This window comes from Diplotaxodon limnothrissa, linkage group LG3, assembly GCF_057381915.1.
Source record: "Diplotaxodon limnothrissa isolate DT_005_m linkage group LG3, D_limnothrissa_male_GT1.1, whole genome shotgun sequence".
In the NCBI taxonomy this organism is placed as follows: Eukaryota; Metazoa; Chordata; class Actinopteri; order Cichliformes; family Cichlidae; genus Diplotaxodon; species Diplotaxodon limnothrissa.
In genome coordinates this window covers 39,169,999-39,435,662 of record NC_140598.1, presented here as the reverse complement: position 1 = coordinate 39,435,662, position 265,664 = coordinate 39,169,999, and the positions used below count along the sequence as shown (strand labels likewise).

The 265,664-nt window shown below is 40.6% G+C and overlaps 2 protein-coding genes across 3 annotated transcripts; both read right to left on the bottom strand.

Moving 5' to 3' along the window:
* Positions 1-31,161: 31,161 nt before the first annotated feature.
* On the bottom strand, positions 31,162-35,607 carry cnpy3 (canopy FGF signaling regulator 3). Its single transcript, XM_085350624.1, has 6 exons — positions 35,383-35,607; positions 34,565-34,691; positions 33,216-33,312; positions 32,302-32,424; positions 32,080-32,197; positions 31,162-31,719 (listed from the first exon to the last, which is right to left on the bottom strand). The coding sequence occupies exons 1-6, from the start codon at positions 35,483-35,485 to the stop codon at positions 31,424-31,426; spliced, it is 864 nt and encodes a 287-aa protein (XP_085206750.1). The 5' UTR covers positions 35,486-35,607; the 3' UTR covers positions 31,162-31,423.
* A 31,135-nt stretch (positions 35,608-66,742) lies between these two features.
* Positions 66,743-168,827, bottom strand: trpc5a (transient receptor potential cation channel, subfamily C, member 5a). 2 transcript variants are annotated; one of them, XM_085350623.1, is made up of 18 exons: positions 168,795-168,818; positions 166,145-166,247; positions 162,942-163,192; positions 155,889-156,005; positions 155,690-155,752; positions 153,454-153,591; positions 152,682-152,888; positions 115,664-115,801; positions 112,314-112,512; positions 105,692-105,831; positions 100,224-100,424; positions 94,265-94,386; positions 82,438-82,633; positions 81,800-81,986; positions 79,437-79,462; positions 72,959-72,997; positions 70,808-70,897; positions 66,743-67,937 (listed from the first exon to the last, which is right to left on the bottom strand). In XM_085350623.1, the coding sequence occupies exons 1-18, from the start codon at positions 168,816-168,818 to the stop codon at positions 66,909-66,911; spliced, it is 3,270 nt and encodes a 1,089-aa protein (XP_085206749.1). In that variant the 3' UTR covers positions 66,743-66,908. The 2 variants fall into 2 exon arrangements, with proteins under 2 accessions (XP_085206749.1, XP_085206748.1); XM_085350622.1 differs by lacking the exon at positions 79,437-79,462 and having other exon boundaries at positions 72,959-73,000; positions 81,777-81,986; positions 168,795-168,827.
* Between the last annotated feature and the right edge of the window lie 96,837 nt (positions 168,828-265,664).

Below are 265,664 nucleotides of genomic sequence, written 5' to 3'. Positions count from 1 at the left end.
CAGGAAGGAACAAACTGAAGATGAAAAGAGGAAAACAACTTGGGAGGCTATTTCTGTCTTGTGTTTCATTAATTTTTATTTTCCGTACAGGGACTGAAAAGAATGCATGGGAAAACTTTTGTGTTGTTGTTTGGCTTATTTTAACCTCCATACACTCCTTAACTTGAACTCTCCCTTTTCTTCCCCCTCTTATGAACTCCCCACCACCTCTTCATTTCATTTCTACCTCTTATTTTTTTTAAATCCTTTTTATTAAACCCCTCCCATCCTTCTGTATATTCCCACTGCCCAATTCCTCTCTTTCATACTTGTTTTTTTCCCGTCTACCTCTTCGACGTCTTCTCTCTCCCTCTCTCTGTAAAGGAGACATTACTCTGAAAATGTTGGATGCAGCTTTTCGATGTATGAAGTATTTTCTATCACCCTTAAAACAACCTATGGAATCAGTTTATGAAACAATGCAAGAGTTAAAAAAACAAAAAAAACAAAAAAAACAAAATGCAAAAAAACAAAAACTGTTTTTTTATTGCAATGGAGTGATTTTTAGACACATACTATCCTAAAAGTATGTCGAATTCTCTTCCTCTACATTTGACCTTTTCACATTTTGATGCCCGTTCCTGTTACCAGGAAGTGTTAGTACAGTTTCTGTTGTTTGTCAAACTAAAGATGGGGAGTTTATTTTATTATTATTGTTGTTGTTATTATTATTATTTTTAACTGCCCTGAAAAAAAAAGGTTTATGAACTTTCTATAACTCATTCAGTTTTGCTCCTTTTCTGTTGGATTTGAGAACTTTTCAGTGATCAAACGTACCGCAGGTGAAGACGCTCTCCTGCAACATCAAACACCAGAAAGCGTTCACTTCCTGATTTTCTGACCTACTAAGAGTGCAGACTGTGTTGAAGTTTTGTTTATTCCACTGCGTGTTTTGTTTATTTGTTGAATTACTATTTGAAAAGTGTACGGGAGGAACGGGGGAGGGCTGGGCCAGGGTGGGTGGGCTTAAAGGGATATTAAGTGTAGATAGAAATGACATTCAGCGTTTTCTTGATTTTTGTTTTATTATGTTTTTCTCCTGATGATCTCTCAGTCTGTCACTGTTCTCTGGGTTTGAGCTGACTGCAAATATACAGTATTATAATGACTGCTGTCTCCTGGTGTTTTACATCATGAGTTCATGTATGTTGCTGACTTTATGTGAACGGCATCATAAGCTAATACGATTTAAACACTCTGCAGAGTTTTGAACCGTAAAGTCCTACGAACTGTGACACCACACTTTCTTGTATCGAGTTATCCTTGTGTTTACAGAATTTAATGCTCTATCACTATGTTTTTTACAGACATGGGGGAAAAAACTACGCAAAGCAATTGTGCTCAGTGTATTTCTGGTGGCTTGAGTATTTTTAAATTGGATGTAATGAACGAACAGCAAGGCATTGCGTCAAGCATGTCTGATTACTAGGAGTTAAATTCAGATGAAAACAATTACGATTTCATCCTAGGCACCCATGGAGAAAATAGTGGGTGAGGTCACAACGGCTGTGTAGGTCATTATTATGCACTCCAGGACAGAGGTGAGTAATTAATTTTCCCATGAGGGCGCACATGAGAAACTGGGCCGCACTAGTAAGCTCAACTAAATTCTACTTAATATTAATTTGATCTCCTTATGTTGTTTGTGCGGCCCTCCACAACAGTCCACATGGGACTATTGTGGAGGGCCGCACCATGTTTCTAATGTAGGCCCTTGAGAAAATGAACTCTGTCCTAGAGTGTGGATAAATCATGTAGATAGCTACACACCTCACACAATGTTTTCTTTGAAGCTTCAGTCGCAGTTTTTTAGCAAGGTTAGTTTTTTTTTAGACAAGAAGAAGTTCCAGTAGTTGAACAGTGTAACAGACTGATATAATACCATTTTACTCACCAAAATTAAGTTGAGAAACTTTCTAAGATTTGTTTTATAATTAAAAGTGAATGTCTGAAGACAAGGAGAGAGAAAGAGTTGAGCCAGAAATGCCCAACGACAGATACAATTCTTGATTACAGATTTGATCATTATGATCCAACTTTTTGCTTTTTGTATTCATTTTCACCACAACATTTTATCTTGTTATAAATCAAGCACACCCGGCCTTTTCAGAGGAGTATTTTTACACTCACTCACTGTTTACGTCAGCTTTAGCCCATTTGAAAATGAAGAAATCTTTGAAGGTTGCCTGTTTGGGTCTGTCTTGAATCTTTCCGTTTGTTTGTGTCACTGATGATTTCACACCACTGATGATGATACTTTGTTAGATTTTGGAAAAAAATCATCACAGATGGTATTAAAGTCAGACATAGGACATGAAGTTTCACTAACAAGTTAATTAACGTGTAATTAACAAGTTGTAATTTACATCTTGTTAATTACAAGTCCTCAGCCAGCGAGCACACCCTGAATAGTCCTCCTCAAATTTAAGATAATCAAAATTTTAAAAATGGACTTAATTTTTTATGGAGATTCTGTGTTTATAGCTGTAGGGCAGTGGGCTATTTTTTTCCATAGACTTCTACAGGACAAGAAGTCTTTATGCATCCACAGCCATCACCCCCTGCTCACCATTAAAAAGAATGCAGGTGTGAACCATTTGTTTGTTTGTCAGTGGTGAAAATACAAGAGTTTCCACAAACCAAGCATGGTTATTGTTATTGCTATGGTGCTGCTTTGCCTCTTAAAAGCCTCCAGACCATACTATGTGCTGCAGATTGTCAGGACTAACAGGAAGAGTTTTGCTCACGAGCAAATAGGTTACTGTTTCCTTAGCATTTCATGTTTTGCCATGAGAACAGGCTGGCTTTGGTCTTCAGATGTCTGAGCGTCTCTCATCCGATCTGCTTCTGGGGTCACACGACTGAGGTGTTGGTTAGTTATGCTATGACTCTTTGCCTTGTGGCCTTCTCTTTACCATCTAAAACACCCACTGTTCTGGGCATCCACACAGATTTGAAGCCAGACGAGCAGAGACCATAGAACGTCAAAGACATTCTAAGAGCGATGACAGACATAATAACCACGGGCAACGCGAGGTGGGCAGGTTTTGAGTTAACCTTTTATCAACTTTTAAGTGAACGACTGACATGAATACCAATGACAGTGAAGGATAACATTGATTGACATGTTACAGGGTGGTAAATATAGATTGGCACTTAGGCAACTGGAAACCGGAATGTCCACTAGGGACCAACAAAGGGATAAATGACAAAGAAATCACTTCCTGTGAGGACCATTACTCCTCCTCCTACTACTACTCCTTCCACCTCTTCTATTAATATGAAATTTGAACTTTAAATATAAAACAAAGAAATTTGTGTAAGATGAAACTCTTCAAACAGTTCAGTAAATCTGTGATTAATAATGATTAAGTTGTTTGCCATAAACATGCAAGGATAAAGCTCCTGGGTGACATCTGATTCCAGAGGACAGAAGAACAACTATCCGGGATAAGGAGGCATTTTCACACAAACACTCTGGTATTTCAGAAGATATTCACATACTCACACACAGATAACCACATAATACAAATAAGGATTGGCACTTTGGTATTCTGGTAATGTATTTTGTGGCCATACACACACACACACAAGCGCAGAGGGCTGACAGTAAACACACACACGTCGTCTATGTTCCATTTAGACTGTATATTTACTCTGCATTACGGGGTTAATGAGGTGACGCTTTCCCCTCTCTCACTCACTCTCTCTTTAATGGATCTCTCTCGCTCTCTTCCTGTGCTTGTCTCTTATTCTCCTCTCATTCCTGCCTCTGTTTTCTTTCCTTCTCTGTTTTCCTTTTCTCTTTTACAATCATTCCCACTGTCACTCTTCTGACCTTTGCTTTCCATTTTTCTGCCCCTTCTGTCCTTTGTTTCATCTTCTGTCTCTTTCTCTCACCCTCCATCTCTCTCCGTTTACCAAATAGCTGATGTCACTTTTTCCATTTCCTCCTAATGGAGGCAGAAACACAGAGCGATGGACGGTGAGGAAAAACAGCCAGAGATGAAGAAGGATGGATGGAAAGCGAAGGAGTCAACAAGGAAGGATGAAAAGGTGACAGCCGGGGGAAACAGAGACTGAAGAACCTGGGAGTTGACGTGGGAGAAAATTAAGGAAGATTGAGAGAATGAGGGGAGGAAGCAGTAAAAGAAAGGCAGATGAAATGATGGACGGAGAGTGTAGGGAGGTGAAAAGATGATGGAAAACAAGACGATGGAGAGAGAGTGGTGGATTATGGGTAAGAAAAAGATAGTGGCCCATCATAAAAAGGTTAATTATTGATTTTTCTGAAGGAGAAATCAACCTGAAAACATCACTGATGCTCAGTCTAATGACTCAAGTCTTCTGTTTTATTCCAAACAGGCTAGTATAGCTCCAGCTGGCAGAAATGCTGTCAAAGTGCAAACTGTGTGGTGCATTTAAAAAAAACCACATCATGGCTAAACTGTAAATACACACACTAAACACAATCAAGCATTTTTAACTGAAACCAAGTCTACAGGAACATTTTTGCAACTATTCTAACATATCTGAAATAAATTTCATCACGTTGCATAAAAGCTACAGCAGAGTTTCATACAAAAAAAAAAGTTACATAATTATTCTGTACATATGCAGCCCAGTCTTACAGAAAAAATAAAACGGTCACAAAATTAGTGCAAACAGTTTTCAGGTGCATTAGCAAGAAAGACAGAAGCACGAAAGTACGCCGAGTCTGAAATACAAAAGGGCGGGGTCACAGACGCAGATAGAGGAGCATGGCAGACACAGGAAGACCATGACAGACGGCGTGTTTCCATCAGATTTGATAAGATCTCCAACAGCATTGACTGAAATGCAGCACAAACCATGACACAGCCTCCACCGTGTTTCACTCATGGCTGTAGACACTCACGCTTGCACCTCTCCTGACCTCCTCTGGACATATTCATGATGATTTCAACCAAGAATTCCAAATTTGTATTAATAACTCTACCAGACCTGTTGTCACTGATCTTTAGGCCAGCTCTTGTGCAATCAGACCTCAGCCTTTTGTCCCTTCCACTGAGAGCATTTCTGATGAGGCTTCAGTGGTCAGTAGATGGATCCACTGAAGGTCCTGATGCATCTCTCAGGTCGTGTGTCAGCTCTTTGCTGGATTTCTTTCTCTCTGTCTTACAGACATGATGTTTAGATACCATGTATATGCTATAGATATTTTTCTTTTAGGCCTGTCACTTCCTCTTTCTCTTCTGTAAGTTTCCAGTTAACAGTTCTTTGGGAATCACTTTGTTGGTGCAAAAATACTATTTTATGTCTGTCAAACTGTGTTATTTTTGACCTTTTTCATAGATTCAAATACAGAAATGGGAACAAATTATCTGTTTTTTTGCCTAAAGATACAATATAAAATCAGTTCTTTGCCTGTGAGTTAGGTGACTTTTTTAATCTTGAATGAAAGCTTGAAAGTCTGCTTTAACAAACAAAAACACATCCCTCTTAAAATGATCACTTACAAGAACTTGGACTGAAAGGGAGTGAAAAAGCTGAAAGGAGCCTCGGGCCTTTTGCACAGTGCTGTATGTGTCTGTATACAGAAAACAATAAGTCAAATCCAGTACTAACAATAATGTTCGGGTTAATCAGTCCTGAATTATATGTTCCAGCCCACCTGAAAAATGTAAAAGGAAGAAGAAAATACATCAAAGGGAAATAAAGGGCGACTCAAATGATGGAGAGATGGAAGGAAAAGAGAGCGAACAGAGACATTCCCAGACAGAGCAGCCAGGCTGTTAAGACACACACACACACACACACACACACACACACACACACACACAAACACACACACAAACACACACACCTTGCTCCATCATTAGTCTTCATTAGGGCCTTTATGAGGAAAATTAGAAAGGGAGTTTCCTCCCAAACTGAACCCTGAGGTCCAACCTGCCTCTGTGTGTATGTGTGTGTGTGTGTGTGTGTAACTGTGGTTAATTTCTACATGAGGTTTAGCAGATGAAAGAGGAAACAAAACGGTAACTCAGTGTGTGTGTGTGTGGAAACTATGTACTAGATATTTGATACAAGCAGACACACACACACACACACACACACACACACACACACACACACACACACACACACACACACACACACACGGATCTGAAAATGTAAATAAAAGGATGTAAATCAAAAACTGTGTGAGGATTCCTAATTTTTAAAAATATATTACTGAACTAAAAGCGAAGGATCACATGGGGTATTACCGGCTAAGATAGGAACGAAAAGTCTAAGACCCGAAAACAGCAGACATGTCAAAAAATATTGTAAAATTGTGGTGTTAGCTGTGCTGTACCCACCTGCAGTATCTCACGGTGTGTGTCAAGGTCAGAGAGCTGTTTGGCGTAGGCCCTACAGTAGGTGGAGCTCTGGAGGCTTCACATACACCACTGCCAGTATGACCAGCGAGACAAGACAGACACTTATTTATTTGTTTTTGTTTTTTTGACCATAATTAGAGAACCTAATAGGACAGATATCAGCAGAGCAACTGGAGACCAAATGTGTCATTGCAGTTGGGATCTTTTTTTTCATATATATATATATATATATATATATATATATATATATATATATATATATATAATAAATAAGAAAAACAAAAATCTTAAAAACTCTATCGCATAAACTGTATATGGAAGATGGGCATGTCCACTGGTTTCTGAAGGCCCGTCTTGAATCCTCGAGATGCACATTTCCATGATTGCCATCATGGTTGAAAAAAACAAACAAAAAACAGCTGTGACAAGGAGGGGCAGGACTGACAAAAACTTGAGGCTCATCATCTAATAAGTTGTGATTGATAAGTTTCTAATGAGTCTGTTTTTTCAGACCACCTATAGTAGAGCTTGTTTTTCTCTCTTTCCTCTCCAATTCCCCCCACAAAAAAGGAACATTCCACCCGATAAACAACTCGATTAAATTCACACATATGAGAATTCATCCACTAATTGCCAAAGTCTGATGATATTATTTACACTTCAACAAAAGTTTTAGTAAGATTGGATAAAGAGCAGCTACCACAGGCTAGCAGCAGCTAACAAAGACTAACAGTGGCAAAAGCAGCAGCACTGACATTGGACACAAGTTAGTATTTAAGGTGACTCAGGTAAAAAATTACAAAACATTTAAGTTTAATTCTGATTTATTTTTGTTATTTGTTAGCCAGCCACAACAATTATATTATACCACTGACTGACATATGAATACATTAAAAGGTTAGCAGAGCCTGGAATTCCTGTTACCAATCAACCATCTGCAACAAAGCGATCCATGACAACTGAATTGCTTCATTTGTAGACACCAACTTTGAAAAGAATTCGTTTGTGGGCTTAAAAAAAAATCATGCCTTTGTGCATCAGTGCTGAATGTTACAGTGGCTATGTCTTTCATAAATACAGAGAGCAGTATTCATAGGCCATCTACAGAATGTAACCAATCAGATAATATTATGGGAGGGACATTAAAGTGTTAGCTGTTCAGAAAGAGGCAGCTGTATCACTTAAAAGAAAAAAAAAAGAGTCAAGCCAAGCCATTGGTTGCTGCCTAATTGGCACCACCTGACACCTGGCTTATTCTGTCTTCTCTAAAATGCAGGATGGGATAAAGAAACTGAGGCACACAGACTGTTTTCAGGCCTGTGACTGAGTCACCGCGTGTGTTTATGCGACTGCCTTACAGTGCGTGCGTAAATATAAGGTATGTTTCTTTGTGTAACTATTAGCGTGTGTGTGTCCTGTCCTCTTGGTGCTGACAGCTTCTCATTAGCCACAGACAGCTGGAGGAGGTCATCACTGCCCCGTCTCTCTGTCACGCAAAAACACACACACACACACTCTCTGTACTGCTGAGGACCCTCGGTGGCATTGTTCATCCACTAGTCCACAACCCTGACCTAATTAATTCATTACTCTCAAAAACTGTCTCTAGTTTGCTCAATGTGTTTTTAATTTTCCAGGATGAGCTTACTTTCCACAAAATGTCTTCCTTCAAAAAGTCATAAAATGCCTTCAAGTCATGCAGCACTACATTTCTCAAATACAACCTTGAGGAAAATAGAGCAGTATGAAAATAAGAGCAGAGCTTGTGCAACTTCCTAAATCTTACGTGCTGACAGGACGTAGGAAACCCAACTTAACACTTAGCCCTACTTTGCAAAGTAGGGTTAAGTGCGCTCTTTTAGCTTGTTTCTAAATGTGGGCTAAAACAGCAAAAACATTACTAATGGATCGACCACAGCCAGTAATTTTAAATAAAATAAGCATTTCTCATCTCTCATTTCTCATCATTAAAAAGCTATTAAAAAGCTAAGTTGTCACTTTTAGACAGCAGACATTAGTTTACAGACTGAATTTCTGTCTATAAAGTCCTTACTTTACACAAACACTGGCACATGCATGAAACCAAAGCATGCTCAAATGGGATTTTTCAATAGCAGTAGGACTAGTCATCTATTTATTTATATCTTTTTTATACAGATAAAAAAATACAGTGGTCCCTGCTTATCACAGGAGTTTATGTTCTAAAAATAACCTGTAATAGGCTAAATAAAGTAGCCAGCTTTATTTTTTTACAATCACTATAGATGTTTTAAGGCTGTAAACCCCTCACTACACACATTATACACTTTTCTCAGACAAGCATTGACATTTTCACACTTTTATCTGTTGTTTAAACACTCTCAAAGTTCAAACGTTCGTAGAAAAATAAGTCCAGTATTATGGAATGAAACCAAAGGTACGGTTGACAATACGTTGTTGTGTTTGTTGGGGAGAAAACTTACAAACATACAGTGCAGCACTTCAGAGTCACGCTGCTACCGATCAAAGATTTATGTAAATTTGACAAGCTGAACGCATTCTGTACTGTACAGGAGACACGGCACGGGACTGATTGACAATGGTCTACAGCCAATCAGGACACAGAACACAATGTGCTGTAAAAAAAAGAAAAGAAAAGAAAAAAAGCATGCAAAATTGCAGAAAAAAAATCTGCCAAACACCGAGGATGCGAAAGGTGAACCGCATTATAGTGAGGGACCACTGTAAACCAAATCAGAATTACAACTGCAATCCAAATCCCTTCCAAATATTAAATGTGTTGTCATGAATTCAGAAACTAGATTAGCGGTTTCACAAAACATGAGAAAATAAGCAACCCAGTCAAAAAACTAAAGGTCACACTGTTTTTCATTAAGCAAAAAGCAAACTGAATTCAGTTTTTTATACTTACGTTTGAGAAAGATGTCAGAAATTAATCAAACATAACATTCAACCAGGTTCAGGAATCAGTAAATGAAATCTGGCATCGAAAAAGTATAAAGCACTTTACTATTAAATACTACTAACTACTGCAAAACAGGAAGTGTGAAAATTCATGGGCAACAACTAAAATTAAATTTTAGCATTAAAAACATTTGAAATAAAAACCTTGGGCACAGTGGTGGATTTACCATTACAGAAACAAATCAGGGCAGTCTATAACTTTTAAATAAACTTGACATAAAATTATAAGCTCATAAACTTTATGGATTTTTGATGGTGGATTAATACATTTGTTATGCACTCCGTGAGTATATAACATTATAATATATATATTTCTTTAATTAATTAATTAATTAAAATACATATGAGACATTTTGATAAACAACCTTATTCTTAATGGTCTGTGCCACATTCAAAATTCAAATAGCTCCATATAGATTTGTCCGTGGCTCATTCGATAGTAAAAGTTACCAAAGCTGACCAACACAGTTTCACTGTTCCATCTACCTGTACCTTCAATCTTATGTACCTGAGAATTTGCATGATGTTAGCTTGATACCAGTAGGGTGATGACACTTTCTGATAGGACGTTGAATGCCCTCCACTGCATGTAAAGTTTTCTTGGCAAAATCAAAAAAAAAAATTATCTCTCTTTTTAAAATTTAAATTGTATTTGTATTTGTGAATATGTGTAATTCTGCTCTGTCTCACAATTGTGAACCCTTCCATCAGCCCCTGGATCCAGATCTGGACAAATTCCAAAAGGTAATCACTTCTAAGTTCGGCCAAGCCCTGATAAAAAAAAATTAAAAAATTAAAAAAATCATGTAAATGCATCCATAAATTCTGAGTAATAACTGAGCCAATTACACAACGTCCTTGGCAAAGATAATTAAGGCCACATAAAAATAAGATCGGGAAAAGTGGCTCATGTCTCATCCATCCTGAGAGGAAATTATCATCCTGCGCTCTCTCAGAGTGACTGCTGTGTGCATCCTCAGAAAAAATAAACTCTACACGTTTGCGAGATGTAATTAAACACCTGAAGCGTGGGGGTAGGATGTGAAATAAAGTCAGCAGCTGACTATGAACAAACAACAACATAAGGAGGTGGGGGAGTTCTCTGATAGCAGCACTCTGATAAATGTTGTAGTGCACTGCTTACAACTTTGATCATCAGGACTAATCTCTAATGTCTTTAATGCGATCAAAAAAATCAACATTTTCAAGGGAGAGGATCTTGTGTCACGGATGATTTGGCCCTCCAACTCTAATGCTCTAAATGCCCCAAAGCATGTGAACATTTCCTTTCATTAAAAAAAAAGTAAGTATATCATGAGTCTAACAAGGATTGAGTGGTCGAATCGGTCAGGATGTGTGTGTGTCCGCCTACTGAACTGGTAAAACAAAAAAACCATCCCATTCTCCTTTCTCCATGTCTCTCAACACTCATTTGCTTTGTCCTTCTCTCTTTCAATTTCACCCACACAATCTCACAATCATATACGTACAGCCGAAAATACACACACGCACACATCCCTTCATCTCTCTCTTTCACACGCACACAATAAACACTTGTCATTGGTCGGCATCACTCGTTTATTCTTGCCCGAGCGAGGGATTTGTTTTTGTTCTTCCTGTCATTCGCCCATTTGACTTGATGGATGGTGGGTGGTGACGCAAAACACCTGCCACACGCGCACACACAGATGCACACAACCTAAAATGGGCCACAACGCATGCAATCAATGTGTGCAAATATGCTTGAAAGAAGAACGCAGCAAATAAACACACAAATACTGTCTATACACAACATCTGAGGTCACAAACTGATGTCCACATGAGAGTATAAGTACACAAACAGACAACACAAAGCTGCCATTTCCCAACACTAGCCAAACCATTAAGTACTTTCTTGTTAACTTCCAGGGATTTTTTTTATTATCTAGTCTTGCGAGGACCAAATTAAGGACAGCAAGCACACATGCAGTCGACACCAACAGACAGACAGATCCCTCTTGCCATGGTTGACTTCCGATGTGGCCTGAAGTGTAAACAACAGTTTATCTCCATAGAGGACAAATGGACAGCAGAAGCACAGAGAACACGAGAAGCGGGGGAGGATTCGAACCCCGAGGTCATCACTGCAAATCCCACAAAGGAAGAAGAAGAAATGAGGGAAATCTGAGGATTGCGCTCCTAAACAATTTCTCACCACAAGAGCCCTTGGTTCCAACACAAAGCTAAATGAAGAGCATACTTAAGGATAAGGTAAAGTAAACAGAAATGACTCCAAAATGACTGCTGCTCTGGGCCTTACAGATGTATAAAAAGACCATTTAAAAACTAAAAAATTTACACTTAAGCACCTATTTTAGCAAAGATATGGAAATGGTTGTTTTTTCTGGTTACTATTGGCCAAACATCTCAATTAGAGGTGTCACAATAACTGTATACAAATAACACCACAATATTTATCTGACAAATATCTGTCAATCATAGATGCATTAACATTTTAATTAAATGTGTAAATGATTATTTTGTTTGCTTAATGTAATTAATGTAATGTAACCCTCTCTACTTGTATTTAGAATCCCATTAATTTGTTAGGACAACACAACAGTAGCAATTTCGCAGGGCAAGCAAGGAAGACTGTGCTTGCCCAGTGAAATCTAAAAACAATTAAAGGACAATTAATAGGCAACAATTAATACACACGTGCCAACACAAAAGCATTCTTTTTCCTTGCATCTGTTATTGTCAGTTCTACAGATCTTCTGGCCTGTTTGCAGCCACCTTTAAAAATGTGTCTTTGGAAACAAGCTGGGCTCTGCTTGCCTCTAATTTCACTGAAATCTGTAAGCGAGGCCAGTATTTGGATGAGCACACGAATGCCTCGTTAGCAATGTCAGACCCAGAGAACAGCAGCTTCTTCTGGTTCTCTGGTCTTTGACAGAAAATTGATAGAAAACTACCATGCCCACAAGCTGCCACTGGCTTTGCTTTCACTGCTCTGGGATCAGTTAGTTACAATCGACGTGTATTAGCATTAGCACATAACCAACTTCTCTGTGATTTATGGGATTTTCTGTGAATTTGTGATTTTTTTGGCAGTTTATTTCAGAGAATATGCACGATGAAGCTCTAATCTAAGTATTAAAACATGTTCAGCAGCTCAAATAGAAACGAGAATGATGTGTAGCAATAACCTGCATGTGTTTTAAGCTGAATTTAAGGTTTAGATTAGCACATTTACACTCCACTGATAGTCTGGGGACCGCTATGTGGTGCAACTGGTCTGTGGGACACTATTGGTTGTGCTGCTGTTAGTCCATGAGCCAGCCATGAAGAAGAATGAAGTTATAATATACAAAGACTTGAAGCGAAACTGAGTGTTAAAAACAAAAAGTCTCAACTTCAGCCACTTTTTTTTAAACAGTTATTCGCTTACAAGTGAACTCAGCTGTCAGTAGGGATGGGAACTGACACGAATGTAGCTATTTTGATTCCATTATCAGTAGCAGTTATTGATTTGATTCTTTGTCAGTTCCCTCATCGATTCTCATTGGCTCCACTTTGAGAGTCCCCACTATCTCCACGTAGGAGACACATTTGCGGGATGATAAATTACACTTTATGTGGAACAGCCTTCAAAAAAATTTGTAGGTCATCAAAAAAATTTGGCCAAGGACATGAATGTAAGCTATAACCTCGGGTAAACACCATATCATGTGCAACCTTTTTCACATGGAAAAATTACTTATTTTAAGTTGTATACTCATAAAACTGATGCACAATAACAGTCTTAATTAAGATACATGATTATGCCTAAAACAAATCAACATATTTTGTTTTTTTAAAACCCTGATGTTTAGGCTTGCAAGTGGTTATCTGAGGTCAGCAGTTAGCTAAAGAAAAAAAAAAGAAAAAAAAAGTTTGTTTATGTGTTACATCCTCATTTCCTGGTGATAAACCACAAGACCAACAACCAATAGTCTGCTTCACATTTCCACTTCTCTCTTCAGGATCAAAATGACAGATCGATAAAGAAGGCCATTTTTACATTAAGTTATGTTAATATTCAGTTTGATGCTCATAAGAACTGAGATTATGTCAAATGTGTAAAATACAGGTTACCTTTCATGAAAAAAGTATATGAAAAAGTAACGAGCATCATTAATAGTGCCACTCACAAGCTAAATGCTAAGATTGCTAGATAGCCTAAAAAACAAAACATGCACAAACACATGCACACACACAAAACAAAACTCTCTGTACCAAATGTGCAAGTGCACAAATATTGATATAAGATAGCCAAGGACACAGGGTGTGACTTTAAAAAGCAATGTTAAGGGAGTCTGTTGTCCATTTAAAATGTTCCAGTACAACTAAACAGTTTTAGAACTTGATGGATGGAATCATGATAAAATAATCACGAGTCCAAAAACATAATTAAACTGATTATTTCAGATGTAAAACATAAGGGAGATAAAGAGAGAGATAAACACAGACACTGATGTAAACACGGACAACAGGATGTGAATGACGTCGGCCAAAATGCTGGAACAACTATTTCTGTCAGTTGCGATTCTGGGGGTGGGAACGTGTGTTTGTATTTGTGTGTGTGTGTGGCCCATATGGTATCATGGGAATAAAATGAGAAAGCCACGCACACTCAGACTCTCACACATAGGGCAATGACAAAACTGGACACAAATTGATACCAAATTAGAAACTGTGTTTTTGTTTTTCTCCAAACAGACCAAGAGGAGCTTGGCAGGCAGGACAGACACTTGACAAGAGAAAGAGAGAGAAAGAGAGAGAAAGAGAGAGATGAGGATAGAAAGAACGTGAGAAAGAAAGCAGAAGGGAGAATGGAAGGAGGAATTAAAATAAAAGTGGAATGAGGGCTGGTGAGGTGGAAATTGATCCACAGGGATTCAGTGTATATGTGTGTTGTTTTAGCTGGATGCTCTTGGATTCTTTGCTGACCTTTACAAAGATAGCAGCTGGCCATCTCGTATGGTTTTAGGATTGGTTTGTGTTCTGGTTCTCGAGCGCAAAACGAGCTGAAAAGCAGATGGAGAGCTAAGGAGAGAGCAGCGGCAGAAAAGAAATTCTCCTGTCGTTCATCGACCTCTCTGGAAGAGAGAGGGGAGCTGAGCAAAAGCGGAACTGCTTCAAGTGAACTGAGAGAAACAAAACTGGCAAATATTTATTTTTTGTTCTTGTGCTCTTTCATCCAAATAAAGCTTTCACTTCAATTGAGAACTGCGAGTCTGGCCGAGCTGCGTCCTTTCAACTTTTATGCCAAGAAAAATCACTTTGAATTTAGTTGAAGGGATGAGTTTTCACAGCAAGTTAAGAGTTGGTCGACTTTGGACAAAAAAAAACTTTTCGCAAACACAAACTTTTTTGTCCGTGTCACTGGTCTAATTATTTAGGGATGGTCTCACCAAATGGTTACAGTTAGGCACAAGCTGAAACCTCTTTGAGCCACTTCACAGGGCAGTTTAGCTTCAACAGCTAGCTTCAGACGTGTTTGGAATACAATTCCCCACACTGTCAAAGTGAGTGAAATCCAGAGTGTGGCTGTTCACGAGTGTGGTGTCAGTGTTTCTACAGGTATATAAACAAGATGCAAGACTGGGGCATGTTGATATTTAGTGTGAAGCAGCTTGGATGAGAATGAGCTCCTCAAAGTCTGAAGTCTGAAGAAACAACTTGAGGTGATTCAGACATCTGAACCTCCAAAACAAGGTTCTATGAGGTTCTATTTCAGGCATGTTCTAAAGGAATGATAGTGTCTGGCCAGCTGATTTGGGAATTCATTGGTGTGCCCAAAGAAAAACTGTAGGTGGTGGCTGGGAATCTCTATTTAGACCGCTGCTCTCTCAAACAAGACCTGGATAAGTGGATGCATGGGGCTGAGGGGCAGATGGCCAGACCAATGGAGCTAATGGCTGGACCAAACTTCAAAATGAACAAAAACCTTAAACTTAATTATTTGACCAGTGTCTATTTTTGGCCAGTCATTTTATGCAGAACTTTTGTTTTGATTGGTAACGTTAGAAAATAATGTGATTGCAATTTTTAGCACTTTAATGTAAAACGATACAACATTTGATTGTAATTAGATTATTTCTAAACTCGACGTAGATTCATTTGTAAAATTTAAAAATGTAACATACAAGTCTCATAGTCGGAAGTCCAGACAAACAAAAGTCAGAACACTTTTGTATTAAAATATTCTGCTGTTTCATTTTCTCTCTTTCTTTTGTTCTTTTTTACACTCCTTTATTTTTAACCACTGACTCAGCCCTCCTCAGCATCCAGGATATCAGTGTTATGAAGTCCTCCTACAGTATTTGTTTTACTTTTCAGAGTAGAAACAATAACATTATTGAAGCGTGATATAATTGCTGTCAAGCCTGATGCACCAACAGTCACCAAGTTTGTCTATAATTGCTAGCAAAGCACAGAGTTATTTATTTATTTTTATATAAAATATAGACAGTACTTTTCCATTCTAGTGGGAACATACTGGGAGGGAAGCACCATAAGATGATTGGAAAAAAGAAGCACCATACTGGAACTCTAGCAGAAACTGCTAAAGGTCCTGGATTTAGATTCAAGGTGCCCAAAGTTACATTTTTCTCAAACATCTTTGCTTTTCTTATCTGGAGGGGTGATCTAAATATTTGTGGCTTACATCAGATGGAAAACTGACAGTTCGATGGAGCGTCCGGTATGTTGGAGCATTTCTTCTGTATGCTGTTTATGACTACAGAAATTAATCACATCCAAACAATACGAGAGCTGGAGTCAGAGAGTGATTGGGCGGTTTTGCTTGATAAATGGAGGAAGTAATTAAATTGTAGTAAAAGTTACTGCAGACTAAATTACTGTCAACAGGCTGGATCAGCATAAAGGATGCTGTGTTCTGTATTCCAGGAAAAGACTGAACAATGCAAAACTAAACAAAACAGCCTCTATAATTATAAGGGATATGTGGCAGAAGTGATAGGGAGATGGACGGAGGGATGATCTGATCAGAAAGATGGATGCGAGATGGATGGATGAAAGATGAAGGGAGTGCCGTCCTCAGATCTGTTTTACTATCATTTCACAGCCTAAACGTGCAAAGGTCAGCTGTTATTAATGGCAGGCCCCGAGGAGAGCAGATGAGTGTGTATGCAAATGTGTGTGACAGGCAGCGAGTGTGAAGGCTTGCATGTCACACCTTTCTGCTCTAAATGCCATGCAGGCTGCCATTAGTGTCGTTGCTGAATCGTCCCCACGGGGCTTGAAACTCAGGGTGTGTTTGGAAATGTGACCTGACACTCCCTTCACTGCTTTATTCGACCACAGAAGAAGTTTAATTTTTCTATTATGAGCTAATATCTGCGCAGGAGGAGATGCATGTTAGCACCTAAATTTCTCCCTGGTGCATTTCTCCAAATTGCATGAGTATTAAACTAACAGAAGAGCTTTGTAGCATCTATTTTTTGTGACAAGTGTCATAAAATCCTTGGAGAGCACATCTTTATGGTTACTTTTTTTACACTATGAATATGCATGTCTCTGTTCACAAGCCGTTTCTTTTTTCTTTCAACACACTACTGTGCTCCTATGTCCTGTGTGCACTTCAAGGATTCGGCCTCATTTTACCACCAGACAAATGCAATGCATTTGCCACCAAGCTAGCTTTGTTAGCAGTGTTACTCAGGACTGTTTGGTCAGCAGCTTAGCTGTGAGTATTGCGGGGAGAATGGGGAAATGTCCTCTGTGAGATGTGTGATGAGAGCACACAACATGCTATCAGGCTCTTTTTGCAGACCAGCACATCTTCAAAAACATCGCCACAATACCAAACAGATCCTTTACCTTGTCTTGCTGAACTACACAGGATCCATAGAGACTGCACGTGGAAGCGCCTTAAACAGTGCATTCTTTCTAATGGCCAACAGGGGGCGACTCCCATGATTGTTTAAATGGGTTGTGTCAGAAAGACAACTATTGTAGTTTCTGACATCATTGTGTTGTCCACCTTATTGGATATGATACAACCACATGTATCCGCTGACCAAAAAATTCTCTGAGTGACTGCTTTGGTTGCTAGGAGATCACCGTTTCCTGCAATTTTTCCATGTTAGTCAACAAATACTCGCTAACTACTAGCCAAGCAGTTGTGAAAATGAAGGGTGCAACACAAATTTCGCTTTCAAAGTAAATGTTTTTGACTGCATGTAACTGATTGGTGAGTAAATGGCGTCACTCGTGGAGTCATGAGAGCGACTCTACCCATGTTGTAATGGAAAGTGACCAAACTTGAGTAGGGTTGAGTTGAGTAAGTGTTACTCTAATCAGAGATGAGGCATAACAGTCATGGGTTGGCCTCCCCCAGAGCACGGACCTCAACATTATCAAAGCAGCGGGTATCATCTTGACAGAGAACAGAACAAAAGGCAGTCAACATCGACAGAACAGTCTCACTGAATAAAACAGGAAGTTCAAGCTGTACATTAACATGTTCATTAGCGTCCAGAAGAACATTAAACAGATGAGCCTAGATTTTAGTGACAAAATTCAGGTTTTGCAAGTATAATCTCTAAAACATTATCTGCACATAAAGAAGATTTTTGATAAGAGAGGCTTTCTGGTTTCTGTTTGTAGTTCAGTTTTAGTCAGAGATCTGCTGACGAGTCAAGTTTTGGGAAGAATAGGTTGATTGTAGGAAAAGAGCGCAGCTGTAATAAATTTATACATAAAACCAGGTAGGCTTGGATATCTGCTGTCTACAACCAGAAGCTTCAAAAAATTAGGCCATAATGGGTTGCCAACATGGTATGCCAGTATTATCTGATTGGGAAGTACTGTTTAATATACTCGCTTCCAAAATTACCAGAATTATTGCAGTTTTTGTCAACAGCTACAATATAACTGTTTGACCCAAACAAACTGATAAATGCCTCCTGCGATTTACCAAAAACACATTGTGAAAAGTTTGCCTTGAAAATATACAGGATGAAGTCATTTAGATTTTCTTAGATCAAGTCTAAGGAAATCTAAATGACTTTTAATCTGCCCTGCTACACATGTGGATGGACACAGTAATTTAGCACAATTCTCTAAACTTAAAAGCAACTAAATGTCACCTCGTCACAGTCTTTGCTTCTTCCAAAAGGACAACAAATGCAGCGTAAACGCAGAACGAATGGGGTGCAAATGCATGCAGAGGTGCTGCTCCACTCCACCTAATGTATTTTTGGCTGAAGCTGTGTCCCAGTTGTGTGCGGCTCCTTGGCGTTGGGAGGCAGGTGAAGGGTGTCTGGTGACAAAATGCCTGGTGTGTAGCCTATTTTCCGGGTTTTGACCTTCCCTGAACACACCGCTGTGAGGAGAACGAAGATGAATTGGAGCGCTGAAGCTGTCCACTCACAGGAAAAATAAAAAAGGGAGGAGGAACCGATTGATAATAAGTGTTTCTTTCAATTTCTGTTTCAGTTTGCCGTTTTCTCTGCAGTTTTCTTTGAATGTCATCTGTTTCTCCTTCCCTCTGTTTCCTGAATAGGGAGTAATGGAGTGTTTGATGTACATGGAGAGGTTTGGGACAAACAGCATGCCAGATTGTCTCCTGTTTAACCTGCGTGACATGGAAACACAACAAACTGCCAGCAAACTAAATAGAAGAAAACAGATTAGACTGAATGGGGGAGCCAGTGAAAGATTTGAATTTTAACCTTTAGACATGATGGTGTTTGTTCTACCAGGCCATCCAGGGTTAGAATATCACTTTTCTTTTTTATAAATCTCACCTGACTCCTTCACACACATCATTCTTCTTCATTTCACTCCCTCCTCTCACTGTCAAACATTTCTCCGCTCTCTTGTAATTACTGTCACCTTCTTTGTTTGTACTTCCTTTGTGTCACGTTCAGGTCACATCGCAGCAAGCTGGAGAGAAGGATGACATTTTATTGCTCTGGCTTAAAAGTGTTGATGTGAACAAGTTTGAAATAGCCGCAATGTCAACATCCGAGCTGACAGAGATTATTTTTAAGCTACTTGATTTTTCTTTTTAAAAAGGAAAGAAAAGGATGGTTAAAAAAAATGCTTCTCTGGAGTTTATTTTGATTTCTTGTTTACAATTTGGAGCACAAATGGATGCAATTTTCAGTCATACAGAAACTAAACACAATATTTTTATACTGCGTTTAAGTTTTAGTTTTTCTAAAAAAATATCTAATCAGGGTGTAGGCCAAAAATAATGAATGAGATTTCTTTTGGACTCACAGGTTACTGTCATCATTTCCTATTCCTTAAATACTTTTGTTTAATTTTGTTAGTCACTATTTAGTTTTGTTTCATGCGTGGTCAAATAATTTATTCAGATTATTTTTAGACATTTTGCTTTTGACATCTTTTAAACATTTTTTTAGCCCGTCGTGTCTGCCATCTCAATTAAAATTTAGAAATTTTAGTCACCTGCACCAGGGTAAACCTCCGCCTACCCTATTCCTGCTTTACAGGTGAAAATAGAGCAAAAGGACCGCTAGTCTTTGACTTTATTTATTTTCTGCTGTGTTTTACTTGCATCTATTTGAAAGAGTGAGTGTTAACACACACAAAAAAAAAATATTATGTGCTGGAATGTGCAGAAAATAAGTTTAAATGTTAAACAAATTTCTTCCAGTCAGAGAATGTTGCATATAATTAATTTTTTGCTTGATGCATAAAGTTAAAAGATAAAAAATAAAACAAGTTTTAAAAAGAGACTTTTCCATTTGATTACATTTTGTATGATGGATTATGTAGAAAAAGTAGAATTGGGATGAAAGATCTATCGCTTTATCACCTATTCAGGTTGTAAATCGTGTTTTTAAAAAGTAACTAAGTAACTAAGTAACTAAGCAATTAATTACTTTTGAAAATAAGTAATCAGTAAAGTAACATGATTACTTTTTGGAGGAAGTAATCAGTAATTAGTTACTGATTACTTTTTTCAAGTAACTTGACCAACACTGCTTGCCAACGGCTAAAAGGCTAATATTACTCACTGGTAGGCTAAATAGCGAGTCTCAATTTTTAAACCTTTGATTTAAGAATTCTATTAATATTTGCAAATTTTACAATTTCTCTCCACTGTATCAATTTTACAGACAAACTTAAAACAAACTTTGGTGGTGACGGTGAGGCTAAATAACTGCACAGCTTCCTTTCAGCAGCTAATATTATAGCTATCAGCTAGCTAATGTCTGTGATGTTAGCTAGCCGCTAATATCGCAAACAGCACAAAAGATTGAGGTAGCCATTGTAGCATCATCCATTGGTTTTGGAATTTTGGATGTTAGCGCTTTGAACACTGCAGAGTTTGGTTTTTAGAAGATGAAATGGTGCAGATCTTAGTGATCAGCTAATCCTAGCTAGCTTGGCTAACAAACTGCAACACCGGTACTTATTGTGAGAAGTGACTGACCAGGTGTGTTGGAGAAATAGCTGCAGAGACACAAAACTGAACGCCTTTAACATTCATCCCTGTACTTTAGTCATCCATAAGAAGCTGTGGATACAGTAAAGTAGACAGTGAAAGAGAAAAGAGCTGTGATAAACTGCACAGTGATACTGTAACTCCAGCTGTGATATGCACATTTTTAGGGTGCTCTACAAACACCCGTGGCTGTCACAGAGCTATTAATGCAAACTGGTTTACTTCCTCTCCTCTCCACACAGTTCAGAGACAGAGAGACAAAAAGTCTAGAGCACTTTATAGGTGCATAAATATATAATTTATTAGTAACTGTGCATTTGTTTCAAGGGACAGAAAATCATTTCTGAGGGTTTGTGAGAGATAGCAAGAAAGGTAAGCTTGTATATCACACACACATTTACGCACAGAGTGGGGGACAGATAATACCAGATGAAGATTGAAATTGGAGGAAGAATCAATATTTCCATTCAAACGTCTGTTTCATTTTCTCCAGATTAGAGCAGACCGTTTCTCTCTGTTCCATCACCAAACAACTACCGAGCACACAACAGTGTTGCCGTGTGTGTGTGTGTGTGTGTGTGTCTTTCAGGGGTGATATTTTTCCACCAGCTGCTCGGTGAAGGACGTTCAGTTCAGTGCAAGACTTCCTTCGTATGCTACATCCTATGATTCAAAGAATAACAGAAATTTATAGTTACGTCTGCCTATTCACACTCACGATGGAATTTTCTAGCTTTTACATGGAATCACATACAAACACACTATATGGGACCTACTGTGTTTTTCCCTTATTTTCTGTCATACAAACACAGATACAGCAGTGGATGATCCCATTAAACATGGCCAAAGTTTAAAATAACTAGGTCAGAACACACAAAAGCTCAGGTTCAGACATAGAGCCAAACAACACAGTTATAAACAAGTGCTAGAGCGCTTGCTCATAGTGGATCATCTGATTGTTGGAGTTTTCTCTGTATTATTGTAAGCTCTTTACCTTACAATATAAAGCGCCTTGAGGGAACTGTTGTTGTGATTTGGCACTATGTAAAAACTGAACTGTATTGAGTTTGAACTGTGAATCATGCAAATCTGCTCTGTTTTAATTTATTTTTTTTTAAAAAGCATAAAAAGGCCCTCTTAAAAACCAAACCCGGCAAAACAATATTAGGAGAAAAATGAGAGAACGCTGATCAATAATAAAGCTTGATCCTGCGGGACCAACATCACCCTGCGCGCCACCTTTTCCATCTGCTGCCCTCAGGGAGAAGGTACAGGTCTATACAGGCCAGAACATCCAGACTGGCCAACAGCCTGTATCCACAGGCTGTGAGGCTCCTGAACTCTCTGCCCCCCTCTCACGGACAATAACCATATCCAACTTCTTAATAGCAATGAACTGGTCTGCATTGGTGCATCATATCTTTATTCTCTTCCCCCTCCTGCCCCCCCCCCCCCCCCTCTTTCTTAAATAGATAACTATCATATCTGATATCATATCTCACAGTACAATAATATTGAATGGGTTGCATTGTTGTATTTTGTCATGTTTCTCAGGTCTTTGTCTGAATTTCTACGAACATTATTGCTAAGGATTGTCTTATTGCATTGGAGTCACACTGGGTTAAATATGTACACTTGGGTTTTAAGGGGTATTTATTATTTTCTTCTTTTTTTGGGTTGCATGGAAGCCCCAAACGCAATTTCATTGTTCTTGACAATGACAATAAATAAATACTAAATACTAAATACTAAATTTATTATTATTAGAAATGCTTCAATACATCGGCCTTGTTGCTGATATTGGCATATAAGCAAATAAAGTGTCATTTAGAGATGACAGTGAGTGAATTTTATCTGTTTAGTTTTAGCTCAATTTTCAGTTTAATTTTCAAAGATACTGTGATGAGAAGCTAAGACACTTAAAAACAGTTGAAACATAGTATTATGTTTTTTGTGACGATATCTCTGTCTTGAATACATAAATATGATGAACTTGTAATTTGTGCAATGATGAAACTTCACTGGCATGGCATGTCTGTTACAGTGACCGTTACAACCACTCAGTAACTGACAGTGCTGTGCAATACTGCAAATTTGGTAGCAGTGTAATAATAAGTAAATACAAGGTACCAATATTGATATGGATACTTTTATCTTATAAATTTGTTTTATGTAGAGGAGAACATTTTCACATGATTTTTGAGATCATTAATTATTAGTTTGCATATTCTGAACATACTAATGACCCCTACATCAATGATTTCTACCTTTCACAATTGTTTAAATGTGCCACAAGCTATAATAACGATAGATGTGACAGTCAACACAAAAAGGTTCAGATAGTTTATATTTAAGCTATACTTTCTATTAACAATCAAAATAAATGAACACAATTCAGTGGGCTACATGCTGAGCGTAGAAACAAAGTATCAATCCTGTTGCACTAATATCAGTCTAACACCAATATCAGCATTGATATCGATACTATCGCTATTTCAATCCATCTGCCTAATGAATCGTTTTTTGCATTTTTCAAATAAAATAAGAAAAAATGTGTCATTTGTGACTTGATATTGAATATTTTATCTGCCGGAACAAACCACGGTGTTAAATCAGTGAACGTTGAATAAATGAATGTGTGCTGCATGTGTCTCCATATAAGCCGACTTCCTGTACATAGACACAATCACTGGCCTCCACAGGGACTGACAAAGAGGGAGATATGGGACATATGAAGACACTGAGAAGCTTCCGTGGGTACACATACACGTGTGTGTGTGTGTGTGTGTGTGTGTGTCTGTACATTCCATTTCCAGCGTCCACAGTGTCCAAATAAACTGTCAACCCTGAAATGGCTGATAAAGTGTGTGTGTGTGTGTCACAATATTTGTCCTGTGTTATTGGAGCTCTGAGGCCGTAGAGTCTTCTATAAACACCCAGCTGTGAATTATTCAACAAATAAACACATCCAGGACCTCACACACACACACACACACACACACACACACACACGCACGCACGCACACACGCACACACACACACACACACACACACACACACACACGCACGCACACACACACACAGTATTGTTCTCATGCAGGACACATACATAGGCATATTTAGAGCAAACACATATTTGTATGTAAAGATAGATAAATGTTATTTGTTTCAACAAACACACACACTCTCTATCACACACACACACAGACCTACCAACCAAAAGATAAAGATGACTGATACCTTAGTTTGACCATGAAGCACACAGTTACTACACACAAAAATATGTGTATGTGGATTTGATTTTTAAAAGGGAGGAAAAGCTGATGGAGAGATTGTGCATCAGAAAGACACACACACACCATTTCACTTTGTCTCAGCTTAAGTGGATTTAGCTGTTGGTCAGTTCAGTGCAAGGTGAGACAAAAATTATTGGCCCATTTAATGATGGGGGGACACCTACAGTTTGAAGGAGGTACTGCGTCACACACTTTCTGGTTTGTTCAGAAGTCAAGCTGTGTGTAGGTGTGTCAGGTGTGTCAGTATCTTCAGTAAGATAACATTATAGGTCATAGAGTGTTTGCAGGAAATAAAGCAGGAAACATATAGATACAGCATTAAATTAATCAAAACTAACAAAAAAATAGTTTTTCTTGTAAATAAGAAAAAATGATTATTTTCAGTTATGATCAATGTTTTTTTTGTTGGTGTAAAACACAAAAAAGAAACAATGAATGATTCCATTGCACTGCATGTCATGCTGTGTATGATTGTGTATTTGACACATTCAATATGAATTTGATTATATAGGTTGCATCAAATTTAATGAAATCTTTCCACCACAAACAAAATCTATTGAAACTGGAAATTTGTACATGACTGTCTGTTGACTGTTTGTATTAGTTATTATATTATTGTACTGCTCTTAACTAACTAATATGTAACAATAAAAGGAAATCCTGAAACTAATAAAAACCAAAAACAAGTAAATCCACTCTGCATCCCTCTAAAGTGGATTTAGTAATCAAATAAGTAAGGATCTTCCATTGTTTGGCAACATTAAGAAGACATCCTCTGTGGTCATGTTACTCCATTTCAGAAGACAAATTATTGCATCAAGCAAAGAAAACTAAGGAGACAGATGAAAATACTAAACCTGGGAACTGTTCAATGCACGTGGTGGACTATTATCTTGGAAGAAGAAATGTGATCTGGAAAATGAAGATTGGATTTTAGAACCTCTCACAGCCTCATCTGTTGTAGCAGATGACCGCCCCACCCTGAGCCTGATTCTTCTGGAGGTTTCTTCCCGTTAAAAGGGAGTTTTTCCTTCCCAACGTCGCCAAGTGCTTGGGTGGGTTGTATAATTGTTGGGGTTTTCTCTTTGTTCTTGTTTGTTTGACTTGAGGCACCTGTTGTTCTGATTTGATGCTACATGAATTGAATTAGCTTAACTGAACTGAATTGAACTGAACTGGAAAAAAAGGTCATATGGTCCAAGGAGCCCAAATTTACCCTGTTCCAGAATGTTGGTTGTATCAAGGTAAGAAGACAGATGCACCACGTTTAGTGACTACTGTGTAAGCTTCATCTACCTAGGAAGCATAGTCAACAGAGATGGTGGTGCAGATGAAGACGTTAGGAGCCGGATCAACAAAGCAAGGCTTGCATTCAACTCCCTGCGACCTATCTGGAACTCCAAAGCCTTATCCCAGCGCAGCAAGATCCGCATCTTCAACACCAATGTGAAAGCAGTCCTCCTGTATGGGTCCGAAATGTAGCGGGTGACCAACACCATTACCAGCAAGATACAGATTTTCATCACCAAGTGCTTGCGACACATCCTTAACATCAGATGGCCTGAGAAGATCTCGGACACAGACATGTGGAAGAGAACCAGCCAGAACCCAGTCGGTCAAGACATCAAGAAGAGAAAATAGGGCTGGATAAGCCACACACTCCGAAAACCATCCGACAAAGTCACAAGGCAAGCACTGGACTGGAACCCACAAGGAAAAAGGAAAGTGGGGAGACCCAAACAGACGTGGAGAAGATCTGTCGAGAGTGAAGTGAAGGCCGCCAGAATGACGTGGACCCAGCTGAAGAGAACGATCCAGAACAGAGTCCATTAGCGTGGTGTTGTGGCCCTAAGCTCCACCAGGACTCTACAGGAAAATTGATTGATTGATTGATTGATTGATTGATTGATTGATTGATTGATTGATTGATTGATTGTATAAACTGGGACACTTCAGGACTAGCTTCCGCAACATTCCCTAAAAATGAGGTCACCCATTGCTTCTTTCATGTCAACATAAATACACTGAATGACCAGGTTTTCCTATGAATTGATTTTGTTCTTCCCTGAAGACTTTGGGCTGAAATTGAGAATAATTTGGAGAAAACCTCATGCAGCAAAAGTTGTGACACTGTACAAGCTTAAGCTAAACAATGCCATGGTGAATGTGCCCTATAAGGCAGCCCAGTGAAACAGAGTGATTTTTTGTTAATAAATCAGGTGGTGTATAACAACTTAAATCATGAAAACATCACATAAAGGAGAACAAATATCTCAATAGAATCATGTGACTTTTTTGGCTTGTCACCATTGCAAGCCAAAGACCTGAAAACTGCTGATCATCAGCTACCAGTGAAACAGAAGAGGAGGATACACAAGTGTTCCACATGAGACACAAGATTTATGTTCTACTTAGTTTCATAAGACATTTTCAAAGATAGATAAATTAAAAATTCAGCCCACTCTATAACTTTAGTAACTTGTTCCACATCGTCCAGCACAAACGTTTGCTAGGACCTGGTCACCCTACCGGGACCTCAACCAAAAGAGCTCCCACTGGCTACAGAACATGATAACATGACATAGCATAAAACTTTTGAGGATGCACCAGTTTACTGGCCAGTCATTACTCACCTTACTGACTGCCAGCATTAAACGATGTGGACTGGATTTGTCCTCAATAGCACCATGAAGGGCTGAAACACCTGTACACAGTTTTCCCAGCACAAAAGCTTGAATTAATAACAAGCAAACACCATCTGTATAGGACAGGACTTGTTAAAAAATAAAAAAATAAATAAACAATAGGAAAATGACAAAGAGGAAGTTCATGTCACGATAGAGGTCAAACTAAGTCAAATTACTGCATCCAATAAGGGCTATGACATAAAATAATAACAGCCTGGCACAGAGGCCAGATAACAACCCACTCTCATGGAGGTGGCAGATGCAGCAATACATCTGTAGTAGCCACACAAACAACATCACAAAATTCAGCAACACTCGTTACTTTTAATATATTGATCATTTCCATTTTTACAGTGCTACGTAAAGAGTGGTGAAGCTCATGAAAATAAGAGCAGATCACAAATTAAAAGGACATTTACTGGTGTCCCTTTTTTCATTTTGACCAACTCAGAACTCAAACTTGACTTGCCTGAATGTAAAGCATGTTAAAAACACAAAGCAGTGTCCACGGTTGTGTCCTTTTAGGACTATTTACATCCTTTGTTAAGATTAATTTGATGACAAATATAACTTAGAAAAAGGTACTATTTCTGAATCCAAGCATGAAGACTCATGCTTGTTTGGTTTTATTTTATATGTGACTTAAAGCTCTGCACATTTCCCAAAAGTCCGGGGAATCAAGCTCAGACTGCATTTTACCCTTAGCACAAATCAAATACTCGGTTAACAACTGTGGCGAACGACGACACAACAAATTGTCACATATGACACATCAAAACAAGAGCATACTTTGAAATTCTGAGCATTTCTGCTACTTCTGCAACTATTATGATACTATTGTGATAGTTGTAGAATGTAAGTACCTCTCCTATGATTGTCCACTACTGAGCTGTCCAAAGTTTTGATGGTGTTCAGCAGTAGTCTGTGTTCATCAACAGAAGGGTCAGTGAGAAAGGTTGTGGAAGATTGCAGTGTAGATACACCATTAACCAGAACTAAGACATAATGGCAGAGACTGAAATGATTAACTAGCAATGAGCGCTACCAATTTTGTAAAGCAGAAGAAAAGTGAGTAAAAAACTGACAGCTGTTTATAAAGTGTTGCCTTGTCCTGATTGTGAGCTAAATAAATGTGATCTCAGTGAAAACAGCCAAAAAAGTTTTTAGCTACTTCTTCAGCTTTTGCAAATTTTACTAAGCCCTGCCGTGTTGCTAGGCAAGTTAACCATTTTACTGCAAGTTATTTTGAATTCGATAATGTCTGCTAAAACATTGGCCGAAAATAGGCAAAAAGTTCACTTTACAGCATTTTTTTTAAAATAGATGATTTTTAATTTCAGACAAAATTAAAAACAAACAAACAAACAAATGAGACAACTTGTACCTTTTTTGTTGTTTGCTAAACAGGTTTCTATGGAAGATTGTTTCCACCAATGGAAAAGAAAATGTCGTCTGTAAGTCGTTTAGGTATCTTAAAATTTGAATTACTCAGAAATATGTCAAAATTTGGAGACAACTGAAATTTAATTAATTCTGCCTGGCATTTGTTTTTCAGTAGCTGAAGCAATCTTCCACAGATCTCCAGAGTGTATTTAATTACATTTTTACAATTTTACAAATCTGCTAATGGAAGAGGTTACCTTTTGGGCCTTCTGAAAAAATAGTTTTATTTTATATTATTTTTAGCTGCTTACAGTAATGTTATAGAACAATGCAAATATGATGTATTTTGCAAAAGTAATTACATTATATCGAAACCGGGGTAATGTATTTGCGCTGTATAATGAAATGTAACTTTTTATAATAAGTTACATTACACAGCTAAATGTCCAAAACTGTGACCTTCATTCAATTTGATTATCTTATATAAAATAAGAAGCAAACAGGCCTCGCCTGGTACATCTTGTCGGTTGTGCCACTGTCTTTTGAGGCAATGAAAATGGGGGATTGTGTGGAAAAGGTATCTGTAGTTCCTAAACAACTAATGTTGCACTTTTGTAAAAGCCTTTAAATTAAAGTCTGCGCTTTGATTACATATTTTCTTGAAATAAAATCCCCTGTGGTGGCGAACAGAAGCAAAACTACAAAAACAGTTTGTTGTTGCTCAAAAACCTATGGACCATCTCATCTGAGTGTGAAGCTGGAAAAACAACCCAGCACTTTGGGTTACAGTACATTACCCAGCTCCCCAGAAAACAACCCAAACTGACCCAAATCAAGCAGCCTCGATGGCTGGGTTACAAAATTAACACAACAAATCATGGTGTGCGTTTATGTTGTTTTGACTTCTTGGTACAGCACCTTGAATCTATACCAGTCTGTTAATGTACGCTTTAGAAAGAAAATAGCCTTTTCCTTTAAATATTATTCATTTATTTATATCTATATTACAAGAAGAGAAAAAGTATTTGTGGGTGAAAATATGGAACTGTGTACAACTGTTCAGTCAAACAGTAACATTTACTTGAAATGATAACAAATAAATAATGAAATCCAAACTTTAACTGAATAAAAATCTGATGCATGGAAAAATAGTCAGAATGATAAAACTACTTTAAAAACATGATGTATGTTGTATCTGTTCTTCCTTCCTTAGACTGAAGAAACGACTGCCTGACTGCAGGACCTGGAAAATCATTAACAGAGCAAGTCCTTAACTCTGGCTCCCTCTGGTAGCTGAAAAAGTGGACTACGCCCACACAGCCGACTAAGGAAAAGATAACACTACTTCTCCCAGGTGCACATTTTAAAATAATTGTATGAAACTTTAACTATAACAGACTGAAAGCTTCATTACATCCATTAAAAAAAATATCTCTAACACATCCAGAGTTCTGAAACCTGTTTATTAATCCACTGATGCGCCTGCTCGTGGTTTCAAAAAGCAACTTCAATACAACACAGCCAGCATTTTAACCTCAGGATAGAAATCTCGTAAAAACACACACCCACACACGTTCACTCTTAAGAAAATGCATAAAAACAGACGCACAATCCTTCATCGTCTTCAGTTCAGGAGCCCGACGATCACGCGGCAGCACGAACACACACAGGCCTTCAATAGCAGCTTTTTGTACAGCAAACAGGAAATCAGTACCACACGTATCTATTAATTAAAGGGGCATTTCAGCTAATACATCAGTTTGTGGAAGGGCTTTAAAAATTAGGACAGTGAGAAATAAAAGAAAAACTTTAACATTGGATTAGCAATCATTTGTTTAGAGCACTTTATTAGGAACACCTGGGCAGCCCGCTTGCTCGTTCATACAGGTGAACCAGCTGGACACAACGTTTGAAAACTTCACAATAACACCACTGACATAACAGCAAACAGGCTGATCAGTCAAATTTATCTGTACCCTTGATACATGGTGTCTTTTTAGTAAGTTAATCCTGAGATACGAGCTCACATAGGTGGAAAGATTATTTACAGAAAGAATTAAAAAGTCATTTCATAATATGTTTGTTATTTACACAATATCATTTAACATTTTCATGCAGCTCTACAATAACTGAAAGTGTAGCGGATTGGTCAAAGTTACAAAGATGTCGGTGTTCCTAATAAAATGCTCATTGAGGGTCAAAGATCTACAGCTGTAAAGGGCACAAAAATATTTAAAAACATGAGTGAAAGAGAGTCTCAGTTCGGAGCTGCGATTGAAGTTTTTGCCAACGTGAGATGCAGAGAGAAAGACAAAATACGTGAATCAACACCTACGTCCGACCGAGAGACGGAAAACCAAACACGTGGACGCCCTGCGACTCACACAGGTTTATACTCTGTATGTAGTTTGTGTACAGCACTGTAAAGTAGGGCTGTTCGATATAACGATATATATCGGATGACGATATAAAAACATTTATATTTATATTTATTTTAGAAAACGGCGGCTGTTATAACTTATGTCTAAAAATGTATCGTTTCATGCATCGGTTAAAACACTCGACTCCAGCTACATGACGCGCAGCTGGAAACACTTCCCGCAAGTCGAGCTGCCCGAGATTCACAGAATTTACAGAAAATGTTACATTTTTGTGATTTATATCGTTATCGGACGATAGAATTCTTATATCGGGATATGAGATTTTGGTCATATCGCACAGCCCTACTGTAAAATCATTCATACAGAGTGCACCTAGAGACTTTCTTTTGATGTTTTAGTACAGGATAATTCATGATTTGTCAATAAATACTGAGAAATGGTTCTCAGGTATCCTTAAAGTGTTTATGTTTTTGGTCTAAGAATGATGTCGAGCCCAGAAATCACAATTCAAGTCTTTTTCACGTTTGTGGCCTCAAAAGTACAAACATTATGAATACCAATAGAAAAACTGGTCCCAAGCTATGATAACCACATCATCCTTTAAGTTCCAATGGAGACTCTACTAAAAACCGTTAAATGACTGAAGTGGGGGTAAAAAGGAGCGAAATATTGTACGTAACTGATTATACATCTGATTTCTCCCTCCTGAAACCTGAAAAATGACTTCAAAACATGTAACAGCACAGGATTTCAATGACTTGAACCTCAGTTTTAACACTTCCAGAAGCTGCTTTGTCTCAGCAGGTTTCACTCTGGATGACTGATCCACATCCAGGACTCACAGCTCCGTCTTCTGCCCAGACAGAGGCACCTGCGGCTGGATCTCCTCGTCGGACGACACCCCTCCGTCCGTCTTCTCCACCGGAGATTTGCTCTTTTTCTTCTTCTTCACCTTCTTCTCCTTCTTCTTCTTGCTCGCCTTCTCTCCCTCCGAGCTGCCGTCTGCTCCTCCCTCGCCTCCTTCCTCACCTTTGCCCTTGCCCTTCTTCCCTCCCTTCTTCTTTTTCTTCTTCTTCTTCTTGTCTTCTGCAATCGCTGCCTGGTCTCCCTTCTTCCAGTTCTCGTTCAGGCAGGCTGGAGAGAGAAATGGAAGGAGAAGCGTGGCGGGAAAATAAGATTGGGAAAACAGAAAGCAAGGCAAAGAGAAATATACAAATCTGAAAGTCACGACAATTATTTTATTGCACTTATTTTGATTTCAAAATTATTATTATTTTTGTAATTACAATATTTGTTTTGTTATTGAGAATTCTATTGTTTTTATTTTGCTCTTTACTACACTGATGGTGTAAAGGTCTCAAAAACTCAGGTGAATACCAGAGGGAGCCATGTGAGAAGGGAAAGAAAGGGGTGCAAAATTAAACAATCAGGAATCATGAATTACAAAAAACAACAACATGGATGTAACATCAGAGTTGTGTGTACGAGCGTTACCTCTGTCCTGTCCTTTGAGCACGTGTTTCTCGCACAGGTATGTGGTCAGGTCCTCCTCCTGGCTTCCTTTATACCAGTCCTCAATCACGTCCTCGTACTGCTCTATCATCACATCACACTGACCGCACACACACAAATTAAATTTAAAAGATGAAAATTTGACCATGTTTGGAGTTTAATTTTGGTTCCTTTGGGAATGTTTAAATAAATATATAAACACACCTGTTTTTTAAGGTCGGCCACTTCAGCTGACGTCTCGTTCCACAGCTCGTAGGGAATGTCCATCACCACGTTCACTCCTTTATTCACCAACCCATGCAGGGTGGAGAAGGTCTCCGACATGCCCTATGCCCGACGACACATTTAAAACTACAAATATGGACGACTGCATAGAAACCAAACTACGTTAAAAAGAAGCTAAACAATCATCGTCATACACTGATGACGATATGTGCTGTTTTGCTGCTGCAACAGACTGAGCATTAAAATCAAACCACCGACCTGATGATTAGCAGATGGCCTGCTCTACCTGTGAGCCACCGCTACTCCAAAAATGAGGAAAACAGCCCTCTGATTGGACCTCTAAAGATTTTCCCAGTGAGTTTAAGGACTCAGTCACTTATTTGGGGTCTTACTGAATGAAACTTTAATCCAGTTTTATCACTGTATAATTTTATTGTTCTCCAAGTGTCAGCAAAGAGGGTAATCTGCGGTAAGCTCATTGGCTAACTGCCTGGGATCACAACTAGAGTGTGAAGCTTCACAGTCAGCATGTACAGTTTCAAACACCGAGATGAAGACGTCTATGGTCGGAGTTCAACTTCCATTGAATTTATTTTTTGTGAACATTTCCTTTTATTTTCAGCAGTTTTCATAAACAGTAAAGCCGATCGAAAAAGTTTCAGGGTTTTAATGAGAACAGCTCAATATGCAGTCATTACATGTGAAGAAGCAACGGTGACAGCACGACTACATTCAGCTAAAAATCATTTTATGAAACAAACACGCAGCTTCACGTGTTGTAAACTATGAGCTAAAAAACAAGATGCTTGAAAACCAAACCCTAAAAATACTGATTCTTGCAGAAAGTGTCACGCGTCACATCCAGGGTGTTTAAAAATAACCGTTACACTGACCTTGGCAAAACGGTTGCTGCCACTTCTCTCTTTGTGCAGATTGTACTCCAGCAGCCTTTGACACACATTTTCTACAACCTCGATGAATCTCAGGTCTCTGAGGAGAAACACACATTAAACATCCCAGCAGGCGACAGAGTTAAAGCTTTTTTCTCCCTGTACCTTCTGTTTGGATTTGCCCTTTTTTTGTTTTGTCTGTGAACCAAAAACCTGATCACACGTCACAGCTGACTTCATTTTATGGACCGTGTCAAAGTAACATTACAGAGTTTTTTCATTTAAGTTTTCTGCTCCTCGATGCTCTTTGTTTTCATGTCAGCGCGTCTCCACACTAAAGGCATTTCTCAGCTGGTATCCTGGATGCTATGAAAGTACCCTTATACTTAAAGGAGGTCTATGGTTTTATCCTGAGGTGATAACTAAATGATCCACAGTAAAGTGGCCTTTATAGCAACCCCTCAGCTCAGGGTCTGAGCTGAGGGGTTGCTAGAAGAACTAGAAAGAACAACAAGAAAAAAACAGTCCTACATATTTGTTTACTAGCCCGCCTTGCATCCTAAAACATCCTGAGACACCCTCCCTCAGCCTGGTTGTGTTGGAGGTTTCTTCCTGTTAAAAGGGAGTTTTTCCTTCCCACTATCACCAAGTGCTTGCTCAAAGGGGGCCAGCTGATTGTGGGGGTTACAATATAAAGCACCTTGAGGGACCTTTTGTTGTGATTTGGTGCTATAAATTCAATAAAACTGATTCTGTGTCCCCGTCCACGACCTAGAACTGGATAAGTGGTTGTAACAAAATGTGATGGATGGATCACGGTGAACACTAAAATACAGCTGTGATTAAGTCCTGCTGACTGTAGCAGAAACGTTATATTTCATGTCCAGACATGAGACGTATGCTGCCTTTCAACTTACCCTAAATCAAAAAAACAAAAAGGGAAACATCGTGAGTTAAGTGTATCTGACACATGTCAGCTCTGCAGACTGAACATAAACCTGCATGTTCACAACCACATTTAGAATATTGTAACACTTTTTTTTTTTTTAAAAGCAGGTCCTAAAACTGTGATGCTTTCAGATTAAAACTCCCATCGAGCTTTGCTCTCACACACCACCCAGAGCACTTCAGCAGCTTCCCTGTTCTATAATAAGTTTCTGCACAGGAACTGAACCTGACCAAGTTCCTGTCCCTTGTTGCCGTCTGTCTCTGAGGGCTAGAGAAAGATCCAGAATCAGCCAGGCATACTTCTCCCTCCACACAGAGCAGCTTTCACTTCTACTTTGAAACCGGACTCCTATTTTTTTTACGCTCCATTTCCCGGTACCAGGTGCGCACACACTCAAACTTACGACTTGACATATTTGATCGGCGACGCCCCCTTGCTGTCTATGAAGCGGTATTTCGTATCGATGACTTCTTTTGTCTTCCCCGTCTCTTCGAACGCCGACTTCATCTCGATGCTGACAAACTTGCAGACTGGAAAGGGAAACAGAGACAATGAGAAGAAGCCCTTTAAACCTCAACAATGTCTCAACAAAGCAGTTAAACTCATCGGGTCACTGATGTCATCGAGATTCTCTGTTTCATTTAAAGTGTGCTTTTCCCCACAGATGGACTCCACCTGCACTGTCATGGACTGCAGGTGGAGGCGGTAGTCCTTCCTTTGCATTTCAGAGTAGGTTCCCAACTCCACCTGCAGTCCAGCATTGTGGAGTTGGGAGTCCACCCCTCGGACAAGAGGCAAAGCTGACCTGGCAGAGGACAGGTGGTACAGCAGCTATGAGAGGGGATGGGTTAGTATCAGGATTTTCAAAATAAAATACCTACAATGAGCACCTTTAATTTAAAAGCAAGGCTACAGGGTAGTGTTTGTATTGATGCTAAGAAATGGCCAATGGAGTAATTTCAAGAGCAAAAACCTAAAAGCAAAGCTTACAAATGTGAAATGTTAGCTAAGCCCAACAGCACTCCTGTTTTAATGTTTCACATAATCCTGTTTCAGTGCGACTTCCTCCACAAACAGTGTGAACCCACACAGAGTGGAAATTATACTTAGCACATATACTACGTGTATTATATATACAAATACTGCAGTATGACTTCTCTATTTGCTGTAGGACTCTTAGAGGTCCTCGGAGCCCGTTTTGAGCACCACAAGCCGCCTTACCTTCACATTTGTTGGGCAGATGAACCCAGTCATCGTCCCCATCCTTCGCTGCTCCGACCGAGGAAATTAGGAGAAAAAACGACAAATATGCCACTAAAATCATCCCGTCTGCTCTCTCCGAGTCTTTATCTTGTCATAAAACTTATTTGACTTTCAAACAACTCCGCAGAGCACCGTTATTTCCCCTGTTTTCACGCCTTCCTCTGTATCATCACTCCTGCTGCTTCACTTGCGACCGATCACTTCCGCTAAGGGCGTTACACAACCGGATCTCCGGACCAATCAGAGAAGAAGCAGTGGCAGGAGCTCGACCAATGAGAGGCAGAGGAGGGTCGAAGAGCTGCTGGAAGACAAGAGGTATCACTCAGCGCTACTCCTGCGCAAAACTGCAAATTTTGGTATCATCCAATGTTTTCTACAGTCATTAGATTTATATTTCAAATAGGACAAAATGCAGATTTTACAGCAGCAACATTATTGTATCTCTACAGTTTAAACATTTAATAAGCTTTCTGCCTGCACAGAGTGGATAGTCAAACAAACTGAATCATCATAAACATTATTATAATACATTATTTTATATTTATTACTTAATTTTTTTCATTTTAATTATTTTATTATTATAACACAAGGAACAAACAATAAGGGAAGGATTCTGGATCAGCACCATGATGCAAACTTGTAGCCATAATGCATACAGTATTCTGGAGAAGATATAAAATGTCACTGTATGTGTGTGTGTGTGCGTGTATGTGTTTTATGTATATTGATATTTTTTAAAATCATTACTCATGATATAACATTGTCCAGACATGCCCTGTAAGGACATAAAGAGGAAATGGTGACAAAAGGAGCTGCTAAAGGCAGTGGATCCCCCACCAGCTGAATTAAAAAGAGCACAGGTAACAATAACACATGTACCAGTTGTTGCATTGCAGAGGTATTCAAGTATAAAAACAATAATAAACACACCTGCAATGTTTTGGTTCTATAACATTTTTCTATTATTACTTTATTATGGATTGGGTGCGAGAGTTTTTAAGAGTGGATAATTAAATAATAGATCAATGCAATAGTAAATTGTGCCTTCATCTCAGATGGACAGCAAGTGGAGAGTGATAGATGAGATAAGGAGATGGAAGGAGGAAGAGAGGCAAAGAGTGATTCGTATTCACAGCCTAGTTTATTTCTCACAGTTTTGTTGCCTTATGGTTCCAAGTGTTGTCACCTTTTCATCTTTGCATTTCATTATTATCTCATAACACCTGTTTAATCAGCTCCCATCTCTCCTATGGACATTTTACAGTCTACAGTCTCAGGTCAACACAGCCTTGCCTTTTAGCACTGTGAGCAGCAGGAGCAGCAGCAACACCTCAACAGTAACATTGTACCCATCAGGTAAAACACAGGCTATGTTTGCTTTGCATGGTCCCCACCTGATGACAGTGATAAAGTATGATGCATTTCCATATTAGATTCTTAAAGAATGTGGGTTGTAGTTCTTCAGCCTGGTTCCATGTGCCCCTTTTTAACTTTGAACACCACCCACGTAGATAAGAAGGCTCTCCAGAGAGTCATAAAGATCACAGAGAGGATTATAAAGACTAATCTTCTATCACTGGACTCAATATCCACATAATACTGCAAGAAAAGCGCACAACACATCATCAGATGTTGTGCATATATACACACAGATATATACTGTATATGTTTATCTGACTGTGACTCTAAGCTCTGCACAAGATGTACACTTACCTGGTGTACATCTTAGGTAAGGTACCAAAAATATCTTTAGTTCAAAAACAATTTTTTTCCAAAAAAAGTGGCCTATAGTTTGTTGTTACTTTGTTTGTTGTCCTGTAGCTCATAACTCAATCATAACCTTTAAAATGCTTAAAAATTATTTTAAAACAAGTGATATGAGGGAGGTTTGATCCACAGTTGGCCTTCTGTCACTCACTGACATCTGTATACCTATACTTTTACTCTTTTTACTTAATTGATTAATTAATGACTCTTTTTGAAACATAATGTCACATTAACAATCTGTGACTGTATCAGGATTTCTTTTTCACGCCTACACTCTGTGGTTGTGGTGAACTAGAGTGAGCAGTCCTGGCAACGAGTGGCACCTCCGATCTACAGACAGTCTTTGGACTCAGTGCTCTGAGGTGCAGTTTTTAGTTTCATCCAACAGAGGGAGACCTGCACCAACCTAAAGTTCTGCCAGGCTTCACCTGTTATGCAACGCTGAACAGATGATTGACATCTATCCCTCTCTCCGTTCTTTCTTCCTTGTGAGACTAACAGAGCGGCTCATTGCCTCACATCTGTATTGATACTGAGCTGCCTGTGTTATGTCCTTTGACCTCTGATCTCCATTTCCATGTAAATAATGGATTGCATGCAGTTATGGGAACTATCAGATGTGCTCTTGGCTTATCATCCACCTGTGCCTGTGGATGTGATGCTCGTGGTGCACATGTGCAGACATTTGAGTGGCTCGCGGTCACTGGACATTTAGCGATTTAGCCAATAGCTTCATGCCAGCCACACGCAACTTAATGTGTGTACTTGTGTGTCAGACCAGATGCTCGTAGGGAGCTAGAGAATAATTAAATTGAGTTGTTAAAAAAGAGCATTTTTCTTCTGCGTATCGATTTCAATGTTGAGGTCGGCCTGGAAACAGTCATAATATCCATCCATCAGTTGTAGTTTTTGTTCATTTGGCCGAATTGGCCAACACAGCAAGCACGAAGAGGTATTTAGGAAAATGCTTGTTGAGTCTGGGAAGTCTACATGACTGTGAATGTGTCCCAGATGTATTTTGTTTGTATTAAAGTACTCTGTTTTGAATGTTTTGCACAATTTGCCCTGACAAATGTGTGTCCACATGAAGTAAAAGTAACAATAAGAACATTAAAGGATAAAATTGAACTGAAATGAGCAAATGTGGTGTAAACACTAACCGGAACGATTTTCTGAAAACAAAAAAACTGAAATTAAAAATCACAAAAATCTCAAAATTGCAAGAATTTGTTTGGTAAACAGGGTTCAGACTCCTGTTTGTGATGGGCAGCCAATCAGAAGAGAGCTAAAAAGAGGAAAACAGCTTGTTTCGGACAGAGACTGAAGAGAGAGGCTGAACAAAGGCCCAGTGAAAGACAAATAGGAGCTATTTTGAATGGTTAATTATGCAAAGCCACAGTCCTTGGATAAAAATCCAAAGCTGTTAATGAACAGAATAGCTCTACTTCAAACTCTAATTGCTGCTAATTAAAAAGAGTTTTGTTGGGAGCAAAAGCTTGATGCAGATCTTGTTCTGCTCTGTTGTGTTGAAGAGAAAGCTGAGCCTCAAGGAAAAGCTGTTAGCTTACCTCAACTACAAATAATAATGGATTGGATTTATATAGCGCTTTACAATGCCACTATTCATCCACACACTGGTGGAGGCAAGCTATGGTTGTAGCCACAGCTGCCCTGGGGCAGACTGACAAAAGCGAGGCTGCCATATCGCGCCATCGGCCCCTCTGGCCAACACCAGTAGGGTAAAGCGTCTTGCCCAAGGACACAACAACCAGGACAGAGAGCCCGGGGATTGAGCCGGTGACCTTCCGGTTACAGATACGCTTCCCAACCCCCTGAGCCACGGTCGCCCCCGCCAACTCAATGGCTACAGGCTGTGGGTACTGAAGAAAAGAACAAAATTCCCTCTGAAGTTTGTCTAGGGTCTTCTATAGAGATTGGGTGAGGAGTTTGGTCATTTTAGAGGGGCTGATGGCAGAAGCACTACATCTCCACAGTGAAAGGAGCAAGATAAGGCGGTTCAGGCATCTGATTAAGATGCTTCCCAGACTTCTCTTACTGGGGTAGGGGTTTCAAGTAACTGGGCACAGACTCCAGGGTTGAAGCCAGGACATGCTGAAGAGGTTATGTCTCTCAGGTGAAGTGAAAAAAAATCGACAGTGTGCCTTATGTATGAATTCAGGTTGTGCTTACTGACCTCGAAACGATTTTATGTGGTACACGGCGCTCACTGCTGCTTTACCAGGTGTAACAATTAAGTTTAACATCCAGGCATCCATGAAAACAGAATTTATTAAATTCAACGGAGTTAGAAGTTATCAGGAAGTTAGCTCGCTCGCTTCCACCTAAACAGGATATACCATGTTCTGACTGAGAGATTTCTGAAAAAATTAAAACGTACAGCTCTGCTACCACTTCCAACATAAATGAAGACAGAAAACTAAACAGCAGTGACGTTTGTAGAGTTACTGAAGTTAGCTGGTATATAATTATGTGCTACATGTTAGCTAGCGACTCAGCTACGTTAGCATAATATAAACACAGTGAAGCTGAAGGATGAACGCTAACTTTTTTCCACTCGACAAAAATTAGCAGAAGGGGTTCCTAATGGTTAGGGACAAATGCCATTGCATGGCAGAATGCTGTAAACGGACCAAACTTCAGTCAGGAGAACAACTGAGATAATCCATCCGCAATAAGAGGTCAGTCATTATTATACTGCAACAACATGGGAAAGAGCAGCTGCGAGAGAATTCAGCACTAATGAATCAATGGTAGGGAAGTGGAGGAAGCGCTGTTTTTGGCTTCCCTCATATTCCAAAAGTGCTTCGTCTCTTTGCTATTACTGTCGCCCGGCATAATTTGCAGATGATATTGCTTGCAGCCGCTGCCATGCTTTCGACCAAAACAGGCGCAGCTTGATGACACCATCAACATACACTATCGCGGTAGAGCGGTATAGTCTACCGTTGGCAAAATTCATATTATTTCTACCGTATACCATTTATACTGCCCACCCCCTATTTGGAATTGAAATTTTCAAGATTTCCACCAAACAAAGAACAAACAACAGGCCAAAAATAAAACCAATTACTTTCAGTAGACAGCAGAAAAATTACTGTAGCCATACAAAAGGAACACTTGAGCATTTAGCTGGTGTGAAGTGTTGACAGGAAGAAGTTAGACGCAGATGTTATGGCGCTCTACCGTTTAAGCTGCTGGATGAGGAGAGATGATTGGATTGATGGATGGATGGATACTGGATTTGCACTGCACTCCAAATGATAATTATAAATGTTTCTTAAAGGATAATTTATGATTTTTTTTGTTTTTGTAACCCCCAGAGGACCTCGGTACGTTCCCTGAGGAACTCCTGTACTTCAAGTTCATAAACTTTCTAAACTCCCCAGATCCCTTGCAGGACTTTAACAGAATTTATCTGTAGAGGTGTATCTATGTGTGTGCATATGTTGTCTGTCTGTATGCCTGAATGTTTCTGACTGCATATCTGAAAGTGTGTGTGTTCTGTATCACTAAAATATTATTCCCAGTACGTTGTTAGTTATTATGTGTTTTAGCGCCCTCTGTGGTCGTTTCAAGTAATGCACCGTAGAAATGGTTTGTTTTGAAACAACTTTATTGAACAGGAAGTCAGCTCAAGGAAAGCAAGCGAGCGAAAGAAAGAGAGACATATCGGCACACGGCTTATGGTGTCCTGTCGGAAATTTACTGTCTACATCTTTGGTTTATGGTTGTATCGCCGGTATGTATTTAAAGTTAAATTACAACTTGTTTTGTACATTATGTTGCCCGCTAGCGCAGTATTTGACCGTAAAGCTAGTCTCGGTGCTAAGCTAGCTATCCGCGATGTCGGAGGTCGTCTGAGATAGCCTCAGTAGTTGTTTAAAAGTTTATATAATTAGACGTATGCTGTGTATTAGTATTGCGGTGTATAAATGTATGTTATGCTACGCTTATGTATGTCTTGACTGTATTTTTTGTCTTGTTTCTAGTTTTACCCTTTTGAATGTCAGTAAACCTGTTGACAACGCCCATCGGTCTTCAGAGTGGTGATATGAGAAAGGTGTTCACGCCCTTGCATCAGACATGCACCCGTAACGGCACAGTAAAACGGCGGCATCCGCACGAATAAAGATAACGCAGTCATCGCACACTAGAGTGAAGCTGACCACTACTACGCCTGGGAGCAACACGGCATACAGCAGTGAGCCAGCAGTCGTCTAATCAACTCCAACATGTCCAGCAAGGCGTCATCCCTCAAGACCCGGTCCGAAGCTTCGTGTGCCTCCTCTACAGGTTCTGCAGCAGCCAAAGCCAGAGCAAAAGCTGAGGCAGCCAAGGCACGTCTCAGCTTCGCAGCTAAAGAAATGGATTTGAAGGTAGAAAAAGCACAAATAGAAGTAGCAAAAGCTAAAGTCGAGGCATCCATCGAATATTTACAGCATGAAAAAGATATAGCTTCAGCCATTGCTGAAGCAGAGTCATTAGAAGCAGCTGCTGCCACACAGACAGAAACGCGCAGCAACATCTGTCCCTCAGTAACAGCAGAACGAACTAAACAGTATGTCATTGGCCAATCTACATTTGTGAGAAAAGAAAATGATGCTGATCTTCAACAATCACAAAATGAAAATGTAACACAAAGTAAACCAGAGCTCACCTGTGATCAGCCACCAAGCCCTAAAAAAGAAAATGACCCACAAAAAATTCCAATTGGTCTAACAGATGATCCTGACTGTTGCCAAAAAACTCCAGTCATTTCCCCTTCTCCCCATGCTAATAAAAATTACAGTACCAATTGGTCAAATCAGATGTCAGCATCTAGCTTCCATAATGCTAGGCCTTTATACAAAGAGCCTAGAGAATCAAATGTGAGTGACTTCATCAGATACTTTGCTCGTCGTGAAATAGTGGCAACAGGGCTGCTCCAGTTTAATGACAAGCCCCAAAACTTCAGAGCTTGGAAACGCTCATTTGAAAATGCTATAAGCGGGTTAGATCTAACGGCAAGTGAAGAAATGGACTTGATGTTAAAATGGCTTGGCAAGGAATCGGCTGAACATGCAGAACAACTCAGAGCCATACACATCAACAACCCAGTCAATGGCCTCAACATGATATGGGACAGACTTGAACAATGTTATGGCTCAGCTGAAGTGATCGAGGATGCACTGTTTAAAAGAATTGATGCATTCCCAAAAATCTCATCCAAAGACTTTGCAAAACTGAGAAAATTTAGTGACCTGCTCATGGAAGTGCAGTGCGCTAAAGCTGAAGGAGACCTCCCTGGTCTCGCGTTCCTAGATACAGCAAGAGGAGTAAATCCAATCATCCAAAAACTTCCCTTCTACCTGCAAGAAAGGTGGATTACGGTAGGAGCCAACTACAAACGCACAAAATGTGTCTCCTTCCCACCATTTAGTGTTCTAGTAGACTTTGTTGCACAAGAAGCTGATGCTAGAAACGACCCCAGCTTTAACCTCACACCATCACCTGATGCACCCAGACCAGACAAACTATCTTGGAGGGCAAACAGACAAAAAGAGATTTCTGTGCACAAAACTGATGTCATCTCTCGCACTAGTTCAGACACACAGAGGTTCCCAAACAAAACTGTACATGGTGAAAAGATTTGTCCAATTCACAAGAAAGCCCATCCTCTCGCAGTGTGCAGAGCATTTCGCATGAAAACACTGTTAGATAGGAAAATGTTCTTAAAAGAAAATGACTTTTGCTTCAGGTGCTGTGCTTCATCTTCACACATAGCAAAGAACTGTAAAGCCAAGGTACAGTGTTCCGAGTGCAACGATGAGAAGCACTGCACGGCTCTCCACCCAGGACCAGCTCCCTGGCTAAAAGAAACCGAACCAGCAGCAGAGCATGGCGGGGAGCCTGACACCACTGAATCAGAGGAGATCACTTCTAAATGCACTCAGGTTTGTGGTGTGAATGAAGCAGGCACTTCATGTTCTAAAATCTGTCTCGTGAATGTCTACCCAGCAGGCCACCCACATCAAGCAGTAAGGCTTTATGCCATCCATGATGAACAAAGTAACAGATCACTAGTACGTCCGGAGTTCTTCGAGTTGTTTAATGACTGCGGCCCTAGTTCCCCTTACTCGCTTAAGACATGTGCAGGTACCAAAGAGACAATGGGTAGAAGAGCTACAGGTTATGTAGTGGCAGCTTTAGATGGTTCAGTCCACATCTCACTGCCTAGCCTAATTGAGTGCAAAAATATCCCAAATGACAGAGACGAGATCCCCACACCCAGTGCAGCTAGACACCACAGCCATCTAAAGTCAGTGGCTCACCTCATTCCTGCCTTGGACTCTAACGCCCCCATACTAATGCTTCTTGGACGGGATGTCATTAGAGCTCACAAAGTCCGCAAACAGATAAGTGGCCCTAACAACGCACCCTATGCTCAAAAATTGGACCTAGGATGGGTCATAGTAGGAAACGTGTGTTTAGGTGACGTCCACAGAACTCCTGCAGTAAGGACTCTGTTCACAAATGCAACTGAAATGGGACGTCCCACAGCATTCGAGCCATGTCCTAATGTTTTCAACATAAAAGAGAAACATTGTGGGATACAAGTTCCACTCAACTTCAGCCCCCAGCTGGCAGACAGTGCTTGTGAACCTGATCATTTAGGATGTAATGTGTTCAAACAAACCAGAAATGACAACTACATCTCACCTTCCATCCAGGACAATGCCTTCTTAAAAATAATGGAGGAGGGACTAACAAAAGACACAGATAACAGTTGGACAGCTCCTTTACCATTTAAAAATCCACGCCGAAAGCTCCCTAACAACAGACCACAGGCCCTGAATCGCCTAATGTCTCTTCTTCGCACCTTTGAAAAGAAGAAAGAGATGAAGGAACATTTCATCACCTTCATGGACAAAATATTCCAAAACAAACATGCAGAGATCGCCCCTACACTAAAAGAGGATGAGGAATGTTGGTATCTGCCATTATTCGGTGTCTACCATCCCTGTAAACCCACGCAGATCAGGGTCGTCTTCGACAGCAGCGCCAAGTATGAAGGCGTATCCCTGAATGACGTTCTGTTAACAGGACCAGATTTTAATAACTCATTGCTTGGGGTCCTAATACGCTTCAGAAAAGAAGCCGTTGCCTTCACAGCAGACATCGAACAGATGTTTTACTGTTTCAACGTGCGAGAGCAAGACAGGAACTACTTACGCTTCTTGTGGTTCCGTGACAACGACATTTCCAAAGAAGTTGTGGAGTACAGAATGACGGTCCACGTCTTTGGGAACAGCCCATCGCCAGCAGTAGCCATATATGGCCTGCACCAGTCTGTCCAACGCGTCGAACCGGACTGCGATGCAGATGTGAAGCAGTTTGTCATGCGTGACTTCTACGTTGATGACGGACTCAAATCTCTACCTACTGTTGAAAAAGCCATATCTCTACTCCAAAGAACCCGAGACGCACTTGCAAACTCAAACTTAAGACTGCATAAAATAGCAGCAAACAGGAAGGAAGTACTAGAGGCATTCCCGACTCAAGATCATGCCAAAAATCTAAAAAACCTGGACTTCGAAAGTGATTCGGTGCCCATGCAGCGTAGCCTAGGTCTCCTCTGGGACCTAAGTAAAGACCGCTTCACCTTTGAAGTATCTGATGAGTCAAAACCCTTTACCAGACGAGGTGTTCTATCAACAATAAACAGTCTCTATGATCCGCTGGGTTTTGTAGCACCAGTCACCATACAGGGGAAGTCTATTCTACGCGAACTTACAGCTGAAAATGGGGACTGGGATGCTCCACTCCCTCCCGAAATGGAAGAGTCTTGGACACAGTGGAAAGACTCACTCAAAGACTTGCCTAACATGACCATTCCCAGAGCATACACAGACATTTCCCCTTCAACAGCCGTGAAAAAAGAATTGTGTGTTTTTTCAGACGCATCTACCAAAGCCATAGCTGCAGTGGCCTATTTAAAAGTGACAGATGCAGAAGGACACAGTCAAGTAGGCTTTGTAATGGGCAAGGCTAAGCTAGTACCACGCCCAGATCAGACTATTCCAAGATTAGAGCTTAGTGCTGCCGTTTTAGCGGTTGAGCTCGCAGATCTTATCTCAGATGAACTTGACTGTAAACTAGATCACACTACTTTCTACACAGACAGTAAAGTAGTCCTAGGTTACATCTACAACGAGTCTAGAAGATTTTATGTCTATGTCAGTAATCGTGTGACTAGAATCCGCAGATCTTCTCAGCCATGCCAGTGGCACTATGTAGCTAGCAGTCAGAACCCTGCAGATCACGCCACTCGTTCTGTTCCTGCATTCGAGCTGCCGCTTAGTAACTGGCTCACTGGCCCTGACCTTTTGCATCCGATTCGGAGTTCTCTAAATGACTCCTATGACCTTGTAGAGCCCAGCATGGACTCAGATGTAAGACCTCAGGTAACTGCACTCAAAACAACAGCCTCAACTAAAGAACTGGGCGCAGATAGATTCACCAAGTTTTCTACCTGGAAATCCCTCACACGTGCTCTTTCTAGACTAATACATGTAATCCACAACTTCAAATCACCACCAGGCAAAGCCAATCACTGTAATGGCTGGCATTACTGTGAAACGGGACTTACTGTGGATGAGTTAAAGCAAGCTCAGAACCTTGTCATTCGAGCAGTACAGCAGGACGTGTATGCTGAAGAAATCAAGTGTGTGCAAAAACATGGAAAACTACCCAAAACCAGTCATCTCAAAACCTTAGACCCCTATCTGGACAAAGAAGGACTCCTTAGAGTAGGTGGTCGCATCAGAGACTCAAACATTAGCCAAGGTGAGAAAAACCCTCTCATAGTTCCTGGCCACCACCATGTTGCAGCGCTTCTCATAAAGCACTACCACGAGCAGACCCAGTATCAAGGTCGCCTTTTCACAGAAGGAGCCGTTCGCTCCGCAGGATGGTGGATAGTGGGCGGTAAAAGGAAAGTGAGCACAATCATCTATCATTGTGTTACCTGCAAAAGACTTCGTGTCCCTTTGAGCACACAGAAAATGTCAAACCTCCCTCCAGACCGTCTCACAACGGATCCCCCGTTCACGAATGTGGGCTTAGATGTGTTTGGTCCGTGGTTTGTGTCTTCACGACGTACAAGAGGAAGCGTCAACCAGAATAAAAGGTGGGCTGTCATATTCACTTGTTTGAGTATTAGAGCAGTTCACATTGAAGTGGTAGAGTCACTTGATACATCTAGCTTCATTAATGCATTCCGACGATTTCTGGCCGTGAGGGGACCAGTGAAAACTGTTCGCTCTGATCGAGGCACCAATTTTGTAAGTGCATGTAAAGAACTGAAAATCCCTTCAAACTTGGACAACACAGCTGTGCACACCTTCTTAAAAGAACATGGATGTAAATGGACTTTTAACCCACCTCATGCCTCCCATTTCGGCGGAGCATGGGAGAGAATGATAGGTTTAGCACGGAGGATATTGGACTCTATGTTTTTTCAGCTTAAGACCACTAAACTCACTCATGAGGTTCTCGTCACCTTCATGGCAGAGGTGGCTGCTATCATAAACTGTAGACCCCTCGTCCCGGTTTCATCAGACCCAAGTGACCCCTTTATCTTGACTCCAGCTGTTCTCCTGACTCAAAAGGTAGCACCCCTTCAGGCTCCAGCTGAAAAATTCACAGCATCAGACCTCTACAAACATCAGTGGCGCCAGGTTCAGCACCTGTCGAACATCTTCTGGGACAAATGGAGGAAAGAGTTTCTCCCTACCCTACAGCCACGCCGCAAATGGCAGTCTAGCCAGCCTAACGTGAGCTTAGGAAGTGTTGTGGTACTCAAAGACAGTCGAGTGCCAAGAAATGAGTGGCCTCTTGGTCTCATAACTAAGGTGTTCCCAAGTAAAGATGGTAAAATACGTACCGTGGAAATTAAGGTAGTTAAATCAGATGGTACAAAGGTGTTGACCAGACCTATCTCAGAGATCGTACCCTTGGTGCCTTCTTAACGTGTTGTTTTCTTCAACGTTTAATCGTGGCGTTATTCACGCCAGGCGGGGAGTGTTCTGTATCACTAAAATATTATTCCCAGTACGTTGTTAGTTATGTGTTTTAGCGCCCTCTGTGGTCGTTTCAAGTAATGCACCGTAGAAATGGTTTGTTTTGAAACAACTTTATTGAACAGGAAGTCAGCTCAAGGAAAGCAAGCGAGCGAAAGAAAGAGAGACATATCGGCACACGGCTTATGGTGTCCTGTCGGAAATTTACTGTCTACATCTTTGGTTTATGGTTGTATCGCCGGTATGTATTTAAAGTTAAATTACAACTTGTTTTGTACATTATGTTGCCCGCTAGCGCAGTATTTGACCGTAAAGCTAGTCTCGGTGCTAAGCTAGCTATCCGCGATGTCGGAGGTCGTCTGAGATAGCCTCAGTAGTTGTTTAAAAGTTTATATAATTAGACGTATGCTGTGTATTAGTATTGCGGTGTATAAATGTATGTTATGCTACGCTTATGTATGTCTTGACTGTATTTTTTGTCTTGTTTCTAGTTTTACCCTTTTGAATGTCAGTAAACCTGTTGACAACGCCCATCGGTCTTCAGAGTGGTGATATGAGAAAGGTGTTCACGCCCTTGCATCAGACATGCACCCGTAACGGCACAGTGTGTAAAAGAGAGAGAGAGAGAGAAAGAGCTGCACAGTGAGATGAGAGCGTTTGTCAGCGGTTCAATAATAGTCCAGTTTTTCTGAGAGGTGCTTCAGTGTACTGCTGCCTGCCAAAAGGACAGCCAGTTTCTCATTGCACAATGCGTGCGCGCGCACACACACACACACACACTCACTCACAGATCACTGTGTGTCTCATAGCAGAACTTGACACTGAGTTGGTGGAGGGGAGGTTGATGTAGAGAGAGGGAGAGAGAGAGAAAAGAAAGAAAAAGGAGAGATGAAAGCTGGTTTTTATTCAGCGGTGCAGCCCACACAGCGGGCAAGCGAGGGCTTTGTTAAAAAAACTCATTTCTCTCTACTGCTCTCCTTTCTGGCTGTTCCTTGAATAAAAATATTAATACATTTAGATTACATGACACATTGCTGAAAAGCTCTCTCGCTCTCAGCACGTACAGAGAAAAAGAGCACAAAAAGAAACAGGTTTTATCAGTTTAGATCCAATTCGCACACATACAAACACTAAAGTGAAACAAGTGACACCGATCTGACCCCTGAAAGCATCTCGGATAAGAGAAACAACAGAGCGAATTGTGAGCAGAGGCTTTGTAACTGAACAAAAAGTGTTTTCATGAAAAGTTGCATTGAAAGTTTTTCTGCTGTTTTTACATCACTGATTTTACATACCGGGGAAAAAAGCTTAATAAAAGGCAGTATATTGGGTCATTACAGGCAAAAACAACAACAACAACAAAAGAGAAAACAGGTCTAGGAAAGAGGATGATATTCAGACGAAAAACTGTCGGCAGAGGAAGATCTAAATAATCAAACCTGTTGAAAGTCAAGCGATGCAAATTTTAGAACCCCCCCCCCCCCCCCCCCCCCCCCAACAAAAAACAAAACAATACTAAACAAAGACCTTGTTTTATCAGTTTCTTCCACCTGGTTATTATATTAAATCATGTAATCCTCCTTTTTTCTCATAAATTCTGCTTCTCTTATTTTTTCCCTCTCCCCCTGGTTCCAGAATAGGTTAACCAGAACCCAACAAAGTAAATGTGAGACAAACACAAAGTTTGTGCGGAACAAGGAACAAGGCCACATTACTTGAAAAAAATTAAGGGACCATATAGAAAACACATCAGATCTCATTTGAGAAAAGAGAATCATGCTGGACAAGTATGGACTGGATCATTTATTAGGAAATGAAAATTATCAACCTAAAGAGGGCTGAATTTAAAGGCACCCTGAAAATCAGAGAGAAAAATGATGTGGCAGGCTAGTACGTCTTCCCAAAATTTCATTGCAGCAATTCAAAATCATACTCAGTAATCCGTCTGTTCGGGCTCTGTGTGCTTGTATGTGTGCCCCTAATTAGATGACGGATGGTGTCCTTGGGGATCTCCTCCCAGATCTGGACCAGGGGATCACCGAGCTCCTGGACAGCCTTAACTGCAATCTGGTAGCGTTGGATGGGCTGGAACATAATGTCCCAGGAGTTGATCTGTTGGGTTTAGGTCACGAGAGTGTTTGGACAGTCAATGGAATCAACTCCTTCCAACATCCTCCACGAACTGCCTGCATACTCTTTTCTCATGAGGCCCGACATTGATATGAATCAAGAGGAACTCAGGACCCACTGCACCAAGCATAGGGGCTTACTATGGGTCCAGGATATTATCCTGATACCTAATGGCTGTCTGGGTGCCATGGCCAAGCCTGAAGAGGCTAGTCCATGGATGACTCCTCAGCCATCAGTAATCCACTAACAAACCTGTCATGGTAAACAATATAACAGGCAGTATATAATGTTCTCTATGACTTCTTCCAGATCTGTTCACATCTGTCACATGTGCTCAGGGTGAACCTGCTCTCATCTGTGAGAAGCACAGGTGGACCTGCCAATTCCGGTATTCTATAGTAAATGCCAATCTGGCTCAACGGTGCCTGTAAGGATGCTGGGAGACCACCTTCATGAAGTCTGTTTGGTCAGAGGTCATTTTGTAGCTCTGCCAGTCTTCATCCTGTCCTGGTCCTGCTGGTGGGTTAAGGACCTTCTACAGTTCTGGATGGTTCTCCTAAGCCCACATGACGTCCACTTGCTAATGTAAAGGAGTTTTACAGGAGAGTTTTCTCCAAGCATGAAATCCTGGTGCATTTCAGACCCAGCAACACGCTCAGACAAAAACTGGTTCACCCGAAAGACAAAACTCCAAAACACAGACTTAACAATGTGGTGTATGCTGTACAGTGCAGCGAGGAATGCCCAGACCTCTACATTGGAGAGACCAAACAGCCACTTCACAAGCGCATGGCACAACATAGAAGAGCCACCTCCACAGGACAAGACTCAGCAGCCCATCTAAAGGATAAAGGACACTCTTTCGAGGATGCCAATGTTCACATTTTGGACAGAGAGGACAGATGGTTTGAAAGAGGAGTGAAAGAAGCCATCTATGTCCACTGTGAGCGACCATCTTTAAACAGAGGCGGTGGTTTACGACACCAACTCTCTGCTATCTATAATCCAGTTTTGAGATCCCTTCCCAGACGCCTTAACGCCCACTCACATCCTGGGCTCACCCGAAACTCTGGCTGATTGGGACCCACACCCATTTTCACACCTTGGCTCGGGCGATTAGAGGATCATCAGGGGGTCCTTTTGTCCCTCTGTGGGGGGATACTCCCACTAGGTTTAAATCTGGGACTCTCCACCATTTGACCTTAGAACTGAAGAAGCTTCTCGGATGAGAGGTGAAATGTCTTCAAGCAACTTAAAGAAGTCCAGACGCTTTTCTTTGCAAGCTCCTTAGACTACGATGACCTGGATGACTGAGAACCTTCACAGACTTAAAGGAGTTTTATTGCCATCACATGGACCCTGTGAGTTTAAAGACCAGCCATGATGCATCTCCGTGTCGGTGTAAAATCAGCTTTAGATTGTGTTTTTTTATACTTGTTTATAGTAATAGTCAGTTTAGTGTAGTGGTTAATACTTTTGCCAAACACACAAAAGCTTCCTGATTCAAGATTGGGAGGAGACAAACCTCTGGGAGGGCTGCATAAGGAAGGCCGTAGGGTGTAAAAATCTGTGCTAAATCAAATATATTGGATCCATCCACTACTGTGACGCTGTGTGAATAAGAGGGGAGCCAAAAAAAACTGGTTTCAAATGAGGTGGCGGTTACATTTTAACTGTGTGTATCCATGTTAACAAGCGTCAGTCTGCCATGATGACTCGTACAGAAAAATTTGAAATTAAAAAGTGTTTCCTGGGAATCCTTCATCTTGTCTGTATCGACATGAGCTGTGAATGAATGACATTAACAGTAGTTCAGTCTCTCCTTGTTGTGCTCTCAGTAATATACAAGTAGAACATAATTGGTTGTAAACATAATAGTTTACAACCATTTATATCAAATACTCATTGAAAGTAGCCACTGAGGTCATAAAATCATTAGGAGAGTTTTCATACTGCAGTCACATCAGCGAAAACAGTGGTTGGAGCCGGCAGCACAAGCAAAAATATTTGTCACTTTGTGCAGCAAACTATCAACAGCTTGCAATCTGTTGCTGTTCAAAAAGCAACTTTGCATTGAGATGGCGATAAAAAAGCAAGTCTGCTATCATTATCACTGTTTGTTTTAACACAGTGATCATCTGCTGTCTGCTGAAAATCAAATACACGTACACTAAATATTTACTTTAAGAGTTCAGCTCACAGATTTGAAACAGAGATTCAGAAATTGCCCCAAAACTGGTGACATAGTTGCTGCAGGACAGCAATTAAACTGTAAATTGACAATAGTGCTTAGTAGCCTTGCTGTTACATAGGAATATAATCAGAATAAAACCAGTTGACTAGTAGTGTTCCCTATTGCAAAGCGGTTCAACATGTTTCTTCCTGTTAAAACAGTTTTTCCTTGCCACTGTTGCCAAGTGCTTGCTCATAGGGGGTCATTTGGCTATTGGGGTCTTTAGCTTACAGTATAAAGCACATTAAATGTTGTTGTAATTTAGTGCTAAATAAATAAAACTGCACTGCACTCATCAGCGGAGACAGACTCAGATTAAGTGCAATTGTCAGCAATCTGCCAACAACCAGGCAACCTGTGCAACTGACTTAATTGAAACTGGTCACCTGCAGGTGAACTGGTTTTGTTCAGACACCTACAACTAGTGGCTGAATACAGAAAACTTCAATGTACTGGATGACCATTGATTTTTTTCCTAGTTGCCAGGAGATTGTCATTTTATTTTTACTCTAGTGCAGAGATGTCAAACTAATTTCACATCGTGGGCCACATACAGCCCACTTTGATCTCTAAGCTAAAGACATGCAATTTCATCAGAACATCTCAGTTTTTCTACATGATAAAGAAATCCTGCTGGAGTAAATAAAATCTCTCAGCATGGCTCCTTCAGCTTAAACTGTAAGAAATAAATGTGTAAAATGACAGAAAATACACTGGTACTGGTAGCTGGTTGGCCAGACTGTCTAGTCATTATATAACACAAAGTTCCTGAAAATGCCCATTTTTGTGGATCCATCGTAAAAACACAGATATTTCTACAATGGATTGTGAAAAAAAGGAACTTTCATATAAATGTTTATTTATCACTTAATTACTTTGATGTAGTCAGTGGCCATGGGGGAGGTCTTTGTCAGCAGCAAAAACTCAAGAAAATATTGTTGTACATGTAAAAGTTAAGCCCACCTTCAATTTTAAAAAAAAAACCACCCAGTGGGGTAAATATGAGTTTTTGCTGGGCTGATTCTGGCCCCCTGGCCTTATGTTTGATACGCCTGGTCTAGTGGGACTGGGCCATTACTTTAGAATTAGACACTAGATTAGAAATATTGTTTAAATTCTTCACTTTCAAACTTGAAAAGTGGCTGAAATGCCGTTTTTGTAAGGCAGTTCAGCTGAAATATTATACATTCTGACAAATTAATTGTAGTTGGTGGAAATCATAACACAACATAGCATGAAGAATTATAAATGAATAAATAAATTTTTTTTAAAAGCCCCACACGTGGCTTTTAGTGCAATACCACTGAATATGCAAAAGTAAATGAAAAGCACTTTGACAGCACTGTGCGCTCCATTAACAACTCCCACCTCTTACATAAGGAAGTCAGCTCCTCTTGATCTAATTTACATGGCTCAGCCAGGTTATATTTGGCATTAGAAACCACACCCCGAGTCTTTTATGGTGAGCGGGTTTCTTACGACTCGCTGCACCCGTTCTGTCAGGAGAAAAGTCATGCAGTCAGGCACCTAGAAACACCCGACAGGATGTCAATTAAATCTCAGAGTGAGTCCTCCTTGTCTCCAAGCGCCTCTAAAAATAACCAGAGCCACAGCGCCAGAACAGACAAAACAAGTGTTCCTGTTAAAAGTGCCTTTTGTGAGTGCACATTTAAACTCACAGCTGGCTTTACAGACTCGCGGCAGGTGTTTGGGTCCCAATCGCTGCCGTAGCTTCGGTTCTTTGATCTTCTCAGTCTCTTCTCTGGTTACATCAATTCAATTAAGCCCTCATCAGCCTCTGCAGAATCTCTCAGAACTACTCTTCATATTTCTGTTCTTTCGCCATCAAAGATGATGTTTACACTTGTTTTTGCAATTCTGTGAAGATAATTTGGAAGAAAAAAGAATAGGTACCTCTAATTTCTATTTTAGCAGATTTTGAATGGTAACAGGAAGGAGTGACAGAATGAGTGAGAAAGCATGAATCGATCTATAAACTTTGTATAATATCTTTGTTCCCAGTGGTGGAATTACATATCTTTAAGGCTTCTATTTTGGCTGCAAAATAGATACTTGCAGTTAATCAGAGCTCCAATGCGGATTTAATGATTGAGAATCAAATGTCTCACAATTTCAGGTGGTTTTCAAATTCAAGTTTGACCCTTATGTCCTTTCCTGTGGGATAACTGAAAAGGAAAAAGTCTCAGACACAGGTCAAGTCAAAGAAACAGCCCGGCCACAGCCCAGTTTTCTAAGGATGCCTTTATTAAAGAGTCAACAACGTGCGCTAGCCGTCCGGTTCTAGAAAAATAACACAGTCATACATTCATCCACGTGGAAATCCATAAAAACAAAGAAAATAAAATAAAAAAACAAAACAAGGACAGGTTTCTTATTCTTAAAGCTCAAAATCCCTTTAGAAGGTGAGAGGGGAACCTGAATGATATACTCATATATGTATGTGTACTGTGTGTACCTGTTTGTCACTGTGTGTGCATGTGAGAAAGTGCTTGTGTGATGAGTAGCAGCAGCAACCTCTGTGACATGTGCAGGAAATTGATTATTGATTGATGCAGGAAACTGGAGACAGTTTTAGTGTTAATGCTCATTTCTATTTAGCCAGATAGTCCAGTGACTAGCTGATGACCTGCCCCTAGTACAATAGACCCCAATACCACCATCACTCTTAGTTAGATAAGTGGACTGATGTATGGAAGTCCTGATATTAGTGTAAAACAACTCATTACCTTCAGTCACTGCCTTTTATGTGCATACAGACAGGAAGGGAACAGCAGCAGTGGGGTGACCAGAGACTTCTGGCAATGACAGGGGACAAAAAAACAAAAACTAAGTACCTGCTATCTGGTGACAAGAACAAGGTGAGCACTTTACTTTAACTAATTTTAACTTTGAGGCAGTTGGAGTAACTCTAATGAGACTGAAGGATACTAATGAATGACATATGATTGGTTGAGAAAATGCATGAGAGTTACCCACAAAAGGCTGATATGTTCATAAGCAGCCAAACTCATGGCTGTTGAGCAGTTTAGCAGAAACTTCCTGTTAACTATGCTTTTTGTCTTCTTTTTTCAATCTAATTAAAAAGAAACAGTAAGGACTGAGACATGATCTAGTCGGCCTGTCTTTTCTATGACGATAGTTGACTGTTGATAACACGATGCCATGAAGAAAAAAAAAACCCTCCTTCTGAGACATAATTCAAATACACCTTTTCTCGAAACCTTTGAGCCACTCCTGTACCTGCTTCCTATAATAGTGAATGAAAAAACACTGAAACCCAGCAGCTGAAATCCAGTCCTTGCAACCCTAAATCACAATCTAAATGAAACCACCTTACTGGGGGAATGTACATCATTCCAGTATGAAGCGCAGAGCACTGACTATCTTCCAAGTGTGGCACTTGTCAAATCTCAAATGTGATCAGTCAACACACTTGAGATTTGTGGAAAACTGAAATCTTGCCCTTTCCTGTGATTCTGCATGCATACATTTATGTGAGCCTGAATATATGAATGAGGTTAAATGTCCATGGTCTATGAATTTTGGCTTTACCTTGGTTTTTGGTTATGAATGATATTAACTGTCTTCTGTTTTCAGAGGGTTTTTTTTTTTACTCTTCAGCTCAGAGGTATTTCTAGTATTTTGAGTATTCAGTTCTACTTATAATTTAGTAGTTAATCATGTTCTCCTCTGTGTTTTCTTTTGTCCTCCTGTGTTTTTCCCTTGCTTAAAGTTAGTCACTCTGTTTTACTTTAAGCTAAGTTTCTAGTGCCTTTTGGTTAGTTTTATTTTCCAATAGTCTCCACTCTACCCTGATTACCCTTCTGTGTATATTTAGTTCCAGTCTCCCTTTGTCTTTTGTTAGATCTTATGTCAGCATTGTGTATTCTTGTTTCTTGGCCTTGTGCCCTTTTGTAACTTTCTGAATCTGGCCTCAATAAGAGGTCAAGTTTTATTTGTTAACTCAACTGTTTTTCAGTCATGTTTTTTCTTAGAAATCTTGACATTAGAACTAATTTTAATATGAAAATCTAAATGCCCAACAAGTCTAAAATGTGTAATTTTGCCACATATAACTCAGAAACTTGCTATATAGTGACCATAAATTTGACCAATAGCAACTTTTCTTAAAAAGGCTCTTTACTGCTGTTTATGTATAATACCTTTATTTTGAAGCACATTTTTGAATGGTAATAATGGACAAGCATGTGCCCCGTGTAAATGTGATTAAAAAATGTCTCTTCCTTTACACAAACACGCTATGAAGGCCTGTAATAGAAAACAAGGGACAAACTGCATTAAAATATGAATGGAGCCACTGTGACATTACTCACTGGACTTCACATTTTACACCATGCTGAGGGTTTTTGAGTCAGGAGAGGGGCGGTGAATCTCTAAGTTACAGGCTAATAAATACTAATAAAACCCTAAAATTTCACTTCCTAAACCTGTAGTGCAAACTTCTTGGAGCAATCTATATTATGTGAGATGCTTCTGTTTCAAGGCACCAACTGCACAGGCACAGAGAGATCCAGTCTACTGATTTCAATTAGTGCGAGTGAGATTTTGCAGGCAGGGAGTGGCCTACTAAATCTTGCCTAACTCCTGTGCCCAGATTGGTGAGTTACAAAATAAGTAACCCTCTATACTCTTGTTAAGAATCATTACAAACCCATTTTTTTCATTCTGGGCTGTAAACCAGCTTTTTAATGCTGTAGTGTTTTTAACATAGAAGTCTATCTTTGGATTCAGCCTCAAGTGGCTGTCGGAGGAACTGCATTTTTTAGCACTTTGTGTAATTTTATTAGCCTCGGAGGTTGCTGCTTGAGACAAGGCTGATTCACATTCGACCAGGGTTATTAAAGTGGACTGGAGGCTGCGGCTGCCTCAAGCAATTCACAGTCAAACCTGCAGCTGGTCAGTGGTCGTGTGAGTGAATAATGCATAAGATGAATCACACGTCTCCTCCCGTCCTTACCACTGCTTGATTTCTATTTTTATACCCCACAGTGTATCACTGCATGCCCATTTAGAACATATATCCTCTTCAATAACGCTCTGCTTGTTTCTCTATATCTCAGTCTCTCTATCTCCTGGACCGGCACATGTCTGTATCTCTAGCTTTGTGAGGACACTCTTCGTGTGATTATGATAACTAAATGCCACTTCAAATTCAAAAACCAACCAGGTTTTACTCTAAACCCTAAAATCAACATTAACCCTCATCAGAGCTGTCAAAATTCCCTCAACTTCAACAAATGTCCCAAAACTCGGTCCTCAGAATTACACAGTTTGAGATATAAACACACACCTATTGATTGGGTACAACTCTAACCAAGTCAATACCTATTAATCAGGAGCAAAACAGAATCTAATTATGGATTCTGGCTGGATCAATTACACCATGGCCACACACACACACTCTGGAGAACAGACAGGCATTACTGATATTGATCTACCACAGTGATTGATTATTAATGCTCTGCCAAATGGCATGTGCGGCCTGTTGAGTCTGGTGTGGTGTGATCTGAAATCTTTTAAGGGCAGCACACACATGACTGCAGTGACTTTATCAAATTATCAATGCTCCTCTGCGATTATCTTCACTCAGACATTACATTTCAAAATAAAAGCCTTCGATTGGTGCAACAATGACAGCAATGTTGCAATTTTGTTTTATTGTGGTAAGTAATAGTCAGAGTTTCAGTGCACACGGAAGCCTGACTGATTATGAGACCTGAACAGTTCTGACTATGGGGTGGTGTCATGCAGGCTGGTTGCCATGGTAACAGAGGATCCTGTTTTTTTGGGTTTGTTTTTTTTTAATCTTTCCACTTTTCTGGGTACTGACCTTTTCAATTGTATTTTTCCTCACCTTTAATTTAATTAAATTTTTTGTTTTAAATGTAAAATCTTTTCAGAGTTGCATTCACAAATAAATAGGCTGGGGATGATATTGGTGAAGCATAGTGACAGATGGAGGGCAGGTCAGTTTTATGAACAAACCGTGTTTAGTGCTTATGCAAATGTGTTAACTGGTGATCTAGCAATCCATGCACTTGTCTAAATGTGTTCCAAAAAGTATATAAATATATAAGGATAGCAATGGCCAGGATTAAATTATATTCTGCTCTGTGTTTCCTTTTGTCCTCCTGTGACTTTCCACAGGAGGACACTGCCTGTTTTACTTAAGCTACAGTACGTTTATGTTTCTAGTGCCTTGTATTTAGTTTTGCTTTTAAGGTGTCTCCACTCTGCCCTGATTACCCTTCTGTGTATTCATCATCACAGTTTCCCTTTATATGTTGCACCCTCCACATAACAGAGGGTTGCAAGATGCTAGCAGGTAGGGCATACATGGAACACCGTAACCAAGTGGCCATCTTGTATACAGAAACATCTGTGGCGAGTATGGGCTGGACATCCCAAGGTCAAAATGGGAGACGCCCCCTAGGATGGTTGAGAATGATCAAGCTAAGATCCTCTGAGAACCAGATAAGAACAGAGAAACTGGTGATGGCTAGCCAACCAGACAGAGTAGTGGGGAACGTGGCAATAACGAATGACAGCAACCTCAGGAAGAAGCAACATGAGAAGCTGGTGAAGTACCAAGGGCTCAGAGAACAGCTCAGGAAGATGTGGCGGCTGAAGGTAATAGTGGTCCCAGTGGTAATCGGAGCACTAGGTGCAGTGACGCCGTGGCATCTTTCCAGAACAGCGCAGTCCTAGGAACAGCAAGGATACTGTCCATGACCCTCAAGCTCTCAGGCCTCTGGTAGAGGACCTGAGCTTGAAGGATAAAGACTGCCCGAAGGGGAAATTTTTTTTAATATATATATATGTATATATATCAAGATGGCGATGGGCAAGGAGCTAAAGTGGAGGCTGTATGGTTGAAATGAAAATCAGCTGTGATATTTCCAGTTCTGAGCATTTGTTAGTTTATCTAAATTCTAAAATTCACCACAGTGTCAAGTTAAAGTCAAGAGTCGCCCCTGAACAGTTTCACCTTGTCCTTGCTTCTCTTTGTGCATTTAAGCCCAGTTCCAGCTCTGCCCCTACACTTTTGGTAAATGAACTGGTTCTTTTCTACTCTACCTGAGCACTCGAAGCGCTTTATACATCTTGTCTCATTCACTCATTCATACAAGCACTGGATGGCCAGCTTTTTCTATGTAAGTGCTTTCTAACGTTCACACAAATTCATGATTCGATGAGAACAACTAGGCGTTAGCATCTTGCCCAAGGATATTTGGCATATTTGCAGCCAAGGACTGAACCACCAACTTTCAGATTAGAGTAGATGATCTGCTCTACCTCCTGCGTTACAGCCACCCCATTTCTCCTTTTAACTCATTAGTGGAAGCAGCCTATAAAGCACTCCAACACAGAGTATAATAATTGGACTCCCTGAAGGTGCAGCACCTATTTTGTGTGGTTGAAACTCCACCCAATTGGATGCAAGTTTGTTGCAGATATAAACAAAATCAAACTGTGTGTGTATATATATATATATAAATAAAAAAATAATGGTCTCCCCTTTTGAATCTCCTCTATGCCTTTGGCCCAAAACCGGTAACGGCAGATGGCTGCCCCTCCCTGAGTCTAGTTCAGTTGGAGGTCTGTTCCTGTTAAAAGTGACTTGGCCCCTTCAGAACATTGACAAGTGGTCCACTTAGGGGGTCGTCCGATTTCTGGGGTTTTCTATCCAATACTGTAGGTTCTTTACAGGAAAGAGTGGTTTGAGTTCACTGTTGTTGTCGATTTGTGATATCTAAATCACATTAAACTGAACTGAAGGGAAGCTGGATCTGCAGGAACACCTGAATGAATCTGAAACAGCATAGGCAGGTTATGGACATGACTGCATCCACCCATCAGAGAGGTGTATAAGTTGCTGCAGTTGCTGATTATAAATTGCTGTGACCGTCTTTAGAATTGCAGCTGCAATATTTACCCTAACTTTTAATAAGGAGACCCTTCAGCAGCAATAAGTACGACTCCACGTGGAGTGTAGCGGCCTTTGTTTATGTTCTCCTTTCAGTCTTTATCAGATTGTCTACATCACCCCTCAACTCCTCAGCTGAATCTCTCTCACGGCGCCGACCCTGGGGTTGTACCTTTCTGTTGTGTTTAGTTTGAATGTTAAGATTTGTTTAATAAAATGCACCTCTACTTGTGCCCTCCTTTTCCTCCAGGTTCTCATTTTCACTGCAGATCATCCAGAGCTTTACTTACTCCACTGATGCAATCATTGATGCTGATTATCACTTTAAGGAGTGTTTTTAGAAGCCATTACATTTCTTAAACTCCTTCCTGCTCAGCATAAGTCCAGTCTGCGAGCCAGCCGATCAAAACATCGATTTATTAAATGCCTGAAGCCTCACACAAGATCAAAAGATTATTCAAATATTAATCCACAGTTTTCTAATATCCTGATGCATTAGAGCTGGATTAATTGATTTTCTCTGGGCCACTTGAGGGTAGTGCAACAACCTGAAAACACACCACTGATGTATTATCACTTTTTAGCATTTTCACGGGGAGTGTGTGTGTGCAGTCATTTGCACACCCGGCAGACAAATAGCAAGTTTTTCTACCAATAACTACACAATTCAAATTGCACAGTCATTCCTATTAACTGGTGTAGCTTTAAGACTTTGTGAGCATGAGGGCAGACTCAAAGATTTTAAATTTGTCATTTGCACAATTAACACCAATAAATTGAAGAAAAGTGTAACACGCCCCAAGTGTGCAGTGGTCTGAAATGAAAATACTGGATATCAACACAAACACATACACTTGACAGCCCTCATAGAATATGTAAGCAATGAAGGTTATCTTTATAGCGCAAATGTTGTTGGTTGATACAGATGATATGATACAGACAAGGTTAAAGATGGAAATCATTTCAAAACAAAGAGCTAAAAGAAGCAAAAAATTGTCTGAAATGTGAAGCAACTATCTTCGCAGTCTTAGATCGGCATTCTTTTTGATCACCAGCAGGGGGCGATACTACAAAAAAAATCTTCAACCCTATAGAAGCCAATGGGGTAAACAGTCCTTGTTCTTGACTTCTGCAAACCTTTCCTGATGAATCATGATGTGCTCACTGACTTCAGGTCATACTAGATAAAACATTACGTGCATTTTGTAAGTTCTGGGGAACCTAAGTTTCAAAGGGAGGGATTATGCATGGTAGTATAAGACATGTCAATCAGCCAATAAGCAGCCAGTTTCAGTGGGATTTCTATATTGCTTGTGACACCTGGTTCCAAATTATATAATGTCGTCTGGGATTAATAAAGTATTCTTATTCAAAACAGGACTTCAGACACTGGTGTGTGATGTCAGGTTAGCTATGTCCATCTTTTCCTGCCTCCCATATCATCTGCAATAATAACAGAATTCGTTTTCACATGTCATATTGTATCATTTCAACAACGAGACAATTGGCAGTTTTAAGTTATTTTAATTTTTGTTACACTAAAATATTAAATAGTTATTTTGTACTTTTACTTCAAATTTCCAAGGAAATAACACTTTTTTACTGATATTTCACTATACTGTGAAGTTTGTCATCAATGACATCAGCTCACTGGAAAAGAAAATGCCCTTCATTAACTTTTATAGATGCCTGCAAACAAAACATAATAGTCAGTATTTTTTTCTATATTGTCGGAAACATTGTTATCACAAATGAAATAATTTTGAGGCTATGTCACCTAACTGTCTTTGCTCTGACTGAAGGCCAGGTACTAGTTTGCTCTTTGTCACCGGCCTTTGAAGTGTGTACTTTAACAAAAAATGACACAACATTTAGCATATTTAACATTTAAATATGCTAGACATCTCAGGTAAACAACAAATTCTAAATTAGAAGCTGTACTTATTTTATCAGTGGTGTTTCTACGATACTCCCCCTTTCAGTTCAGATCGCTGAGGGTCTTTTAAAGTAGTTTAGTCCAGCCTCTCAAGTGACCACACAGTTAAATCAAGATGTTTACTGGTGTATATTTTGCTCAGTCTCACCACCCTGGTGTTTGCTTTGGGCTTTGCTGGTCCCTTGTATATTTTTAACTGGCCTGAGACAAAGCTCAAAGCAGTCTACATCGGCACAAATAATTATGATTAGTAACTAAAGTTTAAAATTAAATTGTGTGGTAAAGTAGAGAAGGCCGCTGTCAGCTTGTAGCAAAGATGAAAGACTTAAAGATCGCTATATCGCTGTTTGTCTGCAGTGCTGGAATCAGTTTTACAAACCACTTTTGGAAGTGAGCAGGAAAAATGTTGCTCTTCTTCATGTTTAAGGTGTCATGAGGAAGGACTCCTTGAAAAGCTTCTGATTATGATTACATGATTACAGTAAGTATCACTGCTGTTGTCAGCCTTATAAAAAATAAAAAAATGCTGTCGCTCCCCCTGGGTTCACGGTCTCTGTGCTGCCTCTCTGTTGCTTGCTTTGAGTTTATCAGAGAGGAGAGTTCTGCCATAAATTACAGCCCTGCGTGGCAACTTCACTGACATTCATCTTCACTTGCTGTGTTTGCAAGCTTTTCATTGAGAAAAATAACGGCGATCTGGGCTGTATCCTACAATACGAATCCACTAAGAACTATGTCTCTTTCATGGGCTTCATGCACTTTCTTTAATGTGCAGATTTAAAGCCTAACTGTTGGCGAGGTGAGGCTGGAGCTGATGGGTGGAAACTCATTCACCTGCCCTGCTACTGAATCAGCTTCCAAAACACTTCTATTTTTTTAAAGAGGCTCTGTGATATATGTATATATCACATATATACTGTAAAATAGTGTAAAAACAGCATAGTTGGCAAACATAGGAACTACTACAACTCATAGTGGGGCTGCTAACTTGTGCTGCTTTCTGGTGAAGCAGCGGAAACACTGATGTTGGTGGCGATACTCAATATGAATATTACGTTAGTGTGATTAAAAACATGGATGCATCATTTCCATGTATATCACTAGTCTGCATTCAGCCCAGTGTGTGTGAATGTTAGATAGAAAGCACTTGCATAGAAAAACCATAAAAAAGCGCTTGTATGAATGGGTGAATGAGGAATGTTATGTAAAGCGCACTGAGTGCAATTACTAAAACTAAATTTCTGCCATGCTTTAAAGTGGCAACAGACAAATCCTCTTTTTTAATTTATCATTACAAGCTGACATTTTCATCTATTGGGCAGTAAAACATGACGGTGAAACACCATGGGTCCATTTTGCAACACTGCAGTCTGAAGATTGGTATTTCCATCTGCAGTCATTTATATTTGTATTTGCTCTGTTCTCAGACCAGCACAGAACAGAGCAGGTATCAGTAACAAACAATATGACATTGATTACATCAGACACATCAATTTAAGGAGGGGTTATGAGTGGACAGGGTTGCAAAGCAGCTTGCAGATGTGCAGCAACTGTAGCCAGGCTAAAGCAGCTTAAATAGCACACACTACATAAGATCTGCCAATGGCATGCATAGCAAGGTATCAGCTGAACCACCAGCTGATGTGGCCTGACATTAAGACGAGCTGGTCTGCTGGGGTTGTGGTTGAGCCTGACTTCATGTTGTGCCTGAGTTTACTCTACCAAACAAAAAAATTAGTCTCCTTCAAAAACAACCAAAAAAGGGAAAGAGTGAGAGTGATTAAAAAACAAAACTGACAAAAATATCCATCAAATAATGGATTTAGCATAATAGAAGGTGCTGCAGCAGTCTAAAAGACAAACAAAGGCAATGCAAAGCAGAGGAGGATTTAGACTTCGTAGGCATGTAGAGCCTACGATGTAACCATGGCTGACGTGCTTGTGTGCTGCTGCATTATGTGTTGATTACAGCGTGGCCGTGTCCAGATGTTTCAGTGCCAGCAGATAGAAAAAAAGGAACATTTTTTCCCTCCTGTCTTTGTTGCACTTTTTTTTATTCGTTCGAAGGGAAATCATTTTTGTCCCACTCCTTTGTACATTCCCTCACATCTACTCTGATTGTTTCAACAATCTACCTCCAGGAATCTGCTGTCATTTGTGAATCCTTATATTGATGCTATGTTCATTGTTCCTTATACTAAGAGGATGACTGCTATTCTCTCACTGACAAATTCAAAAACTGCCGTGAAAAAGTAGCCGGAAATGCACGGGAGGAATCGATGGTACTGAACAGGCCAATCACAGTAGGAGCTTCAGAGGTTACTCCTAGCAGACCTTGACGGGCTAAAGAGTTAATGTGAAAACATATCCAAATCCCAAATTGTGAAATGTTTGCTAATTCAAATGAAAAATAAAACATCCTTGTACTTTTAAGATCTAAATGACCAACTGTGTCTTAATTTCTCACAATTACTAAAATCAAACAGTATTAAAGCAGTTGTCATGTCATCCTCTGTTACTGGAATGTAAAGTAAGAAGACATTGATTTTTAAATACTAAATTGATGGGCTGGCACTGCTAAGCACTTAACTGTGCACCTGCTGTCCGAGCTCTGGCCGTGACATTATGATTACAGGATGCACAGCGGTTGACGTCGTGACATTTTGGAATGCTGATTTATTGCTGCTCTGAGGCTTTCTACTGCCAGGACAGCTGCCTAACCAGAGGGCTTTTTTATGAAAAAAAGAGGACAAGGACGGACAAAATGAATAAAACAGTCAAATAAGAAATAAGAGGAGGTGATGTCATCCTGCTGAGAGACCAACAAAAACAAGACCAATACTTTTAGCTGGCAGCTATTCATCACACAAGCTGATTTTTAAGTGCGTGAATGTGTGTGTGCTTGCATGTGTGTGTTGCAGGTAACGGTGTTTTTTCTTTTTTTCTTTTTTGATCAAACATGCATAATTTCTCTACTTCACCGCTGACAGTCGTATATTAACCAGAGTAAAATTCAACAGCCTCTGCTCATGCCAACCCTTTGAAGTCGCCTCACCAAGCGACTTCAAGAGAAAAAAAAATCATGATGAAATTCTGGTGAAATTTCCCTTTTAAATAGATTTCCCAGATAGATAGAAAGGGAAACTCATCCCCATTTTAGTCCATCATATTAGTCCCACGTGTGGGACTAATAAAGGTTATCTTATCTTATCTTATCTGTTCCTCATTCAAGCATATCTATGTGCCTTCACTTATTTGCCTCATTTCCTCTCCCTCCATTCGTCCAATCATTCCTCCTGCCTTTATTTCCCCTGACCTTGTTCTTCCTTCCTTAAAACGTCCCGCGTTTCTTAAGCTCTCTCTCCCACCCCCATTTATCCATCCCTCCTCCCTCTTCCACACAATAAATATCTTATTATTCACCAGGTTAAAGTGTACTTATTAAGGAAGAGCTGAACGAGAAGCCAGGATATCGTAGGCAACTCAAATAGAAGCAAAGACAGTGTATAGAAACCAGAATAGTCCTCATTATTATTAATAGAAGTCTCTTATTATTATTACCGTTATTATTATTACTAGTATAATTGTTATTAGGATAAAATAAAGTTCCTTGGCCCTTGTTGGTGCAGAGAGAGAGGGTGCAGGCTATTGACAGCAGAGCAAAGGTTCCATGCTGCTTCTGTTCATCCCAGTGATTCGGTCAAATTTAAATCCATTGTTCCATGGTTAAAGGGGACGTTATTCCGTGTGCCATCTCCTTCCATTCAGCTGAATGTAAAAGCATAGTTCAATTCAAATTCCACTGGTTTTAAGATGATTTAATTCCATTTTTATTCCGATACAGATTCGAAGTTTGGTTAAAGGGAAAGAAACCATTATGTGAAACTTTCCAAACAGGGATATTTCCTTTTTGAAAAGTCACTTTGAATCCTTGTAATCCCATAATAATGATGTGTGTTTTAATCTTTCGGAAAAAAATAAAATGAACTCCTTTGGTCTCATGGTGGCATGTGTGGAAAATGGCAGATGTATATAAAGACAGTTTGGCTTTTTGAAGGTTGTGAAGATCAGACAAAAAGACGGGGACTGCCATCGAGAGGGAAAAATAACTCCTAACAGACCTTCATCACAAAACAAGAAATCAATGTAATTTGTCCAAGAGCTTACACTTAAGTTCAGTTAAGTTCAGTATTTTAGTAGCTCAGGTATACTTAGCTCCATTTGGCAAAGTACTTATTTGGGATGATTGTAACCATCATCCTCCCCAACCCCTTTAATGCGGACCCCAGCATGTCAAAGCACCACAAAATTTTCAATGCAAAACCTGCCTCAAACTTTTCCTGTAATTTACTTTGTCCTCATTTACATCCTCATATTTTTAATTAGATACTTTTACCCCGATATGAAATTCATATTTCCTTCTCTTGTGTTTTATTCACAATTATTCATGAATAATTCATGAATATATATATATATATATATGTGTGTATAGCCAATTTTAAATATGACATTGTGATATAATTTGGAAACTGTAATAGCGACAGTGAGAAAATGCTATCATCTTACATAGTTTATATTTTGGCAGTTAAACATCTGCGGAATTGGATTCTAGCAATGAATGTTTCTTATGTATCCATGGATGAACGGACATGGATTTCTGTGACACTGAAGAAAACTTGATGATAAATGACATTTATCTGTGTTTAGCTAGGTAGCTAGGCTCTCTTGGAAATTCACTCAATGGTGAACTTGCGTGTTTCCATCTTAAAAAATCCCAGACAATGTCAAACTGGTGATACTTCAAATTACTGGAATGTTCTCCAAACAGGTTTTATTGAGTTCTCGCAAGCAAGGTAAGTCAGCTCAATTAATTAGCGACTTAACTCCAAAACTTTTAAGCAATGAGGTTCATGCGATAGCGAAAGGTGTGTGTCTGAACCCTGAAAAATCCCAGACAACGTCAAACTTGAGATACTTTGATTGTCTGGAATAAGTTTTCCAAATAGATATTTATGGACTTTTAACTGAGTTCTAGCAATTTATCTCCAGAACCTTCCAACAATAAAGTCCACATAATAGTGAAAGTGTCTGTTTAAACCCTGAAATATACCAGACAAACTGTCTCTATGAACATCTGCCACTTTAGGATGCCCTCTGTGGTGTTACCATGACGATCAAGTCAATCCTTAGAACCTGCTCCATTCTCGGGTGTGCTGCATTCTAGAATTCCAGAATCCCAAATCCATCCAGGTAAGTTCTAGAACGGATTCCACCAAATTCTCCGCCCTCTCTCTCTGTCTCTCTCCATCTCTGTATATATTCAGCCATTTTGCAAACAAACAAAAACAGTTTGGTAGTCCCTTTCTTCTATAGCTGTGTAGTGACGGAGTCCTCTATGACCTCGCAGCTGTCCTCGATGACATCATCGCAAGGTCCCACCCAACCGCCCATCATCATCACCCCTCCTCCTCCCCCTCCTCCATCCACGCTGCCATCACCCGATCCTCCCATGCCTCCACCCTGGAAAACGTCCTCACTGGAGTCCAGGAGGCGCGAGCTGGACTCAGACATGTTGGAAGCACAGTGCAGGGATTGGCAGGGGCAGGGGGGCGGGAGGGGCAGTGTCAAAAGCGAGTCTCGCCCATTCGTTCTCCGAGGAGAGAACGACGGGTTACTGATGTCAACAGAATGGCCCATCTCGTTCAGGTGAGTCTCGCTTCTGGTCACGTTGCTGAGTCCGAAGTCGGAGTGGCTGTGGCTCCCCAAGGGGCGGAGCAACCCGTCAGAGATGGTGTAGGAGACTGGGGACTGAACAGGGACAGGCATGGGTGGGGCTTTGCGTTTGGAGCGGGAGAACAGGTAGGAGAGGCGTTTGAAAGAGTCCGTCTTTGCACTTGGACCTGATAGGCGCTGCAGACGGCTCCTTGTACGAGCGAGTGATGATGAGAGTGCTGAAGAGAATGATGAAGATGACGACGGGACAACAGAGGTGGAGGATGGAGAGATGACGGTCGTCTTCAGCCCATTGCTCTTTGGTTTTCCCTCCTCTTCCTCCTCCTCTGTCCCCCATTCAATACCTTCCTCCAGCTCCTCCCCACCTACCCCCCTTTCTACCTGGGTCATTCCAGAAATAGAACGCACCAGTGCAGACACGCCGAGCATTGGTGTCGGCTTTGTGTCGTCTTCTGCTGGAGTCATGAAGGTCACGCTCTTTGATCTCTGGACTCCCAAGCCTCCTCCGGTGCCTTCACCTGACTCGCTGTCGTCCTCAGATGCCATGGCACCATCATCTTTCGTTGTCTCACTGGAGGAGGAGTAGTTACGCCGAGGAGGACGCCGGTTCCCAAGGAGATCTAGGACCTCGTAGCGGAAACTGGAGATGTCTTGCTTCAGCTCCTAAAGATAGACATGAATTCATAATGTAAATCCTAAGGATATAACATTTCTTGCTATGAGAAGCTAAAATTGAGGTTTAAAAAAAGTAGCACTTCTACTTTTCATTCGGAGGGATGTACTGTTAATTCTAAATCCCTATATCAAAAAATATCTAATATCCAAAGGAAAACCAAGAAGTAAAAACCACAGAAAGGGAAGGCGAGGGTGAGGGTGAGGAGGGTAAGTGGGAGAGATGAGGCTGATGACTGGCTGAGAGAGGGGAGGTGAACCATTAGTTTGTAGAAGCAGAGGGTGAAGAGGAGGGTGATGAAGAGAGGAAGATCAAGGTCAAGAGACATGCAAAAAGAGAGGAAAACAGAGTGGATAAATCCTGAAAGTGAGTGTAAAGAGACTGGGGTCGGTGGAGGGGAAATGACGAGAAGCAAACATTTATTCTCAGTTTAGTTGGCATCAATGAAACTTGTAGGTTTAGTCTCAACTGCTTAACATAAAAGAAGAGAAAATAAAGGTTTAACATGGACAAAATTAGTAAGTCTGTTAACCCAACAGTATTAAAATATCAGAAGCTTCAGGGTTTACTCAAAGTTTCTTAAACTGTATAGCCACACATCTGACACCAAGTACTTCTGTACTGAAGATGACAGTGTAACAAGTATTTATGGCAATGCTAATAGCTAGATAGCCTGCTAGCATTGGTACTGTACTGTACTAATGATATAGCTTCCTCCTGCTGATGGAAAATTTGTTGGTAAAACTGATGATGAAGTGACCAGCGTTCCAAACTCAACTTTTTTGACTGTTATGAATACATCATCTTGGGCAGTAAGATTGCAAGTCAGCAACAACATAGTGCGACCCAACTTTGGGAGACACGAGTGGCAAGAAAGGGGTGAGATAAACTCACTGATGTCTCACACCCTGTACCCGATATCACCTTTGCAAATATCCTATGACCAGAGGTGTGTTATATCTTGCAATACAATTGTAAAGAACAATTCCAGGTGGTATGGTCCAAAGTGTCACTTAGCACTGAGTTGTATTTGATTTTGGGGAATGATACTAGAGCACTTTCTTGTGGTTTTTGTCTTTAATGTCTGTAATTGCCATTGTGTGGCATTGTCAGCAAAATATAATGCTAGATCAATGGAGCAGCTAACTTTCTCTGAGTAAAGAAAGAAAGAAGAAAGAAGTGGAAACGTTATTCTTCACGGTCTTTAATGGGTCAAACCCTTAAAACCCTGGTTCTTCCACTTCCTACAAGGTACTCAGTAACTTGAGACCATGAAATCATGATTTATTCTCCACACTTCCAATTTCCAAAGGACCTTGAGAGCCCTAGGACATACCCTCGTGTTTATTTGAACTGTCATTTCTTCTAAAAATTGGTTTACAGTACAATCTAAATCTGTATAGCGACCCAGACATTATGCGATATCTATATTTCTGTGTATTTTCATGGAACAGAGACAAATTAGATCAGTTTCTTCTGACTGAGAGTTCCATCATGTTGTTTGTTTGTATTTTTTTGCTTCAGGCCATCTTTACTTTAAAACAACTGTTAACAGTTTCCATTTGTTTATACTCCAAATCTTTTGCTTATTTGTTTTACAAACAATCTGCATTCGAATTGCTTTGAATTTCTCTTCATCATCCGTATGATGTGGGTCTTCGTACCCAGTTTTCTTACATAATAGCTAGAGGCTGTGGATGGGCGGGGCCAAGCAATTATTTGTAGCTGTTTATTTAGTGTGTATATTATGTAATGTTGCTTTGTTCTTTTTAAATTGAGACCTTTAGGACATTTTTGGAAAATGGGATTCTACATCTCCAAAGATTAGCCTTTTAATCATTTCATCACAGATTAAACGAATTATATTCCTTAAATCAGTTGGTTTCTAGAAATGGATAAGCATTGAAGGGAAGGAATTGCCTCTCCCTTTTCCCCCCAAGAAGAAAGTAAAACAACTATTGGAAGATTTTCACTGTGTTGCTTAGCTCTGAAGCATCCACCAGGGAGGAGGGCTGATGTTTATTCCCATTCAGATCACGTGCATCATGAATTTAGCCTGTAGCTTTAATACAGAAAATTACCATAAATGCCTGCATAAACATGCACTCTGTTTACTGTAACTCGCTGCTTGCTGCATTTTTCTCCTGCAAAACAGAGAGCAACAAGACCCAAATAACTCTGCTAAAAAAAAAATCCTTTTTGTCTGTCTCACCATATGGGATCCAAATGCTTCACTGGGGAGAGTAAAAACTGACTTCAGCATGCACCTGATCTTAGCTATGTGTTTTTAAGCACACAAACGCGCACTTTCTGCACAATTACAACTCCCGTATTCTACATTAGTACACACAGAAGTACACGAGCACACTCGGGGTGTGAACATTGATTGAGTATGATGTGCACCTGATGTTGTTTTTGCATTGAAAAACCCAGAGGAACTTTCCACTTCAAAGCCCAGGCTGGGCTCCAAGGGCTTCATGAGAAACAGACTCGGGAGGTAAAAGCAGCTCAGAATAATTTATGGCCCAGAATATTTTGGAAAGGCAAAGAAGCTCTCTTCAAGGGTTATTGACTTAATGGCTGGTATTGATGAGAGCTGTAGATTTGGGGCAGGAGGTGGTTATTAAAAATCTTTTGATAAATCTCAGTAGAGACGAAGAGCAGCTCTGCATCTGGTATCAATGAAACCTGCACTATTATCACAGCACTAACATACATAAACAGTTGCTGTGCTCTGTTTCTGCAGACTGGCCTGTGAAGCTTTTAATTACAGATTTGCTGCAAACCTGAAGAAAGATGGATTTTACACTCATTACTTACAGCATGTGAGAGGTGTTCTGTCTTTATTCTGATCACCCACCTTAAAGTTTTCCTCTGTCAGTCCCTCGTCTGTCTTGGCACTGCGTATCATTGCTGCCACGTACCTCTTCACCAGGTTCCGGATCACTTCCTGTTGGAGACAGGTGCCATAATTTCATTGCTAGCATGTGGTTGTGTTTTTGTGATGGACCTGTCCAGTCTATGCTAACACCTGCTGATAGCTTCACACTCCACCCTCTCTGTACTCTCAACTGCTCTTTCGTTGGTTACAGCCAGTTCACAGGTCATTGTTGTTAATATCAAATCAACCAATCACATGAATTTAGGGCATGTAGAGATTGTCAAAAATCAACAAAGAACTGGGGTGCAAGGCAGGAGGACAATCAACCCCCACCCCTAGGGGAGGAAGCAAGAGTTACTGAGAGTGAGGGGCAAACAAAGGGCAAACGCACACTACCTTAAAAGGATTTGGGGGTCAGGGTGTCAGCACCCTTGGCCACTGTACTAGTGTATTTCTATTGTGGGGGGGAGGAGACCAGAGGTTATAACTGTAACTGTTGTGTGGAGTTCTTTAGATCAGCCTTTAGCATAGGACTGCATAGGAGTGCAGTGTGCTGATCTCCAGATGCATCTGTAAGAATAATGGGTAATAAAAGGATTGTGTAAAACATGGAAACATCTCAGCGTGATCTCTATCAGGACCAAAAGAATTGCAGAGACCGGCGTTGTCTCAACAGTTTCCAGCAGCTTGTTGAATCTGTGCCATGAAGAATTAAGTTAAAATGCTAAATTGGGGTTTTTAAAAAGCCGCGAGAGTGTCTTGTAGTTCTTGGACGTTTAAGCTTGTATGTATCTTCTCTGTAAATCCCTCCAAACAAATCGCCTCCAAATCAAGGATGTGCTCCTACTGAAAAAATAATCCCTACAAAGAGAAACTTCACAAACTTACTAAGTACTTACTATACTGGCTAAATCCATCTCCATGATACACTGACTTTTACTGATTTCTAATGTACTGAAAACCCACTGAATCTTTATTCATTCAGATATTATATTGTTGTGCTCTGTGTCTGTCTGAGCTGTGTGAACATTGCAATGCAGCACAATTCAACCCTGTGTAGGAATTTAAATGTTATTGTCTCATTAAGTAATCAGCCAATGAGGCGGGTCACCCTCATTGATTTACAGACCAAAGACAAATTTCACAAGCATTTGGTGCTCAGTGGGTGGCAATTCAAACCCTGACACACTGCAACAGTGCGCGCACACACTAACACACTGCATCCTCCCACAGTCAACACCTGTGCCTGCCAAACAGGACGGTCTGGCATGCTGTCACTCTCCGCCTCTGCCAAGACACACCACACACTCTTGTTAAAATGCAGGACAGATTCCTGCAGCAAACCTTAAAAAACATGGACGGATATCAAAGTAACAATCAGCACTGCCAAATACAAAGTACTGGCGTTCCTGCGTTTGTAGTCCCTGCCAGTGCTGAGGTGTCAAAATAAAAGAGCTCAGTTTTGGTTGATTTGCTCTACTAATACTGAAAAAAATCCCCTTAAAGCTGGACATCAAACGGAGGGTTACAGCTGCCAAAAACAATACACGGTTTCGTTTACTGAAAAAGGTGCTCACTGTCTTTGTAACTCAAAGTAGAGCAAAACTCTCAAAACACAAATTCACTTGGATTCACAGTAATCAGACCTTTTGCTATTCACGAGATGAAAAGCACACAAGCTTTTCTCTAGTGATTTTTAAGGCCAAGGGGGTTAAAAAATTCTCAGGTGATAATAGTTACCTGACGTTCAAGAGAAACAGTGAAGATGTTTCAGAGCATCTGGATTACATTGGCCTTATCAGCGAGCCTTTACTGAACCCTACAGCACCCTTGAATCATACACTTTAGAATCACAGATTCACTGGTTTTCAATGTTGAAGCCTCAACATTTGCATTATGGCAGCCAGATGGAAGTACTGGCTTTCTGAAGCCACATGTGGCCATCTTTGGACAAGAGTCAAACAAATGGAAGCGAGACCGAGTAGTAATACAAAGTGGGGACTTTACATATAACTCAGTGACTATAAACCTGAAGGCACTGAGTTTGCTGGCAAAGCAGTGTGGGGAAAAGTAGTAAGGACACTCCTACTGTATGTCAGTAAAGATGAAGACTGTGCAGGAACTACACACCTGGTAGTGCTGATTCTGCCTCAGACTGTCGGCATGACGCTCCTGCAAAGAGAAGAAACGTTGTGTTAATACATGGTTTTCCACATTTAGCAAAAAGTTCTTTTACTCCTGTATCTCCAAAAATGTGCACTCCCTTACAACTAAACTGTACCCTCACTTATGAGCGCAGGGAACGCCCTCTCGCCACCAAAGACCAACAAAGCCTACATAAGGAGGCAACAATGACACTTTCATCTGGTATATTTGGGGTCAACTCCTCTATGGGACCATTTTTATTAAGGTTTGGCTCTTCTTCTTCTTGCTGCTGTACCCTTTTAAGGGTTACTGCAGCAGATCACCTGCCTTTATCTTACCCTATTCCCTAGCATCCTCTGTCACTTAACTCTTTGCATGTCCTCCTTCACTACACCCATGAATCTTCTCTGTGATTTGGTAGATTGTGTTAAACAGTCTGGTCACTGCCCTCTCTAATTGACTCCATACCTCCACAGGATTGTCATGAAGCATAAAAAGTTGTACAAAATGCTTTGAGTGCCCAGGTAGAGTAGAGAGGCACTATATAAGACCCAGTCCTTTTACCAACCACTCTTCAACCTCTTCAAAGCTGCCCTCACTTCCTCCTCACTAATCCTCTGCACCTTTTTATTCACCAACTTTCCTCTTTTCTCCCTCTCATTTTCTTATTTTTCATAAAAAAAAAAACACCTGCAAGGTTTTGTTTAGAGTGTACCCTTTAACCAGATTACCCTTCTTAGAAGTTTCACATCCAATTTTTTGGGTTGTCAAAGCAGTTTGGGGAAGCTCTGGCTACAATATTTCGACTTAGCTTCTGACAACAAAACCCAATTTGGAGCGGGTGGGCAAACGTTTCTGCCTGTCACTGTTTCAAATACAGGTAAACTGAAAGAAAAAAAACTTTGCTGAATCAAAGGATGACAGCTGGTGAACTGAGCCCGGAAATTTGCTAATGTGTCCCCTCTTTTTGCTCTCCACATAGACTGTTTACCTTTGAGCTAGTCGAGCCTGTTCAAACGCGATTGTGCCACAGAAACGAGACTACAAACAGAAACCACAAATATGCATATTCATATCGGTTTATAGAGATCATCATCAGGATGATAAATCTGACATTTTTATAGAGAGTTTATCTGTCTTCTAGTGCCAAACTGAACCAAAAGCAGCCAGGTAACAAATTGATTTTGGGAATTTCATAAGAAAATTAAGCTTTTACAATCCTTCATACTAGAGAGGTGCCGAATAATGAATTTCATTTAATCATTTTTTTCCACTCAAAACTATTATATATGTAACAGTTTAAAGGGCCAAGTTATGCCCTTCATTCACATTTCAGTGCTGTCATCCAGAATCACAATCATTACAGTGGCAGAAACGAGCAGAAATGTGAATCTCTCCTCTATAAAAGGCTTTTCTCACCTTATCCAATGATAAATTAAATCGAGGCGAGCATGCTGGGAGCATGAAGGTTATTTTTAGCGGGCTACAGCAAACCAAACCTAAGACACAGGACTTGTCACTCTGCTGCAGACTTTGCTGAACTCAAGAAGACAAACAGACATGAATACGTGCAGATTTCGCAATACGATATCACATATAGAATAATAGATAAATCGAGGTGAAACCGTTAAAGGAGTTCAGAAAAAAGTAGAGAAAACATCTGTTTTCACATCAAACCCATACAAGTAACCACTGCACTAAAGTGACAACAGGTTTAAAAAAAAAAAAAAAAAAGCTCAGAAAACACAATAAAATATATGATCGAATTTTTCCTTTTTATTATGAGTCATTTTACTTTATGTGTATTGTGTGCTGATGTTCTTGTAGCTAAGGATTTTAAATGCAGGATCTAGACAGTTATCTGATCACAACAAATTAAATAATATTAATAAAAAACAATAAATCTGCAGTTGGCAAAACACCTCCCACCTCCACCACAACAGCTCCTCACTTTCCTGCTGTGTGACTTCATGTAACATCTACTGTCACATATGTCTGCGCTGCTGTTCTTCCTGCCTCTGGCTTTCCACGTTTGCCTGCTCGGTCCCACAGCAAAACATGAACTAGTCATAAAAAACAATCTGTGTTTGTGATTCAGATGAGTTTGAAAAGAATGCATTTCAAATGGAAATATATTTGTTATCTGCAGCACGTGCACTCAGTGGCCCTTTTTTGGGTACAACTGCTCAATGCAAAACAGCATGGGCATCACATTGAGGAGGAAAGGAGATTAATTAATTAATTCTCTGCTTGGATTTTCCCACACAACCATCTTTAGAGTTTAATGAAAAACTATCCAGTGAGCAGCAGTTCTCTGGGAAAACAGAGCAGAACGGCCAGACTGCTTTGAGCTGATAGGAGCATAAACTCAAACAACCACTCGCTACAACCAAGGTATGCAGAAAAGCATCTCTGAATGCATAGCATGTCAGACCTTGAACCAGATGAGCTATAGCAGCAGAAGACCGGACGCCACTCCTGTCAGCTAGAAACAGGAAACTTAGTCTATTACTGTTATTTCTACCACCTCAGTGAAACTGGACAGAAGACTGGATAATAGCTTCCTGTCTGGTGAGTCTTGATTTCTGCTGAAACGCTGAGATTGTAGCGTCAGAAGTTGGTTTAAACAACATGAAAGCAGTGGATCCATCATGGTTCAGGCGGCTGATACTGTGATAGCATTGGGAATATTTTCTTGGCACGCTTTAGGTCCGTTAGAGCTTTGTTTAACCCATTAAAACCGCTGTGAGCACAAACTACTGTAACTCCTGAACCAATTGAAAAATTTCAGCAGTTCCTGAAAGCAGCAAGTCTGTGCTTTTCAGTGATATGAGAGTCACGGTAAACCCATGCAAGGTGCCTCCTTCCAAATCTCGGCAAATAACACAGGACACAGTAAAAATAATGGTACAAAGAACCCAAAGTCTGTCTCATCTGTCAACAAACCTTTGTCTTCTTGGGGCTGCTGTGACGCCATGACTGGGATTACTGTATTCACCCTAATATCATTGAAAAGTGCAGAGTTGCTGCTTTCAGGAAGCATTGGAATTACTTTAATTGTGCAAATGGTTCAGGAGTTCTGGGAGTTTCGGATGTTTAAAAAAATGTTGCAAAAACCTCTCTGACACCAGCAACAGGTTAGGCTTTAGAGGGTTAAATGCCACAGTTTGCATGAGTTGTATTGTTGCTGATCATTTCCATCCATTTATGACCACAGTGTACCAGGCCTCTGATGGCAGTTACCAGCAGGATAATGCACCGTGTCCCAAAGCTCAAACCGAATCCACAAATCTGGTTTCTTGAACATGACAATGAGTTCACTGAACTCAAATGGCCTCCACAGTCACCAGATCTCAATGTGATGCAGCACCAAACAGTTTAACCCAAACTACGACTTTCCAAAACATGTAGTTTTAATGCTCAAATCATTTTAAATAAAAAAAAAAAGTAAAGTGTTTCACATCCAAATGTAGACTTTTTCTCCTTTTTAAAAGTGGAAAACACTGATTTCACGTAAATGCACACAAATCAGTATCTGACATACGAGAGCGTGGTGTTCAGGGACACGACAAAAGCTGAAAAACTGTGTTCAGAAACATAACTCAACTGGTCATAGGTTGGGAGGATTTTGAACATGGAGGAGCTGTGGTGAGATCCACAAGTTCATTTTACATGGTAATGTAAAGGCTTTATGGGGCAAAGTATCATTTTTTTAACCTCACACATCAACTTTATCACAATCCTAGACACACGAGAAACAGAGAGCTCATTCAAACCAATTTGCTCCTTTTAAAATCTCAACAATATCAGAAAACAGACGAATATTTGGCCGGATATTTGTCAGCCGCAGATGCACGTCAGCCGTAACTCGATGTTTCATTGGCGTCGAGACGACTAAAGGCTCGTCGTCCTTATCAGCATTCCTTCATTTCTGCATCTGTCACACAAACATCCATCATCTCTCTCCTGTTTCGTATCTCGCATTTTTTCATTTTGTTTTCATCTCGGCCCAATCACAGCCGTTTCACCTCTCCGTCTCCACTTCATCTTCGTCATGTTCTACACTCGTCTAACTCGACCCCCTTCGAAACTGTCTCCCTCTCTTTCTCTCACTGCTTGCTGCTAATGCAAAAAACCCGACACATAAAAAACTTCACTCAACCCCGTCCCTTTCTTCAGAGCAATCATTATTCTTCATATCTCACGCTGTTTTTGTGTTTACTCTTAATACACACACACACACGCACGCACGCACGCACGCACGCACGCACACACACACACACACACACACACACACACACACACACACACACACACACACACGCACACAGGCTCTCTCCCTCAATCAGATCTCTGCAGTGCTGTGTGCGTCTCTGTGAACCTATGTGGGCTGGTTGGCTTATATAACTCAGCTGACTTCAGTTGAGGTGAGCATGCCAGCTGCAGTGTGTGTGTGTGTGTGTGTGTGTGTGTGTGTGAATTATCGCTCTGCGCCGCGTGCTCGCCGGCTCTCTCCAGCTGACTGGGCTGTTAAATGTGTTTATCTGCCGATGTTCCTTCTGTGATTATAGAAACGCAGCTGATGTTCGTCCACGTGCGGTGCGATTGTATTTGTTCGGCTCTTTCTTTGCCTCTTTAATCCACCCTCACTGCGAGCAGACCGAGTCCTTCTGCTTTGATCAGGTGGGCGACTGCTCAGAGGTCAAAAAAGCCACATTCACTGCAGATCATTTGGATCTCCATGATTTTATTAATCACAAAAAGAACATCAGCTGACAAGTCCTTCCTCCGCCTCCCCACTCACTTTTTGTACTAACTCTGCTGCTTTATGCTGCTTCTATTTCAGTCGGTACTTCACAGCAAACCAAACCATCAACCCGAAATGTTCAGTCATAAGAAGAAAAAGCCTGGATTTCTGTCAGGTTTCACAAATCTCTGTTACTCTAGTGTATGTAGGCTGATCACAGTTGTCTGTGTAATAAACCCCCAAAATTCAGAGTCAGCAGAAGACAAATACAGTATGTCAAAGTTTAAAAGAGAAATACTGCTGTAAATATTGTGGCTTTTATATTGGGACTACTGTCAAATCAATTTTGGCTAAAAAAACCCCCAAACCAAACCCAAATACATTATTTTAATGAGAGCTTTTTAAATACATGAGGCATAAACTCCTCACAAGCAGCTGTTCAGCTTTTCTCAGCTAATGGAAATGGACTGTTATTATCATTATTATTATTATTTAAATTAGTTTTGTTTCTTCTGTGATTCAGTCACACTCGAGCTGGGATGTCAAACTAATTTTACACCGTGGGCCGGACCAGTGAAGCTAATTAATCCCTGACATATCATAATATAAGAAAAACAAGTGCAATCTCAAGAATAAGTCCCTGATTTCTAAATGGCAAATGTGCAAAATAAAAATTCCTGGTAGCTTACTGCCCAGACTGTCCTGTATTTATAGTGGAAAATTCCTATGTTTGACACCCCACTAGAGAACCTAAAAATAGGTTAGTGACCTGATCGCTACTAGGAAAGATTGGTTGTCACTAGGGGTGGGTTTTAATAATCGATTCATCGATTAAAATCGATTCTGGCTTGGATAACGTGACATCGATTCATTAAAATCCTGAATTGATTTTTTAATATAAATTTATTTTGCCCAAAATTCCAGAATCTCAGGTGAAACCTCACAAAATTTCAACAACCACCAAACATTTAAAACTGTAAATGAGAGCAGGAACACGGCTTCTTCACAAAGATGTAAACACAAAGCGCCGACCCGCGGATCAGAATCAGTGAGATGTGACTGCACCTGACGGCACGCACACGGTCGGGGCTGAAAGCCGACAGCTCGCCGATTCTGATGTTTCGGCGGGTCGGCGCTTTGTGTTTACGTCCTTTTTGCGCCGATTCTAAAGCTGTTAGTTTGATCTCTCTCCAAACAATATTGACCGAACCAGCAGCAAAAGAAGATCCAAACTACGCTTCACAAAAACATCGTCATGAATTCACTCTGACTTTTACTGTTTTGCTTCCACCACAATAAAATCACACTTCATGCACAGCTCTCTCTCTCTCTCTGTACTTCAAGAACAGTTTCAGTCTAAAAATCTGTTTTCTGCATTATTCGCTTGCTTGTTACGCACAAGTCTACTGTTGTTTACAGCGCTGTCGGCCGATGTTTTTTTTACTTACTTCCGAAAAGAAAACCTCATTTCTGCCGTTCAACAGGCTTCTGAACAAATGTAAACTTTTTAAAATACAAAATGCCTGTTAGCCGTGTCTCTAATAAAACCGCTGTAACTTCAGAGGTAATGTTCATATGCTGATTAATGGTTTTCTTTCGTTTCTGATGTACTGCAGAATACTTATATAAAATCCCAGGCCAGGAAAATCACCTTCATGTTTTTCTGTTTTATCTTCAGCTACTTTGACACAAAGGCCTCTGCTGTGATGCTTACACCTTTGATAAAGTCTGGAAAGTGTCAGCTTCCTTTTTATAGATACAAAAATATGTAAATGTACTGATCTGAATTATATTATTTCTGACTGTCTGAGGCAAAATTTCCCAGATTCGAATCGAATCGAATCGTGGATCAAATCGATTCAGGACATTGTGAATCGGAATCGAATCGATTCTAGAAATCAGTGACGATACCCAGCCACGCAGTGATTGCACTGAATTTGCTTTTAGAGGCCGATTAGTTGACTAAGTAGTTGATTGATCAAGCATTTTCAATTATAAGGCGATTACACATGAAGACACGGTGCTGTCCGACTCGGGCTGACTGCATTTACTCTCAGACAGACTGGCAAGTCAGTCTGGCGCAGACAGATTGTCAACACATAGCAATCAATGGGAGTCAGTCTGTGCAGGTTAGCAAAACGTACACACAGTGTGCCTTTTTGCAATAGTGAAGATGATTCAGCTGTTTTCAATCTGGTTATATTCCTATATAAATCAAGCACCGGTGTCATTTTGCAGGTAAATAACTGTCCTGCAGCGACTACGTCACTATTTGTGGACAAATTTCTGTCTCGGACATAAGAGGCAGATGTAAGATGGCCTATGCATGCAGCTGGCGACAGATCTGCAAGTTCCCATTTCAACTCTAACAGACAGAGAGTTGAAATCATTGCTGTTTTGCTCCTGCACACAAGTAATTTCAAAGGGAACAATCACAAGTTTATTGGACAAGGTTGCAATAATCTGTCTTCCTTAGTGTGACAGCAGCATAAAAGTCCCCTAAGGAGCCTTTCTGAAGATTTTAGTTGCATCAAAGACCTTTGTAGTACAGTTTGGCTTTTAAGCTTTTCATTCTGATTTACAAGCTAAAGAAGATCCATCTTTTCATTTTCAGAGTCATGGAGGTGTTTTCCACCCATCACAGGGCAAGAGATGAGGTCCACCAGTCATTCAGCCATCCACTCTCACATTCACACATATGGCCAATTTAGAGTTATCGGTCAACCTATCAGACACGTCTTTGGATGTCAGAAAGAAGGGAATACACACACGGACAGGTAGAATGTGCAAACTCCACACAGAAAAGCCCAAGATTCACTCCATAGCAGTCTGTTGAAGTTTACCACAGTCATTCTTCAGGTCTTTGCCCCTGAAACCGTTGTTTCTCTTTTCTGAACTCAGTGGTTTCTGTCATATTTCAGACAGATTTCCAGTGAGAGTGGTCTCTGCCTCTACAGCTACCTGTAGAAAAACCCAGGAATGATTCCAATGGTCATCAAACCACGACTTTACTGACATACACTGAGGTGTCAAAACTTGTCATTAAGGGTATAGAGAAGATCATCGAATGTAGTCTTTATGAGGGAAGAGTTCAAACCTCCAGCTAAGTTTCCATTTATGGCCTGTAAATTCTTCAGTCTTCAGCCCAGGACAGTTTGTAGGCTTTGCGCACACATAGCATATTAGTTCACACATTAGCAGCGACTCCAGTTTTTTCTCAACGTTGTGAACTTTAAAGGTTTCGTCTGCAGCTGCTGTTCTGAGTGTCTCATAACTGCAGAGTTTTGATCCTGGCAGCTGCATCTTGTTCTGTCACCATCAGTCATTTTCAAAATTCATCTCCATCTTTCCAAATACAAACAGACTAAACCACATTCCTGTCTGGGACTGGAGTGCAGAAGGCAACAAGGATGACACAAAGAATAAAGGAAATAAAACAATACATGTGCTTCAGTACAAACAGTCCATCCTTCCCATCAAATATTTTGTACTTCACTTTTGCAAGAAAACAGGGAAATAGTTATAATTTCCATCTTCCCGTTCATATCCTCAACAAATACTGAACATAACGCAGAGAGGGACTTGTCCAGGGTGGGTGTCTCTCACCCAGTGTCAGAGTTATAATCTATAACTACCGCTTGTCCTCGACATCGTCAGCAAGATTATGAAACAACTTCCAGGTTGAATTTAATTAAACAATGTGTAATATTTCTATCTCTATATTTCTATAAATACATCAAATCTTTGGTTTTGAAATTGTGTCTAGAGAGCAGATTGTGTAGGTTTTTTGGGCTCTTGTTTTATCTGTCTTTTATAGTGTCCTTTTCAATTTACAATTGAAACCTTGCACCACCACAAGGTTGTGAAACCCTGCCCAAGAGTTAAACTCAGAAAAAGCAAATTAGAAAGATGCTGTGCAAACATCTGAACAGACTGTTGATGCTTTCAGTGACAAAATAATAATTTAAGAGGGAACCATTATGGTTAAGCTCAACAAGAATGTCGCAAACAGAATCCAGATACTGTGAGCCTCTACCTTATTCTGCCTCCACTTACCGTGAACTCCCGCAGGTTTTCACATTTGTGCGTCTCCTCCCCGGGCGGCTGCCCTGTCCTGCACAGCTTGTTGTGGAGCCACATGAGCAGGTACCAGAAGGACTTGGGGCTTGGAATGATGTTGAACGGAGGCGGCAGCGTGCCGCCCTCGTCAAAGTAACTCATCCACAGCTTGGTGCGTGCAAACTTCCACTCAATGTCAGCATGGTCCTGCAGCAGGAGAAGGAGGCACCTGAATTTACAAGCTCAAGTGACAAGGACAGACATCTGAAATCTCTGAATTCCTCTTCATTAATGGTTGATAACGTCCACTGAACTTAAATATTTGACTTCAATATTTAACATATCAAATTCTCTTTGCAGGGAGCAGTTCACACCATAGCATGAAATCTTAACTTCTTATAAAAGTAATTTGATGAATTTCATAATTATCATTGATCTTTCAGATTATGGAGAAAACTTGTGGCCATTTTTATAGTGTTTTGTAATTTAACATGCAGTGACGGTCGCATCCTGATTAAAACAGAAAGCACACTAACCCTAAACAAACAAACTTCTCACGGTATAGGAACTGAGATCAAGAGTGTTCACTGGACAAATGACACCAAACAAGCTTCCCCTCACTCATTAATCCTTTCAGCACACTCGTGCTTTCACTCACAGCAATGAGTTGGTAGGAGTTGTTCATCATGGCGATCAGCATGTTGAGCAGAACCACCAGTGAGATAACGTTGTACGTCCCGAACATGGTTGCCCCGACAAACTCCGTAAACTCGTGGCGAGCCTTCACGTTGGTGACGTACAGATTTAACAGCCCAAATATGGACCAGAAGAGAGACTGGAGAGTCTCAAATAACCTGAGGACAGAGAGAGAGGAAACTTCATAAGGTTCTTCAAAAGATCACAACAACAAACTGCTTTTAAACAAAAAGGATAATGCAACAAACCAGAGAGACAACGCATAAATAGCTTTTATCTATATAAACCTGTCTCTAACTCCAAGCTTTAATTTGCGCATTATTTAGACACTCACTCAGTTTAAACCACTCGTCTCCCAGTTATGTGTGTTTTCAAATGCAGCTGACAAGCAAAACAAATTTAGACTGATTTGCAATTTAATAGAAATTCAAATCCAAACTGAACACTCAGCTAATGTTGTCAGCATGATTGATATGAGATTTAAACCACCCACAGGAAATGTCTTTTTGGGTAGAAGCAAATGTTATAAGCTGACAGATGTAAGTTCATTATGACTGGGCTAAGCAAAACTGCTCTCACATCGCTAAAGCTGCAGTGAGTGGAGACTAAAACTTTACCTGCATATGAGTTTAACATTTAAATGCACAAATCTGCAATTGTTATCAGAAAATGGCCACAGATCAGAGTTAGTAATATCAGTGCTGAGTTAAACCGAGTCGGCATTTGTTGGCACAGAACCTGCATCCAGATGGCAACACATTACATGCTGCAGCAGGAGAAAGATGAGCATCAAATACACAGTGAAGCAGTTTTTTCCTGCACTGAGACAATACGGCGATGTGTCCTTCCTAAGGGTAGATTACTGACCCGCCGTCACTCCAATGACCCTGAAAATGATGTCTTCACACATTTCATTTTTGGGTAATTAGACATTTGTTCGAAATCTGTTTGCTTAATTACAAAATGCACAACCACATTTCCATCTTGGCTCTGAATAAAAACATGAACAGAGAAAGATAACACTTCAGTCCTAGAGAACTGGTTCAACGAACATTTACAGGTCAATCCTTTTCTTGGATAATTGACTGACTTTGTACCAGACCCCTTCCTGATGCAACCTTCCCATTAATCTAGGCTTGTGACAGCCTGAGGCTTGTTCTGTTTACCCCAAAGCTACTACCTAAAATGTTTTAGCATCCACAGGCCAGACCAGAGCGAATTTCTAAAATGATGAAATTGCTGTGTAAAATCGAGGTTATCAGGTGCACAGCTGTTCCCTGCCTCGGGCTCCCTGGGAGGTTTGTCCAGCTACACCTCACCCATCTACACCTTCACAAAGCTGTGTTATGACGTGCCGGTGATGTGGTTAAGGCTTGGCTTTCAAAAATTATTCTCATTTTACAAAGTTCATTCACCTCAGGTTGCGTCCGTGCAGCTCACGCCTGCAAACTGAGCTCTTGCATTTGTCTTGTGACCTTTTAAGCACAAATGTCACTGTAGTAAAAAGCCCCCGAGGGTCTGCCTGCAATGGCGTGTGCGTTCAATAAATGCTCAGTTTGTCCATGATTAAAGCGGACCACCTGTGCTTCTGCTGAACACTCGTTGTAAAGGCAGAAAGAGACCTGCAAAAAATATGGTTCAAAAAACCAAAAAAGCCTCTGTACCTCACCTCGCTTCTCTGCTTTCTCCTCAAATATGACCCACAACTGTTAATCTTGAACCCAGAAGCAGCGCCTGGATGTAGGTGTGATGTGTGCATGTCACTGCAGATAAACAGCGAACCAAACCTGCTTCACTCGGCTTTGGTTACAAAATTTGGGTTCGGACCTAAAAACAACTCCAGAAGTTTCACTTCTGTAATCTTCACTTATTACCACCCCAGGTTTCCTCTCAGTTTCCATCTGCATTGATTTTTTCCCCACCCTCTCTCTTTTCTCCCCTCCTTCCACCGACTCTTATCATCTCCCTGTGTCACTTCATTCCTCTGTTTACCTCCTTATTTTATTTCCCTTCGCTGCTCGGTCTGTCTCGGTCTCTCAGTCTTTTTTTCCCCTCTGTTTGTGTGACAGTCCCAGTTACAGGGGAGGTTATTGAATTTTTGATGAAATTGGTAGCGGCCGACACTACATCATGAGAATGAAAGAGCGAAAAAGAGCGAGAGAGAGAGAGGTTTTGTCTGCGGGGTGTTATATTTGTGCTGCATAAAATATTTAAGACTCCAGCATTTATTCTCATCGCAGCAGGACTGTGTGTTGTCACCGGCATGTGTGAGTGATCGCTGTATCAATCGGCGTACAGGCTGCGTGTGAGCGATGGTTTCAATGTTTGTGTGCGCGCTCGCTCGGCGCAGAGAGAGACAGAGAGGGCGAGAAACTTCGGAGATTGTGTAAATGAAGAGAGGGGGGGTGAGGGAGGTTGGGGGGTGGGATTGAATCCACGATGAATGAAGCAACCAAGCGTGATATTGCACCACAGTTATGAAACGAGGGGGGGAGGAACGTGTTTAGGAGGGGAATGAACAATGAGCGGGAGGAGGGAGAAACGAGAGGCGGTGAACTTTCAACCGAAGTGAGGAGGAACAAACCTCCTCGTCTTCTCCCTCGAAATTCTCGCCAAGCAACATTTGATGCAATCTCTAGTATCCAGTAATTCATTAGTCCTCCCCTTCTCCACCTTTCTGCTGTTTCCTGTTATCCAAGCTTGGTTTTTCATATCTCTGCTTCGGCTTCACCCACTTGTCCTCGTCCCCTTCGTCTTGCACGCTTGTACCTTTTATTTGATCTTCTCTCTTTCTTTTCTTTGCTTGTTTCTTCTCCTCTCCTCGTTTGCATCCTCTCCCGTCTCATTGACTGTGTCCTCATCTTTCACCTCACCTTATCTATTCTTTGCTCCTTGTTCTCGCTCATCTATTTTTGTTTCCTTCTCTCCGATATCCTTCTGTTTTTCTCCATTCCTCCTTTATTCTCATGTTCAGTTCTTGTTTTCTTCCCTCTTTACTTTAACTTTTCCATCTCCTTTGTTTACCCTTTCCATTCCCTGCTTTTCTCACTTCCTTCCCTAATTTTTCCTTTCCTATTACTCTTCCTCACTCTCACCATTTCCACTCCTATCCTCACTACCATCAGTCCTTGTTTATTCTCTATTTTTCTCATCCCCCTTTCTCCCCATCTTGCCTCCTTTATGCTTCTGTTCTTTGACCCTTGTGTCCTTATTTGTCTCATTTCTTTTTCACTGTTTTCTACTCTCTCATCATTTCTTCTTCTTTCCACTTTTTGTTTCAACTCCTTGCTTTCTCTCTCTGTCCTCCTGCTCTCCTCACCTTCAGTCCTTTCTCTTCTTTCCATTCTCGCTCCAAATCTCTCCTCTCCACTCCATATTTCTTCCTCTTTCCACCTGCTCCTTCTCTCACCCATAACTTCAGCACTATCAGCCCACTGAATGCCCGTTATCAGTTGTTATCACTCCCATAGGTACCACCAGCAGGCGGCCTGCTCCGGCAGCTAGGTGAGTAAACAGTGACGAGGCCTTTGCCATTACAGCTCCAAATCTGTGGGACAGTCAGCCAACTGGGATCAGTGCTAACATCACCAGTGCCCTTTAAATCTTTTCTGTTATTCAAAGGATTTCATGAATGCTTTATTCTCTTCTTGTCTTTGGTATTTTTTAGCTTTCATCTATAATGTTTTGTTTTAATGATTTCCATTTTGAGTTTGTTTTTTTTATTGAATCTTTTAATCTTTTTCTAAAACACATTTTATGGAACAAACATGTTATATAAATGTAGTTTATTTTGATTCTATTGCGCAAAAACAATCTTATGTCTTTCTGCTGAAAGGGCAAAAGAAAGGTGAGTGTTTCCTCCGTGACAGATCAAAAGTAGTCACACTGACATTGAAAAGAATCCACTGCATAGAGTACTGTGCATAAATCTTGTGCCACTCCTTATTTCTCTATTGTTTGCAATCAAAATGGGAAATAGTTGAAGTTTATTCAAACATATGTAAACACAGAATTACAGTATATGAGGCAAAGACAGAGTTTATACAATTCTAATGAGCTCAATAGTCAATATTTGGTGAGCCCACCTTTGTTCTTCAACACACGCTCTCTTAGGCAGCTTTCTTATCATTTCTTTAAGTAGTCTTCAGGAATAGTTCTCTAGGTTTCGTGAAGGACATTGAAAGCTGTCGAGATGATCCCCACACTGCTGAGGTCCGGGCTCTGGGGAGGCCGACCCATGACTGAAAGTGTTCCACTGTGTGCCTTTCTATCCAGGTGTGCTTTTACTGAACTACCAGTGTTTGGTGTCATTGTCATGCTAAAAAAGTGAAACTGTCCACCAATCAGATTCTTTCCAGACTGCACGGTGGATCAAAGTCTGATGGTACTTTTATGGCCTCACAATTTAATCAGTTTTAGGATCTCCAACGCACCTCCCTCCTGACCTATTCATTCGTCCTCGATCTACACAATTGTACAAGCAAACAACCGAGGACTCGCTTGATTTATGACCTCAGGAAACACGTTTCCACTTAATTTATGGCCTGAATTGCTGGTTTGATTCTTAATGTATACAAGAGAATGTTTATGGCGTTATTTTTGTGCCACTGTTCTGAGCGCACGGAAAAAAAAATTGCAGGTGCAAGTGTTGCATTTTGAGGAGAAGTTGATTTTGAACGAAGAAAAACTAAATTTGAGTGAATAAAATTCATTGCTGCGTGCAAAAAATGTATTTCAGTATTTGCTATTATCCACACACACACACACACACACACACACACACACACACACACACACACACACACACACACACACACACACACACAATAGCAGCCCCTCTCGCTCAGTTTTTGCATTTGCACTCGCTCGCAATGTGTTGCTCACGCTCTCAACATTTCTGCCCGTGCGCGCTCAACTCTATGTGTACACCGTTATATTTGTGCCACAAAACCAGCCAATCACAGACTTGGATGCAAAAAATCTGACTGGCTGTTCTAGTCTCCAATCAGCTCGAAATGAGGAAATGCAGTATCCCAGAATGCATTTCGTCCAAAACTCAAACGAGGCAGTGGCGGAGGAACACAGAGTGGCAGAGTTTGAAATATTACTCTTTCTGGGTCACAAAATAAACTTTTAAGATATTTTCATGCGAGGATGGTGCTGTGTAAACTTCAAATATCTGCTCGATTTACCAAGACATCACATATTTGCATAAGTGCTCTAACGTTTTCGGAGAGTTAGGTGTTCAGTTTTGAAAAATTTGGTCAATCCAGAATAAAACAGGGTGGAAAATTGAGTATGTCTGCAGTTTTCACACTTTTACACCTGAAGTTTAAAAGCAGTAATTCACAAAGTACTGTTGTCATATCATGGTGCTTACAGAGCCCAGAGTTAAATATACATCAAAACGATCACGTGTTGGAAAGCTCCATTTTCAGTGGGAGATTTTATTATTCAAGATAATCCTCGATAATCTGGCTGACTTTATGTTTATCAGTGATGACAATAAATGATAACACACCTTTTAGCTACAGGAGGGTGTCTGCATGTCAGATGTATGAGAGTGATACCAACTGATAACCACTATTTACTGGGCACGTGCGTCTGTGCGTCCTCTCATACGCGTCTAATTTTGTATCCCAATATCATCTGCCTTTCTCCTCCCTGCTCTCCATCCTCTCTCATCTTTCTGTCCACTAAGCCGAGCAGTAAACTGCTACAGCTGAGTCTCGCAGCCACGCAGTCATTTGACTGTTATAGTTCTGCAGCTGTGTGGGAGGCGAGCCGAGAAAGCGACTGCGTGCGAATGTGTTGTGCATTGTGACACAGAAACGCTGTATGAAGCGAATCTGTGAGAGAAAACAAAGTGTGTTTAGATTCAGCAGCCAGACAGTGTGCAATTAATCAGCGCAGCCTATAGCGCCGCTCTTTCTAGTAAACATGAACCATTTTTAGGGTGTGAGAAATCAAGCAGCCTGCTGGGATTATGAGCTGCCTGATGCTGTGGCACAGGTTATGCATTCTTTGTTACATGTAGCACTGTTAGACATGCACTCCTGTTCACTGATCTGATGTTTGCACAATCAAGTTTGGTCAGCAGATTAGACCTGATCCTTCCATCTCTGCACAGTTGACAATGAGCCGGCTAAACAACTGCAGCTGGTTATAAGCCAACTTTATGCCCGCTAGTTTTAAGCGTGTCTTCTAAAAATCCCGCTTTCACTCTGATAAACAGTTTGATTACAGAGTTTATTCATTAAATATCCGATTCTAATAATGCTAGATCCATTCCATTTTCACTAATGCTACCTAACAACAGCTAACAGGAGGTAACAGGAGCTAAAAGTGCCTAACAGTAGCAGTGTTTAATGGCAGAAAAGTTCAGGACATCCTAAACAAATCAACTCAGTGTCATTGTCATCACTGATTCATCGACTTGTAACAGATTCCTTTCACAAAGTTTTACAGCCTCCTCCAGAGTAAACAGACGTGGACACGCATTGATTTTACACATTGTAACTTTAACTCTTCTCAAATTAAAGAAAAGTGACTGAAGTGAGATCAAAAGACACCGCTGACAGACTGTTACCTAGGCAACCGAAGCTGGAATATGGGCTAGTGACCAAAGGCCTACAAAGAAACCACTTCCTGTGCAGACGCCACCTTAGGTCCACTAATTACAGTCAGCGAAACCATTCGCCACTCCCTCGTTCTCTCTTCCCACACACAGACAGCGGTGCGTCTGAGGTCTGAAACAGTGAGAGCCTCACCTTCACCACATAGATGTCCTGACTTTGACAGTCACTGCATGTGGTATTGAACAGTGCTCTAATAAACCCTCAGCCTGCTCTGCCTAAGGACTGTTCTGCCGCAAATCCAGTTTCTCATTCTGTGCACTCGGAAGATAAAGGGTGGTGGCAGCGCTGATTTTTTTAATACATTACCATAAAAGTGACTCTAAATTTAGGAAATTCACATGCTCAATGTGGCAATCTGTCTGAAGAAAAACTATTGTGTTTGTTTGGTTTGTCCTGAGTAGATCTCGGCACAAGTCAACGACTTTTGGTCTGACTGTGCTCGACCCAGAAACGCAGATATGGATATGGGCGATCGTGGCTCAAAGAGCTGGCAGTTCGAGCCCCGCCTCGGACAGTCTCGGCCGTTGTGTCCTTGGGCAAGACACTTCACCTACCGCCTACTGGTGATGGCCAGAGGGGCCGATGGCATGATATGGCAGCCTCGCTTCTGTCAGTCTGCCCCAGGGTGGCTGTGGCTACAACTGTAGCCTCCACCAGTGTATGAATGTGAGAGTGAATGAATAGTGGCACTGTAAAGCGCTTTGAGGGCCCCAAAAAGTGCTATATAAATGCAATCCATTATTATATATTTTATATATCTTTTTACCTGCACACAAAAGCATTTTTTCACTCACACAAAACAGTCATTAGATCCTCCATAACCTGTTTTTTCCACAACATCAGTTTGCAGAATCATGTTTTTAAAATCCAACATTTTTTAATCAATTACTGAACCGAGTGGAAAACAATCTAAAAGTACTCAGAGTTCCTCATTTGAATCAGGTGAATCAGAAACCCCGCAGCTTCCCATGCTGCTGCCGCTGCTGCTGTGGAAAAGAGAGAGATGCAACGAAAGTGTGCAAATCCGAGAGAGCGCCAGAGTTGTGTGTGAAAGAAAATAGATGGGGGTGTGCAGACTGTGAAAGGAAATTAGGGATTATTTACAACATTTGTGTGAAGGCAAAGAAAAGAGAAGGAGAGGCAGAGACAAACACGGTGAGAGACACACACACAGTGCACAGTGTAATCACGCTGACACATTAAAGGTGATAAGTGTGTGTGAAGTACAGATGAGCGAGAACAGGAGGAGTGGGGGGGACACCTGAGCAGAAACAGGAAGTGATCGTGTGAAATAACTCAGAAATGCTGATAAGTGTGTGTGAATTACAGAGCAAGGGAGCAGAACACACACGCAGGAATGCACACAGACACACACGCTCTTGAATGTTGATGCAGGCTGCGTTGCCCGCAGGGCTGCGATCGCTGTTTGCATAATGCGTCACTCTCAGCCGTCATCGCTGTGATCTGCTCGCTAGTTTAGCTCCAGTGTGAGGCTGATTTCTTTCCCCCCAGACTCTGGATCCACCACGTCAGCGCTGATGTACAGATGAGAAGCTTTGATCAGCGCGACATGTTTGTCACTTTGACTCAAGGTTTGCTGAGCGCGTTTATTCTTTTTAGCGACACAGAGAAGAAGAGTTACCGGTAAAAAAACCCTCGTGACTTTTGCACTTTGACCATCAAATAGCCGCATTAAAAAAAACGAGCCCCCCCCCAACTTTGCATACTGGTTTCAAATGTTTGCAAATCAATAAAATTATGGTCATTTATATGCACAAAGATAAAATAATATACATTTTTAAGCCTTGTCTGAAAAAGGTGTAAAGATTGAGCCGAACACTGTAATTAATTATGACTGCAACTCCTACAGAAAGGTGTTTTGTGCTTTATTTTGCTCCAATTTTTAGGTGTTTATTGTTCCTGGACTATGATGGGATTTACTCCCCCAGAAGAAAATGGACTCCTAATGAGCAGGAAACATTTTCCAGTGATTCCAAAGCAGGGATTGACCAGTGAAAGTAATTCTGACGGCCTGCGATTCATAGACTGCATAGAAAAGATGGATGCAGCCACCATAACATCGTGCCACTGGCTGCTACATCCCTCCTTTGAAGCCACAAATTTGCCATTTGGGCTGACATCTTATGTTATTAAAACTACATGTGCGAGATGAGGACGGGTGGCTTTAATCTGATTGAGAGACACTACACGCTGTTATAATAGCGATTTGTCAAGGATAAGCTAGGCCTGCCCTAAAGTATACCCTGCTTTATCCTCGTTTTGGACTAATGAAAATCATAAAGTACATGTTAAACATCATGTTGTATCATGATAAAGTCTAAAACTTGTGACTGAGACCATCAACTCAGCAGGAAAGTAATCACTGAGCTCATAAATCAAGTGAGACTTTATGCATCTGATATGATTTAAGAAACGATTGTAGTTCAGGTTAAAAAACAAAACAAACACCTTTTATAATAATAACCCCAAGACAGCAACCTCCTCACTGCTTTATCAAAGCTGCCTCCTCCCTTACTTGGGTGAATGATGAAAGAGGCCACACAAAGCACATCCAGTAGTAAGAAAGTGTCAGAGAGAAGTTGTGTGCTACAGGAGAGAAAATAAAAAGTGACTCCTGACTTTCAAACATGTGAGCCTGCTCTGCTGTCTGTGAGTGTCCTGTGTTAAAGGTTTCGGTTAATAATTTGCTCTGCTGACAATTTAAACCAGATACAACCAGAAGAAATCTAAAAATCCCTGAAGATTATACTAGAAATGGCCACCTGCTGTGGTCTTCTACAGTTCTTAGCTGTGAGGAGTTAATATTACAACCAAGGCTGAGTTGAGCACATCTTCAAATAAACACTGGTAAGTAAGAAGCCATCTATGTCCCCTGTGAACGAACATCTTTGAACAGAGGCGGTGGTTTACAACAACTACTGTCTGCCGTCTATTATCCAGTTTTCAGATACCCACTCACATCCTGGGACATTTGACCTCAGGAAATCACATGATAGTGTGGGGCTTGGTCTTACAATGGGTTCACCAGAAACGTTGGCTGCTTGTGACCCACACCCATTTTCACACCTTGGCTCATATGATTAGGTAGAGGATCCATAGTGGGTCCATGACCCTCTTGGGGGGACACTCCCATAGGGCTCAAAATCTCCATTAATTGCACTTAGAACCGAAGAAGCTTCTCAGATGAGAGGTGAAACATCTTCAAGGAAACTAAAAGAAATGCAGATGTTTTTTTTCTCTCCAAGCTCCTTAGACTGGAAATGACATGTTCAGATTTATTTGACTTGAAAGTCTTGGTTAAAATGTAATTGTAATTGTTAATTCAGAGGGTCAGGAACTCCAGTCAGTTTCACTTCAGGCCACTGCAGTATTTCTTTAAAAGACCCACTCTCTTTGCCCAACAAGATAGACACCCTAAAAACAAACTTAGCTAAGGTCACAGTTTGACTTTTCAGCAGAAATAAAATCATTAGCAGCGTCCTGGGTCAAACTTTACTTGCATGATAATCTGTGGTTGAATACATGGATATCAAACATACCTCTCTTTTTACCTTTAATAAAAGCAGACAAAGTTTAGAGTGGGAGCTGTTGTTTTAGCATGGTCCTCACGGCCCTATCATTGTACCGAGGACTTTACTGTAATGGAATTGATCGCGAATCAATACAGCTATTATCTAAAACAAACCACTGCCTTGATCAATATTCAGACCACTGACTCATCTTGGCTTTCACTCTGTCTCACTCAGCACTGAGACTCTGGATCTCTGCTGAGCCTGTGAAAAGCTGCTGTATGAACAGTAACTCAAACTTGGCCTCTCCGTGAGCGAAACCTTGACTTGCCTCCACATTTACCGACCTCACATGCAAAGAGAACACGGTATTAATATTCCCCAAGTTCACTGAACAAGCCTGAGCTTCTACTCGACACCAAAAAAATCATTTCCATATCATTATCTGGTGCAACGATGCACAAGACGAAGGTCTGCGCGAATAAGACTTTGAATTGAGATCAATGTAGTACTTCTACACATTTGATGTGTGCAATAAAATAGTCACACATACATCTAGTGCAACTTAAATGGATGTGTACATCACTGTAACCTGATAGTTTCACAGTTCATTTTTATCAAACACTGAAGAGCAGGTTTAAATAAAGGTTTGTTTACAGAAAAATGACTAAAGAAATATCATTTATATTCAACTTAACACAGACAGGCAGGGCAATGGGTTTGTTTCTTTGCTTTAATTAAAAAAAAGGAAAAGTAAACCGGGTCTAGAAATGTACGACCATCGATGGAATTACAGAACGCTACAAAATACAGTAAGTACTTATGTTTTAATCTAAATTTCAAATAAGTTTCATTTTATTTATAAAACAATGCATTTGTTTTCAATTCTGACAGAGAAAATATCAGCTGGAATCAGATTTTTAACTCCCCGGGGTCAATCACATGACCGATTTAAGACGACACAGCAAGAAGATGCAGCGACCCATTTCAACTTGGGTCGACAGTGCGGACTTCAAACTATATACCAGTTTAGGCCTGTGGTGTACTTTGTTGTTTGCAAAACTTGTGTATAATTTTTTAAAAACCATTTCTATTTGCATTTCAAGTTATGAAGATGATTTGTTAAACATGTTTGTAGTTTTTACAGTAAAAAAATAACTTTTTCTACTCAGATTTTATGTTTGTTGTATATCAAAGGGTTAAAACACTGGAAACTGGTCTTAAAAATCCCATACTGGTCAGACTCTAGGAAATACCATCAGCTTTCTGACATGCCATGTTCACCATCTTAGTTTGCAGTGCTAGCATACTAACATTTGATTTAATTAGCATTAAAGACAATTACCAAATGACAATAGATCACCAAATTTAATTCAGAACATCAAACTTTAAATTCCTGGTATTGTTAGCATGACTAAAACAATAAAATGTGACAAGAAAATTATGGAAAGGCGGGAAAATTTAAAGCGCACTTAAAAGGAAAAAACAAAAAACAAAACAGTTTTGCAAAACCAAAAACCAGTATTTATACCAAACTGGTGCAGTTTCAACCCTTTTTCACTTCCTAACAGACTCTACACGTACTCAAGTACATGCAGATATAGTTGGAAATGGTACTCACGTTGAGAAGGCGTTGTTCTGCCTCTCACAGCGGATGCCCTTGCAGTTGTTGGGTTCCTCTGATGCCTTTGTTTCATAGTAGAAATACAGCTGGTTCAAACCATTAGCAAATGCTAACAGGACCTACACATAATGAAAAACACAAGACAAAACACATCAGCGCTGCACTTAAACACCTGATCTAACACATACTCTTAGCAACCACGACACTCCACCCAATGATTTTGCGCCGTCACCTCGAGACTCCACACATTAACCACCAACATATAATGAAATATAATACTGATTTCTCAATATCTGAAAGAAAAAACCCTCAATACTTTTTCATTTTGAAGTGAAGCTCTGCAAATATAACATTTCACTTTTATTACAGGGATTGACCTTTAGTGCCTCCAGGCCATTTTAAAACGCAGCTTTCATCTCAAACAGGAGAGAGCTAACATGAGTAGTGTTACATAAAGCTGCTACTGTGTGAACATGAAGTATTACGGCGTAGGTGCCCAGGGGTTGCTGGGATTGGTTTTAAGACTGTCAGGAGCAAAGCAATTCACACGTGGATTGTGTTGTACGTTAGGAGTTCCTTTGGGGAGGAATTAATGAGTTTCAGATGTAATGAAATGGGCTTGTAATGTCCTTCTACCGCCAATCAAGGATGCAGCATGCTGAGAAATTTGCTTGCTTTCATCATCATCAAAGATGCAGACAGTACTGGATAAAATGGAAACTTCAAAGCTGCTTAACAAGAAACAAAAGAGGGGTGGCCTGAATTCAATTCCTACTGACAACCCGATTGTTGGATGTCTTCCTATCGTTGGGAACGTGTAATAGGCTTGACAATGTTCAAGGTAAATCTGGATGTTTAGCACATGTAAAAAGCAAGTAAGACATCATACTGCCTGTGTAGAAAGCCGGATTGACTGAAATGTTGCATGTCTGTTTCATCAGATGTGTGTGTGTCTGTGTAGACACAGAACCACTTAAACATTCAGACCACACACGCGAGTATCATATTTATATCACGGGAGAGGGGGGAGCAATACAAGCACCACACCAAGGTTATTTCCCTCCACCTGAGACTGAAGAGTATTGATCTTGGCAGGAAGCTACAGTACAGGGAGTGCAGAATTATTAGGCAAATGAGTATTTTGTCCACATCATCCTCTTCATGCATGTTGTCTTACTCCAAGCTGTATAGGCTCGAAAGCCTACTACCAATTAAGCATATTAGGTGATGTGCATCGCTGTAATCAGAAGGGGTGTGGTCTAATGACATCAACACCCTATATCAGGTGTGCATATTTATTAGGCAACGTCCTTTCCTTTGGCAAAATGGGTCAAAAGAAGGACTTGACGGGCTCAGAAAAGTCAAAAATAGTGAGATATCTTGCAGAGGGATGCAGCAGTCTCAAAATTGCAAAGCTTCTGAAGCGTGATCATCGAACAATCAAGCGTTTCATTCAAAATAGTCAACAGGGTCGCAAGAAGCGTGTGGAAAAACCAAGGCGCAAAATAACTGCCCATGAACTGAGAAAAGTCAAGCGTGCATTTGCCAAGATGCCACTTGCCACCAGTTTGGCCATATTTCAGAGCTGCAACATCACTGGAGTGCCCAAAAGCACAAGGTGTGCAATACTCAGAGACATGGCCAAGGTAAGAAAGGCTGAAAGACGACCACCACTGAACAAGACACACAAGCTGAAACGTCAAGACTGGGCCAAGAAATATCTCAAGACTGGTTTTTCTAAGATTTTATGGACTGATGAAATGAAAGTGAGTCTTGATGGGCCAGATGGATGGGCCCGTGGCTGGATTGGTAAAGGGCAGAGAGCTCCAGTCCGACTCAGACGGCAGCAAGGTGGAGGTGGAGTACTGGTTTGGGCTGGTATCATCAAAGATGAGCTTGTGGGGCCTTTTCGGGTTGAGGATGGAGTCAAGCTCAACTCCCAGTCCTACTGCCAGTTTCTGGAAGACACCTTCTTCAAGCAGTGGTACAGGAAGAAGTCTGCATCCTTCAAGAAAACATGATTTTCATGCAGGACAATGCTCCATCACACGCGTCCAAGTACTCCACAGCGTGGCTGGCAAGAAAGGGTATAAAAGAAGAAAAACTAATGACATGGCCACCTTGTTCACCTGATCTGAACCCCATTGAGAACCTGTGGTCCATCATCAAATGTGAGATTTACAAGGAGGGGAAACAGTACACCTCTCTGAACAGTGTCTGGGAGGCTGTGGTTGCTGCTGCACGCAATGTTGATGGTGAACAGATCAAAACACTGACAGAATCCATGGATGGCAGGCTTTTGAGTGTCCTTGCAAAGAAAGGTGGCTATATTGGTCGCTGATTTGTTTTTGTTTTGTTTTTGAATGTCAGAAATGTATATTTGTGAATGTGGAGATGTTATATTGGTTTCACTGGTAAAAATAAATAATTGAAATGGGTATATATTTGTTTTTTGTTAAGTTGCCTAATAATTATGCACAGTAATAGTCACCTGCACACACAGATATCCCCCTAAAATAGCTAAAACTAAAAACAAACTAAAAACTACTTCCAAAAACATTCAGCTTTGATATTAATGGGTTTTTTTGGGTTCATTGAGAACATGGTTGTTGTTCAATAATAAAATTATTCCTCAAAAATACAACTTGCCTAATAATTCTGCACTCCCTGTAGTGAGGTCAGCAACACATAGTGATGTGGTGGTGCAGAGACTGTTCTGCTAATCAAGCTAACCGTGCCATAAAAGAAAAAGAAATTAAATCTGCCTTCGAGAGAAGAAGGCTGAAGGGTTCAAAATTCACTGATGAATTCAAAGAGCCTGGTTCAAGAATTTTCAGCTACCTGCTAGCTGCAGCTTTGTCCTTACTTCTACTCTGCATGGTAGTAAGGGTGGGAAGGTGTGCTGTAGAACTGACAGATGGGTTCAAGGTGGGGGTAAGATTATATCAGACATCAACTCTGAGCCATTCTTGTTTGCAGTGGTGATGGAGAGGCTGACAGATGATGTCGGAAAAGAGATTCTGTGGACTCTGGTTTTTACACACAACACTCTGATCTGTAGTGAAAGTAGGGAGCAGATGGAAAAGTGGCTGGAGAGGTGGAGGTATGTGTTGGAGACACGAGGAATGAAAGGCAGTAAGCAAGACAGAAATCATGTGTGTGAATTAGAAGAAAACAGATGGAAAAGTTGACGTGTAGAGTGAGTGAAGGTAGAGGAGATTAAATACCACTCAAAGCAGCAGCCTTTTAGATAAAATTGAAGTGAATGCTAATGTGGGTTCTTAACTTCAAAATGAACTCACTAATACAATTAGAATTCAAAAGACAAAGGCTGAGCATCCATCTATACATATTCTGTTTATGCAGTTCAGGGTAACTGGGGGACTGGAGCCCATCTCAGAGGTCAGGACGGGCTCCATCCTGCACAGAATGGTGGGCGATCGTGGCTCAAAGAGTTGGCAGTTTGACCTTCTTTCCTCCTTTATGTTGACTTACTTCTGATTGGCTGCCACTCATAAACCGAACATTTGAACAGAAGGTAGGTGGGGCTACTATGCTCATAGTCAGGGATGTGGGCCTGAGGGTGCATATTAGGGAGATCACCTTTCAATACATAACATTTACAGCAGCCTGAATCCTGACCTTTGGCTTACAAAGACTTTTGAATGCATTTAATATGAGCATCCACCACTCAAACAGTGCATGTAATAGAAACTCAGTACTGTTGCTGCTGCAGTAACTTTAATATTCAATATTTTTTCCTTCATTGTGTGGAGCTGGAAAAGAGAACATGATGTGTCCTTGTAGCAGGGAGTGTCCTGCTACAGAGTGAGTCAGATGTTTTCTAAGTGAACATAATTACATTATTCTCCTCTAGAAAATAGAAAAAAATATTATATTGCTATGAATTATATAAGCTGCAACCAGTACTAAAATATAAGATGATTAAGTGATGGTACAGTTTATTAGATCACTGGCTCTCTCAGTCTGCATGTCACACTGTCCTTGGAAAAGATGCTCGAGCCCATGGTACTTGGAATGTATCAGCATGCAAATGTATGACATAAATAAAATGCTGTTTTGTTGTACTATAGGTTTCTGAGTGCTCACTAGAATCAACACTTCACTGCTCTCTGGTCAAGGCCCTGCTTATTTAAAATGATAAAAACCCCAAGCTTGAGCCTTCTTTTCTTAGCAGACACACACCAAACTTGTCATGTATTGCTAAGATCTTAGCAAAGGCTGTGGATAAGGAGCTTATAGCGGTTTTAGATAAAAACTGTATTCTTGATAAATGTAAATCTGACTTTCGCAGCGCTCATTCTTCTGAAACAGCTCTTTATACAGTGTCCATGCACAGTGATGCAGGAGGATGTTCTGTTTTGCTGATGTTGGACTTTACCTCTGCTTTTGATACTGTTGGACATCACATCTTGTACAATAGGGTAACAATAATAGGGTAATAAATCACTGTGTGGGTGCATCAGGATCTGTGTTGAAGTGGTTTGCATCATAGCTGCCTGAACAACGCTTTTCTGTGGCAGTTTCTCATACAGATCCTTGTTTTCTTCTCTTAGCGACAGTGTGCCACAAGCTTCTGTTTTTTAGCCCTTATTGTTTGTATTACACCTGCTCCCTCTTCAGCACATTTTGAGCATCTTTAAATGCATTTGTTACCGCTGCTATGCAGATGACATTCAGTTATGTATCTTTTTTACGCCTCAAGATGTCTCTAAGCTGTAGATCCTGAATAGGATCTATTAAAAGTTAGGTGGCTGACAACTATCTCCAACATAATGAAGGAAAAACTTATTTCTTTGTGTGTCCCTGATGTATTTGTGATTAAGATAAGCTCTTGGACCCCTTGTGACAATTGCTAAATCCTCAATGGGGATCCATGGTTCAACTTTATACTTGTTTTTAACACTTAAGTGTCACATTGTGTTCCATTTGTGTGGAGATTATTATAAATGCATTTATAATTGGTGTACTGTAATTCAATGTCTGCTTGTCTAAGCAAAAACTAGTTGAAATCTCTGCAGGTTGACGTTGACCTTTCACCTCTATATGCCCCAAATAGGTCCCTGAGGTCATGTGATCAGGGCCTCGTAGGAGTACATCATTTGAGGCTAAAAACTAAAGGAGAGAGCTTTTCTAAAAGTGGCCCCCAGACTGCGAAACTCTCCACCTCTGAGCTTGACATCTCTGGATTCAGATCAATTAAAAAAATGAAGACCCCCCCCCCCCATTTAAATTTGCATTTAATTAAGGTTTTTTTTAATGCATAACAAAAGTAATTTTGCATAAATGTGCTACAGAGGACAGTTATTATTGTCAGGTTTATATTGTTCATTGTCATTTATGCTTAGAAGTATATAATCATTTGTAGATTGAAAGAATGTCTCATCCTAGGAGGTCTGTAACAACTCTGTGTAGCATGAATAGGGGGGTGCGTTCACTCCTCTACAGAGTGTTCTAGCATAGATCACACACCTCTTGGGATCATGAGCAAGGTTTTATCTTTTCTTGCTGATATATGGTAAAGCAAACACATCTATATCTGTTTTAGTATAAGTGCCTTTTGTTTAGATGAACTGCTGGACTTCCAGACCAGCAGGTTTAGGGAAGTCGTTTATAGGGTCACATTCTGACCCCCCCCCCCCCCACACACACACACACACAACGCACATGCAAGGTACTCTTTGTGTGTATGTAGACGTCATATGTTAATAAACCTATTTATATTCATGCAACCTCAATAACAGAGCAGTGTTATGGGGGAGCGGACGAGAGCGACTGGGGTCAGGCGAAGGAACGGCGCTTGTCCAGTTCCCTCCTGTGCACGAGAAACATGAAGAACTTTGCCTACTCGTGTCTTGCTCTTGCTGTGTAGTAGACCTGTCTTGAACGTTCCAGTGAATAGGTTTAAGCTACAAACCCATCAATTATGTCTTACCAGACAGTAAATGAAGAGAAATTTGAGGATGTCCAGAAGCATCCTTCCTAAGGAGATCTGCAGTGGCCCGAGGTGGGAGTTGGCGGTGAAGAGGGAGATGAGTCTGAGAGAGCTGAAGATGTTGGCAATGGCAAACAGAGCCTCGGCTATCAGCGTCGGGTGCCACATCTCCCACTCCTCCCTAGGCCGAGAGGAGTTATACTGAAAGAATAAAAGATAGGAAGGCGAGTGAGGCAGGAGGTGAGAGGAACAGCAGAGGAAAAGATTAATAATATATATATATATATAAATAAAACATTTTTTCCATAGTAGCTGGAAGAACATTAGATGGGAACAATGATGTAAGTTTTTTCTATCCATCATAGAGGGTTTAACCTCACTGAGCTGAATGCTTAAGAGGCTTTTCATTTGCCTCTACCCCACATCTCAACTAAGTTTTATCTAAAATGACTTTGTACTTTTGTGTGTGTGTGTCTAATCTCACAAACATCACAGAAAATGTACCTCCGCCTCCACTCTCCTTTTGGCAGAGGAATAAGACCTTTAATGGTGTCCAGTCTCTGTGCTATATTATGCTAAATATCTCCAGACTGAGTCAACCTTGTGTAAAATTGTTATTATTATTATTTTTTCTGCAAAACTGGAGCACAAACGCAGGACAGAAGAGGCAGGTAAACTGAACAAAAGACAAATGATTTTCTAGTTTGCAAAGATCCAGTAAAACAAAGTTCATCTTTTAAAGTGAGAAATTAAAAAGAGTAAAAACAACACAAGGAAGACGCAGGACTTTTTATACACACGGTGACCTAATAGGAAACTTTTCACAACTTCCAGGGAAGCAACTGAAGCGACAACCAATGACAGCACAGGATACCATCGATTGGCATAAGATGTGGTCGTAAGTAGCCTACATTACATGGTTGCCTAGGCAACCAGAGCCTGTAATGTCTGCAAGCCTGACCTGCAGTCAGCTTCAAAGCGATGCTCGACAAGCAGATCACTGCCAGCGTGGACGCAGATTAAAAAACATCAGGAGGGTGATCATGAAGCACAAAGCCTTCAGTGTTTCCCCACACACACACCTGACATGATTTTCTTGTTTAATCTACCAATAAAACATTCACATTCACAGCTGCTTCACTAGTGGAAAATCCACTTGCTCTTATTTTGAAAGTTAATTTGCTGCTAACTATTTATCGCTTTATATTCCTGTGATTTTTATTTTTTATTTTTGGGAGCTGATGATTGTTTTTGGCTGTGAGAATATTTTATGTTTAATTTTTGTTTGTTGTTTATATGGTGAATGGAGTTTTCAGCTTTTAAAAAAAATATTACTCATTTCCAGTTGGTCCTGTATATATTTAATCCTTTGGATTTAGAAATGTAAAAACCGTGATTATTTTCTAACATTTCTTTTTCTACCCTTGTCAGTCAAGTCTGAGCTTTATTTGTATGTGCCACTGTATATGTTCAGTTATTGTTCGTTTTAGCTACTGGGGATGAACAGTAATTGTATGTCATTCTATCGTGTCACACTTCCTGTTTTATTTGGGTAACAGGTGTATTCCCTTGTTCCATTTCCTGTGTTATCCTAGATTTTTGGACTAATCAGCATTAAACACTCATGTTAAGTTTGATGCCGGCCTTCTGTGGTTTACATCTATGTCCACAAAAAACTGCTCACACATCCGACACACGACTCAGGTGCTCAGGTGCTGTCGTTGATATCCTTCAGCCTCTTCCTGAAAGAATAAATGTTGGGACTGTTGTGGACTACGATCCTTTTTCTTTGGCTCTAACAAGTCTAACTAAAGCTGGACGAGAGGTCAGTGTCCTGTGATGCGGTGCTCTTCGATATTATTCAGCTGTCTCTCCAGTGAGCTTCACGTTCAGTCATTTCATACCCCAACTCCACTTTCTCACTAAGGCTGCACATCGGAAGAGTTGCTAACCTCACTGGTGTATTGCTTTGTACACTTTGTATACAAAGTCATTCTATCTGGGTTTAATGAAGAACACTTTTTATAAGGTTCTACCAAGTAAAATATATTTGCATCTCCACTTCACTTGCAGTGGTCTCTCTTCCACAGCATGTCTTTTGTCCCCACTGGTCGCGGCAGATGGTTGCCCCTCCTTGAAACTGGTTCTGCTGGAGGGAGTTTTTCCCTTCCCACTGTTACTAAGTGCTTGCTCAGGGGGTCGACTATTGATTGTTGGTGTTTTCTCAGTATTGTTGTAGGGTCCTTACCTTATAATATAAAGTGCCTTGAAGTGGCTGTTGTTGTGATTTGGCACTATATAAATAAAACTGTATTGAATTGAATCTCCTCACTCTTATTTTGAAATGTCAGTCACTGCCAACCAGCTAGCCTGCAGCTTCTCCCTGTCTCATGTTTCTCTACTGGTGGTTTGCTGGCCTGGGTTGATGATGTGCTGGTTCCAGTGATTTGCTGCACTTTGGGCTTCAATTTCATGGTCTTGCCAAGTCCTCCAAAGCAGAACAAGGAGTGCAGTTGCTAACCACTCTTCAAGAAGCTGGAATTGGAGAGACTCACAGGACAGGCCTCCACTGTCTATTTGTTACAAAGCGGACTTGCTGTATTTACAGAGGGGCACCTTTTCATGACGAAGTTGTTATCGATTTCTTCAGATTTTAGGTGCAACTCCTTTCACAAGAACACACTACTGCCACAAACAGAATCCAAATTTCTGATAAACACCCCGTCTTTCAGAAGACAGTCCCATGAATCATTTTGTGAAGACCACACGCATGTTATACAGACAAAACAGACTAGAGTGACTCTGATATCACACAGCAGTGCAGGTATCCAAAATGTAGGAGCATTCCTTGAAAGATAAACACGCTTTAATCCCCAGGAGCTCCCTCAAGCTCTCAGCTGAGCCTTTAAATCTCAACACAGTTCACAGTCGAGGTCCTGTGTTTCTCTTTTTGCTGTTCCTAAGTCCACATTTTCCTCTGCCCCCAGCTTTCCGCTCAATCCTTCTTCGTGCCACGTGCTTGCACATCTTCCCCGTCTCCTGCCATTTCTCTTCTACTTTCACTGTTAATCCCTCTCTATCCTAAGCTCTCTCTTCAAGCCTTTATTCCCTAAAACCGTGATAAATAACCATTCATTACCCTCTTTCTCCCCCACTCCTCCATTCTCTGTTAGTGTTACCGTTTCTTGCTTCACTCATTTCTGTGACTGCTTCCATCCCATTTGCACAAACCTTCTGCACATCTCTCCCTCTCTCCCGGTTGTCTCATGCTTGGCTTCCACCTCATTATAAATTCAGCCATTAGAGTTCCACAGGACTTGTGTCTCGTTAACTCTGCCTCGATTAGCATTCACCGTCCTCTCAAACACACACACACACGTACATGAAAAACACGGGCCAACCAGAAACAGAAGCATGCACACAGTTGCACTCTCATTAATTTATGGACTCTCTTACACCATCTCTCAGATGTGCTTGCTCTGTGTGTCTGTGCATCTGTGTGTGTGTGTGTGTGTGTGTGTGTGTGTGTGTGTGTGTGTGTGTGTGTGTGTGTGTGTGTGTGTGTGTGTGTGTCAAATCTTGTGACTCAGGAGGATTTTAAATGTTGATGAATATTTAAAGGAAAAATGAAAAAAAAAAAAAGACAGAAAACTAAAATATAATGTGCCTGCAGCTGCCTCTCCCTTTGTGTGGGCATTCATTGTGTATGACCGTGTGGATGTTTATTCTTGCATGAATGCAAGGTTACATGCAGATGCAATGTGCACAACTGTATGTGCGTGTGTGTGTGTGTGTGTGTGTGTGTGTGTGTGTGTGTGTGTGTGTGTGTGTAGGACCTGTGTAGGAGGGCCACCCGCCGCCATCAGTGACTCACAGCTGCTGCAGATGGCCCAGCCGTCTGGCGTGTGTGTGTGTGTGTGTGTGATTACATTATTTGCTCTTAATAAAAGATAAATTGTATATGCATGCAGAGTGCGCAGCTAAACAAGGTATCATTAAAGCTAAAAGCTGAGCTGTGAAAGAAAATCACTGAGGCCATTAAAGTGAAACTGTGAAATATGTAATATGTGCGACCCTCGAAGATGAACAGCGACAAAGGCAGGCTCGTGTTTTTAGGTCAAAGGAGTTGCACTTCACAAAGGGCGTGGTTCAAATTCTTTTTATGGTGACGAATAAAAGGAAAAAAAAAAACAGTGGCTGGCTGGATGCTACGTTTTGTCTCAATTTGACATCCGTGTCTATATATTGGTTTTACTGTATATACATCCATATCTATCTAAATCTCATGTGCTCTCAGCAGTAAAATCGAAACATTTTTAAACAGCAGTTTTGCCAATACATTTTTCCAGAGAAGTTTTTTATTTTCATTTTTATATTTTATTATTTTCTCATGACACATTTGCACAGCCGATTTGTCTTTTAAATGCCTCTGTTGGCACATTCATGCTTTTCCTTGATAAGTTGCCTCAGCCAGCCGTTGGTGGAATCATCAGCAGGACCCATGTACATGTTCACGAGGTGCAAACATGTAACCCACTCTTGAAATCGCTCCCCTATGGTGCCCCATATATGTGTCGGGCTGTGCTCTCGGCATGGTCTCTCTTATGGTCAGTTAATGTTAACATGTCCTATTGTGCATCTGCAAACTGTCATTTCTACTATTTGAGTGAATGTATGGGACACTGCAGCGGGAAATGGTTATTGCATGACCAAAGCCATAAAAAAGAAATGCTTTTATGCAAAGGGGTTTTAATAGAATAAATCTTATCCGTTTCTTTGTCTCCAAATTCTTCCTACAACATCAAGAGTTGAGCAACCAAGCTTTACAAACAGGTAGATTTTAAGCTCCTGAAACTTCTTTCCATTATCAGACCTACACCGTTATATAAAAGCATTATAGGCATAACATAACCGCAACTTCTACATTTTATCCACAATACTTAAATTATGAATGATATACACCATCTAGCTGTCACCTAGCTAAAAAGGACCTTTTTCTTTACGCACTGTGGACTGTGGGGAGTTAGGAGGTTACGTTAAAGCCTTGGCGTCTTTTCTGCTGGTGGAGATCATGGCTAGCATTTCAATGCAAGGATTTCCCATCACCACATTACTTACTCTCGCCTTCTATGAGTGTATTTAATGCTATGTCTGAGCACTGTAGTGCTGCGACACTGCTAGCAGTAAAATCTCCACATTCGGATTGTTTAACAGTCATCTTTCTTCTTCCACACAATGCAAACAAAAGCGTTTAACAGACATTTGAGCTTTGCCTGTTTCCTGCTGTTCCATGAATGCATCATTACACAATCAGCATGTTACTCAGTATCATTTTAGTTTCATCTCCCAGCAAGAACATTAAGCACTGATTACCTCATAAACTGACTGACGCTTTATATCTTTCACTGTGCCCATCATCCTCCTTCCTCTCATCCTCCTCTCTTTCTAATACACACATTCAACTTTACCTTCACATAGGCCACTATCTTCAGAGATATGGTGGCCAGATAGAGGGAGTTCATGGCGAAGTCCATCAGATTCCACCAGTCATGGATGTACTCTGTGAATCCCCCGTCCCACATCTCCTTAATCTCTGCCCAGATGAAGCCTAAAACACACATGCACAGTGTACACAGAGCTGGTTATTTACATGCACACACACAGTTGTGTCTATATGATCATTTAATGTCATCCATCAGCGGTTTTTGTTTGCCTCATTTCTGCAGTATGACAAAAGTTCTGCTGAATATTCCCCTTTGTCAGCGGCCTTGGAGCAGTAAGCAGAGAGCCATCATATTTGTTCTGTATGACTGGCTTTAGATAAAGTAAATAATGCACAAGTCATTTTCTATTTAATACTCTCTCCCTGGAATATCTGGCTCTTGGTTAACCTGGATCCCAAGTTTTCACGTATCAGTTTGCCTCTGCGGCACGGTGGGTCAGTGGTTTGGTGTGTTCCAGGAAATGTGACGCCAGAGGAGCTTCCAGTTGGTTCTTCCCAATTAGTTCCGAATTAGACTAGCCGTTACTACCGCCTAGTAATGTTTAAAAGACAGAGCTGGTGTGTGGTTCATTATCACTGCGGCCATTTAGAGAGATGCTGCAGAACTGCAAATGGAGAATGAAAACTAAGCAACGGTTATTTCCTCAGTCAATCTTCTGGGAGTTTTAGGGGTTTTTACAACATCTACGACTCTCTGTGCTCATTGCTCACTGTGTTCTTCTTATCTGTGAACACAAACTCTGTCCTAGCAACAAATCCAAACATAGTTATTATTCTCAGAAACAACAAACAATATTTCCAGAGTGGTCATAGTCATTTAGTGGTGTGAAACAGATCCAACACAATGGATTCTTGGCTCTTGGTTTTGTCGTAAAGCAAAGTGAGGATGATGTTCAAGTATTATGTTATATGTCAAGTGTAGTGTAGAATGACCACAGATCCCATGATAAGATTTACATTTACTGGAGCAGAGCGAGTATCCTGATTACCAATATTGTGTTGCTATGAACTGCAATCAGGGTTTGTGAGTATTCTGTAAAATAAACAAATAAAACAAGCTGACTTTACAGTATTGTTGTATCTTAATTATCATTTAGTCACATCTGGACACTCCAAATGTCATTACTATACAAAATAAAGTAATGAGCATAAAAAGCAGAAGGGTTATATTTTTATGCGATTCAAATACAAGATGTTTACATTATTTTACATTTACATTATAAACAGGAAACATCTACAAAATTACTCTATTAAGCCCCAAATTAAGAACTGACATTCAATTCGTTTTTTAATCATTTCTAATGGAAGAAGTTTAATTATTCTGAAGGTAATAAAAAATGTTTTAAATAACCTCATAAATGCAGCCCTGTAACATATTTGGGGACAGGAGACAGAATCATTTAATCCCCCCCGCCAATTTTGCTGTACACGTACAATGACAATAAAGGGCTACTCTCTTCTATTCTATTCTGTTCTGTTCTTACAGCATTACATAGGTGAAATAAGTTAGAGCAAAATGAACAAATGGACCTGCTGTGAATACTGACAGCTGATCAGTCATATTTTGGAGACTTTTCAAGCGTTCCCTCTTAAAAGTAAAATTTAAATATAAATCAACTCCAACACATTTTAATTTCTGAAATACTTCTACAGATTTTTGCAATTCCATGCAAACAGTTTTAAACGAATGCAGTGATCGATTCAGAGATATCCAATAACACAAGAACTGTTATATAAATGTATACAGTCCACCTTTAATATAGCTTTTGTCTCTCCCATAAATAACATTCTGGTAGAGCGTACCTTACCATACTTTGGTTTTTGACAGCAAGAAAATGTTATTGCTGCTTATATTTCATTTAATCTAAAGTTTATTCCAGACGAAGGAGTTTTTGAAAATAATTTTTGAGCTACCTGTTGCTCATCTTTCAGTCCCAAGTCTTCCAAATCTTGTTATTTAATTTTACTTTAAAAATTATGTTACTTTAGCTTTATTTGTTTTTTAATTTAAAAATTAACATTTTAATGGAGTCATAATGTTCCAGAAAAACAAATATATTAGAAATCACCTAAAATAATGAAAATTAAAAACCACTGTGCTACAGAAAAACATGGAAGTAGTATTGTGTTGTACCTAATCTGAACTTAAATAAATGCATGCACATGTTTTTTAACATTAGACAGATACATAGACGAGTATTGCCACAGACTGCAAGAATGACAGACATGCTGAACTTTATTTTGAATTCTGGGGAGAAAACATTTAACCCTTTAAGACCTACCATAGAACCAAGTCCGCCAGAGCTTATATTATATTTTTACATGCTGTGGAGCCATTTTTGGGAGCATTTCAAGTTGCTATACATCAATACAACTGTTATAGCCCAAATTTTAATAATATGTCTGCATTAAGTGCATAGTAATTACATAAATTGCAAGAAAGTGCAATAAACTACAAAAAAATTTAAAATCTTTTTTTTTAACATATATTTGTAGTTAGAGAAATTTAAGAGGCTTATCCCTCAAAACTGTAAATACAAAAAAGTTGCACAAAATAGTTTCCCACCACAGGAAATTTAATTTGAGTGTCTTCATAGTTTTATTTTTTAAATACACCAATTTTTATACACTGCAGGAAAAACGAAAATAAATATTATAATGCAAATTTGCAAAAAAGCAGCATATGCATCAAAATAAACTATTTCCAGCAGTGCAATATGAGTCCTAAGCATCCCAGAAACGACACAGAAAGTCATAAAGTCAAACATAACTTTTAAAAACAACAGTATAGGCTCAAAAAACTACATTTCCGCAAAAATGACGTCACTTCCGGTTTCAGACAGGTAATGGCAGACGTGCGATAGTTCGCGCTGACGTTGGAAGTGTTATGAACAGCTGATCGGATCGGCAAAGCTGTTTCTGGAATATTATGTTTTTGTTGCTGCAAGTGCTTTTTATGCAGGTTTTGCAAAGCTATATGTGGAAGGGAACTGTGACCGAGGACAAGCTGATGGCATAAGATGTAAGTACAACTCCTCTGATTTCATATGCAAAAAAAATTATTGCGCTAGCTTACATGGTTGCAGTTCTACAAGGATTTAAAAGTAGTTGCGCAAAACGGAGCGTGCCCGCTCTGACCGGTTTTGAAGGGTTAAGCTCTTTTGCAACTATGCCACAGTGATTCTTTGGTATTTAGTGCAGCTCTCATCTGAAATAACTACAAAAGGAAGCAACAGAAGGAAATGTTCCAGTTTTTACCATCAACATGACAACCAGTTAATGGTAAATCATGTTTCTTTTTGTCAAACATGTTTTGTAGCCGAGACTTTAAAAATGAGAAGAAAACAAGCGGAAGAGACGATGGAAGAGAGCAGATGGTTTTGTATTTTTCCAAGTGATTATGGACTGCATTTGGAAATGATTGGTGTCAGCTCTGAGAGAGAAGATGGAGATGTAATCACTCATTTCACACCCACCCACCTACCCACTCTCTCTCTCTCTCTCTCTCACACACACACACACACACACACACACACACACACAAAACCAACTCCTCCACAGGCTTGAAAGCAGCCGACCACGCACCCCCACATCCACGCACTTTTACAGACACACTCCGGAGCCTCTTGATGATTAGCAATCAAACAGAAAAAATGAAGCAGATAAGTTTGACTTTATTAATTTAAATCTGGTTGTTTTTTTACTGTCTGGAGGAGAAAGTCCGGCTTCTTGCCGGGCAGTGACTCATTCAAGACTTTAAATGTGAAGTTCGTCGTTAGAGCTCAGCTTAGAATAGTTGATATGAGTCACTTATTAAAGACATATGAAGGAAAAAAGTGTGACATATTTCGTTTGTCTGTGCAAAATGTTTGTAAGCGCTGTTTAAATTTAGAGAAAATATACTTTCAATAACAGCTGAAAAACACTCACAAAACTAGTAGTTTCCTGTTGACGTCGGTTGTTTTGAACAGTCAAATGTTACTCCACTGACCCTCTCCATGCACCATTTCCTGAGCCAAGTCCCAAAGTCCCCTAACTGTCAGTCTGTAGTTGGCAACTTTTGAAACAGATTCCCATAAATCTTCCTCCAGCCTTGTTGTTCCCTCTATACTGATGTTTTAAAAGGTTACCCAGCCCATTTCTGTAACACCGTCAAACTCATGACAGCTGAAAAAAACCCCGATTCAAACTGAAGCAGCAGAGCCTGGAATCTTTTTTTATATAACTTCCAGTTCAGCTTCATCAGAGCCCGCTTTCCACATTACAGACAATAGCAGTGCAGGCATGAGCGTTTTTGGACATCGCCTAACAGAGTTGTTGAATCCGATGCAGTTGGACCGGACACTGAATGGTCCTTAATCTCAGCATCATAGCTGGCAGTTCCAACCCAATCATGCATTTCAGACAAGGTCAAAAAATGTTTAGTGTTTTATGCATGTTTGTTAGAATCATTATAATCTTTGTTTTGTGACTGTCAAGACTTGGGAGAGCAATTTTGTAAAAAAAAAAAATCAAAACAAAAACAAACAAATAAACACAGGGTTAATTTTAGGGTAAAGGTCAGTGAAATGAGACTCTTTGGAGGACGGCTTAGTACAGCTTCAAATGAACTCCAGGGTGGTTTAATCTATGGTGTGAATGTAGACTTGTAGTCAAGACCGCCTAAACCAGGACCAAGACAATACCAAGACCAGAGGGTATCGAGACATCCAACTCTATATGAATGCGATCTGACCTTGATCCGAACCAGCTACTAGCAGTACGTTATAAGTTCCAGATAAACAAAAATTTCTCATAGCCATGTATGCTTAGTATTCTGGGGTGCGGCAAGATACTATAGATGTGCAAAAGTATGTACATGACTAGCAAATAGCTGTGAAATGAATGTAAATTCTCCAATAGTCCAGAACACAGCAATTTCTTCATGTTTTTCCTTTTGATGGTCCCAGTAAGTAGACTGGACATTCTCACGTGGTTTGAAGTGACGCATTTTGTTTCACTTGGAGTCCACTTGGATTTTTCTCAGTGTGGAAAGAACCCAAATCTAAGGAAGAACCTAAAAGTTTGAAAACTCAACAATTGATTTGGACCTTCGAACTGTAAGTGTGAAAACGGGCTTAGACCTCACTAGGTTTCCTTGCCAGTTTCCTGGTAAAACGTGTGTTGACATGAGAGCATAATCTCTGAGGAATTCATAACAAGCAGGCATTTGCCCTGTGTCCTCCCCCCTGCATGCCTTGCCCAGTCAACACCCCTGGCTAAACCCAGCTGAGGACTTCTAACAGTGTCAACACACCTATCATTGTGAGAAAGTCCAAGTGGAACTGAATTCATGTGTGAAAATGACTAATTTACCGTGACGCTTTTGCCTGAGATGCTGCTAGTTTTGCTGAGAGCAGAGCCTGCAGCAGTGGTGGAGGGGGCTCCACCGGTGTGGTGAGCCTGCGTCACAACACCACGCTGTCAAACTGATTTCAAATTTCAAAACTGTCAGACACTTGAGGACATTTATCAGGTCTCTCATTTCCCTGGGGTGGCGCAAGTCTTTCTTCCCAGTCTAATTCATAAATGGAATACATTCAATTTTCTACCTCTAGATTTTACAGATTTTATGAAAATTCTTGGAACTGTATTAAAAATAAAAACAAAAAACATGTACACATGTATTCATAGCTTTTTTTTAGTATAATGATGCTACGAGGTTAACACCTATTTTCTGTTTCTTCCATAATTCTTTGCAGAACCTTTTAAGCTCCATCAGGTTGATAGGGACGCATTGCCCAAGGAACAGCCAAGTAACAAACAGGAAGCTAAAAAAAAGTCTTTCTGTAAATAACGCAGGGCTGGCCAACTCCAGGCCTTGATGGATGGTGTCCTGCAGGTTTTAGACGTGTCCTTGATCCAACACAGCTGAATCAAATGACTAAATGACCTCCTCAACACGTCCTGAAGTTCTCCAGATTCAGGTGTGTTGACCCAGGGGGATATCTAAAACCTGCAGGACACCGGCCCTCGAGGCCTGGAGTTGCCCACCCCTGAAATAAAGCTAAGCTGAGGTGAAAACATCACCATTTACCAGGATAAATGCAAAGTTGCTTTTTGAAAAAAAACCCTTTACCATGCTGAAACTCATTGACTGTGTCACAGAACTATTTTATTACATGAAAACATGTCTTCAAAGTGTGATTTGAAGTGGCTGATGGCACACATTTCTCACAACACACAAAAAAAGCAGAATAAACAAAAAAAAAAAGAGTTACTGTCCCCGTCTGTAAAGTCTTTAAGTCCAGTAGAGAAGAACAACAAAGGCTCTAAAAGCTGGATTTAAACTTTGTTCTTGCCTTCGGCAGAACTTGGTTTTGTAGGCAGACAGAAGACATCTGTCGGATCATGAAAATCTTTGTAAAGATGCAAACCCCTGTTGGATACCAGCCAGTGTAAGGGATGCTATGTGACTGAATTACAGAGAAACTTCCAACAGATCTGAGGTCAGAGCTGCAGAAAGGCCAGCCACAAACAGAGCAGATCATTTCAGCAGGTACAGAGTTTTTAAGCACAATCCTCCGAGGAATACTCTGAAAACTTACCCAGCACCCACGGCAGAATCATCCACTCCACAATGGTGGGTGGGGGTCCCTGCATGTGCAGGTTGGTGCGGGCGATGTGCTGCGAGGCCAGCAGCAGTAAGAAGAGAAAGGTCAGGTAGGATGCCGTGTGACAGATGAACTTGATGAAAGGCTTCTTAATGAAACTTCCCAGAGCACTCTTTGGAGCCAACAGGTAGATCTGAGGAGGATGGAGAGAGGGAGATGGACGGGGGGAGAATGGAAAAAGAAAGGATTTCAGTAAGAGCACAAAAGAAGAAGGAGAGGCAAGATAAGAGGGAGCCTGCTTTGTTATTAAATGAACTTTAATGACCAAAAAAATTAATTAAAATAAAATCAGCCGATGGAAGTGGCTTGAAGGCATAAAAACACAGGACTGAATGTCTGCAGAGACGTGACTCTCAAAGCATAGCAACACAAACAAGAAATTTGACATTATGTAACGATTAATGAGTACAAAAAACATCACCTCAGATGCTTGTTGATGCCTTAAACTGATTTTGTCCTCTCAAATATTGTTCTTTTCCCCTCAATTTCAGCTCAACAGGGAAGAAAAAGAAGAAGATGTATGTAAGTCGATAAATGTCCATGCTCAGCCACCGTCACCTCGTGTTTCATCTGTCAGCGCTGTTATTGTTATCGCTGGCGTTATTGCCGTTATGATGCTTGTTTACTTGCTCTGCTCGTCTACTTGCTGCTGGCAACCTCGGCACACTGAGTCACGCCAGTGAAGCTTTTTAACTCGAACTGAGTCGCACGTCGACAGACTCAGAAACAATAAGGCCGAAAGAGAGCGAGAGGGAGAGAGACGTGTGCTTAAATACACAATTAAAACATTAATAACTAACCCCACTGCGGCACCACTCTGATTATTGATATGTAAGCACTTTATGTTAATTATCTCACTCACATCAGCAAAAACATGCAGTGTAACTAACCTCAATTAAGACCAAATTACATGTCGGAGTCTTTGAAGACACCACAAAGGTCACAGTAATAAACGAGAGGAAAGAGGTGCAAATATTTTCCCCTTTTCTAATTATTCTTCCTTCTTAAGCTTTATAGAAAGACAGAAAAGTAAACTAACATTAAAAATGAGCTAACAGCATTCATCTAAGAAGGAGGAAAATTTTTAAGAAAGCCTGTAAGATGGCTCCGAACTTCCAGACCAATTATTGGGTTTAACAGAGTTATGTTGAAAATGTATCCCTGAAATGTGCTGCAAACAAATGTTTTACTTTTCTTTGGCTTTATGTGGGGAATCAGGAAACAAGAGCCAGTATGTAAGTTGACTTGTATTTTGGAAAACTGTGCCCTTTAACTGTCATGTGACTCTTCATTTTAGAACCGCCCATCATTCCTGCCAGGCTGTGAAAAGCAGCAGCACATGGCAGTGAAGGCAAGCACCAATTTTCTTTACAAAACTGTCTTTGGCTCGTCAAAGTACAAATATCTAAAGCAATTAATTCTCCTGAAGATATCAAGTTTGTTTTTCCCTCTTGACTGACTTGTGGTTTTGTCCCTTTGCCTCAGATCTCCTCCTTGTTTGCATATCTATTGAGTTTCCTGCTGCTTCTTGAATGTGTCAATAAATCATTTAAAGTATTCCTGGAGTTCAGAGCAGTAACCCGGACGACCAAAGAGATATAATCTCTCCAGCGTATCCTGGTTCTATCTAGGGGCCTCCCAGAACATCTTCCCCAGGAGGCTTCCTAATCAGATGCCTGAACCACCTCAACTGGCTCCCTTAACGTGGAGGAGTAGCAGCCCAACTCTGAGTTCTCCCAAATAAAAATAAACTCTTCCCCCCTCCAGGAGGCATCAAAACCTGGAGAAATCTCATATCTGCTGCTGATCTTGTACTTCTTCCACCTTCGATTGCTGCATGGTTGACAAACCCCTGCTTCGGTCAGATAGACCCATGCAGCATGTTGGAGATTAGCCCACCTGGACCCTACAGAGTCATCAGGTGCTCATCAATTAAAGGCTCGCCAAGATCCATGACCCAGGAATGGAAATGAATGTGCAGTTTTGTACAGAATTTTGTTTATTTATTTTAAAATGGCCTGCATTTGTATAGCGCTTTACTCAGTCCCTAAGGACTCCAAAGCGCTTTACACTACATTCAGTCATTCACCCATTCACACACAGGTAATGGCAAGCTACGTTGTAGCCACAGCTGCCCTGGGGCGCACTGACAGAGGCGAGGCTGCCGGACACAGGCGCCACCGGGCCCTCTGACCACCACCAGTAGGCAAACTTGGGGTTAGTATCTTGCCCAAGGATATTTGGCATGCAGCCAGGATGCAGCGTGGGATCGAACCACCGACCTTCTGATTAGTGGCTGACCTGCTCTGCCACCTGAGCTACAGCCACCCCATGTTTAGAGAAATGTTTCTCAATTTCTCTAAACTCAAAGGTTTTAAAGATGAACAAAAGCAGATCTTTATCTGCATCCCAGCATTAATGACTCAGCAAGTTAACACATTGGCTCATAAGTTGGCTGAAGTTCATCTGTGTGTATTTAGTTGGCTCATATTACTGCAGTACCAACAGCATAAATAGACATTTTTCTGAAACGAAATCCTTTAAAACATAAAATGACCAGATTAAATATATAACACAGTCCGTATGTCTGTGACATCTGTTAACTTCCAGGTCCTCTTCAAAACCTTATTTCTTATTTTCCATCGTCCTTCAGTCAGTAAACCGTAACTTTGGTCTAATTACTACCTGAAAACAGTTTGAAAAAGCAGCAGTTTGGTTGCAGCTCTTTGACTTTATTACCCTATATTTCTTCTTTTCCCCATGTCATTGATTTCTTGTCTTTCCCCTTTCTAGGGAAATGATCATTTTGTCAGTTCCTCTTCTCGTCTGTCTTTCCACTTCTCCTGCCATTTATCTCTCACCTTCTTCATTTATTTTCTCTAATTCCCTCTTCCTCCTTTGAACTTTCCTGAATCTCAATATTTCCATTTTTCTAAATTCCTTTCCAATCTAGATTTTCTTCTTCTCTTCCTGTCTTGCTTCTCGAAATCTCGATCCCCCATCTATTGTCATCTTTTTAGAAAGAAAGAAGGTGTACTTTATTGATCCCCGTGGGGAAATTCCTCTCTGCATTTTAACCCATTCACTCAGTGAAGCAGTGTGCAAGGACGGTACCTTGCTCAGGGGTACCTCAGGGTAGCTGTTCAGGGGAATCGAACCCCCGACCTTCCGATCACGGGGCCACCACTCTACCTACTGAGCTATCCCTGCCCATCCTTTACCCACTTTCTTCAAATCTATATACTCCATCCTCCTGCACCCTCCCATTATTCTTTTTTCCTTACCAATGAGAAGACCGGGAACAAGAGTCCGATGATAAAGCAGGTGACCAGTTTAACCGCCCAGTGTCGTCTCCTCCAACCCGGGAAGCCATCATACCACAGTGTGGCCAGCAGCTGCTGGCAGTTTGGCTGTGCCACAAACTGGAAAGAGAACAACAGGGAGAGGAAATGCAGTTTAGTATTTGTGAAAAAGCCCTGAAAAGCCCTTTTAAACGTAGTTCATTAATCATACAGAGGCTTTTTTTTTTTTTTTTGTGGGGGTGGGGGTGGGGGTGGGGGTTCACTTTAAAAAAATGTGATCACCCTGACTGCTTAATAAGTTCATGGAAACATTTGCCTCTGCCTGCTCAGTGGTGTTTATTTTGATGCTGATGCCATTACCAAATTATCTCCTCCTCCTTCACTTCATTCATTTTTTCTTAACTCCAGGAGGCTGCGGCCCTTTCATCTTTTCTCCCTCTTCTATCATTCCATCTATATGTAATTAAATCATTTTGTTATTCACAGTCACACATTCCCAATAGAGTAAAACACGAGTGGCTCTTAGCGTGTCCTTTATTAGTAGTAGTCGGATATCAGAGTGAACTGTCATCTTGTTAAGGTCCATTTCCATCTCGACTGTGACATTGACTCCTCTGACTGATTTCTACTGGGATTGGGATTTGATTTCCCCTAACCAATCACAAAAGAACAAGGTATCCACCTGAAGCTAATGTGATTAAACTCGACACTGCTGCAGAGCAATGCAAACATACAGTTTTTTCCCCAGGGATTTAGAAGCAAAGAACAAAGTACAGTAAAAAGAAAAATAGGTCTTCAAACGAGGTTGCTGGTAAACACGTAGGAGATAACCTTTGCAGATAATTTTCCAGGGTTTTTAGAATCCTTATCTTGTTGTATCCACTGGTGCATCAGTGGATTAAGCCAGGCACAGGAATTAATTAATAACTGAAACCTTTTAAGACTTAATACCGGACAGTTAAGGACACTCAAACAGACCAGACTCACGTCTTTGACAGCCAGAGAGCAGAAAAAAAAATCAGAACAACTGAGTCATTCAGCTACACAACATACATTCATACAGACGTGGCAGAAGCTCAAACTTAGGCATATAGACATAGCCAAGAAGTTTAAACTGAGAATCAGAACGAAGAAGAAAAGTTATTCTGAATGCACAACATGTCAAACCTTGAGGCAAATGTACTGCAGCAGGAGAAGACCACACCGGGCATCACAGCTAAAATAGGAAAAGGAGGGTACAGTTCATCCAGGCTCAACAAAAATGGACAATAAGAGTTTGGAAAACGTTCTCTGGTCTGATGAGTCTCGATTTCTGCTGCGACATTCAGGTAGTAGGATCACAATTTTGTATAAACAACATGATAGCGTGGATCAATCCTGCTTTGTCTGAACACCATTATACCACCAGGGTGCTGCATGTGGTGTCGTGGCGTTGGGGATGTTTTCTTGGCACAACTGGATTTTTTTGTAACTACCACACCCTACCCCAGTTGTTGCTGCCCATGTCCATCCCTTTGCTACCACAGTGTATGCATCCACTGATGGTTTCTTCCAGCAGGATAGCACACCATGTCACAAAGCTCAAATAATCTCAAACCGGTTTCTTGAACATGACACAGAGCCTTGTAGAAGCCTTCTTCAAAAAAGTCCTGTTACATTCAAAAATAAAAGCCCCAGCTACTTTTTAAGGAATAAACACACACACACACACACACACACACACACACACACACACACACACACACACACACACACACACACACAAAGAAACTAGTCCTAATGGCTTTTTAGCAGCAGGAATCCCAGCAAGGACTGTTCTTTTCTGCCTAACTACAGTGCATCACAAGATCAGCACCATGGACGGCTCTTTCCACACTCTATACTACAGGATGCTGAAATGTTTGAAGCAAAGCTGGTAAAAATTCAGACAGTCTCATAAAAAGAGCTTATGTTTAGTTATAGACAGTGCATATACAATGCGCCAGGATCAATTATCTCCAAGCCCACACTTACAGAAAAAAACACAAGGAAGTGAAGAAATCTGCAGTTATCACCAAATGTTCAGCCGTCAAAAGTTGCAGAAGATAATTTTTGACTGACAGTTTCAGGTGTCATCCTGTTTTTGTTTTTGTTTTTTCCTGTTCTTGTTTTCCAGTTTTCCTCTTCAATCTATTAGCTAAATGTTTGGTTCATAACAGTTTCCCGTCCTTGTGTGAAGGTGGATGTGCCAAATTGAGCTGGATGTTTATTTAGCTCATTTATCTAAAAGGATGTTTGTTTAAAGGAGAAAAACATTATTAACATTCTCTTATACAGATACAAAGACACACAGACATGACTCGAGGTGATTGATAACCTTCAGTCTCTGAAGCCTTTTCAGAGTATGAGAGTAATTTACAGTCCTGGGATTTTTACCAAGATTAAAACTAATCACCGAAAAGCAGAAATGAGAAGGGAGGAAGTAAATAAATTGAAAGGTACTGAATGAAGAAAGGAAGAAAATGAAAGATGGGCCTGGCAAGAACAAGGAAGCAGAGGAAGAGAGAAGAAAAGAAAAAGGGGGACACAATGGGAGAAAGAAAATAAGAGGAAAAGTCAGACAGGAAGGAAAGAGGAATGGTTCTTGGTGACTCAGAGGGCACCTGAAGGTCTGATGGGGACAAACAGCCTTTGGCGTAATGCCAACAGTATTAGCGGTTGAACTGTAATGAGATGTAAATGGAAAAAACAGAGGAGCTACAAACCTGTCAGGGCTGAAAGTAACCTTTGGTTTGTCATAAAAGCTCACAGAGGAAGATAAAGCCTCCCCAGATTTACCCGTATGATGCTTGCTGTGGAGCATTTCTAAGTGTAAAGATTACACATGATTCCTTTGTCAGGACTCATGTCACCATTTTAATGGAAACAAAAAGGTTCACATTGTTTGCAGGGTTAGTGTATGTCGACAAGCAGCAGCAATTGCTACATGTTTTTTACATTGTTGAATTATTGTTTAAATCACCAAGATAAATACTACATATTAATGCTATGGAGCATAACAGTATGCAACGTTCTGACTAACTGTATGGATTTCAGCTTATTGACTGTTGCTGTGATTTGGACCTATTTAGATAAAGCTTTAAATGTGATGTACAACACAAATAAGAATAGGAAGATTTTCTGATTTTTCCTTTTTCCACCAACTTAGCATGTTTTGTTTTCTTCCACCCCTCAATTTCTTTCACCTCTTTGTTAAATCAGTTGTCTTTGCTACATCCCATTCTCAGTGTTTTCTTTTTCTTCTCTGTTCTACATCACTGAGCTTCTTTTCGTTGTCATCTTGTGTATTTTCTTTTTCATTATATGACCCCCAATCCTCTTTACTTCTCCCCTTCTATACATTGCATCTCTTCTCAACTGATTCTCCACCTCCTCTGGGTTTGGTCTCCACTCCCGTCCTTCTCACTTTGTATTTGCTCGCTTGTCTTTCTTTTCTGCTCAGTCGCATTTCTTCTCCTCACCCCTTCTTCCTTACCCTATCCTCCCCTCAGCTCCAGCATGGTGTCCTGTTTCCATGGCAGCAGTATGCTAATGAGCTAGTTGATCTTTTGGCTTCACTAAACTACAGCAGTCTGCTCCTTTCTCTTCTTTCCTGTTTTGCTGTTGATAAATATGCTTGTCATGGTTTACTGTTGACACAAAAACACTTGCTGACGTAACAGCACCATTTGAGATGGCCTCTAGACCAATCAGAAAGTCAGAGCAGATCAGGAAGGAGAAACCTAAGAAGCAAACAGATCTCAGGCATAACTCTGTTTTTGGGATATATAGAACAACGTGAGACATCACTGAAATAACTTATAAACTCACAATGAATCAGAATAAATTACACAACACTCTGGAAAAGCTGGGGTGGTGGGTGGTATAATTTCATCATCAGCGATCAGTCAGCCAGTAGCATGAAGATGATAGAAATACATTGTCTGGATCCAGGCAGTGAATGGTAAATGACTGTGGTGGGCGATGACTCGGGTCAGCTGAACTGGGGACACGAATGACATCATTTTCCGGTCTGAACCTACATTAGGTTAAGAGATCTACATTTTACTTGCATCAACATTGAGACATGGATGAGTGGCAAATTCCAGACAGTCAAACTCCTACTGAAGTGGAACAAATGAGAATAGTGGCAATTTATGCCCTGATGATCAGTTTATTCTATTCTATTTATATTAAATTCTATTCTATTTAGCAATATTCCCACAGATATTCTCTTTTGATATATTATTCTTTTTTATCTTTAGAAAAAAAAAAGGTGGCTAGGTTGATTTAAAAAACATGCAGCAGCATCATTCATCATTTTCAATATATCTTTAACATGTCGTCATGATAGGAATCTTTTTTACTTCCTAACGATCTCTTTTCTTTTTGAATGAAGAATAAAATGGTTAAAATACATGGTTACCTAAAATTGATTGTAATTTGGCCAAATTGCACTAGCAGAAGGGTGTTAATAAAGTAAGAATTAAATGGTCATGTTATATAACTTATAACATGTGGTGGTACCACTATAAAGCTTAGCTGTCGTGTGCTCTGGAATATATTGTTAGCTTAGTAACTTGTCAGACGCAGCAGCTGAGACACCTTCTCTGTATTAATATCAGGCCTCCAGCTTGATACATTTTCTTGAAATACTGACAAAAAAGGAAGCAGGCACCATCAGTTTTTTTAGTAATTTAGTATTGCCCCCAAAACCAGACTGTTAATATGGCCCAAATGTAACTGCCAGCTCTGGGACCCGTTTTTTTATTCCACTGTACAAGTTAATAATTTTCTAAATTTAACTGATCCAGAATCCAATTTGCAAAATAAACTATCACATATTACAAAATACGAGCAATGGACAACACAAACAGCTGATATATTCACCCGACTGCCAAAACCTATAGTATACATTTAAAATGAGCTCATGTTTAATGGCAAACAGCAACCACACATGGATACTTATCAGGTTTTGCTGTCTTGTACTGAAATTCCTTTTGTCTCACACTCTCCGTCTTTCATGCTAGCACTGGAAAAGTGTCACTGCGCCACCATGACGAATTTCCAGTCCAACTTAAATTGATTACCACGGTCTCTCTCCGGCAGCGCTTTGCCTCCTTCTCCCAGCAGGCTGGGTCAGTGGTGTGAAAACTGCAGAGGATAAAGTCTTAAACTTAATCTCAGTGTGCCTGCAGCAAAGAAACCACACTCTTTCATGCTAATCCAATAGCAGCTTTACATAACACACAGTACTTTTACTGGTCGGGGCAAGAGAGAGTTGTCTGAAAATGACTTTAAGGGATGTAAACATGGGGGGGTTTCCTGTAGAAATAATTTAGCGACCAATCCAGGGAAAAAAACCCAACAAAAAAAACCAAAGCAAATCTAGCCAATGTAAAATTTCTAATTTTAAAACGCCACATCTTCAGTGTTTTGAGAAATATACAGATGTTTCCATGGTGAAATGTGGGGGAAAAATTAAGAGGTGGGGAATTTTGGACTTGGATATAATAAAATCTAATGGGCAACAGGGGGCAGCATTTCTCGATTAAAAAAAATAAGTCTAAATGTATGCCGTGCCAAGCCACTACCAATATGAGTGCGCAGCTGGGTGTCTGTAAAAATGTCAAATCTAAATGTGAAAAAACAACCTGTCTTCCTGACTTACGATGCTCACTACAGGCCAGATCTTTCTGGAAGATCATCATAAGATCAAGTTACATCGCTCAAAACATTTAAGAGAACTCAGGAGACCGTTGATCTCAGTATAACACAAAGTCAGTAAAACATCAGGTATATTAGTCTGTCTACTTAGAAACCATAAATCATTGTGAATCCAGTTCAGCTGCTTTTGTGCAAGTGGAAACAAGTGCACTGAAGAAGCAACACTAAAACACACACAAATCACAAATGGGATGATTTCTGGAGGTGGTAGCCATGGACCATGGCTCTCTCCTTATCCCTCCTGGATAATTTTTATTACATCCTAAATCTGATCAGTTTAGTGTTTGTGTCTAATGTGAAGAACAGAAGGTTCTGACAAGACAATGGCTCAGGCCACAAAATAAGATATTAAAAATATATATTGTATGTGCTTCCTGTGGGCCCAGATCTGCAGCATTAACTAAGCAGTTTTTATTTTATTTCAGGGGGGCAGAAACCAAAGCTTCCAGGAAACTTTACTTAAGCACAGGAACAACGTGCAAACTCCAAACAGAAGGCGTCTCGTGCTAAGAGACAACACTCTCAGTACTGAATCACTGAGCTGCTTAACTAAACTATAAGAGTGTATTTAAAAAAAAGTTACACTGAAGGCTTATTTTACTTATTAGTATCATAAAATATCATTTTAAACCTCAAAGTTACTGCTGCAAAACAAAATGCTTCAAAGGCACTTTAAGCTGTAAACTGAACGACTGTTTTCTTAGATCATTTCTTGTATAATGACCACACAATATCTTCTAATCTCTCAAAGCATCAACACAATGTAACAACAAAGATTCAAATTTCCCCCCAAAAAAGAAGTAAAGATCAGGCCTTTTTGTCACTGTATGTATTTTATGCCAGGTTTATATCGGGACAGCTTGTTTATCAGGATTTCACTGTCTCTATTCTTTCATAAAACATTTAAAGACCTGAACAGAGATTAAAAACAAAAAACAACTCACGCCCACGCAGCAACACATGCACCCACAGCCGCACACAATAACAACAGCAAGAAAAATATACCATGAAATCTGCACTGCTGGCAGCCCACTGAGTCTCAAACGACATTAGCAAAGTGAATGGAGAAAAATGCAGGAATGAATCACAGAGACGAGCATTAATAGTGAATTACAGGGAAGCGCAGTGGCCAGTTAAGACTCATGTTAGATAAGCATTCCTTATTAAAAGTCTTCATTCCTGTTAGCTGTGATGATAAGGACACAGACTATGAAAAGAAAAAAAAAGAAAAAAGTATTTTCATCACTAATAAATGCACCGAGTCATCCAGCAGATACTCCAGGGAGCTGGCACAGACAAGGAAATTAGCAGAGTGTGAAACCAGGCTCTCCAAAAAGGACCCAAACTCCTTTTTATTAAACTCCTCGCAGAGAGAGGCTCGGTCGAGTTGTGATGACTCATGTTAACCTGCTGAAAGGAGCAGCAGCCTGGAGTGCTGCGAGATGAATAGGCTTTTACATTATTTGCATTTCCGCTTGTTCAGGAAGCCTCTGCGGGTTACGTGATGGGCACAGCAACCGTTATACAAGAATTCAAACTTGACTTCTGTGTCCTACTTTAGCCCACAGACGAAAGATCTGGCAAATGTGCCGAAGCACTATCTAGAAATGCTCTGAATCTTTTAGTCATGTACATTACTTGTCCTCACTTTCCTTTAAAGCTCCCTTGATGGCTGGCAGCATGTTCTTCTACTTTGTTCATCTATTTTGTTCTTTCCCTGAGTGGGTCTGTGTTCATTGATTGGTTAATTTGTTGGCACACCTGTGCTGATGCAAACAGGACCAGCGTGCAAGAGATCAGCACCTCTTATGTGACCTGAGGAAAGGAACACGAAGAAGTGGTTCTCAAACTTTTTCCTGACATGGACAACTTGTGACTTCAGCCTCAGTCACATAGACCTAGAGACCGATTAGAGACCCACTATAGGCCCATCAGTTACTAGGGAAAATTGTGTAATTCCAAATTGGTTGGTGTGTGATTAGGCACAAACTGGCTACCAAAGCTTTACATTAAACGTAATTCCACAAGCACTGTGTTAGTGAAATGCAGTGAACTGGTCACGCTCCAAAGACTCCTCTGGGATCCTTTAAAATCCAAATGTAAGAAAAAAAGTCTCAGCCAATGCAAAAGAAGCTGAGCTAACCAGTTCATTGTTATCACACCCTCAACATGTTTGGGTTACTGCTTTTACACACGCTACCATCCAGCTAATACAATTTCAGTTGTCAGTTTAGTCACACAGGTCTACAGACTAGTCGGCAAAGCCATGGTAACCTCTTGCTGCTAAGGAAGAATATGTTTTCATAACGTGTTGATGAGCGATTCCCGGAAATTGCTGGGAGTTGCTAAGTGAAATTAGTCACTAAGAAGTATGGAATATAACAACTTGTCTGCAAACACTCACCAACTACTTGCCAAGTGGTAGTAAAACTAAAAAGTGTGTTTCCAGACAAGTCTTTGTCTTCCATGTGAACTGCAGGCAGCCAATCCCTTTTTTTCTTTACTAATATAAACCAAAGAAATCTTAAGATGTTTTTTCAGTGCAGCACTGCACTGAAAAAACATCTTTGCAACTAATTTCTCTTAGCAACTTCCAGCAACCAGTTGCCAAGGGACCAGGGTTGCACATTTAGTTTGAGTAGTCTGCTGAGCAGTCTGTAGGTCAGTGTGACTAAACTGAGGGCACAGAGACTAAATATAAACCAGCCACAAAAAGTTAAAAAAAACACAGCTAAACTAAATAATGACAGTGGGAAAAGACCCACTGGTAACCACATAGCAGGTCAGCCACTAATCAGAAGGTCGGTGGTTCGATCCCAGGCTGCCTCCTGGCTGCATGCCAAATATCCTTGGGCAAGATACTAACCCCATGTTTGCCTACTGGTGGTGGTCAGAGGGCCCGGTGGCGCCAGTGTCCGGCAGCCTCGCCTCTGTCAGTGCGCCCCAGGGCAGCTGTGGCTACAACGTAGCTTGCCATCGCCAGTGTGTGAATGTGTGTGTGAATGGGTGAATGACTGAATGTAGTGTGAAGCGCTTTGGGGTCCTTAGGGACTAGAAAAGCGCTATACAAATGCAGGCCATTTACCATTTATGACCAATGCAGGGAAGAATCACACAGTCATTAATGAAGCAAGATGTTTCTTCTCATCTTTCCACAATTGTTTTTTTCCGCATTTCTAACCCATAGTTGATAAAATAATGTAAATATGGGCTGATTATGCCCAATTTTATAGTGTTTAAGATCATTTAATCATTATTAGGAAATACAAATAATACACTCAAACTGCAGATGTATTGAAGACATAATGCAGATTTTGTAGCTGTTAAACAACACCCATAAATAAATAAATCCATAACGTTAATAGTCGCTAAACAAAAACTATTCTCCTACACTGTAGTATCATTTTGATCCACTCTGCAATACCATCTATCTGACTGATAAGAGCTTCATTTGTCAAACATGCTACTTATGCAGAAAAAGCATTACTGAAACACAGTGAGATTATCTCGACAGAGAACAGAACAAAAACACAGCATCCAATGAAGAGCTTTGAATGTCCTTCAAGAAGCCTGGAGAAGTATTCCTGAAGACTGAAGTTCAGGCTAAGAATAAAGGTTTTCATATTAAACGCTGATTTTAAAGCTTGTTAAAAATCCACAAACTCTGTTTTGTCCTCTATACTGTATTTTCTTGTATATTTGCACATTTCAATAAACTGCTTAAACTATTTCCCATTTTCCCAGCAAAATATAACAAATATCTCTGTGAAACCATCTTCTATCTGACTGCTTCTCCCCACAAACACTGCTGGTACTTCAAATGATAGTAAACATCCTCTAATAAATGACATCATTGCCCACCTGCATGTAGCCAGGCTGCCGTACACAAGCTATCAAATCTTTATATCAGACTTTGTTCTCCAAGCACTGCGACTACAGGCAAATGTAGTCAGTGGTCCAAAGAGTCCTGCCGTGTCGTCAATATCAAAGTGCGATAACGATTTTCAGCCAGTGCAAAAGATGCTGAGCTAACCAGTTCATTCTCCCCCCCCCCCACACACACACACACACACGCGCGCTTGGGTCACCGCACTTCCTCCTGCTTCTGACACTAAATGGCAATCTGCTACACAAACTACTTTCCAGCTAATACAATTTCTGGGCATTTTGCCTCAACCGCTAAACCACTAAGAAATATGCTAACCGCCGCTACACAGCAGCAGTTAATTCAGTTTCTCTACAGCCTGATGTAATCTAAACAAAGCAATACACTAACTCAAAGCCATGCTAACACTAATTCATTTTGGCTGTCCACATGCTTGTGATCCATATGCAAATACCCTAAAGCCCTTGTGTGCGTCTGTGTGCTCCGTGAAGCTGATTCATGTATTCATATTTGATCTGACGTGCTAGGCCTTTCTTCTGTTAATCCTCTCTGATTTCTTTTTTTATTTTGTCTTTTAGAAAAAGAAATCTCTCTCTGTCACACTTTCTTCCTTTCCATCGATCTCTCTGGCTCTCCTTTCTCTCCACCCACTCAAACTGCCCTCCTTTCTTACACTGCTTTCAAATTATTCTCTTCAGTTCAGCAATGGAGCATCGTGCAGTCATTTTTGGATCACAGAAACTCGGCACTGTAAGCTGCTTTCTCAAAAACTTCAAGAAATGTATTAATTAATAACTACTACAGTTAAAATGTTTTGTTTTATTTCTTATATTCTTTAGATTTATCTATAATAAATCTATCTATAATTAACTTTAATATCCAACAGGTTGTAGGCAAACAGTATGGGACAAGTTTAGGGTCAGATTGCACTTCAGTCAAATGTTAAACAAGCTCAGATTCATTCACCTCTCAGCTTCAACTTTTTTTATATAGCACATAATTTCTAAATTATTTTATAGATAAAATCTCATTGTTAAGGGCCACACATTCTTTGGTAGTAAATCAAGCCCCAGCTTCTGAATGTTCAACGGTTTTCCAACAGTTCGAACCTGTGTCATTTTTGACTTTAAAGGAAATAATTAATAATCTGAGAAGCTCAAATTCTTTGCACGACATTATTCCCTCTCGTATCATTAAGGATGCATTGAATACAATCGGGTCTTGTATTTTATTTCTAATGAACTTCTCACTGTCATCTGGCTATGTTCCGACTGTCTTTAAACATGCAGTCGTGCAACCTGTCATCAAGAAAAGGTCCCTTGATCGTAACATTCTAGCTAATTACAGGCCGATTTCTAAACTTCCTTTTATGTCAAAAGTCTTAGAGAAAATAGTGCTTCGGCAACTACAGACCTATTTAGAGAGCAACGGTATAAGTGATAAATTTCAGTCTGGATTTAGACCGCGTCACAGCACCGAAACTGCCCTACTAAGAGTCTTTAATGACCTTCTCTTAATTGCTGACTCTGGGCGCTCTGCGGTCTTAGTACTATTGGATTTGACCTCAGCCTTTGATACGGTTGATCATGATATCCTTTTGGCAAGATTGGAACATGTAGTAGGCCTCAAAGGAAATGTTTTATCTTGGTTTAAATCATATTTTTCTGAGAGGTCGTTCTCCGTCTCGATGGGAAAATATTCCTCTTCTTCTGCCCGTTTCCGCTGTGGTGTGCCCCAGGGCTCGGTACTGGGTCCTGTGTTGTTTTCTCTGTATATGTTGCCCTTGAGCTCCATTTTTGAAAAACACAATGTCTCTTTTCACTGTTACGCTGATGATATTCAAATCTACCTTCACCTGACTGGGGATGCTTTATCCTCACCACATCCTCTGTTTGATTGTCTGAGTGATGTCAAGGACTGGTTATCACGTAACTTTCTTACTTTAAATGGAAAGAAGACAGAAATTATTGTTTTTGACCAAAATATGCCTCTGGGACAATTGACTGACACATTTGGGCCTGTTGCTAACTACCTTACTGATACTGCCAGGAATCTTGGAGTTTTCATGGATAGTTCCTTCAAACTTGACAAACAGGTCTCTACTGTGGTAAAAACTAGCTTTCATCAACTACGCCTAATCTCTAAGGCTAAACCCTACATACCACACAAAGATATGGAGAAACTCATTCATGCTTTCATTATGTAAAGACTGGACTATTGTAATTCTCTCTACTTGGGTCTACAATCTTCTCTTCTGCAGCGTCTGCAGCTGGTCCAGAATGCTGCAGCACGTCTCTTGACCGGCACTAGAAAGTTTGACTCTATCACCCCTGTTCTGAAAAATTTACACTGGCTTCCTATCAAATATCGAATTGATTTTAAAATTCTATTGTTTACTTATAAAATTTTGAACAATATGGCACCTGACTACTTAGCTGATCTCCTCTGTCTGTACAGCCCTCAGAGAGCACTAAGATCATCGGGCCAACTGCTCTTGGTGCAACCTAGGTCTCGGCTGAAGACCAGAGGAGACCGTGCCTTTGCCGTTGCTGCACCCAGGCTATGGAATACTCTCCCTCTTCATATTCGCACGTCAGATTCCATTCAGTCTTTTAAATCACGTTTAAAAACGTATTTGTTTGATCTGGCATTTAAGGCGAATTAGGGTAATTTACATCTGGCTCTGTATTTAGATTATGTAATTATCTTATATTTTATATATTTGTAATTTATATTTTATTGTGATTTTATTTGTACTGCGATTTTAATGGAAAGCACTTTGGTGTACTTCGGTCTTAAAAATGTGCTATATAAATAAATTTTGATTTGATTTGATTTGATCTAGAACAACAATAGTTAACCAGGGTGCTGTACAGCTTCGGGTAGCAATAAACCAATGACAATAAAGATAAGAGAAAACACTAGAATAAGATAATATAAAATACAATAAAACAGGGATGCTCCGAGATGTCTCAACACAAACTAAAAGCAAGAGAAAACAGTTTGAGTTTTGAGAAGGACTTGAAAGTCTCTAAATGACTGAACACATCTGATGTTCCGAAGTAGGCTTTTCCATAGGACCGAGCCTATAGCCAAAAAGGTCCCATCCCCTCCATTTCTTTAGCCCGGGAACATTGAGTCATCTGATTATACGACCTTTGTGGGGTCTTGTAGCTGGGGTGTGGATAATTAAAAGCTCAGATAAATAAGGAGGGGCAAGCCCATTCAAAGCCTTAAAAACAAGCCATACAATCTTAAAATTCGTTCTAAAAAGGGGCAGGAAGCCAGCGAAGAGGGGATAAAACTGGAGTAACGTGCTCTCACTTTTGTCCTGGCAAGACGCCGAGCAGTCGCATGTTGTACATATACAAAATTCATATGGTTACTGTAGTTTGACGTTAGCCAACTGTCCGAGTTGATAAAGACCTGTTTGAGGACACAGCTAATCAGTTGATCAAATTTAAAACCACTGTTAAAAATGAAACCAAAATGCTCTGTAAAATGTCAAAATCAAGTCCGAAGTTTCAAAGTTTCAAATAAAAGTTCTTGTACTATAAGTGTTTTGGCCTCACAGGATGCTTCTTGTATTCAGGTATGCCAAATATGTTCACATCTGTTAGATTAGACGGATTTTCAACCAACTCTACCCTCAACAGGTGACTTGTTAAGACTATAAAAACTAACATGTGGGTAAAACGGGTTGTTTTAAGGATAATTCACATTATGATGGACAAATTTCGTTCTTGTACATTTAATCTAACCTGGGCTGCTTTTATGGCTCAGTTAACGAGTGCCAAATGCTTTGTGGGCCAAAACCAGGTCGGATGAGATGATCAAAAAGTTTAGACCAGAAATTTGTAAAAAAACAATTTCTTTTGTTTGTTTGAATCGATGGTAATGAGAAATGGGACCCGAGCAGTCTGGAGCAGTCCTGGCTAAAAAGTTTTCAAACCCAACGGCAGAGCGTCAGGTGAGAAGAGGTCAAGGGAAGAAGTCTGTCCTGTTTTTGTTCTTCTAACTTTCATCAGGTGTCATCCCGAGGCGTGTGAGGGGGAACAGTCACAGGAAATGATCCGAGTTGTGGTGTGTGCCAGCGTTCAGAGTCAACACAATCTTCGCTCACCACCTGGACCACTCACCAGATGTGCCTCTCTGCAACTTTGCTAACTTCCTAAAATTAAATCCAAGTTAAAGGATTATCATTATATGGCACTGAAAGAAACCCAGGGCTTGTTGCGTAGGCACAAGTGGAAAGAGAAATAATAGGTCTACTGAGAGATTGAAAACAAGAAAAAGTAGCTGCAGTTAAAAGTTTAGAAACTCATAAGAAACTGATTGGGAAAATTAGATCGGCCAAATGTAAAAAAAAAAAAAGATGATGCTTTAGATTTTTGTGAACCTATCTTCTAAACTTTCTGATCACATCTTGTAGATCAGGGCCAGATTTGGTTAAAACTTGACTAGTAATTTGATATCTGGCCTATAAAAGGTGAAACTACGGCTGAGCTGAGTTGAGGCAGCCTGACTCGACACCATCAATCAAGGCCAAAAGCGAACAATAGAAAGCTTCCACTTTGTGGTCAAAAATATATTGGCATTCAGGGAAGAGGTTGTCTTTGGTTCGTTTCCAGATGGCTCTAATTCCCAAACAGGCTTAAGATGGTTTTGAAGAATGTGGCAGGTGGCTTAATTCCCCAAATTGCACCAAAGTTGAACACAATGTTATGTTTTATCATTTAGAGTAAAAGATTCAATCCAAACCTTAAAAAAAAAAAGAAACACAAATTGAGAAAAAAAGGTCATCAAAATCATGTGTTAGTTATCTTTGCTGCTGATGCTACACTGCATTTTTGCCCACAAAGCCCTGCTGAGGTGTCCTGCTGTGTTCTGTCGAGAGTTGTATGAAAAGGCTTTATGTGTGTGTGTGACAATAGTCTGGTCATAAACACAAATGATTTAGTACAAGGCAGGATGCCGCAGTTACAAAAGACTGCAGATGTGGTGTGCTTGTGTGTGTACGTTTGTAATTGAGGACGTATTGATAGATTAATTAAAGCAATAATTAATTTGGATGTGGTGAATAAAGATGAATGAAGGTCAGCACATTATTCGGCTCCTGCAGCGGATTATTGAACCTCACGCACAGATGAAAACAAATATAGTAACACAACTGAACACACACACACACACACACACACACACACACACACACTCCATTTATTATTGAGACTGCAGTTAATGTATAATTTAAAAAGAGAACAGGTATCACAGGCTCAAAGAGAGAAAAAAGGATATAAATGATTCAAATGCACACAAACAAAAATACGCATGAACACACACACACACACGCACGCACACACACACACTTTATAAGCTTTACTGTGGGTTAAATGGGGTTAAATGGTCATGATTGAAGGCTCTTTCATAAAACCTTCCTTTAATCAACAGGTCGACACTGGAGAGCAAAAAGAAGAAGAAAACAGTAGGAGGGAGAATGCCAAAAATGGCAGCGTGATTTTCTTTCAGTTTGCATAAAATTTAATGGAATTTAATAGAAAAAGGAAACTGGGAAAAGTGTAGCAAAGCACAAACCCTGCCACGCTCTCCTTCAGTGCTTCCATCATTTCTAATAAAAGGTATTTACCAGCCATTAAGGTTTGAATGTTCAGTGGAACATTTGTATATACCAGTACCAAGAACCACCAGAACCAGTAAAGGCTTAATCTGTATGGCCGCTGTTGTGGATTTGTGTCTCAATAGACAGGCGATAGACTATCCGTGAACGTGATGCAGCAGTTTTTACCATAAGTCTTCATATCTAACATTCACACTGTGATGGACCATCGGAGACCTACTTGTGGTTGTGCATCTTACTCTGGCACACACACCAGAGCAGCCAGGGATTGAACCGCCAAACCTCTGATTAGTACATGCTGAGCTACAGCCACGCTACATACTACCAGAATGTACTCAACTGGGGAATAACGTCATTCCTGAGATCCAGTATCCAACTTCCGATTTCCAATATCCAATTTCTGCAACATGGCTATTTTGAGTTTCCTATTTTTTGTTATATGGTTAGGTTCTGATTATTTTGGTATCCTGTGTTTTGGTTTCTGTTTGTATTTTGAGCCCCCTCTGGTCCCACATCGCTGTGTTCCCTCTGTTGTCTTGTCCACAATGTCATAGTTGGCTGCTCATGAGTCTGTGTCTGTAAAGTTCAGTGTACTGATTTTATCTACTGTTCTGATTTTATCTGTTTTGATTTTATATACTGTTGTTTGTTTGTTTGTTTGTTTGTTAATTAGTTAGTTAGTTTATTTGCTTGTTTTAATCAATTTTAAATCATGCTTTTTATTTGTTCTTGTTTCTAATGTCTCTGTAAAGCACTTTGAATCACCTTGTTGTTGAATTGTGCTATACAAATAAACTTGCCTTGCCTTGCCTTACTTCCTGTTTTACTTTAGCAGTCTTCGGTCTGTGTGCGTAATGTTATGTTTGCTCTCCCCTGTCTCGTCTGTGTAATCAGTGTCAGCTGTTTCCCCTTGGTCCTGTGTCTTCCCCTGATCGTTGTCATGTCGTCCATCATACTATGCTGTGTGTTCTGCCTGTTTGTGCTTCGTTTACATTTCCAGTTTAGCAAGTTTTCTGTTCTTTTGCCGTCCAGCAATAAAAGCTGAGTTTTGAGTTACTTTTGCCTCCTGTAGTCTGCATATTGAGTCCTACTTTCCTGCCTGCCGGACACAGTCCATGACAAAAACAAAGTAAGATGAAGAAGAGAAATAACCCTCCCCCCCAAAAAAGTGCTGACAGGTAAAAGTTACAACTTCCTATCTTACATACTTCTGTCACTTCCCTCCCTCAATCCTTGCCTGCTGCTCCTCAAAATAACTCCTTCCATTCTCACTTTCGTAATTACTTTTGGTCTCCCTCATCATCCTGCCTCGATTGCTATCATTTATCAAAATGTCACACAATCTTTACCCCATTTGTCTTTTTTCCCCTCTGCGCTCTCCTTTTCCTCCTGTTTTCCCCAACTCACCTTTTTCTTACTTTAAAACAAAAACATTTTCTTTCTTAATTTCTTTTCTTCCAAACTTCAAGCCCCAAAAGAAAAACAAGAAAGAGAAGATCAATATATGTTTTGACCGCCCTGCTGTAATGTGACTCACTCGCTCTTCTGCTGACTCTATTTCTGTGCCGGTTCCCTCTGTTCCACCTCACTCAGGTTTTGTTTAGTCTCTCGCTGTTCACGTCTTCCCTCCACCTTCCGTGTCAGCTCATAACCACCGCTCTGTCTATCACAGCAACCCTCCTTCATCATCACCCTCTGCTCTCTCTCCTACAGGCTCTCCACTTCCTGTTGCAACCCATCAAAACAAACCGTGTAAACACTGAATATCACAAAGTCGTTTAGCTGTATTTCTGTCAGCTCAGCAGTTGGGAAGTAAAAGTACTTCCAGAATGTCTGAAACAAGTACGCAGAGAAATGTGAATGTATATCAGCTTCTTCATTTTCAGTTTAGATTTAGCAACTGCTTCTCACATTTGACACTTTATAAGTTAAAAAATAAAAACAAAAAAAATGGTACATTATCTGTCTATATCTATTTTGCTCTATATCTAACGTTCAAGAGAGTGTTAGAGATCTAAGCATCTTGAATAAAAGTTTAAAAAAGCTTTTAAATTTTTAAATCCCATACTTGTAATAGAACTATTTTTTATTATTTAAGTGTAAAACTAATTTTAGATGTGATGTTTCTTTCATTCAACATCTACTCATTAAACAGAAAGGGATCTCCAATGTAGAGATCTGAGCATTCCTCCTTGTACTATACCACATACACTATGTTGTTGAGAAGTTAAGTTTTTAACTTAAGGACACTCTTTCGAGGATGCCAATGTTCACATTTTGGACAGAGAGGACAGATGGTTTGAAAGAGGAGTGAAAGAAGCCATCTATGTCCACTGTGAGCGACCATCTTTGAACAGAGGCGGTGGTTTACGACACCAACTCTCTGCTATCTATAATCCAGTTTTGAGATCCCTTCCCAGACGCCTTAACGCCCACTCACATCCTGGGCCATCTGACCTCAGGAAATCACATGATAGGGTGGGGCTAGGTTTCACAATGAGCTCACCCGAAACCCTGGCTGATTGTGACCCACACCAGTTTTCAAACCTTGACTCGTGTGAGGTAGAGGATCAATAGGGGGTCCATCATCCCTTGGAGAAACTTCCAGAGGGCTTAAAATCTGGGACTCGCCACCATTTGTTCATCTTCAAGGAACTTAAAGAAGTCCAGATGACAAGTCCTGAGTAGTTTACCATCTCTATCTCGTTATGGAAAATGCTTGCGTTCCCAGTAGTGTGACGTCAAACCATAAAGTAGAATTTGTGCTTGAATGACACACAGAAGTGACTTGTGTTTTTCATCAAGATATTTGTTTTATTTTCTAGGGTTTTAATGCATGGTTGGAATGACAGATCAAAAGATCCTTGGCTACGTCTTTGTTTTGTTTTGTTTTTTCTTTATTTTGAGATCCAGGGATGCCAGATCTAACAATGTCTAGTCCAGAGGCTTCAACACACAATACATATGCATTTGAAAGGATTTCGATATCACTTTCAACTAAAACATGGACAGTAGGTGGAATTTTTTTTTGCCACAGATTGTCTCATTTTGTGAAGGAGGACATGAAGAGATTTGATGTGACAGAGAAGGATGCTAGAGGCAGGGTGAGATGGAGGCAGGCGACACAATGTGGCAACCTCTAAAGAGGAAAGTCGTACGAAATATTAGTGACTGATGAGTAAAGTCAATTCAAAAGAAATTTGAAGACTTCTGTTCTTGTGAAATTCTTTTTGGCTGTGATATTGCTGCATACAGTTGCTGCTGCTTCTGCAAGCCACTCTGCAACCCATCTCCATTTCATGCCATTCCATACTCCGTGTGATCTCTGTTATGTCTCTTCTGTTCTGTGAGGCATCAGGGTGGTGTTCTGCCCTGTGTTCAGTAATTGTTTTGAACACTGACCTATGAATCATTCAAGCATAAAAAAGAGACCTAAACTCCAGGCATGAAGCAGTGTTGTGTCTAAACATAACAGACAACAGATTTTAAATGGTGTGATACTTTATTACTAGCAGCCTGTCACAAAAACACACCATTTGTTCAAACTGGTTTAGCTGAACCCATTCAAAAAGACAAAAACAACAAAATCTGACAGGATCACCATCAGCACAATTCCCCAAAAGCCAGAAATGTGGCATATTTGAGCACAGTGTGGATAAACTAGAGGAGAAAAGACACACTGTCTACAGCAGATGAAAAATATCTCAGTGTTTTTGTGCTGCACATAACTGTCATTAGCAATGAAACTATTTTAAATTGTATCTTTAGGCACTTTGTTACCAGCAGCCCGGCACACAAACAGACAATTTGTTACTTTTTCTTTTGTTGAATGTACGGTTAATGGTAAAGATAACACTGTTTGACAGGCATGAAATTGTATTTTTGTACCAACAAAGTGATGCATGTTTACACAATTCAATAATTTGCTGCACCTATTTCCCCATTTACCAAAGAAAATGTATTAAAATCAGGGGTAACTCATGACTTTTGCACAGTACTTTAGTGCTGTAATACTAATACATTTTATCAGGTGCAAATAATCTCAAAAAGCTGAAAGAAATTAAAACTGAAACAACAGATCTCAGGGGTCTCGACACAGTTGAACTTTCAGTTATTCAAATATTAATTCATTGAGTAAGTATTCTTTTTTTGAATGAAATGTCAACTTGACTTCCTTAGTTTGAATCACTGTTGAGAACTGTGTGTGCCGTCAACTGAAGCTTCAAACTATTTACTAATGACTCCCACAAAAATTATTACCCCTCCACAAAAACAGTTCTCAACAACGAACCGTCAGTCTGATGATAACGACTATATTTTCTAAAAAACTTTCCATCTGCATTTAGCCACACTGCGTCTTTACTGCCCAGTTATTTATGCTCGAACACAATGCTTAAAGTTACTGCAGCGTTGCAGATGTTTTGGTCGGCTGCATCTTGTTTTGTACTTCTCTACACTAATGATAGCTCCATCACCATCCCGCTCTCCTCCCGTTCTCTCGCTCTCATTTCTCTGCAGCAGCAAAAGAAGAAAGTGAATAATTTGGGCTGTTATGGAAAGCCTCCGAGCTTTCCCTCTCTCCCTCACTGTGTCAGCAGTGTTGGATGGATTAAAGCACACACGCACACACAGAAAGATGCCAAGAACCACGGTGAAGAAAAACTGATGTAAGGTGCATCATTCACAGCAGCCACTTCACTTCTTCCTCTGGCTCCATCCCATCTTCCCATCATCTCCATCAATCTTTTCTTTTCTTCTCTTTTGTTTCTGTTCTTCCTGTAATTGATCTTTCCTCTCCAGGTTATGCCTTTCTGCCATTCCTCTGCTCTTGTAACTGCTAACTGCACAAGCAATTATCAAAGCTATATAAATGAACAAATAAGTGAAGTTCTGATGAACGAACCAAAGACCAATCAATTACAGGTATAATTATTCGACACCAGCAGCAGCAGCAGCACTTTGTCTCAATTTAAACTACTGCGACAGGTTTTGATTTATCATAATTCTTAGATTATTCTCATTATTCATTCTTAATCACAGCTGATTCAATTTTTCTACCTATTAAATTAGCACAAACACTCAGCAGCAATGTTCACTACCTCTAAACAAATGACATAAAAGTTCACAAAAACAAAGTTTAGTTTATCCAGTCGAAGTTGAACACGGTTGAAAATGTATCCCCATAAAACCACCATTAATTCATAATTCATCAATAATGCCAGTAACTCTAACTCAGATCACTCACGTGCTGGTCGTGTGTGGCAAAGGGGAGGGAGGTTTAACCAAGATGGGTTTGTGGTCAAACTTCGCCTCAGGGTGACCCTCACTCCTGACCTAAGCAATGTAAGGTCTCTCCCTCCTTATGGGGACGACGCTACCGTTAAAATATCTGGGTTTGGTGTTTCCAGCGTGATATTAGAGGACATCCAGTATTACTTGAAGCAATTTTTACAGTATTTTTTTATTGTGGTAAGTAAACAATTTGCATTTCAATAGAGAAAAAAAGGCTTCTTCAATGTTGCTAAACAGCTATTTATTCTCAGGGATATGGTCTTAATATTCATCAATAAATCAACAATTAATAGTTGCTATATATTAACAATAATGTTACAAAGACAATACTGAGCGTGAGCCAAGACTGGGACCTTCTCAGATTAGGATCAAACAACAATGGGATAAAAATCAGGTTAGTATCTGACAGGAAGTGCAAGGTACTACACCATCAGAGCCTGCAGTATGTATGTGTTTGTGTGTAGACTTAAAAGGAGGGCAGTGGTTTAACCAGGGAGGTCCAATCAATACAAGCACGTTTCTTTATGTGCGTTTCTATACGTGGTTGTGTGTAAACATGTGTCTGTTGGTCTTGTCCCTACTGCCAGCGATCCATGTACACAGACTTCCCCTTTAAATGGCAGCCTTAATTATTAAAGGTGTTTGAAGTGGATGCTTTTAAAGGTTTAGTACGTATAATCTCAGCATGAATAATACAGTGTGGCGTAAATACAGAGATGTGCTCAGATTTTCACTGACTTTCACCATATTTTTTTTTGTTATAAAAACAGACAAAAGGAAAGTCTGCACAAACCTGGATGAGACTCTACTGGATTAAAAACAATGACAGCTGAAATCATTAACTTAAGTATAAACAAACTAATATTTACCCAGTCATTACACAACACACAATTGAAATATCTAATCTCCCCATTACATTAAATATATGTCCAGCAAAACCTGGTTAGTGACAGTTTATGAACTCACTGTAATGTAAACAGGGAGTCTCTTTTACGTGAATAACGCTGCGTATTTCTCACGGAGTTGTATCGTGAAAATGTGTTGTGAATCAGTGGCTCTCACCCACCATCAAGGGAGATCGTAGCCACCATTATAGTGTGAGTAAGGTCAGGTTAGCCAAGCAGCTTCTAGGCATTCAGGCACAAACTGTACAAAGATCTGAAAGAGGAGGCCTGAAGAGTAAAGCCAGCATAGAAGTGGATTCCAGCTATTAACCCTTAGCTATTGCTGATATAGACTCTTTTTGGACCAGGAGTCTATGTGAAGATGGCAAAAGGTAGAATAAACACTTTCCTGCTGAGTTTATGGTCATAAACACTCATTTGGGTCGTACCTGATAAAACATTGTAAACTATTTATTGCACTTTTTGGTCATTCTAAGCACCAGCCTTTGAATGTTCTCAATAATCCTCCTTCCTAAAGACACCTGATTGACAAGTCATTGGCCAATTAGCTTCACAGTCAGAGCCACCTCTCGATGTCACATTCAAAACACTAATCTGGAGACTTCAAAGTGGGAATTCAGAAATCAGTGGGTGATGTCATGGTAGTTATATCCTTGTATATTATGGTATCAGTCAATTTTTAAGCTAAGATTAGTTAACCCGCGGAGTTAAAAGTAGCTGGCAGGTAATAGTGACTTTTTTCTGGCTAATCACACTAGTTTCTTTGGCTTACTTAATTTTTTTCAACCAAGTTATCACACTACACTGTATTCGAAACGAGACACTCAAATATGGGTGATATATTATTTTAAATACATTGCATTGGCCCTATCTTTGGAGTTAGGCCTAACAAATGGGATCAATACATTTGTTCTGGCCTAACAAATGGGCCAGAACATCTGTGCTTTTCTAACAAGTATAAATGGTTAGTTCTCACTGACTTGATCTTTTTTTTTATCCGTCTTCTTTTTGAGTCTTCACCTTTTACAAGCCTATTCTTATGATTGTTTTGTGATTTTCTGATTTCTTTATTTTGAGCTGGGGGATAAAATAAAAACCTATTTTCCAAACCGCACACCTATTGCTGTTTGTTCTTTCACTGCTGGCTCCCTCAATAACGAAACAATCGTACAAGGAGCTTGGCAACAACCAACACTATCATCTGTTAATAAAACGAATTTGTTGTTGTGGTCGATTTTGTATTTTCCTTATTTTATTATTGGACATGTAGTACTCAAAGCTTCTTCTGCAAGTAAACTGTTTTCTCTCTTTAAATCCCAGCGACTGGGACTATCACCACTATAGCTGGTACCACACATGCACTGCAGACTGGAACATTTGTAGACATTACTCGATGGAGGTGCATGTGACAAAGCACATTTCTGATGCATTCTAGGCAAATATTACCCGTTATTAAGTTCCTGTGTCCCCAGTACAAAGTCCGCTTGATGTCCGATTGAGCAGATTTTCACAGATTTGAGAACACCAGTAACAGTAATAGATGAATTTAAACTCCTTATGTATTCTGTCTCCCACACAGCCTCTTGATCTGCATTTCCTAAATATCGGAGGGAGGGGGGCGGGGCGCACACCCCCAGAATCCCACCTGTAATCTGCGCCTATGCCCATCTGCCTTTCTAGTTTGTTAAACTTTTAATCCTACTTTTTTTTCCCTCTCTTTGCACCTCTACATTCATTCCATCTCCTCACACCCTCTTTACTCGACCCTCCTCTGTTTTGCCTCTCTTCTTCCAGCCGTTCACACTTTTTTTCCCTCATTTATCAGCAGCTACCCGCCATGCTTTGCAAAGGTGTTGTGAAGGGTATCCGCCACTTTCCTACACCTCTCTGCCAGCCAGCTGGACACAGTTCATTAAGTCCCAGGTGTCAAACAGCCAATCTGAGAATTTATTTGACATTTAAATGCCCTCAGCATGAGGTAGCCTGTGGCAAGCCTGTGTGTGTGTCTGTGCGTGCGTATGTGCACAATTTACCCATTAAGTTGGAACCAGTGAGTTGAAACCCAGCGTTACATTGCTGTTACGCAACTCCTCACACTTCAAAACTTAATGCACTCCTGTCTCCCCCACCCACCCCCATCTCCTTGTCTCCTTCTGTTCGCTTTATCAGAAGAAAGGTTGGAAGTTCGATCAATAACCACGACCACGTCTACAGGGAGAAGACAGGACAGAAGACAAAGGAGGAGGAAAAGGCATGATGCGCAGAGGACAAGGAATAGAGAGGTGTGGAAAGCGGTGATGAGTACAGGAGCTGAGAGATAGGCAACAGAGAAGCAAAGATGATAAAGAGAATGAAAGGAAATGAGAGAAAAATGATAGACAACAAGAAAAGAGGAGAAAGTGGAGAAAAATTCAAGGGTACGACAGAAACAAGACAAAAAAGAAAAAGGAGAAAAAGTAAAGAAAGGAGGAGAAGCAGGAAAAGCAGGAGAGACAAGAACAATAAACCGGAAAGGAGATAAAAGGAGGCAAAGAAGAAGGGGTGAAAATGAAAGCGGAAAACAAACAGAAGAGAAGAGAGCATAAGGAAAAGAAATGAGGAGTAAACCACTAAAAAGAGAGGTGATGAGAGAGGTTGGAGAAGTGGAAAATGGAAGAAAAGGGTGCAGAAACAAAGATGAGAAGAAAGAGAAAGGGGAAAACAAAGGGAAAAGGGAGAAGGAAACAAGAGAGAAGTCAAAAGGAAAGGGAAAATGTGAAGGAAGAGGGGGGAGAAAATGAGAGAGAGTGGAGACAGAACAGATGGAACGACAGAGGTGACAAAATAGCAAAAAAAAGAACATAAAGCAAAAAAGAAGAAGAGGAGATATGTGCAAGGCACAGAAAATGGAGGGAAAGAAGAGGGCACAAACAGAAGGAGGAGGAGGAGTGATGAAGAGATTGGGGAGTGCAAGGAATGGAGGGCAAGTTGAATTTAGAGATGCAAGGTTAAAAAAGGCAAAACGGAGAGAGACGCAAAGAATGAGTGTGTGTGTGTGTGTGTGTGTGTGTGTGTGTGTGTGTGTGTGTGTGTGTGTGTGTGTCAGCCAGCATGTATTGATCCCAGAGAAACATGGGGAGTATATTGGAGATGTAATTTGCATTGATCTTGCTGGAGAATGCTGACGAGGGTGTGCTCGTGCTCTCACGCTCTGGGACAAACGTGCACACACTTGCCGTACACCTCAACCCCGTTACACAGACAGGCTGTCGTGGTCGCTAGACTGCTGTCAGGTGTTAAAAGCCCCTCCCACCAAACAACACTGCAACTGATTGTTATTTCAGAGCGTGCATCGTGAAGCTCGGTTTAGACTCAACAGGTCAATGAGAGGTTGTGCTTTATGCACAGTGGAGTTTGTGCTTCCATTGTCTTTGTGGTGCAGACGCGTTTATGCGATTGGAGATGCGACCCTTCTAACCGAACCGGCAAGCACATTACCCAATCGGGAGAGCCGATGAATGCCCGCAGTTAATGTACACAACATACATGGGCATGTAATGACTCTTCCCTTTCATTTAAACAGAGGCATCAAAGTAACTGCCTAAACACATCACCATGATGGCTGGTGATTGGACAGACCTGCTTTTAGAAAGACTTTAGTTTAGCTGCCTGAGAAGAGCAGACTGTTAGCTGTGCTATTTGCACATGTCTATGGTAGCTGCCATCTTCATGCTGCTGCTGAATAAGAGATGACCACTGTGCAGTCACTGCGTGCAAAACACAACCACACTGTCTTTGAAATCCTTGTACTGAAGCTTCCTTATTTAAACACTTTGTCATGTTTTGACAAATGTGAATGACTTTTTCGCTGTTTTTGGATTACACACTGAGTGACCTCTGAAATACTTCTAGCCTGCATTAAGGTGGCCCTAATTTACTACCTCCAAATATCTCATAACTATACTAAAGTAGATTTGCATGATTCACAACCAATTTGAAATGGGAGGAAGACCATAAACTTTGGACTTTTAACTATTTTCTAGCTTTGCTAGATTCATACCACACCAAAATAACTGAGTAATAGAAAAACAACAAAATGACAGAAAAGTTCAGTTTTTACACTTTTTTTTATCAGTAAGAAACTAAAATGGTTGTGCATGAATAAAATCTTCTGTTTCATTATTATAAGACAGTTTGTGCACTGAGCTGCCAGGACCTTTTCTTTCCTTTCTTAAAACATAAGTCCAAAGAGTCGTGCTGACAGATTTCCAACATTTACCACAGCAGCATTTCTTCATTGTGTGGAAAAACCGAAACATGCACTTCCCTTTCTTATATTACCATTTCTCAGGGATTAAATGTAAAGTCAAACTTCTTTACACTGACAGAAAGGTGGATTTCACTTTTCACACCTTGAGGCGACAGTTGTAATTTGGAGCTTCGTAAATTAAATTGAACAGACTTGGTCCAACCCACTTAAGATCAGAGCTGGCTATATGTGGCCAACACTGTAAAAGGACTCTGACATCCCTGCTTTAAGGCCTTTAAGGTGATATTGCTCCTTGCAAATAAGAAGTATTGAACCGCAGGGTTGTGATATCTATTTTTAGTGACATCATAGAGATCCAAGAGTAGAAAAAAAAAAGACTGTCCAAAGTGGAGTGTTGAGAGTCATCTACAACCTGAACTTTTGGCTCACAGCAATTATCTGTACATATGTTAAGCAGCTTTAGTAAGAGTATCCACCACTGTAAAGGTTTACATTTGCCAGTAAATAACAGATTATGTCCACATCAAGGTGTTTTTTTATTTTTATCTCTCTGATGTCACACATTTGGTTCCACCTCCATTGTGAACCACGACATTGTGGCTTAATTTCAAAGCCTTACTACAGATGTACATGTGATTCACATTTATTTTTCCAATTAAAATGAAATTTTCCAACATCAAATGCAGCTTCATTCTTAATAAGCTTTCTTAAAACACATTCCTACAGACCTAATCTGTGATCGATGTCATGCCCACTTTATTATTTCTACAGTCATTTTGCAATTTTCTGTCTTTTTTCTCATTATTGCACTGATTTCTCAACTTTACCTTCATTTTATCTCCTTTCTTGCCTTACTGGGCGTCCCATATGTTCTCCTACTTTATCTATCAAACAATTTCATAAATACTGTTTTAAAAACTGCTGTATAAACAATATGATTACTTAATGAATACAAACATGAGTATGAGCTTGCAGATGTATGTGAGTCTTTGCAAACACAGTATGATTCAGGGACAATAAAAGCGTGTGCAGGGCTACGTTTTGTATCACAAACACGCACACAGAGTCACAGCATTATATAATTTGCTCTAAAAGCCTGGTGTTGGTGGAACAGTGTGGCAGCACTTAGTGTGCGACACCGTGACCTCTGTCATGCAGAACGTACACACCGACACATGCATAAGCAACACACACACAAACCATAGATGGTGAATACAGGAAGAAGGCTTGGAGCTAAGAGGAGGTTAGCCACAGAGAGAAACAGACTAAGAGAAAGAGATGAAAAGAAAACACAATGAGAGAGCGAGCGACTGAGGGAGGTCTGGAGCAAACCGATGTGGCAAGAATAAAAGTGATGAAAGGAAAGATGCAAGAGATGAAAGTAAAGGAAGATGAAGATTGTAAGATCAGGTAAGACAGAAAGAAAGAGGATGTCACCTCCCTTACTCTTGCTGTCAGAGAGAGGGGAGGAGAGCGAGAAGGCGGGAACGAGGTTGCAGTATGTGGCAAGCTTATGTAAGTGTACTGACGGCGTTCATCACCCGTCTCCTGAGAGTGCCACAGATGCATGTGTGCACGAAAGAAGAGAGAGGAAAAAACCAAACCCACACCCGTGTGCTCGCGTGCACTCAAATAAACACCTGCGTGCTCTCGCTCGCCAGTGCACCCATAGGCAAGTGCACACATGCACAAAGGGCGCCTGGAGAGGCTAATGTGGCATCTGTTTGTTTGTCAACATCTGTTGTTGTCATGGTGTCCAGGGGCCACTGTTCCTGTCTGCAGCCTTTCTAACCACATGTCCCTGCCGTCTTTCATAACGTGCTCAAAGCTAGGGGCAAATTTAAATTGATAAACTTTCCAAGATTCTTAAGAAAAAAAAGCACTAAAAAACTTTTGAGTTATAAAGCTGGAAATGACACAAATTCAGACATTAGGTGGTTTTCCCCTGAAGGACTTCCTTCATAGCTGTTCTAATGGAGAAAGCAGTATCTGCTCTGGGTTTCGTACTTCTGAGCGCACCAGCATTGACACACTTACATTCAGAGGTGCTGATAACAAGAAGCACCATTTTTAAATAACTCGGCCGCTTACAGCAGGAGCCAGATGAAGAACAGCATGACAAAAGTGAAAGTCACCAATGGATAAATGAGGCGTTGCCAGAGATTTTATATCAGAAAAAGATGGTGAACGAGGGAGAGTAGAAGGTGGAAGACGAATGAAGAGAGCGGGAGTAGTGGGAGATGAAACAAGGGAGTGAATTAGATAAATGAAGCAGTGTAAACAGGTGTTGCTTGTGACTCAGTCTGCTGTAATGCATGTTTGTCATGGCTGCCACACACTCAGAAAGAAGGGATGGAGACAGCGTAGAGGTAACCTGGTGAGTACTCGTCTGCAAAGGCCCGCATGTAAAAACATCATTACTTAGCTTAACTTTTGAAGACTTCCATCACGTTGTCTGAAGGAATCCATCAGTGCCATGAAAAAATGTCCAATTATGAAAAAACAGCTGTTAGCACAGTTAATAACACTGACTATGATTTAAATCACATCCATCCAGTTTTTCAAGTGGCATCATCCAGGATTCTATGGTCTCCCCAATTATTTTTACTGCTTACAGGTTAGGTGAAATGATTGAAAACATCCATCCTCTTCCACTTATCCAATTTAGGGTTGCAGAGGGACAAGTTCACTGTACTTAAATGGTCTCCACAGTCACCAGATCGTCATCCATTAGAGCACCTTTGGGATGTGGTGGGACAGCAGAGTCATATCAGCCAACAAATCTGCAACAACTGTGTGATGCTTTGGGGTGAATATGGACCAAAATCTCTGAGGAGTGTTTCCAGGACCTTGTTGAATTTCTGCCATGAAGAATTAAGGCAGTTCTGAAGGCAAAAAGTAGGTCAAACCTGCCACTAGCAAAGTAACTAATGAAATGGCTGGTGAGCATACTTATGCAGTATTATGGAAACAATCAACACTGACACTAACTATGTATTTACTAATATAGAAACCGTACTCTTTCTTCCCATTTCATTTAGACTTGCCTTAAGTCCTCATTTTATTAACCAATCACGACATTCTGCCCTGGTTTCCAGACCTAGATATTTCCCCACTTTCTTAACATCTCTCAGACAAAAATTCAAAAACACATTTTTGTTAATATCGTTTTCTCTTTCTCCTAAATTCTGTTAACTTCCTCACTCCATTTTTCTCTTTCCTTCGCTTCCAATTTTCCTCCCGCCTTCTTCTGTCTCTCACTTTATACCAAATTCGAGAAAAGCCTGATCTTTGCTAACAACTGTCTCTTCTCACTTGCATGCCGTCCTCCTGCTCCTCCGTCCATCTTCCACTTTCTTTCTTCTTCTTCTTCTTCTTCTTCTTCTTCTTCTTCTTCTTCTTCTTTCTTTCAGATCACTCACTTTTATTGGTACGAACACTTATGTGTGACAATACTGACGGGATTCCCATTTGTCAGGGCATCTGTAGTCTGCAGACTTTCAGAGTTTTTCATACTGCCACATTCTTGTTGTGTCAACATACACAAACACAAAAACACACGTGCTTGGATTTCGGTAAGTTGAAGAAAGAAAAAAAACAGAGTGCCTATGACTACACTACAAGAGGAACTCCAAGAACTTTAGTATAATATAAACAGTAAAAGGGAAACATTTTGTATGTGGTTTAAATTTCTTATAGCTGATCTGTAGCTAGCAGATCACGTGAAAATTTAAGTTCTTATCAGTCCTAAATCTGCCCTATAACAGACTCAATACACTGTCCTAATTAATAAAGGTCTAAAAGCCAAATCCTATGCTCGGTGATGGATGCAAACTGTCCAGGCTGTACCCTGTCTCCCACCCTAAGACAGCTCGGTCACTTTCCAGCTCTACTTTGCTCCAAATCAAATATTAGACATGCCAGGATTCCTAGTGAAGCCAGAACCTGCTAACGCTTGCTTTTAATGGACACAGACTGCTAAAACATTGCCATTCACACCAGTTACTCTGGTGTGCCCCCAAGGGCTTCAGATGACCGCTCGTGTTCAGCTTGTTGCTGCTACTGTGACTTGTGCTAAAAGCTTTAACATCCCAGTACACCAGTGTGTTTCAAGGGTATATATGTACAGAGTAGTTGAGCACTAATGATGTAATTCCCTATATTTAAGACTGTCCACTTGTGATCTGATCAACCATAATGTATGTTAAAACCAAATGTCAACGCAATAAATGGACTCAAATCCATCAAAGTTTCAGCCTTACTGTAGAGAAACTTGGAAGCAACCTACTTTTCCACCAATACCAATACAACAACAGCAGCTGCAGGAATGGAAACAAACCGTTGTAGTGTCTGACTCCAAACATTTCCAATTCAAACTCCCTCCAGAGATGAAAGTCTTTCTATCCTGTTCTTCATTCTCTAACTGAAAGCGCACGAGCTGGGTCTTCAGCTGAGCATTCAACTTAGTGCAGACTCCAGGGAGAGAGGATCAACCTGGGGCAGTGTTCCTGGATTTTCTTCCTGTACACCACTTAACACGCCAAGAGTAGATAACAGGTGGTTGTTGTTCTCCACCACCAGAGAAACAGAGTGACCCCGATTTTGGCACAGCTGTCACACCACCAGCTGTCAGATACAGAGATTTTAACATGAAACGTGTGATGTTAAGGAAACAGTAGTTCGTTGCAATATAGTTGTTGCTTATTTTAAACAGGTACTGCTTGATTTGAATAATTCAGTCAGTATTATATTACGTGATAACTATGCTATGTTTGTGTTTACCAAAAGACATAAATAAGAAAAGATAATGTAATTTACTGTAGTAAGATCAAAATCAAGAGAGTTGTGTTTAACCCTTACATCCATTCATCATGCAGTAATTTTGGACTTTCAATTTCTTTGAACCGTTTTTGGATTTTCTCCAATCCGTGCATGGTCAGAAGTATTGGTTAAATGTTTGCTTGCACCTTGAGCCTGATGCTACCACCGCAATGCTTAACAATTAGTGCAGTGGTTTACGATGGAAAGGTTAACCTTTACTTCTCCAAATATACCTCCTCTTATTGAAGGCAGATAGCTCAATCTTTGGCCGTGTCTCAAATCAGGGGCTGCATCCTTCAGAGGCCTGAAGGATGTATTATTACCCACTTAAAGGACATGCATATCTCAGCTGGCATCTCTTTTGACCCAGCCATGAACTGTCTGCCTCAGTCACAGCTTTTTGAAGACATGCATATTTTCTGCAGCAGCTCCACTTCATCTTTTTCTCAGCAAACCCTTCTCGTCCTGTTCATCTCCTTTTGCTTCTCATCCATTTCAGAATGTCTTATTAAGCACTGACAATTCTCTCTCTTCCTCCTTCCCTCTCAGTTGCTTTACTTCTTACATCTTCTCACTCGCACTCTTCCATTCCTCCCTCTCTCCCCTCAGTCTACATCTGAAGATGTCTTATTTTAAGAGCCGAGTGTCACTCGCGCAGTCTCCAGAATGCCATGGGATGTTTTGAAAAATACGACTTTCTGCTTTCTGTAAGAGTCTCGCTCAAAGGACTACTCTGCCAGCGCTGCAGCCAATTATACCTCCCAGCAAGGTGTAGTAGGTGTCAGCCCACTCCAGCACCAGCAAACAGCAGGAAGGCAGACCGTTAGTCAGTTTCCTCTGATTTAATGTGAGTTGCACTGCATGGAAGCATGACAGATTTTTTTTTTTTTTAATTAGTGTATTATTGTCACAAGTGGAAACTGATGAACAGTGAACATGTTTCAATTGTGCAAACTGCCCATAAAGCTAGCTCCCATAATGTATTTACTTAGCTAAATCCCCACTGTGTATCAAAAGCTGTATTAAGTAGCGACATTTCTATTTCTTCTTAATGAGGCTTCCACTGCCTCATTAAACAAAAACAGTCATTTTGGGTTTTCCTTGATTCATCGACAAAGTATAAAAATTAAAATAGTTATGATGCTTTTTTTTCTCCACGTTTCCATTTTGAATTAAATGGGGTTTTTTCAGTTTAATTTCAATTGGTTTCCCGAGTGAGCTTTTAGGTTTTATTATTTAAACTCTTGAAATTGCTGTCGTTCAGTATTTAAACTAGTACAATTACCATATAGCTCCACTATGGCTACAAGAAATATTAAAAGCCTACACCAGGCTTTACTTGTACTAAGCGAGTGTAATAATGTTATAAAGCTAGATGCAAATGATTCATGCTTGTCTGATTTGTTTGATAAGTATGCAGTCCCATTGATCCAACTATGTTTGTTTGCAACAAACAGACTCAGACAGTTCCTCCCAAAAGCCATCAAATACATTTATGTCCCCTGTCAGACAAACAGAAAAGCCCTTAGAAATTACCGCCATGATCACAGCACTTATTGTCTGCGTTTGAAAAGATGTTAAAAACAAATTCAAGACACATTCAGTATTGGCTGATAGAGTCATACCAAAAAGAAAGTAGTCACAGAGCTCTATGCAGAGTCGAAGCATAGACTCGCATAGCATAGAAGTTGTTTTAGCTGCACAATGGATTCTCTAAAGCTTTTTTTTTATGGCTCCATCAATTTATATGATAATTTCTTAGCAGGCTTGCATTATATTATCTCCTCTGTCACTAATACACAAGGACAACTAAGCAGTTTTCATCTCTTCCCTATGTCCCATTCACACCAGTGTTTTTCCACTATAACTACTCAGGAAAGACACCCTCCATAACTCCAACTCCCCTTCACGTTCTCTCTTTACTTCACTTCTTCCCACCATACCAGAGACATAAAGTGCCCTCCTAAATCTCCATGTCACCACGCCTGCCAAGGCAAAATAGCTCCTGCCTCCATCCTCTTAAATCCTTTGCCCTGGAAAAGCACTTCAAGCCCCCCACTCATCTTCTCTTTTTTAATATCCCCCATTCCCGTTAATCTTTTGCAGCACCAACACACCTTCAAAGGTGAAAAAGTCATTCACTTTTCCTGCTCTCCATGTCTATTTATACCTCAAACTACTACTACAACACTTGAAAAGCCTACACACATCTGTCATCCAAAAGTGGGCACACCAACTTTGTTTTCTGTCTGGGGATTGAACCCCAGTCTTTTTGTCTTTTTTGGTGTGGTTTTGAGTGGTACCAAGTACCAAAAGCAGCATAAATAAACATATAGTGCTCAAACACTTCCTCAACACCTTTCTTTACAGATTTGAATCACAAGTTTGCCTGTTTCAGCAAGTTTGTTTGTAGTGGGTTATCATTAGCATAGTCAGCATAATGACTGATACAAAGGTAGCATTCAAATTTTAAATATGCATATAACAAGTACAAGAACATTAGTAAGCAATCACAAAGTTTAAAAAAAATCTTATTCAGCTAATGTTTAATGTATCATTCAGCATGCTTTATTAGCATGTCAGCTGCAGGGTAGCATACACCATTGTTAGGCATGTTAGCCTATTAGCATGTCATATATGCATATTAAAAGTTTCACTTACAAGTTAGCATGTACAAATGATTCCGACATGATATCACATAAAACTATTAAACAGTATAATGGTTACCATGTTTAGCATGAAAACTGTCACTTTATTGTGGATATTGCAAACTTCACTAGATGTTCAGATGTTCAGCTCTGCTTGCAGGAATGTCTATAACCTTTAACTGTAAGACAGTTTTGAACATTTTGAAGATTACTTTAGGGTATGATTTTTTTCTGTGCTTTTAAATTTTCTCTACATTAAACAACACAAAAGCGTTTAATGTTTAATTAGTAGGGCTTGTGCTAAAGATTAAAGCAGAAAATTCTGATTTGGTGCATACTCCTTAAAGCTTCTCACCTTAACCTGTTTGATCTTCCTTCCCCAGGGAGGGAGAAATGCCATCCCTCTGTCTGGCACTCAGCGTGTCTATAGCCTCTCTTCAGATCTTTACCTTTGTCACCTCTTGCACTCAAGAGAGATAAAGCATTTCATTTTCCTGCTCTTACGTCTCCCCCAGTCCATCTACGTATCTTCCTTGACACCCCTCCTCTCCTCCCCTTGCTCTGGCCTTTCACTTCTGCTTTCATCTGTCTGGCAGTATCCCTCTGTTCCAGAAAGTTAGAAAGTGTAGGAAACAGACATGTGGATGGACGGGAAGAGACACAGACTGCCTTGGGGTTTTCCAAAACTCTGTTTTGTTCTCTAACTCTATCCCATCAAATCTCCATCTCTTTCTCGCTCATGCACTCGTTTGATCCCTCTAGCTCTCCATTTTTTCCCCTCACTTTCTGTCCCATTAAATCTCTCATTCGTTTGCTGGCTTTGTATCTGCTCACTCTTGTTCCAGCTCATTATCTCACTTTCCCTCCCTGTCCCTTTCATCCTCCCTCTTTTATTTAACCCTGCACCTCAACCGCTCACCAGCCTTCACCCTCTGTTCCTCCCTAGATTTTTGCTTCTACAGTGTACATCGGCTAGCATCCTCATCTCCTTTGACAAACTCCTATATAGTGAACTATTAGGTCCACCAATTCCTCAACAACATTACAGGAGGTGTTCTATTTTGTTTGTTTTTTTAAAAACAGAGCAGGAGTCGCAAGTTTGATTCCCACTCGGTATCCAGTAATGGTCCTGACTAGACCCCCTGCCCCATGCTAAAACTAAGCCCTGGAATGGCGCAGCTACATCTGCAGCCTGTCCGCAGCTTGGACACAAACATTTCACTACATGTTATACTGAGTATGTGACAAACAAAATTTTAATTTAATATATTTATATAAAACCTACTGATCTCATTAAATACATTAGAATGGGCATCATATGCATAGAAATACACTAATAGTTTAACTTAGAAACCTTCAATTATGAATGTGACTAAGATTGGAGAGTTTTCATCTGGCAAAGACCAATATAAATGTAGAATGTTTTGTGCTGGTGTGTGGGTTTATAAAGCATAGTGTATGTGGTCAAACCCCGCTGCATGTTAAAGGTGCTACAATCATTGAGAATAACTGAATATGACACTAGACCACCAGCATCTTAGACCAAAACAAGCTGATTGGACACAGCTCCCAGCCAACAACAACAAAAGAACCCATGAACAACCACTGAACCGCTCCAGGTTTGTAAAATGACTATGACACTGTCAGCTTCTCTCTTTGCTTTTAATGGAGACAGATTTTTTTGCCAGGCCTTCTGACATCTAAGATTAAAGTTATCTTAATCCCTCTCTCCTCTGCTCTGCTTTCTTATTGTCACTTGTCTTACTCCACTTATATACACACACGAAGTGAAATACAGGGAGTGCAGAATTATTAGGCAAATGAGTATTTTGTCCACATCATCCTCTTCATGCATGTTGTCTTACTCCAAGCTGTATAAGCTCGAAAGCCTACTACCAATTAAGCATATTAGGTGATGTGCATCTCTGTAATGAGAAGGGGTGTGGTCTAATGACATCAACACCCTATATCAGGTGTGCATAATTATTAGGCAACGTCCTTTCCTTTGGCAAAATGGGTCAAAAGAAGGACTTGACGGGCTCAGAAAAGTCAAAAATAGTGAGATATCTTGCAGAGGGATGCAGCAGTCTCAAAATTGCAAAGCTTCTGAAGCGTGATCTTCGAACAATCAAGCGTTTCATTCAAAATAGTCAACAGGGTCGCAAGAAGCGTGTGGAAAAACCAAGGCGCAAAATAACTGCCCATGAACTGAGAAAAGTCAAGCGTGCAGCTGCCAAGATGCCACTTGCCACCAGTTTGGCCATATTTCAGAGCTGCAACATCACTGGAGTGCCCAAAAGCACAAGGTGTGCAATACTCAGAGACATGGCCAAGGTAAGAAAGGCTGAAAGACGACCACCACTGAACAAGACACACAAGCTGAAACATCAAGACTGGGCCAAGAAATATCTCAAGACTGGTTTTTCTAAGATTTTATGGACTGATGAAATGAAAGTGAGTCTTGATGGGCCAGATGGATGGGCCCGTGGCTGGATTGGTAAAGGGCAGAGAGCTCCAGTCCGACTCAGACGCCAGCAAGGTGGAGGTGGGGTACTGGTTTGGGCTGGTATCATCAAAGATGAGCTTGTGGGGCCTTTTCGGGTTGAGGATGGAGTCAAGCTCAACTCCCAGTCCTACTGCCAGTTTCTGGAAGACACCTTCTTCAAGCAGTGGTACAGGAAGAAGTCTGCATCCTTCAAGAAAAACATGATTTTCATGCAGGACAATGCTCCATCACACGTGTCCAAGTACTCCACAGCGTGGCTGGCAAGAAAGGGTATAAAAGAAGAAAAACTAATGACATGGCCTCCTTGTTCACCTGATCTGAACCCCATTGAGAACCTGTGGTCCATCATCAAATGTGAGATTTACAAGGAGGGAAAACAGTACACCTCTCTGAACAGTGTCTGGGAGGCTGTGGTTGCTGCTGCACGCAATGTTGATGGTGAACAGATCAAAACACTGACAGAATCCATGGATGGCAGGCTTTTGAGTGTCCTTGCAAAGAAAGGTGGCTATATTGGTCGCTGATTTGTTTTTGTTTTGTTTTTGAATGTCAGAAATGTATATTTGTGAATGTGGAGATGTTATATTGGTTTCACTGGTAAAAATAAATAATTGAAATGGGTATATATTTGTTTTTTGTTAAGTTGCCTAATAATTATGCACAGTAATAGTCACCTGCACACACAGATATCCCCCTAAAATAGCTAAAACTAAAAACAAACTAAAAACTACTTCCAAAAACATTCAGCTTTGATATTAATGAGTTTTTTGGGTTCATTGAGAACATGGTTGTTGTTCAATAATAAAATTATTCCTCAAAAATACAACTTGCCTAATAATTCTGCACTCCCTGTAGAAAGCAGAGCAAAGCCTGCACTGTTTGTAATCACTCTTTTTTGTCTCCCTGTAACAGCCGAAATAGCCAACAGCTTCCAAGGCAGGAGCTCACATATATCAACATGAATGTGTGGCCGGACAGGGTAAACTTTATAAGGGAGTTGAACTTAATTTGTGGCTCCGGACACCTTTACTTCATTATTCACAAAGCAAATCTTTGACTTTACCGTTGGGTTGTAATGTTATGTTTAACTTTAGGACCAAAGTGCTTATTCAGCCAGCTGATGGTCACTCTGCTCACATTGGGTAAAAGTATAGCAAATATGAAAAAGACATGCTACCTTGACTGTGATGGTCATATATAAAGCATCTTGGACATTCACACAGACTGTTTTATTCATAAGAAACAGAGTGATTTGATGAGGAGTGGTCTGAAAGATTCTTTAATAGGAGTTCCTATCCAAGCCGAGTCCCTACCTCTTTTTGGTGGTACTTGATGGCGAGTTTGAGCTTGGCCAGATCATGGCACTGTCTAGGGTCTAGTTCCTCACTCTGGTCGTTGTCTCTGTGGTTCAGGATGGTCTCAAGTTCTCTAGAACTCCTGGCCTGATCCAGGAGGTCCTTGGCGAAACGCTTGCACTGCTGAGACAGTTCCTCATACTCCTGACGAAACTCATTCTCCACCTGAAATAAGGGTGGAGTAAGATTAAAGCTGTAGGATTAATGGGAAACATGTGATGGCTCTTTGATTTCCTCAGTTTTAGATTTCCATCTGGTGTTGGAATAGCTTAACAGCATCACAATCTCCTTGTGGACCCCAAAAATGAAAGTATTATTTGACATAAACCATTCTGAAGTCTGCATCATAGAGACTCAGTATTGGAGAAGAAGTGTGTCTGTTCTTGTTACCCGAGAAAAGACTGCAGGGATTATAGTAAGGTATGGTGAGAGTCTTTTTGCTGTTACTTTTGAGACGATAAATACTAGAAAAAATGTGAGGCAGGGGGAGACTAGTCACTCTTGACAGCATAAGTGAAAGAAATACTTGAGGCAAATGAGTAAGAGGAAGATGATGCTGAATGCTACTCCTTCCACAGTTAATTTAACATCCCATCAAGTTTTAGGAGGTTGCTTTCCTCCAGTACATCTGTACCTTGGCTGTTTAGAAAAGTAATGGGCTATGTATGAAGAGAAGGAGTTTTGTTAAGTTTCTTCTTTTGGTCAACAAACATGACATCAACATCCATACCTTGCTGAGTTCTTTGAGTTCCCAGCCCAGTCTGAAGGCAGTGAGGATGGGATCTTCACTGGACAACGCAATGAGAGATGGCGAGGCCAAAGCCTTGTAGATGTTGAGTCTAGACCGTGAGTGTCGAAGGCTGTCGACCTACAAAGAATCAGGAAAGGTTTTTACCCCTCCTTTAAGATTTACATTAACTACGAGACTTGCAGAAGGCACCGTTAACATTGAGAAACAGTTTCAATCGGTATAACAAAAACTAACACACTGGCCATCTAACAGTTATGTTACACATGTAACATAACTGTTCCCAGAGTGGATGTTCAACATGCATGGTTCAAGTGTTTTAACTGCAGGCCAACTATGTCATAGGGTAGCATCTATCACAGACAGAACAAGATGGTGAACTTTAGTTTTTCAGTTTTGTCTTCAGATTTTGCACCAGCAGTGTGATAACACTCGTTTAACCAGTTTGTATGAGTGACTATGGTGTGGTGTGTCTAGACTATGAACAGTCTGTTAACGTTTAGTGTTCATTGTAAATATAGATTAATAGAGAAATATTGCCTAATGCTTTAATGACTTATTGTCTGTTTGAACAAAGTTCTTTTCATTTCATTCCCTGGGCAAGACTAAAAAAAATAAGAGCAGCAAAGCAGCTTAACGGACATTATTTTTATCATTATCATTAGGGATGGGATGGGTGCCATGATGGCACCGGTTCTGACATAAACGGTAGTAACCAGACCGAAAAGCACCGCACATTTCGGTGCTTTATTTCGGTGCTTTTTTTTCCTGAGCTGTGATACACTTTAGATTCTAGCCAATCATTTTACGTTTCCGAGGATAGTAGGCGGGGCCAGGTACGTACGTTCTGTTAGAGCAGAGCTACAGATTAAAAATGTTCAAGGCGAAGCGGTCAAAAGTCTGGCTGTACTTCACAGCAAAAGATGCAAACTCAGCAGCAACAAGTGCTTTAAGCTGATACTGTGATACTGTCAAAGGAGGTAACACCAAGAATCCGATGAAACACCTGGCGACGCATAGCGTTTTTTTTAAAAGCCCAGAAATGCGCCGTATTTGATAGCTTGCTGCGAGACCTCACACCGAGCACATCTACTGCGGGTGGGTTGCCTGTTATGCAACATCCCCCAAAAACAGGAAGAGGAGAGTCCTGGCCCCTAGTCCTGCCAGTGTAGCAGAAATGATGACGGATGATGGTGGCAGCAGCCGTTCTTCTCTGCGTGAGTAGCTAATTTACGTTGAGTAGGCTAACCACGTTATTACATTAATGCATGTAAGGTGAACTAGCAAACATCATCATAGCTACATGCTGCTGTCTTCTTGTTTGATGGCAGATACTCCCTTCACCCTGGCTAAAAAGGCTAAAATGACCAAAGAAAAAGTGGGAAACAGCTGAACATGAGAGGTTTAGGACAAAGTTTGTGTTTTTTTCCATTGTTTAAGCACTGCTTCCAGCCAAGAGTGATACCATATATGCCCCATAGCTGCAGAAAAGGCTAACATTGTTATATTTTTACAAAAAACAGCTGAACATGAGAGGTTTTTGGACCAATTTTGTGTTCTCCATTCTTTAAGCACCGGTTTGAGCACCGGCACCGTTTCAAAAGTACCGATTTGGCACCGGTATCGGATAAAACCTAAACGATACCCATCCCTAATTATCATCATCATCATCATTATGGTGGAGCTGGGGTAAATTCGGTTTAAAGTTGCAGACTGCACCTTTTCAATTTATATAACAAAGCTGAGATCTACAGTATTCCTGTGTAATAGAGTTGGTGGTGCCTTGTATGGAAAGCATAAATAGAAGACAAGTCTATTTTTACATTGGATCTGAGGGAAATTTACTAAACCTATTTGCTGCTCTCAGGCCTGAAATGATTAAACAAGATTTCAAGAATTTACTATAAAGCAGTTTTGTACCATGACCTTCATAAAAATGTTTAAGTCTTCAAATGTAAGGCTCAGAGCCTGGTTATATCACTAAAGCATGCTCATTCATCTTTCATATTGTTGCAAAGTATAAAGTAAGAAAATTAAATGTGGGCGAGTTCAAAAAGTTGAAATGATGTTGGAAATTTCTGATGTCTAATCTAGGGTTCATGCTGGAAGTTAAAGTTTGTAAAAGCAATTTCAATATATTCAAATATAAATGTTTAGCAAACCAAACACAATGCAAGCAATGCAAAAGATGCAGCACTAAAGAACGAAAATCCCTTACCTCTGAGCTGGATACACACTCAACACAGTCGCATCGTATCTGATGTGGTCTGGGTATGGTGACCTACACAGAGCAAAAACATCAAACAACAAATCACTGATAAAATAAAGATCTCGCTTTATTCATTGACCATCAAGACAGACAAAAAAAGAGCTTACTACTCATTATGTTGATAACTTGTGCGTAAAACAACCATTACCTTCCGCTGGACAAGCAGCTTGATAATCTCATAGTTGTTTGTATGAGCAGCAAGCATGATGGGAGTTATATCTGGGGTGAACTCTGAAAACTGGCTGTCCATCATCAGAGAAGGAACCTGTAGGAGAACAAAGTAAAAACCTCTTAAACTGGCTGTTATCTACCTTTTAATATTTGGGTAAAAAGCCTACTGCCAACCGCCAGTTAAACAGGAAAAAATGACTAAGAAACACTTTTATTGTCCAATTAAAAAGCTTTGATTCAGCTCCACATGTGACACTGTTACATAGGGGGAAAACTGGAAGTGAAAGACAAATTAAGCAAATGATGAATCCAATCAAACACTCTTGAATCAGATTAAAACAAATTAAATTAGTGTAATATATTTGATAAAAAGAAATTTCCTGCTTGACAACTCTGCAGAGGTATATTATTTAAAGCCACATCCTCTCCAAAACTCATTTTATCCCTCATGGATGCAGCTCTGAACACCAGCTGTACCTGGGAGAGAAGAGGGGAGTGGAAGATTGTTTGTTTGCCACGTGAATACCAGGAGGTCTGTCATTACAGGAAGACAAAGAAGAGATGGAGAGAGAAAAACAAGAATGTAACGGCTGCATATAAATAAAGAAAAAGAAATGCAGACGCATGTTAACAAGACGCCTTAACTAAGAGGATACAGTTTTCTAGACTAGTGCCACGTCTTCAGTCTATGATGCTATCGATCACTAGGTTAGTCCAGCCCATAACGGACACGTTACATCTGCTTCATATAATCTGTACAAAATGTAAACACGACCACTTGTAGCTTTACAGTCAGTTATATCAGGGGGCTGTGTGCCAGACTGTTTCTTGGCCCAGAGCAGGAACTTTCTGGAATCTCTGCCTGGCAACCTCACAAAGACAACAACAAGAGTGCCAGCCATATGTAGCAGAGCTTGGAAGATTGTTTTTGAGGCGGAGATCACATCGTCTTCAAACAAAATGCTGGGATCTTCAAAACACCCAAAACAGCTGGGAGTGCACTGCCATCAAATTTGTAATCTGCAGCTTTAAACGTCAATATGGAGTTGAGTGGTCACAAATCATTTTTAAGACGCAACACAAATGTGCAGTATTTGCCATCAATTGCATTTCCCCAAGTAATTTGATGTTATATTTATTACTGCGTGTTTTATTAATTGTTCTGCACTAACCTCTGTAGAAAGATAACTGCTATAACAATAAACTTAAAAAATATGTATCAATAGAAACGTGGATGGTAGATTTTCTTGAGCATATTTTAATAGACTCTCTTCAAAAATAACAATTCTTTAAAATCTCTTCAAAGTTTTGTTGAAGCATGCTAGAAATTAAAACTTTTTTGAGAAACTACCACAACACAAAGATGTGTGTAAAACTCCATTTACAGTACAACACAAACCACATCTGGCCAATGTAGAAAGACAAGGTACAGGCCCTGCTGCTGAGTGAAAAAGAGGGTAAGTACATCAGAGTGTCTGTGTACTGCTATATTATTGGGTCCTTGTCATCCAGGTCATAGTTGACCTGAGTTAAAGGCAACTCAAACTCACACAGAAGGCTTCTTCATTTTCCTTCAGATCAGGAGTCCCAGGTATTTAACCACAAGTGCAGTTTCCATAGGCTGGTGGTGGTTTATAAAGGGAGTAAAGTGTAGTTTAAGGTCCCAAGTATGTGCACACTTGAGCCAGTTGAGGGGTGTTTACCCACTGCAGTCGTGCTCTAGTCCAGACCTCCAAAATCCCAACTGTGTGTCTCTGGAAGTGGATGACATAGGCATCTGCCAAGTGCAATATTCCAGGAACAGGAGAGGTGTGAAAAAAAGAAAACCCTTCAAAGATCAAGACCACATTCTTTGTACACCGTCTCCATCAACAACAGAGCTCTCTGCACATAGATGGCATGCAGTGCTACACCAGTCTAGCAGGGGAAGCACTGCAAACAAGCTGAATAATGCGTACTGTTGTGTGGACTCTTTAGTCTTTTGGTAATTTCCAATTGTAAATGGCACAGAATAGGATTAATGGTTTAGAAAACAAATATTGCTCCAGACACTCAACTAGCCAAATGTCAACAACCTTGAGCTTTGCTGAAACGACCAACAGAACATGGAACATAAGAGCGATCAATGTTGAAAATGAGTGTAGAGATCTCATTAAAAATAAAAGCTAAAATTTATTTAAAAGGGTATCTTAATCCACTACTAACAGTGAAGGAGACATTCGTGATCAATTGATGGTATATTATATAAAGTTGAAGGCTGTCTTATGCTGAAACCAGGACCCTAAAGTAAAAGTTAAGAATGAGGCTGACAGGGTGCTGGTATGTCAAAGAAAAGCACACACACATGTACTCCCAGACATCTGAAGAAGAGAGAGGAGGGGGGGCTGAGGAAGGAGGGTACACGTGTGGACTCTTTCATGTCTCAGAGGGAGAATGACGGAGAGTGCTTCTCCTCACCCTTCCAATCTTTCTGTCTCCATCTTTTCTGCTGCCTCATCTTCTCCTCGCCTCCCCTTTCCACATTCTATTTTCTCCCCCCCCCCCTCCAGCTTCTTGCATCTCTCTCATTTCCTTGTTTTCCCTTCATCTAACCCCCTCCTTTCCATCAGGTTACTCCCCTCATCTCTCTCTATCGTTGTCTCTTCCTCCTCTCACCTGCCACAACCCTATTTTCTTCATCCGATCGCTCTCTCTTTTTCTAATCCCTCTTTTTTTCCTGCCGTTATAAGGAGTGTGAGAACAGCTGCCACGGGCTGGGCCCCAAATAAAAATTAAAGAGACAGACCGAGAATACACAAACAAGTAAATATAAGCAAGGACACATGCAAATACAGAAACGGCAAATAACAGAATGAACATAACTTGAGTACAATTGATTTTTCACGCATTGAAATTGGCTGCACCATCTGCAGCTGCGAACGAGCACCACTTAGGAAACTCCAGCCTTATATTACTCGGGATTTAAACTTTTTCAATTAGGTGAAACTACACCGATGGCATATTTAGGCTCCAGATGTACACTGTTGGTTCCCCCAAAATGGAGCAACACGGTGAGATAGCAGGAGGTGTGATTGTTATGGGCTTGTTGCTCTTACATGTTTCTGAAGATGGGTCAGATCGCTGAGAGTTAAAGCGACATGATGAAATATGAGAGAAAGGTTTAGTTAAACTCGATCTACATTTTTCCCCCGATTTATTGCTGGCTGGATTATGTTCAGAGGAAATGTTTATCTTTATCTGCTACAACGGTGCAAAGGCTGGGTTTCATAGCTTGAGTCCCATCTAAACTTGACTGCCACTATATTAATCACCTGGCAGCACTTCAGTGCACTGGGTATCGGTCAAAATGACGTACTGAGAATCAGAATGAAAAAGAAAGGTGATTTAAGTGAGTCTGAATATGGCTGGTTGTCTGAGACAGGCTGATCTGAGTATTTCAGAAAGTGCTGGGATTTTCCCACACAACCGTCTGTAGGGTTTAGGAAGCCAAAGAAAATCTGCAGCAACTGTGTGATGCTATCATGTCAATATGGACCAAAATCTGTGAAGAATGTTTCCAGCACTTTGTTGATATCACAAAGAATTAAGGCAGTTCTGAAGTCTAAAATGAGGTCCAACCCAGTACTGGGTGTACGTAATAAAGTGTGCGTTGAACGTTTAGATTTAGCCAAGAAAAGCACTTTAAACTTTTGAGAAAACGTATGGTTTCAGTTATAAGTTGGTTATCAGGTTCATTCACTCATTTGTGGAGTCTTGAGTATTGAGCCAGTTTCTGCACAGAACTGCGAGTGCATAAAGTTTTAAAATACTGGTATTCTGATACAAGACTTTTGAGTCATTAAAAAATACTTTAAGGGATACTTAAATTACTGGAAAGAAATGATAAGTTACCATTGTGTGTGTCTCATAATCAATTTTGGATGGACCAAAAGACAAGTTTAATTCAAAGCACTGAAAGTCCCTGAGAAGGCAACTCCAGGAAAATAACCCAAAGAGTAAAGGTAACTTTGAAAATAATTAAGGGCAAATAAACTCACAACAGACACAGGAGAGATGAACAGGAGAAGATCTGATAAAAGCTTCAGGGTGGGTAGGACTATTTATAAACAAGTAACTGATAACTGAAGGGAAACAGGTGAAAACAATCTAGACTTGGAGAATACAGACAGGAAGCAAACCTGAGGCAGGAAACAAAGTAAAACTGGAAACAACCGAAGGAAAGAAAACAAGAAAACACAAAGTGGCTGAGGCATGGCCAAAGAATCGGGCAGGACACTGAGGGAATTAAAAACAAATTCAAATTAAAATGGGAACCCACACCATCAGTACACATGTACCAAAACTCCACAGAAGTGATAAAGATCAAAGCAGAAGTGAGAAACTCAAATATCAAAAGCCTCAAAGACCAACAACACAAACTACAGAACCAACACAAGACAATAATCAAGACACCATGTAGCATGTGATCCCACTGCGACAACACCAGTAATCCTGGGACGGCATTTGTCTCCACAGTCTGTCTTTACTTAAGTGTTGTCTGCAACCCTAAAGTCTCTTGACTGTGTCATGCTGGACTGTGACTATAGTCTTGACAAAATCCACAGACAGACACATAAACACAAGCCAAAGTACTCAAAACTACCTGGTAGTGGTAGTAACAAGTGTCTCCAGGACCATATGTTGCCATGATAACACCACACACACACACACACACACACACACACACACACACACACACACACACACACACACACACACACACAAGGTGAAAACAATTTCAGCCACGACAGAGTGGCACCTGTTAGAGCAGGTGTCTCTCAGACCACATTTTGCCATGATTACACACAAACACGCACCCACACAGACTTACACAGTGGAAAGAAAACCAGCTATGTCATTAGGAGGTACTAATACATTAAAAATGGCAATAAACATAAGGGCTTTTAGTAAAACAAAGCCAATGTATTTAATGGCAGGCTGATAACCAAGCAGTCTGATATTTAGAACATTTTATTGATCCCAGGGGGAAAGATAAAGCTAACAAAACAGTTTTGTGTTTCTCACTCCCAGGACTTCATCAGCACTGAATATCAAATATTAGTATCAAGACAAGACCTATATCAGCCTGCTCTATCCTTTTGCTCCTGATACCTGGTGACTTTATTCAGTAATCTGAGGTCACACCACATAAAACTTTATACCCAAACCTTCACATTAAATTCAACAACTCAAAATGTCTGGCGCTTATAGAAACTGAAGTAAAAATAAAAAAAACAAAAAAACCCCAAACTTCCTTAAAATCTGTCCACAAACATATTAACACCTCCCAAAGCAGTACAGCACCTTTAGTAGTAGCTCCAGGTCCTATAAGCATCTCCAGGACCATGTGTTGCCATGATAACCACACTCAGATGCACATTCACAATCCAAAACATTTTTCAGCCACAACAGTGTCGCTCCAAATTCAATCCTGATGCCGTAGCCTACACACACATATTGTTTTAGCATGCTACAAGACTGAGATCTTATTGAACGTATTGGACAATTGAAATAAACTGTATATAAAAGATAGACAAAAAAAATAACAACATTAATATGGGAGTAAGTTCAATTTGAATTCTTTCTAACGGTCAGCAGGGGGACATGTAATTGCAAAATTCCCATACTCCACGACCTCAGTACTAACTTTTCTGAGGATTTTATGGTAACAAATGTTAGTTTCAAGTCTTTCTGGTTAAAGTATGATGTTTGTTTTAGTCAAAAAGGATAAAGTAACATTTTCTTGGGCAGGTCTAACTCCATGCGGTGTGATTAACAACTACATTATGAGCATCCGGTGACCCTCGGAATCGTGGTCACATCCATCTCGCTTATGATGTCCTTGACAAAGCTAATATGACAATGACCAAAATACTCAATGCTTCAACAAACCAACATCATGGTGGTTATGTGCATCTTTCATATACAGTCTGTGCAATTCTGAAACAACAACACGGTGCTGCATGTCTCTTGCTTTCTAAATCTCACACATAGGCCAATATTTTATACAAGACAGTAAAACAGATTAACATGTATGCGTTGCTGCCCACTGCTTTATTATCATTATTACAGAAATCTGCGCTGTGCTGACATCACTGTGTATTACGCATGTGTGATGTGTAAGGTAACTGAAGAGAGACAAAAAGTATGAGAAGATAAACAGAAACACTGGAAGAACAGATTTGTTCTCATCCACATCCAACTGAGAGGCAACCAAAACCTTCCCACAATCCTCTGCTTTGGCCAAGGGTTGGTTGCTATGGTGACATCGAACCTCACAGCCTCAACAGTCCAGGAATATTTTTCAAGAAGACGTCTTTGTTTCACTTATTTATTTTTTACATTTTGCAATTTACTTCCCGTTCGTTCCGTCTTCACATTTACTCCCCTGTCAGTTTGAATCGCTGTGAATCAGTTTTTTAACTACCCATCTCTGAATCTCTCCATCTTAACCCCCTAACACCTACTCTTTAAACTAAACTGTAGTGTGTTTTCCTTCCTCTGCTCCTCTTTCTCTCTCTGACACACAAACAGAAATGCAGCAGGCAGACAAACATGCTGTCTGTCTCCAAATCCTATTTCACAGTTTGTCTATGAAACGGGCTGTTTAATTTCCCTCCTCTCAGCAGAATGTGGCATGGAGCATTACAATGAATGGATGTGCTGCTCATTATCTCTCTCTCAAACACACACACACACACACACACACACACACACACACACACACACACACAAATGGAAAAATACTCACACAGGCGCACATTCACGGATGAGTAAATGCAAACACGTGCATGCATGGATGTGTCTGGATGCAACACGCTAACATATACCTACAGAGGGCTCGCTCTCCCTCTCTGTTTGGTCTGAACCAGTGGTGTCGCCAGAAACATTTCCAGAGTCCAGATGGGGCCACTGAAAATGTGAAGTCGGTTCACCACAAACCAAAAGACATAAACTTTAGGCGTAGTTAAAAAGAAACATCCGCACACACCTGTTTCTCTCCGCTGGGCCTTTTGTGTGACAGCAGCAGTTCCACGGCACCCACCACCTCCTTCCTGATGGCGTACAGCAGGGCGTCGCCCGTGTGGATGCCGTGGTCGAGCAGGAGCTCCATGATCTCCAGGTTCTCGTTCTCGATGGCGATGAGGAGAGCACTGCGGCCCAGCGGGTCCAGACAGTTCACATCCATGTTGTAGTACACCTCTGCTTCGCGAAGGGCATGTTTCACTCCCGCATAGTCACCTACAGGAAGAGGATAGTTGAAGTGTGCAGGTGGCTAACCATGCTTCATCAAAAATTTCACTTTCTCACCCAAATTATTCTTTATGTGTCTACTGATGTGAAAGTCTGTAAAATACAAATCTGTCAGGGAGCTAATGCCAATACAGATATGTGTATGATATATATGCTTATTCATTTATACTTAAATATATATATTTATACACACAAACTCCTCGAAGAAGGGCCCACGCAGGTTTGTGATGAAATAAATGCCATCAAACTACATTTAAAATGCGGATATGAATAAAATATGTATAACAAAATAATTTTTAAAAAAAAGCAGGGTAAGGTATCCTGAGAAAGGGCTAGTTACTGTGCAACTTACTATTGTTGTTTGTTGAAAAGCACTGTACATGTGTGTATGACTAGTATCTAATGTATAATGATCTTTTTAAAAGCAGGGGTGTCAAACATAAGGCCTGGGAGCCAGAATTGGCCTTGCAAAGACACTTTGGAAAATGTGAAGGAGTGTAAAGATTTTCAACTTTTAACTGTGTTTTCAGGAGTTGAAGAACAAAACAAAAACAAAAATCATTATAAATACAGAATAGTCTGGATGATGGAGCTACATGAACTACTGTAATATTACACATTTATTATGCATCCTGTACTTTTTGTTACATTAAGACATCTCAGGGATTAAATATTTAGCTAAATATCTTTACGCTAGAAAATGGAGTTTCATTTGGCCCACGATGTAAACTTATTTAAGGTTGTCTTCATTTTTGTGTTTGAAATATGTTGATGAACTTGATTTAAACTTAATGCTACGTTGCTGTATAAGCTGCATGCAGGACTCTTGTGAAAACCTTTCCTGTGTTTCTTACAACTGGTTGCAGGAAAGTGACATATTTAGAAAGCATAGTCAGGTCGGCAAGTGTTTGGAAAATGACACTTTTTGCTCTGCATGAGCATCACCCAGTGCTGTGTTTACTTCCTTAAGGTGCTCTGCTAGGCCTCTACTCCAGCTGCTTTCAGTTGGTACTTTTCTGTGGGTCTCTCTGCCTTCAGATTTGACTTTAGAGTAAAATGCTCTGTAAGGTTGTGATCAGGTGACTGAACTTGTTTCTTTGCTTTGAGAAACTCTTGGGTTGCTTTTGCAGTAGACTTCACGCTATGAAGCTGTGTCCGATTAGTCAATGAATTTCTGGTTGCAGCATCTTGTTCAAGGACGTTTGCTGCAGCACACGTTGCAGAGACACCTGTGTACTGACACACTGACTGAGCAGCTGCTCAGCTATCAGAAAGTATACAGGGAGTGCAGAATTATTAGGCAAGTTGTATTTTTGAGGAATAATGTTATTATTGAACAACAACCATGTTCTCAATGAACCCAAAAAACTCATTAATATCAAAGCTGAATGTTTGTGGAAGTAGTTTTTAGTTTTAGCTATTTTAGGGGGATATCTGTGTGTGCAGGTGACTATTACTGTGCATAATTATTAGGCAACTTAACAAAAAACAAATATATACCCATTTCAATTATATATTTTTACCAGTGAAACCAATATAACATCTCCACATTCACAAATATACATTTCTGACATTCAAAAACAAAACAAAAACAAATCAGCGACCAATATAGCCACCTTTCTTTGCAAGGACACTCAAAAGCCTGCCATCCATGGATTCTGTCAGTGTTTTGATCTGTTCACCATCAACATTGCGTGCAGCAGCAACCACAGCCTCCCAGACACTGTTCAGAGAGGTGTACTGTTTTCCCTCCTTGTAAATCTCACATTTGATGATGGACCACAGGTTCTCAATGGGGTTCAGATCAGGTGAACAAGGAGGCCATGTCATTAGTTTTTCTTCTTTTATACCCTTTCTTGCCAGCCACGCTGTGGAGTACTTGGACGCGTGTGATGGAGCATTGTCCTGCATGGAAATCATGTTTTTCTTGAAGGATGCAGACTTCTTCCTGTACCACTGCTTGAAGATGGTGTCTTCCAGAAACTGGCAGTAGGACTGGGAGTTGAGCTCGACTCCATCCTCACCCCGAAAAGGCCCCACAAGCTCATCTTTGATGATACCAGCCCAAACCAGTACTCCACCTCCACCTTGCTGGCGTCTGAGTCGGACTGGAGCTCTCTGCCCTTTACCAATCCAGCCACGCGCCCATCCATCTGGCCCATCAAGACTCACTCTCATTTCATCAGTCCATAAAACCTTAGAAAAAACAGTCTTGAGATATTTCTTGGCCCAGTCTTGACGTTTCAGCTTGTGTGTCTTGTTCAGTGGTGGTCGTCTTTCAGCCTTTCTTACCTTGGCCATGTCTCTGAGTATTGCACACCTTGTGCTTTTGGGCACTCCAGTGATGTTGCAGCTCTGAAATATGGCCAAACTGGTGGCAAGTGGCATCTTGGCAGCTGCACGCTTCACTTTTCTCAGTTCATGGGCAGTTATTTTGCGCCTTGGTTTTTCCACACGCTTCTTGCGACCCTGTTGACTATTTTGAATGAAACGCTTGATTGTTCGATGATCACGCTTCAGAAGCTTTGCAATTTTGAGACTGCTGCATCCCTCTGCAAGATATCTCACTATTTTTGACTTTTCTGAGCCTGTCAAGTCCTTCTTTTGACCCATTTTGCCAAAGGAAAGGAAGTTGCCTAATAATTATGCACACCTGATATAGGGTGTTGATGTCATTAGACCACACCCCTTCTCATTACAGAGATGCACATCACCTAATATGCTTAATTGGTAGTAGGCTTTCGAGCCTATACAGCTTGGAGTAAGACAACATGCATGAAGAGGATGATGTGGACAAAATACTCATTTGCCTAATAATTCTGCACTCCCTGTAAACTCAGCATCATTTAACGGGTGAGTGGATCAGTAGAATGCATTTATGGAGGCAACTATGCGGCTAAAAAAAAGAAGATGGCTGTGCAAGGCTGTGTGTGCATTTACCTTTCTCTACAGCTGTGAGGTAGGCCCGCTCCTCAGCAGACAGCTCCACCTCAGCACGGACAATCTGAAGTGGGATGCGGTCGCGGTACGGCGAATATGTCGCCTAAACCACAAAAACAGAGGACGCCAACATGAGGCAAACTGCATGTAAGTAGCGACATGAACAAAAAACAAAAAAACATATGAGCCAGCTATGTTATTGAACTAATGCACGTGCAAAATAAATTTTCACCAAAGTTGCACCCGTGTAGTGGTGGGTACACAGTTGTTTTGCCAAAATACAGCCATCATGGCCATACATTTAGTTTTTTAATAATTTATTTAAAACTGTTCTTTTTCCCAGAGTGGTCTAACTGTACAGCTTTAATGACTTTACACAAAAACAAGACCTGGGTGTACAACTTATAACTTATTTTGAATTTAGAGTCAACAGTATACATACAGGCTCAAATATATACATACCATTATATACCATTTATATCTGGCACAACTTGCATAATTTTGGCTGGATATTTGACAGCTCTCGGTGGTCAAATGTAAGCCTTGGTGGAGTTTGAAGCATAGTTAATTCGTTTTTAACAGGGTTGAAATCGAACCTTAATATTAGCCTGCTTTATCCACTCTAAACCCACTTCAGGTGTGTGAGGTGAACTTGAAGAATTAGGAGATAGCACTCCTCCTCCATCATTTTATCCACTTTACTACCAGTGGCAAAAAACAGCCCCAGAGCATGACGCTACAATCACCATGCTCGCCAGCTGATGTAGTGGTCTTAGGTCTGAAAGCCTAATTATTACTTCTCCAAACAAACCTCTTGTCTTTGTTGCCAAATAGCTCAATCAGCTGACCATAAACCTTTCCTGCAGATGGCATTTGGCTTGACTATGTGGGCAGCTGCAAATTTCAGTCGAGCCTTGAGCAAAGGATTTAAAGCTGGCTTCACTGTGGACAGTAACCCTGGTGTTCCAGCAGTTTCCAGTTCATGCCAGGCTTATGCTCTGGTATTTCCTGGGTTGATTCTTAGCATCCTAGCCAATTTGCTCTCAACTGAGAGTGACAGTTTGGGTCTAAGCAAAGTGGTGAAACATCCAAATTGCTTGTTTCATGCAACTGTTTGAACTGATGATCTTGGAATCAGCAGTCGTTTTAAGCTCTTAGTTTTTTGGACATTCCCAGTGTTCTGATGTTTACTCAATCCAATGACCACTGTCAAACAAACATTTTATATGTGTAACGAGCAACTACCAGCTGTAGTCAAATGTATACTTTCCACCCTCTGTTGACAAAAACAGCATTTATAAAAATTTCAAATGTGTGTAAAAATTTGTGTTTTTTTTAATGTCATTAAAGATGTTTGCTGTACAATTATTATTATTATTATTATTATTATTATTATTCAGAATAGTTCACAGAAATCAGTAAAGGCATCAAACTAATACGAAATTCATTCTTACGATGAGCAGATTTAAAATGACAACAATTTTAACTTTATTGTTAATTAATTGATTTTTTTGTTTATGTTATTCGGAAACTATACGAAAAACATTAACATTGAAATTTGTGTTGATAATGTATATCTAGAAAGGGTTAATACCATAAAATTTCTTGGTGTAATCATTAATCAGGCCTGTTGGAAATCACACATCACTTATGTGAGGGGAAAGTTAGCTCGGGGCATTGCTGTCGTGGGGAAAGCAAAACAATTTCTGGATAGGAAAACATTGTATGTGTTATATTGTGCTTTACTATTACCATACGTGAGTTATTGTGTAGAGGTTTGGGGAAATACATATAAAAGTAATATTCAGACTATAATCATAATGCAGAAAAGGGCTATTAGACTAATAAATCAGGAGGGGTATAGGGCTCACACAAACACACTTTTTATTAAGACGGTGAAGTTTAAAACAGTGCAAATAATATATAAGGCAAGGAAAGGGATGTTACAAATCCAAATAAGTAAATGGTTCTTAGAAAGAGAAGGGAGGTATAATTGTAGAGGGAAGTGGAAATTAAAATTGCAAAGAGTAAGAACAACATTGAAAAGGATGTCTATTTCAATAGCGGGAGTTAAATTCTGGAATGAGTTACAAGAAGAAATAAAGGTTAGTAGTGATACTAACCAGTTTAAAATAAAACTCAAAAAATAAATTTTAAATAAGTATAAGAATGAAGAAAAGGCAATTAATGAAATGAAATGAAAGCAATATTAGGAAATCTTCTGTCTCTCTTGGCCACTTAAAGGGATCAGAAGCAGTTCTCATGATGACTGGAAAATGAAACTACTACCATTGGATAGTTTTTTTTTTTAATACTTCAGTGTATTTTAATGTGTTTTTCTTAGGGCAATGTGCTAAAAATTATTTCTGTCTTTAAGATACAGTTCATCTACCATCATCAATCAACAAGATGCAAGCACACTGAAACTCTCCAAGTGAAGCCTTTTCACTCAGGTATCTTCTCCACACACCACTGTAAACCCAGCAGAGTGATGGAGAGGCTGAAACACCAACGTGTCTGCTTTGTGCAATTCAGAACTTCTAACTTTGTGGAGATGAACAAGTTCCAATTACGAGAATGAGGTTAATTTTACAAATCAGCACATCTTGTAAGTTGGTTTCAGGATCAAGAATGAGACTGTTTGACTCACCTTTTTGTAGTACAACTGCGTCATGGGATTCATCTGGCCAGTCTGGAAAAAGGAAGAGAGAGCTGTGTTACTACCACGAGTGGAGCAAAAACAGTGTGAGGTGAAAGACAGGCGTGTGGACGGCTGCACAGGTTTGGTCCAGTTATCATTACGGTCAACAGCTGAAGCCACAAGAGCGGTTGCGAAAGAAAACTCACAGAGGTTAATCGAATAACGTGCAACCCCGAGCTCAGGATTGCGGACACCTGAAGTCTGCTTAAAACCAGACTCGTCAGTTCATGGACATTTTCCACTTGAGGACTTTTGCTTCTGGCCACGGAGAGAGCTTAAGCATTATCGAGGAAGAGCTTTTACTACTGCTGCAATCGTAGCACACAATGCTCCATGAGTCATGTTGTTCACACTGACACAGCACATATGCTTTTTATGACGATCATTTTATTTCTGTGCCATTTTCACTCAATGGTGTTATCATTAAAGGAGAACCATCACCTCATAACTTCAGGTTTTATGTAAAAATATTCAGGCTTTATATTTTCTGCAGGGAAGTAATCTCGTGAACAGCTGTTTCTAAATCTCAGGTACAATCCACACAAGAAACGCTAAAGATAATTCTGCCACTCCACCAACAAAAAACTGAAAAAGGATTTACTCCATGCTCATTTACTCAATACACGTTTCAGATCATCAAACAAATTTAGCATAAGACAAAGATAACCGAGAAAAAAACTGCATTTTTTAAATGCCCCCGCCATTTCAGGCTGGGAAAAGTTTGCAAACCGTTACCGTCTAATTTCTAAATAAAGAATGTCAAAATGCTGCAATCAATAAGTAAATCTGCACCAATGAGTGCAACTCACCTCTGACACGACTCTTTGCAATAAGGGACTCGACCCACTCAAGTGCAGACATTTTTACATAAAAAGCAAGCATGCCAAATGCCGATGTAAGTTTATTATTATTTGTATGGGAATTTTTTGAATTTCTGTTTTAAATCTATGAGGTTTGCAGCACTACACTGAATTTGCACTTCTGTGTATTTAGATGGACAGACAGCGAATTTTGTCTATTTATAACCGTTGACTGCTTTATTCTCACAGACTTAATATAATTGCCAGGTTGACCCCATTCGAATCGTAACATAACAGCATGCGGACTAGTCTCTCTTTACCACTATCTTGTTGCGCTAAAGCTACTTTGAAGAAGGCAAAAGTGTGACTGGTTGCAGACCTGGTTCCGGTCTTAGAAGGAGCCACTTCAAAAGGAAATGAGATCACAAATTCACTGCACACAGTTACAGCAATAACTGTGCTCTTTCTTTGGTCTCCAACCACAAAATGCTATAATTGTAGCATTGAGCAGGTTCACTCTCAGTGACATCATGTGGAGCAAAGAGTAGAAAAAAAGAGCCTGAGAGCTTTTCGCTCATAGGGACTCCTTCCATATACAAATACAATATGAAGATTCATTGTAGTAACAACACATGTATGACAGAAAATAAGGAAAAACATAACAGGTAACCAACACCGATGTCTTTACAGAAACCATTAAGTAATTCTACTGGATTTACAGTCACTGTGGAAGACTTTAAAAGCAGCAATGAAGACCTAATATCTTCAAATCTACTTATGGCTTCAGCTAATTCTACCTGATACTTAAAGAGAAGCTGACACAATGAGCGACTGATGAACGAGTGGACAGCTGGAGCAGTGCAGAGTAGCGAATCCACATACATTCAGCACAATACACAGCATGCAGGATAAGCCTCCAGTATTAGTGTCTCCAGACTCATTAATACATGTAATCCCCATGAACCACTGACTCCTAGAGAATGTTTAGAAGCTCTTCATATTTGCACATCTGTGCGTGTGATTGTGTATGTTACAAATCACATAGACACTGCACAGTAATTACCCCACAGTTGTTTACTTTAACAGTAAGCATTGAGGATGTTTTCCTACACTGTGTGACATCCGCCTTTAGGTCAGGAGATGCACACGCCTACAGTACAGCCAGGGCTAATCTAAAGAAGGGCATCAAAAAAGCCAAACACCATTACAAAAAGAAGGTAGAAGAACACTTCTCCAACTCCAACCCCCGACGCATGTGGCAAGGACTCCAGACCATTACAGACTACAGGACCACCAAACCCTCCCCCGCATCCTCTGATGTCTCCTTCCTCAACGAGCTCAAAAACTTTTATGCTCGTTTTGAGCGAGGGAACCCCACAACCACAACCAAAGCAGACGTGACGCCAGACCACCAACCTCTGACTCTCTCCCCCACCGATGTAGGAGCGGTGCTGAGCAGGATCAATGTCCACAAGGCTGCAGGTCCTGATGGCATCCCCGGGCGTTTTCTCAGAGTGTGTTCTGGGGAGCTTGCAGGAGTGCTCACAGACATATTCAATCTGTCCTTGGCCCACACTGTGGTACCGGCCTGCTTCAAATCCACCTCCATCGTCCCGATACCCAAAAACTCCAACCCATCTTGCCTCAATGACTACCACCCAGTAGCACTCACCCCCATCATGACTAAGTGCTTAGAGCAGCTGGTCCTAGCACACTTCAAATCCTGTCTCCCCCCCACCCTGGACCCCCACCAATTCGCATACCGCCAGAACAGGAGCACAGAGGATGCAGTCTCCATCGCACTGCACTCTGTCCTCTCACACCTGGACAACAACAACACCTATGCCAGAATGCTGTTTATAGACTTCAGTTCAGCATTCAATACAATCTACCCCTCACAACTCATCAGGAAACTGACAGACCTGGGCATCAGTTCCCTCATCTGCAAATGGTTACTGGACTTCCTGACCAACCGCCCCCAACATGTCCGGCTGGATAACCGCTGCTCATCTACCATCACAATGAACACCGGTGTACCACAAGGCTGTGTGATGAGCCCTTTCCTCTACTCCCTCTTCACCCACGACTGCAGACCTGCTGATGGTTCCAACACCATCATTAAGTTTGCAGATGACACCACGGTGATTGGCCTCATCAGTGACAACGATGAGGCCGCCTACAGGGAGGAGGTGGATCGTCTGGCTGAGTGATGCGACAGAAACAACCTGCTGCTTAACACCGAGAAGACCAAGGAGCTCATCGTGGACTACAGGAGGAATGCTGAGCCACATCCACCCATCCACATTAAGGGGACGGCTGTGGAGCGTGTGAGCAGCTTCAAGTTCCTGGGAGTCCACATCTCCGAGGATCTCACCTGGACGACCAACTGCTCCAAGCTGGTCAAGAAGGCTCACCAGCGCCTCTTCTTCTTGAGGACTCTGAGGAAGAACCACCTGTCCTCAGACATCCTGGTGAACTTCTATCGTTGCACCATCGAGAGCATCCTGACCAACTGTATAACAATCTGGTACGGGAACTGCTCTGCCTCGGACCGGAAGGCGTTGCAGAGGGTCGTGAAAACTGCCCAGCGCATCGCCGGAGCACCACTTCCTGCCATGAAAGACATCTACAGGAAGCGGTGTCTGAAAAGGGCTGGGAAAATCATCAAAGACCCCAGTCACCCATCACATGGACTCTTCACCCTCCTGCCCTCTGGGAGGCGCTACAGGAGCCTCCGGACTAAGACCACCAGATACCGGAACAGCTTCTTCCCCACAGCTGTCAGACTCCTGAACTCTGCCTCCTGACATCTGACCCACGTTAACACATGGACTGAACACACACACACACCCACAATGGACAACCGTACCCTCAAACACACAATAATAACATGGACTGAACCACCACTCACAACCACTAGCACTTTATATAGCCTCTGTAGAAACTATCTACACCCTCACTTATCTTAACTGCACTACTGTATAGCTCTGTGTAAATAATCATTCTGTACATTCGATAATTTTTAACCCTACAACTGTTTACAACTTGCATAGTTCCCATTTCTGTATAGCTGTATATCCCAGATTTCTGTAAAGTTATTTATTTCATATTCTGCATAGTTTTTCATATTTATATCCTGTACATAGCCTGTACATAGCTTGTACTCACTACAGCCTGTACATACTTATAGTTATAGAATATTCACAACATACTTCATACCGTGTACATTATAACATACCATAATAGACCCATTTCTGTAATATACTCACATATCTATATTATTGCTTATTCGTTGCCCTGTACCTGTGCATGTGCAATGACAATAAAGTTGAATTCTATTCTATTCTATTCTATTAATAATCCAGCGGTAGGAAGCCATCAGAATGAGAGGGGGAAAAATGCAGATAACAATCTTCACGTGTCTTTGAGTAAGAAAGAGCAAATTAATGAAGCTGCTGGTTTGAATACTGATGTAAGCAAAGTAGTTAAGATCTTACTCGCTAATTACTGCTGTGGTGCTTCTGTGTGAAAGAAAAAAACACAACTCTTTAGTCAAAAAAGAGCAGTTCTGTAAGTCAGGAGAGACAACAGAATGAAAACGGTGGAAATCAGCACTGTGTTACATCTGAATATCATTAGTCACACAAGTTAAACACAGAGGCCAGGGGCAAACTGCAGTCAGCACAGGTGCTCATTTCCAGCTGTTCTCTCAACGGTATAAACACCCGAGGAGGTAAAAATAAAGCACAGACTGCAGAGTTATGCAGAGCTGACTGCAGTAAACAGGGAAGGCTTTTGAGAGCTGGTTCTTAAAGCTCTGATGCCAACAAACTTAATAAGGAACCTTTAATCACCCTTTGCTCGCCCTCGTTTTTAACTGACGGTTGCTCTTTAGAAAAGCTGCTATTGTAAGTGGTGGATCAGATCAGCTGTGGCAAACCCAGATCACATTAGTTCAACACTTTAATCTGTGGATGTTCAGTTAGACATGTTTGTGTGGGGCTGGAACTTATCCCAACAGTTAGTCCAACCAGGACAAGTAAACAAATGGTCACATCCATGCCTACACCTAATATAGAATCGACAATTAACCTAACAGACAATCAACATTTAAAATGGCCTGCATCATGTAAGACTAATGTTAGGTGTCTGCTTAGGATAATTCGAAGCTTATTAAGTTACTGATGGCCTAGAGACCAGTTAGCAACCCCTTGAAACATTTGGTCACTAAGGCACAACTAGTCCTAAGTGGTTGGCGACTGCAGTCAGGTTGCTGCCAAGTGAAAACCGGTTCACAAAGAACTGCAGCAAAAAAACATTTGTGATTACTTTGGTTGTTACCACAATCCCCTGCTTACCCACAGTTTGCATGGAAGATACCAACTTGTCTCCAATCACTTGCCAACCAACCATTAAGAAGTCCTAAAAATTGGAAAAATCTAAACCAGAAACGGGAAATCTTTGCCTTCAAAGTAAAAGTTGTGGCACATCATGAAACCACCATTTTTCAAAGGGTGCGACTCTTACTTTTAAGGCAAATGGTTATACTTTCTGGTTTGTGTCACACTTTTCACAATTTCCCTTCCATAGCAACTTCCACAAGACTTCTATACAAAATATATGCGACTTCAATTTTTTTTCTTCCCACTCTCACCAAGTGCTTGGTCATTTAGGAATTTGCATAGTTTGGTTTTTCTGAATTGCTGAAGGGCTTTTAACTTATAATATTTTATACATTTTATATTGTAACTGGCTTAGACATAATTGTTGAGTCTTTAAAAACAACTAAAAATAAAAAATGCTGATGATGAGCTTAATTGTCACATTAAGATAAGAAGAACACTAGTAAGCAACGGAGTTCTTCAAGTTCTAAAGGCTTTAAATGTAGACTCCAGTGATGCTCCAGTCTGTGACCAGCACACAGACTTATGGACATAATCTTGCAGATGATGACAGATATGCTAATGTCACAGATGTGGGTTAGGACTCAGTCTGACACTGTAAAATGAACCTATTATTGCTGCACCGATATAAATCTGCATTTCAACAAGGCTGTAATTGGTTTGGCGACGCAGCAGAGAGGGAAGAAGATGCTGATGGAGCACAGAGAGATATTTTTAGAGGCTCTGCCATTTGAACACGAAGAATGGAAAAAAAAAAAGCACTGGGCTTTATTTGGTGAGGGGTATGAGCAGACCTGGTTTTACAACAGTGACTGAGGAGAAAAAAGAAGAAGTGCCTGCTGGTCACAAATAATGATATAGTTCTTGTACTTTGTTCAGGTGTAGCTAATTTCACAGTTCATTATCTTCGGTGTGTAAACATTAAATGGCACATCTCAGAAGACAATAAAGAGTCAGAACTTGATTGCTGGAGAAAATGGCAACAACAACTCAGTCTGCCATCAGTCTGAGACTGAATGGGGTCAAGTTGGCAATGTGTTTGTGATAATTCAGTGATTAACTGTGATAAATCAGCAATAATCACCAATCTGTTGCCACCTGCTGTGATCTACATACACATAAATTTACATTATTTACATATCCAGCAAGAACATCACAGATTTGAAAGAGAAACTCTTTCAATTCTTCCATAAACAGTGATGTAGTTGCTGCAGGACAGCAATTTAATCATAATTTAACATTCGGTTTGGCTGTGAAAAAAAAAAAAAAATCAGTCTGTGCAGAATGAAGTTTCCGTTCAGGACAAACATGCAACATGATCTAGAAACAAACTAGAGATAGAAATTACAGAACTGATTGAACTACAGTAAACTGAACTTAAACCACCATCTCACACATGCACCTCGATAAACACACTACAACACTTTTTTCACATTTGAATCAGTAGTAGAGTACCTTCTAGGTAAAAGTACCGACAGAAACAGTTCCAACATAGAAGAAGTGGTTGAAAGCTGAACAATACAAAATAAAGCCCAATAAATTCAGGACTTTAAGACCAATACTGATATTTGGTGATTTACGATAGGCATCCCAGTGTAGCTCACCAGTTGAGCCACATGGCTGAAATACATCAACCTGGGTTTGAGGCATGCTCTTTTTTACTTGCTACATGTGGTCCCTCTCTCCCCACTTCCTGTCAAATCAAATCTACCATGTAATGAAGGTAAAAATGCACAGTGCCCTCTGGTGGACAGTAGACACATAACATGCTTGAAGGGTGTTTCTCCCATCCCGTTTTTACTTAAATTCTCATTTATTGGTCACCGATATGTAAAAAAAAAAATAATAATAATAAGGTAATATTGGCTAACAATATTGGTTTGGCTGATAATAAATTCCAACAAATATAACATGTTAAAAAAAGGATGACTTTACAAAAACAAATGAATAAAGTTTATAAGCTCTCTGGGTCAAACTCAGACAGCTGCTTAATAAAAACAAGACCAAAAGGTATGCTTGTGTGAATATAGTCATTTATTAAAATTTATCTGAAATGGATAAAAAGCAGCCTAAAGAACAACTGAAACACAGGAACACTGTGTCAGTGATGGATGCATCACACAGCGATAGCAGAGGTTCTTGTTTCCGTCTCATCCTTGAAGACCTTTAATGGAGCTTAAAAGAAGTCTTCAGTGCTGACTCACTGCCCTCATCAGGACACCAAAGATTTAAAATACTCAAAGTCCACACACACACACACACACACACACACACACACACACACACACACAGCTCATCCTGTCAAGTTCAAGCAGTTTGCTTCTTTGGAGAAGAGCGACAAATCACTGGCACAAAGCTACAAGTCCTGAATTCTAAATGTGACCACAGAGTCCACTGTGAACGACCAGGTGTCAGGTTATCTGCGCGCACGGATAGCCGTGGTTACAAATCAGAGATTTCTTCACCTGAGAGTGACGCAACCGGCTTTCTCTGCTGACACTGTCGCACTTTCACAGTATTAAGTTTGTCATGGGGAAAAAGAAGAAGAAGAAGACGTCGCCGCTGTCAGTGGCCCCTTTATCAACAGTTGACAGACAAATTAATACCTCCAGTTACCACCATTGTCAAGTCAACTGAAAATGACAGTTGCTGACTGGCAGAGGCAGTTTCCATGGTGCTTTGAAGCACAAGCGCTACCGAGGGTTTTTACACTGAGTGCAAGGTCGACCGTCATCCCCAAATCCTGAAAGCACTTTGGTCGTTGCACCTCAGATCATTTATTTCTACGTTAATGAGACTGATTAGGCTTTATTAGCCACACAGGAAGGAGGGAAGAGGAAAACGCCGTGACCTCGGCGTCATGTATGTGTCTGCCCTTTGTGTAATGAGCTCTAGTTTGGCGTTTTGATGCAGCCGATTTATTATGCAATGAATTCATTCACGGCCAGGGTGACCTTCACACCAGTAGAGGACTGGACTGGATCAGGATTCAGGATGTAGAGCGGTGAACCAGTCTGAGCTGAGCTGGACTGCAGCAGACAAAGCTGGACTGTAATGTAACAGAGTGAAAGTGACTTGACTTGCATTAAGTGCAGTTTCATTTACTGTGAGTGGGCACTGCCAGGACAGTTTCAGTATGAAGGGTGGGTGAGAAGATGAACAGAGTGTGGTGTCCAGCAAGCAGCTTTTTTTAAACTATTGATTTTGTTTGGGACACCTAACACACATCAGCAAGTTGCTCCTCAAGGGAAAGAGAGCTGAAAAGTGCTGCCCCAAGGCCTTTTATTCAAAACTGAAAAGCTATTGTAGTAAAGTAGCTCATGTCTTTCATCCTGTCTTTTCATGTCTTTATCCCGTCTTCCTTCTCCCACCCCAATCGGTCGCAGCAGATGGCTCCGCCCCTCCCTGAGCCTGGTTCTGCCGGAGGTTTCTTCCTGTTAAAAGGGAGTTTTTCCTTCCCACTGTCGCCAAAGTGCTTGCTCATAGTGGGTCATTTGATTGTTGGGTTTTTCTCTGTATGTATTATTGTAGGGTCTACCTTACAACATAAAGCCCCTTGAGGCGACAGTTGTTGTGATTTGGCGCTGTATAAATCAAATTGAATTGAAAAGTCCAGGAACACAAGTGTGGAAGTGGGGATAATAGAAAGAGATAAGAGGCAGCTGAGCTCCTAACAAAGCTAAAGAGTAAGGGATGGAAACATTATTGTCTTTACCCAGGCACAATTCCGGTTTCTCATGCAAGTTAGCAACAGACTCTCGGACTAAAGCAAGTAGGCAAAACATTTTTAAAAAAGGCAGCGGCATTTGTTAACCAGCCTAGAAGTCTGTAGTGTTGATGTCTGTGAATGTGCTGAGGGTGTTAAAGTCTGTAGTGGTACTGATGGGTGAATGCAGAGCTAAACTTTAGCTCAGTGCAGATTATGGAGAACCAGGAGAAGGAAAAACATCATAGTTTGTCTCCCTTTTATGTAAATACCTCATCAATAATGTAGCTTTCATCATTACTGTCTCTAAAAAACTCAAAAAACAAGACATGTCTGCTGCCGTGCTTTTCTTTGGTTTGCAGCAAGGTTACTAAATCTTAACTAAAGACTAAAAAGTAAGTGTGGGAAAAAAGTTTAAATATTCATAAAATAAGGAAACGTACAAACAATATTACAAAAAGTATTACACTTAGAAAAAAATAGAGGTGTCTGAGAGGTAACAAGTAAATGAAACTAAAGTGAATGGAGACTAAAAATAAAATAAAAATAATTAATCACAATGGCTCTGGACTGAACATCCAATGTGTGGGCAATAATGCAGAACTTTATTTAGTCACTCAAAGGTTTATTAAAGACCGACAGTCAGTGAGTTGGTTGTAATGGAGCTACAACAGGACAAACACTGCAGGATCCTCCCCACTGGGAAGTTTGCTGTTAAATGGAATAAATCCAGGTTGTTTGTGGTTTAACACTTATCCTACGACTGAAACAATGACATCGCCGTCTTGCTCAAAAGTGGTCCCAAACCAAAACAACAAAAACAGAACCAGGGATGGAAAAACAATGATGTTGATTCCACGTTTACTAGCAGGTCAGTTGGACTCAGAACAAAAGAAATACTGTTCATATCGCTGCATTAGAGATCGTTCCATTAAAGATTTAATACATTAACGGGAAACTAGTTTTGGTTGCCATCAGGCTGTGACTGAATCAATTGATAAATAAATATATACAAAAATTAATTAATAAAAAAATTAATCAGGAATTATGTCTTGTCAATTAATTTCTCTTTGCTGTAAGTTCAGGCAGGACTCCCAGATGGCGACATCACAGATTTAATGTAGGCACGGCTATTTTAGGGGACCGGTTTAATTTAATGTAGAAACCCTTTATGGGCGCGCGCACACACACACACACACACACACACACACACACACACACACACGTTATCGATAACCCGCTCACATATTAAAGGATGGATCGGTGCAGGCTCACTCCATCTACTGAGGGACCGTCACCAATTAAATAAGATTATAACACAAAATGAACCTAAAAGAAGATTGATCTAATTAAGTTACACTCTCTCACCAACCGATGGGAAAAACGTGTATATTTTAGCTCCACGTTTCACAGGGATTCATTTTCTCGTGCCACATATATCACACTGTACACGACTGGGAACATTTTTTTATCCGTACGCCTCATTTTTCTTGTTTTTCTTGCGGGCTGTTTTGGGGAATAATCTGTTATATCCTCCTTCACGGTTGTTTTGACAGCCAAGCGATGCAACAAATTATGCTTTTCATGCATCCCAGTATAGATGTTTTCCTCTGGCAGGTCACTGTGTGACAGAGAGAAGCCAGAAGCTTTTAAATCTCACCAAAAAACCCAACAAAAATACCCACAGCAATTTCGCCATTCCCTGCCTCGGACTACTGAGCGAAGCCTTATGTTTACTGCTGCAGAGCTCTTGCTGCCCCTTTGCTAATTAACTTGTCTCCCCCCCCCCAGTAAGAACACAGGCAGAAACAAACACACAGACATGCTGACTCTGCTGCAGAGAAACAGCAGTTTGCTGATTTAGCTCATTTCTGCAGTTGCGTCTGACTTTCTGGCTCCCCTAACCTTTAGGGGAAGTTCTGAAAAAAATAAAAATTTAAAATAAAATTCACTAGAGATTCAGTTATTTAACTTTTATGAAAACAGGAGTTACACAAATCACGTCTTACTCATGCTTAGCCGAGCGGCTAAACAAGAATATTGTGCATTCACAGAAGTGGAAGTGATGGGATCTACTCGTGCCTGCAGGTCATTGTTGATGGCTGAATTATGTGGCTGGGTTTAACTCTGCAGTGGCGGGCGGGCAGTTGCTGGAATGCAGATGCGTTTAAGATCTGCATAGCGAGGAGGAATTTATGCTGACGGCTTTACAACGCTCTACTGACTTGTGGTACAGCACTGCAGATAAACCCTCTAACTCACCTCCTATCTTGCTCCTTTGCTCCCTCTTTCTCTCCTCTTGTATTTTATTTTTTACAAAAGTTTTTCACCACCCACGGCACACATCCATCTATCATTAACTCCCCGCCCGTGCCGCTTTCCTCTCTACCCTGAACTGTGTTCCCTCTTCCGATCTACCCTCATCTCTTCTCTCCTGCCAGCTTTCCCACCTGCGTTTTGTGCATGCAGCTATTTGTAACCACTCTTTATTTCCTCTCTTTCTTATCTGCCTCCCTCAGACGTCTCTCCAGCCTGAACATCCTCATTTTTCACTTCCTGCATCTTCAAATTTTCTTGTTCCTTCATTTATTTTTTCCTTCTTTCTTTGGCTCTTGTTTCCATCTCACACTCACTTCTCCTTACACTTCTAATCTTTCCTCTGTTTCCGTCTCATTGCTTTTGGGTTGCTGTTCCCATCTCGCTCTTCTCTTGGCTACAGCAGAAACAATCCTCCACAGCTCTGCACGCTTGGCCCACTCTCTTCTTCTCTTCCATTTCTTAAATCGTTGTGCTTGTTTACAGTGATACCACACCATCATCCCAAGCTCTTGTACAATTTCCTTTATTAAGACGAATAAACAACAAATGAATTGATGCAGGAAGTTGCAACAGTCATACTGGGTGTGTGTTAAAACAGCCTGCTTTGTTTACCATTAGATCCTCATCGTGCACACTAAGTGGACTACAGACAGGGGCGGAGAGCTCAGGTCTGCTGATAACAATATGTCACCAGTTACTGCTGCTCTGAAGTGCTGATGGGAGTTGGTCCTGGCAAGCGCCTGATGCAGCACAGCCCCAATCTGCAGAGATGCTGCTCACTGCCAGCAGCACGTCACATGAACAATAGTGGCACTGCAGGCTGCCTCTCACTGTAAACGGAGCCTCCAAACAGCAGCATGACCTCAAGCCCCGAGCTGCAACCACAAAGGCTGAGAAGAGGCCGGCATGGTGTAAAATGTCCTCTGATGCAGGCGTCCTGTCGTGTTTGTTTGATTCCCCAATAAGCTGAAGCTTTGCAGCTTTTTGAGAAGTCAAACAAACACAACAGGGGGAACCAAAAGAAATTCGACTGTACACAGAACACTCAGACTGTATGGGGAACAATGAAGGAGTATTAAGGCCACATTAAGAAAAAAAATATTGATAATTTTGAGAATAAAGTTGAAATATGGAGATTAGAGTTCTTGTTTAAAGGGAAAATGGCACAGCTGCTATACTCTCTACAAAAGTTCTTAGTTGGACTTTGTTTCACTAATACTAATGAGTTAGCACATAAACACAGTGTGGTGATAAGAAAAAGGATGCTGAAGGTGCAGGAAGTTGCATCTGGTCAGAAGTTTAAAAAACAAACAAACTTGGAAGAGTTAGTCAGATGTGCACAAAATGAAATGTCCCTATGAAATGGACACATGCAAGGTTATCCATGGTTACAGCCTCGTACAATAAAGAGGATATATGATGTATCACACACGATAAGGCGCCTGATCTACAGGGCATTTTGTAGAGGGTACAGCAGCAGTTTGTCTTAAAACAACTGTAATCATAGTTTATGTTGCTTTATAAATCTTTGCACACAGCGCTGTGCTTTTGCTCTCGCTTAAAAGCCCAAACTTCACTCACTAATTATTTCAGCTCCAGGCAAGATGATGTGAGGCTTTGGTCAGCAAGGTCTATCCAAAGGAGTGTAGGATGAACTTTTAACAAGGTTCCTGTCTGCACTCATGCAAAATCCCTCCACTGTCGCTTTTGTGCAGGTCTCAGGAGGCGTACCATTCTGCTGTTCACAGACCTCCCGTGGTGGAGGCTGCAGCTAGCTTGGAGCAACGGTTCCTCTTGTGAGAAAGGCATCATGGGTAAAAAGACCCCCAGTATTTTGCCTGGTCCAAGCACTAGACCCCCAGCACATCAACCCAAACCCATTTCCCCACCACTGATTTATTTTGCTCTCAGTTTAGTCATGTTTAAAGTTCGAGGAAATCACTGGTTTCGCACCAAATCACTGAAAGCACAGCTAAGTGCTTACTATTCGTATGGTTTGTAGTCTCAAGGGAGGTAGTACGCACTCCATCTGTTTGTCTGTTCGCTTGAAGCATCCACAGTTTTCAAGATATCATTCTGAGATTTTGTGTGATGGTAGAAACCAACAGCTGATTTAATTTAGGTGAAAACTGGGTCACACCAAATGTGAAAAATCTGTAAAACTTTTATATTACCAGCAATTTTTAGACTTAACAATATACTAGGCCTTGAGGGACGCAAGTATCTAGGTTGGCTAAGCATTTTACCTTTATTGATAGGAAGCAAGGTCAAAGGTCATCTTTAAAACAGATTTCAAGAAACCCAACTGAGTAATATGAAAGTAATGAAGAGAGCGTTACAAAACTGTTTATTTTTTCAGTATAAAGTCCAGCAACTTCATAATGATGCCATGATGTTTCACAAAATCAAATAACGAATAAATGAATAAAATGTACATTTTCAAGTTTTTACAGCTTGTAGAAGCAAAAGATTTCAGATTTCTTCTCCAACTATATGGGCAAGATAATAAAATACACTGTTTTAGTACATAATGTTTCAAGATCAGGGGTCAAAGGCCAGCATGTTGCTACAAAAGCAGACTGATGTTTTAATTAAAAACATCAGAACATCAACATTTTATTACAGCCTTTGCCCTTCAGAGGGAGTTGCACTCTCTCACTGCTCCTGTTTAGTTTAGTTTGTTATTTTAATTGTATGTGTTAGGGAAAATGTTCTAAAACACTTCTTCAGTAAAGACTCAGAGAAGAGAAACACACAGAACTTCTTGCTAGCAAGGGCAGTCTCCAGACTGAGAGACTCGCACTAAGAAACTGCCCCGGTCTTTATTTATACTTCAGTGTGTGTGTGTGTGTGTGTGTGTGTGTGTGTGTGTGTGTGTCCTGCTGATCAAAGGGTCATATAACATGAAGGCACAAAAGGTACATCCTTGGTCACAAAGAGGGCAGTCTCCCCCTCACCCTAAATAACATGGTGAGGAAGTCCAGCAGTTCATCTATATGTAAAGAAGCACTTAAACTAAAACAGACATAGCTACGTTAATCCTGCCGTAAAACAATAAGAGAAGGTATGACCTCTCTCGTGCTCCCAGGATGTGGGTGTGCATTCTAGTGTGGAATACACACCAAGCCTTTGCAGCCTGTTAGAGATCACACACAATTAATTATATGCCTCTAAGTATACATGGTTGAATATTTCCTAATACAAATGACTACATGCAGTATTCTACCATATGCAAACTTATATCACTAAAAGATTATACTGACTACTAAATACAATTTTCCATTAACAGTATGAAGGGAATTTTTTAGATTTTTGATCATCTGTTTCCAAAGTCACACAGCCTTAGTTTACGTACACTGTGAGCTACACTGCTGGAAATCAAAACAGAAGACTGAACCTGCCCAGACGTGTTCAGTTAAACAGATCTACAATCCTGCCTTTTACACAGATCTTCTACTTTTCTGTGAAGTTAAAATAACAGGGGTTGTATCAGCCAGTTCACCCCTCTCACATATTAAGGTATATGGGTTATGCAAATATGTCTTTGCAATAAATGAATTTCAAACATCTAACCTTCAAGTCCATATGCAATATAAATGAGCGAAAAGGTTTTAAAATAGCGGCTCAACGACTTGAGTCCATTAAATTGCTGCAAAGCTGTCAAACTGTATATTTATTAAAGCGAGTCAATTAGAAAAGCTAAATTAAACATTTGGACTGGTGTAAATCAGGCCCAGAGCAGCCAGAGCCTGCAGGTAGAGAAAACAAATGGTTCCTGTTTTAAAGTCGCTGCACTGGTTGGCAGTAAATCACCAAAGACGTTTTATGATACTTGTAGCAGCTACTAAAGACTTTTGATGGACTCGGCCCTGAGTGTATTAATGACCTGCCCGATGCTCTGACTTCCTGCCAAGCTCCCCTCACATTCTCAGGCTCTGTTCTTTCCAAAGTCCAACCCAAAACCAAGACATCAGGCCCTCACTGCACATCAGTCAGCAGCAGAAAACTCATCTTTATTAGCCTCAGCTTACTTTAAAAGATCACTGTTAGAATAGTGTTACCCAGAGACACCTGCACCTGAACAAACGGAAATAAAGGCTTTAATCTCTGACACTCGTAACTGACACTTTTTTGCATCGCTCTCCTCCCTTTACTGATGTTTTTGTGATTTTGAGTTTAAGTGATAATTGAAAAGGAAAAATAATCCCACTATGATAAAGTCTTCTCAAACTTAATGTTCAGCACATACAGTCCCGATCAGAGGTTTTTTGCATGCTTGGATCTTAACAAGTTTCCCAGTAGAGCTTCAACATGCCATGTCAAGAAGAAATGGGAGTGAGAACTTACTGAAAACAAAGCTTAAATTGAAAAAGGCTTCTACAGCTGATCTAAAGTTTAGCACCACATGCCTTTAAAAGGCCACATCTGTGCAAAAACGTTGATTCATTGTCATTTTCTGTCAGGTAGTCACACTGTCATGACATTCTGATGGCAAAGGTAAACAAAGTTTCCCCTTTTGGACGTGGTTGGGTTGTTGAACTGCATAAACAGGGTCTCTCGCACTGCGTCATCGATGCTGCGGTGGGACACAGTAAAACACTCATTTGGAATTTCTTAAATGATACTGAGGGTTATGGAACAAAAAAGTCAAGGGGAAGACCCCAGAAAATGTCTCCAGCACCAAGCCAGAGGACCCAATTGGCTGACACTGGACAATCGTCAACCCAAATTAATGCTGTTACTGGTGCCGACTGCAGCCCCATAACCATCAGACGGCATCTGAGACTGAAGGGCTTCAAAAACAAAAAACGTCCCCTTGAATGCCACAGAACTGACCGTTCTGAGCACCAAACATGGGACATTGAAAGGTGGAAGAAAGTTTTATTTTCTGATGAGAAAAACTTAACCTTGACCTGTTTCAGTTTTTTCAAGCAGTCAAACTTTTGATCGGGACTGTACAAGTAACCATGTTTGGATGAAAGGGTGGAGTGCTCAGTGATGCATTCAAAGACTGCATGGGTGCAATGCACAAATACAGCTTACTGAAAGCATACTAAATAAATAAAAAAAAATAGTAGCATTAATTAATATCTTTTGATAACTGCATTAAATTGTGTTACCAAAGGGACAAAAAAAAAAAAAAAACACAAATATGTTAAGATGTCCTACTGAATGCCTTGAATTGACTGAGGCAGTGATGAACTGACAGCTACTCTCCTAATCAGCCCCTTTACCTTTTGCTCCCACACCAATAATGCAGAACACATTTTGTTTGCAGGCTGTAAACATGTTTATAGCCTCTTTAAAACTGGCCATTTTAACACAGACTCTATGGTGACCGACCTGCTTTCGGAGCCAGCCTCTAGTGGTCTTTAGAGGAAGTGCAGTTTTGCACATTTCTGCATTGGCTTTGTTTTTCAGGACCAGGAGAAGCTGTTTGGTAATCATCACATAATCAGTACCAACACTGAATTTTATATGTATATATTAATATGTACCTTAAAGGAGAAAATCTACAATTCCCATTGAATGCCTAATTTTTTAATTAAGCACATGTATCAGCAGCAGAGATTATATTAAAATTTAAAGGGCAGACAACAGCAGAAAACAGCAGAATAAGCAGCGAGTGTCCTGTTGTCTTCAGCCACTCAGCAATAAAGGCTGCAGTCTAATGAGAAAGTGCAGTGAGGAGAACTTGAGAGCCAAGCGCTCACTGCTTTTTATTGTATGTGGGTGGTTCTCTGTTGGTTCTCTCTCATCACTCATCCTTTACCATTTTTTCTTCCTCCTCTCCACTCGCCCTCCCCATCTCTCCAGCTAAGTATGACCGCTCTATGTTTTCCTAATGCTTCTCTCCAGCCTCAGCACTCTCCCTCCTTCACACGCCTCCCCCACAATGTCACTCCCATCTCTGTCTTCTCTTCACTCTCTACTCTCCCCTTTCACTCATTTTTCAACTCATGTGAAGACTTCCTCTTTTACTTCCCTTTTAATTTTCTCTCTGCAATTCGTTACTCATCATTTAACCGATATATCCTGTTTAAGATTGTTAGATTATCTCGCCACGGTATAGCTCCTGCTGTCTGCAACCATTTCTAATGGTAATATGTCCTTGTATTTCTTATGTACAGGAAACGACAAGTTCTCAAAATTAAACAGCAGATTTTTTTTTTTATTCTTTTCCATAACTGGGCATAAAAAATTTTTCTTATCTGATGTTCAGGTTGTATATTTCTATCACTCTTGTAACAGTTTTCTGTGGTACTCCACCAGACTTCTGTTTGCTGATTTCTCATCAGCGTTCAACACTCTGCTGCCTCATATCCTGGCCACTAAACTTTCCTACCGATTTCACCTGGATGATCAGCTAATCCTGTAGATATTGGACTTTTTGACCAACAGGACTCAGAAAGTTCGGGTCAACAACTCTCTTTCTGGTCTCCGTTCCACTTCCACTGGCTCCCCCCAGGGCTGTGTGCTCTCCCCCTTGCTCTTCATCCTCTACTGCAGATTCACACATCCCAACTGTCACCTGGTTAAATATGCTGATGACACAGTTCTCCTGTCACTGCTGTCAGGCCCCTCACAACACCACAGGCCTACTCTGCAGGAGTTTGTAGAGTGGCGTGACAGCTCCAAACTTGGATTGAACGTGAGCAAAACCAAAGAGATGGTGATGACCTTCTCCAGCAGGCAGAGGGATGTGGCTGCTTCAGTCACCACCACCATCCACAGGAAGCCAGTGGAGGTAGTTGAGTACTAATACCTGGGAACCATCTTTGACAACCTCCTGAAATTCTCTGCCAACACAGAGGAGATTCTCAGGAGGTGCCACCAACGACTATACCTCCTTAGGAAACTCAACTCCTTTGGAGTCAGCACACCCATCATGATGACTTTTTACTATGCCTTCCTGAAAAGCATCATGACCTTCTCTGGCACAGGTTTTCAGCCAACAGGTCCTTAGACAGGCAGCCAAAATCATCAATGACCCCTCTCACATTCTTCACCCTGCATTTCAATAGCTCCCCTCTGGGCGACGCCTCCGCTGCATTTCCTGCAGGACTGAGAGGAGGAGAGCCACCTTTGTCCCCAAAGCCACCCTGCTTTTTAACTCCAGCAGATAAGAACATTTCCACAAACATAAACTACTCTATAATCTTTTTATACTGCCGACACTTTACTCACTTTGACTCACTTAGTTATTTATTCACCTATTCAGTCACTTTAATTTTAAAACTGTTTATATACTGTATATTCTGTGCATTTATTATCTCACTCTTACTGCCCTGTCCTCATCTTCAACGTCATGCTGCTCTGTTTTTATCTTAAATGCCCCTTGGGGATAAATAAAGTATCTTTGATTCTGATTCTGATTACAGCCTTAGTTGATGTTTGGCTACAAAAACCACATTATTTGATTTTTGATATTTATGATTTGTTCTTAGCTTTGGTTAAATTAAATATTTATTTCACCAGAAACTTTCAGCAGTCCTCAGCTAAAGGTTGAAATGTGCTCTGGATCTTGGCAGATATCCAGGGAGTCTGAGCAGCTGCAGTGGTGGAAATATATCTGGAGGTGCAGGAGAAGGTGATCTTGAAGGAAAGATGGGCCTGTTATTGCAAAATGGGCCATCAATAAAAATGTGTGCTACATGGTATAAATATAAATATCCAATGTAACTACTATAAAAATCAATGATGTAAAAAATAAATAAATAAATAAATCAAAGTTCAGCAAATAGCTGCAATATTCTATGAGCTGAGTGATGATGATGATGATGCCAAAAAATAAATAAAACAAAACAAAATAAAAAACAAACCCATTTTGTGAGTTATGTTACATATGAGGTATTTGAATGCGTCTAAATAATTAAATTACATACAAATACAGCCACTGATGTAATACAAATAACCAGCCTTAAAATTACAGAAGAGAACTGTCACAGTCTGGTTATGGTTATATTATGGTTATACTGGTTATTAGGGGTGCAACGATACTCGTATCGATATTGAACCGTTCGATACAGTGCTTTCTGTTCGGTACGCATATGTATCGAACAATACAACATTTTTTATTTATTTTATCAACTTTCCTTCTGACGATGCTGTCTGTGTTGAGCGCTCAGTGGATCTGCGCTCGACAGTGCAGCCTAGGCGGAGTAGTCGAACGCAGATTCACTGAGCGCAGGGCAAGCTAGCGAGACAGAAGTTAAGCTCTCCTTGCAACATGGCAAATTGAACCTCCCCACCCTCATTCAGATCTGGCGTTTGGAACTATTTTGGTTTTCATGTGACGTATGACCCTGAAGGTAAGCGGGTCATGGACAAAAGTAAAACAGTATGTTGGATGTTTTATTAATCCTTTATTTATCTAGGTAAAAATCTCATTGAGATTAAAAATCTCATTTACAAGAGAGACCTGGCATCATAGCAACAAAAGTCACATACCACATAGGTATATAACATTTAAAACAAATACAATATCCCATACAAACATGTGTAAAATATACAATAACAGATCAAATTAAGAGTACATTAAAAACAATCACACTGAGTAAAAGAGCTGTTCTCTCGTTCCTTTAAGACAGACTTAAACTCTCCCAAGGTAACCAATTCTGATAATTTCAGTTCCTTCTGCAGATTATTCCAGGAAGCAGGGGCAGCGTATTTAAAAGCCCTTTTCCCCAATTCTGTTCTGATTTTTGGGACAATCAATTGTATGATTTTGTTCGAACGAAGGTTGTATTGGTTGTGGTTTTTACACATATAAACAAATAAATAAGATGGAACCAGCCCAAGGAGAGATTTATAGATAAAAATCAACCAATGGGAGAGTGTACGAATATGCAAAGATGGACATTTAGCAGCAGCATACAAAGAACAATGATGTACACGACTTCCATAGCCAGTAATAAAACGTAAAGCACAATGGTACACAGTATACAACCTCTTTAGGTAGTGGGCAGGTGCATTCATAAAAAGCAGGTCACCATAATCTAATAAAGGTAAAAAGGTTGCACGAATCAAATGTTTTCTCACTTGGAGGGAGAAACAGGATTGGTTTCTAAAAAAGTAACCTAGTTTTAGTTTTAACTTCGACACAAGCCTTTGAATGTGAGTCTTAAATGACAAATTCTGATCTATAATGATCCCTAGATACTTGTAAGATGTGACCATTTCAATTTCAGATCCTTGAATTGTTTTAATCTTAGGAGACGTAGCTAACAACTCTTTGCCATTTTAGAATAACATGAACTTGGATTTCTCTGGATTTAACACCAACTTAAGTTGAGTTAAATGGGACTGAACGACATCAAAGGCAGACTGCAGAAATTGCAGGGTTTGTGCTACTGAAGGGGATGAACAATAAATAATTGTATCATCTGCATAAAGATGAAATGCTGCATTTGACAAATTATCACAAAGGTTGTTTATGTAAAGAGAAAATAGCAATGGTCCTAATATGGAACCCTGCGGAACTCCTTTGGATACTGGGAGAAAAGAGGAAGAAGACCCAGCAGCACGGACACACTGTTTTCTTGCTGACAAGTAATTTGAAAACCAACTTACAGCATTTACAGATAGACCAATATTGTTTAGTCTATTTAATAAAATAGCATGGTCAACTGTATCAAAAGCCTTTGACAAGTCAAGAAAAAGAGCAGCACAGTATTTTTTGCAGTCCATTGAATCAACAATGTCATTAACCACTTTAATAGCAGCAGTTATTGTGCTGTGTTGTTTTCTGAATCCTGACTGATGTTGGGAAAGAACTGAATTTTTGTCCAAAAAGTCTTTCAGTTGTTCACTAATGAACTTTTCTAGAACTTTTGCTAGAACACACAATTTAGATATGTGCCACGCAATGCTCATTTACATGGGTGGGAACTAGTGTGTTATCGCAGTTAGCTCGTTAACGTGTTTCCCGTCCAGCCCCATGCACGGGGCGATCCGAGGTAGCTCGTTAACTTGCCGTGTTGTGGCGTTAACGTCATTTCAACGAGATTAACGCTGACAGCACTAGTGGGAACACAACAAATATGACTGCACATTTACTCCGACATCATCCTAGTGCAAAGACAAGTGGAAGCAGACAAAAACAACAAGCACGCATGCTACATACTTTACCCGAGTCATATAGACAGCCGTTAGCACATGATTCTCCTTATGGTGACCTGATATGTTTAATATGCTGCTGAGAGTATAGCCCAGAAGAAGCGTATAGTATAGCTTTTATTTTGGAAAGAGCCATTTCTCTGTAATAAACTCTCTTTTCCAAAGATGAGTGATTTCTCGATCAGATATATATATTTTTTTTATTACTTTGTTGTTTCAGCAACATTAAATTTAAAAACTGTACTTTTGAGTTAAAATATATATTTATAATTTTAATAAATGACAAATTAAAATGGCATGAACATTTTTTTTTGTATCGAAAAACTATCGAATTGTGACACCAAAGTATCGAACCGAACTGTGAATTTTGTGTATCGTTGCACCCCTACTGGTTATATAATGTACTGTGTTTAAAAAAAAAGTGAAGATGTAATTCACAGTTAATGTAATAAAACGATATATAAAAATCAACTCAAAATACTACAATTCTAACAATGTACTGCAAGTTATTGATTATATCAACTGTAACATGGGTTTTTATGTGTAACTTTACAAAATACTATTAGATGTTTCATAGATCTGGAAAATGTCAATATATAATTATAGTGGATTTAGTCAATTTAAAAGACGTCTAGAAATTTTTCTTGCAATAATGTATCCTGCTAATTAAACAGATATTTGTTCTTCCTCTTCTTTGTGTCTCTCTTCCACTACCTCCTCTTCTCTGCACATTTTATAATCCCTTTAAATGTTCCAGCATGACTTTAGACATTTATCTCACTCTCACTACCTCCACTTCATCACTCACTGTGCCCTCGGGTAGCTTTTCCTCCGGGTGTCTTAGTCCATCTTTTCTGTACTTAATCAAACTCCCTCTGTCTGTCTTTTACTCCCACTTCCTGTCTCGGTCTTGTCCTCTCGCTTACTACAGTCTAATATGATCTCATCTTAGACGCTGATGTTTTTGCTACTGAAAATTTCTTTTTAGAAAACCATTCTCTCTTTTTCCCCTATTCACCTTTCTGTATCATTATCCACTGTACCCCCATATATTTTACCCCAAAACTCACATTCTTTTCGGTATCTCTGCTACCACTTATCTTTTGCTTTCTCCTTCTCCATTTCAGCCGCTTGCTCTTGAGTTTTCCTCACATCATTAACCACCATCTTCGCTGTTTCTGCTCCTTGGGATACCATATCTTCTTTCTCCCCCTTTCCCTCCATCAGGGCCCTTTCCTTTAAAAGTGTTTGCACTGCTTGTGTCATGTGATGAGTTTCAATAGACATTTATTTGACTCTTTTTAGGAAAATAACATGACTTTTTTTCTAAATTTTGAGATGCATTTGGTTGATTTACTCTACAGTTTAGGACACCATGCAGATAATCCATGAAAATCTCCCAAATATGGGCACACCAAAGAGGTTTAAAGAGAGAAAACCCCTCTAATCTCTGTGTCCGCAGGACAGCACAAACACAACATAATCAGCCTAAAAGGAAGAAAATGCTAATGTTCACGACCGCGTGCCAAACTGCAATCAGATAAACATTACCTGAAATTTTAGAGCCTGCTGGGAGATCAGAGTGCAAAAACACTGAAATTAGCAGCTTTGTGAATTAGGGGGTTTTCACAAAAACAGATGCCCTGCAGCAAGAAATACAACCCTCCTTAATCGTGTCAGTGTTGGCACAGCAAGAGGTCTTGTCACAGAGGGCCAGAGCAATAAACAAAATGGAACAAAAACAAGAAAACTTCTGATTCGAGTTCCTGTTTACACCCTGTGAAAATTATTACACTCTTTACTAAGTAAAACAGAAACGGATGCATCAATATTGTACACAAATGTGGGCAGTACAGTCAGCACTTATTACTCAGTCAGTACAAACTGAAATCATTCTGACTGAAGAGTCTGGGTTGACTGTTTACACCAGATGAATTTTACACATGATTTATTGTACTGTGCAAAACTGTTCAGCCACTGCTTTTATAAAATGCTCTTGAAGAATAGTTCTCCAGCCTCCATGGAGACCTTTCTCTGGACATTGGCTGCTTTTTCACTCATTGCCAGTAAAGTTATACCAGGTTATATTTACAGAGAACAAATTGAACCATTGAATACCCAACTATGAATCATTCAAGCATAAAAAAGGCATCTGACTCAAGGGATGAAACTGTTTTTGGTACACAGCAGTCAACTTAAAAGTAACACAAATAAACAAAGAGTATCTTTTAATACTTGCTGTTGCTAGCAGCCTGTCACGTTTCTTTAGCTGAACCCATGAAAGATGAGACATGCCAATATTACTACAGTTTGACAGATATAATATAGCACTTCTGCTTTTAGCTGAAAACTTGGCATATTTCAGCATGATGTGCAGTGTTTCCTCCTTAATTTTGAAGAGGACAAAAGAAGAAATGGCAGGGATAAAAAAATCTCTTCAGCAGATGAATGCTATCCTTTTTGGTGTAAAAGCCCAAGTATCCACAAGTGTTGGAAATTAGTAATAGCCACAAACTCTAAATATTACAAATAATCGCTAATATTACTGATATTAAAAGTTCAAAGTACATGGTTCTGATAACTGTGACCGGCACTGATACCACTGCCTGTAGTGGTAGAATTACTTTTCTTATTAGACTGAATGTGAAATTGGTGTGGACGGATGCTCAGAGCTGAGCCCCATGTATCCATAGTCCCCAAAATGCTGTTAATGAGGAGTTAATGCACTGCAATGAGTGTTGGATGAAGGAAAAGAATCATTCATCGAGAATAGATTTCTGCATTCAGACTATTCTCCACAGCCGCACACTACCTGCTCATCTCAGTACAAAAGCTGCTCTGTTGATATTTTAAGCTTCTTTTGGTTTCATCTTCTTTACTTGTAGCAGCACCTCAACACACTAATATTTATATGCACTACTTTTAACTAAAGTCGCTCATTGATGACAAATTAAGCCATGAGGTGAAATGCATTTCCTTTTTTAATGAGAGCAGTTTAAAAAGGAGGATCATACATTATCGGATGGCAGACTAAAGGAGAGGAAGCACCAAAAAGATGGTTGGAAGAGCCATTTATTCTATTTTGAAAAAACGCATTCATGTTTTTCTGCTCGCACACACATTCCTAAATATTTAGTGTGGCCATGCGAAGTGAACTAAAATAGTATAAAGCGAGCCAGAGGAAAAATATGGGAGCTGATGGATAGAGGACGAGCAGGGAGGAGAATCAGAAGAAGAAATCCACGGCAACAGAAGATAAAAAAGGAAAACATGACAAAATGGGGTAAACTAGAGGACAGAAAGGGGTATTGCGTGGAGAAGGAAGGACTAACACAGGAGGAAGAAAAGATGTGAATTTCAATGAGTGCCCTCACGTCATGTTTAGAAGAGATAACCAAAAAAAAAAAAAAAAACCCACATCAAGCTCTGTTGTGTTTTGTTTAAGGACTACAGTGCTGCCTCTTTGATGAAAAAGGGCAAGAGGGGTGAAATACAGGGTAAAAGGGGATCCCCCCGCCCATCCACCAACGACCCCAAAATTCAACCTAGAGGAGCCTTCATCTGCTGTGAGCGAGGTTTAGGAGGATTTAAACCAAGACCAGCAGGGTTTTCCTCCTGCTGTTGGAAGGGTTTAAGGTGTCGGGCCCTGCCAGAAAAAGGGTTTGCCATCAACAGGGACTGGATTCAACTGGCAAGCTGCAAAACAGATTGTTAACAGTCCACTGAGAGCACATGCCCAATGCGAAGATCAAATTCATACGCTCAGCCAAGCATGTTAGAGCCAGAAGAGACCCAAAGTTTTGAATCGCAATGATCATCGTGTTAGGAGATTTAAAACTTTATTTGGTATATCAGAGACGACATTTCATTTTCACGTTTACTCTTGTGCAAAGAGAATCTCACTCAAACTGACTTGCTGTGCAATCGCACCCACGCACAAGCATCTTTGATTCAAATCTTACTCACTTAACAGATTTTATTGCATTTTAGTGAGAACCACTACAGTCAAAAGGAGAATATTTCCGGCTGCAGTCATTTCTATTTGACTGTGTAGCTCTGTCCTCCTCGGACCTCCTCACCCCTGAGCTACAGGGGTGGCTGTAGCTCAGGCGTTAAAGCAGGTCATCTACTGATTGGAAGGTGGTTCAATTCCTGGCTTCCCCTAGTGTGCATGCCAAATATCCTTGATCAAAAGATACTAACCCCAAATTGCTCTCCAATGCATCCATTGGAGTATGAATGTGTGTGTACATGTTAGTTAGAAAGCACTACTAAAATGTGGTTGTGCGAATGGGCGTGAATAGGTGAATGCACAAGTTGTGTAAAGCACTTTGAGTGCTCAGAAGAGCAGAAAAGCACTATATAAGAATCTGATTGGGTGAATGAAACTTGCAAAGCAAAGTGCTTTGAGTGCTCAAGTAGAAAGGCTCTATAAGGACCAGTCCATTTATGCAACAGCAGTCGCAAAATCCCCAATCACGAATGGCCACTGATACGACTTTAAGACAGTCCAAAGACATGCAGCTGGTGAGGTTAGGTATTCTAAATTGCCCATAGGTGTGAATGTGAGTGTAAATGTGTGTGTCTCTCTCTGTGTTAGCCCTGCAACAGATCAGTGGCCTGTCCAGGTTCTACTCTGCTGTTCGCCCTATGGTAGCTGGGATTGGCTCAAACCCTAACCACAATCCTGCAGTGGTAAAGTGGAAGAGAATTGATCAATGGATGACAATCTGACAAACACAGAATGATGTGAGGAGCTTGTCCAGAGGTGGGTTGCAAAGGTGCTTGCAGATATGCTGCAGCAATGGGCACCAAAAACACTTCCAGAAATTTTACTCTCAAGTGGAATGTGGGGGTTTAATTTCAACAGTCACATCAGACAGAAGTATTAGTGAAAAATGATACATGTTACAAAGGAAATCATTGGATATTTTTATGTTTAGCGCATCAACGGCACTCCAAAAAGGACAAAAAGAGTAAATTGTCCTAAATTTCTGTCATGATCCTGGGTCCTTTTGACCCAGCGTTTTGTGTTTTCTCTTCGCGATTTTGGTTCTGTTCTTCCTCTGGTTAGTGTTTACTCTGTTCTGCCCGTGTGTTCCTGTATCTAGTCCGCGTTTCTTAGTTTGTGTCCTTTCATGTGTAAGTTCCTGTTTTATTGTGAAGGTCTGTGTCTTATGTGAGTGTTTTCAGTTTGCCTCCCTAGTCTCGTCATGTTAATTACTCCCAGCTGTGTTCCCACCTGTATGTAATCTCCCTGTGTTCTCTGAGTGTATTTAAGTTGTGTCTTCTGTCATAGTAGTTGCTGGTTCGTCTGTGTTGTTTCCCCTCGGTCTCCCTGTATGTATTTCCCCGGACCTCCCTGCACCGTCATTCTTGGTTTGTGTTGTTAGTTTACCCAGTTTAGGTTTCAGTTTCATGTTCCTAGCGCCTTTGTTGTTTGCATTTTTGTTGTTAATAAACACTCACCTGCACCAGAGCTGCCGCCTTTTGGTCCTATATATATTCCACACGGCTTGCCCCTGCAAACCGTGACAGAACGAACCAGCCACCATGGACCCAGCGGCAGTCAATCCGTCCGAGGAGCTCCAGGATGACATCGGCTACAATGTGGAGATCCTCCTCGGGCTGTGGCTGGAGAATCCTCCGCACGAGCTTCGCCGCGCCGTGGAAGGTCGGCTACAACGGCTCTTTTCCGGCCTGCCATGGCTACTAAATTCACTTCCTCCGACCATACAGGCTTTTCTCCGGCACACACCCCACCTTCTCTCAGCCACTCCTGCCTCGCTGCCCGACTCGCCGGATGCGATCTTGCCCGGCCCGTCGGAGCCGTCTGCGGGGAGGAGACGCCGATCGCGCCGCAAGCGCGCCACCCCACAGCTGGACGTTCGGACTTCTAATTCGCCGGCTGTGGTGAGTGAGGACTGTTTTTCATTTTCGGACTGCATGACTGTTCATTCAGGGGCTGCGTTTTGTGTGGCGGATATCAACGCGAGCTGCTTATCGCCTGTGCAGCTACCGGCAGCTAAGTTAGCTCCCCCGCAGCCACCCTCAGTTCAGTCTCCTGTGCCACCCTCAGTTCAGTCTCCTGTGCCACCCTCTGTTCAGTCTCCTGTGCCACCCTCTGTTCAGTCTCCTGTGCCACCCTCTGTTCAGTCTCCAGTGCCACCCTCTGTTCAGTCTCCAGTGCCACCCTCTGTTCAGTCTCCAGTGCCACCCTCTGTTCAGTCTCCAGTGCCACCCTCTGTTCAGTCTCCAGTGCCACCCTCTGTTCAGTCTCCAGTAGCTCCAGTGCCGCCTGTAGCGCAGGCCCCAGTAGCTCCTGTAGCGCAGGCCCCAGTAGCTCCTGTAGCGCAGGCCCCAGTAGCTCCTGTAGCGCAGGCCCCAGTAGCTCCTGTAGCGCAGGCCCCAGTATCATCGGCTTCACTCATTCACTCCGTGCAGGGAGAAAGTTTAATTTCACCTCAAGGTGCTTTTCCTGGTTCAGCCGCCATTGGCACTGTTTGCCGCTCCAGGGCTTCCCCAGAGGCTAGGTCCCAGTCCTCAGCTGATTCTGGACCCCTGGAGTTTAAGCAGCCACCTGGGAAGTGCCCCGTGTCAGTGCTGTCTGAGCAGGGCCAGTGCTCAGCACAGCACCCATTTCCTTCATGTCTGCCAGTGGACTCCATGCCTGCGGGCTTTGTGATGGCTTCTGCTGGAGGGTCCAAGGGGCCCGTCCAGCCTTCGTCTCGTGTCTCCGCTGGAGGATCCGAGGGACCGCTCCAGCCTTTGTCTCCTGTTTCTGCTGGGGGGCCCGAGGAGCCCGTCCAGCAGCCTTCCTCGTCAGCTGGTGGTTCCGAAGAACCACACCAGCCTCATGCCTCGTCGGCTGGAGGGTCCGAGGGGCCCGTTCAACCTCCTGTCTCCGCTGGAGGGCCCGAGGAGCCTGTCCAGCCGCCACCTGCGGCCGCTTCTGCTACGCCTGGTCCTGCCTCTGCTTCAGCGTCGCCTGGTCCTGTGCCCTCCAAGCCTCGGCCGGTGCGCCTGACACTTGGGCGCCGCCGCTGCCTTCCGCGCGGCCAGCCCCCTGATCGCCGTCGCCTGAGTGGCCGCCGTTGCCTTCCGCACGGCCGGCCCCCGGACCGCCGTCGCCTGAGTGGCCGCCGTTGCCTTCCGCACGGCCGGCCCCCGGACCGCCGTCGCCTGAGTGGCCGCCGTTGCCTTCCGCACGGCCGGCCCCCGGACCGCCGTCGCCTGAGTGGCCGCCGTTGCCTTCCGCACGGCCGGCCCCCGGACCGCCATCGCCTGAGTGGCCGCCGTTGCCGTCCGCACGGCCGGCCTCCCGAACTGTATCCACGTCGCCGCCGTTGCCGTCCGCACGGTCGGCCCCCCGAACTGTTTTGGACTCCTGTGCTGTTGGCCCCCTGAACTGTTTTGGACTCCTGTGCTGTCGGCCCCCTGAACTCTTCTGTTTTGGACTCTGTTTTTTTTTTTTTTTTTTTTTTTTTCCTGTGTTTTGGTGTGCTTCGTTTCTTTTGGTTTTGGGCTCGTTTTTTGTTTTTGTCTTTTGGCCTTCTGGTGCTCCGGTTTTGTTTTGCTTCGAGCCCTCCTTCCTGGGTCCCCCGCCGCCCGCCCTGGTCGGGTTGTTTTCTGTTTTTTCTGGCTGTTTTGTTTCTTGTTGGGCTGTCTGGAGCCAGCCTTTGAGGGGGGGGGGGTACTGTCATGATCCTGGGTCCTTTTGACCCAGCGTTTTGTGTTTTCTCTTCGCGATTTTGGTTCTGTTCTTCCTCTGGTTAGTGTTTACTCTGTTCTGCCCGTGTGTTCCTGTATCTAGTCCGCGTTTCTTAGTTTGTGTCCTTTCATGTGTAAGTTCCTGTTTTATTGTGAAGGTCTGTGTCTTATGTGAGTGTTTTCAGTTTGCCTCCCTAGTCTCGTCATGTTAATTACTCCCAGCTGTGTTCCCACCTGTATGTAATCTCCCTGTGTTCTCTGAGTGTATTTAAGTTGTGTCTTCTGTCATAGTAGTTGCTGGTTCGTCTGTGTTGTTTCCCCTCGGTCTCCCTGTATGTATTTCCCCGGACCTCCCTGCACCGTCATTCTTGGTTTGTGTTGTTAGTTTACCCAGTTTAGGTTTCAGTTTCATGTTCCTAGCGCCTTTGTTGTTTGCATTTTTGTTGTTAATAAACACTCACCTGCACCAGAGCTGCCGCCTTTTGGTCCTATATATATTCCACACGGCTTGCCCCTGCAAACCGTGACAATTTCACCTGGAATTTCTTCTATTGCAGGCTATGCTGCATCACACAATTCTCCCAAAGATCTCTCTATTAATATCTCAGATACCTAAAATTAGATTTCAGTACATGTGATAGTAGTGGACCAGCTGAAACACTGGCTGACGTGAGCTGGCACTGAGTTTGCTGTATTAATGCCACAGTTAAACCCAAGCTGAATATGAGCTTTTGTCCCAAATGCAGTTTCATTCGTGCAGCCCAGTACAAAAATTTGGTGAACTGGGGATTTGTAAGACAAAGCTAAACATGATTTCTGTGTAAATTTGTAGGTTACGTAAAACTGTGTGGAAGATGAATCCCTGCTCTGTGGGTCTCCTCCACCTGTTTTCTCCATCCACACCTAGATGGCTTTTTTTTTTTAAAGGCAGTTTTACTTCAAACTGTGGCTGTGCAAAGTGTTGAGCACCATGTGGCAAATTTGATTTCAGGCTATTTAAATAAAACTAACTCAGTTTGACTTTAGAACCTGAAGCAGCTTGGGCAGGTTGGATAAAATCCCCGGTAGGCTACTTACGGCACAAAATAACAAATCAAATTGACGGCAGAACAAAAACAACACAATGAGAAAACTCCTCAAAAAGCTTCAGAGAACTTGTAAACAGCTTTTCTGCTTCTTATTTGACCTCGGTTTAACATAGAGATGTTAATTACAAACAAACCTCAACCTCAACCTCAGTCTGGCGCAAGGCAGAAGGAGCCACTGAAGAAGAAAAAAAAAGAAAGACAACAGAGAAAATTCTGGCAAACAAAACTCTGTTGGCAGATGATGCAATCCTTTGTTGTATAACACTCTAAATATAGACCCAAAAGGCATTCTGCATTTGGGAAGATGAGACCACAAGCTGAACTGAATATATCCCAACCCCAGTGCGACCTAAAATCCTGGGGGAGCCGCTGCTTCTGTATCCCTCCACCTCTAATCCCTCTATTTCCCTTCTTTCCTTCTTCATCCGTCCCTCAGTTTTATTTCACCGTGACTAATTTCACCCTCCTTCAGCCTTTTCTCTTCTAATCCCACTTCTCATTTTTCGACAGTTCTCTTCCCTTCCTCCCTTGTGCCGGTTTCCTAATCTCGCACCTCTTTCTGAGGCTCTTCATTGCTCCTCCACGTTCATTCATCCTTCCTCCATCCAATAATCCTCCATTACCAATCCTACCTCGATTTTTGCCCTTTTTAATTCACTTGTCTCTCTTTTCTCCATCCATCATTTCCTGTCATCCTTCACCTCTCCCACCTTCATCCATCGTGCCATCTGCTAGCATTCCTCACCTCTTTGTCATTTTGACTGTCACCTCTTCCCTCCATCTTTGATCCCACCTCCCTACCCGCCTTGCTGTGCCCTTTCTTTTCCTCTTCTCCCGTTCATTAATCCGTCATTTTATTCCTCTTTCTCCTCCCATTTCTGTCACGTTCGATATTTCTCCTCATTTTTCATCTGTCTTTTCTACTTTCCCTTTCAGCTGAGTTTGATTTAATTAACATTGTCCTCCTCTCCCTCCATCTCTGTTCTCCAACCTCCTTTTTCCTTTTTCTGTTTTCCTGCTTTGATGCTTGCGGCCGACTCTTGCCCAGAGGTCATGGCACCTAAATGAGACACAGCTTGCGACGTTGTCAGTGTGTTTTTATAAAACACCTAAACAACAAACAGCCATGAACAACAAAAAGCTTTCCTCTGACAAAACACAGATTAGAGCAACAGCTGCGCTGATCATGAAATCTCTCTGCTCTCAATTAAATTAGGTTGCATTTGCAGAAACTTTGAGCGAGATTCAATTAAAACTCCACTCATGCATTCATTCAGCACTTTACCCCTCGTTCCTGATGTGACTTATTTGGTTGATATGGCAGAAAGAGCAAAATAATAAATAAATAAATAACTTGGCAGTTGGTTTTATTTGAGTTGGCATGAGAGCAAAAAAAAAAAAAAAAAAGTGTGTGTGTGTGTGTGTGTGTGTGTGTGTGTGTGTGTGTGTGTGTGTACGTACACGTGCAAGAGAGTGTGTAATGTGTGTCGTTGTCATGAAATATACTGCCAGAGGCAGACAGAGATGGATCTGGGAGAACCGGGCCATTCGCAGCCCCCCAAGAGTACAGAAGACTTAAGGCCACACATCTCGGTGATATCTGTGCACCCGTCACAGGAGGAGTAGCAGGGAGCACCTATATGGGGCGCCCACGACCAGGATGTGGGAGTCCCAGTGGACCAGAGGTGATGGGCCAAGGAGACCCCGGTGAGAGCTGAGATCAGGGTCTCAGAGCTCCCAGCGCTCAAGGAACACCCAGCCCCCACCAAAAGCTAAAGGGGGTCTGAGCCACCATGGACTATACCCACTGAGGGAATGGGTCAACTAATGTTGGGTGGGTGTGTTGTGGTGTGTTTGAGTGTGATCGTATAAAGGATGAGTAATACTGTATGAAAACTAGAGTGCTGCTAAAATTGGGGGAGGGAGGGGGCATAGCTTTTAGTGGCACTTGTGCATTTTAAGCTGACAGGAAGCAGCAGAAACTTTAGTGAGAAAAAAAATGCTGCCAAGAGTGTCCAGCCTCTAATTGACTTTTAGATCAACTTCTTCATCCCTGGATGTTCTTACAAGCTGCATTTTACATGAACAGATCAGTTTAACTTAAGTCAAAAAGTGGAGCGACGTCAAGTCAGTTCATCACGAGACACCTGCAGCACCATTTGACCTAGCAGGTAGTGTATGGGACAGTTTCTCTAAAGAACTTCTTTTTTCCCCATTTTTTTTAGACGTTACAATCTAAGCAACAAAGCAGATTTTCAACCTGCTGTACCGCATCATCTGTGTTACGACTGCTTTACTTTAAAGCTGTGAAACTGTGCAGTGAAATCCGTGCGTTTTGGTGCAATTTCTGCCATTAATTGGATTCACTTGCGAGCCTGATGCAAGTCAGAGCAACTCTTTCAGTAACAAGTTAAACTTTGAGGAGCTTTGGCACACAAATAACTTATCAGTCATCGCTACCTTCCTGATAAAACTTAACCAAGAGCAGAATTAAACCCCCACACCCTATGACCATGTTGGATGATCATCAATTTTCTACTATTTTTGAATAAAATCAACACCTGATAAGACTTCAGGAACAAAAACGAGGATATGTGTCAACTGAAAAGGGTGCCGTCAGGGCACAAGTTCCTAGACTGACTAAGCATTTTACCTTGACCTTCAGTTTTATACTGTAAGGTCAAAGTTGTTCTTGGGGAAAAAAACTAAACAAAACAAATAAACAAGTCATCTCAAACACTCCGGTTAGCATTCATCTAAAGTTCTGATCAATGATGGAGATACTGAGGTAAATTGGGACATGGCTGTAGCTCAGGAGGCAGAGGGAATCATTGAAATTGAATTGAAACGTTGATGCTTTTTGTTTGTGTTCCCTGGCTGCTCCAGTCTGCATGCCAAAGTGTCCTTGGGCAAGATCCTGAACTCCATGTTGGTCTCCAGTGTGTTCATCTGAGTGTCACTGCTAGTGAGAAAGATCTTGGATGTAGATAAAAGTACTTGTACGAATGGGTGCGAATTGGTGAATGATGCATGTTACATAAAGCGCTTTGAGTGCTATATAAGAAACAGTTCATTTGTCCAGGATATCCTGAATTTTTCTGTCACAAGCGTTGCTTTTTTGCCAGTGTTAGCTGCTGTTAGCCCCTTTTAGGTGTTGTTAGCTGCTTCTTTAAAATGGCTCTGATGTTTTCACACTCTGGCCTGCAGTGAATGAACTAATTACATTCTCATATCATATCAAAGTGTTTATCAGAAGGAAAGTGAGATTTTTACGACACACACTAACATTAGCTGGCACACCATTAGCTTACAACCAGCCATCTGGAGACGGGATGTTCCCATGTCTAATCAGGTGACAAAAACGAACTGTGACAATATCAGCTTTATTGACCAGGTATGTTTACACAATTGTACTGTGCCTCTCAATTCATGTATCAGAACTGCCGACAGACAGTAGTGAAACGCAGCACATATAGCATATTTATATCATGAATAAATAACCATGTTTATGCATGTATTCTCATGTTAGAGTCCTGACTTCAGCTCAGCAGATGAGGCTTCAGCTGAAGAGTGAGTGAATGAGGTGGAAATGAGGCAGAAGAGAGCAGTGGAGGGGGAAGCAGACGCACAAAAGGAAGAGAAAGAGATAATGAAAAAACCCATTAAGTATTAAACATATTAAATGATCATACATAGTTCAAACAAGTTTTTTGTGATCTTTAAATTCAAACAAACTTATGACTGACACTTCACAGCAGTTATTTTCACTTCTCAGGAATCTTCAGCACCAAAAAGTCTCCTGGGGTACTCCTTTCAATTCCATAACAAACATAAAAAGATGGCTTTTAGACAAATATGAGATTGAAGTTGAATACATGTTTTAGTAAAAACTTTTGACTGGATCAGTCTAGATGTCAACATGTTGGTGTTTCAACCCACCAGTACTCAGGACTCCTTATTGCATTATGGGTCAGCACATACCCATCTTCAAATTTCGACTACAGTGTAGGCCGTATAGCTACAGCACGCCCTCATGCTGACAGTCAAGTGATGACCATGCTCCTGCCCCAAGCCCCTGATTGACACTTGGACACTGTGCACTTCTACTGAAAACTGATGGCTCGGTTTGACACTGAAGTTGTATTTTTCACTATGCAAGACTGCCTTCCAATCTCAGATCGCCAATGCCCTCCTGCAAGTGACCAGAATAAGATGTCAAAGAAGAAATCCAAAAATAGCAGGAGCTCTGAAAGCAGTGCAGCATTTCACAAGGAGGCAAGCTCGAAGGAGATAGTGGCCAAACTTAAATCTCTTCTGGTTTCTGCTTTTTATATTCTGCAGTTGTACAAACTCCTGATCCAACTGTAATACCAAGCTAGGTAAAAGGGGGACAATACAGTATACAAAAAAAAAAAAAAAAAAAAAAAAAAGCAAAATACGGCATGTGTACAAATTTTCTAGATTTAAAGAAAAAAAACTTGCTTGTTACCTTCTCTGCCTCCTTTCTGCCTTTAATTTAGTCATACGTAATTACACAATGAGCTATAATTGAATTTGTTGCGCTACAGCAGTCTTCTTAATTGGGCTAATCTGCATGTGTGTGTATGTATATGTGTGTGTGTGTGTGTGTGTGTGTGTGTGTGTGTTGGGGGGGGGGGGGGGGGGGGGGGCTCTGCATGCAAATATTATGGTGATGGAGTACTGTGCAAGTATTTTCAAATCTGTGTATATGTGTTAGACTTTCACTGTTAATCAGTAAAATCATTGTCCTGATATGCATCGTTGGACCCCATATTAAAGGAGTGAGGTATCCAAACACACACACACACAGAATTTTCTAAAACGGTGATAAACTGAGGTATTATCATATCCATGTGCAGCCACAGTGTGCTCTTTTTATATTTGTTTAAGTTTGTGTTAGAACTGTTTAAGAGCGAAATAACACATTAAGAATCTCACCACATTCAAGTGTGTGTTTGTGTGCGTGAGTACGATGCAAAAACAAAAACAAAAATGATGCCACAGTGCATATACAAATTCTGTTTTTCCTGGCATTCACAAGCTTGCTCTCTCTCTCTCTCAAACACACACATGCACACACGTCTCTTGTGGTGCTTAGTCATGACAGCAGAAGGGAAAAGGATCGCCATGGAAACAATACTTGGAGTCGACCAGTCAGAAAGCAGCTCTTATTTCTCACAACATCAGGTTAGAGGTTAAAGCAGCAGGTTTGTTCGTGTGTCTGAGTGCCATCCTCACTATCTCATCTGAGATTAATATTAAAGACTTCCGGCAGACTCCTGTCCCTTTCCAAAAAACCGACACCATCTGTCATTTTTAAAGCAGCTTAAAAGGAAATTCCACGGGCAATTTAAGAAGTCTAGATCTTTATTCAGCATGTAATACTATCAGGGAGAACGCTGATGGTTCCAAATTTACTCAGCAATAAAGGCAACCAGCCCAATCCTAGGGTCAGTTGGGAATAATGGGACGAGACATCAGAGCTGTGGCAGTTCTGCAAGATTCCAGAAAAGGATGAAAAAGAACTAGATCTGTTAACCAGATTCACTTTATAAAGTATAAAGCATTGACAAGTGAAAACTATTCACATTATTTTAGTAAACACTTACTTTCTGCAATATCTTTAGTGCAAAGTAGAAAAGTATGAAGTTTCAGCTAAAGGACTTCAGTTCAGCACCACGGACAGCTCAGTGACTGATGGACATACACTGTGCAATCTTGGGCCATCCCAGAGGAAAGATGACCAGTGTGAATTATAGTGTCAGCTTTGATCACAACATTGAAACTGTGCTTCCGCATCACACAGTGAGGGTGGTTCAAAGTTGATTGTAGTAACCACAGTAACCAAAGGTAACCCAAATCTACTAACCTACAAATCTAACCAGCCAGTAGGAATCCAGAACAAAATGATGCCTTGATCATACTGACAGAGGTGCTTATGGTTGGGATTCCAACAAAGGTTCAGCAGGTATCATCATAGTTTAAATCTATTAAACTTGATGCCGTACCAATAACTATAAGAGCCACGTGGTACACTGTAGCAGTCCAGCTTTGTCAGACAGACCCTTCTAAAGGCACTAAAAGCAGGGATCTTAAGTGTGGTGTAACAGCAATGCTTGGTAAGAACTTGTTTGTCCCAGAAAGGCAACAAAGAAAGAATTTCCCACTTTTAACTGCACATTCTACTCATAGTATGACATAATAGAGCAGAGCAACACCAGCATTTCTCCACTAAATGTTCGACAGAGTTCATTGAAGTACGGTGGCCTGTTGGAAAATATGATTTTAATGTTTGCAGCCAAGTGACAGACAGACACACAGATATTGCCCACACACAAATGACCGTTCCTGCTGTAAAGTGGAGCCCTGAGCAGGAAAACAGTAAAGGTGTTTGATGTCTGCATTTGTACTTGCATTTGCTCTCAATCTTATACTGGCTCTAGAAATTGGCACTCAGTCACAGAAACTTTTAAAATCCCGTCTAGTTGCCAACTAAACATTTGCTGTGTACACACATATACTTTGTTACCTATAGGGCAGGTTGGCTCAGAGCCTGATTTTGGCACTGCTATATTTTCATCTCCTTGATGCCTGTGTTTTTGTACCTAATAAGGACTTACAGGTGCAGTTGGTGGCACCGCACTAAGACACATACATCCGCTAATACAGATAATGAAATTAGTGAGCTAGACTGGAGGCACAAGTTCACCTTGTGCTAAACAAAGCCTGAATATTTGCCCAATGCTGTACTTTCAGCTGAAGCAGTGATCCAAAACAACATACAAGAGTTGGGTGATTGGACAAATATGGCAGCTGTTGGTGACTGGAGTCCATTGCTAGTGATTCCAGGAGCAATGCTTTTAACATTGCCCCGGACTTTCAGCAGCTCCATAAAGACAACTGCAAAACCATCTTGCTGCCATTTTGAAAATATAGCAGAAATTAAAGGATGTCCATCTAAAGCAGTTCCACAGAAACTTTTAGATGAATCAAACTGTTGTATCTCTTCCATTATTATATTCCATTATATATTATGCCATTTTATAGAAATACCATGACCCACAGCTAGCAGATGTATCTATGGTATAAATGTGAAAATACTAGAGTTTTTTTTTTTTTTTTTAATGAAAGTTGACCTCTGATCTTCAGGTCAAAGTTGCTGGGATTCAGACTCGTCTGATATTTTTAGTAGATGCATCTATGGTTTTAATTTGAAAATCCTACATATCCTCATTCTCGAGTTCTCACATTCACACACTCAGGTGTCCATGCTGCCCACCTGATGACAATACCCCATCAGCCTTTCACCTCCAAGGAGTGAAAACGCTAAATATTTAAGCGATCACCACTTGTTGCTTGAGTGATCATGTGTTGTGTTGTCCTCTAGTATATTATTTACTGGACTACCAAACAAACAAACAGGGGATTTGATTTTGAAACAGCATTTTTGGTGACTGGTGACCTGTCCAGGATGTACCCTGCCTCTCGCCTAGAGGTGCAACGGATCACGGTTGATCCGTAACTCGAACCGATCCCACTCCACGGTTCGGCACGCACGTAATCCGAAGATTTGAAAAAGAAGGAAAAAAAGTATGTGTATGGTGCGCGTGGTCAGTCTGTCAAGCGATAGTTATGGCCAGCGCTAGCGGTGCAAGTGGAGGAGCAGGGGAGTTTACGGCATTTAAGCAGCCCTTTGCAGGCCAATCCGACCGGGGTAAAGCTATTACATAAGCTACTGGGGTGTTTAGCTGCAGACGGGAGGCTGTATTCCCTTGTGCAAAACAAGGGGTTTAAACTATGATGAACGTGCTTGAGCCACGCTATGACATCCCGTTGCACGTCCACTTCAGTGACAAGATCGTACCCAGGCATGTATGAGCAGGAAAAGTTTAAAGTTATGGCTGAACTGTCCCAGGCATCTTCTCTTGCCCAACTACAAATGGGTGGACCTCCAGGGCAACAGAAAGCTATGTGACTGCTCATTATATCACAGCGGAGTGGTAGATACAAAGCTCTGTACTACTACTGCCCTATACTGAACCTTAATTTGTTTTTATATAATTGCGTGGAATGAGTCTGGAGTTGAATGTTTTTAATAGCAAAATATACTTAAAAAGTTAATAAGTGAATGTTAAAATTTTTTCTTTTTTTCTTTTTTGCTGATCCGAAAATTTATCCGATCCGTGACTTAAAACCGTGATCCGATCCGAACCGTGAGATTTTTGATCCGTTGCACCACTACTCTCGCCCTAAGACATCTTGGACTCCAGAAAGGATAAGCAGAAGCGAATGGATGGACAGTGTTTTTGGTCACGTCTGAGATCTCTCCTTTGTTCACTCAGTGTTCCTTACATAATGGACATAATGGTGAAAAGTTGCCTGAGATCTTGGTTTTAATCATTAACATTTTTGCTTCATCACTGACAAATGGCAAAGGTCACTCTGGCTTCTTCATCTATACACCGAGAACACTTTGGGCTCTAAGAACAGCCTTAGAACACTTCCAGTGGATCCTGCTAACCTTTAACAATTAACATGTTCCTTTAACTTCCTAAGACCCGAATCCTTCCACGACAGGCATTTTTAAATTTCTCTTTATATTTGGGCATATTGGGGCCCGATGAATGTAAAAACATTCCAGATTTTTTTTTTTACCTTATTTTTGTTTTTAAGAAAAATAAGAGCCACATATGAGGATATTCGTTTCAAATTTTGATAGAACAGTAGCAGTATAATGTCCTCGTAAGTGGATATCAGGCCCATGTAGAGCAGAATTGAGTATTTTGGTCTAAATAACCCAAAATGTGATGTCCACATATGCGGACGGCAGGTCCTAGGAGGTTAAAGTGCTTTAATATGGACACGTCCGTCACCTTGTTCACATGCTTCAAGTTATGATCACTTCTAAAAAAGTCACACACGTAAGCGAGCATGCCAGTCCGTATTAAAAAAAATTAATAAATAAAACAGGCCACAAGCTAATTAGCTTCCTCTGTATGTAATCTCCATGTTAGTCTGTGTATGTGTGTGTGTGTGTCTGTGCACGCATGCGTCTGTGCATGTGCGTTGGGTTAATTAGCCAGGAAGACGACAGGCAGACGTTAGATGGCTTCCTTTGATCTGACGCTGCTAAGTACTTCCTGGAGACACACACACAAACACACACACACACACACACACACACACACACACCTTCGAAACAGAGATGACAATAGCAGGCTTTGCTGTGACATCTGCACTTTTTCTAATTATAGATCATTGAGCTACACTCCTGAGGGTTACACTAACACCGTGTCCAGAGTTACCTAACCTGTGTGCGAGGGTGTGTGTTGATAGAAAGTTAGAGAACAGCAGGTCAAAGTGAAGGGCACTAAAGCACTTTGCACTTAAGAGTTAAAGCAAGATAAATGAGAAGAGAAGGGCTGAGAAATTGTGCTCAGAGAGGGAGCAGTAAGGGAGGAGGAGGATAAGAGGACAAGGGAATAAGAGATTTTTGAAAACAGCAGAACAACGTCAGGAGAGACGACGGCTACGTTTACACAGCGCTCAATATTTCTGTTCTAATTGGTCTAAAAACCCAGACAGAATAAAAATACTCTTTATCAACACTGCAGTGAGAATACAACAAGCCCAGTCTAAAAACGGTACCGTAGAAAACAATTTAACATGATTACTTTCAGGCAGTTTACTTCCCTCGCTCCATTTTAATTATGCTCCTCATCCCAAAATAGCATCATCAGAGCCAAATTGGCATTCTGTGAAGAGTTTGCTCAAACTCTTAAAGAAATAAGAGTAACACAGTAACTACAAATCCCCCAACAGAGGAAGGACATCCATCATCAGGGAGCTGAAACACGTGCCAGAGGAGACAGTCAATGAGGAAGATGAATACAAGACTTTCATCACCTTTGTCACACTTCCCTGATTTACTATGACATGTAAACAGCTTGGGATTGAGGACACACAGCGGTAAAGTAAACATTTTAATTGTACTTAATTATTTTAATACAGAGTGCATTTGATTGCAGACTGCCGTCGTCGCCTATAGTTTGCATGGAAGACATGGATTTCTCTGCAAACACTCTCCACCAACTTGCCAAGCAACTTGGAAGCTCAATAGTGTAATGCAAACTGGAAATGAAGACTACCGAACTTTACAACAAACTGCTGCCTTTAAAAACATGTTCGTTTCAAAAGTAGGAAGCACCTTTTCTGTTGCACTTTTCACAATTTCCCCTACGACTGCTTGTGCGAGTGTTTTTTATGAAAACTAAAGTGAACTGCAGCAATTTCGTAGTGACCAAAAAAACCACAAGGTCGTCTTTGTTGTAGCAACTACTTTGCCACCAGTTTCACCCATTTGCCAATTAAAGGTATGATATGTCAACTCTTAGCCGTCTTAATTGAGGCTACGTCCACAAGTGTCCGGGTATTTTTGAAAACGCAGATTTTTCTAGGCACCTTTGGTCCACACGTAAACGGCGTTTTCGGTCACTGAAAACAGAGATTTCTAAAAACGCCTGCCAGGGTGGATATTTTCCAAAACTCAGTTTTTGCATTTACGTGTGGATGAGGAAAACGGAGAAAATGCAGCGTCAAAGGTGTGCGCCTTTTTTGACATCACACTGTGCACCACGTTATTGTTTAGGTTTAATGAATTTCTACAATACTGTTAATTGTACTCTCTGCAGTGTTTAAATGCTTACATATACACACACAGTTACTGTCCCTCCACATATATATATAGGACTCTGTTTTGCTTCTATGCCCCATTTTTGTTTACTATTTCCCACCGAGGCTTCTAGACTTCTGATTGGCCAACATTTCTACACGGTTAGGAATATATCGCCACCTGTTGCTTTGGCATGTTCCTAGCAGCGTTTTCCTTCATTTCTGCCTTTACATGTGGACGGGATTATTTTTTAAAACGAAAACGGAAAATCTCTGTTTTCAAAAATACCCGTGTACGTGTGGACGTAGCTTGAATTGCAAACTCCTAGGTACGGTGGGCACTGTAGGACAAACATGTTAGTCAAACAAGAGGTTTAAATAAAAACAAAAACACTCAACACCATAATAGGCTGCAGCCGGTTGCTCTGCTTTTCCCCATAATATGCCAGCTAGCATTTTTCTTTTACTGTTTGTGTATCAAAACATTCTTATATGGATTATATTTGAAAGTATTTGTATAATACAAGTACTTTTTAATAGGAATGAGAATAAAAAAATTGTTATAAAATGGATTTGTGTCAATTCTATGGCATAAATATTTTGCTATAGTTTTTTGTTTTTACCCTCAAGTTACCTCAAAACTCTGTTCGCTGTTCATCTGTAGTGAGCCTAGGCTTGTAATTGACTGTTGATGTCGGCTGTTAATGTGCCAGGTGTCTACGTCCATTTACTCTGGAGGCTGTAAAACTTTGTAAAAGGAGTCTGATACGGGTCGAAGAGTCGGTGATCCTCACTTCTGTCCAATGACAGCAATACTGAGGTGAGTTGTTCAGGATATCCTGAATTTTTCCGTCAGTAAGACCTGCTGTGTTTTTGCTGCTATTAGCTGCTGTTAGCCTGTGTTACCGGAACTTTCTTTGAAGTGGATCTAGCATTGTAGCTCTAAGACACAGAAATATGTATAAACAAGTCTGACTTTGGTTCAGGAGATGACGCTTGAGGTGAGGGGGGAGAGGATGGCATTTTATCTTTTGCGGTTTTTGTTTCTCTGGTGAACAGGACCCGTTCTCAGTTGTTTAAACACAGGTATGATCCTTCATATCTTTCAGTCTGAAGGTACAGACACAAATTAAAAATCACCTCCACGGCACACAAACGCCTACAAGTTTTCCTCTCCTCCACCTTTGGCATACTGCGTATGGGGCTCGGTCTCGAGCCTCATGCATAAAATATGATTAGGCAGAGAGGCGATGTTCATCTCAGTCACTGTATTCAAGAAGGCAACATGGCGGCTCCCATGAAACTGTGCCTATGTAATTTTAAAGAATTAATTCCAAGTTTATGAGAACACATCAATTTGTTGGAAGACATTTTTATGAGCAATGTAATATTTATGAGCACATTCTTTTCTTTTAGATATTAACTAACCTCAAAACCTTGACTGACTATACCTTCAGAGAAGCTGTTGTTGGAGATTACAGCTGTAAAACAGCAGGTTAATGCTGGCAGGTGTAGCAGCTAGTACTGAGGACATTTTCTGTAGTGTAGAGGCAGCTGATGGCAGGTAGAGAGCTGAAATCATTGAGCTCATATGAATATTTATCTCCATACATCGTCAGCTTGAATGTGTCATGCCAGTGTGAACAGTCTGTTCCTGTTACAGCAGACAGGATACATGATGGATTTTCTAGACTGTGTCGGTAGTTGTGTTTTTTCCTCTCTCCGCACTATGATCCATATCAGCTTAAGTAACTTTTAATGAATTGAGCAAGTTTGAAATTAAATCCCATCTCCTCCTCTTTTCTTCCCCCTCTCTCTCTGTCTGTCCTATAAAATATTAAAGTGATGTGGTCTTTCCTCCCATTAAATAGCTATTAGCCATTACAGACTGGGCTGGCAGAGAAATGAGAAAAACATAAAATTCTGATCATTAAAAACAAACCAAAAAAAAAAAAAAAAGTGAGTGAGAGCGGGGCAGAAAGAGTTATCAAGGAAAAAGAGGGACACAAGACAGAAGCACTGAGTCAGCTGCTCTTGTACAGTCTGTGAGATCGTGTCAGCTAGAAGTTGTCATAATGTCAAAATAAAATTGCAATGTCAAGGCAGAAAAAAAGCTGATCGGGAAATGAAGAATATCAAAGTGGGAGAATAATGATTGGCAGCTGGAAATACCAGGACAGGGAAAAAAAAAAAACAGTTGAAAGACGAGGTTTATTTCCTCAAAAAGTGAGTTAAATTAAGACTTTTGAAGCTTCTATGCTGCAAATTATACCAAAAAATAAATAAACGATAAATGATGCATGGCTCCTAAATGGGGGGGGGGGGGGGGGGGGGGCGGTTTGCCAATGAGCTTTTCTGCTGCAAAGAAAAACAAGCAGACAGAGGAAAAAGTGGAAGAGAGATGAAAATCCAGAAGGAAAATAAAAGACCCAGACAGAAAAGTAGACAGATGGAGGAGAATCACTTCCTCCTTCAATGTGAAAACAGTACTTAATAAGAGCTATTCCAGGATAAAACTGTGAATATATCAACATGTCTTTGCTTCAGTGACATGAAGGGGAGGGGTCTAAATATTCATCGGTGAGGAAGAAACTGCCAGATAACTGTCTGACTGCTACCAGAAGAAGAGACACTGAGTCAGTAAGTCATCTAACTGTTCACTCGCTGAATTAATTTTCTTCTTAGTAATGGACATTTACACAGACAGACACAATGGGAGAGCAGCCACGGCTTGTGTGCGAGTGCAATCAAAGCTTTGAAGCAGCAGAGTGAAGTGAGGGACAAACACAGAGGCAAAGGCAAAAGAAAATAAGTGAAATTGAGGAGAAAAAGGGGCGAGAGCAGTCTTGATTAAAGCTGTTGTATTATGCATATACATACTTTACAATGGTGTAAGATCATACTGAACACGGTCAAAGATTTACACAACAGAGGTCAACGTCTGTGCAAATGATCCCCGTGGGACAAACACTCAGACTGGCCTGTTTTCCTACTCTTGTGTCTGAATGATGTCAGTAAGAGCTGAGATGCCATAGATGGTCATATGAGCTGACTGTGAGGACGAAGAGAGGGTGCCCTTAAACAGAATGCAGTTAAAGCAGCTCGTTTCAGACAGCGAGTGAAGCACTGGTCTGCACAAAGACCCCACATAAGATGAATAACGATCATTTTATACTATGAGTGAGTAGAGTTGGAAGAGAGTGAAATAGACTGTTACTTTTCTATTCTAACTGATCACTCAAAGCAATTTTTATTTGAGCGAATCCACACATCATTTCTTTCAGCTGCTCCATTTGAGCTCATTCTTTTAAAGCATTTTTCTACTCGGAGTGCTTTATACAACATGTCATTTACCCAATCATACAAGCACTTTGTCCCATAGGAGCTTTCGTCCAACATTCACACACTTTAATACGCCGATGAGGTGTATTATAGGTGTCTTATACTGTATCTTTAGTATCTTACCCAATGACACTCTAGTGAGCAGACTGGGATCTAACCACCAACCTTCTGATTAGTAGATGACCTGCTCCTGAACTACACCCACCCAGTTAAGGTGCGAGTTGTCAAAGCAGATAATCTGCCCCCTGTCACCTGTTCTCCAACAGCCTCCACTATCACACAAACCTTCTGCTTGTCCTCCATCTTCAGTATCCTTTGTCCAATATATCCACTATCCCTCCTCTGCACATGTCCAAACCTTCTCAACTGTGTCTCTCTGATATACTCACATCTAATCCAATCCATCCTAGTCACTCCCAATGAAAATCTTAACATTCCAATCCAGTCTCCAAACCAGAAATCAGTGCAGTTCTCACTAGTAATCCTTTATGCTTTCATACAGTGCTTTCTAACAGTGCTAATCCATAGATATTCTCATGCTGATAGTTTCATTAAAAAACAAAGCTGTGAAAAGGAAAAGATGCACAAAAACTGGGCGAGATTTTAAACTGTATAGAAACCTTGTGGGACCATAATTTCCTCATGTAGAATTTTTTTTCCCCTTCTTTTGCTCCATGGAGATGCAGAGTTACAATATAAAACATTGATATATTTATGATGAAAACACTTGAAGTAGCCATCCACTTTATATCCTCACAGGGAACGTTCAAGTCAGCAGTTTATGTTTCCCCTTACTTCTGTATGAGGTACAAAGTCCCTGAGATCCAAACCATAGCCTTTCAAATGGTGGCCCGACATCCACTGCATCTTCCTTTGTATGCAAATGTTTTATAGGCTGTGCTGAAAACAGAGGCCTGAGATGGTCCAGGACTGTAGGTCCTTGTCAGACTGATTAAGTAACTCTGAAGTTTGATAGCATGCTTCCTACCCCTTCTTTAACCCACATAAATATGTGTCGATAAAGCTGTTGGAGCGGTTCTATGCATTTCATCCATCCATTTTCTTCAGCTGGTCCAGTTGTGGGGCTTTGGGGCCTGTCCCAGCTGCCTGAAGCAAAAGGTGGGGTACAGCCACCAGGCTGTTGCACAGCTCTATATATTCCAATATAAAAGAGAAAATTACAACTATTCCAGGTAAATAGAAACAGAATCTCAGAAACTTTAGAGCAAAGCATCTACATTTGTGAGGGAAATTAACTAAAAAAAAAAAATCAAACATAGATGTTCAGAAAAAGAAAAAAAAAGGATGAAGAAAATCAGACAGCTCCCTGATTTAAGGGACTGTGGAAATGAGTTTTGCCAACTTGAGTGCAGTGAGGCAAAGCTCAGCTAACTGCAGAGGTGCTTTTAATATTTAGAGTACCCCCATCAATGCATAAATAAGAGAAAAAGCTCACAGTATAGCACTGTGCAGTCACTGCAGCCTCCAAAGGTTTCAGAGAAACCCAAGATCATGAGCCCGCCGATGGCAGAGATTGTTCTCATTATGTGGACACCATCAGCTGTGAAATGGGTACATTCATCATTGCATCATGAGTAGAGATTTATACAAAGTCATTACCTCGGCTGTTCCTAAGCTTATTTATTCTGACTGTATTGAAAACGCGTAAACTCAGAACCTGTAAATAAGATCTTTTCTATACCAGGGAGTGTGAGTAACAAGTGAGTGGAAAGAAAAGAAATCTGTGAATGAAAACGAAGGTGCAAAACACAAAGGTAACAAAACAGGACAAACTGTGGTCTCCTGGCTTAAAAAACTGTGATTGCCTCCATCCAAACTCTTTTTTTTTTTTTTTTTTTTTTTTAAATGACATCAGAAACAGCAGTATGCGACATTACGTGATGGCAGAGCTTCAGTTCATCCTTTGTCATTTTTTTTTTTTTTTTTTTTTTTTTTTTTTTTTTTTAATAAATAGGACAGGGGGAATGAATGAGAGAGAGAGGGGGAGAGAAAGAAAGAAAACCCAAGGGGAGAAGAGACGGTGAGAAGGGGGGGGAAGAGAGACAAAAAAAAAAAAAACAAAAAAAACTCCTGGGTCACCTGTATGGAGAAAAAACAAACAAACAAACAAACAAACAGAGGAGACAGCAAACAACAAAGAGCAACATAATAATAGAGAAAACAAAGCACCATCACAATAAACTAGCTAGTCATAGATATCAGTATTTACTAAGTAATAAACGATATTGTGCAGCACGCAAGATAGACAGCGCACAGTGTGCTTTGAGGCAGCAGCCAAGAAAGCTTTAGTCCGCGTCTGTGAATACCCATGTGTGCATACCTGTGTGGATCAGCATGCTTGCATTCCAAAGGTTTCTCCATGTAATGATCTGCTAGGGAGTGTGGGGGGGCCACAGCCCCGTCCTCCAGGGTGTGAAGCGGGTATGGAGGAGATCAAAACTCCAGACATCCAGAGGCCCCCAGAACACAAGAGACCATGGAAGACCAACAGAGGGGCAGCCGCGCCACTGTTCCAGTAAGAGCTGAGGAGAGTCCCAGATGAGGGCTCACTCAGCAGCCGCGGAGCAGAAGCCAGGGGGGGTTGCAGTGACGCGCCCGTGAGCTCCGCCGGCCCCCAGCTGCGCCTGAGTGACCGAGCCCTAGGCCGAGAGGCCGGGGCACCCCACCTCCAAAGGGGCCCGAGCGAGCCCCAGGCCCCAGGCCCCGACAAGCGGCCGCCAAGGAGTGAGCCGGTGTGTACCCGGACGCCCACCCCCAGACACAAAGAACCACCAACACACCGACACCTGAGGGAGTCCGCCACCGGCAGGGGAAGTGGTGGTGGGTGGAGATAGGCCTCCAAACCTTGGAGGGCCTGAGGTGTCCCCAGAGAGGTGGCGTCTGATACCCAACCTGACATATAGACACAGACATACAGGCACACACAGACACAAACATCCATTCCCACCCTCATGCTCTCATATGCACTCACTCCACACTCAACCAACGTGGAGACAGACATAAAGAGACGCTGTACACACAATCACACTCCCCAAGCGTACTCTACAAACCGGGTCTAGGTACCCTTGCCCCTGGAGGGGGGAATTGCACCCAGACCCAGGTGGTGTTACCCTTTTCCCTGCGGTGGGGAGAGGCAGACCACCCCGACTCCGCAGCAGCAGGGAGGCCCCACACCCCAGACCGCAGTCGGACGGCCAACTCCTCCTACTAGCCCTCCCGCTCCAGCAGGCCGCAGAGAATGGGGGTGGGAGAAGACTCCAAACCATCCAAACTCTAAATGTAGACCATGCACCATGCTGAGAGGGCTGCTTTCTCTGTGTATTTTATTTCTAAAGCCAGTGAATCAAGGCACTAACACCAAATGACAAAGTATCAAAATATTGCTGGTGTTGTGTCCCAAGGACTCAGCTACATTCAGATCTCAATGTTAAGCACCAATCAGTCCTTTACAAGCATTAGCAGGCAGTTAGCTGGTACTGAGGACAACCTACATAGGGTTTAACATCAAAGGACACATTTTTTGTATTTATGAGACACAGGGCATCAGTCTTTTAGGCCAAGGGAATGAGAACAACCTAGCTTCTTTGATAAACATACTAATGAAAAATAGGAGATCTAGTAAGCGCCCTGTACCAGTTGTCTATAGCTGGTGCATGAAAAACATTTTGGAAAATGTTGAGGTTTGAAACCTCTGTCCGAGTGCTTCTTGTTAAAAGTCTGCTACATACATACATACCCAGTGTATATACTATATGTATGTATATATATATATATATATATATATATAATGTTCTTCCTCTACACCCCCCCCCCCCCAATTTTTGCACATGTCGAGGAGCGTGTCAGACTACATTTCACTGTGTGTTATACTTGTATAACTATGCATGTGACAAATAAAGTACCTTGAACCTTGAACATATATACTGCTGCACACGTTGGCACATGATCCATGCTGAGCTGCAGTTGCTTTCTTTGTAATTTCACCATCATGCATGGTTTTAGGAATAAAAGTTGACTACCACCATGGCGGCAACAGATTGTACAAGAAAAGAGACAAATAATGTTCCAAGAAACAGGAGTCGCTGCCAGCTCCCTCTGACCCGTTTGGTGCCAGTGGAGTCATACAGATGAAACCACTATGGTGCTTTAAACCGGACCTCAGCGCTGGTGTAAAATGTGAACAGCTGACCTGTTCTAAACCGACGACAAGACCAGAGGAAATAATGTGAAGTAATAAGAATTCTAGATTCAGCAAGAGGAAGACGTGAAATGTAGCAGCGTTTCCTGTCCCGACGGTCATCAGTTGTTGCAGAGGCTCCCTAACGACCACGGCTGTCATGGTTACCAGCATGGCTGTCCTAACAACAAGCGTGGCATGTCATACAGCACAGCGCCGTCTGGGAACAATCTGTCTGGATGTGACACATCTCTCTCACACACACACACACTGACATATATGCCAGGACAGACACACGAGCCCACATTTGTACTCGCTGCACACTGAAATATACCAAGAGACAAAATGTACACACAGAAATGAACACTAAACACATACTTGACGATTAAAATGCTTAAATATAACAGGATTTATTCACTCTGTGGATCGGGCTTTAAATCTGCCCTCTATCAGAAGTGGAACCGTTAAATAGAGACCCTTAAGTATACAAATACCAACACACCATTTCATGAAAACACATAGCTTAACCTCATGATTTGCAGCCAGCGGGGCATCAGGGAAAAAGATCTGCACGCTCTCACTCATACACTATGTATGCATACACACTTTTGTTTATCCATTGAGCTGCATGCCAAATATGTGCACAGAAACACAAACACACACACACACACACACTGCTGTGCAGGTCCAGCACTGACAAATGTCACTTCCTCTGTGTGTTTCTCTTTGATCTCTCTCTCTCTCTCTCTCTCACACACAGCTGCAGTGGTGCATGGCTACTCTGCAGTACTTGAGCGTGTCTGCATTCAGATATAAATACACAAAAGCATGAATATTAAAACGCACAGTAGGAATGACAAATTCTGGCTCTCTTGTGAAGGGCACTCTTGCACCATCTCCCCTTTTCTCAGGTCATGTGATCTCCTTATCAAAGCTAATGTGTTGCTCTAAGTGTCTTCAGAGGGCCATCCATCAATCAGACAGACCCCCTACAGAGAGCACAGATTCCTCCCAGGGTGGGTTCGGTGGGATTAGTAAGCACACTCAAGACTGCAGAAAGAAATGTTTCAACATTTTGCAACAAAAAAAGAAAAGAAAAGAAAAGGCACATCTAAAAAACTAAATATTGCACAGTCGTACATGTACTTGCACTCCTATTTTGCTACGCTGCAGGGGGAGAAGTGAAGGAACCTGTGCAAGGATTATTGATCCAGTGTCTGCTCTTAACACCTTTATTTTTGTTTCTCCTGCAAAGCTGCAGAATTTACATTTCACATGTTGTGTTTAGGGTCTCGCCCTCACTGTTGGATATACAGCCGCTTAAAGGATCAACCATGCGACATTTAAATCTTCACAGATGCAAATAGTTGTAGCAAAAAGTTTACAGTCAGTGGTACAGTCAATTCCTTCTGTGAGACTGAGAGACTCAAATCCTCTGTACACAGTCTTCGTGTTTTTATTATATGAACATTTTAGGTTATCAGTAAACTTTCTCTTTATTATTGTTTTAATACTGGCCTGGGAAACAAATTTGGTTCTTTCATTATTTTAATGATGTTTGGTTGTTCCTAATTTCCACTGCATCGTTTCCCAGGGGTTAAGGAAACCTGAAAGCTGTGGGAGTAGTTTGCATAGAGGGTGAGAGTGTAACCCTACTTATTTATCTAAAGCTACAGTTTACACATGTAAATGTCAAACACCTGCTACTGACAGCGTCTACTGAAAATACACGTGTGTAATATGATTTAATGATGTTACCTAAATGCCTGATGTGCAGTAGTTTGCTATACAGCATAGCAAACTGGCCAAAATTATGGGTACACAGCAAATTCAAAAGTGTTAAATTTTTTGGTGTTAATAGTCTCCTTGCAAAAGTAGAGTTAATTTTACTCTAAGTAGAGTCACATTCTTTTAATATAACTCTGAGGTGTAAAATGATAGTAGTTAAAATCGAGTGTTAAAAATGAGTGTTTCGCTGTCAAATCTGGAGGTGTTACAATGGAAACATTAACTCTTGACCTCTTAACTCTGAACTCCTACAGGGGCTATGACACCAACAGAGTAAATTCACAGACTCCGCCCCCAGCACGGCTCCAATCGAAGCTGAAGTGAAGCCGTTTCAGAACATTTTGCTCTACATATTTGAGTTGTTTGCCATGCTTGGTAAGTCATTTTTTCAAAGATTGTTTCAATTGTTATTAGCTTTTACTTCTGTGGCTCTTTGGAGTTGAGACAAAGCTGTGTGAAAGGCATTAGCCATGTTGCTCGCTGATAGCATAATATTCTGTTTTAGCTAGCTGAAAGGTATTGTTTGCAGGCAAATACCACAGCCTTGAAAAAAAGCTTGCATGTGAATTTTCAGTCAAATCTTTGGTCAAATACACCTAAAACAATGTCTAGAATGTGAAATGTTGGTATAATGGTGCTGCTTGAAGCCTGAAAACGATCGCCCATAAAAAACAAACAAACGAGCAAACAGCAGTAGCAGACGTCCTGACTGGATTCTACGTTAGCATAGATCCCTCCAGAGTTTTGTGCACACGGTTTAGGTAAAAATGAAAAAGGTTGAGGTTTTACATTTAGTTCAGTATTACCTGTTGCCTGTGTCCTTGTCTTTTGGGAAAATACTTTACACAAGTAATGGCTCAAAGAGGATTCCTTTTTTTTTTTTTTACTGTGCTGCAATTGTTTACTGGATTATTTGTGCCATTAATTAATGTCAACTAATTTTTATTCGATCTCCGCACAGGATATGCTTGTGAAGATGGAATATGGGGGAGAGCAGAAGTGCGTTGAAGTTCCACAAAGTGATGAATGAAGGACATGCATATTGTATTGAAGAAATAAGTGATGAGAATGCTGTTATTTGCATTTACCATGTCAGACCTTTTGATAAACAAAATTCTAATGAAAGTGAGAACATGTATACTGTTACATCTTTCAGAAAATGTTTTGAAATTGTGGTGCACAGTTCAGAATAAATGTTTTTCAACAACCATTGCATCTTTTTAGTAAATGTTTATTTCCAAAAGAAATTTCTAGAAGATCAGAACAGTAAAATTCCCACTTTTTAGAATGAATTAGAAGATAACTCTTACGTAGTTAAACTAAAATACTCTTTGAGAGTTAATATATAAACTCTTAACACCAAGTGTTAAATGATCAACTCCAGACAGATTTGGTGTTTAACACTAAATCAGAGTTAACGTACCAACTCTCCAAAAAGAGTTAAATTAACACTCTCTGGTGTGGACCCATATAGACACTTTAATAGTGTTGAAATCAAATCCGACAGTGTTAATTTGGACATGCTGGATTTGCTGTGTACAGCTCATTCAAACATCTTCAAAATAGACACTGCACTTTCTTAAATGTGCCAAATACGAAAGACCATTGAATATCATTGCTTTATAAATACAACTGAAAATACTAAAAATGAGTTGAGTAAACACTTGTATATACCTACGTATGTCTTCTATGTTTCATAGTAATGTCCACATCTTCTAACTTGTGGCTACTTTTCTTTCAATCAGCTGATAACAGAAAAAAAAAACACTGAACATTGTCTACTTGAAAAGAATAATATATAAAAATAACTGAATGCTTGATCCCTTTCTCCACCTGAACATTGCCCTGTAGTAAATATGATCCAGCGCAGACAGATACTTTATCTCCCCCTTTTGACTCGCACACAGCCTCTAGCCAAAAGGCCATGTGCTGTCGTTTACAAAGAGACATGGGAGCTGAAATTTAATTTTACCACTGTGATATCAGCTGAGGTTAAGAAAAAGGAAAGCTCACCATAACATGGAACAGATATTGCTTAATGCCGAGTTAGAGCAGTGACAGAATCAGTTCTCTTCGAGTAGCTTTGGAGAACTAGCTCACGTTTGGGTAGCTTTGAGGAGAGATTATTAATTAGTGTCATTAGAAGCTGAGCTAATTTAGATTGGACAGAATCTTAAGGTCAGATCCGCCAATGATTGTTGGAGCCAAAGCATCTTGTCAAGGCTCGGCTGTGTGGCAGGCAGGAGGAGGACCCAAACGCAAAACTCACAGACACGGGGATGAACTCAAAATCACAGCTTTAATGCTGGAATGGCAGAACATAGGAAATACAAAACTAAACTGGGAAAAGTAAACTAACATATGCAGAGAGACACAGGGAGATCCACACAACATGAGGGACGACGTCACGCTGAACAGAGGGAGACGCAGACAGAAATACACAGAGGGTTAACGAGGAAAGTGGGAACACACGGGGAACACAGGTGACACTGATAATCATGACGAGACAGGGCGGGGTGAACTGAACATGACATGTGCGGGCGTGAGAGTCACAAAGTAAACAGGAAGTGCACAGAGGTTCAGACAGGAGGAGAGAGAGCACGAGTAGAACACCAACGTAACAGGCAGGGGAGACACGGAATAAACACGAAAGGGGACGAGGGCTCATAAATACATAGAGGGCACACAGGGGGAAGAGAGAGCACGGGGAGAACTTAGACATAATGGGCAGGGGAAGCATGGAATAAAACATAAGGAGAGACGAGGGCTCACAGATACACAGAGGGGCACACAGGGGGTAAGAGCCATGAAGGGAAAACACTTAGGGAACAACACAACAGGGCAACTCAGAAAACATGGCCTAAGCAAGGAACAAAATACAAACATACAAGGAAACTAAGAACACTGGGCCAACATGGCCCAGAACCATGACACATCTAGGTTTAGTTGGGCCTCACTAATCTTAACCATTCTCCAGTCAAGCCTCATTTCATCACGTTTTCCTCCTTGCAATTCTTAAAGTAGTAGTTCTAAAGTAGTCTTGACCAGTGTTGGGTAAGTTACTTTAAAAGTTACTTTAAAATAGTAACTTAGTTACATTACTAGTTACTTCTCTCAAAAGTAACTCAGTTACTTCAAGTTACTCGTTACTTTCAAAGTAACTAGTTACTAGGGAAAGTAACTTTGGTTTTACTCAGAATTCTCTTGTTAATGTGTTGCTTCCATAACTTTGCCAGTCTTCTAGCTTGCTTACTTGCCACAAGTGCACTGTGCCACCTACCAATAGAAAGGAAAAGATAATGTGCATATTTCCACGAGAGAAATCCCACGCCTGGACCGTCATTGACTGCTGCCATGATTCTAGCCTACGTCACAGCGTCACGTGCGCCTTTTACATCAACACAAAAACTGCAGTCGTGGTGCTTTCGATTGTACTCAGAACTCTGAAATTCTGCCTTCTGAATAGGAAGATGTAGGTAACACCAGACTGCAGATGAGCTGCATACAGGGCTGGACTGGGACAAAAAAATCGTCCCGGGCATTTTGACTAGAGACCGCCCACCATTATAGGAAAAATCATAAAGCCTTTGAATGAAAATAAACACTGTTGTGACAGTGATGTACACTGTTCTGATGGTATATATGCATCAATCTATCAATTGTTTGTTGTAAGATTCAGATAATTATTTTTTAAAAGCTAGACATTTTAAATAGGAATAAGAAAGAAAAGTATTTCTTTGTGCCCCCCTTTCCCTGTTAATGCCCTACATGCCCCCCTGGCAACACTTTGCTAGACCCGCCCCTGCACAGTTACCAGCTGTCAGCTACCTAGAAAAGGATCCTGGTGTTATTTGTCTCTCAGAAACAGTTCATAACTTCCCTTCAACTCATTCATGTCACCTAAAAGGTAAACCTGTTTCTCCATCACCTGTTCAGCTCTGATGATCCAGTAAGGACATCTCCTGGTTTCATCTTCATGTTTCCCTCTCACCAGTTAACCAAACCATATCATGACCAGCAGGTTTACAGCTGTGGCTCCAGCAAACATCAGCTGATACTAGAAATTAATATTAAATAAATTCTAACAACAGCTGATCAAGATTAAACGTGCTGCTGTTGTTTAGCGCGACATCCGCTGGTTTCCTCTTTCGGCGCAAAGTGAGCGATAAACAAACAAGAGAGCCGATCAGCTGATCATTGATCAGTTTTCATGATTGAAGCAGAAACGGGAGAGGGAGGGGGGAGGATGAGAGAAGAAGAGGCAGCTGTGCAGCAAAGACACAGAATAACTCCAGCTTTGTGTCTTTTTCATTGTAGCTGAATTACGGGACAAACTGTTCCTTTTCACCTCAATAAGAAACGCGCAATATTTTCTCTGAATACCAGACGGGACGGTTGGAAACTCTAATAACTTATGAACAAAATAAAGTGCAACATCATTAACTTCATAGCACCCACCCAGCTGTATAGAAACTCCATCATGCTAGCTAGCACGCAGTACGGAAAAAGTCAGCATAACGAAAATAAACTCCACCTAAACTTGGTTTATATCTGACCCAGAGAGACTGCAGGTCATAACTTCTTACCTGAAGTTCAGTTCACACTTGGACCGGCGGCCGCCTCGGGTCTCTTTTCCTTCTGCGTCCCTTTTCCTTCATCCACCTGCTGGCCTCCACCACTTGCTAATGTTACTGAATCTGTGGAAGCTCCGCGATAGCCACCACACGAAGTAATGAGTAACGAGCCTATCTAAATCCCAGTAACGACTAACACGTTCCTGATTTTGGCATAATAACTAGTTACCGTGCTCGTTACCACAATAATAACGTAGTTACTGTAACGCGTTACTTAATAACGCGTTAGTCCCAACACTGGTCTTGACCAATAGTTATCCATGCTTTCTGAACTTTTCAAAGTTCTTAATTGAACACTGGCTGCTTTTCCACTCATTTTCAGTCCAATCCTTGAATCTGGCCATTTTCAGATAAATTAGTTTATTTAGCCACATAAGCCTGCCCTATGAATCATTCAAGGCACCGAACTCCGGAGATGAGCAAGTGTTCAGTCTACACATAGCAGAAAAATTGGCCAAGAACCAATTTTGTCTTGTATCTTTAGGCCCTTTGTTCCTAGAAGCACATTTAGTTATTACAATTTCTTCAGCTTCATTTTAGAAAAATTCTAAAGAGAACACAGTTTGACAGGCATAAACAGTACTTGCACCAATGAGATGCTTCCCAAAGTGCTCTTACCCAAAAACTTGGCAGGCCTCGAGACCACCTACAAAAGCATCGGAAAACAAAGTTCTTAAAAATAAATAAATAAATTAATTTAATTAAATCCAGGAAAGACCTGACAAGACTCAAGAGATGCATCCAGGCCTTTCGTCAATATGAATGGAAGTGTTCAGAGAAGAGGTACAAGAGAGAGTGGCTACAGCCAAATGAATGAAACTCATGGTTTGGTGCTGCCAGTATTGTTGGAGATCAGAGAAACATGATGAGATTGCGATCCAACATGCTAATCAGGCCCATCTGGAAAGGCAACAGCTTCATAGCAGCATGACAATGACACCAAACACACTGTAAGTTCAGTAAAAGCAAATCTAGATTGAAAAGCACACAGTGCAACACTATCAGTCATGGTCTTGATGCATTCTCAATCATCCAGGAAAGTAAGGCTCCAAAAAGTTGATTCTGTTCATCTGGACGTGGCGTTTTGTGGGAGAAACGTTTCGTCACAAACGTTTTTCTCCCACAAAACACTACGTCCAGATGAACAGGATCAACTTTTTGGAGACTATCAGTCATGGTTTGGCCTCCCCACAGCCCAGATATGAACAATACTGAAGCAGTGTAGGATCATGTTGACAGAGAACAGAACAAAAGGAAGCCAACATACAAAGAAGAGCTTTGTATGTCCTTCAAGAAGTCTGAAGAACTATTCCTGAAGAATACTCAAACCAACAGTTTAGATCTTCTAACTACAGGTAGCAGAGAATCAGAAAAAGTTGCTTTAAAAGGAGGTGGAGGGGAGCTAAAAACTCCCTGTCAATTCACAATTCAACTTTTAGTATACTGAAAGAGATGTATTTATAATAATGTTCACAGTAAGACCCATTGCTTCTACACAGACACGAAACCCAAACTTTTACACACTCCTGGTTTGAATTATACATTAGATGTTGGTGAAGATCAGATCAGATTTGTCTTGGTTGGATTTGTTGAAGCTTAAAGCTCACAAGAACATCCAGGGTAACGGTGCAAAGCAGATCAGGGACAGAGGACACATGAAGACGTGACAATGGCAGAAAAAAAAAAAGATCAGAACCAGAATCAGCGAAATCTAGAAGGGAGTTGTTCTGGTTTGCTGCATTAGGAAGACTGTCTCCTTCTGCTTTTTTTCCCCGTATGTGTGTGGTCTTGAACCCAGATCAATGTATCGATTGTTTCTCAGCATTTAGCTGAACCTCTACATCAGTTTGGAGCTGTTTCCACTAACGGCACCAGCTGACCAGCAATAAACCAACACGGGGACATGTTTACGGGCTAAGAAGAGTAGTGATGTAAGAGGTGAAATATCAATACAGTGCCATCACAGAGGGAAATGAGCAGCAGACTCCAGATAGGAGCTGCAATATTATTACATTTCACTGCAGGTGGTGAGAATCTCTGCCTGACCAGCTCTGTAGCAGGAGGAAATGAAGCTTAGAAAATGTTTTTGTTTTGTTCTGAAATATGAAAATGGTGCAAAAAGATGATTTCAAGAGGCAAACCACTAAATAGTGGGTGCATTTAATGGTTTTGTTTTAAATACCGGATTGAGTTGCATTGCAAAAACAAAGCTTTCTTATTGAAATAAATAATTCAATTACCGAATTAGAACTTTTCTAAACAGACTAACATTCAAAGTGCACACTGTAAGAAGTCCATGAGAAGCCCATTTGCAAACATTTCATTACTTCATACTTGGAGTGTTCCTCATCATAGCACGATGTGTTCATGTTATAACTTTTGTTGTAATTTTAAGTAAAAATAGACAATGTTTTTTGTTGTTGTTATGGTATATAACCAACAGGCACAGTTTATTCCAGAATTAGCAGCCCAATTAGACTGACCGTAAATGTCAATTTTAGATGCACCTTGTTAATCAAGGTAGCAACACTATTGCTATGGCTAATTATTTTTGCTATGCTACAATTATGGATTCCCAAGTGAAATTTATACCTTGCATTTTATATGCAGTTCCAACGTCCAAACATAATGTCCACTTCTTTAAAGCTGTCTGAACTTAAAGAGGAAAAACTTTATTATTCTTTTAATTACCGTGCTAAGCTGAGTGAATGTTTGTTCAGTCTATCAATTCAGACAGCTAAAGAAAAGATACGTTTGATGTCATAATAACACTGAGCGTTAACTGCTAGACTGTAACTGATCACATTCTGAGAGCATCTCTACAACAAAGTATGTTGTCTGGATTTTGTTTTGGTTTTTTTGAAAGATGATGCAGTTACTTAATTTGGATTTTAATTAAAGGTCGCCTTTTTGTATCCTAACAAATGGCGTCCTTGGAAATTGAAAACCTTGTGATTGAAAGCATGCTCAACACTCAGAGGGCTCATTAAGCAGAGTATCTTATCCGTGGCTTTTTAATCACAGCATTGATGCAAACATTTTATCATCGAAAGGTTTCATATTACAGCTTTTTTATTCTTGACAAATGATGGAACAAGACTTCATATTATTGATGACAATCACTGAAGGAGTTAAGACACTGGTCTAAGGACAGTTTGTCACTGACAGCATTTATTGTCAGGCTAGATTTTGCAGTGACAGTGTACATGACTCCCTTATTTACACAGCCTGGCTATACAATTGAAACTATTGTTTCAAACTTGGGTATTCTTGTTAATCATCTACATGAGAAAAAATTTCTTACTTTTGAAAATAACCCATTTTCTGACGGGATTACATGAAAAAGATGATTTTTAAAAAAGGAAAGAAAAGAAAAAGATTTCCTGGATCTGTTCAAAAGGCAGCAAAATATTCTATCATCTTCTCAAAAAGGTCACTCATTAACTCTGATTTAATCAGATTAAATATTTTTTTTTGGCACCAGTTTCTCCTGAAGGAGTGCTACAATAGCAATATAGACTGATATTTTGTATACATACAGAATTATAAAAATATTGAGGTCAATGTTTATTAAAGTTTCTGTGATATGCATTAAAAGCTACTTACCAAGACAGCTTGACTTCTTATCACAGCTAAGTATCTGCTTAGGGGTGATGCTACTCTGCAACATGCGCTGAGTGTATTAACAATCAGCTCAGTCATGCCAACCAACTTTTTCTGCATTTTATTTTGAAAGGAAAATGTTTTAACTGGAAAATACAGGAAATACTGATCTTTGCGATCGGTTACAATCAGCCAATAATATTCGTCAGGCTGTACTTGACACATTTGCATTGGTGTGTGTTTCCTTTAGGCAGGGTCTGGTTATCCATTTCCATTTGTTTCCTGCCTTCATGCTAGGCTAAGTCACTGTAGCTTCATGTGTCACAGGTACTGTATGATTAACACGTCTTTCCCACATGGTTAAATTGCACAGCCCCAAAGGAGAAGTCTGTCTTGTTTTAGAATATCTCTTCACATAACGACAATTTGTATTGTCTCATAGTAAATTCAAATTATTTTGGCTTGCTGTGGTATTGGGAGACAAGGAGTTTTGATCATGGGGTTGAAAACATTCAATTGTCAAGGAGTTGAAGAGGTTTTTAATGTGCTATTGATTTTTCTGACTGTTAAATCAAATGTCAAAGCACTCTGTAGCTTGCAATGATAGACTGCAATAAGCAGCCCTTAAACACTGAGATGTCATAAAATTTAAACTGAGTGTGTGATCAAAACTGTTTGCAGCTTCAAAGACACCGGGTGTGTTTGGTTTCCACATTAGCACACCGTTTCCCCCTTGATGTCGTCCATTAAGTGATGAAAACTGTTTCAAGTGCACACAAGTGTTAGCCTCACTACAATTCAGAATGAGAACAAGCAAAACTAATCAACTTAAGTTCAAAGTCCCATGGCCCTTGAAACCAATAGAACCAAACTGCATTAGATCCTAAAAAAGAAATAAACACAAAGTGCTTTGAAAGGGGCCGAGAGTAGAGCAGTGCCAAATACAAATTATAACAAAATTCATGCCCAACATTTCTGCAAGCTATTGTTTTTCCATAGAGCACTCGTTTATTTTACGATGAGACAGAGCATTTAAAGGGTTTATTAAGCTCATTTCCACATTTAGCTACCCATCCTCCAAGCCAGCTTTACTTTGGTTGGCTTCCCCTCCTAAACAGAAGGTTTGAACCCCAGACAACAAAAATGCACATACATAGCCATATCACCCATTCATTTCTGCCTTGTGTGACTTGTGACTATTTGTCTGCCACCATGTTTTTATTTTTTCATTACCTTGAATCATATGAAGCTCATATGGTTGAAAGAGTAGAGGACTAAGCCCTCAGATAGTACTAGCATGCTTGGTTATCAAACTGTACCCATATGTTTTATGGCTCTGACCCTCAGGCACATATATGAAATAATTATTGCCAAGCAACAGATTCATAAAAAACAAGAATGTAAACAACAAACAAAAAAGCTAAAACATCTTGAATAAACTGTACCGCATAACAAGCCATATTTTTATTTAGATAATATATTAAAATGCTTCAAAATATTTAAAGCTGCACAGAAAACTGCACAGAAAATCCCAACCCAGATGAAGGGCTTAGCATGAGTAGTGGTCAGAAGAAAGCAGAAAATGTATACAGGGAACAAACAGAGCCATTTCTGCTATACCTAGTGCGGTGGGAAACATCAATATGCTTTTTGTGACATTTTGTTTGGTGGTGTGCTGTGTGGTTTTTCTAATGTGAAATATGTGCTCCAAAAGGTTGGGAAACACTGGTCTATGGGAACTGACTCGATTTTGAGACACCCCCAATGGCACTTAGAGGAACTGCTTCACTGTTTTTGTTACTTCCACACTGGCTTCATTTTTCAGATCCTGAGGTTGCTTCGTGGTTTGAACAGCAGGTGGTTAGGGTACCTGTGCTCACAGCAGAGCAGTGTGGCTCAAATGACCCTATTTAGATGACCTCACACTGACATCATAAAGGTTTTTGCTCAGAGAGATTACTTGCACACATGTTAACTTCATTCAAAAAGCTTTGCAGTGAGAATCCACCAATGAAGCCATATCTTAGATATGAAAAACATTGCAGTCAAAAACTTTACCGTTTTTCACTGCCACCTTTCCACAGTCATACTTTAAATTTTACTGCAGTTCACTTGGGAGTCAGATATGACATGTGTAATCTTGCTGGTAACAAAGGTAAAAACAAGGTGTTATTACAGCTTCTATACATATACACTCAAACTAAAGTTAACTTTCTCTGGCAGCCTATTTCATCATTTTGGGGGTTTCTTCCTTGATTTAAGGCAGTACGACATCTTAATAAAAATAAATAAATAAATAACTTGAAACAAAAGCTCCCACCATCTTCTCTCCTGGTGAAGTGGTTAAATGAGACATTTCTGTAGCTGAAGAATCTCTTTTCTTTTCAAAAACCAGACTGTCAAGTAACTGCCAAGCGTCCTTGAATAACAACCTGTGCCTCCGTCTGCTTATTCACTGTGAATCACACTGGATAAGAGCATCAGCTCAACACAATGAGACACATCAGTGTATCTCAAAAGCACACGCATCAGGAATTTGACACCAATTCTCAGGTTAAGCTGTAAATATCCCTTTGAGCTGGTAAACTATTTCTAGTTTTTGTGCTGAAACCTTGAAAGAATGTACGATGACATGGATATTATAAAAAAACAAAACAAAAACATTAACCTTGAGCCATCTATAAAAAGGATGCACACACAACATAAATCAGTATTAGGTCCTTATTAGCACAGGGAAAATGACCAATGGATGACAAAATTAAACAAAAGTACAGAAATTCTTTATGCCAATTTTGTTTATGACTGAAAACTACTTAATTAACCAAAGTAATAAAAACACACAAAATGAAGGATTAAAAAACCTGAATAAAGAATATATTACATTTTGTTTTCAGTTTTTCTGGCTGTCGATGTATTTGCATCAGTTGCTAAGTAGCGCAAACTGTGAGCTTCCAGTTATGCAACAGTCCTGTCAAAAGCTCATCGGTTAAAGGGTCCTCAAGTAGGAAGAAAATAGCTGAAGACAAAACCTACAGAATGACATATTGTCTTATCTGGGCAGTTTTAAAGAGCTGAAATTGGTGGATTTGATCTTTTTCTAAATGATTCCAAAAGGCTGCGAGCACTTCACATTTCATCATCTTATTGCACCACATGTTTTTGCTGAAGTGCTCTGATCTTGAAAAATCTAACTGTACTCAGAAAAAACACAAAAAAACAAACTCAAATAAAATACAAAACAATCAATAAAGAGGAGTCATTTCAGCACAATCTAGGGCCAACAACTAGAAGTTTGGCAATTACTGAATTAAGATTTAAAATGTTTTAAGTCTACATGAGTGGCTGAAAGTGGCAATGTTCTTTAGAAAGACAAAATAAGATTTCACCACAAGATGATCGGTAGAGTGTATGCCACATGTGTCAAAGTCAAGGCCACATCCGGCCCGGCGTACATTTATATCCGGCCCGCGAGATCATTTTATATAGATGTACTATTATTGTTATGCATGACCCGGCGATATGAGGCGCTAATAATATACAAACTACAGATCCCATAATGTAGCACTGCAGCCTCCTTGCTGAACGCTGGGCTAACTGGGAACATTCCCGCGTCAATCAAGTCAAACTTCTGTTATTACGAAGCTAGCCGCTCACAATGGTGGAGAGAAAAGTTGATTCTGAAAGCAGAGCCTTTCAGCGCCGGTGGGTGACTGAATATATGTTTACAGACATTACTGGTAAACCCGTGTGTCTTATTAGTGGAGCTAATGTGGCTGTAATTAAGGAATTTAATTTAAGACGGCACTACGAGACAAAACGTCAGGATAAGCTAAAAAACCTAAATGCAGAGAAGAAACTAAAGAAAGTAGAAGAATGAAGAAGAATCTGACATGTCAGCAGACTGTTTTCACCAGAGCAAAATCACAAAGTGAAGCTGTTGTGAAAGCAAGTTTTATTGTAGCAGAGGAGCCAAATCAGCCCGGTACCACTCTGAAGAGCTGCATGATGAAGCTGTGCGACGTCTTGTGTCCAGACAAAACGCAGATTTTGTGAGCCTGAGCAGAAATACGATTGCTGATCGGGTTTGTGAGATGGCCACTGATTTAAGAACACAGTTGTGTGAAAGAAGCAAAAACTTTATTGCATACTCTCTTGCTGTGGATGAAAGTACAGACATGATGGACATTGCACAGCTGGCCATCTTCATCCGTGGAGAGGAAATAATGAACATTAAATCGATGCACGGGACAACGACAGGCAAAGACATTTTTTAAAACGTATGTCAAAGTGTAACCAACATGAAACTGCCGTGAGACAAACTTGTTGGACTTACAACAGATGGAGCGCCGGTGTTGTGCGGTGAAAAAAGCGGACTAGTCAGCAGGATGCGAGTAAAGATGCAGGAGGAGAAATGTACCGGTGAGTTAACAGCATATCACTGCATCACACACCAGGAAAGGCTGTGTGGTAAAGTCCTAAAAACGGAGCATGTAATGATCACCGTAACGCAAACCTCCAACAGCAGAAACCTTGCATGTAAAACAGCTTCTATGGTCCAACGTTTTGTCAAATTTAATCTACTGATCCATGCCCTGTAAGTACTCATTCCTTATAATAAAAAGCTGGTTATGAAAGGTGGTCTTCAGGCCATGAAGTTCATTTTAATAAAAACCAAAATTGCTGGTGAATGTCCTTAATCAGGTCTCGCTCACTGTATGTCTGTGGAAATTAGTCTGTTAGCTAAATGACTCAAATGTAAAGTGGAGGCTCTCTGGTACAGCGGCTGTGTTATCGCCCTGTTTGCCTGCCAGGATCCCTGCTGTGCTGATGTTCCCTCTGAAGCTGTGGAAAAACCCTCAGACAGCAAGAATCTGGTCCTCTTTCACACTCGATCTAGCCAACAGGGCCTGATGCTAAGCACTTCAATCACAAATTCTTTTGTCTGAGTGAGACATCTAAGGGGATGGCTGGTGAAAGCAGCAAGGTGAAAGTGAGGTTGTTGCCTGTCAGAGACCATAAAGATATAGGATGTAGGTGGAGCAGAGAAAGAATAAAGTTGACTGACAGCTACACAACTAAAGTCACCTCCGGTTCATGGCAACCATGGCTAAACAGCCAGTGTGTAGCTGTGCGGACAGGATTTCTTTCTTTCATTGGTGGATGTGATTAAATATGTAACACATCGTTTCATTCCGTTATGAATGTATACAATTTTAGAACACAGGCTAGTTTTATGTAGCTCTGTATTCAACTGATAACACACACAAAGTTATAGCTTCAAAAAATTCTGCAGCCGCTGTGCATGTTATATGATGAACTTGACAGAAATAGTCAAACCTCTAAAATCTGTTTAATAATAACATTTATTAATTATTGAACAAATATATTATTTAGGTGTCCTATTATGATCACAAATTATATCAAAAAATATATTACCCTTTTAGGACTTTTTGCCATTTCATTTTTCCTGTCTTTTGTTTCTTGATTTCATAAAGTTTTTGCATTACCAAAAAATACAGAAAATCGTGCCACGTATATATGCACACACATGTGAGTCAAATGAACATGTAAGTCAAGTGAATTTATAATGCTCTACAACTAACAGGAACAACAAATCAAGAAACTAAACAAAGTGTCAACAACAATTAAATGCAAAGGAGTAAAAGGCAAGGTCCTAAATATAAGTCTATCGAGAAGGTAAATATGAAATATGGATGTTTTCTCCTTCATGTCAACCATTGCTTAAGCTAGTTACTTTTTTGGTGCATTGAGCTGAGGCTTGTTGTTGCATGTCTCAAAACTGGAATTAATACATGCGGTGACAACCCCAGACAAGAAACTTGACAGTCACAAATATTTTTCACATTTTTTGATTTTAACAAGATCAGAGTTAAAGAAAAATAATCATGATGCAGAATTTGACACTTTAAAATAGAGTTCTATACAAGCAAATGTCTCTTAAACTCCCTGCTGGCTATTATAAAGAATGCAGACTTAAGGCACTTTTCTTTCTTTTCTTTTTTTTTTTTATTACTGGCTCAACTCCAATAAATGATTACTCCTCATTATGATATAGCTACAGTACTACTGACAGTACTGCACTAAACGAGTTTTAGCAGATGTTTCTTCAGATAGTTTTCAGGAACTTCACTAATGAATTCTGTTTACAACCACTGCAGCAAAAACGTCATTTTAAAAGTGCCTCACATATCCTGCGAAAGCCGATACAGGGAAATGGTTTCCACCTGGTTTCTGACAATACCGCATCCAATCAGTTGAATCCTCTAACCAGTATAATTACATCTATTTCCCCTGATCACTTTACAGATAATCTTATTACTGCTTATAGTTGAGCTTTCAAGCTATTTCTCAGGCTTGCCTTGTTTTCCTAGTTTCCAGAAAAAAAAAAGATTTCTAAAATTTCTAAAAAAGTAAAGAATTAAGAGAGCTTGACGCATCAATCGCCTTAATTGAAAGCAAGGAGGATAGTTGTAAGGGAGAAAACGGATCACTTTTACATGCAAAACAAATCACAACCACCCCCAAGTGCAAAGATACACCGGTTAAAGTAAAGAGAAAAACTGACTCTTGACATTATTGCAAAAGCCAATGGCTTTTACAGCTTCAGCTGGACCAGGGATGTCAACAGCCCTCAGCCCGAGCGAGCTGTATGTCAGGAGAAGCTGGCTAATGCTAACATGGTGTCAAGCAAGCTAAAGAGGCACCTTGAAACCAAACATCCCTTTAGAAAGAGAAACTACTACTTAGAAAAGCATTGGATTTGAACCAAGACTATTTTATTGTGAAAAGGCGTCTGATCAAGGCAACGGAGCTGTTTGGAGCTGTATGCTAGCAAAGTGACGGAACACTAGGTCCAAATGGCATAAACGTGTCATCAACAATGCCTTCATCTGACAATGCAATCAAAAGAATTGATGAGATGTCAGATTACACAGACAGATGCTATTTGCTCTGGTTTAATGGTTTACTGTTATGTAACATCACAAATCGTCCCAATAGAAAAATAAGGAACGAATTGACTAGTTAGTTTCAAATGGCTAGAAAACAAATCAGTTATCAAGAGAGCTGATAAATTATCCATTTCTGCTGCTCAATAATGCATTAAATGTCTCATGTCAGCTTCAGAGTGCAAAGAAAATGTGTAAAAATATATTTAAATAGGTCACTGAGAAGAAGACAGAAATATTAAGAATTGAAATTCTGCTCTTTAAACATGAGTGACCTATCAGTGTTTACACATTTATTAGAAGGGACATTTCCACAGTGGAAAGTCACAAAATCTCCAGAGATGCCAAAATTGCTGGATGTGAGTTCGTGAACCCATGAGGAGGCGTGTTCATAATGGGAGGTGAAATAAACAGCAAAAGGGAAAAGGTGAACATGCAGTGCCACCAAAATGAGGTGGCAAATACTGCAAACCATAAATGTGGTGTATGACAGTGATTTCAGCAACCCATCCCTTAGCTGCTCTCCCATTTTCATTCTCGGTCTCAAACACACATATGTACACACACAGAGGGTGTTAATTTTTAATCCTATCTGCAGCCTGCGGATGGCCGGGATAAGAGTGAGTGAGTGAGCGAGCAGAGAAGGCAGCAGGAGCAGGAAAGGAGGGGGATGACAGATATATACAGCCAGAGCGATGATGAGACAGGCCATGTTGGCACACACACACACACACACGCACACACACAGCAGAGGTGAGAAGATGGGCGAGAAGTAGAAGAGACAATGTGACAGCCAAGCGGATAAAAGTGGTGAGACAGAGTGGCATGGAGACCCTCTGCACTAAAGACGGCTTTCGCTGCTGCAGCTGTAGACTCCCAATGTTTCAGTAACCCTACACCCACAAGCTAGTGCACACTCTTACATGTTTCTCTGTAGCTTCATAGCTGTGCGTCTTCCCCAGTAACATATACACATTTATTCTCCTTAAGGTGATCTTTAAGACGCACTTCTCCCCTAGGCTGACTGCACTTTTGGAAGGTGGTTGAATGGGTGGTTTGGGGTTTTCAGAAATGGGAAACTATGAGAGAAACAGTGTAACACAAACCAAGTAAAAAAAAAATTTAAAAAAAATAACATAACAAACAAACAAAAACCATTATTTTTCTCTCCTCTGTCTTCTTTAGATCTAGGCTATGCAAGTCATTTCTTGGAAATGTGTATATTGCAGTCAATAGCATATTGACTGCAATATACACACAGGATATGTATGCATGAGGAAATTTGTTTTACACCTTCTAGCTTAAGGACACTTCAGCATGCGGAGGAGCCAGAAATTGAACCACCAGCCTTGTGATCAGCAGACGACCCACTCCGCTTCCTGAGCCACAGGTGCACCTGTGAGCTGAAATCATTAGTCAATCTACAGAAAACAAATTATCACAATTATAATAATTGATTGATAGCTGCAGCCATTTATCAAGCTGTAATGCTGAAACACAACAGCTCCATCCTCCTTTAAACGGGATGACTTGCTGTTTTTCAGCCGAGTATATACACAATACTTTTAACTGCATGAGGGGGACAAAAAAAAAAGCAAAAAAAAAAAAAGCAGATTCTTTCAACCGATCGATTTCAATCTTGAAAACGAATTGATAGATGATTTGATCATCATGATGTGGAAATAATGCAGCTTCTTCTTCATACTTCATCATAGACTGAATCTGTGTGCGTTGAGTTTACACTCAAATTAAAACATGCCTAATTTGCATAAATTCAACTAATTAAAAAGAAAAACTGAAACGTAAAAGTTTTCTGGACCCAACAGGAAGTTCTCGGGTGTTGGGGAAGATCAGGCAATTAAGACTTTGACAAAAATTTCTATATGAAAATATATATTATTTCCTCTTACAATAAAATATTAAGGATCCCCCCAAAATAGGCTTTTTGTTTTGGTTTTAAAATTCATTCATTACTTCATTCATTTAGATGTAAAAATATCAAATATCCTCACATTTCTACAAATCAAACACAAGGATTTGACACCTTTTTAAAATCATGATATTACTGTTGCAGCTGTTCTTAAGACAAAAACAAGCAACTGGAAGGCAGCGAGTCTGGAGATGTTATAAAAAACTGTTAAGTTTCATATTTTACAGACAAGCATGACTAACAAAGTGCAGAAAATGATGGGAAGACTAACAAATGAAAATAAACTTTCTTAATTTTTCTTCAGGTTTTAACATTTTAGTAAATTAAAAAACAAACAAAAAACCCAAAACACTATTTGATGAGTTAGGTGGTTCATTCATGATCATTCATGCAATACAGTAATTAGCTGATCCACCTCCTGTAATAGTTGTAAAACCCTCAGGTGACCAGTTTCCCCTGAGAACCCCTGAAGCTGTAAATTGTCTATAAACAAAACAAATGTCTGTAGAGTAGAAAACAAAAGTGCATCATCATGGTGACGATGTAATCTAATCAGTGTAATTTCTAGACATTGATTTGATAATGGCATTATTAGATTTACATAATTTATAAAAGCAAAATAAATTTTGAGGGAAATCTAATTGCAAGTATTTGCAGCAACTACAGCATGATCTACATTTTTAAGGGGTGTGCATGTTAGATCAGGGATGGGGAACTCCAAGCCTCGAGAGGCGGTGTCCTGCAGGTTTTATGTGTCCTTGATCCAACACGGCTGATTTAAATGGCTAAATTACTTCCTCAGCATGTCTTGCAATTCTCCAGAGGCGTGCTAATGAACTAATGTGTGTTGACCCAGGGTGAGACCCAATGTTCCCTCTAAGCTGCGCACGTGCGCAATTGCGCACCGTTGGCACGGTCTCTGCGCGCACAAAAAGAAATACTAACCTGAATTGAAATTAAAATTAATACTTCAGCAATCGTGTTTTGCAGTGTTAGTCAGTGAGTGAGGCACAGGCACAGTTCACAGGCAGAGCAGAGTTTATTTCTCACAGTTTTTTGTGTCCTTATGGTTCCAAGCGCTGTCACCAATCTTTGCATTTTGTTATTATCTCATGACACTTGTTTAATCAGCTACCATCTCTCCTGTGGACTTTTTAATGTCTACAGTCTCAGATCAACACAGCCCTGCCCTTCCCATATTAGATTCTTGATGAATGTGTGTTGTTGTTATTCAGCCTGGTTCAATGTGCCCCTTTTTAACTTTGAGCACCCGCCCCTTTAAACCTCTCTGCACGTCCCTGCTCCCGTATGGGATTAGAACGATGCCACCTTATCCCATAGCTCAGCCGATGCGTATATACACAGCCAATCAACGTCGTTGACAGGCTATGACAGCGTCCTTATGTGCCGACACCGGTGTTTTAGCAAAGCGGCGTGGCTGATGTGGAGTGAAGCCACATTAATGACAACGTGTACAACCATTGGAGATGTGAGCAGGACAGACGGAACAATTGACGGAAAAAGTGTGGACTTTATACCAGTTTTTAAATTGTGTTGATTGGCCACGTAAAACCAGAGTTATGATAAAAATATGCAATGTTTGGTTTTCTTCCTGAATACTATCGTTGTTTATATTTACTGCGGGAAGAAACGGTAAAAACTGTGTTTTATAATGAAAAAGGATCGAAAGCCTGTGAGCAAAAACAAACCCCACCCCCCACCTTTCCTATTGGTCCAAAAAAGTACCATGTCGACCAATCAAAAAATGATATGGCAACGTGGCATCTTGTTGTTAAGAAACGGGGGGAAGTTTTAGGAGTGACGGCGGTGTTTTGAGATGTGAGAGATTTGAGACGTTTAGTGCAAATCTTGTGTAGTTAGTGTGTAGTGTAGTCAGTAGTTTTGTTGTGTGTGTCAGAACAATGAGGCGACGGCTGAGTGTTACAGGTGTTACAGGAGTGATACATCTCCTGTTGTCAGGCCTGCAGGTATCAGGATGTTGTTTTCCTTTATCTCATATTGGACGGAAATAATTTTTTGGAGTGGCACAAATAATTTGTGTGGCATCAGATTTGATGCAGAACAGCTGATTGTTCTGTAAATAGTTTGAAATGTTTATTTAAAAACGCCTTGGCTGCGTTAAAAAAAAAAAAAAAGCTGAAAAACACTTTGATGTTTCCAAAACTCAGTAACTTTTTTGAAGAAGTAACTATATAATTAATTTCCCAACATTGGTCATTATAAACTGTATTTTGCAGTCAAAATTATAGGACTCTCTCCCACACCACAGACACATACGCATTATACAAGTCAGAGCTTTATAAAAAAAAATAAAGAAAGAAAGTTGTGTTTTCGAAAGTTATTTTTACTTCCAATAGTGTTAACATACTACACAGGTCATGAACAAGATTTATTTATTAATTTTCATTGTAAGTGGGCTAAAGCACTTAATTAAAAGTAGTCTAACATAAATGTAAACGCTGTAATTTGATTCTTCTAATAAACCATGTAACTTGGATGGATAAGATGCCGGCGTGACCACAGTGCACACGTCTGCTGTTGCTCACAGTGGTCCACGGGACCGCTCAGGGAGTTTGTGTGTTCGCTCAGACACGTGAAAAATTAGAGGGAACATTGGTGAGACCTAAAACCTGCAGGACCCCGACCCTTGAGGCCTGGACTTCCCCCACTCCTGCTTTCTTTATGACCTTAAAGATTGTGGTCTGGTTTAAAAAGGAAGAGTCTTTGGACCTTAGAGATAGCAGGAAAAAAAATCTTTGAGATGAAGTTTATTTACATGTTACTTGTAGCCCAAACCTATAATCTTGCATGTGACTGTAGACCTTGGTTTTTGGTGGAAAATTGTATATTTTCTAACAGCTCACAAATATCTCTCTTCATTCATTTGTAACAGTCTGAATGTAGTCTAGTCAGGGTTTATGCTGCACCAAGAAAACAAATTTGCTGTATAAAAATCCAATTTCCAGGAGACACTGTTGGATAATTAACAACGGAAGAGAACTGATGAACCAATATAATAAAGAGTACAAGTAATCAAATAACAATTTTATATACTTTAATGGCACAGTGACAAATAACTGGATGACATTACCAAATCATGTCCAGAGGCCTGCAGTTACCGCCATTAAAAATTCAGTACAGTCATCAGTGAAATGGCAGAGCTGCACATCAGTGCTGCCGGTGACAGATTGGTCGATGTGGCACCAATCTGTCACTGTTCTGGGAACAATTTCCTGTAAAAGCACTGGATATCAGTGTATCAGGGCATGGGGAATTTGGTGTTAAAGGAACATTCATTGTAGGTTGTAAAAGCCTGTTTGTCAGTTTGAATCCCAAGTAAGACGAGGACACCAGAGGAGAATATTGAGGGAACACCTGTCAAGTCGCTCGCTGGTTCTGAATATGAAGCAGAGCAGAGGCCGAGCTCACGGGAGAAGCTCTGAATTGGACAAATAAAGATTTAAGATAAGTGCATACTCCTCGAGGGCTGTTGTGTGGTAGCACTGCTTTCTTTAAATCTCCGGCCCCGTTGAGAACCCGACTCTGTTGACTGATTTTCATCATAAGCCTCAGCGGAAGACGTTGGTCCACGAGCACAGAGATTTAGATCGTTTCTGCGATAAATCCCTCCACAGAGCTGAAGACCAAGGTTAATTTGACACAGTTTCCCACTCACTCTGGGTTACTGATTTGCAGCAAAGCCTTTTGACAAAGCTACTACATCTGGAATATTGCAATTAGATACTACTGCCATACCATAATGAGTGTCATCAGTCATTTCAATTTCTGAATCGTCATTCAGAAGATATGGGATGAGAAGGGCATTACTTTAGCAGCTTTTTCCATGAACTCTTGCCGGTATGTGCATTTGCTTTGACACTCTCAAATTTACATTCCCTCAAACCCACTGTCCTTTTGCATTTCTGCCACAATTCAATAAACAGCACCATACCAACCAAAAATAAATTGAGATGTGTGCATGAACTTGAACATGAACAGAAGAAAATAGATGGACGGTGTCCTTTATAGCTGGATAAAAGACATTTTTGCTACCGACCCCTTCAACAGCAGTGCATTGTTTAGCATGGGTACTGGTACCTTTGTTTGTTTCTCTAAACAGGTAGTGTGCCAACTGCATCTCCTGTGGAAATACTCTAAGCATAGATAGTCGGAGCAGTCAGAAAATCATAAAACAGTCTTCAAGGAAACAAAGGTTTTCTTAACTGAGAGAAAACAAATGTAACCAACCATGATCCATCCTATAGTTAATTGTGATGTACTACCTTTCAGTTAAACATATTTGTACTGTATATATTGCTAACAAATATGTATTACATTAAACACACGGTTAAAGTGTGAAGAGAAACATTAAAAAATACAGCAAGAAGTTTAGAGGGGGATAAAAACTCATATTAGCTCGTGGTTAAAAAGAAAAAATGAAACAGAAATACCATTGGACTCATTTTGATTCTCTTCCTTTAGCCGACTTTATGGATCCATCTGTTTTTCTTAGGTTCAAGTATATTACAGATAAAATGCTTTCATTGTTATCTTTATATGTAGTCCTGAAGAAATCAATGGAAAACTAATCGTTCAAGTTCTCTGCTCCTATTGTAGCAACACAGTATCATGTAAATTAATGTATTTAGACTCGACTACTTGATTCATGATTATAAACGATAATTGTCAATTTTATAATCAAAACAGTCGTTAAGGTTATTTTATAAATAAAATACTACATTTAACCCTTGTGTGGTGTTCATATTTTTGTTACTCAGCCAGTGTTCATGGGTCTGGTGGACCCGCTAGAGTTTTGGCTTTCCAAATTAACACTATCAAACAATTTTATGTTAAATTACTCAACAGATGTTTACTTCATCCCAATTACAAGCCATATGAACAGCAAACATAGTTATTTTTTTCCCTTTACCTTTGTTAGATCACATTTATGAATTAATATGTGTCTTGTTTTTTTTTATAAAATGTTATAAAAAAAATCAGTTATAATCAAGTGGAGTGAGTGGAAAGACACAACACATTTACACGTGAAGCAATATGTTTCACAACTAAATGGGATCAGCTGCTCATCAATGGTGACATTAGGCCCAGGGTAAAAAACAGGGGGAGGTGGTGCACACACTTATCCCACACTGTCCTGATGGCATCTAGCTTGTCTCTCTGCCGTCGAGCTGGTCTGTCGTCTCGGTTATCAAAACGGATAATCCTGGAAATTTTGTGGAAGTTTTCCAGAGACATTTATGCATGGAAAGGTTCTTGCCGGTTTCTGCATCCCACAGGGATTCTGTGGATTCCCCTTTGGACCTGAAAACTCCTGCAAGGATAAGAACCCCAAAGTGGGCCTGCAGATCAATTTGTTCCATCTCCTTCCACCTCTCTCCAAAAACACACCTTCCTTCTAGATTACTGCAATCCAGAATAATTTTCTGGATGGAATCTGGGATGAAAAGCTCAAATGAAGACTTGATGTCCTGCACATGAGTAACTGTCAGCCGTGTTGGCCCTGGCTTATCACAGTAACAGCTCTGCGGGGTGGCTCATTTCTTGGGCAAGAAGACCATTCAATTTCACCAGTTATTGACATCCATATTTCTTCACTTGCTGTCTGGTGGGCTTGTTCTGGTCCTGGAGCTGGCTGCAGATGGGGTACTCGTCTTTGTTTTGTTACTAAATGATGCTCAACCTCATCCTCTTCTTCAAAGTCACTGTCAGACTCTGAATTTTCAGAAATGTGAAATATTCTGAAACCTCTTTGTCAACATCATCCTCCGAAGCCCCTCTCTCTTCCAAAATCAATTGGATGGCCCTCGCAGCAGATAATCTTTTGCCATCTTGATCAGTTGTGATAAAGAACCACACTGGTAAAGTCTTATTTATAGTATTATGCCCCTAATTTGCAGGAGGGACAGGGTATGAGAAAATAAAATTTGGATCCCTCAAGAAAGAGGGTAAAATGTGTGGGAATGTAAAAGCAGACGGTGTTGGTAGTTGAGTTTTCAACAATGCTGCAACTTTGTGCGGGAGCAGGAGGGGAAGAAAACACTATCAGCAGCACCAGAGAGGAGGAAGACAGAGTATGGGAACACAGGACCTACACTTTCAACACTTTTATTAGACCTGGGTCCAGTGGACCCGAACACCTTGTATGTAATGTAAATGCATGGGGGGAGGTACAGTATGAGGTCATTGAAAATTAGTTCGGCTTTATGTTCTTCACAGAAAATAAGCCAAAGCCAATGAATTTCAGGTTGAAAAAATAATTCATTGTTTAATTTTTCTTTTGAGAAAAACTGAAAACGGGTCTCACAGACCCGAACACCATACAAGGGTTAAAGAAAGTACAGTGTTAAAAGGCTCAATTTTTCCATGTAAAAGTGACGTTAAGCAGGTGACACTACCACACATCAAACATTTGAGCCTCATCAGTGAGACATCGGTAGCAACCATTTATCCATTCATTTCAGCAGAGAGCTCTCCCTGTAAGACTTTGAACAATAGTATCTAGGAGCATTCAAGAGGTTCACTCAAAGGCAGTTTGACAGCAATGAGAACAGTATCCTTCTGCTTCTATAAAAATATTATCCACCAACAGGATGAATGAGGTATTCTGGATGCTGTAGCTGGAGGTTAAACACTTCACTTAAAGGGGCCTGGGTCAAAGAGGGTAGTGCTGCTCTCGCACATCACATTTGGCCTGATTTGTATTTCTGACCTGTTCTCACTGCCTCTCACGGCCTAAATCCCCTCTAGCTGTATCCTTTCTTTTTAATTTTCAAACTGCCTACATTTTGATATGGCCCTGCTCAGAGCAGTGCTCTCTCTCCCCCTCTTAACGCCGTAGGCAAAGTGACTCGCTTTGTTTAAAGTTTGATCAGATCAAACACCTCTATCCATTTGGCTTGGCCACTCACATACAAAAGGTGAATATTTCACTAACAGAAACAGCAACAAAAAAGGCATGAAGAGCAAAGGGTTTCTGGCCTGTTACAGTGTCAAGTATTTCAGGGTCTGTGATTATTCTAGACCTAATGTCAGTGCTCTCTGTACTACGTGTTAAAATCCACATACCTCACTGAGTGGAATTCATTGAGTTTTAAAGAAATGTAACAGATTAAATCTAACACACTTAGATCTTGTTTGTGGCAGGGAAGCTATAAACACACGCATGCAAGTACACACATGCGTGACCAAACAGAAGTTATTTTATTTGCCAAACACTAAATTTGCTGCTCTCCAGTCAGTCTATCATCCAACTCCACCATCTTGGACTGCATCTGCTTCATGTGAGCTCTGCGGAGCAGCACATGAAGCAGTTCTCAACATGCTGCAGGTTCTGGCTGCAGCAGATTGGAAAGATATCTGATCAAGAAAAATCATTATTGTTAGAGCCTGCAGTCTAACACAGGGTGATGGGTGAAAACATCTGGATAGCATCCAGCAATTGGAAGGTCAGTGGCTTGATCCCCAGCTCCTCCATTCTGTGTGTCAAAGTATCCATAATAAAAGCAGGAGGAACCACTGTGACTGCCCAACTCGAGTAGAAAGGCACTTTACAATTACCAGTCCACCAGACTTTTAAACTAAGAGTGAGTTAAAGCTAGTAAAGCAACTGTGGATGACGTTATTTAGCATAAAAAATATCCTTAAATGACTAAATGCATTTACATCTGGGTGCTGCGTCCAATCAAAGCATACATGTAGGAAACATGATTACAGAACAAATGTAACAGATGCTGGCTCTGGCTGTTTTCACTGCAAGCATTTTAGTTGAAGTATTTTGATGCTTCCTCAGTACAATGTTCCAAATATAAGTGTCAACATAATCTCAACTATCTTTAATGAAGGTCTCCCTTCATCCTTTCCATCGTCTTAAATTTCTCTCTTTACTATAATTCTCTGTACATTAAAATGAGAGGATCAGAGTTTTTATGCTATTTGACTTAAGATCAAACCAGCCCTTCACACACAGGCAGAGGTTTCTGTTATCCCTGATTTAGGAACTTTAGGAACCTTTTCAAACTTTAAGTATTCCAAATTACTTTTTCTACCATTAGTCCTTTTTCCACAACTAACATGGGTTTGATCTAATTTAGAATCAAATCAGTAACTCAGATCAAATAAAAAGGTTTTACACATCACGTAGAAACATGATGGCTAAAAGCTTTTCAGTTTTGGATTATTAATCACCATGCAATATGACAAAAAAAAAAAAAAAATCTACATTCAAGTGGTTTGAATTTTGAATTAAAAAATTAAAAGTAAAAAAATATATATTCATGAAGCAAGTCTAAATGGACATAACAGTCAACTGTGGCTAGCTCAGTGCAGTTCCAGTTAATGCTGTTTATTTGTAAAAACAAAAAAGAAATCCACTCCATGCTTTGTTAATCCTCCATGCACTCCACATTCATTGAACACAAAAGACTCTGCTTTAGGTGCGTCAATCATGAAGTAAAATAAAGAAAAATCACAAAACCAAACCAAGGCCAGCGGTCTACTAGATCGGCTGACTGAAAGGCCTTAGGGCAACAAAGTAAGGTCGGTAGTTCATGGCCCAGCTTGTTCCCAGACGTACATCTGGCTGGAATATTTGCTTCCCTGGCTGAAGGGTCTGATTATTACTGATTGAGAAAGAAATTTTGCCCGAGAGGCTTTTCCCACACTGACCGCTAGACTGCAGAAAAAAGGGAAAATAGCCTGAAGATCTCCAGCACGCCAAATCAGACTGATCTAACGAGTTGACAGCCAGGAGGGTGTGGACGTAAGTTCAAAGGTAACCGTCGAGCAATCGCCACACAGTTACGCAATAGATAGATGTTTTTACTTTCAATTGTTCTGCTGATATGCATCCATTTATGTTCAGCAGTTACAGGAGACTAAATAATTTATTGACGTATGTAAACAACATTAACCATGAGTTGGTACGATCCTGCTCCTCATGCTGAAAGTTGGAAACGATATCCCTGGTGGCTCTCTCTCCTGTTACTGTCGTTCTACTGATACTGTTACTTTAAAAGATCTGTGCTGTGTCCCCAGTGTACCTAAAAACATGGCTGACGAGTACATCAAGACCTAAATGCATTGCTGTCACGTCCAATACACATCGTTGTCTTCCCTGAAAAGAATCTTGTATAATTACAAGCATGCTGTGTGTGTTCAGGCACCATTTTCCCTCCCCTCCTCCCACTACCATGAGGCCTGAGGACTCTTGTGGCGGGAACCCTGATCGTCCCAAAGCAGAAAGTCCAACAGATACTGACCTACACGTGCACACATGTAGAGAAAGAAAAAAAAAAAGCCAGAGCTGCTCTCCGACACACGGAAAACACAAAATTCAGCCCATTATCTAGAAGTAATTGCTGTGTTTTGGTAATGGCTCTCTGCTCATTATTCGTCAAATTATGGATGACTGCTTTTCCCGCACATTAAAGGCCAAAATAAATTGCTTCATTTCAACAATGAGACTCTCATTGTGCTGCTGCTGATTTTTCTTTGTCAGCTAATGGATTGGAGTTGTGTATTTAAACATGTCAAGCTGGATTCATATGAGGTCACTCTGCAATTTAGAGGATCATATGGGGCAATATGGTGACTATTATATTACTTCACTGAGTGCACGCCGTTTCTGGGGCTGAAAATACAAAAAGCTCACCTTTTTTCCTCCTCAGTTGAGAAAAAAGGTCTTATCTGTTCATGTGGGGACAGAAAATGACACCACCTATCTTCTGGTTACCTACAGCTCCTTGCAGAGACCCTGAGAGGATACAATTCTCATTACAAAACCAAAAATCAATAACATGCCATAAAACTACATAAATATTTGAGGATGGCACAAAAGTGCTGCATGGTAAAAATTTAAGGACCTTTCAGAATAAGGTCTGCATCACTTAACCTTTATGAATCAAAGCTGTGAGCCACCAGTCTCAGATCCACCGTTGCGGTTTTAGCATTATGCTAAGACTTGTATGTTTTTTGGTTAGGATAAGTGCTGTTTCAGTCTTTTGGGGACAAGATCAATTAGGCAACCTCGAACAGGCTGCTTTATCTCACACACAGTATCCAATAGCAACAACACTTCTCAGCAACATTGGCCTAGTGAAATACAAGAAGAAATACCAAGGCCTTCAAAAAGTCGGGGGAAGCATCTGAGAGACGCACTCAAATACACCTGGTGCATCGAGGCTCTACCCACAAACCATATAAGCCAAAGGGTCCAGACTCCAGAGGTCACTTGTCAATATGCTAAAAGGTCAGAACCGTTTAAACTAATATATTCGATGTGGTTTTACTGTGTGGCTGCTTGGTGTATAACTAGCTCAACATACACACAGATGCATGAATGTTTACAGTCCTGTGAACAAACACACAGGCTGCACTAAACATACAAACTGATGCAGAGAACAGACACAGGTGCTCACATACTTACAGCAGATAGCCACCATGCTAAGAAGACATGAGGAGAATGACTATTGGCAGGGGCAAAGGTCAGCAGAGGACGAGGTTACAAAGAAGTCTGCATGTCAGCTGGTGTTAAGGTTTCGACAGTGTAACCTGCCCTTTGAACTGCATGACTGTGAAATCAATGCCTTTAGATATGGAAGCAGGCTGTGTATGTTTATGTTTGTGTGGTTTACTGTGCAACTTTATCAAAGAAAGAGCTCAGGTCTAGTTCTTTTTACCCCTTTTCCTTGTATGGTCCAGTACTTGGGATTTCTGCTTCTCTTGCATTTATTCCAAAACTGAAGTGATCAATGTAATTTTACTTGTCAAATAAAAGCTGTGTGAATTTGGCTGAAGGTATTCTGTGAGAAACTTAACACAGAAACAAACATTTAGGCTTAAAAAGGAAATATTAAACTTGAGGCTCAACTAATACGTAGTCTTGTCTTTGTTTGATATGATAGTTTTGCATTTTGGATTGTTAACACAACATTTATACATGGAAGACAAACGACGCCCAAACCTTTCCTGCATTATTTATATAAGTTATATAATCCTTTGTCATTTTGTAATCAAGTCTGAATAAAGAAGTATGAGGCTGAAATGAAATTCATCCACCAAACTGTGGTTTTTATTGTTAGAACAGGACTTCATGAAGACACCAACAAATACCTCTGAAAACACGTGGCTTCTTTTTTTTTTACTGAGTAACTGAAATTGCTTAACTCCAGGGATAATGGGACAAAATGAAAAGCTTAAAATCTAACTAATGCCAAACATGATGCAAAGAATAAATATTTACAAATATACACATGTCAAGAAAAAAAAAATAAAAAAACAGACTAGAAATACCTTGACTAAACTCCCCTCACCGTTTCCCCATGTGCCCTTAAGCACAGAGGCTACAAACAAAGTTAAACACAGTAACCCTTATTTGCGTGGGCTGGCTTGAACCCCCCAATCCCACTCCAAAACCTCAGTTGCAGATAATAGGTATCATGATGCTCGTTTCATGGCCGTTTCATCCTGTATGCAACTTCTTCACTAGATGATCCCTATGAGTGCCACACATTCCAATTCCTGGAGTACCAATTACTATGGCGATTAAAAATGTATAAAGAACATTAAAAAAAAAAATAGTAACATACAACATTGTTGCAAATAAGTCAAAAAATCTTTAATCTTGAGATTTAGTCCCCTGAAATCTCCATTAAACTTTTATGTACCTGGAAAATATCAAGCAATCCAGAATTATTTTGTTTTTGATGCATTTAATGGTATATTCCCTTTATTATTTTCCCACTTATTTTAGCAGTTTGAAGCCTGCATGCTGAGGAGACTAAAATCTAAAATTTTACCTATAGCATGCGCCATTACTCCCCTGGCTTCAGTTTCTCATCATTTTAAAGAAAAACACCTCATGCTTAGTTTTCCCTTTGTGAATAATTTAATGTTAAATCGTGGAGATCTGCAGACTGTCACAGGAGAGATGCAGTGACCTGCTGAAGGGGACACACAATCAGTGTTGCCAACTTAGCGACTTTGTCGCTATATTTAGCGAGTTTTCAGACCCCTTAGCGACTTTTTTTTAGAAAAAAAGTCGCTAAAAAAAGACGTGAAAGTGCGTATGGCTTTTACTCTCAACAAGCAGCAGGTGCTGTAACGCAGTCAGTTCTTCTTTTACTCTTGTAGTGATGGGTCGTTCGCGAACGAAATGGCTCTTAGAGCCGACTCTTTGACGTGAACGACGCGAGCCGGCTCGTGGTTTTTTTTTTTTTTTTTCTCTCAGCCTCTCTCTCGCACTTTTTTTCCGCTTCACTCTGCACGCGAGCCTTGTGCTTTACGCTGGGCAGAGGGGGGAGGGGCGGTAGTTACACTCAGTAGCACAGGAACAGAGCCAGAGAGAGAGAAAGAGAGGCAGGGACAGCAACATTAGAAAGGTATAGTAATCATCCACAATTTTCGGTTGCAGATGATAAAGGATTGAGAAAGTTTATTCATGCAGGCCCATATGACAGAGAATGTGCATGTTCTTTTAGTTTTCATATTATAATTTATATTTAATTGTGTTGTGGTTTGCAGTGTTTTGTGTTCTTTTCACTTTAAATTTGTGAAAGGAAAAAGCTGAAAATTTAAATAGTTAAAACTTGAAATGTGAATAGTTGATTTTTATATTATATGATTTATTTATTACATTTTATGTGGAGTGAATAAATAAAAGTATATTTACGGTGGCCCCTAGAGACAAAGCACATACAAACTTCAAATCACGTACGAACTCTGAAGCATGTACAAACTCCAAAACACGTAAAAACACGTACAAACTCCAAAACACGTAAAAACTCCGAAGCACGTAAAAACTCAGAAGCATATAAAAACTCAGAAGCACATAAAAACTCAAAACACGTAAAAACACGTACAAACTCCAAAACACGTACAAACTCCGAAGCACGTAAAAACTCAGAAGCATATAAAAACTCAGAAGCACATAAAAACTCAAAACACGTACAAAAGACAACAGAAGTGCTCCAGGATGCTGGGCGCAGTGTTGAGCCTTTGTTATCTTGTGGCTACACAAGCCAGCAAGTACCAACGACCGGATTTGGTGTGTCGTAGTAACAGGTAAATGAACTTTTTTTTAAATTATTTGAATATATATATGAGTGCCTGTGTATAAATACACAAACAATACACACATGCTTTCAATTGTGTAATTTAAGTGATCTAGTAGCTCTGCTTTGGAAGTTCAGTTCATGCTAGAAATGTGTTTTGGAGTTTGTACGTGTTTTGTCTCTAGGGGCCACCGCATATATTTATATATAAACATATATAAATAAAACCACTTGTTTTTATGTTAGTAATTCCTTTTGTGCATAATTTTATATTATTGTTAATAATAAATTAATTAAAGCAACAAAACAACCTGAAGAGCCGGTTCGGAGCCGAAAGAGCCGGCTCTTTTTAGTGAGTCGAACCGAAAGAGCCGGATCTCTAAAAAGAGCCGGAAATCCCATCACTATACTCTTGTGCTGTTTTGTGGATCACAAGGTTTAAAACTACTTATAAACACACAAAGTAACTCCACCAGAGTGCCTATTCCGGGTCACTTTTGCCGGTCCAAGCCCGGGTAAAGGAGCAGGGTTTGAATTGTGACATTAAAAAAAAAACAATAATTGCTAAAAGAAATGTAATTTGTAGTTCTAAATAAACTCTAAATGCATTTAGGACCTTTTTTACTCACTTTATGTCTCTTCCACGATGTTATTTCTCTCTCCAACAACATAGGTTACAATTAGATTCGCATGACCAATTATGCAAATTAGGCAATGACGTCATTTAGCGACTTCTAGCGACTTTTAGGACAACCAATAGCGATTTTCCTTACTGAGGAGTTGGCAACACTGCACACAATAACTCTCTCATTGACCTCAGAGTCTCTCTGAACAGCTAGACTCTTCCAGCTTACACTTCTTCCATTACATTAAGTCTAGTCTGGATCAATGCTTTTAATACCACAGACCTCTTTTGAACTTGGTTATATAACCAAAGTGGGGAGAAGAACTTAAATTTACTCAGAATGTCACAAACAGCTTTGTCTGTTTTCCTCTCTTTCTTTGCAGCCATTTTCTGTTTGATTGAATTTTAATGACTTGTATTTGTCATTTTTAGATTCTGCTTCCTCTTTTTCCCCCAAATAATGATAGCGTATGTCACAGGGGGTGGGCTGTGGTGATGGAAAAATAAAATTCTGGCAATTTTAATTAATAGCCAACATCTACTTGAATATTTCACACTGTGATTTGCCTCGATTTGGCAAATGAACAGTAATATTACAGTGTCTGTAAAGCCCTGTGTATCTGAAGCCTGTTACTCATAAATCTGTCTTTTTGACTTTGACTCTCTCCTCAGTCTCACTCACACAGAAACACCTTCCTCTGAAGCCTACATGACTAAGCTGTGGAGGTCAAAGGCTGCACATCAAGATGTCTAGACAGCGTTCTCCAGACAATTTGACATTACACCCCTTCATGACGTCACTACAGGGGTGCGTTTCTGTTTGTTTGCGCGCATGTGTGTGCGTCATTGTGGTGAGAGGTGAGGACAATGTGTGTTATGACTGAGGGTCCGACTTACAGAGTGTCTGTGACACCGTGTCTCAAACAAGCCACCCCACCCCCTGAAAAAAATATTAAAAATTCTCTAAAAATCCTTCTGGAAGTGTTTAACAAGCACACAGACTTATTTCATCTTCCCCCCTCTTTTGTTACTCGATGTCACTTCCCGATCTGCTCTGCCCCATCAAAAATAGACCTCACTATTTTGAGCAACAGAAAGTGTGGAGCTACTTCTGGGATGCTTCCACAACTGATGGAACTGCAGTTGGAGCACAAACAATGCAGCCCCACCCGGCGTATTTCCAAAATTACTCACAATATGTCACCCGCAATTGTCAGAAATGATACGTCCATGGAGTTTCTTCTTTCATTTCACCCTCATTTATGGCAAGTCACAGAACAGAGTCAAATCAGTAGAGGATTATGGTTCATTACAATCTGAGAATACAATGAATGCATCAATACCATTTTATCCACATGAGATGCAATTATACGAATTGTACGAAAACTGCAGGGGAAGGGCGAGATCCTCCTTTAACAGAAGATGCCATGCTATATTTTTCTGGTTAAAAAAAGAAATTTACCAAGACTTATGAATGTTGTAGGTCACTGATCAACGACAGCATTGCCATTTATTTTAGCATTAGCAGAAGAAATGGTAACTACATGCCAGAAACAATTCTTGCATGTTCAGTTTAATACATATGACTATGACACTGACAGCTGTGTTTTAAAGCCTGAATTATTTGTTCCCATTTTTAAGTGTTGTTAAGTGTTAAATCTAGATCAGTGTCTTAACACTAAGCAATTTACTTTACAACCTTTTTTTTTCCTCGTCTGGGAATGAGTGTGTACTTACCTAATGAATAAGATTCATTGGATTCGTCTGTTTGTGCTCCACATCCAATATTCCATCTTGCTTTAGCTTTGTTTAATCTCTAAATATTTACAGAAGAGTATAACTAGTATGCGGTAACACAAACAACGTCTGGCCGCTTAAACTAGAATGAGAGGTTTGCCAAGCTCCTCCTGCCCCAGGTTGAGACACTGAAAAGCCTTTTTTTCTCTCTGATGGTTACATCACCAATAAATAGACGGAAGCACTGACTAATCAATGCAGTCCATTAACTCCATTTACAGAAATGAAATTGTCTCTGGTATCCACAAAACCATAAAGAACTTCTACAAAACCATCCATAAAAACATAATTGTTCCTAATCAGTATTAGCCAAAATTCAACTTATTGTGTTAGATTATGCTGAAATATTACCCATTAATTATCTGCACAGGAAGTACTTGGATCATTGTCATGCTGTAGTGCTTTCCTGAATAATGAACGCAGTTGGCTGCTGGACGCTATAGTTTGATTTTCGTCTTTATTGACAGCCGTTTGAGACAAAGAACTGCAGGAGTTGAGGGAGCACTTTGTGCATGTCAAATTAACATTTCATTTCAGGAACAGAACAAAAGAAAACAGAAAGAAGCCAGAAGAATCATGACAGGCGTATTGCAATAATGGAGAAATCTGTCTGCAATATAAGAGGTACAACGTCTAGCTCAGAAAAACAATATCACATCCAGTGAAATTATATTTAACATCAGGTTTTAGTTTTCTGTAAACCTTTGCTTTTATGGTGACTTCTTATTTCTTGCCTTGCTAACTGGATATAGATCCTTGGAACAGCATAAAGTGGTCCCTCGCTATAACGCGGTTCACCTTTCGCGGCCTTGCTGTTTTAGCGCATGGTGTTCTCCGTCCTGATTGGCTGTAGACCATTGTACAGAATACATTCAGCTTTTAAAATTTACATAAATCTTTGATGGCTAGCAGTGTGACTCTGAAGTGCTGTACTGTATGTTTGCAAGTTTTCTCCCCGACAAACAACAATGTCGACAAAACGTTTTGCACCGTCAAAGGCAACCGCGGTTCATTCTATAATATCATCATTCTATAATAGTGACTTATTTTTCTTGCGGGTTATTTTTGGAACGTAGCTCCCGCGATAAACGAGGGACCACTGTACACCAAAATCCAGAATGGTTTGGTTACTACACTACATGGCAAAATGCCGGTGTTTTACATATGTACAAAATAGTCTGTGTCACTTTGTTTTTTAAAAGCTGGAAAACAAAAGTGATCTGACTTGACATTTAGTGAAGGTTTGCCTATTTTATATCTTATATATTTTATATAGATATTATTTCTCCTCCTATAATACTAATTATTTTACTATTTTAAGTATTTCTGGAATTTTCCCATTTTTTGAGCTGATCAAACTAATTATTTTTCACTATAGTGAATTACTGTGAATTTTATGTAGTCCCTACCTAAAAGTATGAAACCACATGAACACTGGAGCAGCTACAGTGAACAAGTTGAGGATTTTTGCTCGGGAAAATTATGAATAGAACCTAAACAAAAATCACACTTTCAGTTCAGTTTTCCAGGTTAGATTTTAATTACTTTTATGTTAGCATTGAAAACCTGTAACACAACAATTAAAGTCGGTATATGAACTATTACTGATGTAAGCAGACGCTGTGTTTAATGTGAAGGAAAGGAGTCTTTCAAAATAGATTTTTATATAGAAAAAGTGGATAATAAAATTAAGACAAAAGTAAGTAATTTGAGAATGTATAAATGTCTTGTTTCTATAATTCTATATCGCTTTACTAGTCCCTAAGGACCCCAAAGCGCTTTACACATTCAGTCATCCACCCATTCACATACTGGTGATGGCAAGCTACATTGTAGCCACAGCCACCCTGGGGCGCACTGACAGAGGCGAGGCTGCCGGACACTGGCGCCACCGGGCCCTCTGACCACCACCAGTAGGCAACGGGTGAAGTGTCTTGCCCAAGGACACAACGACCGAGACTGTCCAAGCTGGGGCTCGAACCGGCAACCTTCCAATTACAAGGCGAACTCCCAACTCTTGAGCCACGATCGCAATACCTGCATAGTTGAGACTCTGCAATCGCCGGCAAACACTTGTGAATTGATCAGGGAATCTGAAGTGACCAGTGGTTACCAACTGGTCTCTTAACCAGTTATGGAGAGGTTCACTGTCCAGACCTTTAGGGTTATGGATAAATGATGTACAGTTAATTCACAGTCAGAAGGACTCTCATGTATTAAAAAAAGATAACTCCCCCTCGCAAACTACTAAAGAATCTGTAGTAGTTAAGTGGCACCCTGAGGCAGGTGTAGGCGATAATTATACTGTACATTAGCTGTGTTTGAACAGCTAATCTGATAATAGTGTGTATAATGCAAAAAAAAAAAGAAGAAAAAAAAAAAAGAGGTGACCATGTTTTCCAAACTCTATGGAAATGTCCAGTGTATTCCTATAAACAGTCTAACGCATAAAGATATTTGGAAAAAACAAAGATAATTTGTTTCTCTTTATTGTATTTTGTTAGAACTAAGTCTTTACCTTCCAGGACACAGACAAACAATTTTGTGGTATTGTAGTTAAAAATGACACATTTTAAACTAGGGTTGTCAAAAAATGAAAATAAACTAGAAAAAGTTGCATTTCCTGCAAAAATGCTCTGTGAATGCCGTGTAGTGGAATCTGCTGAAAACAGCTGAATAAGGAAAACTATGTGCTGAAAGAAGGTGAAGAAAATGAAAATTATGCTGGAAACAGAGGAAGAAGCAGAAATTTTTGCTGAAAAGGGGTGAAAAAACTGAAAATTCTGCTGAAAAGTAGAAAAGAATCTGAAATTTCTGTTGAAAAATAGTTAAAAAAGTTTAACTGTTAACTGAAAAAAATGCATAAGTGGGATTCAAAGCTGGGCCTCCTGCTCTGAGAACAGCTGCTCATCTCACTGAACTAAAACACAGCTCACCCTGGCAAGCAAAATCAGTGACCACACTGATAATGTGGTCCATTTATTTTAATGGGACAAACAGATAATAATAATTTTAATATGTCAAAAAGTATTGAAGTTATAAGCACCGGAAAGAGCAGAAATAGCAGAATATTGTAAAATTTAAACGTTAAGTTAAGCGCCAAAAAACGTACGGAAGCAACTAGAATAATATAGTGGAATAAAGTATAAAGAGAAACTGGATCTCGGATTGGGCACTCATTTGCATGAGTTTCAATACCAATAGTGCCGTCTTTGTCTATTCCAGTTGACAAATAACCGCAGACAGTCGGGCACACAGCTCCTCCTTCACTAACAGCTGAAGTATTTCACATTGACAACACTAAACAATGCTTCAGGAGGAATTTTGAGAGGTCAGCCTAACCCCCAAGAATATTCAAGTACTAAACAATTGTCATAAATGTTAACCTGACAGAGCACATGTTAACGTTAGCTGCTTAACTATTAGCAATTACCCTTTAGTCACAAATCCAGCCTCAGGGGGTCACAAGCTAATGCACTCCCAATAACTGGCACTAGGATAATTAGAATGGGTGCATCGGAAAGCAGAACTGGAATAAAATCTGTAAAAGAAAAAAAAAGAAAAAAAAAAAGCAGATTCATCTGCACCCAAACATACCTTTATCCAATGGCAACATTATCCATCTTTAACTTTAAAAACATATTTATAACTCTGTTACCTTTATTAGACTGCCAAGTTACCATTAAGGTGACAGCTAGCCACTTTGGTTAATAACAAAATGGTAACATTAATGTGGGAGTTAAGCAGTAAATGATATCGGTCCTGCTCATCTCTACCATTACATTTATATTATTTAATTTTACAGGATGACACAATAATTTGTCTGTAGAAACTACGGTTTCTCTTAGCCTTCAATCACCCAAGTATCATACATTCTGCCTCTGCCTTAAGTGTTTTATCTGATGTAGGTTACTACAATGTTGTAATTTACACATCCACAAATATGTGAGGGTCCACATAAACTCAACTGAGGGTGAATGCAAGGATGTCCCCATATCTCTAATTTGTTGTAACCGGGCTCAAATACAAATGCACGTCTCCTCCAAGTGAAGTACAAAGTCATGTAGTAAGCACCACTGCTTTGTGTAGTGTCAGCTTTAATCCGCCTGATCTCTCAAACCTGATAACAAAGTTCAGTTTAAAATCAAGATACTTAGACGAGAATTAAGCCATTCAGTTGATAAATCGTCCAATAAAAATTTCTGTCAGAAAGCCTGTAATGATTGGGTGACTGTGTTTGACGGCCTGTGTGTGTGTGTGTGTGTGTGTGTGTGTGTGTGTGTGTGTGTGTGTCCATCAGTCCTTTGGCTCATTAGCTCAAGGTCCCGAGGGATTGTTTTGAGGCTGCTGTTTTGAAGGACTGGTGATGATGTTCCACTCACTGACAATATGACTCTACTACCAGCTGTATGTGTGACGTGTGTGTTCTCAGCTAATAAAGCATATATGACACTGATTAGTGTGAGGCTACAGTTGTGTAAATATAAGTGTGTGTTTCCATGCGTTTGTGTACAGAGTGATAAGTGATCACTCTGCTGATTAACAGCACCACCACTTCCTGCCCCATCAAAACAACTGCATTAAATGTGTGTGTGTGTGTGTGTGTGTGTGTGTGTGTGTGTGTGTGTGTGTGTGTGTGTGTCTGTGTGTGTGTATAATGTGACTGGATCAGCCACTTCTGGTGCTATCACACTGAATGAATAGCTGTGATCAGTGGTTATCGCTGATAACACGTTATATAAGAGATATAACCTGTAGGTGCAATGACATCCACCATCATTATCATCCATTGTAATCTGTGATAAACAGAAAGCTACCCACATTATGTAATAACTGTCTAGCAGTTGCATAAAATACATGTAAAAATCTCTGTTTAAAACGTGAGCTTTTTCACTGGTTGATAACAACATGAGAGCTTTTTTTTTGGGTGCATAAACCTAACCAGCCTCGCACACTCACCTCCAGTTGTTTAAGATGCAAAAATATATTTATTTGCAACACTTACCATTACGCCTGCACCAGGCAAGTGTTTGATCACAAAAAGGCCATTTTATTTAAGAAGTGACTGAAAAACTGAAAACAGCCAGCGTGTTTCAATGACTGCAGTTGTAATTTTTTTCCATACGAATTAAGATCTGAAAGAATGATTAGATTAAGGTAGAGACGTAGAGTACCTGTGTTACATTAAGGCCCAATGGTCTGCAACATCATCAGTCCCTTTTATATATGCTTGCTCTTAAGGCAAACAAAACAAAACAAAAGGTTCAATGACTTATTTACACTAAGGTTGGGCAATAAAATCTTTCCAACTGACAATCGTTAGTCCAATAACCGACCATAGGGATATACTCAAGTATGTAATCATGCACAGACTGATTTGCATGTTTACAATTTCTAAGTTTTGTTATGAGGGAATATTTGACCTTTACTTGTTTGTTTCAGTATTAATGAAGCTACGTTTTGGATTATTCATTTATTTATTTATTTGAGATGCAACAAATCGCACAAAAGACTTAACTTTACATAAAATATTTTTTTAATGTTTGCTGGAAGAGAGATTTAGATTTTTGACTTACAAAATTAAACAAAAAGTATTTGTTGTTTGGTTGAGTGTATGAGACAGATAAATGCTGGAACAGCCTGTAAACACGGTTATCCAGTCTTTAAGCCTGACATAATTAGCCGTGCCTGGGTCCAAATTCTTCTGCAGATCCCCAAGTCACACGACCACTGCAGCATCACTGAGAGTTAAAAACTGTCCAAATCCTTTCATCTTTAATAAAGTGATCAGTGTTGCTGATCTAAAAGGTGTAACAATTAAGTTTAACGTCCAGGCATCCATGAAAACCGAATTTATGAAATTTAATGGCGTTAGAAGTTAGCAGGAAGTTAGCTTGCTAGTTTCCATCTAAATATCATATACCATGTTCTGACTGAGGGATTTATGAAACAAATTAAGACGTACAGCTATGGTATCATTTCTGACATACACTGAACAAAAATATAAACGCAACACTTTTGTTTTTGCTCCCATTCCCCATGGGATGGACGTAGAGACCTAAAATTCATTCCAGATACACAATATAACCATCCCTCCCAAACAGTGGTCACAAATCAGTCCAAATGTGTGGTAGTGGGCACATCTGCTATATTGAGATAATCCATCCCACCTCACAGGTGTGCCACATCAGGATGCTGATCTGACATCATGAGTAGTGCACAGGTGTACCTCAGACTGCCCACAACAAAAGGCCACCCTGGAATGTGCAGTTTTGTCTCACAGCAAAATGCCACAGATGCCACAAGCAATGAGGGAGCGTGCAATTGGCATGCTGACAGCAGGAATGTCAACCAGATCTGTCGCCCGTGCATTGAATGTTCATTTCTCAACCATAAGCCGTCTCCACAGGCGTTTCAGAGAATATGGCAGCACATCCAACCGGCCTCACAACCGCAGACCTCGTGTAACCACACCAGCCCAGGACCTCCACATCCAGCAGGTTCACCTCCAAGATCGTCTGAGACCAGCCACCCAGACAGCTGCTGGAACAATTGGTTTGCACAACCAAACAATTTCTGCACAAACTGTCAGAAACCGTCTCAGGGACGCTCAACTGCATGCCCGTCGTCCTCATCGGGGTCTTGACCTGACTCCAGCTCGTCGCCGTAACAGACTTGTGTGGGCAAATGCTCACATTCGATGGCGTCTGGCACGTTGGAGAGGTGTGCGCTTCACGGATGAATCATGGTTCACATTGTTCAGGGCAGATGGCAGCTGAGAATGTCCCAGTTCTTGCATGGCCAGCATACTCACCGGACATGTCACCCATTGAGCATGTTCGGGATGTGCTTGACCGGCGTATACGACAGCGTGTACCAGTTCCCACGAATATCCAACAACCTCGCACAGCCATTGAAGTGGAGTGGACCAACATTCCACAGGCCACAATTGACAATCTGATAGACTCCATGCGACGATGTGTTGCACTGCATGAGGGAAATGGTGGTCACACCAGATACTGACCGGTTCTGGGTCCCCAGACCCCCAATAGCGCAAAAAACTGCACATTCCAGGGTGGCCTTTTGTTGTGGGCAGTCTGAGGTACACCTGTGCACTACTCATGATGTCAGATCAGCATCCTGATGTGGCACACCTGTGAGGTGGGATGGATTATCTCAATATAGCAGATGTGCCCACTACCACACATTTGGACTGATTTGTGACCACTGTTTGGGAGGGATGGTTATATTGTGTATCTGGAATGAATTTTAGGTCTCTACGTCCATCCCATGGGGAATGGGAGCAAAAACAAAAGTGTTGCGTTTATATTTTTGTTCAGTGTAAATGAAGACAAGAAAGTAAACAGCAGTGACTTTTATAGGGTTACTGAAGTTTGGCTAGCTGGTATATAATGATGTGCTATGTGATCGCTAGCGACACAGCTATGTTAGCATAATGTAAACAGTGAAGCTGGAGGATGAACAGCAACTTTTTTTCCCACTCGATAAAAGTTAATGTGAGGGTTCCCGAAGGTTCGGGACAAATGCAATCGAATGGCAGGATGCAGTAAACAGACCAAGCTTCAGTCAGGAGAACAACTGAGATAATCAAATTCAAATTTTATTTGTCACGTACACAGTCATACACAGTACGATATGCAGTGAAATGCTTAGACAACTGCTCGTGACCTAAAAAAAAAAAAAAAAAAAAGGCTATGAATAAGATAGGAAATAAATATGAAAAATTAAAAAGGGTCAATTTAACTAAGAAGGAATATAATATAAATTAAGGTTAAAAATGAAATAACTGTACAACACAATTTAGAATGAAGGGTAAATTTAACTGAGAAAGAATAAGATAAAATATATAATTTAAAGTTGAAAATAAAATAACTGTACAACAAAATACACAATACACAGTATAGAACTATATAAGAATGTATGAAGAAATATAAATAAATAAATAAATAAATATATACACAATAACAGCAGCTGTACAAGTATTAACTGGAAATGAAGAATATAGTGACCACTGTTGTGCAATCCACATTATGTCTTGTGCAGTGCAAATATGCTTAAAGTGATTTAAGTGATGAAGTGAAAACAATGTCCAGAATGTCCAGTGTGTGTGTAAGAACCATATGTGTGGGTCAGTACTGTGTGGTGGTGTGAATGAGAGACCGTATCGCCTGCAGGAAGAAGCTCCTCCTCAGTCTCTCTGTGTTGTTGTTGTGTGCTGTTCCCGAACCAGGTTAAGATGTTTCCCACCAGGATGCTCTCTATGGTGCACGAGTAAAAGTTCCTGAGCACCTTGGAGGGCAGTTGGAAGTCTCTCAAGCGTCTGAGGTGGTAGAGACGCTGTCGGGCCTTTTTCACCATGGTGTTGATGTGACAGGACCATGACAGGTCCTGCGTGATGTGAACTCCGAGGTATTTGAAGCTGTCCACTCTCTCCACTGGGCACTCGTTGATGACAGGGGTCTGGTAGTTCCTCTCCTGCTTAGTGCTGAAGTCCACTATCAACTCCTTTGTCTTACTGACGTTTAGAAGGAGGTTGTTCCTCTGGCACCAGTTCTCCAGATTCCTAATCTCCTTCAAGTAGGCCGTCTCGTTGTTATCAGAGATCAGGCCCACCACGACGGTGTCGTCAGCAAACTTGATGATGGTGGTGGAGCTGGTAGTGGCCACACAGTCATATGTGTACAAAGAGTACAGCAGGGGGCTCAGAACACACCCCTGGGGGGCTCCAGTGCTGAGAGTGGTGGAGGCTGAGACATGTCCGCACATCCTTACTGCCTGTGGTCTGCCAGTTAGGAAGTTGGAGATTCACTGACACATAGATGAGCTGAGTCCCAGATGCTCCAGCTTGGTGGTGAGTGTGGAGGGAATTATGGTATTAAATGCAGAGCTGTAGTCTATGAAGAGCATTTTAACATAATTCCCCCTTCTAGTGTCCAAGTGAGTAAGTGATGTGTGAAGGAGATGAGAGATGGCATCGTCTGTGGAACGATTTGGACGGTAAGCAAACTGTAGTGGGTCCAGTGTGTCTGGTAGTGAAGAAATGATGAAGTCTCTGACCAGGCGTTCAAAACACTTCATCACTACTGAGGTGAGGGCTACAGGGCGATAGTCATTGAGAGAAGCAGGGTGGGGTTTCTTCGGGACAGGAACAATGATGGACTCTTTGAAGCATGTGGGGATCACCGACTGAGATAAAGAGATGTTGAATATTTCAGTGAACACAGGAGCTAGCTGGTATGTGCAGTCTCTGAGGATACGACCTGGGATGCCGTCTGGTCCTGCTGCTTTCCTGGTGTTCACTCTCTTGAAGGCTCTCCTTACTTCATGCTCAGAGATGACGAGAACGTTTCCGGTGCTGGCAGTATCTTCCTGTCTAGCACTAGCATTGTTGGAGTCCTTAGCTGCAGCCTCGAAGCGAGCATAGAAAGTGTTCAGCTCGTCTGCCAGAGTCACAGCCGCGTTCGTCATACCGGTTGTTGGTGCTTTATAGTCTGTTATTGTCCTTAGTCCCCGCCACAGGCTCCTGGAGTCACTCTGTTGGGGTTGTGACTCTAGTTTCCTCCCGTAGCGCTGCTTCGCCTATTTCACCGCCCTCCGCACGTTATATGACGCGGCTTTGTACGGGTCCATGTCCCCCGTTGTGAGTCCCGTGTTGTAGGCAGCGGTGCGGGATCTCAGAGCGTCGCGGATGGTTTTATCCACCCACGGCTTCTGGTTGGGAAACGTTGTGATAGTCTTTGTCTCCACGGTATCATCCACTAGTTTCCCGATGAATCCCACAACCGCTTCCGTAAACACGTTGACATCATCATCGGAGCTGTTTCTGAACATGTCCCAGTCTGCGTCATCGAGTGCGTCCTGTAACGCGGCCACCGATTGATCCGTCCAGCGCGCGACCTTCCTCTGAACCGGAACTTCCTGTTTCAGCCTTTGTTTGTATTTTGGCATGAGGGAGATGGCGGCGTGATCAGATTTGCCAAACGGAGGGCGGGATTGTGCCTTGTAGCCGTCCTTGACCGTAGTGTAGCAGTGGTCCAGTGTCCTTTCACCTCTGGTGGGGCAGGTGATGTGTTGATAAAAGTTCGGCGCTGCGCGTTTGAGGTTGCCGCTATTAATTATCTTTGTCTTAAAATCGCTGGGAGCCAAAATCGCAACTGAAAATATATTTACTGCACGGCCCCGATGCAGATCATAAATATCAAGTAATGCAATTAAAAGAAAGCAGTGCCTCTAAAGACAATTCATTCAGCAATGACATTTTCCACCCCAACTCTGAAGGCAATTTAATAATACATGATGATGATGAAATTTCTAGGAGGCTGTGTTGCTGTATGTGTGAGTATGCACTGCAACACGTGCAGCTCCTGTCATGTATCAATGCATGCTCAGTCGAGTGTATAGGCATCTCAAGTGTGCTCACATGCATCACAGTGTGCGTGTGTGTGTGTGTGATGAGGTATCATGGCAATCATTTGCCTTCTGAGTGTCTCCTGAAAGATCATTGTGACTGTTATTACAGAGAAAAGAAGAAGAGTGGACATGAGGAGGAAGACGTATTGGTTTCACAATACTGGCGCTAAAATTGTGACATTTTGACCCACTGTTTTGTAATTACCGTCACATGACTGTTTTTGCAGAGAGAAAGGCCTCAAAAGAGTGTGCATTAGGAGGCAGAAGTCACAGTGCTGTGGGAGACCAGGAAACAAGATCACATGAACATCAATCACATGAAGTACCTTGATTTCTTTTTCCCCCTGGACTTTTCACACTTCATTTCATTTTCAGTCGCTGTGAAGTACATACTCCACAACCATGTTCACCCAGCCATTACTGTAAAAACAACAATCTACACTGTGGACCAATGTACCGTTACACACTTTGTTGGTAGAATAAAGTGGAAGGGATAGAGGAAGACAAGAACGGGGAGGATGGTGAAAGGGGTGAGGTAAGAAGAGGAAAAAAGGAAGGGGACTAAACAAAGACTGAGCTATCATTTTAAAGAAGAAGAAGAAGAAGTACTAGTACTGCAAGATGACGGAGAGAAAAGCAGCAAGGCGAGGGGAGAGAAACGAAAAGAAGACCCAAAATAGAAAACCAAGCAGAGAGAGAGAGAGAGAGAGGGGCAAGGAAAGAAAAGAGGTTGCGTGAGATAGACAAGACACTCGACGTCACAGCTTTGCCTTTGAGTGAAGTGATGAGAGGAGAACGGGGAGCGGAGGGAAAAGAAAGGAAGATGAAGGGGGAGAAAAATAAGACAGGAGGGCGACAAGTGGAGCGAAAGAGAATAACAAAATGAAGGCAAATGAGCTAAGTGAAAGAGGCGGAGTTAGAGAAGGAAGGAGAAGTGATGGAGGAAGATCAAAGAGGGAGCAGCATGGACAAGGGATCATCAGTGAGTGATGAGAAGGAGAAGGGGGGAGTGAAGAGTCCAGGAAGGATGGAGTGCACTGCCTGTGTTTCACTCTGCTGCACAAAACAATCACAAGCCAAGCACCTCTCTCTCTCAAAAATAAAAGAGTGGAGGAGGAACAAAAAAGTGATGGAAAGAAAGAGAGAGAGGACTGTGGTAGTTTAAAAAAAAAACAAAAAGTCCTCACCCACACAGGTCAAAGCTGAGCAAAAAAACCCAAAACGCTTCCTGTCAGCTGAAACCCAGCTTCATATCACACATGTGAAAACTCAAAGAGCTCCAAACACCATCGCAACACCAGCTGCACATTTACTTATTGCTCGTTTAATGACATCACAAGCCTACAAAATGGAAACGAAATGAAAGAAAATAAAAATATTCATTCTCAAGCTTTAGGCCAACAGTCTCTACGAACTCACAGTGAAAAGCCAAATCTGCAGTAATGTCAGCAGGCAGAAAGGAGCAAATCCTCATTCACAGAGGATGAATCTTTTCTTAATAAATGCCCAAACCTCTTTCTGCAATAGCAAATTCTGTAAAACTGATTTTATCCACTATTTAATACTTTTTCAATATATTTTCTGTTAGTCGTCCTACATTATCCCTTTAAAAGTCAGGGGCAGTGATATACTAGTGAGAAGCTTAGGGTAACATCACATTGAAACCTGTATGTGATCAAGTTCCCCTTTTGTTAAAAAAATGTTTTTAATTCTTTTAGCCACTTTTTCCTCCTTTACAAAGAAGTCCCACAGAGTAGGACTTAGCAAAAACGATTCTGCACTGTGCATGATACTCCTACTCCCAGCTCATCATTTTTCAAAATGCAGTGACTGTCGAGATGATGCATACTTTAGTCCAAACCGGGATCAACCTTTTCTTCTTTCAGCTGCTCCCTTCAGAAGTTGTAGTCGATCATTTTCATGATCACCTCCATCTCACTCTACCCTACCATCCTCCTCTGTCACACCAGCCTTATGCACGTCCTCTTTCACCACATCCATTAATCTTCTCTGTGGTCTTCCCGTTTTCCACTTACTTGGCAGCTCCATCTTCAACATTCTCCATCCAGTATATCCACTATCCCTCAGTTTGACATTTCCAAACCATCTCAGCCTTGCCTCTCTAACCTCATCTCCAAACTGCTAAACCACACCTGTCCCTGTGATGCACTCATTTCCAATCTTCTCCCTTCTGGTCAAGCCAATGAGAATATCTTCAGCTCAGCCTCCTTTTTGTCAGAGCCACCGACTCCAAACAATAAGTCACAGCAGGTTATACCACCAGCTTCTAAACCTTCTTCTTCATCCTTCTGGCACAAACTACCCCAACACTCATCTCCTCCCACTCCAACCTGTCTGCACTCTCTTTGTCACCTCTCTTGGGCACTGTCTGCTTTGAATGGTCAATCCCAGGTATTTGAACTTCCATCCCTCTTCTCTCCGGCGCTTACCTCCACCTCTCCAGGATCTCTTCCACCTGCTCCCTAGTTTCACTACAGGTGTCTGAACCTAACAAGCACCTGAAAATCAAACACATCTGGAATTGGAAAACAAACAAACAAACCAAAAAAAAAAAAAAAAAAAAAGAAGGAGGAAGAAAGAACCCAAAACACAAAGGTCTAATTAGGACGTGAAGCACAGCCTTCTGTCTCCTGAGGTTAATGTGGTTACTGCTGGTTAACTGCAGTTGTTGTGCCTGAAACTGCATGTTTCAGGCACAACAACAGTAACAGAGTAAAAAAAAAACATTTTAAGGACAAAAACCTGTCCTGGGAATTTCCCTGTAAAACACATGATATGTGAGCAGCGAAAGTAGGAAAGGAGAAAATAGGTGTAAAGTGCTGACAACAGCTTACACAAGGTGAGAAGCAAATACAACACACTGAATTCGCACATGATGTTATCCAGTGACTTGTTACCCCCCCTCCTGTCTTCCTCACGAGTTGCAGACACACACAAGCCAAATCTGTGTGACTTTTGTCAATTACAGCTCAGCTGGAACATAAACATGTTTAAAGCAGCCACGCTACTCCCAACTAAGCCCATGTTTTGTGGGCCTACAGACAAGGCCAATCAAACAGTTAAGACCAAATGTGACCCATAAAAGGGCTAATAAAGGAATGCTCATTGCGATCTGGATACAGCCATGAATACAACCTAATTCACTGTAAAACCTTTCTTCTCCACAAAATAAGGCAAAGTGGGGTGAATCTGCATGCATTCACAAATCTAAATATAGCCAAGCCTCTTCAAACTAAAAAACGAAAACAAAAAAAAACAAAAAAACAACGCAATTCAGTCAATAACGGCGGAGCACGCATCATGTTAACAAACCTGGTGGATGATCATAAACCTTCAGCTGCTCCTTTTTCACATGTTCAGATTTTAGATTAACAGAGAAGCTGCAGCCACCTGATGATAATGTTCAACAATGCAAACACCAACTCCACTGGTTCTCTTATGCATGTTAAAGCCCTCTCAAAGCACTTTTACTCCCATGCTTTGAGTTCTCCACTTTTATCTCGTTTTTTCATCTCTCGCCTCTGTATCCCAGCACCCTCGTTGATGCTTGTGCT

Bases quoted from the DNA above. Each gene is read 5' to 3' on its own strand.
- cnpy3 (XM_085350624.1), bottom strand. From the start codon at position 35,485: ATGATTTTAGTGGCATATTTGTCGTTTTTTCTCCTAATTTCCTCGGTC. The intron at 34,692-35,382 runs GTAAGGCGGCTT...TTCCCTTTCCAG, and splicing joins TCTGCCCAACAAATGTGAAG to TCTGCAAGTTTGTCAGCATC. The intron at 31,720-32,079 runs GTAACGCTCGTA...TTCTCTCTCCAG, and splicing joins GCTCAAAGGACAGGACAGAG to CCTGCCTGAACGAGAACTGG.
- trpc5a (XM_085350622.1), bottom strand. From the start codon at position 168,827: ATGAATCCCATGACGCAGTTGTACTACAAAAAG. The intron at 163,193-166,144 runs GTAAATGCACAC...CTCTTCCTGTAG, and splicing joins CCTCACAGCTGTAGAGAAAG to GTGACTATGCGGGAGTGAAA. The intron at 67,938-70,807 runs GTGGGTGATCAG...GTCTATCTTTAG, and splicing joins TGACAGAGGAAAACTTTAAG to GAGCTGAAGCAAGACATCTC.